Source organism: Plectropomus leopardus, chromosome 9 (assembly GCF_026936395.1).
Source record: "Plectropomus leopardus strain MGB_pleo_1.0 chromosome 9, ASM2693639v1, whole genome shotgun sequence".
NCBI classification, from domain to species: domain Eukaryota; kingdom Metazoa; phylum Chordata; class Actinopteri; order Perciformes; family Serranidae; genus Plectropomus; species Plectropomus leopardus.
Genome location: NC_142184.1, coordinates 19,907,709 through 20,115,788, shown reverse-complemented (window position 1 = coordinate 20,115,788; position 208,080 = coordinate 19,907,709). Strand labels below are relative to the sequence as shown.

Here is a 208,080-nt window from a genome sequence, read left to right as displayed (position 1 = left end):
TATGTATGTAAATGCAAGTATGTGTAAGGCAATAATGACCAGCAATAGGCCAATATAAGTCACGGGCTTCTGCGAATTGAACGAATGCAAATAGTGCAAAGGAAAACATACTGAATGGATAATTATTTAATTATTGATGTCATATGTTATTTTATATACATTAAGTTGGGGGTGGTGTATAGTATATATACATGTCTATATACAGGGGTGGAATGTAGGCTAACTAAGGACATTTACTCAAGCACTGCACATAAAATACAAATTTGCCGTACTTGTAGACCTATTAACTTTAGTATTCCCATTTTCTGCTACTTTATACTTCTACTCCACTACATGTCAATGAGAAATATGGTACTTTTTACACCACTGCATGTTATGCATCAGTAATAATAATCCAGTAATATATTGTGTATGATATTTAAATGGGCCTTTCTGCATAATGAGTACTTTTATTGGCTTGATTTCTTTCAAAAACATGGAAATAAGACAATAAGCAACCTAACAAGAAATGACAGAAAAATCAGCTCAAAATTGGTAAAAAAAGTTACAAGAAAATTACTTGAAAAATAATAAATATCAATAATTACAATATGTATATTTTTTATAACCCAATCTTAAATGTGTAATAATAATAATCCTAAACATTGTTTTCTTTATATTTTGTCCCCATTTCTCACAATTCTCTAATGATCCTCTTTCTTTTATTTCAAAAGACAATATTCAGGTCATTTTTGTGTCACCTTGTACATTTTTTTTCTGCAATTTATGGGACATTTCATGTGTTTATGCTGTGTTAATGCTACTTTCAAGTGCGAGATCTGCATATTTCATCCACTATTGTCTACAAACTATCCTGCATGCTAAACACAGCATCGAGGATCTATATTTGACAATCAATCAATATGGAATACAAAAACAGTTGAGACACATGCATAGACTTGTATAAAGACAGGATTCATGAGCCCATAATAAAACGCAAAATGGTGCTGAAGAATAAACATCAAACTAAAATAATAAAAATAACACAGACACATTACATATGGCTGGTATCATCTCAACGCCAAAACTGAAGATAATTCCAAATTATAAAAAGAGACACACCACTTGCACTGACACAAAATACTGAATTCAACATTAGCCAGCGGTACTGAAAGGGTCTGGTAGGTGAGACATGGTCAGACTTTCAGGGAGCCACATAGGATGGACAGGCACATACACATAGTGATATGGACAAGGTGAATACATTGTATCTACTGTACTGATCACCTGATTCACTAGAATAGATAATTTCCAACCCAACTTAAATACTGAAACAGAAACTAGACTATTGTTTTAAGAACTGCTTTGGTAAAATTTCAAACACTTATTCTGAAGGCAGTGTCATTTTAAAAGGCCACCCTGTGTATAGTCCTAATTTACATGCAGTTATAACACATTTCAAAATATATGAAAGATCCCCTACTGACATTTTTAAGACATACTTTGATGTGAATAATAAGTTGGATCTGATTTTTTTAATGAAAAAAAAAGGAAGAATAAAACATTCTTCAAGATTCATATTCATTTGTGTCTGGGCTATTGAATCTATTTACCTGTTTACACATTGTATTAACCTTGGACTGTAAAAATAATGGATGTAGCCAAAACCTTAAGTTCAGCATTTAGGCCATAGCCATGTCTTTTTCGTCTCTTTTTTGAGCCAGTGACCATAACGACAAGAAGCTGCAGCTGTAAAGAAGCGAGCAGTGGATCTGACCGAGAAGCTGAGGACATTAGACAGCCTGTTAGTCAAAGTGGCCCTGCTCTTAATTATGCGTAACTTTAAGCTTTAATAAAATTTTAACTGGTATATATACACACACACACACACACACATATATATATATTTATTTATTTATTTTATTCTTTTTCATCTCAACTCCTATAGGTGTCATTAGGGGACATTAGCAAGAGACCTAAAATGTGTCTTGTACCAAGCTGTAAACATATTTATTTCTGCTGCAAAGTCGGGCATTTTAACATGGTGATCTATGATTGACTGGCCTCATCAATGCAGGAGTTGAACTCATCCACCACCCCTCCTGCCCACCTTATACGGACCTTCCAACTGCTTAAATTATGTCATTGCGACCAGCATTTCAACCCAATGTCGTCCAGCAGCATATCATATGGCTGTGACAGGCTCTGTCCAGTCATGTTATCAACCGCTGCCGTTTCTCCAGACATAAGTCATCTGTCTTTGCACAGAACAATGCATGCACACATAATATCTCTGCTCATGAGAGCAATATTGTAGTTTGAGAGGAGAAATCTATGTTTTGTCTCAGAATCTGAGGAATTATTGTCAATGCTCTTCTGCCCTTGAGTTTCACCTGCTCACTGCCATCTTATTCCTAAATGACAGGTTAGCCTACTGTCTTTTCTAACTGCCCATTGTCTTTGTATTTGGGCAAGAATGGAAGGACCTGCTTCTTACTGCCAAAACGAAAAAACACTTGCATGTGAGCAGGTGAAACTTGAGCAGGGGAGCATTGACACAGGTTGTTCAGATTCTGCATGGACTTAAAACATGGTTTTCTCCTGTCAGGCTACAATACTGCTCTTGCGGCTTTTGGTGTTGGTATTCTACACTGAAATCCCTGACAAAGGGCCAGTATTTGATGACTTTAGAACAAGAATGAGCCTGATAGACACAGCTAGGAACAGAGATGCGTCTTGGCTGTCCATTTGTGTCACAAAAACACGTTATTATCAGGTGTAAACAGACTCTATGAGCATGAAATTATTGATAATAATAATCATAATAATACAATTTAATTGTAATGCATTTAACATTTGATCACATTTCTAAGTGCTGCAGGATAAAAGCATTAGCATAAAAAAGCAGATAAAAACAACCAAAATGAAGGCATATTTAAAGTCCTAAAAAAACAAGTTCAAACACATTACACAAGTTTCTGTATAATGTGTGTTTTTAGGATAAGTGGCCCTTAGTTTAAACCGGTAAAACTGGCTTGCCTACGAATGTCTTCTGTAGTCATGCGAATAAAGATAGCGTTTGTTTTTTTTTTCATGCTGCCTATGAAAAGTCCAGAGTGATAAGGCGAAAAAGGAGTGGCTCCGAGCCGCCGAACCCGTAACCCGCAGGGACGCATCCGGAGACAGGGACAGCTGTCACACGACAGTCTCAAGAATTTATAGACGTTGTGGTGGCGGCGCAGTAAATATTTATTCAAGACTCAACTAACAGTAAGAAATGTCTATTCTTTCTGTCTTTTTGTCTACTTTCAAGGAAATGCTGGGACTGTTACACATATTGCCTTAAAATGCCCTCTGATTTCATCGCTCTTTTTTTCTTTTGGGGGAAAAAAAGTAAACCTGGCTTATCATTTTTACTGCTTTAAAATGTGACACATAATTTTCAAAAAAGATTTCTGATTAACCCAGCTAGCAATTTTTGGATCTAAAAACATTTTGAGAATGCAACCAATGCAATATTTTAGTAATGTAAAGACAGATAGGGACTTGCACATTATACAATACATGTGAAAAATAGTTTTAATCCCACAAGATGTAACATTTTGAACTACAGTAAAGTGCCTCATCATACTTCAAGCTTCATAACCATCTTTGAATATATTTTGCATAATTAAAAAAAAAGTATACTCTGTATATAGCACTATCGAATGTTGGAACAGTTCTTCAGAAATAAAACAGTCTTTCTTCCTGCTTATACCTGTACAAATTGCTTTGTTTTTGCAGAAATGTTTTTAAATGCAGATTTATCTGGTGGCCGCAGTTATGTGAAATATTTATGGAAAATCATGAGATTTCTACATTTTGGCTGTTTTTTTTTTTCTTTTTTCTTTTTCACTGTCGTGGTTTTTTACCACAAAGCAGTAAACATTCCAAAGCGTGTGGTGAGATAGCCTAACTTTTTTTAATCTTTGCATGAGAACAGTGTGAGCTGTGAAGAAAATGTGAAATCTGCCACAGTAGTGCACAAAAAAACACATAACATAACAGGAACCAGAGTTGGGTCATGTCATTGTTTTTCAAGTCACAAGCAAGTCTCAAGTCCTTGCACTCAAGTCAAGTCACAAGTCCTAAACTTCTCTTTTTTGATTTTGTCAAGTTATGTCTAAATTCATCTCATTTAATACTGGAGTCATGTGACTTGAGTCCATACCTCCAGCAGAAACCTAGCAAAAAGACAAGATAAAACACTATAGTCACTTATGACTTCATAAGCAATGTGTGGTAATGTCTGCCCCCCCCCACACACACACACACAGAGCAGAGATACCGAGTGGACAGGCTGAAGCATGCGCATTTCAGCTGATGAAATACCCAGCAATGCAACACCTTCCTGCAGGGTTGTGAGCAGGTGTAAGCATGTTCATTTAGGTTTTTCATGTCAAGCACAAAGACTCAAGAAGATGTTGCAGTGCTTGGTGGTGCATGTGCACCCCTGTGTTTTAGTAGCTTTTTTGTTTGCCTGCACTGACACCTGTACATCTCTTCACTGAGAGACTACAGGAACAAATGGTAAAATGGCTGTAAATTCTTAAAGAGAAATATCCCACCACACAGTAGATAAATCGTGGTATTGCAGTGTGTATGAGGGGAAATTAGCTTTTTCAAAATAATTATGTTGGCCAGCCCAGTGAGGGTCAGTGGCTGTGGAGTAATAACATTTTAAATACAACTCTCTATTATCATGAACCTAGATTAATGACAATTTTGTCAGGTGATGTTATGATCATAAATACTGGATTTTATCACGGCAGCACAGGAATTTGGAAATGACTGCTGATTAACAGTATTTCTGATTAAAATCATTAATCATTAATTGCTGCATGTGCAGTTTTGTTGTTTGTCAACTGAGAAGATCAGCACATGTTGCTGGGGAAAGACATGTTCATGTAAACGAGCCAAGTTAGTCCTCAAGCTAATGCTTGCTGACTAGCGATGGATCAAAAATATGAAACACATTTTCTGACACTATATCTCAAACAAAAGCCAGAGACAGTGTCATATAAAGTATCTGTGAGCTGTAAATTTAACACTTCTTTGCAGATGACAGAAGATAACATTATCTCAGAATAAAATATTTGACAGCCAAGTAAAGACATCACCACAGTTGGAATTCACTAAGCTTGCACTTCGCTTCAGTGCCTTCATTTCCTCGTGCTCGCTGTACAGCTGCGCATCACCTTTCCTCAGTAACAACCTGATAATGTCAAAACTTGGGAATGGTTCATGTGCGTGACAGAAAAATAGTTCAGTTTAGTTGGTACACCACAAAAATGGCACTTCTGCAGATACCAGCACCCACATCCTGCACACCTCACTGAGTTTCCACAGGGCCTCTGTCTCACATATGCCACTGTTTTCTTACCCTGTGACACCTACATGCGTACCATTTTGACATTTCCTATAATCTTTATTCTAGATGCGTGCCACCATTAAAAGGTGTCTGATTTTGGTCAGTGGACTACTGCTGCTAGCCCTGTTTTGTACCTGGAACCGTGGGATCAGCTTAGGAGTTGACATACGGCCAAGACAGAGGGGTGACATGGAGAAACTCTTAAAAGAGAAAATTCGAGACACCATCAGTGGCTATGAAGACATTGCCTTCCATATAAAGGATAATGTGGCATGGTGTGTAGTTAGTCCACATGTCTATGTCTAAATTCTAATTTTTATTTTTATTTATTTTTGTTTTTATTTTAACTCATTCATTGTCATTTTTTCTGATACAGTCATTTGGCTCAAAATACATGTGCATGTCTGGCTGATGAGGAGAGCTTTCACCTGCCGTTATCCAGTCTGTTGTTCCCACGTGTGTGGGCCCACAACTTTGATCTTGCGTTTCTAGAGTCCCATCCTGACCCCGAGGGCGTGAAGCGTCACAGAGCTCAGGAGTACAGCAGCTTTCAGAGGAGGTAAAGTACAACTCATGATATATGTACAACTGTGAACACACCTTTGTGTATTTATGAAACTGTCTGCTTGACTATAAAATTTTTTTGCGTCAATGCAAAACTGATAACTACGTTGCAAGATAAGGATTGTCATGTGTACCCATAAGGTTTAGTCATGAATGTCGTAAATTTGGCAAGAACCTTTGAGTCACGCAGTAATGTATCAGCTGACAGCTACCTGACACACAGTTAACATCAATTAACATCAATAAACTGACACTGCAGTCCATATAAAAGCCTTACTCCCATTCTGGCTGTACACTGACATGAGATTTGCATGGTCTATATTTGTATATTAATTCAAACTGAGGGGTTATTTACAGAGCTCTTTGAATGCCAGCTTTCAAGTAGATGCCGTGCATGTGTGAAACTTGGTTGCTGTGAGCTTTTGACCAGATCTCCAGAATAAAGGTGACTGAGTAGAGAAATCAGACCACCCACGGGTATGCATATATTTTTACTGCATGTATAGTAGTGGTGTGGTTAGACCTAACATCACCAAGTGAAATTAACTCAGGGCTGACAGGAAATAGCATGGGCATAGTTGTGAAGACTGAGAGTAAGCATGATTAGCGGGCTGATGATAGCAATTGCTTTTTTGATTGCTACAGCTTATTGTCAGACCCTTGACTGTTATGAGCCTACAACTGCACTTGCACTTACCACAGCAAAATAGCATCAAGTCCTTGTCTGCTGCTTCCAGCGATTGCTATATCTGGGACTTTGGAGAAAACATCTGTGATGTAGCCTTAACAATCTGCTGGGTTTATGAACTTCATTATTTTGCGTTAACCTACTGCACATCTATGAAGATTCTCAATATAAGTGGAGCTAATAATTATTTTCTTTGATTACTCAAAGTAAATAAATAGGTGCTTACACTAGAGTGATGTGAAATGCAGGTGCTTTCCTCTCTAACATGTTCTGTATGTAAAGGTTGTACAGTCCTGCAGATGTGCTTATTGTCGCTGAGGCCAACAGTCCTCTCCAGTATCCTACCCAAGGCGTGGAGGTGCGACCCCTCAAAACAATCATCATTCCTGGTAATAGCATGTCTAACGTGACACTTGCTATCAAAGCTTAAACAATATGTCTTCACCTGCTTTTGACTCTTCCTGAATGCTTCACCAGCAACCTGTCCTGATATCCTGAGTAATAACTGCTTTTTCTCATAGGTTTGGGTCTTAAAGAAGAAATAAGAACAAACCATATGGTAATTTCTTCATTTTGTGGTTTTCTTGTAGTTTGCATACCCACTTTTTGTGTCCGATTTTTTTTTTAAAGTGTTTCTTTTCTCCAAAACCATGCAATTGGTTTAACAGGTTTATTTGACAGCGACACTGGGGACTTTTGATGTTGCTGCTACAGTGGACGGGGTCTCTATTAAAGGAGAGGGAGAGAAGCACATTATGCTGTCAAGTCCCAGTCTCTCAGCCCTGAACAGGCAGCTGCAGTTTGTCACTTATACAAACACTGTTTTCCATCCCAAGACAGCAGATACAGGTAAAGTTTTCATGGGGATACTATCTTGATACTAAATTCAGAATGTCATTTTTACCTATTAAACCCTTCAGAATTTCATCCTAAAGCTCAGTTGCAATACATAACAAATTGAATCAAAAAGCAATTGATTAAAGTGGAAAACTTTCTCAACTTAACCCCTCTAGCATTTCCAATTGGTAATGTTGTTGGCACTGCTGTCAAAGAGTCAACCAGATCTCTTTCCTCAAAGCCCAGCAACTTCCACAATTCCTTTTGTTGTTCCACCATTTGCCATTTCAGCCACTGAAATTTACACTGATACTCTTTAGTAACTAGGTATAACAACTGATAGCTACCAAGGAAAACAAAAGTGCTATCTGCCTTGTGTTTTGGTTGTGCAATGATCGTACTTCCTTTGTGCCATAAAATCGAGAACTCATTTTCTTTTAACATTTCAATTAATATTTACTTTAAAATGATAAATCAAAGCGACAAAAATTCTCTTTCCACTTTAAAAGACATCATGTTTGTGGGTTAAAGGGGACCCTTACTTGTTTTACTTGTTTTCTGTCATGTTTATAACATTATAATGTCAAAAGTTAATATTAAATGTGGACAAAGTTTCAAATAATGAGGTAAACATATGTAAAGGTAATCCCTCTGAGCAAAAAACTCAGGCGTCAGACTGTTTCTTAATACTGTTTCCTTTTTTTTTTCTACTTTGGCCACAAGCTGACGTCAGATCGTGACAGCTTTGTCATCTGCTCAGGCTGCAACCATCTACATAAGACAGCCTACACTGCTACATGTAGCTACATGCCAACATAAAGGAAGCATGTAAACTTAGTTGCTGATGTTAATTTCTTCTCAATTTTGGCAGATATTCTTGCAAAGACATGTCTGTCTTTGCAAGAATATTAGTGGTGATTTTTCACTATTTTTCATCGACATGAAGATGACCTGTAAACGCTGACCAATCAAAGCAGGCTGGGCTTTTTCAGGAGGGTGGCTTTAAAAAACCAGTGCCAGAACAAAGCATTTCAGACAGAGGGTGGATACAGGTGTACCTGCACAGGTAGCATGAGGAATTTTAAGTGTTTTTTGATCAATAAAGCATGTAAACACACTCTAGTAGAAACACAAACAAAGTATTATCCTGGAAATGAGCATAATAGATCCCCTTTAAGGAAGTATTAATCAATACAGGCCTATTTTATCTGTGAAATATTGATACATTTAAAAACAATCTCATTTTTACTATTAGTTGGTCAAAAAATACCAAAACATAAGTAGCTAATGAGGTGATAAGGACTGCAGTGGCACTTAACAGTGATGGAAAAATGCACTGGTTTATCTCTTGATAACAATTTTGTTTTGCAGTTCAGTTTGCAACTGGAGGTCACCAGTCATTTTTCAGCATTAAAGTTGGACATGGAACCATACCTAAACTTTACAACTCTGGCTATCAAAGAGGTTCGTGGGCAGTTATTTAATTATCAAGCAAAATGTCTGAATGCACCGGGATCTTTCTTTGTTAATGTTTTTTTGCTTGTTTTTACTCAGAATACAATATTAGTGCTCTTGTTACCATCGTCACCAAGACCTTTTTACGCTATGACAAACTCCAAGACCTCATTGACAGCATACGACAGTATTATCCCACCGTCACCATAGTGATTGCTGATGATAATGAACACCCTCAGCCAGTGACAGGGCCTCACATAGACCATTACATCATGCCATTTGGAAAGGTGAAGAACTGTTACACCATGCATTGTAATTATTAATCAGCACAGTTTATATGTGCTGATCCTCCTTTATCCACTGAATATAGGGCTGGTTTGCAGGAAGAAACCTGGCAGTGTCTCAAGTCACCACCAAGTATGTGCTCTGGGTGGATGATGATTTCATATTTACTGCAAACACCAAGTTGGAGAGGATGGTGGACATCTTAGAACAGACCACTCTGGATCTGGTGAGTTGCATGCCCAGAGACAGTGCAAAGTGTGTGGCAGATATTTGCTGCGTTGATAGTGACTGCATGTTATTTTATATTTAAACAAGCAAACAAGCTGTTTGGCAATTTCAGCTTATACAGAATGTCACTGTGAGGGTCCTGACTACGAGATTTGACCACATTACTCCAAAGTCCTTACACTGGCTGCCTGTCACTCAGAGAACTGACTTCAAAGTCTTGCTGCTTGTCTATAAATCACTTTGTGGCTCAGCGCTCAAATATGTCACTGACATGCTTGTGATTTCTGCCTACTGACTGTGCAAAGAGTTAGAACAATACATGGCAATGCAGTATTTTGTTATCATGCAGCAAAAACCTGAAATAACCCCCTAGATTATGTTAGATAAGCCCCAACTCTGACCACTCAAAGCTAAAAATGTTTCTTTTTTACACTGTCTACTCCATCTGGTAGCACACTTATTCGAAAATTTGATTTTAAACAATTTTAAATACTCTTTTTATTTCTACACATCTTATTTGCACTTTTACAGTATTTAATGTTTTATTGAACCACTTTTAAATAATTTAATAATAAATTTTACCCTTTATCTTACCTCTTTACTCTTTTATTGTAAATATTTTTTTAATTTGCTCTGTAAAGCACTTTGAATTGCCCTTTTCTAAGAAATGTGCTACACAAATAAAGCTGCCTTGCCTTCCTCTCTACTCCCTCCCACCTGACAGCTCAAATGAGGGTGAAGAGGGCTTCTTTATAAAGAATGCATAACTCTGCATAGACGCTCATGCAGTCATAGTGGCAGAGCTGGAGGAAGCAGGAAATTAGATATATAGAAATAATTGTGTATGACTGAAGTCTTCCTGATTGAACTTATGCTGAACGTTATTAGAGAGAACAGTTTTTTAACTGCCTGAGGTTTACAACCTTAACATTTCTGCAGAAACTTTATAACTTCCTCTGTGATGTTCTGCCGAGCCGCAGCCACTTTCAGCCTTTACTTGTTGTTTTCAGTCTCAGACATTTACAATCAGAAACACGTGCTCAAGAGTTATAGGGCAGGGAGATATGGAGAAAGTTAAATATCACGATACTTTTGTCTAAATACTCAGATATCCATATCCTGAAGATATTTTAGGGCTTGATAACTTTCACAAAATAATAAGACAATAAGGTTTTTGATAAATGATTAGCATTAATGTAGATAATGGGACTAAATAATAGAACAGCTAGAGCTGTATGCAGTCCCTAAATCTCCAGTTCACCTGCAAAGTTGAAATTGTGCAATTAAAATGGATCATTTCATCATATTTTTTTTGTTTTTTTTAAACATTTTTCCATGCCATCACCCACATTGCCCTCAGACTGTTTTGTAAAGATCAACGCCTTCCCACATAAGTGTTAATTGTATACTGTCATGCAAATGAACAGCTGGCTTTGGCTTCTTTCAGATGGCGGCAAAGTGGCCTAAGATACGTCAGTGAATCAATTAGTTTTGTCACACGTGTCACTAAACTGACAGATTGCAGGGTTTAGATTTGGGATTGGCTTGTTAGGTGTTTCTGTAATTTTTAATATGTTACTGCATTTTGGAGGTCTTACTATATAAACTGTACTTGTTATTACTTGAGTAGGTTATGCCACCAGAGTGGACTTGTTCAAACCTGGATATGTCAACACATGGTCTCATGGACAACTTTTGTATGTCGTTTCTTGAGCCCCCACTGCCTTTGGTGAAAGTGCTTTTAGAGTTTTTGCTCGGTCACCTTGGTGTCAGCTGCAGAGTCACCTTAAACTAGACTCCATTATCAGCCTGGGAGATTTTAAAAATAGGATTGAGGACCTTTTGAACACTGAATGCACATGTATTGTCTCTGAATGCTGTTGATTGTCTGTTTGTTTTAAGTGTGTTGCTTGTCAGCATTTTAATGCTGTTTTTGTTTTTAACTTTTGCTGTTGTGTTTTTAGTCTACTTGTTCTTTAATCTGAAATTCATAATTCTCCTGTCTTGGCCAGGACTCCATTGAAAAAGAGATTTTGAATCTCACTGATACGACTCCTAGTTAAATAACATCAAATAAAACCATGAAAGAGGGTGTTGAACTCTCATTTTCTTGACATCAGGCTGGTTTGCTGTCTTAATGGCTGCAGGTTGGCGGTGCGGTGAGAGAGGTGACAGGTTACACTGCAACATTCCGTCACACAATTTCAGTGGAAGAAGGAGACGATGGAAACTGTTTGCATATCCGAAATGGCTACCACCATGACATCAAGGGATTTCCCAACTGTGTGGTAGCTGATGCCGTCATCAACTTTTTCATGGGGAGGACAGACAAGGTGCAGCAGGTGGGCTTTAACCCCCGCCTGGCACGGCGCGGTCATCTGGGTGAGTCTAATTGTAACGTCTGCTGTCAAATATGGGAACATAACAGTTTATATTAGCGCTTTTCTCTGTGTAGTCTGTGATAACACTGTTAAATTGCTCCAGATTGAAAAGATGTAAAAAAAAATCTAAGAAAGGATTGTATAAAGGATTGTTCAAAACAAAACTTTCTTTTGGCAATGCAGAGTTTTTCATCGATGCTCTGGGCTCCCTCCACGTTGGCTCTTGCAGCGACATAATCGTAAACCACGCATCGAAGATCAAACTACCTTGGACTAAAACAGACTCACAAAAGGCCTATGAAAAATTCCGCTATTCATCATCAAGCGCTGATAATGACATTTATAATGAAGTCTTTTACTTCACCAACAGGTTCAAGTGCATAACAAGTCACTGAAACATGGCCACCATTGCTTGCCGCCTTGCTTGCTGCCTTGCTGCTTGCTGCCTTAAAGTACAGGTAAAGTACAAATAAAAATTTGTCATGGGTTTTCACACCACAGTAAAATATGACAACAATAATGCAGCCAAATTTAGATGATAAAAAATGGCCATGTATATTAAATTAAGTTTCAAAATCATGAAAATTAAAGCTACATTCTCTCTTCTGACACACTGGGGGCCACTGAAGGTGCTGAGCCAACGATTGAGCCACTGTGAAGCAACAGACTCTAGTTAGCAGCTAACCCAGTTATATAGTAACTTATACAAGCCTGAAGCTGAAAAACGAGAGCTGCTGCAAAGCAACAGAATCTTGTTAGCAGCTAACCCAGTAGTAAAGTATCACACACCCCCAAAAGCTGAAAGACAAGAGCTGCATCAAGGCAACCGACTCTAATGAGCAGTTAACCCAGTAGTATAGTTACATACAACCCCACAAGCTGAAAGATAAGAGCTGCATCAAAGCGACAGACTCTTATTAGCAGTGAACCCAGAAGTATAGTTACATACAACCCCACAAGGTGAAATATGAAAGCTGCTGCAAAGTTATAGATTCCCGTTAATCCAGTGGTATAACATACAACCCTACAAGCTGAAGAACGAGAGCTGCATCAAAGCAACAGACTCTCGTTAGCAGCTAATCCCTTAGTATAGTAACATAAAACATAAAACCCCACAAGGTAAAGGACGAGAGCTGAATCAAAGTGTCAGATTCTCGTTAGCAGCTAATCCAATAGTAAAGTAACATAAAACCCCACAAGCTAAAGGATGAGAGCTGCATCAAAGTGACAGACTCTTGTTAGCAGCTAACCCAGTAGTAAAGTATCACACACCCCCAAAAGCTGAAAGACAAGAGCTGCATCAAGGCAACAGACTCTAATGAGCAGTTAACCCAGTAGTATAGTTACATACAACCCCACAAGCTGAAAGATAAGAGCTGCATCAAAGCGACAGACTCTTATTAGCAGTGAACCCAGTAGCACAAAGCATATACGTCCCAAGCAGAAGAACGAGCCGCTGTAAGCAGCGACTGTGGTTGAGCAGCTAATGTTAGCTCAAAGCACACACAAATAGCAGTAAGCAGTAACTCCCGGTCTAGCTGAATCAGGCTGAAAGACCGTAAGCTAAATTAAAGGCTATTTTGCTTGTATTTATATGATTGTGGCATTATTCATTTGAGCCCTGCGATAGTCTGGCGACCTGTCCAGGGTGTTCCCCGCCTTCTGCCCGATGACACGAGGACAAGCGGTTACAGAAAATGCAACGTACATCTACTAACCAACCAACAGAAACGCAGCATGATGGCACAGCGCCACACTGCTAAATGCTAGTAGATGCTAATACTTATTTTGAGCTCTTCTTGCAAAATTTTCATGCCAAGTTGGTCTCTTTTCCATAGTTACAACCGTGTCCACATTCTCCTCCTTCTCCTCTTCTACTTATTATTTTAAAATACATAAAGGCCAACCCATCAAGGGCTTGATTTATTTGTCTACATTTTGCTCTTACCGCTATAGTGGGATAGACGAATGACGCCTGCCGCCAGTTGTTCTTGCGCGTTGACATTGATGGACGTATGTCGTAGCCTGCGATTAAGTAGGTGATGTCATGGTACAGTCTGCGTACATCAAACTTGATGTCGTACCCAAGTTTGTTAAGATCCATGTCACACAGTGTAGCTTGCACTTAACTTATAAGACTGCTTAAATCTCACAGTCTGCAGGTGGCTTAAGGCACGTGGCACAAGATAATTTGGCAGAGAGCTAGTGAAAGTGGACCAGTAGATACACAAAGGGAGCTAATAGGGAAATGAGGAGCAGGTGAGTGATTATTAGCAGGTGGAGTGAGTCTACTGGCGGGAGGCCAGGCAGTGGGAGTGACAGGCTCTGACATGACAGCAGAGTGAGGAAACAATGTATGAACAAACCAGCTGGATGAATAAAAAGTTTAATTCAAAACCATGACATTATGTTAAGAATGGCTCCACTGCATCATGTTTTCAGACCCACCCTAACCTAACAATGCAGTGCAGTATAGTATAGTATAGCTATATATACTGTAATATATAGCAGTACAGTCTTTCACATTTTCAACAATTTTCTTCTAACATGTACAAGGTGTTAAGAAAGAAAACCCCAGATTGTACTTAACATGGACTTAAAATGTGAAGAAAAATGGTGAATTGTTGTTTTAAGTTAAAGTGAGGACTGCAGAAATTTATATTTTTATATTTTACAGCGTTTACTACCTTATCACTTGCTGCTGAACAGATTGCGTGGACAGATTTTGTTCTTTTTAGTATAGATGCAAGTACCTTGTCATTCTTTCTCTAGCAGACTTAAACCTCCATACACAGCCTCACAAAATGCACTCAAAATAGCATGTTTGTTTAGTTTTTAAATACGCTGTGCTGATTCACATCAGTAAAGAAATCCAGCCTAGTGTAATGTTATCTGGGTCAATATTACCCAACCTTTCTTGTCTTAACACACACCCACAGCCCTGTTGGATGGGCTCAAGTACTGTAACCGGTATACCTGGTAGATGGATTTGATATTTTTCTTGTAGATGATAATTTGTACTTTACCACAGAGAAAACTGTAGGTTGAACATATCTGCATTCATGAATTCATACTAGACATCAATAGTGGTTCAGTAATTGTTTGTTTTATAGACTTGGTCTTTTATTCCTGCACATTAATGATTACATTTGCACAACAACTATTATTTAGAGCACCAGCAGCATCTCAACTTCTCTGCTCACTTAACAGCTAGTTACAACACTTGTTGCAAAACATTAGCAGTTTGAATTAGTGGGGAACTAAGTGTCCCTGTGCTGTCAGCCAATCAGAGCTATAACCATATTATACAAGACAAAAAGCGCACAAAAGAGGGCTGCTCGTTGTGTTTTTTTTTTCTAGTAAATGTGTCTTATTTAAAACATGAGGTCCAATAATAGAAAGACTCATCATAGTTGTATTTGTAGTCCTTGTTGCAACATTTTAATGACATATTTATTAATTTTGTTATTATATGTATATGCATAAGAAATTTGTAGGTTCTATGATATAAAATTAACAGATTTTTTTTTAACAATGTTATTTTATTTATGTTATATACCTAGAATGTGCAAATTATTCTTGCCGTTCTTAAACTGTAAAAAAATATTGCTGTATTGGTCTCTCTAAAGGAAGAAGCAGCCACATTTGAAAATGAACTCAGAGACAGACTAAACCTCAGAGCATTTAGTATTGATCCAGCTAGTCTAACTTTGAATAAGCCTCAATATTTGCAGCTTTGAAAGACGTGTTGCACTGGCAACAGCTCAGCATATATTTCACACCACTCTGGGCTCATTATTAATCACATTTAAATGCTGTTGTTCCAAAAAAACGTGGCCTGGTGATAAATCGTGCTTTTTTTTTTACTCAGGTAACATTTATGTTTGCAACATATTTTAATTGTATTGTGCAAGATACTGCGTATGTTCACTTGGCTCTAATGTGCAAAATGAGATAAGCATGTGTGAGCATGTCTTGCTGTGTCTTTATTGCACTGTTGTATGATTGCTTTGTTGGCCTTTTGATAAGCTTGTGTTTACCCCTTTAAAGTAAACAATTAAGGAAATAATAAAGCATATCATGCCATGAATTGTCTTTGTATTCTTTGAAGACAGACTTGAAATCATTTGTGCGAAATAGATGAATAGTTGAAAGCTCCACAGGCATTGTTTGCTTTGATGGTGCGCAACCTTTCTTACTTTTGAGCTGTTTTTTTTCCTTTTCTTTTTTTTTGTAGCTTAGCAGAAGAAAACCTTTTTTAAAAAAATCCGTTTTACCTTTGCCTATAGATCTTGATGATATTTTTCACACTTCAGTGAGAGGCAGAGGGCCCCAAGCTGAACTGAACCCCAGCCACTGCAGTGACGACTCATCCTTAAGGGATTTTTAATGCAGGACTTTTTCTTATAATTGAGTATTTATACATTATGGTTTTGGTACTTTTACTTAGGCAACAAGTCGAGTTACAGGCATTAAAATGTATGTCTGATGGCGTGCTGTGTACAGGCATTTGAATCCAAAAGAGATAAAGATTTATTTATTTTTTTTGTTGCTAGGGTGACAGCTGACTATGTCGCTTGAAAGTCATGTGATCCTCCTGCTGTCATTCCAATGTTTCACCACAAGATGGAAACAAAAGATCAGAGAAAAATGCCACACAAGTTGAACAATCCTTTGCTTTGTCATGGGGAATGAAACAGTATTAACATTATTATTCTTATCTTTATTAGTATCGGTAGTGATGAAAAATAGTAGCAGAGGTATTTCATCCTAATGATGAGAATTTTTGGTTGGATGAGCCTGTTTTTATGTTCATTTCAACATTTGCTATTTCTGTGCAAATTGCATTAATTACAAATAACATATATTACTTGATATTTTATTCTTTTGTAAATATTACTCCACTGTTTTCCAAGGTTTTTATTTTACTGTCATTTCATATGTGTATGTGTTCATATGTGCAAGAAAAGGGTACACATTACCTGTAAACACTTTTTAAAGGTAAATCAAAGCTTTGTCATTAAATCAGCAAGCCCCCTGGATGAGTTTGCAGGGTTACGTTTTGAAAATGTTCATGTGTGTGTGTGCATGTTAGTAGGTCTGTTGGTAGAATCTGGCTTAGTAAACATTTGGCCAGAGCCTTGTGTACCATGTTCTAATTGAAGTGGACTACTTCCTGCCAATTAGTGAAACACTCCTTGAGCTTTAAAGGGAAAACCCAAAGGGTACAGTGTCTAGAGGCCTCTTTGAAATATGCACTGGAAAAAATTAATAACTTGGCCATCCAACATCAAGCAAGGAAATAATTAGGTTTTTTTTCTTTATCGTCCTGGTTTTGAACTCACAGTACATATAGTTTTATCAGGTCAAGGTAACATGATTAAGATGAGCTGTGAGTAAGAAAACCTTTAACTGACAGCAGAGGGCAGTCTGGTCGTGAGGTGAGACATCACTTTCAATTAATGTGATGGCTTTTACAACCACTGTTTAAGCCCAACTTCAACCCTATAATACAAGGTTTTTCCTACTTGTTTTATAATATTCAAACTTTATTTCTGCAGTAGACACATTGAAACCAAAGATTTTATGAAATGTAATGACAAGTGTATATGAAAATATGCTTGCACGTTAATTAACCAGAATTCTGCAGGACTGATGACTTGTGATCTTTCCCAATTTTACTCCATGCTGTGGCAAAAAATCCCTCATCTTTGTTGTCATTTGACTTCTTGTATCCTACATTTATCATCATATCTCAGTGCAGACACACAGTACCTCAACCAAACACAAAGACCGCTCTTCTTCTCTCTTCAAAATCTTACAGAGTGGCGTGCTTCACATTCCACACACCGTGTTTCCCCCTAAAACATACTCAATAACCACAGTAACCCCAGTATTGATGGGGGAATCTTTAACTCAATTTTCTCAAATTTCATTTTGATTCAGCAAGAATTTTTGCTTTTGGAGATATATTTACTGTCAAAACAATAATGATGAAACAGTTGCTAACGAATACAAAAAAGTCATTCATACAATATTTTGTGCAGTCTCTCCGCAGTTAAAAGACAGAACATTTCAAAACAGTATGGGATGGCATTTACTGTACATAGTTGCATATTTAAGCATATATTTCAAAACATATAAATACAAAATATTTTTTAAAAACTATTCAGTGCACTTAATATTTATCTGTACTGCAAACAACAAACAGAATCTAAATAAATATCACTATGCTAATATTCCAGCACATAAAACAACAAAACAATTAACATTGATCATATACAATTTTAAAGTCATGTTATTTTTTACACTAAATATATGAGGATATCATCTGTTGTATCTGCCTTATTTAAAGCTTTCTGAATTTCTGACAGTTTACTATTATCACATTAAAGTGTGCCAGGACTCCAATATCTGTGAGAAAGCTGCTAACACTGTAATGTAATAAATAATGTAATTCATGATATTGTGCTACAACAGGCTACTGCTTCTTTGAAATACTGGTATATAAAGTGAAGACTGGGCCAAATGCTGCAGCACTGCTATACAGCTAGGAGACATGGTCTCTACTTATAAAACGAAATGTTAAAGTCCTTCTGCCCTCTGCCTTTGTTGTCCAAGACACTTGGTTGATGGGAGCATGACTCATCATTTTCTTTTTGGCTCATACCCAAACAGTCGTGGTGTTCTCTGGAGGTTTTTCCTACAGCAGACGATACAAGTTGCAACATTTGTTTAAGACAATTTCAGTCAATAGAAATCAAAATCTTTTGTATGTCTGTAAAATATGTTGCTTTCTAGCTTACCTTCTGCTGCTGAATATACATCACTGCATCATGAACAGTGACGAAAATATGTTGGGGGTTCATGTAGGTCATTAGACCACTTGATGTTAGGATCTTTAAGACACTCTCTGTTGGGGTAGAAATCGTTGGTCAATGTTTGCTGCATGCAGTTGTTAAAAATGGTATAAACTGATATTGCAATAAAGAGAACTGTTAGGAAAGAAATAATTCAGATACACTACCATTGCAGTTTGCCAAATACACATGAACTCCAACTTTCTGGCATTCAGTACACACCTGCAAAAAGCCAAAAGCAATCGATCACATCATCATACTGCACAGAGAAATGCAGACAGCCCTTGATGGTTAAGACTGAAACACTGGTAGACTAACCTGTATGAAGATTCTTGCTCCAGCAACATCAACAAATGTCACACTGCTGCAATCAATTAACACTGCCTGAACATCACTGTCAGATATTTCTACAGAGAAGAAAAAGAAACAAAATGAAAGCTTTAAAAGCTTGGAATTATAAGAGATTTTTTTTAGCTTTTTTTTTAAGCTTTTTTAAAAATATTTTATCTGAGCTACATTGAAATTGTCTGAATCATATGTCTACAAATATATGCATATTTGGTATCCCCCACCAAAAGAAGGTTTCATTTCAACATGGGGGGGCATGACATTTTGAATATCAAACACTAATTTTCCTGCATTCTGCTAAATTTTTATGCACCAACTTTCACCTTTTCTATATGCTTTTTTGGCGTTAATGTCTTAAATTTTGTCAAAATAAAGTCCTCTGCTACTGGCGTGTTTTTATTGAGGTAGGAGACAAATACATATTAAAAATCTGGAGGGAGACGTGTCCCCTGTGTCCCCTCCAAACTCTACACATGTTGCCCACAAAATGTTTTTCTTACCAGATTTAAAGAACTCATTCTCTGAAGAAAACGATGTGTTTGCAATGCCTCTTTCCTAAACAACAATGGAGGGAGAAAAAAAATCTAAGATGCTGACATTAAATTTTACTGTGTGATATGTTTTTGTTGTGTTTTTTTTTTTTTTCTCAACTCAGTCCATTCAGTAATTATGGTAGTACCACAGTGCTGACGCTGGCCTCTCTCTCCCTTTTCTCCAGGGCTTTCCTTGCTTTCTCCAGGCTGCGGATCCTCTCAGGCGTCAGGCCCAGCAGCCTGCTCATCTCCTCCCTGAAGAAACTACGGTTGCCATAGTAAATGGGTCCGTTATAAGTAAGGATCTTCACTCCAGGTACCTCATAGCACTAAAAGAAAACAGTCATCATCTTAGAGACATTGCAGCCCATCATATGCAGCCTATCATAAAATAAAGTTACGAAAAATCTATTACTGGTTAGAATAAAAAAATTGGATTTCATGAGCCTCAAATCTAAGTTAAAAATACAAGCTTTAAGCAGTAAGAGCATATTCTCACCTTGCTGTGGTTCTCCAGAGGTCTGTAAATTTCTGTGTTGCTGGCGCGACCAAGCACAGAACAACCAGCCCTGTTTAAACCACGAGTCATCAGATTCAATTAAACACATCATAACAATATGATCTACAGAGCTTGACAAAAATTAAGTGACATGAAGTGATCTGTTTTAGGTTGGAGCTCTAATACAGATATAAACCACTTAATGTCCTTGTCAATTATAATTTGGTTATTTCTTGAGCTTTATAACTCCTATAAGAAATACTTTTACATGCTGCAGATTAGTAATCTTCTCAGAGGTACATGGTGTTTCTTAGAATAAAGCATTTTACATGAGCACTAGATGGATTGTCCCTTAGCATTCATGTAGAGGGAATGAATAATTTACCTTTGTGTGCGGCAGATGACAGTCATCATTGAGAAAACCACTCCGATTGCTAGGCCAAGATCCACGTTGAGTACCACTACAGAGAGCCAGGTCACCACCCAAACCATCTACACAAAGATACAGCCACAATAATAAATTGTCATGTCAGGATAAAACAATTAACAATAGATGCATGTCAGAGAAAATCATGGTTAATTCCAGCCAAGCAATCATTGTGTGCAACCTATGCTCTACTAGCTCATGATCCCATGGGCTGATTAAGTCTCACTAGCTGGAAGATTTTTTATTTCAAATAACTTTGCAACTGTGATGTAGCAAATATTGTTTAAGTAACATGCGTCATTGATTAGTCAACAGGCTGCTAAGCTGTAGCTATACGTAGCACATATGTCACTTTACGTGCTACATAGTTAAAAAGCTCAAAGTTGACTTTTGGGTTTACACTGGTCACATACCCCAGTCCACTGGGTGAAGGTCCTGTGTTTGTTTGACCAGTCCACCACAACAACCACCTTCCAATGTGGACTTTCTCACTCTCTAAAGTAATATTACACCACACAACTTCCACTGTCTCTGCATGAAAATAAACAAGGCAATTTAATGGGATCATAACATCGTTTTGAACCTAATATCTGGTGTAGCAGGCTCCTTCTAGCCCATATCTATGAAGCTGATTTTCTAATTAAGTGAAAACATACAAACTAATCATGAAAATGAACTTCAGTTTTGAGTAGTTGCCTGCCATTTAAACTTCAAATTAGAATGGAGTAAAAATGTTGCAGAGAGCATACTATCTTTTACTGCAGATGAGGTGATTTAAGCATCCTTTTTCAGTGTTTTGTAAATGGCCACAGCCTGAGCAGGATAATATTATCCAATGTGAAGACACTGAAAAACCCAATTAGCTGTGCTTTATGGGTCAGTTGTTGACCGAATGGAGCATGGGGAGCTAATTAACCATCTTTCTTTCACTCTCTTGTGTTTTATTCTCATGTGTGAAGACCACATTGCAAAATACACTCGTGTGTCTTACATTGCTGTACTAATATATAGCCTTACAAAATCCATCTTGCTGATTCTCCACAGCTCTGGTAAGTCCTGGAACTGCAGGAACATCTGCCTGAGGCTGGTGACGTTGATGCATGCCAAAACTGCCTGTGGAGAGTGACAAAGGATGAGATGAGTATGAATTAACCGTCCCTGTCTCTCTCTTTCTCATTCTTGTACAGAAATACTTAGAAAAATGCACCTTTGGAAGAAAGTAGAACAGCGGTCCAATCAGCAGCAGGACAATCAGAACAACCAGACTGGTGAACAAGCCAGAGAGCTGCAGGAACACACACAACACACATCCCTTACTGGAAATCATAGTGAGTGTTCTTTAAGCTTTGCTCCTTATTTGGAGCATTTTTTGCATTGGCAATATGGAAGCTTAACATGCAAACATCCTTAAACAGCTGGATGTTTAAGGACTTTAAGGTTTTAATCAATTCAACTGTATTCCTGAAGGCCTTCTGGTTAACTTTGAATTGTAGAGTTTGTCTTTAAAAGCTTGTTTGCAAAGAGACTATTACCACGTGCAAAATTTAGAAGGAGAGCAGGAAGTGATATAACCACTGTGTGAACTGGAAATAGTGGAACATCATTACATCAAAGGGTTGGATAAACCTGCAGGCGGCAGATAACGTCAGAAACTTTAAACTCATGTTGGATATGATCCTCGTTACAAATTACCTCGTCCTCCAGACCTAACGCTACTAATTAGCGAGTTGATGAAAGCATACAAGAGTCTAGTGGATATGACTAAAAAGACTGATGTCTTGTTTTTGACCCGGTGAGCAAATGCATTTATTGTATAGAATAACAGTCTTTTATATCTCACCTCTGTATACGGATCCACCGCTGTCGGGCTAACACTACCAACTAATGTAAGCTGATTTTAGCTACTATTTCCTACTTAATAGGTCAATCATTCCTAGAGGTCTGGTAAAATGCTTCAAAATTTGAATTGTAGCTATAAACACAGACTAGTTGTGAAAGCATATTATAATTGCATCCAACTTGAGGCATGTGTAACACAACACTTTAACATTTACATCTGAGTTGATTCAACTTGTCTAGACTGAGGATGGAGCTTGTTTCTCATTGACTTTTTTTGTTGTTGTTGATGATTATCTTTGTACTTTTCCCCTTTATGTCATACTATCTTTGGGTCTTAAAGTGGCCCTTGTTTTATCTCAATTTAATTGACTGGACAAGCTTTAAATAGCGCAAATCGTAAGTATTTGTGCAGTGTTGGTAGTCTTTGCCCAGCTGCCCTCCATCTGGACAATGCACCACTGTATGATGTCATGTGAAAAAAAGCTATACAGAGTTTTCTTCTTTTGTTTTTTTTTCTAAGTGTGCCCATCCTTTTCACATTTAAATTGCAGGTTGTGACCTTAATACAAAAAGCCTACCAGTGGCTTGTGAGTGTGACGCTACCTGTGTGTGCCCGCCAGCACTCTCCAGTATATTAGTGGTGGCAAGAGTGGCTGAGCTGGGGAAGCAGGTGAAAAAAGAAGACGCCGTGTTGGAGATACCGTGAGCCAGGAGCTCCTGAAATCAGGCACAGGTTCAAAACAAAATGTTAACAGATTGAGGAGAATCTAACATGTCAAGAAGTGGTTGTGACTGTCTCACACATTACCTGGTTGGGATGTATGGAGTATCCATGTTTATCGGCATAGATCATCGCTAGTGAGACAGACACAGCGTAACCAACAAATGTTATGGCAACTGTGTCTCCAGCAATGTCAGGGAAAGTGTGTAAGGCAGGCATCTGTAGCCTTGGGAATCTGAGGAAAGGAGAATTAAGAGTCAAACTACTGGAAGCTACTGAACTCTGAGTGTTTGTAGGTTGTTGTTTTTTTTTTTTAAATCTAAAAGATTACCCAGCTGGGATATGGCCAACTATCTCAATGTCATAAGCAGAGTCCAGCGAGGAGGCGTAGGCCACACCTGTAGCAATTATCACCTGCAGAATGAAATATAACACCATGACTTGTAGCAGTAGTAGTAAATGTACTGTCCGCATTTATGACTCTAGCTGACTAACCGTGAGGATCTCCACAGGGATAGGTGTACGCAGGCGCTGCCGGCAACGCATGTTGATCTCCTTAACTGGCACCAGAACAGCCAAACACACCAAAGAGATGAGCAGCTCTGCCATGTTGGTGTGCGGCAGGTTCTCCATCACTGACGCTACAGTCTGAACATACGAGTCAGTGAGGCGTGAGCAAACTGCACCAGATGCCCAAATAATAGCATGTTGGATTAAACATCAAGACATCATAATGAAATGCTGTTTACTTTGAAGAGGGTGAAGGTCCCAGTGTGGCGAGGGAGCCGCAGCCCCAGCATGCTTTGCAGCTGTGACACGGTAACATGGAAGGCAGCAGCACTGGTGAAAGCTTTAACAATTGGCTCTGACAGATACGTGGAGAGGAAGCCCAGCTGAAGGCCAAACATACAGAGCTGCAGCACAAGAGATTAGCATTAAATTATGAGCTGTCAGGGAATCAAGTCTTCTAGTCTTAAAATTAATCTCAGTTGCATTATTACTTCATTTTGTGTTTAATCCATAGGCCTTCTCACCATGATAATTCCTGAGAGGAGCGCCACAGCTGAGGCAACTCCAATCCTCTGGGCCTCAAAGTCGGCTGCTTCAGGCGAACTTGAGTTCATCTCCAGAGGAGTGGGAACCAGCTGCTCCACCACAGAGCCAGTCATCAGACTCACCACAGCAAAGGTACCTGAGAACAGACCTATCATCTCAGTAACAGCAAAACATCATAACTGACATATTGAGTTCAGGATGCATGCATGATAATGTAAACATTTATAGCGTTGTCCATAAAGCAAGGACATCAACACAAGTGTTACCTGTGGACACGTGTCGACCTGTGCCGAAAAACATATAGAGGACCACAGGGAAAAAGGAGGTGTAAAGGCCAAATATTGGAGCCACAGATGTCAGTAAGGCAAAGGCCATGCCTGTGGAGGGAGGGACATTCAAAAAAGACAATTTCTCAGTAAACAAGTTTTTGTCTAACTTGTGTTCAGAATGGAAAATTTGTACTTATGTTGTTGAAAGCACAGAAAATTAAGACTGCACAATGTAAATTTTGACAGTTCAGCCTTATAGTTGACATTGAATACTGTCTCAAATTATTATTATCAATATTAGTTGTTAAAATCATAGTTATGTTAACTATATGTATTGTTGTCATTAATCATTTAAAATGATTATTTTTATTGTTATTGGGGTATCAAAACATATTGAAAATACTGGCTTGATTCACTCTAAAATTAAATAAATACATAAGCAGGAGAGACTGAAGATGGTTGTGTCGCTTTTTGTCTCAGCACCTAGAACTTGCAGAATTTTTATGTTACTCTTTGTGTTCGAGCTCTCAAATTAGGACACAATATCATTATTTGTCTGCTACAAATAGCAATGTTCCCACAGTCTCCATATTTATCACACAATTAAATAACTGATGTCAAATAAATGGAGTTCCATTGGCAAAAACACACAAAAAACGTATATATATACACACCGATGACCAATTTCTAATAAGAACTAACTGGCAAACCTGTTCCTGAGAGATGCTTAGTAGCTCTCGTGGAGTGAGTCCAGAATACAAGTCTGCAGCTTAACCAGTCAAGACATCTTCTTGCTGCACACTGCAGACTTTTCACCTGCCGTGATCGCCCTCACAGGGCAGCTGTGTGGATTCTCTTTCTCTCAGGCTTTGTAATCTCTTGCATACCTGATTAGTGTTATGTGGCACATACATAAAAAGGAGATAAATAGATAAAATGTGTTTAGCTGTCATCGGGATTCTTTGTAACACTCTTTTAAAAGGTGTTACAACCATCACCCTGTCAGCCATTATTTAGCTATGCCAGCGTGATGGTTTGAAATGAGGAGAGATTAAATGCTTCACATTTGACCTGAGACTGGACTCTCTTATTTTATACAAGTTACATGATTCCAAATTCAACCATGTCAGTATTAACTGAAATACAGACTTGGTCCAAAAATTTATACCGAAAAAAATCTGTGTTTTGGTTGTAAAATCTGCACACTTCTTCACGTAGTGACAACACTCCACACACAATGTTAGGAAGTGGCCATAAAATGAATATATTACATGACTCTAATGTCATCCCCTCTTGGTGAAAGTCTTGTTGTTACAACCATCCCTGGTCTCCCCTATCATCAGCATACTCAGAAAATAAGAGAGGAATCATGACTGATTTTTTTTGTGTCTGACAGCTAGTTACCATCTGTGCATTGATCCTGATGATATGTAAGTTCACTCACCTTGTGGAATGTGAAGAATACCAACTGTCAGTCCTGCTATAGTATCTCCCAAAATCCATTTCTTTAGTCTGTATCTTGGCAGCCATTTGAAAATAGGCACTCTCTCCTTCAACAGGTGAAGGCAGGCTCGCCTCGAACACCTGCACCTCCCGGCAAGTTTCTCCCGGAGACGCAAACTCCCACTCGAGTTATCATCGGAGCCGTAGGCCTGTTTGAAGCGGTCCTCTGTGTAAATATCCCTGTACACGGCCACAGAAGCGCTCATGTTGCCCCTGTAGAGATGAGCTATGATAGCTCACCATGCAAGCACTCTTGAAGAGTCAGTAAAGGTGTTGTCTGTTGCAATACATTTATAGCAGACTCTGCCCTGACCTCTAGAGCCATTTCATTTTCCTGTCTGACTCTTCCTAGCCAATGACATGGCTCAAAGCTCAACCTTTTTTGTTACAGTGTTGAACAACTTTTTTCACATCTTTGTCCTGCCTCAGACAGCATAAAGGTGTGCTGGTCTAGTTTTTTTTTTTCCTGCTAAAATCCTCAGGGTCCTACTGCTGGAGGGATTTTTTTCAACAGAAAGTATAAAGTCAGGAATGCAATCTGCCTTCCTTCACTCACAACCCCTCCCTCCAAACACACGCACACACCATCCTTTGCACTGCACAGTCCTGCTCTCCCTCATGTCCTCCAGAGGGCTACGCGGGAGGTATAAGCTCAAAGGAGGCACAATTAAGTCACACAATGTATACCACTGTGAAACGCCTAAAGAGATCAAAGTGCTATTGTTGGTGGAGCTGAGGTGTAACCTCAAACCCTGTCTATTAGCGAGGAGTTCATTTCCGAGAAGGATGGATGTCTGTAATGGGTGGGTGTTTAAACTGTGTAGCCACAAGGAAAAGGGGTCTGGTACCCATGAGAGCCCTGTGAAACTCAATCACACATGGCAGCCTGGTTCATGGATCAAACAACACCTTGACTCTGATCAGAGATTGTGTGTGATGAGTGAGATGTTGTTCTTTGTCAGACAGGATTGAATACAAGGGAGCTTTGGATAACTACAAGATGTGTCCACTGGCCCTATTGTTTGCAAAATGTATCTTGGAAATCATCATATGATCAAAAAAGTTTGGGCAAGAAGGAAATCCCGACCTTGAGAGATTCATCTCATTGCTCGATATGAAACAAAAGAAACGTATCTCTGGTGGAGGTCCCGTATTGGGTGTTGTGAATGAACCTCTCCCATTTCATGGGGCTACGTGAGGAAGTGCAGGCAATGCCACCGTTTTTCTATTGTTGCACAAGACAACACCCCAGGATTTTGGCTTCAATGGGCCCAGACACTGGACAGAAGGGTGGAAAGTTTAGAGTCATTCAAAATGTACTGTACAAAAAGTTCACATCTACAGCTTGTAGCTATTGAAATGTGTTTTAGTGACATGGTCAATTTGTCAGTGTCAACCCAACAAACACGCTCAATGTTTCCCACTCACCGCACAGAAGGTAGCATGCATCTACTGCTAGCTCACCAAGCACCACAATGCAAAATGACTGGTTTCACTAAAAGGGTTTGATCCATTCAGTCAAATAACATTAGTCGTCAAGAGCCACAAGATTAAATCATTTTATCCTCATTCAAGATAGCAGAGCAATAAACCCAAAGTGGCCAGATCAGTCTACGGAAGTATAGTGGGTTTGCTTCATGGACCCCTCAGCAGCGCCGATCATCCAAGTAATTTTGTATGCGGCAGTTGCTTCCTTCTGTCACAACATGATATGTGGATAATCTTTTCATTGGGGGCCCAAGGCCTGCTCTTTGTTTTTTACCATAAACTTAAGAGATTTTCAATGGTGTTTCTGACCACAAGTAGCTGCAACTTAGCCACATGACGAAAGTATGTCATGGCAGGTGACAGGTGTGTTAGGTATGTTTTGAGTAGGCACTTCACTGGTTCAGTTAAAATTTGTGCAACATTTGGATGAAACGCTCCAAAAGCGAAACGCACGCTAAAACCAGTGCTAAATAGACTTTTTGACTGTGTGTTTTATGGAACTGGGCAGGGAGTTTACCGTCAGTTTATCTTTGTTTTTTGTGACAAAAAAGCAGGTGATTTTGCCACTGGAAATGCTGCTGATGAAGGCAGTAAAAAAAAAAAGTATACAATAAGTTTGCATCAAGAGAGAGCTATAAGCGGGGTAAAAAGATGTGTAGAGCTGCAGAGTTGGATGATAATTGAGTTCATCACAGTGGGACCTCTGACTCATAGTTAATGTATAAATCTTCTTTGGCGGAGTTTTAATCTAATGGATATGAAATCATATTTATTTTCACATGGTGTGTCACCTTATCAGCCCAGAGGAAGCCATAATTAGCAGAGGGTGTTTTGGTAATCCCACATACAGCCACAATGCTGGAGACAGGTCAAATGATTTAACCCTGATAAATGTCTCCATTTCTTTCTAATGACTATTATTGATTCTAAATTTAAAAAAGGAAAACAACGGCTAATGTTGAAGGACATTTTGCCCTTGCTTTTGTTATTCCATTAAAGAGAAAACATTGCTAAATTTGAAGCTGGAGTCAAACAGGGCGTAGGTGAGAGGTCCAGTGATGCGTAACAAAGGTACAGCACAGGACACCCCACCGAAGTGTGATGTGTCCCTGTCTCTCTAATGTTTTAAACTAAATGAAATAAACAGGCTTGTTTGTAGAGAGTTGTTTTTGTTCCAGTGTCATATTCCTAGAATGTCTCTAGTTGAGAGGAGATGCAGTGATATAAGGGACTTCCTTTAAATGCCAGGAATGTGGGCCATTGTGTTGATCAGCTCCAGAGGATTTATGCACATACAGACGGCGTGGTGTGTCTGCGGACTGTTTAAACAAGATATTAATCAGTGGTAAAAGGAACAATGCACTGAATGGAAAAGGATATGGAGTGTTAACCCCAAACTAGACGAAACCCTTCTGCTCCATCATAACACAGACAGCTCTTTATAAATTTAAACAATAAAAATGTGAATACCTGAGAGGCACACCGAGCCACAAAGTGTGCAGTTGTGCCATTTCTAAAATCTAGTGTGCATTCAATTACCTTAAAAGCAACAACAGACAAGGTATCAATACCTTTTTGTGGGTACAAAGTGTGTCGAGTGATATGGCCATTTTTGTCTGACAAAAATATTTGAAATTTGAAGTCATCTTGTGTGAAATCACCTCAAGTTTTTAAATGTGTGAAATTAGATGAGTATTGAAGGGGCTCTAAGTGAAATTCAGAGAGTAGGCGTATTAGTAGTGACTGAGCCGGCAGCTAACGGTGCTACTTCAATAAACAGTGCTAAACAATAGTAACAGTGCTGACAGAGCTAACAGTAACCAGGGGGGAAAGGTTGCTAAAATTTTGCAACAATGTCATCCTGATATCAGTGGTAACTGACATATGACTGCAGTGCAAAGTGGCGGTGAAGCCCCATTAGTTTGAAAAATGTCTCACTGGACCAAAACCCAATTTCTCCAACAGCCAATTTCTCTGGGAATACACACTCCCCACAGTCAGTTTTGGTTTCTCAGCAGCATTTTTTGGTCTTGGGTGTTTTTCCTCAGCACCATCTTAACTACTGATTTTGCATGTTTTTACTGACCCTTAGCGGCAATTCTCAGCTTTGACCCTTCGCTGTGTTTCTTGGCTGTATTTAGATCACAGGTCCAGGGTGTTGTTACTGACCCTTTGCTGCATTTTTTCTGCATTTGAGCCACCATTCTTCTGTGTTTTTTCCAAACATTCCTTGATTTTCTCAGCGCCATCCTAACCACTGATCCCTGGTGTTTTTACCACCCCTTTTACCCCCCATTTCTCAGCTGCGCTGAGCCACTGATTTTGGGTGATTTCACCGACCCTACGCTGCATTTGAGCCACCATTTCTGGTGAATTTACCAACTCATCACTGCATTTTTTCTGCGTTTGACCCACCAATCTCAGGTGTTTTTACCAGTTATTCACTGCATTTCTCAGCGGTGTCTGATTCCCTGAATCCAAATGTTTTTAACTGACCAGTCCCTGCTTTTTCAGTGATGTTTGTGCCACAAAACACACTTTTTTAAACTAAAACATAACCTTCTCCTAACCATAACCATAACAGATTTTTGTGACTATACCTAACAACATGTTTATTGACAAATGAAATGTATACGTGGTTTACAAAAACATACAATGCAAACATATTCATCTAGCATCTAACCGCAGTAAGTGTATTTTTGGAGAAACAGGACTTCAGAGCAATGACCTTATGTTTTTAGCTTTTTGGGGGATAATGGGCTACAGAAATAAACTTTAGGTCCAATGGAACATTTTTTGGACTAATAGGGCATCGTAATTTTTTCACCGTCGGAGCAAATGGATAATCCCTGGAGAAGCCTGGATTAGCTTGAACACACAGAGTGACTTCATTCTTTGCTCAGGTCGCCATTACCCTGTTATATCTTTACAAAGTAGAATGGTATATTAATGGTTTGAACGCCTCACACAAAATCTTTAATAATTTTCTGTTACTCAGTCGAGTGTCTTGTTTCCATTTTCAGTGTTGTTGATGTTCCTGAAGTGCAGCATTTTCCTGGAAATCAAGCAATTATTCTTGACTCATAAAAAGCACTTATGGGGTGTTGTGAGGCTTGTAGTTATGTCTGGCAGCATACCTCATGATCCCACTCTGCTTGTTGCATTAGCATTAATCACATTATAAAAATATCTCATCCACCCTGTCTCCTTCATGCTGAGTGTGTGTCCTGATCTTACAGGGTCTTTCTATTATTCTCGTCCAGGGAGAGGCTCCAGTCATTTTGTGGCCTATAGTTCCTGCTATTGTTCTTTATCTGCTTTATGGGATGCTTGTCCCGACCCCCCATGGCATGTTACTTTGGAAATGACCTTTCCTATGCGGCTGAACGCTGGCAGCCGAACCTCTCCTTGTGTCCCTGTCTCCTTACCTCTCCCATCCCTTTCCGTTTGTTGCTCCTCTCCATCCATTAGTACTTCTCCTCGCCGTGCTGTCCAGGTATTTACATTGTTTGACTTCATGACTCATGTCTCTGTGACGAATTCTTCCTGTCAGCTCATGAATTTGTTGTAATTTGTCACTCACACCATTCAAAGTTTCTGCAGGGGTTAAGAGCCGAGCACAACCCGGGAATTTGTCTAACGGCCCTTTGATGTGCGTTGAAAAGTGTATATTTTATGGTAGCTTGTCGGGCTCTATTATTCAGGCAATACAATAAAAAACAAATATTGCATTGTTTAACCAATATCAAACACTGCTAAATCTTCTGCACTTGACTGTACCTTTAATTAGCCATGTCTTGATTTCCCAGGGCAACATAGTAAAATCTATTTACTTTGTGTCAAAGATCTGTAGAGATTTTCCCTCCCTTGTTCACATTTATAATTCTTCATCTATGGCTATATTGAAGGTTTACAGTATTCCTTCCCTTTTGAAAAGAAATGCTTCACTTTGCGTGAGTCCAGTGGGTTTCTGATTTGAGTTGATGATTTCCTGTTCACTCTTGATGAACATCTCCTGACCTCCACCACACCTAGTTTACACTGGTCATGTTCATTCATCAAACATCTGTGTCATCCATCTCCTGGGCGGGTAAGGCAGCACCCGCCTACATCCACACGTTCCCCAAGGAACTGTGTGTGTGTGCGCTCACAAAGCATCCTCCACAATTAAGTTTTATGTTCTCATTAAGGTAACAACAAAGATGATGACTAAAGGATATCATGTCTTTTAACAAAGGGTTAAGCACATAATCATTTAATTGAGCGGGTGTGGAGTGTAAACAGAAACTGCTCTTACAACCTCTGCTGCTAGCTTAAAAGTGGGACAACTCTGTCCCCCTATTCTGTGATTGCCTTACCTACCTTACCTTTTAAACAGAATAGCAAGGTGGCATAGCGGCACAAAATTCCTGCCTTGAAAAGGCATTGTAAAAGGGGCTCGAGAGACAGAGGAAGGGAAAGAAAAGGTGGAGGGTGGACTATTGCAAGCATTGTCATTCTGTAAGTTATTAATAACTTAACAATATTCACGACACCGCAGGGCCTAATGGTCAACCAGTCTCGCACATCACTTGTCACCTGACCTTACTTTGATACAATAAATAGCATGAATCATTTAATAAACAAGCAGTTGCTTAATTTAAAGATCTGGCGAGGTTTACATTAAATGCAGTTAGATTCATCAAAAAATATCTATTGTGTATTTTAAAGTAACACAAAAAGTTACTTTCCCAAGTAATTGGTTACTTTTATATACAGCAATTAGTAAAGTGAATAAATTATTTTGGAGAGAAGTAACTAAAAACTGTAACTAATAACTTATTTTCAGTAACTTGCACAACACTGGTTGCTGGTAAAAGGGCGTGCACTTTAAAGAGAATAATCTCTTCTGCTCTTCCATGTTAGAGACCAAACATACCAAAACAGACAATTAAAAGGTCAACATCTTGCCGATGCAGCCTGTCTATCATCTGAAGAGTACAAAAGGTGAAACCTGGACTCCCGTCTGACCTTCCTTTCCTGGCTGATAGTCACTGTCCTGTCTGTCCGCCGTCAGGATGTGGTGCCACACATGAAAAAAACAAAACACTCACTAGTGTTTAGTCTCATCTGTGGTATGTCAGTCTCACAGTTGCTGCTTTTGCTGAAAGATGAGACATACAATGTAATTTGTTATATAAAATCTGCCATCATTCAGAACAGCAGTTCTGATCCGTTTTTTTAAAACCACATCTAGAATAACAATTAGATTTACTAAAGCATGCAGGGGAGCTGTTGGGACCCACAGAGGGCCCTGGTTATGGGATGTGTCACTTCCTAGCCCATGCCAAAGCATTGTGCAGCTCAAGTACACAACGGCGACACAGCCTTGAACCACATTGTAAGAGCCACTGCTGCATTGTCTGCTTCACCTCGGCATTTCTGTCAGCGATAGATTCACTTTCAGTGGTGAAAAGTGGTGAAAGCGCTCAACACAGTGAAGAAACATTGCCCTGTGCTTTCATTTGAAGCTCTCGGACAACACCCTACTATTATAATTCTTCACAGCTAGAGTATGTATACTAGCAAGAAGAATTAGTCCCCGTTGTAATACACATAAAATAGTGGGCAAAAAAACAGACGACATCTGCATCTGAAAGTGATGTTGATACATGTATGTAAATATCTGCATATTCGGCACCTAACAGATGTAGGTTTTCTACATCAGCCACAGTCATGGGGTCGAAGGGAATGGGATTTTGCGCTGATCCATTTTACTCCTGTTGTGTGGCTCCTGTTTTTCATTTTTTATGGTTCACTTATAGCATATATTAATGTACTTTTTAGTCTTTGTAGTAATTTAATTGTACTATTTTTGTTTTATATTGCTTTTTCTATTGCATTTTTGATTTTGTATTTTTATGTAATGTTGTTTGTTACTTATGTTGCTGCCTGTCTTGGCCAGAACACTTCTGAAAAAAAGATTTTTAAACTCAAGAGGTTTTTCTGGTTAAATACAGGTAAGAGAGAGTGAGAAAGTGAGTGACTCCAGTATTTCACCTTGTGCGTGAGTCTCTGATGGAGTGGGTCCTTGAGAATCACCGGTGCAGCCAGGTTCACCTCAACAGAGTTCAGGACAGATTTTCAGTGCTCATTGCCCAAAAATGTTGACTCAACAACTTTTAGTAGTTTGAATTTGTATCCACCAACAAAGTGATCTTCGTGGTCTGTGCCTGCATATTAAAGGGTGTTTTGTGCTCAAATTAATGCTCGCCCAGCTAACCAGCTTACTACCCACAGCCTTAACACTAAGATCATGTTGCTACAAATGCCAAGGAGCATTTTCATGAGATGCAGAGCAACTGGACTGAATAGGATCGCTCTTTACTTCAAGGAAACTGAGACTGAACCTTACACAACCAAGTCAAGAATCAAACAGAGACTGAACAGAAAACCAGGACTTAATAGACTGATGGGAGAGGTAAGGAGACAGACTGGACTGATGAGAGGATGAAGTGAAGGTGGAGAAAAATGTGGGAGAAGCTCATGTAAAGGGAAGAAAGTGATTAGGCAGAGAAACAGGGGCTGGGCAGGGAGCTGATTGGCTGGAATTAACTGAGGGGCTAAAGAGACTGACGCAGCACAGGTGTGTACCTGAATAAATACGGGAGAGGAAGCACATGCACACAGGAAGGGAAGAGCACAATAAACAGAAACACCAAAACCAAGAAATAACAATCTTCATACTCAATTGACCGAGTGAAAATAAAAACACTAATACTGACAACTTATATAAGTCTTATACACACTCAGTCCAGTCTTCCCAAAAGTCTGAAGGCATGTGGACACAGCAGACTGTGACAAGCATGTCCTCCAAGGAAAGAGATGGGATGAAAGCACACTGATTGGTTTGCTGCACAAATGGTGCAAACAATACTGTGTCTTCATCAGACTCAAAGAGTACAAAGACAAAAACACACATATGGTGTGGTCCACTGGTACTGGGAGGTAAGAATTTCGCAAATTTAACCAGAAAGCTCTTAAAGTCAGGGGACCCAGGAGCCTCATCAACACCAACCTAAAAGTGTGAGATGGCTGCTCCGCGCATCAATAGTAATAAACGCTGTAGTCAGAGTATTTATCAGCACTTGGGTTTACTTTGTGACTTGTAAAATCAGTCATACACACAGTACTGTCCAACCTGCACAACAGAGCGCGTAATGTGTTCTCATCAGCTGGTATTACCAATAATAGCTAAAGATGGCTAACCTAGTATTTCTGCTTTTGGTATTTGCTATTTCGAATTCTTTCACTGCAATGCTGTAATATTCCAACTCTGGATTTTCCAGACGTCAGTCTGAGAGCTTTATAGAGTGGTTCACTGAACTGCCGCATCACCAGACACCCTTTGCAGCACGTACCAGGCTGAGAGCAGCAGGGTGGAGAGCAGGGAGACGTGGACCCGGAACTGCTCTGGCGGTCACTGCCAGACCACTTTCCTGCCATGTCTGTGCCAAAAGTGAAACAAGAAAGAGGAGATTTGTATTGTGCTCAAATTAAGAACTACTACAAAAAAACACTGGATAAGGGGATTTTGGATGCATTGTTGGGCTGAAGTTTTTTTTTCACCATCTGAGTCCTGCATCCCCTCTCATCTTAAGCCAGTGTCACATGCATAAAATTCAAACTATCAAGCCGAATAGCACAAATAAAGTGCTGCAGAGATCTTATTCCAACATATTAGGCCATGTGAGTGTCCCGTATGATACAATGGGAAAAAAAGGGCCCAGGTTTTACAATTATTAACTAACCTGACAGTGAACCATAATATCTGTGACAATGATTCTGGTCAGAAATGACACAGTGCCTTTGCAGCTTCTATATTATCATGCCGCTCCTGAAGACCTTGTTTATTCTTCGTTTTCTTCTCCTCTTACCTCTCCATCGCCTTTCCCTTGCTCCCATCCATATTCAGCATCAAAGAGCACCCGTGGCACCGACTGGGTGGCCACTAGCTTCTCATTTCCTCTCATGCTCTACAGCCATTCAGCGGTGGCGTGCTCCGTCAGGGCTGAGCGGACCCCGGGGAGTCCACCAGAAGCCTGCACTCGGCGCTCAACGCCGCTTCCTGCTCATTTAAGAGAGCCCTCAGAATGGAGCACCATTGTCCTGGCTGTTATCTGATGGCCCCACTCAACAGGCAGACAAAGCCAAGAGCCTGGGGGCTCGCCCCCACCCCCCTCACCCCGGCCCTCCTTTACTGGCTGTGTTGAGGCTCTCCTGATTTTTTTTCTTTATTGTTAATCATATCAATAGCTCAGGAAAGGAGCTCGACAAACACTGATAAATGCATAAATCGCTTCAGATTTTCCAAGCATTTTCAGGGAATTTACAGCCAAGAGCACACAGACATGATCAGAATAGCACTCAGTGAGGTGGAGGAGTCAGATCTATGCAAGCCAAAATACAAGGCCTGTAGACTGAACCACGTGTGACTGATGGAGCGGCAATAGTAGCATTCCAGTCGCTTAAAAAGTAGTTTGACTATTTTATAGTTAAAGTAAAAACCTGAAAAAATTAATAACGTTTTTTTCTGCTCAGATAATGCAGACACCTTGAGTTATATGTAGAAGTCAAGTTAAAATGTATTACATAAACAGGGTGAAATTGAAATTTTAGTACACGGGTCAGCATCCTTTACAATCAAAAGAGCCATTTTTAACTAAAAATCATTTTAAAAACCTGCCTCGGGCCGCAAAACATATTTGAGCCTAATATTTAACGTAAACCGGCTTATTAAGTTTAAAGTCTATCAACATTTTTTGTCTATGTGAATATTTATTATATTGTAATTAATTTTTATTAATATGTTTTACAACAATGTGGGTACTCTACAGTGGGCTATTCATGATTATTTGGTACCTTAACTTTCTAGAGTTGGCAGTTAAAGCAAACAAATCTTTTTACACACTATTAAATTCTCTTTTTTCCTCCGAGACTGTTGGATTTGTAGTGCAACTAGCCCAGCAAGGGAAACTCAAGAAACACCACCGCCATTAAGGTTTGATGAAATTTAGAAGAAAAGGCACCAGGCCATAGAAGTATGACACAAATTTTAGTCAAGTTTTAGTTAATTATTCAGTGGGTTTTCTAAAAGTGGAAAATGTAAGGATTTACTTAGACCTAGAACAGAAAAAAAATTAAAATGTGAAAAAAAATCATTTCCATGATTTCTTTTTTTGTGTGTAAAAGCCACTGGAAGCCACTAGAGAGGGGCTAAAGAGCCACATGTGGCTCCAGAGCCACAGCTTGTCTATCCCTGGTTTAGTGTGAAGATTATGTACAGTGTTGTGCAGATTTAGCTTAATTACTGGGAAAACAAAGGAGACGTTGTATATTTCCTTTGGAAAATTAAGGTAGAGGTCCCTCTGCAGGGGGTTGGCAGCATGTCAAGCTCACAGGCCAGACTGAAGGTCCCTAAACAAGCCACAAAAACTTAGTTTAACTTTGTATGCACTCAGAAATAAACTCTACATTTGGTTGAACACATTCCATGTTGTCAGGAACTGTATCCAGATACGTATAATTCACACAAGATCAATCTTAGTCCGCACAGTAACACCAGTTTTAGTAAAGTCCATGACACAAAGTCTACAGCTACTAGTGCTGATGTAGTTTTCTTTTATCCAAAGGCTGATTATGACTAAATCATTTCCAAACTTCTTGTCACATTTAATGTGACAGATGTTTTGTGTAAATAATAAATGAGAGGCACCACAGAGCACACTGCCAGGATGAACCAGTGGATGAGCGGAGCCTAAAGCAGACTGTCCTCCAATCTGCAAAATCTAACAAACTCTTGAGCTGACATTCAAAGCATATCTACGACTCAGAGTCTGATTCAGGTTGCATGCACACGGTTTTTAACATGGTTAGCAGCTAATGGCGCACTACAACAACTAAGAGCTCAGACAACAACACACGCAGAGGAAACGCCACTACATCTTTACACAGCAAGTGGATGTTTGCTGCTAATGCTCTGGATGTTCTGCTCCTTTAAACCCATTCAGTGACATCTATGTCACGATTGAAATCTGCTGTTTATTTTTTACAAACATTTTTTAATTACTAGTATACAAGAGGATGGTATTTCTGTACACAAGCCTCGTATGAGTCATCAGATTGTTGGGTCATGTAGCTCAGTGAGGTCGGGTCGTCATCTTCTGTAAACAAACTGCAAATGTAAATACAAGAAACGTTTGAGCTGCAGGTTTTACAATTTTCTACAACACCTGCATAACTAAAGTTCTTATTGCCACAAGCCTTGCAGTAAATACAGGAGCAATAATGTTTTTAAAAGTTTTATTTCTCAAAAGATTTCCTTGGAAATGCAAAGGAAATACTTCTGAGCAGTTTTATATCAGTCTGAATTACTGAAACTTCCAGCTATCAAGTTCATTTTATTTCTATAACCCAAAATTGAAAATCCAACAATCTGTGAAGCATGACACCTTCCATCCTTAAACCCTTAAAATATCAGAATAACACCTTTATCCTGAAAAACAACAACTTGAGTTTGTCTGAACTGTATTAAAGTTAGTCGCTTGTCTAGACTAAGATGGAACTTACACACGAATTTTGTCAACTAAATGGTTACTAGAGTTCAGTTCCATGTGACTACTTTTATGTATTATACACAACATGGTACAATCATTATTTTATAGCTTCATGATTTCCATCACAGTATCATGTCATAATTTTACTTAAACTAGTCTGTATCCTTCAAATAAACTTTGACCTGCGGTTTCAACAAGCTTTAAACAACATTATTATTGAGACTAAATATGTTTGACCAATACATGTCTTTACTTTGCAAAAATAATCAAGACCAAAAAAAGAGAAACAGGAGAAACGCTGATACACACACAGCATGTAGATACAGTATGAAAGCAGTGTCCTCTTGTGGAAAGATGCGGTAAAGCAGATGCACCACAGATTTTCCCTCTAAATCCAGAACCAGCTTTGTCTCATTTAGCTTTTTTTTCTTTTTTCTAGCTGTGCCATTTTCTGTTTGAGACTCTGCCACACACACACACACACAGAGGCGAGGGGTTTCCTATAGAGACACCATTGTGTGTGCTGTATCAAAGGGAGATTTGTTAAAGGAGCTTTGGTGTGCTGTGATATCGCCCACATCAGTCAGGACTGCCCGTGCAGATGCCTGCGAGTCGGGGGAAGGGGGGCTGGACTCACTACCTGCTCCAATTTCACAGACTCCTTACCTGACAGGAATAACTGTAACAGTGGAGGGGAAGGTATCACAACTAGCAGGAGGCACGTCTGACTGCAAGCAAATAATAGATCAATTCCCTCCTTCTGTAAAATCTGTATGAGTGTGCATATGTAAATATTTGCTCCACGTAGAGACGTGATTCTCTGTTGTCAGTCGGCCTTCAGTCTCTTTCAATGACTTGTACTGCCTTCCCAACAGCCCTCTCTAGTGGGATGGCAATGAACTGTATGCTTCCTCACCATGTGTGGTAAAACAGACAATATAGAGCTATATTTGGGTTGGAAAATAATGGCAAATCCCTCTAACTCTGCCCAGTTAATTCACATTTAAATCAAAGGTGCTCAGTTGAAAAATTCCATATCACTCTATTTTACAGCTGAGAGATGGCATTGTGAAAAAACTACATGTCACCATGGGTGGATTACTGAGCGAATTAACATGTATCAACAAGGAAGAGACTCAAAATGACCACAAAAATGGGTAAAACAACCACAAAGAGTGACAAAATCACTAAACGGCTACACAAAGCAACAAATACATTAAGTTACCTAAAAGAGACACAAAATGAAGCTGCAAAATTACCCAAAAACGACAAAATGACAACAAAAAAAGAGTAAAAAGGCACAAAATTACCTCAAAGAAATACAAAACGACTACTACGAGATGCATAATGACTACAAAGACATTCACCACAACAAAAAAGAGGTAAATCAAGTCTGTGTGTCTTGCTCCTACGTAGAACAGGTGGTGGACATTCACCCACAGCATGTGATGAAAAGCTGCTAAGTAAGGTTAGTTCACTGACATCAAGCGCAGGCTTTCATGAAAATTATGAATGGTATCAATGCTGTTTCACATGACAACCACAGAATTTAAAGAAAACTTACAAATACAAGTCAAAGGGCACTTACGGGCACTATTTCATCACAACAATTATTATTATTATTAGCAGTAGTAGCGGAAGTATTTAAATGCACATGTTTTAACCCTTTGAAACCAAATCAAATTGGTCTGATTTCTTTGAAAAAAAAACATAGGGAGAAGGCATTGAGCAACTTAACAAGATGTGGCCAAAAATGAGGAAAAAAGTTAAGAAAGCATTACCTAAAAATAAGCTAAATAAATAAACAAAAAAGAAAGAAAGAAAATGACTTAAAAGTGGTAAAATGAGGAAAAGGGTTTTTTTTTTTAATAGATTTTTATTTTTTCTGTAACAAAATTTAAAATCTAAAATTATTATAATGAGTATAATTTTCTGGACATTGTCATCATTTTGGATTATTTTCTAATAATCCTTCCCTCGTTTTTTAATAGTAATTTTTAGGTAATCTTCTTGTCAACTCACTAATTTCATGCCATTTGTGGAACATTTTTTGCCTTTTTTCCCCATGTTTTCAAATGAAATCAAAACAATTAGCTCAGGTTTTAAAGGTTCAAATAGCTTGTGAAAAACAGTGAGTAGTGCGACTGGCACGTTGGTTAAAGTGATCATCTCAAATTCTGATGCACCGAGTAATTATATTCTCTCGTGGCATTTTATTGCATTTCTTCTTTCTCTCCAAAATAAATGCTAATACTTTATTCTATTCATTCAGTCCTAATTAGTCATTTTTCAGAGTGGTAGGAGAACTTAACTACATAAAAATAAAGTATCAAAAATAACTGAGAGAGAGGGAATCTAAATTTTTTTTATTTTTAAAAACAGCTTTGGAGTATAGTCCAAGCAACACACAAGCATATGCTTGTTTTACCTGCGCAATGAAACAGCCCCAGACTCAGACATTGAAGTCACAGTGTACAAGTAAATACAGCAGATGAGCAAACGAAAGCTCATAAAACAACTGAAGAACACTAACTCAAACTGATTCATCCATCTAGATCTCCCCTACTTTTTCCTCTCTTCTTTTTTGAAGATCAAGCAATGGCAAAAAGTTGAATAATTCTGCCTCTTTGATCTGCACACACAAGTGAGAGTTCATTTCCATTTTTGATTTTTTTTTCCTCCTTTCTGTAAGAGTGCCAGCATCAAGATTTACCTTGGTGTGCAAATGTGCTGGAATAGGTTAAAAGGAAATCTCGCTGCTCTCTCAAAGCACAAGTGCAGATGTTATGAAGTTAATTAAAAATTTAGCAATTCGTTTCTCCCGTCCCAATTTAGGCTGCATCAAATAGAAGAAAACAGACGGAAAAATGACTTATGAGAGAAGTCCACGCAGTCTGTCTTTCTACATGTGTGGCAACGTCAACACGGAGGATCACTTCTGTAATGTAAAATTCAGGATGATACACCAGTGCTTTACACCTTTTGTAAGTCTTCACACAGGATGTATCAGAAGAATATTCAATCGTGTAAATGTGTATTTTACACAACAGAAAACAATAAATCAAGTGTTTAGTTATGGTACTGAATCCCCTTATTTCTATTTCTTCAAGTGTGGCCTGTGATGTTACCGAAACATCAGAGTCCAGTCAGATATCATCTGTTTTCCCAAGCACATTTCACACAGCCTGCCTCGTTTAGCAGACAACAGCGATAAACACGTTTTAGAGCCTCCCCCCATCCACCAATCTTCCCAACAAGTAACCCGGTTTTATCCATGTTTACTAAAATTGCATCACTATGTTGACATAGGCCCCGTATCTTCTCCCAACTCTTCGATCTCCTCCCAAATAATAGTGCCATCCACAGAAAGGATGTCAAGTCTCAAGGTGCTGCCCACCCCTCTCCACTCCCCCCGGTGTGGATGATGCTCCAGGAGGGTAGCGGAGATGTGCGGGGGGGTGTTTCTGCGCAGGTGTTGCAGCTGTATTCGTACATAATTCCTTTCTGTGCGAGCAGTGCTCAGTGTTAGCCTCTCTGTGCTGCTTCCCCCCAGTGGGACCCCTCCTCCACTGAGTGATATTACAAGCGGCAGCCGTGCGCCTCTGATCTACATGCGCCGGGCTCCCTCCTGGTCCTGGGTGAATAGCGCTTGACTTGTTCAATTTGTTTAGAAGCCGCGTTCGACGCTTTGAAGCCACACATTTTAGCATAAATCATAACCTGTCTCCTTGCTCACAACTGCTTTGAAATGCAACATCTGCTTTTGAATCCCCTGCTTTACAATTAGTTAAGCAACATCAATAGATTGACTCCCTATAATTTTTCTTGATAATGAACTGCTTTGTACACGTGCAGGGGCATTAGCGGCGGGCCCATTTGATTTTTCAAGGCCGAGGTCCTGAGACGGATCAATCTTCATCGTCCTCTCTGCGCAGGGGCGGCATGAACTTCCTCAGGTGCTCAGCATGTTCTGACTACAATCCGACACACGTGTTAAATTGGGTTACCCTCCATGCTAACCTACTTTGGAAGTGTCATGGTTGTGGGGCATGTTACTGGGCCATGTTGTTTACTCTTTCATCACACTCTTCAGGTTCCCTGTTTGTTGGTTTGTTTTGCAAAGCACAGCCTTCTGTTCAGCTGTGGGAAAAGTGCGGAATCAAAGTCCCGCAGAGCAGCCTGACGTTGACACTGATAAGCTTGGCCTGTCACTATCCATTTGTCTGAATGACATTGATGCTCAGGTTGGATCTCTGGAGGAAGCAGTGCACACAGAACCAGGTGTGTATGCTGCTGCTGCTGCTGCTGCTGCTGTGTGCCGGGGAAAGAAAAGTCTGTCCAAGTTTGCTTAATGAAGTTTGTGTAAAGTTAATGTATTGAATAAAAGGAAATACACACACGATATTGGCAGGAGTTGCTCAATATACTGTAACAAAGTTCAAACTCTCAAAAACTGATCCATCAGTTAGAAACCTCTCATCAGGTGCATTAAGAATTCTTTTTGCAGGTTGAAGGGGAAAATAACAATCCCAAAGATTTTATTTTCAAAGGCAAGCATTTGATCAGTAGTCATCAATTAAACTTACTGAGGTGCAAATTACACCACACGGATTAGATGAAAGAGCCTCTGTGTCATTTTCTCCCCTCCTCCTCAAAGCTTGGCTTGGTTGGCGGTACACACAAACAGCAGGCTGATCCCTGGCATGGTGGTGACAGGGTGACACTTCCCCTCACATTACGCAGGCTGAGCTGACTGAGGGGCTTAACAGATAGTGGCATCACAGGCGTACGTTTACAAATAAATCTACTGCTCTGGCTGTGCGGCACTCCTCTGCACATGTAGCCCTTGTATTTCGGCTCCTACTTTGCATTTCTGATTTTCAGCTGGAGCCTTGCCATAAGATCCGGTTACCATACCGACGTGAGTCCCTCGTCCCAGATGGCATGTCGGGGCTTCCTGGGTAATATTTATGAAATGGGATCCATGACTTTTTAGCTTTGGCTTCTTTTCCTAATGCTACTGGAGGCCTTCTGCACACAACAATGATATTCTACACAGTCATTTTCTCCTGGGGGGTTAAACGGGGTTAAACATAATCATGATAGTGAGAATCTGTTGATAACTTGCGTGATTTCAGTCCCATCTGAGTACAGTAGCTCAGATCAGACGCCAATACCACTGACAGGTGCTCACATCTCCCAGAGCCACTGAACAAAGCTATAAGATCAATTGGCAGAGGTCCCTGCATGCTGCACATTGAACTGATGGCTGTGAATGATACTGTCAAATGTTACGGCTAATTATTTACCTCTGTTCATATTTGTTTAAATGCGTTTGGAGACGCAGCATGATTGATAATCCCATTGTTTGTTTTTGCCTTTTGTCTCGGCGTTTGCTTTTTTATTATTCATTCTGTGTGGCATTGTGCAGACAGGCAATTGTAGGGAATTCATCGTTTTAGGGAATTTACACAGCAAACCCTATGAATAAACAATTCTTTTTTTCCGGGTAAATTAGTTATCATTAATTTTAAATGTTGTGTTGGGGATATGTATTAACATGAACGTATTGTGCTCAGAAAAGGTGTGACAGTGGATACTATAAGTGCTAACAGGAAATTAACAGAGGATGTCAGACATCTGACAGATGCACAATTGATGTCTTTTAGTAAACATCAATCAGAATCAACTTTATTGGCCAAGTGTGGTGACGAAGGTAAGGAGTTTCACACCACAATATAACAAATATTGACATACAACTAAGTGGAGACAACAAACAATCAGCTTCGCCTGGTAAAAGCTGTCGCAAAATGAAATACATATTTATATATATGCTTAAACAACAACTAGATAAAAATAGTATCTATAAGGAGATTACATTGTTACTAAAAAAAAAATGTATAACATTGGTTATATGCAGTGGTGTAGTGGAGGCTATCAGGTATACTTTGCCTGTTTTTAAATCTTGTTTAAAAACTCATTTGTTCTCTTTGGCTTTCTCAGACCGTGTATGAGAGATGAACGTTTTTGTAGTTTTACCTTGTGGCTTTATTGCCTTTTCATAAACAGTTTGTTTTATTACGTCCTGCTTTATGATATTTATGTTATATTTTTCAAATCTGTTTTTTTATGTACAACTCTGTTGTTTTAAATGTGCTTAATAAATACATTGGGATTGGATACCCACTTGTTTTTCTGGCTGTAGTACCCACCTACAGTGGCGATTTTGGTATTAAAATTATGGTGGGGCCACACAATGTTCACACAAGAAATATGATGATGTAATCAAAAGATACCATACTGCAGGCTATACTACATTTAACCATACTCACACAACAAACTGCGCGCGAGTGAGAAGGATTACAGCACCGTTAACAAAATCCCAGTTGAATAATGCCATTTAAAATCACACAAACAATGAAGATCTAAAGACATATCTTACCATATCAACAGCACCACCAGTGTTAAAAAACATCCCAATATCAAATACTCAAGTACAGTCAGGATAGGAGTCAGCCAAACACAAAGTGCTACAGTCAGACACGCATTTAATCAACACAGAAAGGTGAGCAGCTCGTGGGGTTACATCTCCCACGTGCACACACAGACGGTGCACGTGTCACCAGAAACTCAGTACCCTAATACACTAAAATTTCAACAACATGCAAACTACGTCGTCAATTCCACATAGAAAAAGGTCCATTAAGTCGCTCTCTGGCGGCCGTGTGTCAAACCAACAGCTCAACGCAGTAAAAATACATACTTTTAATAACAATACATTAGACTCACCGACTTCCTGCACCTGTTGTCCAGACGGTTTCCCCTCCAAAAACAAGACATGGAAAGCAGAACCGGGCTTTTTTTGCTGTGCTGGCTGTTAGCCAAGTTTTCCTTTTGAACCAGTCCTGGTTGAATCATTTTGTCTTATGTTTTCCTTCTTCAGATATGATAAAGTCATCCGGTCGATGTCGTCCCAAATGTTTGCTTTCCAATTGTTGCTAAAGGGGTAAAGAGCTAAATCGCAAAGTAGTTATACAGTCGACAGAATTCATCGCACTATAACGTAAATTATCTACATATCAGTCCCTGTTAGCTAACGTAGAGCTAGCAACACCTGCACGGTACCCGCCCTTGCGCCAGTCAATACTTCCGGGGTCCTGGCCGTCAGGCCCCACGTGCTAAACCGAAGTGCGCGCTGAGCACGTCCTCGCGCATCCGTTTGTCCAGTCCACAATACTGCAGGTGCAGGGCCAGCTTTACCGTGTCCCACCAAGCAGAAACAGGCGAGCAGCATCAGGCACAAAGACAAAATCACACACTATTACACTACAAAAAAAAATATAGAGAGAGGAAAGTGTATTCAGCATATAAGGAAAAATTGCAAGCATTTTATGAAGTAGACAAAGCTGAGTTTGCTATTAATTTAAGCTAAACAACATTATTGTTGCTGACACATAGACTGTATATAAAGATGGACAACATGACAGTTCCCCCAAAGCGTGGCTATTCAATGCCGATGGCCCCACAGTGTCTGGCTGCAGTATAGGTCATAAAGCCCAGACCTCCAGGTCAGTGAATGGGACATAGGCCAAACTAAAAATGTAAAAAAAAAAAAAAAAAATCCCAAAGACAGTTTCTGTCACTGAAGATATTTCACATCACCCTAATGTTTGTTCAAGTGTTTGTTTTCATGATAAATTTGGTTTTATTTAGTTATTGAATTATACATAAGGGGATTTGGTCCCTTCTTACCAACAGTTTGGCTGTTCCCAATCTTTATGCTAAGGTAGGCTAAGCGGCTGCTTCCTCCAGCTTCATACTGACTTGAAAAGTGGTATCAATCTTCTCGTCAAACTCTCAACAAGAAAACCAATTAGGGTATTTCCCAAAATGTCCCTTTATCTGGCTCTAAATGACTCCATTTATTTCTCTGTTAGCCTGCAGTGTGCTGTAAACCATGCTCGAGGCTTCACTAGCAGCAGTGTCACGTATTAGTTCTTGATTGACTACACGTTATTTCATGCAACTTCGCCACAAGTCTCTTTTTCAGATCAAACGCCATATTTTATAGACCGAAACCTTCAAAGCATGTCATATCCTGTCGAGATGATGAAATGATTATGAAGCGCTATGAAAGTGACATTTGGCAGATGGACTGTATTCATCTTTATCACTGCACAGTTCCTGTACTACTTTCCTTTGATAAAACATGAAACACATCCTCTGCTCAGATTTTCGGTCTGTGACAAGTGTTTTAACTTGAGCACTGATATATATGAGTGGGGTTATTGTGGGTCTTAAGTCTATTAAAGAAAAAGTAAAAGTGTCAGTTTTGCAGCTGCCCTTTTTGACACAAAGGCAACACTTTGTTGATGAAAATCTGTTGCATGACGAAACATATCGACTTAACTTGGGCTGCCATACTCAATATTTTCATAGATTACATTAGCAGTGTGAAGGACATCTCAGCTCAGTTTATATAACGTTGCCAGAAAGGTGAAGAAGGTAGTGATTTCTTCAATCCATTCCCTTTATATGTACTTCCCAAACCCCTTCCATCTTCCCTGGATCTCTCTCTCTCTCTCTCCCCTTTCGTCTTTCGTCTCTGGGAGTATGGGTGCATGTCAAGTGATTGTTGAATTGAAATATTGATGTGGAGTATCAAAGCGTGGCGTAGCACTCCTGTGTTTCCAGAACTAACCACGAAGCGCTTTGATCAGATACTCCTGTGATCTGACTTCTGAAGTTGTTAAGAGTGCTGGAAAACAAAATGCAAACAAACTTCAAGTGCTCTTGGTATTGATAAAAGTTTTCTTTGACAAGTGGAGATGCGTGCTGTCTGCCTGTGTCTGCCCAAGACTGGAGATTTTGGGGGTTTTCGTACATGCTAATGGACAAGAGATGAGGGAATTATTGTAGTTTTCCAATTCTCACACACCTAGTAATGTAAACTGTAGTGCAGGGGTGGGAATAATAACAGAGTCCCGCTGTGAAATCAAGGTATTCGAGTACCAATGCAAAAATATTACAATTCTGCTTTAATTTTTGCAAGATTCTTTTCGGATTTACCAGGGTTTGTTTGGGGTTTTTTTAATCTAATTTTTTAATGTTATTTTTTGGGGGGATAAAAACTTCAAATGAAAACCCTTTAAGCAAATAAAGCAAAAGTAATAAATGTATTAACTGATGTTTTGGAGACTGAATTTCTCCTCCAAGAAAAAATAAATAAATAAAATTACTGGATGATTTAATCAAGGTATCCCTATAGCATTCCTTCATTTACATTTTCCCTGTGTGATTGGTTACAGAAGAGGACGGTTGTTTTCCATCACTAACTTAGAGACAAATAATGTTTCAAAGAAACAATAATATGTAGAAAGATATTAGGAGCAGATGTCATTTATAGTTTCAAGGAGCAGTGTGTCAAATTTAGAGACTGAAACTGAAACTTCTCCCAGTTAGGATTCCTTCAGTGTTTGTTACTCAGGAGGTTTTTACCAGGAGCCAAATTATATGCAAAGGTCTTCCTCTCGAAAAGAAATAGAGCAAACGCTGTAAAAACACTGAATAAAGCAGTTTCACATTACAAATCTGTGTTTCTCCAGTGTCGCTTGGCTCATTGCAGACAGGCTACCCGCCTAGCACCTTCTACTGTGTGCTCAGATTTTTAAGATCCAGACGTTCAGGAGTTTTTTACTGGGAGACGAATTATTTGAATTATCCTGTCAGAATCTTATTTTTGTTTTTTAAAGCAGTTTCACATTAAGTCAAGTCAAGTCAAGTCAATTTTATTTATAGAGCCCATTAACACAAAACATGGTTTGCCTCAGAGGGTTTTACAGTGTACAACATCCCTCTGCCCTTGGACCCTCACATCACCCAAGGAAAAACTCCAGAATAAAAGAACCCCTGTAACAGGGGGGGAAAAAAAGGAAGAAACCTCAGGAAGAGCGGTAAAGGATGATGAGGGATCCTTCTTCCAGGACGGACAGACGTGCAATAGATGTTGCAAATAACAAATGAAATACAATCATGACAATCATGGTAAAAATCTATGTTTTTCCAACACTGTTCAGCTTGACGTGGCAGGGCTGCTTACATCAGTGACCAATGCAAAAACTCAAAGGCCCTATCAAGAGGCCGTGTTTGGACTGTCCATTCTGGGCTATTGTAGATTCATGGCGGAAGCCATTGATAATGATCCATGCCCAATGTAGATATAAAAGGCTCATTCGTAGGTAATGTAAACACAACAAAACTTATTTTCAGGTGATAATATACTAAAGAAAACATATATATTATATTACAATTCTGCCAATATATACAGCTAAATCCTGCACACTGAGTGTTTGTTAAAACTTCTGAATGGGCAAAGTGAAAAAAGGTGGGTGGAAATGGGCTTTTTAGTTTTCTGTCTCCATAATGTTCATTGATGGATGAGGATGTAACCTGCACAGATGACGCGGCTCAACTGAAGAAGAACATCAAATACTGAGGTGATCAATGTGATACAAGACATGTAAGATAAACCCTACAATATGCCTCATCAATCTTTCTACAATATCTCTCTCTGCACCTCCCTCTCAAACACTCACACACACATTTCTTACTCAATAGGAAGCAGGAAAGAGACTCCTGAATGAGGTATCAGACTGTTGCACTGTAAAGTCCAGCTGTTGGTGCTGCTCCCCATCCCAATGAAACCGAGTGTCATGGTAATTACGCCCCATCTTGTCCTGTCATAGATTTGAATGGTTAAAGAGTGAAGCAGAGCAGTTAGCGGCAGGCTTTTACATGCTGTCTGTCTCACCCATTAGGCCACATTTGTCACATGAGGGCCATTGAGTCGGCACGGTGCTGTAAAATTGGCTTTTTGACATGGCCACCAGTACAAAAGCCACTCTCCTCCGTGGCTGCCCTTTTCGAGTGCAGATGGTCAAGACAGCTGGGACAATTTAGTGATCTGAGGCTTTTAAACTGCCCCCCAGGCATGATAAAAACAGCTTGAGTAGCCACTTGCATATTCTACGTTCTGAGCTTAAGATTATGTCTGCAAACAAAAACAGCACCATTTGTTTTTTACAGCAGGCAAAAGGACTAAAAACTCATGCAGGATTTTAGATCATTAAACTATCACAAAAAGCCCTGTTGAGTTTCAGTGGGGTTTTTTTTTGTTTTGTTTGTTTGTTGGATATATTTTTCTGTTTAGAAATAGGCACGCAAGAGCTTCTGCATCGCCTTGTTGGGATGTGTCAGTTTTGAAGTTGAATTTGCTGGTCGCCACCCAGTCAGAGCAGCCTGCAACGTATGACGGAGCGGGCCTGATTACCAGCAATCTCACCAGCTGTTTAATGAACACAGGGACCTCTTTCTCTGGAAATGAGTTTTCCCTTGAAAACTGTGGAAGCCGTATCCAGGTCTATTTAAATGAGGTAACATGGGGAAGGTAAGCACCACCACATGAGCATTGTTTTCACAGTTCAAAGTGAGGAGAGAGTACTTTGCACTTCAAAGCCACTCATCTGGGAGGCAGTACAGTGGGGGTGGGGTGGCGTGGGGGAGAGGGGACAGGAAATAAGAATCAGGGTAATTAACAACTTCTGCTCTGTAATAAACCAGAGATACCTCTGCCTCCAAGATACACTCCTATTTTCATGTCCTCCGCTCTTTCCCTTCACTACTGTTTTCTTTCATCCTAAATGTTCACTTTAATTTGGAAATAGAGTATTTTCCTCAGTGCTGTTGGAGTTACATCACATTTGTTAAGATTTGCATAGGGGATTTTTATACAAAATCTATGCATTTTATTTATTTTAACTGCAGCATGGACCTGCAGATGTTTATCCTCTCTGAAAATATTTTGCTCAGTTTCTTTTCTTTCTTTGTGTGTGTGTGTGTGTGTGTGTGTGTGTGTGTGTGTGTGCGAAATACAGTGTTCACAGAACAATTGACAGCAAGTGCAAGGGCATATAAACGCACAAAAGAGATGAGATTATATAAAGTGACACAAAGACATTCAATAAAAGTGAAGGCAGTAAACTATTGAAAAACAGAATTAAACAAAACAAAACAATAAAGGGGATACGGCATATGTTCAATTTGGTGGGTATGCACGAAAGGAGGTGAAAAAAAGAGACGTCCAGCAAAAACTGTGTATAAAAGTTTCATTCTGAGACATCGGGAAACATTTGGACATTTATAATTCATTAAAATGCATTGCTTTTGCTAAATGAAACCCCCTTTAAATATGTTCAAGGAAAACTATTATTATCACTTTTTTAATTCCAACACACAGGTTTTCAGATTTGCTTGTGTTTTTCTGTCTGCTAAAATAAACACAATCTGTGTGTTTTATCAGCACACTGCAGCTGAAGTCACTGAGAGAAATCTTTTGTTTCGAGCTGAGGTGTCTCTGTCAAGGAGATAACATAAGATGTCTGCTCTGCCTTCACACCAATAACTTCAAAAAGGCCTGAACCAAATGGTACAGTTTAGTGACTGTCTTCGCTGCCTTTCATTTCTTTTCTTTCTTTTTTTTTTAAATCTAACAATTATAACCAAGTGGAATACAATAACTTTTTTTCTGTTCAAAATTAATTATAAGGTGTGCATTTTCAAGTTAATTTATTTCTAATTTTATCTGGCTCCTCCTCGGGGTATGTTTATTTAAGGATCACAGTCTGTGAAACAGGGAGCAGCAGATAAGTGAGGAACCAGGAATTTACATGAGAAACAGGTTCCCAGCCTGGATTTAAACTCTTAACATTGTAATGGTGAACAGAATGAGATTAAGCCTCAATCTGCATTTAATGGAGCAGATCTGAGGTGGCCTCTACTTGAACTCTGAAATGTGAGAATGTCACACAGGGCAGCCTATTTGACATGTCACCCACTGGTGAGAACTCGGAGGCTTTGACTGACTTTTATCAATTAGCTTTGTGAGGGAAAATACTGTTACTGTCTTCAGAGTGTGTGAGCCTCACGCCTGCCGGGCCGCAGAGCTGCAGCGTTAAGGCACAAAAGTTTGTGTCATCAACTAATAATAAAACAGTGAATTACATTAAGCCCACATATTTATTTATTCATCTGTGTACAAAAAAACAGGTTTTATGCTGATCATCTGCTAATGCACAGAAATATAATTACGGTATGCATTAACTTTAGCCCCATACTGTAAAATGCTCAATTTCATTACAACAAAAGTGCTTTTGAGTGTTACCAGAAAATTCACAAATTGCATTTTTGCCCTGACATCAATCTTTCTGACATAAAGTTTTAGTTATTGCATTAAATGATGCAAGATGTCTGATTAAAACAGCTGAAATTATACTTGTATGATTTCCTCAATCAATTATTCTACATATTGCTGTTTGTTTGTCTCAATATTTGTTGACTGGAAATGATAGTGTGCCCACCTTTTTTTTATTTAACACTGCATCACTTATTGTTGCCAAAAATAAAAAAAATCCATTTATTTACTATCTTTACTTGAATTCCCACAGTGGAGTTGAAGCAGTATGCAAATACTCCCAGAGTGGAAAAATATATTTGACTAAGCTGGCTATTTTATTGTTAGATCTTTTAACAGACTAAGCATTTTTTGCAATATGAGGTCCTAAATGTAGAAATTGAAAGTTGCTGAAACACTAAATGTTAAGACTTTTGTTTGTTTTAAATCTTTTTTTAAAGCCAGTTGTGTGGTTTTATTTGAAATGTAAAGAAGTGTAACATAACATGAGATGTCCAGAAAAGTTGAAATACTCTCAAATGTAGATATTACAGGAAACCGCTTATCTTTTTTTTTTTCAGAACAATTGGGGGAGGAGTCCGCTCTTAGGGTCAGCATTTGGTTGAAATTGAGTGAAATTATGAGTAGCCCACCCCTTCACCTAACAGCCCCCCTCCTCCCTCCCTCCCTCACATCTCCTCTCTATTGACTCGCTCTCCTGCATCATACTGGAGACCCCGTTGAGAGGATCTTTTCTCTCTATAAAGAGAAGATGCAACTGAGGCGCCTCTGAGATGATCGCAAGGATTTACCGCGCGCCACTGTCTCCAACTTCACACGGGCATCATCCGCTGCTTCAACACCAAAACTATCTGGACTGCTCGCGCTCTTTAAAATATTTACCTGTAGTGGACTGAAGGACATTTGAATGACGCGGGATTTCCCAGTCTACTCTGCCAAACTGCCTGAGTCATCCGAGACCTGAATGTGAGCATCTTTATTTCTCTGCGCTCCCGAGCTGTAGTTTAGACTTTGTGCGTCGTCGCCTCTCGGCGCAGTTTGTGTTGCAGGTGCGTGGAGAAGGAGCGCGAGGACAGATGGCTGCGCTGGCGATACAAAGGACTGACAACTTTTTGCACACCTTTTTACAGGTTTGTTGTATAATCATGTTTTTGACGCATTGCACGCGGATGTGTTTCCTGCTTTTTTGGTGGCGAAAGAAGCGATATTCATTCATTACGCAACTTGTGCGTAATGAATGAATATGTTTCACGTGTTCTCGTGTCTGTGTGAGGATAATCAAACTTGTTACTGTGGTAAAATTATTTTTACAAATAACAGAAAAGAAGACTAAAAAATGTTCAGAAGAAATGTATTTAAATATCAAAAATGTTTTGTTTTGTCTTTAACTTTTTAATTTTATATAGTTCCATTTTCTAAACAAATTATGACAGTGTCATTTAAAATAAAATATTTGTGAAAATAAAAACAAGCTTTAACACATTTTCTTCAAAGTGGTTTATGATGTGTGTTTGCTTATCGCCACACAGGACCGGACGCCCAGCTCCTCTCCAGAGGGAGCACCCAACGCCCTCTCCTTCCTGGCCACCACCTGTAGCCAGGCCTGGCAGGTGGGAGGCACAATGGGCTCCGATGGCTCCCAGTTCCCGTACGAGGGCACCGTCAGTTCCACATCAGGAATGTTCCAGCTCTGGAGCAACGACATGACACCCAGCACAGCCCTCAGCACACACCAGATGACCTTCACGGTGCCTAAGGTGCAGTTTCCCGGACACATGCAGCCCAGTCTGGGTCACCATCATCATCACCCCCATCATCACCACCACCATGAGTTGCCTCTCACCCCTCCGGCTGAACCTCCTTCGTCCTACTCCTTTGAACTTTCCCCTGTCAAAGTGTTGTCCTCGCAGCAGCAAACCACCGGCCCCTATTACCCTCAGCACAACAGTATGGGACAAAACTTCCCCAGCTTCCTCCAGAACTCCTCCGCCAGGCATCATCTGCCTGGAGGCCATGTGGATGAAGGGCAGCAATGGTGGAGCCTACCGCAAACCAATGCCACACCATCCAACCATCCCTTCTCCATAGGCAGACAGCTGGTTTTGGGCCACCAGCCGCAGATAGCCGCTCTTCTCCAAGGCACCTCCAAGGGCCTCCTGAGCTCCACACGCCGCTGCCGCCGCTGCAAGTGCCCCAACTGCCAAGCGAATGGTGGGGGGTTAGAGTTCGGAAAGAAGAGACTGCACATCTGCCACATCCCAGAGTGTGGCAAAGTGTACAAGAAGACCTCTCACCTCAAGGCACATCTGCGCTGGCACGCTGGGGAGAGGCCCTTCATCTGTAACTGGCTCTTCTGCGGTAAAAGCTTCACCCGTTCAGATGAGCTACAGCGACATCTCCGCACACACACAGGGGAGAAGCGCTTTGGATGCCAGCAGTGCGGCAAGAGGTTCATGAGGAGTGACCACCTCTCCAAACACGTCAAGACCCACCAGACCAGGAAGAGCCGGTCTGGGCCGCCTTCACAGAGCACGGACCCTCTGCTCACCAATATCAAGAGAGAGTGATCTCTGTGGTCCGACAATCAGAATTCAATATAAAAAGACTGTGTGACTGACACTTACTGCCATAGGTTTGCACTAGAAGGCGAGCATCAAGCTCCCCAAACATCTCCTGTTGTCAAAACCCTAGTTTTCGACTTCAAGTAGTACCATAAAAATATATTTAAAGACCATTTTTAACAAAAGTTATTGTGTGCTGTTTGAGGCAAGGCACCTTTAAGAATACTTGAAGCCTTTTTCAGTGTAATGAGTGACATTTTGGCTGAATTCAGTGTACTTTACGCCACACAAACTGATGTTATGCCTTTAAAAATTTAAGATTTGTTGAAAATGCAACTCATGTGAAAGTCTAAATTTTTTTTCTGCATTCATTTTGTAAATATTTTATCCGTGTGAAGGACGTGGCAGACATGAGCGAAGGCTTACCTTAATATGTTGTCCTTATTATCATGTTTAAAATAAATGTATGCCTTAGTACAGCTAAAGGTTGCTGTATAAAATTATAATTTCTTCTTTGGAAAACAGGTTCAGAATGGAGCTTCTGTTGCTGTTAATTAGATTTTTATTCCAAAACACATCCTAATTTGTCGGCTTCAAGGTAGTGATCTTTTTTGAAATGTAAGTCTTTGATCTACAGATTTATCACATCTGCTCTTAAGCAGTAATGTGAAGCTCCAGATTAGGAAACATTTTAAATGTTTAAATTCTTTGTAAATTATGTATAAATATCATGAACAATTTTATTGGGGTTATGGCCGCATGTAAATTTTAATAAACATTGTCCTTGCTGAAACAATTTCACTGTTTCTAATATTTTCTTACATCTCAGCGACAGATTGTGAAGTAAATATCTAATATGACTCATTAATGCTTTTAACCCTCTTAGCTCATCCGGTAAATGTGTGAATGCCCTCGGTGCTCCTTAAAGATCTAACGTTTTATTTAAATGATAATTCGATTGCAGTCAGAATAGAAAGGCTGCTCATTGTGCTGCTGGTGTGAAGGAAGAAGCTCCTAAAGAAGCCCTAACATGGTGGGCTGTTCAAAGATTTTCACACCTCAAAGTAAATACTCAATCCATTGACGGGCCTGTTTGTCTCGCCTGCTGCAATCAAGTTCACAGTCATGTGGCTTTTAATGAGTGTTTTCTTTCTCCCAATGGAGAAGATTGAGTCAACAGATGCAACAGAGGGCACTGGAGAGGAATTCCCTGTGAATGGGACCCCTGTTGCTGAGACCCCCTCGGTGGTGACAGGAACTCCCTTTGATTTTGCACCCTTGTGAAAGTTAATACCCCCTTTACCCCTCCTCCCTCCGTCCCAAGCCTCCATATATCACAGCCGTGTTACGATCGGCCTTGCTTTACAGCCCAGAATGGGGCTTTATTCAGAGGCCAGCCAACCAGATGTCTGCTCATCCAGGGGTTTCTTCTCTTTGTTTTTAATCCTGTTTGAACTTTCTGCAGAGGGGGATGCCACAGCAAGCAAAATGCTTCGTCTTTGTCTTTGCCGGAGGCTCCCATATGTGGAGTCTGAGTACCTCCATGGGGTCTGTAGGAAAAATAATGCATCAGTTAAACTATTACTTGAAATGAGCTTATTGAGAATACATAAAGATGACAGTATTAATCATTGGAAGAGATTGGAGACATTCAAACTATGAAGAAATCCACAGAAGAGCAAATCTACAAAAGAGCAGATCTAAGTCTTTGTAGACATTAAAAGTGTATTTTAATAAGAATTTTTATACTTAAATTATATTTTACATAGAGAAACGCAAACACTGCACTCCATTTCAAAAAGTCACTTTTTATTTGATATGATACAACAGTTTCTATACAGTCAGACATGGCATTAACCAACCCTCTCCTGATTTTATGTCCCTGCTTTGGTTCTCTGTAGTGGTATTAACTTTGTATTAAAGCAAAACTGCCTGATGGGTAATTCCCATGAAAACACGCCCGTTCACATTAACTGCAGATGGGTTCTGTGAGATGGTTGCACTCACCTTTCAGTTTGTTTAGTGTCATTTATTATTGTGCTTTGGGACAGCAGCTTCTGCTTCACTGTGAGCACTGAAATATGAGGCCTACTGATCTTTGGTGCAGCTGTATGATCTAACTGGAAGTGGAAGTCTTGTGGGGACCTCTACTGGCCACGGAGAAGAACTGACCCGATACTGACAGGATTAGCCTCCCTCATCTACTCCGCTCTTGGCGTTACAATCCAGATAGTAACACGGGTATCTACAATTGTTTTGGAAGAGTAGTGGCAGACTGAAGTATAAGCATGAAACATTTGAGTGGTGAGCTACTGCTTATTTTTGGCACTGTTGTCTGAGGAAGAGGGAGCATGCAGATTCATCAGCATCGCTCTGTTTATCCAGCAACCTTCATTTTGATCAACGGTAACGCTTGTCACACTTCTTGGGATACCTGGGTCATTCTTCATCTAACAAGTGGAAATGTGTGATTGCCTTTGTGGTATGCACTGTACAGTATTAAGTCCATGAGGGCAAAAGCTAATAGAGATTATAGATATGGTGCACAGCCTTGACATGACAACAGTGGACTAATAAAACAATTTTAGTTTAAACCAATACACTTTTAAGGACTCATGTCCCCAAAACCACAAGCACTCTGCTTCAGCCTGAAAAAAAAGATCTGTGTAAAGTAGCATCGTGTCAGTCAATCACCAAGGAGATGTTGCATGCAACACTTAGGGTCAGCACAGCAGTCCCTCTGAATGCACCTAGCGTATCTCACAACTCCTCTGGAGTTGCCCAAAGAGCAAAAAGTATTCCAAAGTGACGTCATACCCACTGAAAACCTCCAGGGGGCTCCCTCACACCTTTTTTTTGTCCAGATCAAAGAAGGGCTGGTCAAACAGAATAAGAGAGCACACTGGGGCTCTCACCACTGTGGCAAGAAAGAAAGTTCTTCGCTTTCAGTTGGAAATTCGAAGTCTTTGTGGCGTGTTCACATCAAGTGTTCTGCCTTTCCCGTTCTTGTCGACACAAACAGCAGTTGTCAGCAGGGGAATGACAAAATGTATTAATGTAGCTGTACTGGTCTTCACAATGGGGCATCAGAAAAAAAATATCAAGGAAACTCACCAGAAGGTACAAGAGGAGCCACTGCCACTCTCTGCACACTCTCATGCACTCAAACACATCCACACATTGCTGCATACACTCAGGCACACACGTAACTCCAGTGACCGCCCCAATTAGGAATGGATATTTCTTCAAACAAGTTCCCCTTGCCCTTTGAAAGAGAGAAGAGTACGATATACAAACTCTCAAAAAAGGTAAAAAGCAGAAATTGTCATAACACTGAGTGTTTTCACTCTGAGCTCGGTAACGTCCTACTGGGTGCTGTTCATGTACGCTCTAGGTGGCCGAGGCTAGTCACCTCCCACTGAATGGCTCCCTAAAAACAGGAGCAAGGTCATTCTATAGTCCAAAATTCCTCCATATGTCCAGGTTCCTTCATTATCCTCAAGAAACTACGAATGAACCAGGTTAATGGTTCAGCCTGGCATAAAGTAGACAAGTCCTCTTGTCTCCAGCTGTGGCGGTAGCTGTTGTCCTCCTGACCCAAGGGACAGGAAGTGTCAGAGTTCATAGGTCATCCTCAGCCAGCTGAGCCAGGTTGCTGGGGCGTCGTCCAGCTGAGGGGCCTGACAATGGAGCCTGGCTCCCTGCATCAGCAGCTGGACCTCTTCGGCAGCCCTCTCCTGCTCTCTGCTGGGGAGAGAGGGAACAGTCATCACACTGATATAGAGTACGTCCATCTACTGCACTCATTTATCAGTCGCATGTCTCTGTGAACCAGTCAAATTACAGTCACACTTTATATCCGTGTTTATCCAGACTCATATGCAGCCATGTTAACTGCAGTTAACAGTGCTTAAAATTTGGCAGCAAAGATGTCTTCCCCCTAACAGCACAGAAGATTTATACAGTCACCAGTTTCAAGGTGGACACCCAAGATTAGGGTCTCCAGTTCAGTATCTGACCAAATGGCTCTACTTTTGTTCCTGAGTTATGACACTGTGTAATGGCCAAAATCTTAAAAAGAATATATATATATACAGTATATATATATGTATATATATATATATATATGTAGTTATTTCACCTTTACCAAACAACAACAGTAAAAATAAAACATCAGTAATTTCTCATTTACAGCCGCAGGCTAAAAATGTGCTGGCCCAACACATGTATGGGAAACAATTATCTGACTTTGATAGGCATCTCTGACTTCCTCGTTTGGCTCAGCCTGCTTCCTGTTTATTATGTGTCGAGCCTCTCCAGCCTTAGTAAACAGAGAGAGAGATGGAGAACAACAACTGCTGGCCTGTCAACAACAGCCCAGTGATGACAGAGAGAGACGTCACTAATGGCAATGTAAAGCCCAACAACAGGATGCTCCTATTATCGACTGGCCAAATGGTTAAAACTTCAAAGTAAAGGCAGACAGGCCTGAAATGGAAAATTTTATATTTTGTGTAAATAACTGAGATAAGGGAATTTCCTTTCTTTGTATTTCACTAACTGAAACAAGCACATCTAACACTGTATTCCATTTCCTTCAGAAATACCCATATTTTTATTTATACCTTTTTCATCCAACAGGGGGAGAAATAACTCTTCATATAACTTAACAAATCCCTTCACTGTATGTGTGTCTAAATAAACGGTTACCATTTACCAAAGTCTTTCATCTTTTAATTACCCTTAATGAGCACATTGGAATTATCGTTAGTCGTTGTACAATGGTCCATTATTTCCCCGGTGGTTAGCTTCCCGTGGCTTGTTTTGTCATTAATTTTCTCAGTGCTGGTGTTGAATAATGACTTGCTATACAACTCAGCAGCACCATGTTCAGCTACATGCAGAATAATTACAGTTTAAATGTTAGAGCTGTATCTAAATGCACGCAGATACACTACCTGTGCGCTTTGTGTGGTGGGTGTGTACAGCCCATTTGACACAGCTTGACAGTTTGGCTGATCAGTGAAGCCCAGTTGGACATGTGACGGAGAAACAGTGTGGGAGTCAGCAGGGCATGGCTGGACCACAGTGGGCTGCAGATGCAAACAATAGGTCGGTCACTCACAAACACTGTAGTGCATGCACACATACCCATTTGCTGTTTTTATTACCCCATCTGTGCGACAGACCAGTCCCACAGCCAAAAAAGCTTTAGAGATATGCAAGGCTGACAGTGTGTTTCATAAATAGAAATATTGTGTTTGAGTGGGAAGGTACTGCAGAACAGTGTCTATGCACAGGATGTGAGGCAGAGAAAGAGACAACTAAAGGAACCTACGTCTCGCAGTGAGTATGTCTCGCTGGGTCCTTGGCCCTGGCCTTGGCTGGGCAGGTAGAGCGTGGGCAGGGAGGTGTTGTGAGAGTGAAGGGAGGGCAGCTTATGACGGTCAATGGAGGCAGAGGAGTGCGGCCGCAGGGCACTGGCGGCAGACAGTGGGGGCCTCATACTGCGGCCCAGGCTATTAGACTTGCTCTCTCGTCGCTGGTACTCAATAGGTGACTGTAAGGCTGAAAGACACAGAGGAACAGAGATGGCTCTTATAAAGCTATGCACTTTATTCTGGATGTTTTACAGAGCATTATATCGTGTGGATTCAGCATTTATTTTGTTATACTTGACTTCAACCCCCCTGTTTAGCATTTCTAAAGCCCTGTATGAGGATTTATAACTACAAGCGAAGAAAGGACATTTAGGTTTATATATGTACACTGTTTATCAACAAATATAATTCCACCTATGAAGACATTTTTATCATTACAACTGTGTTTCACTATGTATTGTCAATCATTAAATGCTCATACACCAGCCTCCACTTTAACACCTACAGGAGGATTTGTAATGAACTTATATCTACTTAAGACTACATTATAGCAGAGGTGTGAACTTGAGTCACACGTAGTCAAGTCACAATTTTTATGGCTTTAGACTCGACTTGAAGAAATCAAAGAGCCTTGCAACTTGGAATTTAACGACAATAATTTAAGAATTCACTTGAACTAGAGTATTTTGAAGATGCTTGATAAATTTAACCAGGCTAATTTAGGAACAGAAAGTCATTGACATTTTTCTAATATGAGATGAGATCAATTTAACAAGACAAGACAGAAACAATCCCTGCTATTGTGGTAAAGTTAAAACTGTTGTATGCTACAAATATGGAATATTAGTATTAGTATAATATTAGTACTACTTTTTAAAATGATTATATCGAGTCAAACTTGTTTTAACAAGTTTGTTTTAACAAAATATCTATTTAAAAAAATATTCATGATTTTTGTACTTTTGACTTGTTTAGGGCTTAAAAGTCAAAGTTTAGGGCTTGGGACTCAAGTGCAAATACTTGAGACTTACTTGCAAAACAATGACTTAGTCCAACTAAGTCCATTATAGTGTGTTGCAGACTTTTTATTAAGTGATTGCACTAGAAGTGTCTTGATATAAGTGAAATATTGATATGGTGTTGATAACACATATATGATAATATTGTGTAAATAATCCAGCACATCCTAAATTTGGGGTAGATCTACTGGAGCATCTACCCATCTTTCTTCTTCATCATAATCATCATGGTCCTCTTCCCCTGCCAGTATGTGAACCTCTTGTGCTATTGTGAGCATATCAGAGCTACTGTTTATGGAAGACTCAGTTTCCACTTCAGAAAGTGACAGCTAAAATGCAGTCACTGCAGTGTCTAGACCCTCCACAGACATAATAGACTCTGGTTATGATGTTTACAAATACATAAAATACAATCCAAATACACAATTCATAATATGCACTCAGTAAATAAACTTGTTAAAAAGATATCAAAAGATAGATCACAACACTAAACCTCCTCATTTGAAATATGCCTGTCCCTTAACATGTCCCTTCATGGTTTGCTACTAATGTGACGATATGATTCTCCAGATTCCAGCTGCTCAGTAAGAAGTGTGAGAACCAGTTCCCAATAGCATAATAAAAATATTAAAAATGCAGAAACAAATTACACAAGAGCCTTCACAGTGGAAAAGTGCCCCCTTAATAACATTAAACAAATGCTTCTTTAATGACAAACTAAATATGTTTATACATGAGGTTGGGGTTATATTGTGTCTCAGTGAAATACACCAAAAACAAAATCCATTAAAGCCTGCAGCGCTGGTGTTTTCACAGAAGAGTTTACTTGCCTCATGATCACCTAAGAACAGCCCAGATGCAGATGATGTTGAGAGGCTCTTTAATATTCCCAGCACTAAGGCTTAAGAGACCACAAAATCACCCTCACACAGGACAGTAAAGACAGCATTAAAGTCTCCAAAGGGCCTAGAGATCAGAGTTTGTGGCTAAAATGTTAATGCTAACATGAGGTGTGCATTTGATTAAGGATGAGCAAGAATGCCTCGAATTTCTTCATTTCTTCACCTCTCTTGAGCTCTCAGGAAAGGGCACTGTCACACCCTGATTGGCCCAGAGGGGATATGCACCAAGCTGCTCCCAGTTCTTAATTAGTAGTCAGTGCCTACACCCTGCGCAACAGGTGATCTGAATAACCCTCCAATCAACTCCAGGAAATTGTGACATTCAGCTAAAATTACTTTTAAAAAGGGAAAATGACAGCAAGTACCAAATATTGAGAGTCTGCTCAAATTATTTTCTATGCCTCCTTGTCCTCTTCCTAACACAGTCTAGGTGCCTTTTAACATCAAGTGAAACAGCTCTTTTTGTACAATTTTTGCATTTCTGGTCACAGACTCCATCTCCACCCCCCTATACTCACATTTCGAGCGTAAAATAATTACCAAAAACAGACAAAACACACAATAAGTTAAGTTTGCTTTTTTTTCCAAATGTATTTTTTTGTGAACTCTTCTGGCCATGATCTGATATTGTGCTGCCCTCGTGTGTATACTGTTTATGAATGAATAAAGAAGGGTTGATGTAAAATCTAACAATTTCATCTGTGTTGCAAAAAGAATTCAGTAAATGATGCCTGTCAGAAATTCTAATAAAAGAGGGCAAAGAGTATGGAAGCTAGTTTCGACTGTGAAAAACTTCTGTTCTAATTTTGGCACAAATGGACTACCACAGACCAAGACAACAAGGTCAAACAAAAAACTAATCTCAGCTAACCCTGATTCAACTGTGAGCTGACAACAAGGTCAATAAATGGAAAAACTGTCAAGCTGAAAGATGATGTAAGGATAGGGCAGGATGTGCCGTGGTCTTCAGTTTTAACTAACCATTGAGGAAGTTGCGCTGGCTTTCCAAGATCTGAACCACATCATTGACCCAGGCCCTGCAGGTCTCCGGGGAGGAGGCTTGCAACTGGAAGCGCACTATACTCCCATCAGGGTTGCGTGACGTCAGTACAAAGCGGGCGTCATCACCGTCCACACTGGGCTCCACCCCCAGGCAGCTCACCTGGAACACATCACATCTGATTAGCATCTGTGAGGAGACGGTCCTGCTGAGTAGCTTATTAAATAACACATGCAAGCCTCTAAAAAGTCTCTGCTCTGGGATTATGTAAACTGTGCTGATTTAGGGAAAAATCAGTGTGGTGTGAATCTGTTATGTAACTAATAATCTGGGAGTAAAATGTATTTTCTCTTTTTTAGGTATTTTATTTTGCTAAAACCTTCTGTGAAGCTGATCAGAGTTCATGAGCCACAGCAGGCGCCAACCTTGATGCTGTTCTTAAAGATGTATCCAGGGATGGAGAAGCCTTTCTTCCTGTCGATTGGCTCACTGAAGATGACCAGCTGCTCAAATAAGAAGATCCGTCTTTCCTTGGCTCGGGACAAGAAACCACTGTCCTGCTCCATCACAGTGAAGGTGTCTTGCTGGAGCAGTTTGCCCTGGGCTGTGATCTTGCCCTGGTACCACAGCGGAGAAAAACACAACAAACAGAGGAAGTGGTTACGGTTTAAATTTCTTGAGCTGAATAGTTGGCATAAGAAATGTTTTGAAGACTTTGAAGCATGGTTTAAATTCCTGAGATGTACCTCGAAGCCTTGTAGTCTGCCCACATTCATCATGTCATTGCAACGTTTTGGCACAAAGCACATCACTTCGACTGCTTTCTGTTTGAAATACAACAATGAGGATGTTATCAAGAATACTATTAAAAACGGCACGGCTCTTCACACATAAAACATTACTTTAAACCTTATTTTAATGAATCAGCACACCCACCTCCAACTCCTCTGTGTCCATCCCAGCTTTTGTGTAATACTTCAGGAAGTCCTGCTCAAATAAACACAGCATGATCACCAGAGCATTCCAGGTTTACTGCTCAGAGTAAGTTGAGGACATCTGGAGGAGTATTTATGGGTGCTGAACCCACCTTTCATTTGAATGCCGAAGGGCAAAGTTTTATATTTAGGCAAAGTTTTATACCAGGGATGTCATTTAATGATCATCTTCAAAGACTTTTAAAGAATGATTGTTTAAATCCTCTGGTAAGAAAGTCATTATGCATTATTGCCTCTTCCTCCTTGGAAAGTAGCCCGAACAGACGCTCAATATGTCCGGTGTGTTGTCACTGTTTCTGCACAGAGGGGTGTGTGTGTGTGTGTGTGTGTGTGTGTGTGTGTGTTTGTTTTTGTGTGCATGCTTGTATGTTTACAACACCGTGACTGACCCTGCTGTGTGTCAGACAGCTGCACAGTGTATGTGTGTGTGTGATCAACAGCACAGCAGTGCCCTGCTTTTCACCTTGAGCAGCAGCTGGTACTTCATGATCCTCTGGACAGGTTTGATGAGCAGGTCGTTTAGTTGCAGCCTGTGGCCCAGCTGCTGCCGCAGCTCCTGACAGCGGAGACGGACACAACAACACGCCACCAGTCAACAAGACAGCGACAGCACAAAACACGGCAGCTAATGGCCAATATAATCCCTCTAAGACTGTATATCACAGGGATTATGCAGTTTGTCTGTCAGTCTTGTGTTTGTTGCCAATGACAAGGAACTGATTACAATCTGAATAATAAATGGCAGCTGAAAAGACACTCACATGTATAATATATTGTTACACATCCATGCATACTAAATGGCCTGTTAACTACAGGCCTTAGTGAGCAGCTGATGGGTTTACGAGTGATTGTCCTGAATCAATAAGTAATTCAACAAAAATCTAAAAACAAACCTTTAGAATTTAATAATTATTTATATACTAAACCAATGTATAGGATTTAGGGGTATCTATTTGCACAAATGACATATAATATTCATTCAATATTCATTCATTAGTTTTTAATCACCTAAAAACCAGAACCTTTTTTTTTTTATTACCTTAGAATGAACCGTTTCCATCTACATATGGAGCAGGTCCTCTTCCAAAAACTACTGGTTGTGTAACAGTACTGGCTGTAGACAGAGCCTTGTACATTTTCGCCTTTTCTCTTCGGCTTCTGTCCGACACGTTTGGCACACTAAAGAAGTTCAAGTTCTGCAATATCACTGCTAGATGCCACTAAATCTTACACACTGGACTTTTAACTCTATTACGGTGGGTAAAAAAACCCAAGCATTTGCTTCAGCTTTTCATATGTGAGAATTTGCTATTTTTTTTTCTTTAAAAAATGTTATATTATGGGGGTTTGGATCATTGACCACACAAAACAGAGAATTTGAACATGTCCCCTTTGACTCTAGGAACTTTTGACAGACATTGTTCACTATTTTCTGACATTTATAGACTAAAAACACATTAAATATTGATGGGTTAATCATGAAAAGGAGGCACTTACCTCAAAGTAGGTCTCGATATACTCCGAGACGATATGTTCCGACTTGGGCTTGTTCTGACAGTATACGACATACATATGCAGGCGCCTCTCCTGCATTAAGGGCCAAACAAACATCTCATAACAAAATCATTCAGTTGAACCTTTGATATAAATAAGCCACAAAATGAACTGTGACAAAAATGTTACTGTATTGCAGATTAAACTGAAACTGAGCGAAAACAACAATGTGCAGAGCAGAGCAATTATGATTTGTCCCAGAGTCCTTTGAAGCCAACTCTGTCTGGTTAGCGCTTACTCTTCAGTGACTAATTGGCATGAGAGTGCAGATGTGGTAGCCCTAATGGAGCTACATGTAGATGAGCATCAGGTTATGTATAATTCACCCAAGTTACCCTCAGTGTAACCAGAGCCTTTTAGAGCCTGCCGATTTAAGGCTGTACCTAGCAACAAGCTGCACGGCTCTGTAACCTAGAGACCAGCGAACTGCTCCACCTGAATATGGACATCGTGTTAAGCTGCAGAGTACGGCTCAATGTGAAATGTGAGTGTGCTGTGCCTGGCTTGTATCTGTCTACTAGTATCCAGCATGCCGATGTGTCTGCATGTTTACATGTGTTTATATGTTGCATGTGTTTGTGAGTGAGCACACATGTTGTATATTGGTGACACAGCTCTTGTTAAAAGCAGATTCTGCTTTTCATTAGGGGCCGTGTTCTCAGTCTGCTTGTTTTCACAGTTTGACACCATGCTTAGATTTAGTTACAAGTTTCTTTATTCCCCCACAGGCTTTATAAGTTGATTATCCAGTGGGCTGAGCCTTATTGAATTGTTGAAAGAGCTACAGACAGAGGGAGTGAATATAGCAAAAAAGAGACATTTAACTTAATCATCGTCAGACAAGAAGCAAAGAGAAGTTGGTCAAATTACCCATCATGTCGGCCCAGCCTGCATGTGCCACCACTTAACCAATATACATAAATCTAATTTTGCTCCCCTTTAGCTCTGTGACCCCATGGCAAGGCTCTATTCTATTCTGAGAACAATACAGTGAATCTTTCTTTGCATGCATCGCATCGCTACATTCTTGAGCCAGGATATGTAGGAAGAATTAGGGCACTGTTTTGGGTGGAAAAAAGCACTCATATCAAAGAGACTGAGCTGAGAGTTTGTTATTTCTCGCCTTATTCATGTTGTCTTTTCTGGCTGTTTTTTTCCCCTGGTGTTTCCTGACCGGTCCAGCCCAGACTGGAAATGGGCCAGTGTGTCGTTGGTGTGTATGTGAGTGTTTGCCGTGTGCACTGTTGTAAAAACACAGCCAGGACTGAGACGTATCAGTAACAGGGAAGTGGAAGGAGAGACGCTGGCAGATGGTTGAGAGGAGAGAAGGAGAGAGGGTACGGTATAGCAAAAACAGGAGCTCTGAATGTTTTCATAGCTCTATTTACCCTCACGCCAAACAGCACAAGGAAGCAGACCCAGACACTTCCACTGATGTGTGTGTGTGTGTGTGTGTGTGTGTGTTTCTGTGCCTACATGGTAGTCATACTCACATGTTTAATGAAGAGCTGAGCCAACCTCTCTGGCTCTGCTAAACACTTCTCCAGCTCTCCCAGGAAGTAGCTAAAGAGAGAAAATACACACACGCACATATACACACACACACGCACATGTACACACAAACACAGTCATCCCCAAAACGGAAGGTCAGATTTGTCTCCTGACCTATTGTTCCTTTGTCCTCCATTCAGCCGCAAACACAATACTCTGCAAATCGCTGTTTGTCTCTCTCTCTTTCAATGTAGCTGAAGCAAGCATAACATTTTCCATATCAAATGTGTTCAAATATCAGAGACTTACTCTTTATGCCAGTCAAATATTTGGTGAATGTTTCCAAAAACAATCTTGTCTTTTCCCTTCATGTCCTCCGGTATACCTTTGGATTGCATTGTGGCCATGTAGCCCTGCAAAGGGAGAGACAGAGCTGCTAACTTTTGTTCACACCCACAAAAAACAACACCTGGCTCTGAATAACACTAGTAAATATAACTTGATTGTTATAACACACCGCAGCATCACATACCAGCTATTACTGAACTTTTATTAACTCTCAGATGGCAAGAATTCTTCTCTGAACCAAAATATCTCCAGCTATTTAAGGCACCCGGGAGATGGATTGCCATGCAACATAATACTCTTCAAGCTAATAATTCACAAAATCTACTTAAGACTGAAGATGGTGGGATGGCAGCAGACCTAAGTGTTGAGGAAAGTGGAGGAATTGTGATGATAAGGATTTAGGGCTCTTTCTGACAGACTGGGTGGATGACTAAGTTTCCTTTTCTCTGTCAGGGCAGATAGTGTGTTTTTAGCTGGCAGACTGTGAGGTTTACCTCCACGATGAGCCCCAGGTCCACCACATAGTGCTTCTCTGTCTCAATAAGCTCCTTCAGTACATACCTGTGAAGATACAAATAAGGCAGGATCAGTGTTAGAGTAAAGCTACCAAAGGTAGGTTGCATGCTGCAAAAATCTCACAAACACTTAATTTTACAGGTCCCAGTTTCCTAATAATTTTCCTAATAAGGATGTTATACCACAGTTTGTAGGACATTTCCTGGAAATATGATTGCCTCTGTTTACAGGGAAAACTGAAACAACGGGTACACTTTTAAATTAAATAAATTGAATTAATTAGTAATGGGCAGACTCAGCCCACAGCAATAAACAGAGCGATAAAAATTTCAAACATGAAGGTTCAAACTCATCCTGAAAATAATAATATAAAGGAATAATGTAATATCAAATAAAATAAAATAATCAATGTCTACTGACCATATAATTCTGTAAATACTGAATAATGTCTCAGTAATTTCTTAAAGTCCAGTAACTATGCAGGTAATGACTATATATGCAGTGTTGGGAGTAATGAACTACATGTAACTGAACTAGTAGTTTCCAGAAGCTTGGTGGTAGTTCAGCTACATTCATATTTGCAGTGATTTAAGTAGTAAAATTACTTTCTTAATATTTTTTGTGTCACCATCTACTGAAACCCCCCTTAACCCCCTTTAATCACAATTAGTCATAAGTATAGATTATTGCTATTTGTTAACAAAGACCAAGAGAAGTTATTGTAGCTGTTTTAGAAGTTCCCTGCCTAAATGAGTAATGCTGCTTGGTGCAAATCGCCCCACCTGGACTCTGGTTTCTGGAAAGCTTAATTGAGTGGCATTTTTTACTCACATGTGACTTTTGTTGTAATATATTTTGTTCTAATTTCGTATCACATGTACATTGTCGATTTGATCATTTTTTACAAAACAGTTTGAACTACTTTTAGTAGCTGTAGTTACCAAACTAGACTTTTACTTTGATAGCTTTGCTGTAGTTTAACTTCCTCCAGTGTGAATTGAAAGCTTGCAAAGATATTAAAGTAGCTTCCCCAACACTGCATGTATGTAGCCTAAAGTCTTAATGAACTGTGCAACATTAGCATGCTAACATGCTAAACTAGGATGATAAATATCTACATCTTAACATCAGCATGTTGAAAATGTCATTATGAGCATAAGATGGAGACTGTAGTACATATGGTGAAATCGTACACATTCCTACATGACGGCTACATTCCTCAGCTGCACTCAAATATTTTGTTGTCTGTGCCATAACACATATTTTTACAGAACGTGAGAGCACATTGTGGCCATGAGAATTATGATTGGTGAATTAAAATGATGTGTTTGGGTCTCTGACAAAACACATACATGCTTTTCTCTAAGGCACTCCTTCTCTCCTCCTCAGTGTCGGCCGCAGCTGACCATTGGCTGGAGGTGTCGTCCATTAACACAGAGCAGCTGTCATCTGGCAAAACACTGGTGGACTGAGTGTCCTGAGAGAGACAGACAGACAAACAGACAGACAGAGAAACTCTTTGTCAAAGGTCCAGTGGCAGTAATGGGGATCATGCCAGGAATAAAGAAAGCAAGGGGAGATAAAGAGCAGGAGAGAAATGATAATGATGCAGGTTGCCAAGGTGACCAGAAAGAGCAGAGAGACATGTGGAAGATTGGATGATACGAAGATCAGATTCAGATTGTCACCGTTAATGATCCGTGCTGTGCACATCAGCCACAGATAAATGGAGAGAAAGAGATTAAAAGATAAAGATTTGGAGGAGCAACAGGCTCCTATAGCTGTAGGAGATGACAAATAAAGCTGTGAAGGTTCTGGATGGAGTCTTGGCTTCAGAGGACGAGGAATACATTAACCACAAGCGTGCCAGCTATTGCATTTCTGATTTATGTGTTATTTAAGTGTTTTCTTGTTTTGCCACCTGAGGATTGAAACTCATATGTAAATACATCACACAGTGCCTCTGCTATTTCAGCAGCTCCTACAGCAACATCTATCTCAGAATTTCCTACTACTGCCTTGTTGTAACAGAAACGCACAGAGGACAAACTCAAGGTTACTCTGATCTAATCGACTGTGTTCAGGCGTTATATACATGACCTCCTTTTCATGCTTTTTCCTAGAATTGACATAATTTCCTGTGGGGTTCATGGTGCAAATATAGAGTCGTTGTGCACACCACAACAAAACCTGCAAAGACTAAAATCATCACTAACTCAATGGACACATGCACATGACCCTCATGTTTGTGTAACCTATTTCACTGGCACAATAAGGCACACTTATCCCCTTTATATGGTTAGAAAATGACTCACAGCTGCCTCTCTGTACGATTGTGTCTACTAACAAAGTTCATCCCTCTATTTTTAGCCACGCTGCTCCAACATTTCTTTTTAGACTATTCACTCTCCCCTGATTGTGTAAACTTATGGGAGCAGCCATCTGTCTTCACCTAAATCCCAAGTCAAGCAGAACCTCCCCACCTTAAACACATACACAAACCTGCACACACACCACAGACATCCCTCAGACTCCCCTGGCAGGCGGCTGCCCCATGGAGAAATAAATACATAGATTGAACAGATAGACATGTAAGCAAATGGAAAAAGTGATGGAACTTTCTCCTTTTCCCCTCTCGCCTAGTTCGATTTGTTCACCTGCCATCTCCATGATGAACTTGTTGGCGTCTACAAGTTGCAAGCTTTCTATTATGTCACAGTGACATGTGAGAGCAAGAAAAAGAATGAAAGAGACAAAGAGGGTAGAGAGGCAGCCAGAGACAGAGAGACTCCATAAAGACCCTTTCTCCCCCAGCTCGTCTTGCCCCGCTAGGAGTGCTCCAGCCCGGCTGACAGGTCTTCCTAGCTCCCTGATCACTTCCAGATGTGCTGTGGCAAAGCCCACAGGAAAAATTCCCCCTTTGTCTCCCTCTGTTGCAAGTTTTGTTTTTCTACTCAGAAGCCCACGGAAAAAAAGGACAACAGTTTTAGTAAAAGCTGAGGTCATGCTTTTGTGTAAGATCTTTAAAAAAAGGTATTTTCATATAAAGAAATGCCTCTCTTTATGGTATCACATGTGATGTTTTTAACACCAATTGTCAGGCATGACACCAAGGAATATTTGCTGATGCTTGAAACTGATGCGTTTTTTAAATGTAAGGTTGTGCCAACTAAAAGGGCCCATCATTACTTAAACATGCAAGCGCAAAAAAAAAAGGATGGCGCTGTGTCAAGGATGAACACAGTTACATCATCCACTTCAAATGTTATCTCTTGATTGAATGGGTGTTATCAGTGGTTTTCAGCCTCATAGATATGGGTTGGTAGGTTCAAAAAGAATTATTAGCCTTTTAAATAGCTTTTATCAGCTATCATTGGCAGCCTAGGCGGCAACTTTAATGGTCATCTTTATTATGAAGAGAGCAACAAAGTCCATATACAGAGGAGGCATGGGTCTAACTAACATAGGACTTTAGAAAAACTGAAAAAGGACCTTGAAAAAAAAACATGGGACTTTCACCCAGGAGACTTCTGTTTGTGTCTTGTGTGAAACCAAAAGTCAGTGTCGACTTTTTTTAACTGACATACTTCAGTTTGTCATGTTTGGTTATGTCATGTTAAATTGCATTAAGTAACAAACTTATATAAACCCAAACCATAATTTCTTGTCTAAACCTTCCCACATTGTTTTTGTGGCTAAACCAAAGGAAACTCAAAGTGAAACCTAACAGAACTATGACCGTTTTCATTACCTGATAACACTCTTCGAACCTGGGGCTGATAGCTACTAATTATATACAGTCACTAGAGTGATAACATTCAAAAGAGATGGTTAAATGATCCAAAGTGCTGACAAATGCAATTTGATAGCATCGCTGCCAGTGTCGCAAAGCAAGAGATTGGGCATTGAAGAAGTCTCACAGTAACAGCATTGTTTATTTCTATTAACCATTGCTTTTCCTGTTCCTGAGAGAAACAGTATTTGTTTAATTTTTTATCTCTGGGTTGAGATGACAGACTGTACAAATTGTTCTTCGGGAAAAGCTGTTTAATAAATATTGTAATCTGCAGTTCTGGCTTCCTTTTTGACACCACATTTTGTTTAACTGCTGACATACAATCACAAAAACTTTCCATTGCCCAAAGAAACATTTAATCAAAAACTATGTTCTGCTGTGGTTGTGAGATTAGAAACAGCAGCGTTAAGAAAAGGGGAAAAGACAACAATGCATATAACACTGGACACAAGGCCATTGAAGGTGGGGTACAGAGACAGAACCCACAGCTCGGATATGACTGACCTACATAATATAATGTCTCTACTTCTACCTCTGTCTCTCTGTTTCTCTCTCTCTCCAAAGATTGGCAGTAAAAACACCAAAGCACTGACCTCACCCTCTGATGTAACCGTATTAATGGCTTTTGATGTGTTGTTGAGACTGAAGTTAGGATTTCAGAGGAATACTTCAGAGAAAGTACTCTGGTGTCGATTCACCAACAGGAGACACTTCACAATGCCCAAATGCTTCGATATCATTATTGTTTTAATGTATATTGACAGAGCTGAGGCACCCCAGTCTCTGCCATGCTTCCACCTCGTAGCCTAAAAGGAACCCTTTGAATAGCCGACTTGAAATGCTCCTTTGCCAAAACCAACTGACTCAAAGTGTTTGATGGAGAAATGAAAGCGTATGTGAACACATAAGGTTCTTTGTCACCTCACAGAAGAGGAGAGTCATCTTTCATCACATCTGCTGTTCTGTGCTACATCCTATTTATCTCCAGGCACGTCCTTTTGTTACATGTCGAAAGTGAGTCATGCATCACACAGGTTGCCGTCAAGCTCTGCCCTCTGGTCCTCTGGTGCATCGATCTGCTCTGAGAGAGCCTTGTATTCATTCAGACTCCCATAAATGTGTGTTTGCTCTATGTCCATATGGATGAGGTTTCTATATCTTTGCATCATGGTCGTGTGTGTGTGGTTGCAGAGAGCGGCACTCCTCTGTGCATCTGTGTGTTTGTTTTGCTTGATAGTTGAACTCTGCCAGCAGCTGCGGAGTTAGTCATTTCCAGATCAGGCTGGAGGGTCATGAAGACAAACAGTACTGATGTCACCTCCCCGCCAGGCTCGGTCCTCACTGAGAATGTTACTGCTACTCCTCTCAGAGACTGTCTAAAGTAAACTATCAGCTAAAATTAATTATAAGTGGATGTCTTCCTCATAGTTTAAATCTAATCATTGATTCTATAAAACCAAGGGGTACACTCAGGTTTTCTGGCATCCCATCAAAAATGATTACTTGTATTCAGGCCAGAAACATCAGCTCTGCTTCATGTTATTTTGCATGACAATGACATTGACAAAAATAATATGAGGTGACAGATACAACAGGTTAAACGGTGTCAGACCTGGGTGTTTGGCAGTGATGTGCAGCCAATCAGCGAGTCAGTTATGTAGCTGGGGGACTGGAGTGTAGCCGGCGACAGGTCCTCAGGGCTTGCCAGGCCATCTTTCCACTCCTGGAACACACACACACACACACACACACACACACACACACACACACACACACACACACACACAAACGGACACAAACGGACACGCGTCCACTATGTCAGAATACCACAATATCAACATGATGCCGAATGTCTGTAGCATGCTCATGCGTCCGGCCACACACGCTGATGCACAACCACAAAAGAGAACGCAAATCACAGAACATGGCAGCATGAGATCCTGCAGGCTGAGCCAGCAGTGCTGCTGTTGTGTAACAGCATTGCCTCCTGCCATGATACTAAGTCCACTGTCCATCAACTCTACATTAAACCTGTCTCTACTGATATTCTTGAGCTACCCAGTGTAAACAAACCACCGTCAGGATGTTGGTTTTAGTCTGAATTTATATAAGACTGAAGCTTTGTTTACTTCAGAGCCAGTTTATTCAAAGGCCTTGTGATAATATGTGGGAATATTTCCAGTTAATGAGTTTACTTATGAGGTTGGGTCATCTGAAATGTGTAAAGGGGAATTTGAAGCACAAAGCCAGCATGCAAGGGCTTGTTTGATTAGTTCATGTTACCAAGACAAAAAAAAAAGATGCATCCTTGCAACAATCTTTTACCAGTTCTCTGTGGGTGACAGGCAGGATAGTGAAAGTCTCATCAAGCCTCGGGGGGCTGCCCAGATCTAGGCTATGGCTGTGGGACGGAAGAGGCGGAGGCTTTCCCTCGAGTTTGCGGACCTGACGCTCGCCTTTGGCTGTGGCCCCGACGCTGAGTTTGCGGACGGGGTTTGTGAGCCACTTCTTCAGTGTGCTAACAGAGCGTCGGGAGCCCGGGGAGCTGGGGGCCGAGCTTCCTGATGCCTGTGGGGGCAGAGATGCCACAGAGGTGGAGATGCTGCCCTCGCTGCCTGCTGCCGAGTATGAGTCTGGAGAGAGGAGACAGGGAGAGAGACAGAGCAGAGGGTTATTGGTGAAACAATGAGCGTCTGAAGAAGCAATAATGTGGAGGTGAGGATGTGATAAATAGGCGATCATGGGTCAAAGTAAAGTAGAGTAGAGTAGAGTAAATGCGGCCACTTAACGTTCAGAACTCCACAGTCAATTAATCTATGGACCAAGACCAGAGTGCAAAAGAGCATTTTGTTAAAGGCAATGAACTCCTGATTGACTATTGAAGAGTGGCTATGCCGGTCAGTGAGGTGATGTTAGTCTGGAGGCAGACGTGTCAACACCAGGAAAGAAGAAGTAAACGGAGACATAAAACAAAGGAGGGCTATATAAATAGCCTTCCTCATCAAGCACATCTGTGTAGCTGTGAGGAGCACCATAAAAGACACACTGTTCTGTTTATGTCAATCAGAGCATGGTTTTTATGTTTGAGCTGTGCATCAAATCACATGACCAGCACACACTCTGATACAAGGCAGACTGCAGAGGTCACAATGGTGGATGTGAAAATACTCCAGACTGGTTGAAGGCCAGCTGCTGTAGAGTGATGTCAGGAGGACATGGGAAGTGAGCTGGGGGGGGGGGGCTGGGACCGGACATCCACTTTAAGCCTTTGTAGAGGGGAAGATCCTTGCCTGGGACTGTTTGTTTTTTCTGTCTTGTCCCCCATTCCCATCCTGCTTCATCCACCCAATCTGACCACCCTTCCTCAGTCCTGAGATAGCTCTTCCTCTGAGCTGTGTGTCTGGAGTGTTTTATCTACGCACAGTTCAGCCATACCTCCCCATCCATCTCTTTGCCCTCGACCCGACCTCTGACCCTCGATCACCACTCTCCTACAGATGGAGAAACACTCTCTCCTGCTCAGACTCACTGTCAAGCCTTATTATTGTTCAAATGCAGCCACTATTTCACACCAATCTTCAGCTGAGTGTGGCATGGATGATAACTACACAACATTTTGTTTCCAGGAAAATACACTTTTCAAAAAGTTTGCATTAAGTTTTTGAATTTGTTGTTCAGAAGAAGACAACACTGACCTAATTTCAGTGTTCCTTATTTGAGCCACCGAGGAAGATCTTATCACAGCACTGAGCCAGACAGCAGGAGCCTAACTGACACTGCGTGGCCCATTTTGTGAGCATACTGTCTTCAAAGGCAAAGTCAGAATAAATTCCTTCAGTTTTAAATACTTAAAGCGATTAAGCTTTTCTGCACTGTGTTCATTCAGATGCTTTCTCTTAGACATGCAATAGTAGCTGCTGTACCGATCAATGAAAATGAGCTGTGTAAAAAATGTCCCCAACTGCAGTCAGAGTGTTTGAAAAATGGCTAACCTCAGAGCTAAACAACTCACGCTCATGACGTGACATCACTGCCAGTGCACACGCAGTTAGGTAAAACACATAGTTTATAAATCCCACTAACCAAAAAATGTGCCTGTTTGTGTATTTTCACCACAGAGACAACATTTCCTCTGTAATCTTTATCTTGTTTGTCTCGCCGTACATTTTACAAGCATCATGCATGTGTGTGTGATCTGAGAGTGGCCAAATTCTCCATCGTCTCCTCCCGCCGCCATCTACATGAAAGGCTGGAGATGTAAGGAGATCTGGCAGGATGAGGGGTTAAACAGAGGGAATAGACAAGGCGCAGAGAGGGGTACAAAGAAGGGAGATGGCTATACGCTGCGGGGGGATAGACAGAAACTTTGAACAAACACTGGACAGATTTATAGACAGTGAGGCGACATAAAAAAGAGCCGCAGTCTGAGCTCAAGCCTTAGCTCTTTGTGATGTATTCTTGCTGTAGAAGACAATAGGATATCAAAAAGCATCTGAGAGCTATTGTATTTATGGCTGGAGCTGTAAAAAGCCCGGGGAAAAGCATTCAGCGTATCTGATGGTCCCCAGCTAGAGCAAAGAGAGAGAGAAAATAACGCTGAGCACATGTGATAACCCCAACCCCAGCTTTTCCAACCTCTAACAAGGGCCAGGCCTGGAGGTTTGTGTTTCCCAGTGTTCCCTGCTCAAGTTCAGTCAGGCCAAGGTTTACAGGGTCACAGTGCAGAGACACAGCCACAGAAACACAGTTTCTAACCAGCTCCAGACATCTGCTGAGATAGCTTATCACAAAAAAGAAATGGGGGAAGAGAGGCTGACACCTTCTCTACGCCTGGAAGCAATTAAAAGTGAGTGGAGGCAGCAGTGCAGCCTCATGATTTGAGACTCTACGTCAGAATGACACAGTGGCTCTGTCAAATGTACAGATTTACAATGTGTAGAGTGTGCATAATTCACTGGTTTTATAATGAAGATCGTTACATTTGCATCTGTCACCATGGCAACTCCACAGCTCCCCTACTGATCGTTGTGCATTCGGGTTGGTTTCCCTGTTGACCCTGGAAAGCCTTATCTCTGTGTTGTTATGAAACCTTATACTTGCCACTACAGGGACATCATTAACAGCAAGGAAACTGTAAAACACAAAGGGAAATGATGAACTTCCCATCGGAGCAACATGCCTCAGCTCTCCCTACACATTGCAACATGAGGAGTTGATACCATTATACACCTACACAGAGGAAACTGGGAAAAAACATAATTCCTTCCCACTCTCCCTCTGTCTTGCTTTGTGCTGAAAGTGCCCAGTGACATTCATCTCCATAATGGCGCTTCTAAGAAAAGATTTCCCCCTCCGGCTGATTTCGTTAATGCAACTTGACCATTGTTTATGTGTTCACGATAATTAACAGTTGAAGGCACAGGGCAACAGGGCTGCATTATACTGGCCCGATCTGTTGTGATCAGTTAATGCTGGGCTTTCACCAGTCACCCACTCACTGTCTGAAAGGCTGAGCGGAGGCCGGGTGGGAGGCCTGCCCAAAAAGTTGTTATACCATCATGTAACTTTAGAGCCGAGTGGGTTTCTGCTGCAGAGTCGTTCCAGACTTTCTCTTGATGCTGTTCACTCATAACAGTGAAGCTTGACAGTACTCATTGCCTGAGAGGGCAACTTAACAGAGTTAGATTTAGGCAGCCTACGTTTAATTTATCCATTACCACTGTTTCATGCACTAAATCAAGCTTTTGACCCCATGTCTGGTCTTATCATTTTAGAGCTGCAACAAATGAGTATTTTATTATTTTTATTATCATTTAATCTGCTGATTGTCGTCATGATAAAGTGATTAACTGTTTGCTTTAAAACTTCAGAAAACTAAGCCGACAGTGAGCATCTGTCGCCAGAGCTGCTGCAGAGTTCCCAACGCCTTTTTTCCGCACCCATTCAGCATTTTAATTCAGCGTTGGAGGCGGTGGAGCCCATCTATGAATTAAAATCACTCTCAGTGCACGAGAAGAGAAACAGAAGTAAGGAGAGTAAACAAGTGGTTATGGGAGTGAGATAGAAATATACTTGTCATATAAGGTAAGACTGTTAAACCACTGAGCTCGTTAGCAGAAATGTTTCTTGATGGTTTGTATCATTGACGTCCAATGACGCACTGTAAATGTGCTGTGTTCTTTCAGCATTGTATTGTGTTGTCAATGTGCTCACTGGCTAACTAGCATCATGATGGTCTTCTGGTTTCCCTTTTTGAATGGTGAATTTGGACTTCTGCCATCCACTGGTATGGAGTTATTTCCTCTCATGCGGGCACAGAACATGTGTGCTGGTTGGCCGTTGGCTGTAGTCTGTGTGGTGCATTAATGTGCAACTTTTTGGCTGAGACACAGGTGACAAGTGGCGACGAAACAGTCGGCTTTACTCAACGAAATTTTTTTTTTTATGCCATTTAAGTGTGTCTGGGCCTTAACGGATCCATTGATACCAACTACATTGGCATAGCTTGTCGAGAAGGAGGTGAAATAGTGCTCCAAATTTCTGCTTAACTTTAGCAAGGGAATAACTAGCTGGGTGATTTCCAAAGGGGCCACTTCAACTTTCACCTCAAAATATCTGAATGAAAATGGGTTCTATGGGTACCTACAAGTCTCCCCTAAACTCCAGAAGGCTTGTTCCAAGTAAATATTTCATTAATCACAATCAATGTACTCTGTCAAATTCAAGCTGCTTAGGCCTATTTGTCTTTTTAAGGAAAAGGACAACCAGCCGATTTGAAGAACAATAAATCGCCTAAAATATATATATACACGGATACAATAAACATTAAAACAGGACTGCTGTGGAACTCAAAATGTTAACTGCAGCGGCATTAGTTAAGGCACATCAGATAATTAGTAATATTATCTGTAATAAAGCTAACCAAAGTACATCAGAATGCATGTCCTTCACTCTCATATTGACACTTTTCAGCAAGACTACTTCAACAATATGAAATAATTCCTGAAATTCAGTTGTGGATTAAAGTTTTGGTACCCCAAGATTTTAGTGGCCCCATCTCTCTTCCCACCTGAAGAGTTTCTGAGGTTGCCACTGCTTAAAATCACAAAATACTCTGTTTAGTGGAATGTAAGAAAAGGAAAAGCAAAACATTGTTACATTTGTGACAATGGGGGGACCTTTAAATGTCTGGCATGTTTGCATGTAAATTAACCTAAACAAATAAATGACAAAGATCGATTAATTGCCCAATGGTTGTGGCTCTATTTAATTTTATATTCATCCATATTTTTTATGTTATTTACAGTGAACCATGTCGGCTCAGCAAAGTTTTAATGTAATTGCAGCTGAATTGAATTATCCAGTGCTTATCTGCCACACAGCTTACCCAGTCATCAAAACATCAGATGCAATATTCTCATGAAGGTCACAAAGGTCTGATTTGGATATGATTGAATAAAAGACACAGTTCCTGACAATTTATGTTTGAAACAGAAAACCAAAGGGCAAAGCAAATAAGGGGCAAATCACAAAGTCAAAGCAGCCTCAAGTTTTTGATTGGATGATGTGGATGGATGGGCTCTAAGTGTTGGTCCCCCTGAAGAAGTTCGGTCCAACTTCCCTTTATTGATTAGTTTATAAGTGAGAGCTGCTGAGCCAACAAATCAGGCTAAAAGCGTTGGCTGTAATGGAGCAAACTTGTTCACAGCCGCTTCACTCTGGAGCTCTCTGTCAATCCAACTGCCTCTGGGGATCATATAGGCAATTTAGGCATCACTGGACTCCAACGATACACACATACAAACAGACATGCAGGTGCCCATACACTTGCACATACACAAAAAGGCAAAAAGGCACATCCACGTTTTCCCCAGGGTAGCTGTCCAGATGTGTGGCTGCAGACGGTTCACTTGTGATATGAGCTGTCATCTATCTGTCATAGTAACCCACATGGAGCACATCAGAGGCAGGTGACCTGCTGGTCAACGCAGTGCCAAACATGTCAAGCATCCAGCTGAGTCTAAGAGACTCTTAGAGCTGCCAATCAATGCTAGCACTTCGGTCAGCGGTCAACACACAGACACCAAACACCCCTCTGAGTCATCGCTAACAACACTCATCAGAACACCATGCTAATCTTCTTTATCTTCCATCTCTTGTTCATTGCCTTCGCTACCTCATGCACTTCAGCCATGGCTCTCCTTGTATATTACATTTCACCAACTCAGAGGAAATGGACACTCTTCCCATCAGCTAGCAGGACCTGGGCTGCACCCATGCACTCAGATGTGCAGACTGATAGACCTGTGAGACAATGAGGCACTTAGTACCTGAAGCATATGACCGGAAATGCTTTAAGCTGTCCTCTGATAAACTTTTGCAGAAATATAACACGAGGCAACATTTAAGAACTCATTTTCTTGTCAGCAGTGATTTTCAATGAAAAGCCAATTTTTTGGACCGTTTGAGACTCCTTTTTTCCTCATTACATTTCATCCTGTTGGCCCCTGGCTGTTTCATGTGTGTTTTGTTTATGCTGCTTCTGATTAATAAATCCTGGCACTTGGCTGTTCTCTCTTTCTCCTGTCCTCCCACTTCCCTTCCTCTTCATCTCAACTCTTTCTGTTTTACAACATCCCCCCACCCCCCCACCCTTTGTTTTTAACTCTACCACCTCTTTTGCACTCTTCCCCCTCGCTGCACTGCAGTGTTTTTACACTTTGGCTAGGTCCTGTCCTGGGATCAGGACACACAGCTCCCTCCTCTGATGCAATGCCCTGCTCTGCCCCAAAGCTGCTGAGACCAGCACAAGCTCTACAAGCAAAAACCAACTGGCAGAAAAGACAGTGACAGAGGAGCAAACTAAAACATACTTGGAAAATCTCTCTTTTCTTCTTCAGTGGTGATTTTAAACTGTGCGAGTGAACTTTCAACCTTTGAAATCCTCTGAAATTATCCCACTGATGTATCTTTGCAGTACGTGCATATTAATGAATGGCAGAAAGACGAAGAGGTTAAGAGATGGGATGATGGGGAGACCAAGGATTATTCATGATTTCTGCAAGCAGCAAATGAAGGTTAAGCACAAATGCCACATAGATTGAAGTTAAAATCTCAAATGAGAGTAGAAGATGAGACACTGAAGATAGGAAGTGAAGAAGGGCAATTAGAGCTCATGTTTGCTTTTACATATACTTGAGAGCTTATGCAATCTCATGCGTAGAAACATGCACATGTAGGCAAAAGGGCAACTGTTTTCATCATTGTTTGAGTGCGATATGTGAGCGTGTTTGCATCCAATAACTTTTGGAGACATTGCAGTCAGACAGACAAGTGAACAGAGATTTCCTGTCCTCCTACTGACCTAGTTTATACAGACACACATGCACACACACACACACTGCTGTGATTCCAGGAGCACAGAAGAAAGTATGCGATACACAAAGTCATACAAACAAGCAATGAGGGTCGATCTCCTGCATCAGCACTCTCAGACAGACTCGGTGGCATGTTTTTCATCAGCATAAAGCATCAAAGCGATAATGAAAGTCAGTCACAGAAAAACAGACCCAAATAGATGACGCTGACATTAATCCTATTGTCTGTGGGGAACAATGTAAAAGAGTGATTCAGACACTTCACCTGATGAGGGCTTATGAAACGGCCCTCAGCGATGGAAAGATCTAAACCACCTCTAGGGCCATTGACTGTCAAAATCAGGTCAACATGAGTACAGCGATGCATTTCAAGCGGTGAAGGTTGCGCATTTACGTCAGAGCTGCTGCTTCCATCTCAACAGAGGTTTCAATCAGTCCCACAGCACCTACTTTGCATCTGAATCTCACTTTGCTAAGAAGACAAAAAAGATGCATCCCTATGAATAGGCAATAGGCTCAGTTTCTTTCACCCCATATAGTCTTAGTCCTTAGCAACTGCCTGGGTTCGATTTTAACCTGCAGTTCTTCACTGCATTCTCTCTCCCCTGTTTCCTCTCACTCTACTGCAGCTATTCCATGATAAAGGCATAAAAAGGCCCAAAGAACAAAACAAATAAAAAAAAACATTTAAAAAATTACAATACCAAGACCCTTAAAGTGATACCAGTAGAGTAGTTTTTTGAGACATTTTTTTCTCTATCAATTGTCAACATGTGAATGGAAGCATTCAGCTGCATCAAATGCTACCAGACACCATAGACATGTTGTAAAGCCATACTTTCAAAGATTTCAGTGGCATCTCAGTGTGCACCATCAAATACACCGTGCTTGACTTAATCACTCTACCGACTGAATTGGTTGAAGCTGCGACAGTCACAGTCCAAGCACGTCACTTTAAACCAAAGAGTGCTTGTAGTTAACCTGGAAGCAAAACCACACAAATAGTCATTTTTACAAAAAAGTTCGAATGCAGATGTAATTTGAGCCAAGAAGTTTCAATAACACTTGGTAGTGGCTTATTTTGGTCGGTATCTTACTTGTATAAGCACCGATACCTAGCTCTAGTAGGCAATGGTGTTCTCACAGCAGACACGAGTTTTTCTTCAGCTTCTGCTGCAGCTGGCTGGCTGCGTGAGGCTGGAACCATGTTTGTGGTCATTGGGCTTAAAAAACTCCAGACATTCTTCAAGAACCATTCAGAGAGAGACGTGCCAAGTACCTGGCACCATCGGCCTGTATTTCTCTTCATGTGAGCTCTGGAGAACTGTATGTGTCAGAATCAGGGATTAAAGTTTCAGTGTGGTCCTTTAAACACTCACACTGATATTAACCATGGAGCACCATTAACAGGAGAATACAGAGACACTGATTATGACTCATTTATTACATTATTGAAACTTTTAAGAATGGTCAAAATCAAAGCAGCAGAGCCAGATATTCTGACCTTTATTCTCTAGTTTGGATCAAACTCTAAAAAACACTCAATCATACATTTCATATAAAGCAATGTGCCCTTCATTAAACATCCCTGCCTGATATGCATAACTCCACATGCCAAGTTTATCACACTTTTTTTTCTTAAAAACCCACGATTTTTTAAACTTTTAAAAGCTTCCTTAGTGTGAACGTAAATAATTCCCAAGAGATGGATCTCGTAGTGCAATATTTTAATGTTATTAATTCAGTAGTACGTAGATTTTAACAGCAATCAGTGATTAAATTTCAAATAAGTATTCAGTTTCTAAGATTCAAATCTTCATGGTAATTATTTGCTTCCATACCTTCAGAGCCACAGATGACATTATCCTCTGTAAGTGTCTGAATGATGTCTACCGTCATAACCTATAATTTTCTCATGCTTGGAGTAAATATTGATCACTATTGAGCCGTGAGAGGCAGAAAATCAGTCTTTGTCAGCATGGCAATAAATGACAGCTGCTGATCCTGAGGGATTGCACCTTGTGGTCAAACAATTTTGACTCACATCAGTGTTTTTGTGTCTATAACACAAAGTCTGAGAGTTGGGTTGGATATCTAACTCTCTAACTTTATTTGTCTGCACCAACAATGTTTTCATAGAACCAACTTTTGATGATTAGGAACAAAGAGCGGTCATAAAAAGGTTGGTATGAATCTTGATATGTTACTTTGCCAAAGCATACAGTGATGAGAAAATCACACACAGGTGTTCTTTCTTGGTAACTCCCACAGTACTTTTTATCTTTCAGAAGCAGCAGATGAGCATGAGGCCTTCATTAAGTAGCCTGTCAAAGAATATTTACTTTGCTCATTGTGATCAGACAAAGAATTTATAAAGACTAATGTCCTGTCGAGAGGGCTGTACAACAGATGACTGATACTGAACCATATTTTACTTAAAATCGGCCTTATTTTACATGAGGTTCAAGATCAACTCAATATTTCCTGTAGTTCACTGATTGGAGGACGTACAGATGCTTCTATTTCAATAAAGGTAGCTACTGTATATCAGAGTGTAGAAATACTCTGTTACAAACTGAAGTCTCCCCTTCAATATCTGCTACTATGAGGTTTTTAGTTGCTAGTGGAAGGAAGCTCCAGATTCTGGTTTACATTCAAAAACTGCCCACTTTACCATGTTTGCTATCAAAACTGTCACTATGCAAATACTAATTTACTCTCTGTACAGATGAGTCCACTCAGGTTTCAGGTTTATTTGCTGGAGTTATGTGAAAGTCTGATCCCCCGCAGATATGTTTTTACTGTATTAGACAGAAGCTGACATTTGAGTTCTGCATTTTGGTTTTCAGGAGCCAGATGTTACTGTATTTGGCCAAAAGGCTGGTGCTGTGAAGGAGAAAGAGGAGGATCTGACTCAAGACTGCAGATATGCCTCCCTGACAGAATGTCACCAATGGGTCCCCACTCGAAAATATGTGTAACTTTGGGCCTAAATAAAATGTAAACAGGTGAGTTATTAAAAACACAGTAACTAACTAACAAAACACCCCTCATACAGTTGTACCCCTCAAAACCAGTCTTTTGTAGCAGGCTATAAACATATTAATTATGCTGTAATTTTAAAATGGAGGTCTTTGGGCATTGACTCTGTTTTGGAGCCATCATGAAGTGGGTTTTGGCACTTCCGTGTTGGCTTAATTTTCCAGCCTTGGAGGCTGCCGCTTGATTTGAATCTCAGATTTTAGGAAAGTGCACAGACCTCACCCCCCTTAGGAGAGGAATGTGAAATTACTTCTCTAAATTCAAATTTTACACAGATGCAAATCAGTATAATCAAGGTCAGACACGTTAGAGGACATAAACATGATAAAATTACATTTTGAGTGAAGGGGGCATCACAATTCACTTAAAGTATCTGAAGTAAAAGTACTTACTGTGCAGAATGGCCCATTTCTAACAATCTGTATTATAAATTAGATTATAATAATTGTTGTATTAGTGTGTAAATCACTTTAATGTTGCAGCTTATGAAGGTGGAGCTTATGCATCAGAGGACTTACATGACCTTGCAGTGTCAACATTGCACTCAGAATTATTGTGGGTGGATGTGTGCACTCGTGTGTATGTATGTGATTGTGACAATCATAGTTATGATCAGCGCTACCCGTTGAGCCTCTTTAGCAGCAGGCAGCATCAGTGCACATACTCACACACACTGTACTGTTAGTCATCACTAGGATTATCTGAGCACACATACACAGACACACAAAAGAAAGGAAGTGCAAGAGTGGCTCACACTCCTGTTTAGGGGTAAACAAGGCTGCCATTAAGCCCGAGGTGGCTGAGAACACAGAGCAAATTAAAAGCGATTGTGATTCCATATGGCAGCTGTGGCAGTGCCAGTTAGGAAGCCTGCGAGGACAGCTGGAGACAGAGCTGTGGTGCCTGCTGGGCTGTGGGGACGTGGAGCCTCTCCTTCTAGCCCCAGTCTGCCCGACAACTCTCTGGTCCTCTCAGCACTGGGCTCTTGCTGTTTTTCATGCTGGCTATATATAAAGTCACTTCTACACTACTATATATAATCAAATGAGACAGATGTGAATTGTAGGTAGTATTTTTTCTGAACTGCCCAAACTAAATTCTGCAATTATTAATTACATACTATAATGTCTTTAGTATCCTACACATCCAGAAATACTCTCCAGGGCTGTTGCTTGAACTATAGGCTGTACTTGCACATTTTCCTATTGCACACTACCTGTGCCATTACTGCAGACACAAAAAGTACAGAAGCAGATCAAGAGATAGAAATGCAGCTTTCTCTCTTTCTTTATGTCATACTTGGTAAAACAGTAAAAGTAGGCATTAATCCTAGGCAACTAGGCATCAATATAAATCAAGAATATGTTACTGCACTGCCTTATTCTTGCCTCAAATGTTCTTTGAAACATATTTTAGTGCCTTGTTAAGCTGTAATAGAGTTTGTAAATAAGGAAATCTTTCATGTGAACAAAAAGTAGGCGAAAACCAGGCCTGAAAAACCTTAGATTGGTAAAACTTAGCAGTGCTTATCATATATGAACCAAGATTCTGTTCCTGCGTTGTCTGTTTCTCGCCTCAGATGTTTTGAAAAACACATTTTAGCATCCCGTTTTCACATTAATAAAAATTCACATTACATCACCCACTAGTAGGAGCATAAACATTACTTATTGGTGCAGTGCATTCTGATAGTTGTAGATTTTCTGCCTCGTGAGCAGAAGTGTCCTTTTTTCTGTTTTCTTTGGTCATATAGCTCCAATTTCAACAGTATTTGCATATTTTACAGCAGAGACATCCCAGTATTATTAGAAGGAAATCTCTCCAGCAGTGAAATACTTCTTTAAGGGGCTGCATTATAAAACCACAGAATAAAACAAAACGGCAAGTGTAGCTCTCAGGCTGATCTGGCACACTGTGCCAGACAAAAAGGCCTGCAGACAAAAAGATGTGCAAGTACAGTTATTCTCAGTCAGACTTGATGGGCTTTCCAGACACATATTCTCATTCCTTTCCATGGCTCTACACCTCTCCCCACTCAAATTGCCATAGCAACTAAACCCAGAAGGGAGACAGAGTGGGGGACAGGCGCACAAAAGATTAGCCATAATTCCAACCTACACATGTGGGCACACACACGTACACAGGTCTGTCTGCAGCAAACACAAACACACACACACACACACACTAATACACCACTAAATATTACCATGCCTTATGGTTATTTGTAAAACAATGCTGTGTGCACAAAGGATGCCTTTGAAAAGCTAATTCAAGAAAAGCATCTGCCCCGATCAGCTTTTGTCTATTATGGATCAAATCCTGCATTTGGAGCAAGAGCTCTCCATATGGCAACTAAGAGGGTGTCTTATGAATACGCAAAATCCATTCAAGTGTTACAGGAAGACCACCTGTTACAGGTCCACCTGAAAGTCCATGGAGTGAAGAGTGTTGACTGCTTTATGGACTATCAATTCTGGATAGGCTTATACAATCTCATGAGAGTGAAGCAAAGCAATACAAAAATGGAAGTGCTGCAGCTTCTAACAACTGTTTATATCCTCATTGCTCACTGAACTGCTTTGTTAGTAAACCACAAACTGAGTTAAAATGTTTTTCTCCTACTGTAGTTGTCAGCAGATGTTATTTGAGTGTTACCAAAGAAACACATTATTCTGATACAGCCAGGAGGTTATATCTTAAAATGACTGTAGCTATCTTTGTCTTAGTTTGAGTTACAACTGTTGCACAAAAATGAAAAAAAAGTATACAGGGGTAATAGTTTATAGTGAAGATGCTGAAAGGAAACACAAGGAGGGAAAGTGAGGGGTTCGACATGCAACACTTACATTCTGTGTCGCAGTAGTTATCTGTAGTTTTTTGTCTTCACCACTAAGCCACCAAGGCTGATTTTAAACCTCTAGTATTATTGGAAATAGACAGCTGCTGTGTGTGTGTGGTAACAATCAATTGTACCTGCTGACAACTGACAATCAATCTCGTCTGCTGACAAAGAGGAAGACAGATCAATTTTAACGTTGCTGAGCAGGTAAAACTAGGGGAGGAGTTTGAAATGTTTTTCCTTTATCCTTGACTATTTACTACCACTGAATTTCCCAGCAAAAAAATAAGATGCTGGTTTTCTGCTGGAGTGAACAGAGCCAGGAGGTCAGCTATGTTTTAGTCTTAAATTTACCCTGAATTCATTTCATGATTTTGTAATACTTAAGTTACTCAATGATTAGAGACATTTTGCAAGTGATGAACTTGTACAACTAGCAAACCAGCAAACATTGTGTGCATGGTGACGTTGTGTCCCTGGCTAAGAATTTTCCCAATTGGACGACAAAAAAATGCAGCATGGTTATAAGGTGGACAGCCAAATGAGAGCATTATTTCCATGTCCAATCCTCTCTTAAAAACCGGTAATTATTGATCATATTACTGCAATAAAAAGAGCAAATGCGTGTATATTTGTTTCGTTTTTAATACAATGAATTTTATTGACAATTTATTTGTTTGGTTTTAGAACGGTTGAAGTCAGATAAGACATCCACATGAATGCCATTTATATATATCTACATGTAAATTGTATTCCAATCTCATCCTTTGAGCCTGTGGTGTATTTCCTGGCGAGTATTTCCTCCGAAACAGGGGCTATAAAGTCCCTTAAAATAACGTTCTAAGTACTACGATCATTCCTAGTTCTTGTGGTGTAAAAACAACAAATAGGGGCGTCCTTTAAACTATGAAGTTTCTCTGGTCCAAAAATGTCTATAGCTTGCTGGGATTTGATTGATTAATTGATCATTTACCTCTAGAGTTGCAGTGTGAGCAAAGGTTTTGGGGCTGCCTTTGAAAAACATTAGTAGTCACATACATCCAAAGACTGTGCAAGGCAGGCGCAAGACAACCATACAAACTGGCTGGGCCATTACATCCCCAGTTTGAACTGTGCATTTGACCAAGAGCAAGGTACCTTTCTCCAGACAGGCTGTTGTTGTCGGGGTCAGTACATGCAGAACCAGCATCCTCAGCTCCTCTGAACTGTAGTCAAGGCTCAGGCTGTTTTTTCAACACAACTCCACATCACTTTTAATATTGTCAATTTCCATTGTTTGTTTTTCTTTGCACACTGTTTTGGAAAGTTTTTAAGAGAGGCCTTAATCAAGTGTTCTCTGGGGGAGAAGTGCAGAGGAGAGCAGCCAGAATCAGAGTACCTCTACTTGGGCAGCCTGAAGGGTCGCTGAGGCAAACGCTGTAGTCAACCTGTTGCTTAGACTTACAGTGAGCAACGATTAATAGATGTTCAGAGCAGAAAGTGAGCTAGTTTTTTATAGACTGTGCACTACCTTCTTTACAGCACAGTTAGAATTTGACAGAACATAAGAGGGAGTGTGTAAAACATCATAAGAGTTTTAGTAGAGTAAAAACAAATGTCACAGACACCCCTAAAGACTGCAGACATAAAAAGAGCCATATGGGCTGAAAGTGGGGGTAGAATCGCAGGGGGAAGTGGCTCCTCTCCCCCTCTGCGCTGTAGGAGAATTCTTTCTAAACAAGGTATGGAATGCACTCCTGTGTTTCATAATTTGTTCCCTCATTCTTCTCCTCTGCACGTTTACAAACAGAGGCCCAAGGAGGAGAAAAAAAGAGAGGAAAAGAGAGAGGGAGACAGAGGAGGAAAAGGGCATGGGAGCCCTGGAAATATGTCAAGGCCGTTTAGTAGAGCAAAAGGGAAAGGAGGATGAACTGTGAAAAAAGAGAGATGGCAAAATGAAAACGGGAGAAGACATAATTAATTACTGTCTGACTGGCTATATGCCGACCAGTCTGAGAGAGCGCTGTGAGAGGAGTGAAGCGGAGAGGAGGAGAATGAGAGAAATGAGAATGCCCCAGGAATGATCTTAATGCTCCACTTGGTGTTCACATTCCAAGCCAGCAAATCATGAAACATTCATCCCAAAATTAATTTCTTCATTCAGCTGGGAGACTGGGAGCACTGGTTTGCTTCTTCATCCTTTCTCTCACTCCATTTCTCCCCTCTCTTTCTCTCTGTCCTGTCTCTGTTTTATGTGCGTGTGAGAAACAATATGGAGGAGATCAGTTGCACAGCAGAGAGGAGTCAGGGGGCCGAGGGGGAGGGCAACAGGAGATGACGAGGTGGAGGGTGGGCAGGGGTGCAAAGTTTAAAAATATCTCAGACTGCTGAACACAAGGCTGGGCCACAGCAGTCCAACAGCATACCTTCAATTTCAGCTATTTTTGTTGCTTTTTCCATAATGTCTGAAAGTCTGCCTTATAAGCTGATGACAAAGACGGTTCTCCAGCTGAGACATAAAAAGACACGCAGCTTCTGTCACGGCAATTTTCCCTTGCGTTTGCCAACAGGGCTGCTTTCTGTCAAAAGCACATTCGACTTGTTATCAAAATTATTCATGGGTCTCAGGGGTCTCAGGGAAACCTGGGGATCAAATTCCTGTGTTTGAAAACAACCATATACTGCTAAAGAGCCTATGAGCAAGACACTGAACCCTACTACCTCTGGGGGCTGTTACACATCACGTTCTCTGACTGATCTGAGAAGGAGGGCGAGGGGACAAAAATAATTTTCCTATACAGTAAACAAGTATTTTATTTTAAATTGCCTGGAAACTGCAGCAAATGAGCCATGTGTTGAAGCTGAACATGGCCAAGTAGCTGTACAAGTATAGGGGTGGACAAAGTACTGCAAATTAATATCGAGCTGAAACAATTAGCTGACCAACAGAAATCATTGCATTGTATTTTGATGATCGATTAATCTATTGCAATTGTGGGAAATTGATGCTCTTTTTATCTTTTGTGATAGCACAATCAATAGCTTTAGGCATTGGACTGTTAGTCAATTAAAACATGGAATTTGTGAAATTTTGATGGATAGTTTACCCTTTTTTTCTGACAATTAGCAAAATAATGAATAATAAAAATACATGTAAGCTGTAGCCCTAATTTCAAGGGGAGCTACTTGAAATTCAGAGTTTTATCCACATGGTTAACAACATGGAGGTGGGTAAGCAAGCTGCTAGCAGCTAATGGTGCTAACTCCATAAACTATGCTAAAAAACAGGAACAGTGCTGACAGAGTTTACGGTGTTAACCAGGGCGGTGATGGAGGCTGGGTGCTACATTTCTGCCAAGCTGCTGTCCCAGTATCAGTGGTAACCGCTGTATGGCCGCAGTGCAAAGCAGCGGTAATGAGCTACACGCATGCATGCGCAGCAGGATCAGCTTACTGCATCAAACCAAAGAGAAGCTCGGATTAAAACACATACAGGAGCGTGACTTCATTTTCAGCTCAGAATACTATTACTCCACCATATCTTTACATAGCCAATAGTGGTTTGCTTCTATATTAAGGCTCTCAATTTTGCATACAGAACCTTTAACATAACTTCACAATGTAATATTTATTACAGGTCTAATCGTCAAATATATTCTCTTATATATTCAGTGTAACTCTAATTATTCAGTACAATGCCATTGATGTTGATACAATGAACTATACACATGTATGTCTGATTATGTCTGTCTATACATTGCACACACACACATACACACGCACGCGCGCGCGCACACACACACACACACACACACACACACACACACACACACACACACACACACACACACAGGGACAAAGCAGTTCCATTTTTGTTCTTTGAGTTATTTTTTTTTAAAGCTTTTCCATGTATTTCTCTGTTCTCTCTGTCTCTGCCATTCAACCATGTAAATATATGTGTATCTGTGTGTGTGTGTCATGGCTGGGGGGGATCCTTGTCCTAACTCACTGCATGCATGAGTCAACACCAGCCCCCAACACTCACAAATAAACACTCTCACAGATGCACAACAAACACATACACACATACAGATGCACAATGCAGCATGCAGCCTTTTCCTTCTTTACTGGAACATAAAAGAAGGGAAAAAGAGAGAAAGAGAGTGATATGAGAGACAGAAAGATTGTGGAGGAACAGATGGATATTTTGGGTCCAAATGTTATTTTAGTTGCTATGCCACAGTTACAGCTGCAGCCAAGTCATCTTTCACCTAAACTCTCAGACACAGGTAAAGCTGCTTTCTGTCTCAGCGGGAGAACAGAACGGGTCAGGGACATGTTGAGAAAAACACAAATGTATGAAAAAAGAGAGACTGAGAGAGGGTCTGAAAGACAGCTAGGATAAACCTGCTAATCTTTATAATCACCAAGTCAGAGTGTTCTTGTAAAGCGTAAACTTGTCTGTGCAGATTTTTATTACATGACTATTATACTCCAGTAAACCAGAAATATATTTGACATACAGTACATGTAAAGTACACTTTGTATATGAAAAATATATAGTGTTTCTAGCCTTATATTTTGACAGTGTATTATTGTTACACATTTCCAGTCTCTTTCAGGAAAACTGTTTATGTATTTCTTATTCAAACTCCTTCATGTCTTCAAAAGCATTTAATACTGCTGCAAATGTATGCCAAACCAATTTGAAATGCATCTCGGAAGTGCATTGTCTAATTCAATTATATATTTATTTTTCCTAAAAGCTGCTTAAAAGGCATTTTAAATAGATTTCCTTTGACACATTCAGGTTACATGCTTTTTTAGACCACATTTTAGACATTAAAGTATTGTTTTTATTCTTACATGGCTTAACATGCATTCTGGAGCGTCATATGGAAACATGTTCATTTCAATATGGGTTTACAATCTGTGATCTCACATCCATCCTTGTCTTACTTTTGTTTCCTTCATGGATGTCAGATTTACCTCAGGGTGCATCCCAAATACCTTTAGTGTGTGGGAGGCTGTAAAATAAATGGCGATGTAGAAATGATTGCATTGGCTGAGACTGCAGTAATATATATCATCTTAAACATCATTACCATTTATGTATAAGGAAAACAATGTCAGCATGTGCAAGCTTTATGTGAAATCCTCCCTTTGTTTGAAAGTTGCTCTTTGATCCTCAAAAAGAATAATGCACGCTTTGCTCCTCTTGATGTCCCACCTGGGTCATCAAGAACGGGTCTGTGACTCAGAGCTACTTTGTTGGGGGGTGGGGTGTGGGGGTTGTTTTTAGATACCCCCCCAAAATTAGAATACATCTTAAAATACACAATGTATCCTACATATTATTAGCAAAGTCAAATTGGCCTGGCACTTATCCATTACAATGACGTGAACTGAGGTGACTAGTTAACAGTCACATACTATGGAAACATACTGGCCAATTAGTTGAAGTATTATTCCAAGTGTACGTACATACATGTGAACCACAGTGGATCATTTTGTAACCCTGATGTGGGCATTTCCAGGATTTCAGGGCACTGGGGGCTTAGCTTGGAGCTTGGAGTTGGTTCGGGGGGATCCTTCCCTGTTTTTTGGGGTTTTTTATTTGACGAAGAGGCTCTATTTTTTATGATTTTTTTTTACGCAATTTGGCTCTGGCACCTTGTTTAACAGATTAAATTATTTACAAAACAGTTGAACTTTCCAGATTAGCATGAATGGTGATGAGAAAGATATAAGTGGTAGTAGAAATTAGCATTGATTATAGAACACTTGACAAATGCCATGAATAAAAGTTTACAGGCTAGAGTTGGAAAAAAATAGTCAAATGTATGTATTTGTGTTAACAGTAATGGAATGTAAGCTCAAATGAGAAAAGACGTGAAAATATTCAAAGAATTATCTGAAATACAACTAAATTTATACAGTATATGTAGTAGGAGATCTCAGCTTCATCTCTCCCCTTGGCCTTGCCCTGCTCTGGGATTTTCTAGATTTTAGGAGCAACACTTGCTTTACTCCACCTCACACTTAAAAAAACATTCCCCAAAACAATGCTCCTATCAGATCTAAATTGATGAGTCCACAGGTTAAATTTCCTTCCTATGGCCTATGGAGGCAATTGACTGAAGACAAACGATGGCACACCATCTATTTTTAAATGGTTTGTCAACAGTATTTGCTGGGAAGCGGCCCTCACTAATGGCCCTCTGGCAGACAATCTGCTAATGTGCCGTGCAGAGCAGCGCCAACATCAGAGCTAAAATGATATGTGCTTTTCTCTTTATCTCTCCACTTGTCCATCTCTCCGGGCTTCTCTATCAAGTTGAGTACTGCTGCGATCAATAACCCCCCCCCCCGCGCTCATGTTTATATATTTCCTCTTGACTCTGTTTTTCATGCCTTCTGGCGCTTGACTGTCCTGTAATAAACCTGCAACACACACAAACTCGGACACACTTTCACAAATTCTTAATCATGGGCTCTGTTCCTCCTGTTTCAGTACACATTGATTAAGAGATGAAAAAAATAGATAGTATAAGGCCACAGAAAGCCATTGATCCCCTGGTTTTTCTGATGCACTACCGAGCCCTTTTTTTGCATTAAAGCGAATTGGCTAGAAGCAGGACTGGTAGTCATTTAATATGAGTGACAGCAGCTGAAATTAGCCATTTATTCACTGATTGCTTCTTGTGAATGTGTTTATCTGAGTGTGAATGGAGGCACACACCGGATACACATATGGTGTGACATAATGGCATACTGCGCTGTGTGTCATCATCCAGCGTACAAGTAAGTGTTATTAGGCCTAAGTAGGGAATGAATCATGCAGTACGCTATCATTTCCCCTTGTGTCAGTGAAGTGGCTTTTTTAGAATCAATGAATGGTGTAGATGCATTGTACACAGTTTTTCCAATACAATAGTCAGCCTGTCACTGAGATGAAAATGACTAGAAAAGAGTAAAGTCTTTGTTGTTGATGCTAGAATCACATTAGAAATCTGGCAGCTCACACCAAGCCAGTATTTAGTATTCTAACCCTGATTATCTTGGTTTCGAGAATGCAGTCAGCTAATATTTTATAAAAGAAAACTCTCCTACAGCGACACATAAGCCTCTTTCACAAAATTTTCAGGCAGATTACTAGGACAACCTCTGAGACAACAGTGATTTTCACTGTTCACACATGCACTACAATCAGAAACATTTCAATTTTGTGCTTTCAGACATGCATAGGTGTGTATTTCAGGGGGGATGCAGGGGACACATCCCTATCAATAGTTTGAAAACGTGCATTCATTAAAAGGAATTTTTCCCTGCAATGCTACTGCTTCCCTTGACAACACCGCTGTAGCAGCATTTCTCCTAAAAATGTTACAAACATTAGTAAACGTTTGGTTTAGATGGGGAGTGGCACCTGGGTGTGTGCATGAGGCACGACATGACGTGTATTACATTGCAGTTTCGTAGATGTTTCCTAATTTGTTCAGAAACAATACAGTCTTTTGCCATTTATTTGTCTTTTTTAGACATTTTTGTTGCTGTCTTTGTGTAAATGACTCCTCTGCTTCATCCTCGGATGTTTGTTTTCTTACAGTTGTCATCAACACATCGACTTTGTCACTGTGACCTGTCCAGACAATTACAAGCTCAACTTACACATGGTCTCAATCGGAAATCACACAGGCCCAGTTTTTGCCTGGTTCCCTTCAATGCCTGAATCAACTGATTTGGGCACTTGAGTTCTCACAAATAGCTCCTGTGGGTAATTTCTCAATAGTTTCAGGTTTGCAGTACATGTGTAAAAGGGGGCATAGGTTATGAGGTGGGAAATTTGTGGTACAGATTTCCCTGAACATTAGTCCCTGCACCCATTCACTCATGCAGGAAATGTTCCTGAATATTTCAGGGACAGGCTGCATGTGTGAAAGAATCTATTCATTATTTGGCACAGTGACATGTTTGACTTGTAAGAACATTGTCTTGGGACTGCATGTCGTGCTGAGGACCTTGGCTAGTGAAGTCTGACCAGCATTGTTCAGTTCTTTTCCTGTAAACACCACTACAGAAACAATGGGGTCCTTGGTCTCTGCTTAGTACCGCACACAGAGAGACACAGTAAATTAGTTTGAAAATTTAGCAGATAAAAAGTCAGAAAATAGACAGTTGTAAAGAGACCTTATAATAAATAAGAGAAAGAAAAAGTCCCCCGCAGCTGACCCTTTTCCCCTTGACATTGTGTTAATTATAGAAACGACGTTACAGTATTGGAGAGGACCGCATAAGAACTAGAAATGGGAAACCCATGGTAGCAACATACAAATGTACTTTAAATGCTCCGTGAAGAGGTTTTCTGGAGCATACATCTTCACATGAATAGTCAAGTTACTCTAAGAAACTACTGTAGTTTTATTATGTGGTTTCTCCAGGGGGTACATTCCTTCTTCCCAGCTTGTAAAAAGAAACTGAAAAATATAAAACATCCTATCTGAATAATAATAATACATTGGATTTATATAGCGCCTTTCAAAAACTCAAGGTCGCCTATCTTGTCATGTTGGACCAAGAACAGCCTCTTGATGCATTGCAGTTGGACTATCGGAATAACACACTAACTGCATGTTTACTGAGATTTCTTTTAATAGCCTGAAATGTTTCATTTTTCCAATCCCCCACATGTTTACACATTGTGATCTAAGCGTGCATGTATTTGCTATGATAACAAGGTGGAGGTGCAGTGGGGAGCTACAGGCTATGGAGAAGGAGAATATCCATTACATAAGAGATTAAACTGAAGGAATCTGAGGTATGCATCCAACAACACCAGCCAATAATATGAAAGCCTACTTCATGAGCCCCCCCTTCATGTGTAAGAGCCTCAGCAGGGCGGTCGACTGTTTATCCCTTTGATGTAGGCTTGTAAAAAGGTAACAAAAACACAGCGTGGGACTGCACGTCAACTCATATAGTGGCATTAACCACTGCTGTTTTAACTTTGCAGCTGAGCCACAGTAACAAGAGGTGTGTGCGCAAGACAGAGAAAGTGAGTGTTACAGTTAGTCCAAAGTTTTGTATAAACTCTGATAGAAAGCGGCATCGGCCTTGTTGTTATTACATATCCTGCCACCCGCTGCTTTTACTCAACCACACTATTCTAATGGACCGCTGCTATTGCTGCTGCACTTCATTACAACAAACAGGAGAGTTGGAGGGAGACATACAGTGAGACAGAGACAGAGACAGACAGAAAGAGAGAGAGAGAGAGAGAGAGAGAGAGAGAGAGAGAGACAGAGACAGAGACAGAGAGAGAAGGGGGGGGGGATTATTGCTGTTTTGGTCAGCTCTCTGTTTAGAGTTGAGTGATGTTTCAGCTCGGTCCCCCTGTGTGTTTCATCCATCCACGTGCTGTACATACCTGAGTGACACACACTCATCATGATGAGGACAGTCACTCTCCAAATCCCTCACATACACACACACACACACACACACACACACACACACACACACATTTTTTGCCTTCTCTATTTTTAATAGATGAAATGTGTGATGCATGTCCTCTTCCTCACTGTGCAGTCATCTGTAGGAAGGACTTTTTTTTCCTCCGCCTGCACTGATGTGTATGTGACACACATCTGTTGCTTTAGCTGGAGGCGGCGAGAGCAGGCGAGAGGATTGAAGCTTACACTTAAACCATTAGCATACGCTCGCAGGAATGGAGGGAGAGATAAGGAGGAGAGGTGGGTGGACATGTAAGAAAATGTGGAGAAGAAGGGGGGGGGGTGTAGAGAGGTACTGTATGGAAGGAGAGGAGTTATTGCTACAGGTCAGCCTTGATCAACAAAAACACACATGGACGGGCTCTCAAACGCAAGTACAGTAACAAACCTCAAGGCAAAGAAACTTAAGACTGACAACATTTGTTTGTACGTGTGTGAAACTGACCTCTGACTCGGGCATAGCAGCAGCCACACTTGGCCAGGACTTTACGGAACAAGTGTTGGCAGCCACAGCCTCGGTGGTGGCGATGGTGATGGTGGCCCCCTTTCATGTTGTTGAACCATGAGCAGAGGTGGGCATGGCCCGGCACTCTCTCTGTCTCCCCACCACCCCCCTTCTATCTCTCTCTCTCTCTCTCTCTTTAAGTCTCCCTCTCTCACCCTCACACAAGTGGAGGTTTACTCCTTAAAGTGTAAATCCCCAAAAAGGTGTCAGTTGATCCTCCTCCTCGGTTGACTGCAGACAGACTTAAAGCCCACATCCAGACCGAGAAGCAGAAAAAGAGTCCCCAAAAGCAGCTGCCAAGAAGAAATCCAACCTCACAGGGGTTTTCAGATGGTGATAAGCAGCCGAGAAAACACTCCAGCAAGCATATCGTTATATTGAATGTGCTCCCCTTCCTTCTGTCTCTCTTTTCTCCTCTGTTTTCTATTTGGTGCTGAGCTCTCGCCTCTGTGAACTGCCTGGTCAAATGACAGACTAGGAGACTGCTTCAGAGAGAGAGAGAGATAGGGAGGGAGAGAGGAAAAGAGAAAGAGAGAGAGAGAGTAAGGGGAGGGGTGAAAAGGGTGGAGTCTGCAGCTCTAGTTGCTGGCTATTCCAGGATAAGGTTCCCACTCCCCTAGTTTTCTCTCTTCCTGTCTTCTGTTTCTCTCCTCTCAGCTGTTTTTTCTGTGCTCCCTCCTGTTTCCTTTGCTGCTGTCCCCAACTATCCAACTCTGAGACCAGACGAAATGCCCCCTCTCTGATGGAAATCTAGCTCTCCTGGAAATAGTAACGCTGGGGTCTGTAATGATACATAAAGCTATTTACAGTGGAGAGGCTATGTTGGGCTGAAGGTGTCATGTATTTCCTGGTAACGCCAGTCATCAGAGGCAGCATCTGTAAGTGTATCAAACTGACAGCTTAAGAGTGTGTGTTCACTCATATAACATAGAGGGCTTTCCTGGCCCCAGTATTGATTTTTGTGTCCATTTATGATCACGGGGCCAGCATAGCAAGTGTTTTTTCTTAGTGTTTCCATGGAGCAAGCAAGCGATCTCAAATTTCACTATACTGGCATGTCATTGGCATTCTTTGTGTGTTTGTGTGTGTGTGTGTGTGTGTGTGTGTGTGTGTGTGTGTGTGTGTGTGTGTGTGTGTGTGTGTGTGTAGCACTAGTGATTTAACCTGAATATTCATTAATACTGGGGCACACAAAGAAACCCACAGACTGAAGAAACCCCATATTTTCTGGGGAGATGAAACTTTTACTGACCCTCTGAATGAGTAATCATTTAGGAGTGGGCAAAACAGATAAAGTCTTCAATGTATGTAATTTCATTTCGCGATTTTATATCGCTAAAAGTCTGTTTTATAGAAACTACATTAAAGGTCCAGTGTGTAGGTTTCAGAGAAATACACTGGCAGAAACGGAATATAATATAATGAGTATGTTTTTAGTCTAGTATCATCTGAAATCAAGAATAATCTTGTTTTCATTACCTAAGAGTGAGCTGTTTACATCAACATGAGGAGCAGGTTCTCGTCTATTTTGCACTCCCAAACACTGGCTCTAGATAGGGCCATTCACATTTTTGTAACAGCCAACGTAGTGAGCAGCCTCTCCGTGATGAGCTGAAGAGCATTGGAGAAACATTTGATTTGTGACATGAACCTGCTTTATTGAGTGTTTCTACTGGATTTAATCACCTGCTCTGTTTGTTTTTAAGAGAAAGAAATCTCTGCAGGTAATTTACCTCCTGGTGAAAGCCCTGTGCATGAATCTGCAGTTACAAAATAAAGTTACAAAATAAAAACATTGCTGGGCTAGCAGCCTGTCTGCCACAAGACAAACATCATCAGAGAAACACTTGTAACATGAAACTGCTTCATTCAGTGTTTTCACCCATTTTAATCACCTGGTCCGTTTGTTTTGGAGAGGTATAGACATCTGTGGATAATTAAGCTCCTGCTTCAGAACCTCCCTGTATGTCTGGATCTGAAGTTATTGGTGAAGAGCTGAGCACAGATTAGCAGGTGCTGAGCCAGCAGCCCATCTGCCATTGAAGAAACACTGATTTTCAATGTGAGACTGCTTTATTAGGTATTTTTTACCAGCTTTAATCACCTGGTCTTTTTTGAAGGGGCAGAGACCTCTGTGGATAATTTGTCTACTGCTGAAAGCCTCCTGAATTATGAACAATGAAGGAATCCCAACCAGGACTTCGCACTTGGCACATGGGAGAAGTTTCAGCTGGTTGCACTCTGCAATCCTCACCGCTAGATGGCACTAAATCTCAAACATTTCTTTTATTAAAAAAAACAAACATGCATACTATAGTAAAAAAATACATGGTTATATATGTTTTGGGCTAATGAAGAACATGCACACCTGGAAAATAAAGGTAGGCTTTTTCATCAAATTGATGCAAAAATTCTGTAAACCCATTACTACAATAAGGCAGTCTTGCTCTTACACCAATAGTTAATAAGGTACAGTCAGTGGAATACCAGTACAGAAAAATCTGACAAATTTCTCAGGATATATATTATTGTTATTATTATTAGTATGATAATTAATATATGAAAAGTACTCTCATCATATACAGCAAATATGAATATATTTAAGAGCTTTGCACACCAGTGCCTTTACTAATGCCATTGTTGATTTTTTTCAACTCTTAATCGAAAAAACAATGTGTTTGTGAGGGTGTTTGATACAACACATGCATCTGTGTGCAAGACTGAATGAGTGCATACATGAACCTTAATGACATGAGCGTGCATATCTTATGGAGGGGTTGTATGTCTAAGAATTAAATTGCATCACTGAATCTGTGAAGACACACACACAATCAGCCTTCTTTATAAAGCTTTTTATCATGATGATCACGATTATGTTGAACCTGGAAGCTGCAGAGGTCTAAGCCCACCATATTTAGATGTGTGCTTTACATCACAGCATATTGAGGTCAATCAAAACCACATTATGACTCATCAGCCTTCTTTACAGATGAAATCAGAGTCTGTTGACAGTTCCAATGAAAGAACTCAAGACATCACTGACTGAGGCAGGAAAGTTAAAAGGATTGGTGATGATGCTATTGTGAAATGCTACGTGTTCTGAAATCAACCAATTATTTTGTGACCAACAAACATCATTTCTTCAGCCTGAAGCTGCTGCACTATGACTCAGTATGTGATCTCATCTCATTTTTGCAGCACTCATCACGCCATTCTCCTCTCACACAAACTACAGTCTGACCACATGGAAATCACCACCTGGTTACAGCAACAAAGACAGGCACCCACTCAGGTTCCTCTTCGGGGGCATCAACGGAAACAAGAGAAGGCTGAGTATCAGCTGGCACTGAACCAACAAACACACAAGCATGCACATCCCAGAGGTACACTGTCAAGCGCTTCAATGGTTGGCAGGGCTGTCTCTGCAGCATCCATCTCTCCACAGTGACAGGGTGGTGGCAGATTGCCGTCAAGATGTTTCTGTTGTCTACAGGAGACAGTCAGCTCAAACAGAGGCCTAGCTGCCTCACCCATTAGCCACACAAGTGGAGTACACACACATGCATTACAGTTTACTCTCACACCATCACTCATCTAAACACAGGCCGGACTAAAGAAACTACAACATATAAAAAAAGAAAGTTATTCACAAAAGAAACCCCACAGTGACAGATATGTTATCTATTCTCAGATTCAGACAGCACACTGGTTTGCCACATGCAACACTTTAACACAGATACATCTCTCCCTTCATCTCTCCCTTTCTTTGCTTTTAATGTATGCTTTAAGTGACTGTGATTGAAGGGGCAATTCATCAGAGGAATATTGAACAGCACTGCTGAATGTCTCCACTTGTCTGATGCCGACATGGTTGCAGCACTGTCGAGGCATAGGAGCACAATTTAAAGACGGGTTTAGAAACAATGGATTTGGCAGCAGAACAGAAGGTTTAAAAGATAAAACACAGACACCAAGACAAGAAGCCGAGGGCAAAGCATTACAAATTGAACGCATGCGCCTGCACCATCGTTCTACACAAACACCGAGTACACAGCAAAGAGATAATGAAGAATACACTGCTCTTGAGATGCATTCAAAATTCATGAAGTGAATACAAGGGAATCTTTTCATCTGCTCCTAAGTAAGAGGAGTGTGTTTCTACAAGGTACCCAGTAGGGGGCATTTGTACTTGTTGCATAAGGTTGACTGGTTGGTTCATTCACTTTGCATGAAGATTTTTGTTTTATTTTACCACGGTTGATCATTTTTTCTGCAATAACAGCATGACCAGTGTTTGGAATATAACAAATTTCATACATTAATACATAAAATTCATTCCTTCTGTGTATCAGCCCTGACGTTCAAAACCTTCAGTATCACTTCCTCGATATGAAATGAAACCTTTGAATAAGTGAGCATCGAAATTGGCCCAGGAAACATGTATGGAGCCCTGAATATTAACAGAAATATGGAAAAAATGTTCCTCCCCTGGTTGAAGAGGGGGGAGCGGGAGATGTGAGGTGAAGCATGCATTAACACCCATTCATCTCTCCGCTTTTATCTCCCTCACTCCTCCTCTCTCTCTCTCCATCTCCCACACGAGACAGACTAAAGATGATTCATCCGCACACGTATGCTTGTGCAGATGTGGGGAGAGAGAGAGAGAGAGAGACAGAGAGAGAGACCTGGACTGCCACAGTGGTAGAGGATGGATGAAATCCATACATGTACATTCACACAGGACTGGATTTAAAGGCTTGTCTAGAGATAAGCACGCTAGATGGATGTGTGTGTTTTTGTCTGAGCCAAGCTGGCCAAAAAGGGAGAATGTATCGTTGTTTCACTCTGTAGGAAACAGTCAGTCGCATTTAGGAGGCGTGGTCAGAGAGGAATCTGGAGTATGATTTATGAATGTAAATCAGCTTGTGTAGATGCATTTTCTAATGTTCTTTTATAGTGACATGCTTGGAATACAGATACTTCAACCCTGCTGAAGTGAACTCATTCATAATGTAAAGATTTGATGCAGTTGAACTGCAGAGGAAACAGGCAAATACACAGAATTCATACGATATAAGCATGCATACTCATAGCTACAGCAAGTCTCAGTTCAGCGGATATGCAGTTGCTTATTGCAGTGTGTTCCCTAACCCCCCACTGACATTAGCCTCTCCTCACCCCATCAGCCAGCTGAAATCCTGCCAAAATATGCTCACTTAGATTTTCCTTCCTCCCTCTCCCTCGCTTTTTCTCCCTTAGTTCCTCTCTTTTTTCTTCCACCCGTCATCTCTCAGCTGAGCGCCAATTAAGGCAAACTGGCATTCTGGACAAGCAAGTGTGAGGGGGAGGCTTTTGGTTTTTGGCTGAGGTCCCATCACAGAGCAGAAGTCACAGAGTAACTGTCCTGTTCTCTTCTCTTTTGTGCCGCTGGTCTGCAGAAAGCTGCTGTTTTTGTCTAATTAGACCAAACCACACTGCTGGCATACACCAGGGAGACGGACAGGTGGGTTGCTCTGTGTGTGTGCGCATGTGTGTGTGTTTGTGCATGTGTGTGTGTGTGTGTGTGTGTGTGTGTGTGTGTGTGTGTGTGTGTGTGCACTTTACCATAAGTACCACTCAGTACCTCCCACTGTTAAACCTCACCATGCAGCAGCTCTCAGGCAGCAGGAGCTCTACACTACACAGAAGGGAGGTACACCAGCCATGGAGACTTGTTTCTCAAAACATCCATGATATTCACGTACCACCCACAATTACAAGCATACACTCCAAGATACACTTTGTACATTCACACGAACACATACTCCCTATCCATCCAGCTCATCTTTTTTCAACAAAGCCACTGTGATAGTACTCAAACTGTAGCTTGTCAGAGTTTTCCTCCTCTACCTGACCCACAGCCTCCCTCTCTTTATCTCTCTGGAACGGGTTTGTGAACCTTGCTCTAGAAGCAGCACTGCAAGCGCTGAGACTCTGGGACTGCTGCTGACTGTGTTCAAGGCTTAAGCCTGAGGTAAAACACCACCCAAAGGAGAAAATTTTAATTAAGCAAAAGCAACCCCAAGGACCACACATGGAGAGACACCGCTGCTTTATCTTTGATTAATAATTACAGAGACCAGAGGTTCAAATGTCAAGGGAAAGAGATTTTTTGTTGGAAAAAGAGATATAAAGATAGTGTTTCTGCTACAATAAAACACAGTTTGAATCATGCTGCAAATCCTTATATATGAACTGATAAAATTGTAAACCAGTGTTCCTGATTTTTGATGTGAGTATATGTGGCACATTTTGGAGTATATTATGGTGTGCAGATATATGTGTGCATATGTGTGTGCCTCTAAGACTGTGTTTATGTGTCTCCATCTGCCTCTTTCCTTCCAGGTCAGTCTGTGGTCTAAATGCCAGCTGTGCTGTAGAGCAGTGACCTGTGAGGTGTCTGGCCTGACCAAGCCTTCCAGCTATCCCTCACTGACCCACTTCGCTGAAACGCAACATGAACTTTGACAATTTAACTCCACAAAAACACACTTTCAGCTCTTTTATCCTTATTATTCACGTAAAAAGACAGGGTTCACGTGTTTCAGCGTCTTTAGCACTCTCAGTCAGGACAGGCCACCTAAGGGTTTACATATGATAGACCTGTGATTTTCTTTTTTTTTTTTTTAGAGCAGCTATAATTGATATTTTTACAAAGATGTTTCAAATGTGAAAGGGATTGTTCATAGTGATACACCTAGAGAATTTCCACCTGAATCTGCAGCTCCCTTCAGCTTTACAGAGCTTTATAGTGAATTCAGGCTCATTGTTAAGCTGTCTGGCCTGCAACTTTACTTACTCTCTGTGCACTCATAGTGTCGTTTTCAGCCCCAACAAAAAGTTCTAAAAACCACCATTGTACTGCTCAGCACCAAACAGCAGACAGACAAAGTTAGCCTCTATGGTCAACACAGTGCAGCATTTTGGAGCTAAAGAGCAGGATATTTCCCCCAAGAGTTTGTAGATACCAAAAACTATGCTAAAAGAGTGAAATCGCACATAAAGCTGCAGTTGGCAAAAAACACTATTCCAAATGAATAATAGTGCAGGTCAGTAACTTCTGAATTTGTACATAAATAGTTTGCAGACAAGTTCTCCATTAAGTGAAAAAGGTAAAAGATATTTGTCGTTTTCATCCATGTTGGGTTCACAGCTCAATTCCCCCGTGAAGGGGGCAAAATGTCTGTTGTTGCACGCTCAACAGCAAGCTTAGGAACTTGTACAATGTTTCTAATTCAAGGCAAATTGAATCCATGTAGTAAGAAGTCCACATATACTTGAGGTTAAGTGCCATTATTTCACAATAAGTTCTGATCAGGTCAAAGGTGCAGATAACAGAATCATGACTGTTCTTTATCAATTGTTTACAACACTGGAAGCATTGCAAAACTGATATGGAGTAATGAACTACTTTGACATCACAGTGGAACACAGACAGTACTTGGTATAGCTTTTTAACATAGTATGACAACATGGTCATGTCTGACAAAAGCCTTTAGGCACATAAGAAACATTTGCTATTTATGCGCTAATTATATTTTCTGATTAAGAATGTAAAAAGTCATCTGAAGGAGTGCATCTACTCTGCCTTACAATAGAGGACACGTGAGATAATATAATCCCGTGAATAAACACACACACAATTCCATCATTAACTTGTGTTAGGTAATGCTGTCTAATTTCTGGCCCTTACAACACAAGATGATGCAGCTTCAGGTTGAGCTCTGCCCATTTAAGGTCACACACACAGTTCAGTCCTAGGGTCCTCTGGGATCAGCACTCCTCCTTGGATGGCACACTCTCCGAGTCTGTCCCGAAACCCGATATGGACAAGGACATGCATCTTCCACATAGTTTACCTCGTATCTACTCATGAATATGGTGAGTAATGTCATTTAATTTGCACCCCAGTGAGGTGCTGAGTAAAAAACAGGGTACATAGGCCTTCCAAACTTTCAATTTGAGATCTCTCTGTTCATCAGGAGACTGAAAAAATGTTTTTAAGAGATTTGTAGAGACTAAAGACATTTAAAGTTTCTCCAAATTCTTGTTATGATCTCAAATATTTAAAATCTATTCAATATTTCAAGATTATATTTGTGGAAATGTGTGTTTAATACTGGAAAAAACACTATACTTGTGTGCTGACTGTGAAGACTTTGTGTTACAGAGAGTATTATGCAAGGGTTCATCATTTGTTCCCATAAATCATCATCATTTCTGTATGTCTAACAGAATATTATGTTTCCTATAAATAACACAAATAATTGGCACAACTTTCTCTACTCTAATAATAACCATGTGTTGTGTGCAAATGCGTACATTGAAAGTTAAACAGAGATGTCTATAGTGTGTGTGTGTGTGTGTGTGTGTGTGTGTGTGTGTGTGTGTGTGTACATAAGCAGTGTGTACATGCAGTTATGGGTCAAATGCAGCACTTCTTGTTTTCTTTTTTACTGGTTCACTGCAGTTTCCTGTTGATGCGGCTTTATGCATTTTACCTTGAAAAGACAACATCATAAAAATCACAGAGTGTTTGGACACACATAGCCATCCATCACTCATCTGTGTTACGAAACAGGCACCATACACACATAATGTTTGGGAAGAGTGAGAGTATATGGCTGCTGGGAGTTTGTGGAGCCAAGAGACAGAAAAAAAGAAAATGAGATTTGAGAGAAATATGACCAGCAGGTCTGTGGACTTGGAGAGGAGGCCAGGTTTAAAATCCACTGCTGAAGACATTGCTTTGAGGAAAAATTAAAGGAGATGGGGATTGAAGAACAAAAGGGAGACGGGAGGAAAAACAAAGAGAAGATGATCAGAGGAAAAAAGAAAGCCAAACTCTAGTAAGGGTTACTACCAAGAGGAGGGAGGAAAAGTAAGCTGAAAATGAGTAAAGGGGGAAAAGGGATCTTAATTTGTGGAGGTTGGCACTGTCTTGTGCTTCCTGGGAAGCCACTACCAGGCATGTTGTGTCTAATATACAACAGATGGCCCTTTTGGCCCCGTGAACCATGTCTTTAAAGAAAGCAGGGGCCTCTCCTCTTTTCCCGATCTCTTCCACTAACACAGCAAGCGATGGAAACAACACTTTGACCTCTGCCAGTCAAGCCATAGCTAAATGGAATCACATGTCTCACACGTTTTACATGTTTGAAGACTGACCTTAACAGCTAGTATAATATTGATTACATAAAAAATAATTTAAAAACTATTTCTTGGCAAGTGCATTAAAGACATTCATAACAGACAAAAAAAATAATTTAGACCAGGGATATTCAATTACACATTCAATTGGGCTGGATTTTAAAACCAAGAAACCAAGATGGGCCGAACATTTTTAACAGCTTATTCAAACGTTTTTTAAAGCTTTTGGCAATGACAATTGTTAGCAAATCCAAATGACTGTAGTAAAACAATATCTATGTGTATCATTTTACTTATGAAATAAACTAGAATTACCACCTTACAATTGTATGCCTCAAGAAACACTTATGTTGCACTTACAGTTCCAGATCCATATTTTTGAGTTCATGGATGCTTCACACAAATCTTCCCCCCACAGCACAGAACATCTCTCCAATCAGCACAGTTTCAAGGTGGACACTAAAGATTAGTGTAGTTGTCAAGATGCCATCTACACATGCTGGTAAGTGATAAAAGGATAGTCTTGAGATTAAAGCATTTTGTTGAGATAACAAAATTAACTTATGATCTCAAGATAAAGGCATTGTTAAAAAATAATTGCAAGCAAGGCCTGTTTGGGCTTTAAGAAGTTATTCGGAAAATTATTTTCAAAAACTTCTCAAATTAAATCTGTTCGTTTGGACAATAAAAGCACGAATCATGATATTGCATTATATGAATTTCGCCATGGTTCAATTATATAAAGAGCCGGTAAATGAAAATACGTCTTGTCCAGGCCACTCTGTGCTGTAATGTTTGTATCTTGTTGTGGTTCATATGTTTTTCCGCCTTGTGTTTCATTGATTTTCCATCCAATTTCCCATCCGGAGGAAACTGGGCTATGCAAAAACAATTGAGCAAATGAGCTTGTCTGGGACCTGGAGCAAACAATCTCCCTTTCGGTCATTGACGTTCCACATGGCCCTGAATAATGCATTTCTTTACTTTTTCCTTGATTTTCTGAGCGCTGAGCTGTGCACTAAAATAATATTTGGCAGCATTAACCTCAACAGCACACCCCATCTGAGTATGAGCATTACAGATAAGCATCGCTGACAGCCTCCTCTGGCCTCAATCACACCCCTTCTGTACACCATGTACTCTTCTGTACAACAGTTAGTGATCCAGCCACATGGTACTCGCCACCAAAACCCCCTATATATACACACACACTCTCTTTAACCCAAACCCAGATCCAGCTACAAAGGTCCTTTTGTTCCATTCCACTCAAGGAAAATGGCAATGCACGCAAGCCTTTCACAGCAAAATCAGAATAAGTGCAACCAACAGTGTTAGGGTAGAAGGGGAAGGGAGTTCAGCTGAACATGTTTTCCTGTCGCATCTGGAAAGTGTTGCATGTGTATACACACAAGAGCTCTTTCTCTCTCAAACGTACTTATGTATGGTACATTAAAGCAAAGCAATTTACTGCTATCAGTGCTAATAGAGGATATAGAGGGTGGAGTTTAATGAAAGGAAACTGCAGACACTCAGGTGACTCCAATCTGATATTTTCCCTGAAGTTATTACAGCCTAATGACCACCATCAGATATGGCAGATGGGCCTGTTTTTATCCAGATTCACATATGGCCAACATGCAGGAGCAGGCTGAGGTGAAACTAAAGGCCTGGGCAGTAGCTCACGTGGCATATACACACCAACACCCCCTTTTACACCAATATTAGTGTGTTTAAACATGGGTAAACCCACAAAAATCAGCTATAGACTCCTTTGGCTAGTAAACCAGAGTTGTGTGCACTGCTTTGCAGCTGACAAGTATGTCTTTCTGTGTGGGTTCTTTTTTTTTTTTTTTTTGGTGTGCCACGTTCAACATCACGGGCAGGCACTAAAACAGGTTAGTAAACAGCAGAAAGCGGCATAGATATATATCTTACTTTAGTCCTTCTTTCAAACTTAGTGCCGACTAACTTGGATAAATGTTTGAGCACTGCTTGGATGGAGACAGACAGCATTTTGTGTCAGCACGTCATTGCCTTTTGCTGGAAAAGGAGCTAAAATAAGTGCGTTCACCCAGGTGTAGGCTTGGGCAGTAAGTAATACTTCATACCTTCCTGAAGTTTCACCAAGGTATAAGGTATATGACGGTATAAGTGTGCAGTGCTGATACGTGCTGTGCACTACATACAATGAGTTTAATAGAAAGAGGAGTCCCTGTATTTATGACAGTATTAAAAAACATAACTTCAGGATTTCTAAATACCATGGTATACCGTAATACTGTGATATCGTGAAGCAGGAGCTAAGTCGGAAGGCAAAGCATTTTACTTATCAGTCCATCTATGTTCCGACCCTCACCTATGGTCATGAGCTTTGGGTAGTGACCAAAAGGAGGAGCTCAGACATCCAGAGGCAGCCTGGAGTGGACCCACTGCTCCTTTGCATTGAAAGGGGCCAGCTGAAGTGGTTCAGGCATCCGATCAGGATGCCTCCTAGGTGCCTCCCATTAGTGGTGTTCTGGTAGGAGGTCCCTTGGCAAACCCAGAACACCCTGGAGGGATTACATATCTCATCTAGCCTGGGAACGGCTCGGGGTCTCCCAGGAGGAGTTAGAAAGCAATGCTGGGGAAAGAGACGTCTGGAGTGCTTTGCCCAAGCTACTGCCCCCGCGACCCAGCCCCGGATAAGCGGACAAACAATGGATGGATGGATGGCTGGATATACATACATACATATATATATATGTGTGTGTATATATATATATATATATATAGAGAGAGAGAGAGAGAGAGAGAGAGAGAGAGAGAGAGAGAGAGAGAGAGAGATGTAGATAAAACAGCAAGCCACAGTGACTGAGTGGCTGAGCAGGCTGTGTCAGACACTGCACAGAAATCTGAGACGTTTCACACAAAGAATCAAAGCTGAGTCTGGAAGTTTGCGTTTCGGTGAGTCTCTTAACTCTGACTGGTTTGGTCAGGGCCAATGTTTGGACTAGCATTGTTGGTGTGGGGTCACAAAATGGTCTGTCACGCTCAGTGCAACCGTTTCAGGTCTTACCTGTTCTTTCTCTCCGCTCTGGGTTTTCTGTTGTAGTGGCCTGCTGCTCCCACTCCAGCCCCTCTGGCTCCCACTGGCCCTGCACAGGCCCCTTCTCCTCCTCGCTCGATGGGAGGTCCACCTCACCCCCCTCTGAGATCTGCACACAGAAATGCCTTTGTCAGCGGTGGAGCCCTGCTCTCAAGGAGGAAATGATGGTAAGATTGTACAGAGTGCTTATGGTCACATAACCACAAAACATTATATCAGTGGCCGTGCTTTTCCACTTTTCACTGCATCTTTTCCATCCTTTTCTCCATTACGCACTGAGCAAGAATGCAATAGAAATCGCTGAGTTCCAACTTCTGCCACAGAGCTTGGATAAGAGCTGCCTCTCAGACAGCAGTTTTGGTCTATTTAAAACCCAGCAGCACCAGTGGTCAACAGAGGCAGTTATCAGCCTTCTGCAGGGATGGAGGAAGATTCTAATCACCATTGTGTTTTTTAGCACTCTGCCAGGAAGGAAATGATTGATCAAGATAATCATTTTTTTAATTTTTCAAAGCGAAAGCACATTTTCAAAGGGAAAGCCATTTGGGGTCTTTTGGGACATCTCTGCATCTCCAGTCATGTCAACGCTGCAGTTCAGTCGAGTTCATTGGATGCAATTTGTGTATGAATATACGTCAGACTCCATAATGCAGACCCTTTTCTGCTTTTGATGGCAGATAAAGGGAAGGAAGAGAGAAAATGATTGATCATTTGCAGGATTGCAGTGGAGCGTTAGACCTGCATGAGTTTGTTTATGGTCGGAAGGTTTAATCACCACTACTCTGCTTCCTGTTCCCTTGAAACATCCAAGATTCCTCCCGAGCACTGAACGGAGACTAGCAATCCTTCCGTCGCTCTCTCTCCTCTCTCTGGTTGTGCAGCTTGACCATTTTAGGTTGACTATTATACAGATGACAAAAAATAAACTAAACAATATAGGCAAAAAATAAGCTGGATGTCATGCTCACTTAAGCATTGAAAAATAACTCCATATGAGCTTTAGTTTTGAGGCATTATGCATTTTATATTATCAGCCAGTAAATACTCAGACAGATCTACAACTCACCCACTGCTGACTGGGCATGGCCACAGAAGTAAGCACATCAGCCATGGCTCCCAACATCTGGTCAGTGCGTCCCTGATTCTTTTGCAGAGCCTTCATTCTCCCAAACAACAAGCAAACACTCCTCAAATTATCCTCCTCTGCTGTTGTGACCCTGTCCCTCTCCGGGCCCCCTCTCTCTCTCGTCCCCTTGTTGTCTGCTCCTTCTGCTCTTGTCTCACGGCGCACTGTGCCACAGTTTGGAGCTGAGCCACTGCAGCCCGCCTTGTTTTAGCCTGACACACAGGAAACCTCATGCGTGTGAATAATTGATCCTGGAAGAAGGGGGCATGCTCCTGTCTGGACAGGAGCCTCAGACCTGGTCCCTCCTTGTCCCTCACTTAGCTCCCCCAATTCAGACACAGGTGAGCTTGCTGGAGGTGTCTTTAACTTTTGCTTCGTCCAGTGAAAATATCTGCCTTCTGCTGTCAATATAAGCTTCCCCTGGACACTTTTCCTGGGCCTTCATGAGCAGAGTCAGATGTCCTCTTCTTTTGTCATCCCTCTAAATAAGTCTAGACAGTGTGGAAGTATTTCTCAGTGAGGCTGGTCTTCCACTACCCGTCTGTCTGAATGCTGAAGCCGCGACTTCAAGGGTTGAGCACATCACCCTCCCTAAAGTCTTTCTTTCTTGTTCTTCATTGGCTATAGAGGATCACCACCCCCCTTCCCAAAACCTCTCCTCCTTCCATCACTCTCTTTTTTCATTTTCTCCTCCTTGTCTTCATTATCTGGTTTTCTTCCCAATCTAAAACTATCTCAATATTTTTTTTTATCTCTTTCTCCTAGTCTTTCTTTGAATTATCCCACACCACCCTATGCTCTCTCTTCATCTTTGCCCAAGTCTCAGGCAGTGACACATGGATTGTGTGAACTCTTGAGCAGTGGGGCAGCCCCAAATAAGGTATGAATACACAGCCCATGAAGCTCTACTATTTAAGAGACTGTCACCGAATGCACACACACACCTCTTACACAACACCTTTAACTTCTGAAGTACTGATTAGTCAAACTCGTAGTGTTTGTTTGTGGTAAACTATTTGCCAAAAAAGTGTATAGGCTTGCAACATTGTTTGCTGATAGATTGATCCTACAGGCCATGTGCTGAGCCTGGATCATGGAAACACATGCACCTTACATGATTAAATTTCATTTTACAGCCAATGGGAACATTATGGCAACAATACTGTTGAATCTCCTGCTATTAAGAATTAATCTGTGCTCATATAAACAGTATACATTGCAATCACTGTGATAACTGCTGTTAAAAGTCATAATGACCATTCTTTTCAATTGTCAATTTTCATGACCATAGGAGTTATTTTAAAGTTTCACTGCAAGTGTTCCTCCAAGAGAAACACTTAACTCTCACTTCCTGCACCACTAGTTTCACATTTTGACATATAATATCACTAGGCACAGTAATTGTGTGAATAAATTCACAGATATAAGACAAATGGAAATATGCAACTTGACATTTTATATTATTAATACACACTGTTGCTACACAGTCCTGAACAATTTAGTAGCAAGAAGATGATAGAGAGAAGGCAAGACAAGAAAAGGCTGCTGTTGAATAGCCTTTTGCTTAGGAAGGTTCCTAAATAAAACAACGTCCTGGAAATATCTCATACTCCTTTTCTGCCAACATGGACTGGTCTCTACTTTGGTTCCTACGCCTTATTTTGAACCATTCAGTTGTTTTTCTGAGTTGGTACCACAAAATAGTAGGTTTTTCTTAACCCGAAGTGCAAACTATGGCAACATTGGTAAACATATGTCATATTCTGCAGGTTGGAAAGAGAGGATGGAGAAGACAACAATGGAGAAGTAAAGTGAGAAATTGTCAGCAAAAAAGACAATAGTTGTCCATGCCTGTTTTTTGGATAAAAAAAAATATCTGTAATAAAAGAACAAAAACTCCATTTTACTACTACTGATGACTTTTGTTGTAAACTGTGCAAAGCAATCCTTAGTTACTATGGTTCTGAATAAAGGTGTAAATGTGGGCTGGTTTGCTTGATTACACCAAAGTTCCAAGAATCCGGTGAACATAATCGTTCAAGAACCAGAGCCAGCTAGTGGAAAATTATTATATATAAAAGTATGTAAATGTAATCATGAATAATTGTATGAAGCTGTATGATTCACACATGATCTTGGTTTAGATATAGTTGATGACCTTAGTCAAATCAAATCAAGTCAAGAGAGTACTTCACTCTCTCTGGGATGTCTGAATGTTAAGATACTGCAACAGCAAGACCTTGTAGAAGTTTAGACTGCAATGATAGACACAGCTGTATGAAATGTGCCTCAATACTTCCTTTTTTATCTATTTTAGCATATGGATACACAGGACCATCCTCTACGGAAGCAAAGGAGACAATGCCGTCCCACAGTTTGTTGCAACAGCAACATTTTAAGTAAGTAAGTGCTGTTGGGCTCTCTTAGGTCCGCAACTGTCTCTTACTTTTACATCGAGGTCAAGGACAAGTGTTTAGGAAAAGAAAAGACATAGGATGTTTTTTTGTTTTTTTTTTATTTATTACTCGATCGCAACCTGAGCATGAACAGCGATGTTAGCTACTTTTTGTGGCTGTGCTTAGCCAGGGTTGAGTTAAATGCTAACATGCTGACTTTAAAACAATTTTTTTTTTTAACCCACAGTCTTATTTTAGCACGTTATTATGCAAACATTTGGTAAGAAGCACTAGACACAAAGTACAATTGACAGTGTACTTAACAAATTACAATACAATTACAATTACAATTCTGATCTCATGATGATGTTAGATTAATCAGTCAGAGGCTCACCAAAGACATAAAAATTCTGGAGTGTATCACCAGAGGTCAGAAGTCTTAAACTTCTCCAATAGCTGTTGAGATATTTCAGTCTGCTGCTAAATGCAAACAGGTCTTATTTTTTTAAGCCTAAACTCAAAAACAAATCTGATCTTGATATGATGGGATATGATCTTTAACAGAGGTTATCTTCTATCTGCCAAAAAAACAGCATTTAATCATGTTCTTTACAGTTTAAAATATTGTTTTGAAGTCTCTTTCCCCAATACTGTGAGTTATGGGTGTGATTATTCTGAAATTCCTCAAGATTGAACTATAATTTATGAAAGCTATGAGGTTGTAACTTGTGATAAATTTAAAGTTTGGACAGACACTAAGCATAACTGCTTCTGCTCAAAGGATTTATGCTTGTTTAAAGCCTGAAGAAACATAAGAAGCCTTGCAGAACAGGTATGTTTGCAGCAAATCAGCAGTCTCTCAGACAGTAATTTCTTCTAATCACATGGAAACTATGATCCATGATTTTTTGCCTATAAATTCTTTAAATTCTTGTGCAACTGTATGTGGCACTTGAGTATTTCCAGCTTGCAGACAGTCCAAAATGTTGCTGTTTTTGGACAACCTATGTCTCAGAGTTTTAAACTTCCACTGAGCCTTAGTGCAGGCTGAGATCCTCATGCTGTCCTGTTTTGGTCATACACAGTCTAGGCCAAGGGTGACTAAACTTCCTCCACTACAAGACCTGAAGACCCGCCCCGCAAAAAGGTCGCCACCTCAGTGTCTTCACTTAAGTTGTGCTTATTTGTACCTTTTTTGCCATTTTATTGTATTATTTCTAATTATTTATTGGTCATATTTTTTTTGAGGGTATAACTCTCAAAAACAGATCAAAGGATGTGAAAGATGAAAGCTGGCCCACAGGTCATGTAAAGACATCTCTCCCTAATTCTTTCAATGAAAAGCTCTACACACTTCCCTTCCCTGCACACGCCCAGCTCCTCTGAACTCTCAGTGAAAAAGAGACACGAACATGCAGAGAGGAAATAACCTCCAAAAGGAGGAGGCAGAGTAGTCAGTCTTCAATCAGCACACCTGAAGCAAGGAAACAACACACCAGTTTGGTATGATGTAAAACATTTTGTTTTTAAAATTTGTCAAAAAAAGCAAAATATTGTAAAGCAAGCAAAGACACAAAAAACACTTAAGTATAATCTTAACACACCTGTTTAGCATAATGTGTCTGTTTTGTCTACCTTAATTTCTTTTTTGTGTCTGCTGCTGTCTCCAATACTGAGCTTCTTGACATTTGGCCAACAGACATATCATCTCAACAGAATTTTTATAAATGGCATCTGAAACACCCAGAAAACAATGTTTTATAATGTTTTAGCATAAAATAAGTTTTTTTAGGTCATGGTATTTCATGTCCTTAATGTGTCCTAATGTGTTATTTTGCCTTCTTTCATCTATAATTTTAAACAACACAAAATCCTGAACATTTACCATCTTATTTTTGCTAAAAGGTGCTAAAACATTTGGGTGTAAACATGGGCTGCAAAACTGTCATAATTAACATAATGAGCCACTGTCAACAAAGGAGGAAGGAAATATTATCTTTGGCAGAGTTATTCTAAATACATATTTGTGTGTGTGTTGAGGTTTTTCATCAAAAATATTAGGTAGAGGGGTCTTTATGTGACGCGTAAGCTGGCTTACATCTTTATCAGTGCTTAGTACAATTAGTCGGCAAGAATAGTGAATTCCTTACAGAAATCACAGGCAGAGGTGAAGATGTGAGAGCACAAGGAAACACTAAGCTCTGAGTTGGAAGAACCAATGATTGCTTTCAACAACCACTTTGTGGTCATACAAAGTTTCCACATCACTCACACCAGCCATTAGCACAAGGTCAAGACTGACTGTGAACACATCAGAATCACTTTCTCCAAACCAGAGTGGCTAAAAATGAAGCCCACAAGCCTGTTTTCAAATCAGGCCAGGGACTGTTGTTGCATCCCTCTAAGATCACTATCTAAAAAAAATAAAATAAAAATAAAATAAAATAAAATATACTGCATTGCATTTAATAGAAATACTTACAATCTTACATTTCATATGAATAAAACTACAAGAAATATTAAAACAACAAAATATCTGAATAGATTTTGTGTTTCTTTGGTGAGCTGGGACAATACAAATATTTTCAATAATGCTGAATATGGCAAATCACATTGCAATATCATCCCACTCTGTTTAGGGGCTCTACCCAGAGGAAAAGAAAATTCAAAATAAGATAGCGCTGTCCAGCCATGTCTCTTAGACATAAATACAGATTTTGAGCATTTTCTCATTCTTAAATTCAGCCATTGAGAAAATTGTTTCCTCTTGAGTCAGCTCAGTCCTAACTGAAGATCTTAAAATACTTTTTTTTCTCTATTACTGCTCTGATATTTATTTGTCTGAAATAATCCAAAAGAAAACTTAAGTATCTTATAAATTAGCCTCCACAATCTCAGATCAAATTATCAAATTCAAGTCTCAACTCTGTGTATTTTATCTGATCTCAGAGTTGCCTCTGAGAGGCCTGTGAGCACAGCAAAAGAACTTGTTGTTTATTATTTTGCTCCTTATTATGTGAGCAGCAATATTTTCCTTTGGGCAACCTCTATTTGTGTGCTTTGCATTCTTTTTATTTTGAAAAAAAAAACAATATGAATTTTATGTATATGCACTTATTAGAAATCACAAAGAGTGAAAGAATATATTGAGGGAGTCGTGGTGCTTATACACTTTATAGTTCATATTTCTGTACTTTGTTTCCTTGAACTAATCTAACCCTGACCAAGTCCAAACACTTTGGCTAAAAACAAATCATTTTCTTAGTGTACAGTATTTGTGACTTGTACCTTATTCACCCACCCTTGAGTCAAAGCACAAACACCACAAACTTCCTCTTTCCATCGCAATAATTTCTGCCAAATTCCTGAGAATCTCCTCCTTGCCTTACATGAACACGTTTAGCTGTGTTTCCTCCCTGCTTCCTCCCATTCACCTGATCCCTGCAGGCTTTTAAGATGCTTTAGAACAAGCAGCATAGGGGGTTTCTGTCTTTTAACCACATCAATGGAAATAATATAGCAGATGCTCTGAGCAAAGTGCTGGTAAGACCGGTCCGGGAGAGACTGCCAACAGTCTAATATTAGCTGAGCACATGGCTGTCTATCAGTCACTAAGCTGGCTAAACTTAGTTCATTGCTTCCTAAGCCTCTTTCCCAGTTCTTTTGCTCTATCACTGACCTCTGCTGGGTACTCTGGTGTCTGGGGAAAAGTTGGACTGCCTTTTGCAGAGATGAGTGAATGGCTCTGTGAGGAATTTGCAGAAAGAAGGAAAATAACTCTGACCCTAAAAGGAAAGTGTGAGTATCAGGAGGTGGGAACCAGAACGAAATGTTCTGGAACTCAAACATCAGATTGTTAGTCATTTGTAAAAACCTGTTGGATTTTCTTTTGAGATAAACACAAAAAGTGCTGCTGTTTGGCTGAGCTGTGCTGCCCTCGTCTGGTAAAGCTGTTGGATGATTTTTTGTATATCTAACACGATTAAGGAAAACACACTCACTACTACCCCACCCTTTTGCGCCAAACAGACTTCCCTTTCCTCTGCATGTCTTCCTATCAACTTCATTTCTGTTTTGGCCTTTCACAAACTATAAATCTGCGCCCCCGAGCATGCCCTTTCTTCCTCTTCCTGTGTTTCATATCAGCGGCGAGTCAAGACCCCCATCTCTTGTGTCTAAACATAGCACCTGAGTAGCAGATCAGGTTAGTGTGATGCTATGAGTCTGATCTAATGGTTCGCAGTCTACGAGGCAGCCTCTGATAAGGAATTGGCTGGGGCATTTGATGGGATTTAGTGAGAGGTGTTGGAGGTGTGTCCTCTTTAGCTGGCTGGTATCAACAACAGTTCTCTGTTGCTTAACTTGTCAGAGCAGACCAGCAACTATGATTCTCAGGATTAAAATGCTTTTGAATGAGTGTCTAATTTGTCAGAGGCTTTTATCAGTCAAGGTGGGCCTCCATGGTGAGGGAAATCTGATATCAAAGTTATTTGATATGTTAATAGTACTTGGGCGAAGCACTTGATAATATTGTGTTAATGGTGGGGTCCATTTAAAGTACAAAGTGGACATATGGAAGTTCAAAGCAGAAATGTGCCTTATAAAAATTTTGTAGATCTATTTGGAGGTTGTGTAAACATCAACTGTAACACACAGTGAGTATTAGGCTACTTAATATAATCGCTGTTTCAGCTGCCTGTATATTATTCTGAACCACATAAACAAGGCACATGTCCAAACACTGCATTACCCAGATTTATCAGAAGGGGGCAGTGTGTGCATCCCTCTAACAGAGAGCAGCTTTTGCATAAGGCAGGCTACTGTACATTCACATGCACACAGCCACAGATTGGCTTTTCTCCAATTCACTGTCAGGGTTCATCTATTTACATGCACCTTTCATACCACGTGATTGTGTCTGTGAAGCTATGAAAAAACCTGTTGACACGATATCTGTCCACATATGGGGTTCAGCCATCAAAATAAAAGGTTGTGGTAACTGCTGATGCAGGGTTTTAACAAATGTGAAACAAGTAAAAAAAAAAAATAATAAAAAGCTAATTCTAGCATATTAATCTGCTTATAATTGGAATATAAGATTACTCAGCATTACATGTGCAGTGCCTGACTAACAAGGATAAGAAGACAATTGAATTAACTGTAGATAAAAATGTGGGTACTGAAACAGAAAATATGCATGCCCTCCTTTGAAATCCCTCTGGGCATGTTTTAAACAAAATATTCGGTTTAAAAAAACATAAATCAGCTTTGTTTTCCTAAGGTAACAAAGTGTGAGATTTGGGAGGATTTAGTGGCATTTGGCAGTGAGGACTGCAGATGGCAACCATAGCATGTATAAATAATCAACGTAGCAACCGTGACGTCACCCATTAGTTTGTGTACCACCATTTCTATAAGACTCAAGTTCAGCATTTCAGCTGTCCCCATCTTGTTGATGAACTGTGTCTTTTCACACTTCCCAGTTGGCTTAATTTTGAAAAACATTGAATAAAGCAGTTTCATGTTACAAAACAGTGTTTCTCTAATGCCGTGCAGCATGTCGGAGATCAGCTGCTCACCCACCACCAGCTAATGTGCACTCAAGACTTTCTCTGATAGTTTAGGATCCAGATGTTCAGGAGGTTTTTACTGGGAGCCTATTATTCGCAGAGGTCTCCTCCTCTCCAAACAAACAAACCAGGTGATTAAAACCTTTAAAAACACTGAATAAAGCAGTTCTGAATGGTCCTATCTACAGCCAGTATTCGTCCCTTCTGGGCTACTGTAGAAACATGGCAGTGCAACATGGCGAACTCTGTGGAAGAGGCCCCGCTCCCTGTGTGAAAACACACATCTCATTCTAAGGTAACGAAAACACAACAATTCTTATATTCAGGTGATTATCCACTAAAAACATACTTATTGCAATATATTCAATTTCTGCCAATATAACCCCTCTAAATCCTACACACTGGACCTTTAAGTCCCTTATCATGTCATCATACAGATTTTGGAAATTAGTTGCTTCCAACTTTTATATCTGTGTGGTTGTAAAAAGAGTTGCATTTGTGTGCACGAAGTGTCTTGTTTTTGAACATTTACGTGCATGCATCACAGAATGTCCATGTCTTTCCATGCATGTCTCTGTGTGTCATCCCTTACATGGGAATAATTACTACCAAGCTCCCCTAGCTTGGAGTAACAGCAGAGTTAGTTTCTTGTCCCAGAAAATGCATTTCCATGGGAAACAGACCCAAGACACTGTCTTCCATCACACAGACATGCTAAAATTATTAAGGCAGGGGGTCCTAAGCAGAGCAGCAGATCTCTGAGCCATAGCCTCCATGATTCAGTCACAGCACTTATTTGGACAGGGAGGTTTGCTTTGACACAACAGATTGGCAGCAGAGAGCTGCGGACAGACCGATTCTGTGAGAACTGTGAGAGAGAGAAGAAAGAGAGAGCAGACTAACTCAACAGACTGTAAGGGGAGTAAGGTTGGCTGCTGTCTGTTTCTTTCCCTTAATCCTTAAATCTTCTGTAATCAGGATGAGAGGGAGAGAGCATGTTGCCTGACTTAGGACAGCAGAGTCTATGTTGAGACCAGGACGGATTGCCAGCTGATGAGGCAACATTACTGGCCAGTAGAGAGATGGAGGGAGGGGGAAAGAATTCAGCTGAACTCAATTTGGGAAACTTTAACTTAACCAGTTTCTACAAAGAGCCAACAGGAGGAAGGAAAGTCCAAGATATGGGGATGTTTTCACCACTGAGAGCAAGTTAAAAAAAAAGAGAAGAGGACTAACCAATGGTTGGATTGTTTTAGGGTGAGATTTTACCATTTGATCTATTTTTTATTTTGTTTTGGCACAAATTGTTGCATATGTTTACCTCTTAACTCCACAGCTCATATTTGGGATTCAGAGGAAGTAGCTTGTCTCAGATTGCAAGTGTTGCTCAGCAGGAAGTGTAGGTCACATTTAAAATAGCAGCTTTCTATGTTTGTACAGAGAGAGGAAGAGAGAGAGAGAGAGAGAGAGAAAAGTCTGTGTGATAGTTATCTTCATTCTTCTGTATGACACAGTGCTAAATTAGGACCATATGTTTGTGGGATTAAAGGTATTGAGCAGTCCTATCTGGCATTTAACAAGAGCTTATCCAAAAGATGCTATTACTCTGATAAATTGTCAGCAGGTGCAAAGCTGCTTCTGTGCAATCTGTGTGAATTTGTGCCTAGTGTGGGTATGGTGTAGTGATGTATGCGAGGCCAAGGCAGCTTGGTGAAAGAAACCCTCAAACACTCACTGGCACAGCAACTAAGCTCTTTCTCACTCATGTGCAGCTCAAAACATTAAGAATGACAAGTCTATCTTTTAAGCTTGAGCCTGGAGAAACAGTATCATCACTGGTTTCAAAATATACTTCAAACAAACATTTGTACTTGTATAGCTCATTGATTTATTGAGAAAACCTCTGCATACCTATGAATGCACTTGCAACACGGTTAAGACACCATGAGAGATGCTGTCACTAGCCTGGCCTCCCATTGCTTCCGGCACCATATGGCCTTTCTCAAACCAGTACACTCCTCCTACTATGCCTTCATTCACAGGACTTTCACAGACTGAGCATCCACAGATGAAGACTGTTTCTAGACCATTTACTGTACGTTAATTGTCAATATACAGTATATGATTTTTTTTTTTAACACATTTCCAATTTATCTTGTAAAATTATTACGCTCCGTCATACCTCTTCTTCTGTTCTATAATGGGCTGAGCTAGTTAACAAACATTAGCAAAAAGCATGTTGTACATTCAGCTTACCCATCTTGTAAAGTGGACTTGCGAATCAGGCACTCAAACAGGAGGGCAGAGGTGAGCTGAAAGCTCGTCATCCTCTTTAGGCATCGTGCCTACAAAGGGCCCTTACAGGTCAACGGATCTGTTCAACACGCTAACTTCAAAGGCTTCTTATGTTTCAATGTCAGTTTTTCAGTCATTCTTGAATTAGTGTAGTGGTTCTCAAGCTTCTTCTGTCATGCCCCCCTTCAGAAGCTGAATAAAGTTCATGCCCTCCACTACACAATTGATTTATGAATCAGAAACAATAACTGGGGAAGTATCTAATAAAAAAGAATCCATATTGAATTTTAGTGAAATAAAGGTCAGCATGTTAGCATCAGCAAACTGTTTGTTTATCTTTAGAAATTATAATCATTCATCAATCATCAATCAGAGTCCCATCAACTCTTGTTTCACACCCTTGCAGAGGCTATATAATAATGTTTAATGCAAGGTTTGCCTCTTTCTATGTCTGCCATGGCACACAAAGTTTGATGGTGTTAGGCCATGCCCTTCATTACAGCCCTCTTTAGCAACTCAGCTGGAGCTCAGAGGTACTGCATGGCTGTCCTAGTGATAAGGGGAAATATCCAGAAAATGTGTCCATTTTATATCCATGTTAACAGCAATTAATGTTTTCCTATTCAAGATGTGGGTGGTGTGCAGCGGGCCTGACACCCAGGTGTGATCCCAGGCAGAGGGGGGTCCAATGGCCACTGCAAATTATGACCCCCACCTGGGCGCAGGCCCATCCGAAGACTCGGAGATCCTCCTTGATGATTCTGACTCGGGGAGTGTGCTTTCTGATGACTCAGTGCTTCCTGACTATGAAAAGGATGAAGATCAAAAAGAGACAGCTAAAACGTTGTACGAGGCCTGCTTCAGGAATGACCCCACGTCCCTGCACAGGATCCTTGAGAGAGGAGTCACTAAAGACGAGGCCATGGAACTGGATATCAACGGCAGGGTGAGATGGATTTAGATTTCCCTTTTATCATGCAAGGAGAATGAGTTTGACACAATATTAGAAATTCTATAATGAACTAGTTTAATAGTTTCATGATGGTCAACTTGTTTTTACCTTCTTCACCCTCAGAATGGACTGATGCTGGCCGTCGCCAAGGGATTTGTAGACATTGTCATCATACTACACACATGTCCATTTATAGACATCAATCACCAAGACAATGATGGAAACACTGCTCTCATGATTGCTGCTCAGGCAGGTATGTCTGACATACACAGCACACAACTTCAACATCTAATCTCAAGTCACTTCTACCACATTAATATAAAGCGGGTTTTTTTCAATCCAGGTTTCATCACCATTTTAAACTATATTCTTAACTATTACTCTGGTGTGGACACCGAGGTCAGGGATCCTCGTGGCTTCACAGCCCTCATCAAGGCAGGCCTGCAGGGCCGAGAAGAGTGTGTGTCCGCCCTGCTAATGCATGGTAAGGTAATGTTACAAAGTCCTATCTACTAGAAATTAAGTCTTTATACAACTAATTTGAAACAGCAAATATCTGTTTGAGGAAAATACCGTCTTCACTTTTCCACCAAATTAGCTCTGATTACTGAACTGGCCTCATTCAGGGCTCTTTGAACTTTGGTGCCATCTAGCGAATTAGCTCGTGTTTCCACCAGTTTTGAGCCGAAATATTATAATCAAAGATGTGTAATTAATGGAGGGTCTTGCACAATGTACAATAAAAGTAGTAGTAGTAATATGGCTGATTGCACTGATTCACTGTGAGCTTTTGTTCTGTTAATACAGATGTCTATTTGTACCCAAAACAAGCATGGACCAACTGTTAATGACTCCACTCCATGCTCTTTTTTCTCCAAGATGACACGCCCACTGATGTTGTCTTGGTTCACACTTCAGATAAAGCAAAAAACGTCCGGATTCTAGCTAAAACTAACTTTTTGGGTTCTGAATCAATTTATTTTTGGTCAAATGCTCCCAAAGATTCAAAATTGGGCAGGGGAACTGCAACATCACCCACCACCGGGAGTGTTTATTGGTCCAGTGCAGCACAGTGCATTCTGGTAGTTGTAGGTTTTTTACCTCTTGAGCAAAAGCAAAAGTCACAGTCTTTTCCCGTGTTTTCTCTGGTCATTTAACACCACTTTCAAAAAGTATTGTAGCCTGTCTAACGCATACACAGCCCAGTTTTATGAAAAGACCATCTACTCGGCAATGAAATAAAAATGTTTTCTGTGAGCATATCCAGACAGCGATTACCTTGTCACCACCATGTACTTACGAAAACAATTCAGTAAAATACAAATATAACCTCTAGGAGAGTTGGATATACAGGGTAAGTCAGGACGTCTGACCTGATAACTAATCTGGGCTGCAGGGATTAGTCCTGTATAAAGTGTACAGGGACGCATTAAAGATAACACTATAAAAAAATTCCAACAAAGTTCTATTCAAAGTTTAGTTATGTCAGAGACAGATAACTTGGCAGGCAAATTTGAGCTCTCTGTGGCATATAAATATATGTCTGTTGATCTTGGATTAGTTATAGATCCCTGATTACTGATTGAGTGGATTGCCATATCTTTGAAATAGACACATCTGCCTCCAATAATGGGTTAAACTGCATTATTACAACCAGCTCTAGCAAATCCACAGGTCTCTGACCTGATTTTATTATATCGTTTTCACCTCTATATCCTGTTTCAAACTGTTGTGAAACGGCCTGATTTACTTCTGTATGTGTTATTCTATACTGAACATCTACTCAATGAATTGTGCTTCAAAAGCGACCACATGGTGGAGCAACTGACTTCCCCATGTCAATCAGCATCTAATCATTACGAACTTGCTTCCTTGTCTTCACTGCTATGTTCTTCCCTTTTGTGTGCAGGTGCAGATATGAATGCAATGGATCTGGTCCAAGGAAGAGGGCTAAAGGATTGGGTCCATAGGACAGGAGGCTTTGAGACTCTTAAGAGAATACGCCGCCTGCAGACTTATTCTGTCGCTGAGCAGTTCTGCGAAAGCTACATTCCTGAGTGGCCTGAGCTGAAGCAACTGGTAGCAAAGGCCACGGCCACCAAAACAGCCAGTCAGAAGCTGAGGCAGCGCTTAAAAGACACCATTTCTTTCAGCTTCCCTCAAGACCCCCAAGACAACGGGGTCATGGACCATATGGTGCGGATGACCACAAGCATCCACAGCCCCCTGATAGCCACTGGTTGCCGTCCACTCTGTCCCACTAGCCCCCCAGAGATTGGCAAGCGCCGGTTCGCCGTCCCTGAACTGCTTGAAAAGCACAGCAGCAAGGAGTTGGAGGAAAGCACAGTGTCCCACAGTAAAGGCCCCATCACCACCTCAGCTTCTCCTACTGCTGTGTCAGCCACCTCTGTATCTCTGACATCCTGCTGCCAGGACTCAGATCGCAGAGAAAGCATGCCATCAGGGGGCATGAGAAGCTTCATTCCCCGCAGCATAGCACACAGGAACAGCATCTTCCCCTCGGGCTGTATTCCCAAGATCGAAGTGACAAGATCTGGGGAGCCCACTCCAAAGAAAGAGAAAAAGAAGAAAAGGCAGAAGGGCTACCTGGAACCTCCCGTCTGGAAGTACAAGGAGGCCAAGGAGGAAAAAAAAAGGGAGAAGAAAGAAAAGGAAAAAGAACAAGAGAAAAAAACAAAGGGGTCCAAACGGAGCCAAAAATGAAGTATTATTTTCTTTTCCTCAGAAAGTTCACTGTGATAAAGTCGTGCATGAGGGATGAGCACAGGACAAACACAAGGCCTGTTTTAACAGAGGACCGAGGAATTGAAAAACAAGTTTGGAAGTGAGCACTTGACAATTAAAACAAAGCTATGGATTTAAACTTTGGCATGGGATGAACATGAGAAACTGGAGTGACTTCAATTTGCTTCACATGTTTTTCAGCATCTTTCCAAAGCTGAAAATGTTAACTAAATGTTGTTTGGTTTTGGAGATATTTGCTGACATGTCTTAGCATGGCTGTTTCTTTTCTCAACATCTACTACTGATGGCAGACACCTGCAATGACATATCTTTTCAAAAATATTTACGAGGATTTCATTAATATGTGTGTTGTGAATGATTTCCAAGCAGTGTGCCATCATGGTATTCAACTATAATAGAACCAAAGCAATAGCAATTACTGTTTATACAGTACATATGAGAAATGGCCTTCAGCAAATACATTTATATTGTAGTTGATCAAAAATACTATGTTCAGGGAAAAAAGACAAAACACCTGCAAACTATGTGCTTTGCTCCTCAACACCACCTGCACAAAGAGGCAATGGCTGCTGTTTATGACACCAAGCAATGAGGGAATGTGTCAGCCAACAACTACCGTGAGATTCATATACCGTTTCTTTTTCCTCTCTGCAAAGAGAGTAATGTTTTTGGAAAAGATTCAAAAACGTATAGTAAACCATTGCTATATAATAGCTTTATTTTGATTAAGATCCAAACTGCTCAGGCAGCTGATAAATTCTCAATATACTGTGTGTTTCTGACAATCGCTCAAACATGATTACCAGAGGTCATCTCTGTTCAACAGGCATTTTTAAATGACACCAGTCACTGTTTTAAGTTTTATCAAACACTCTTATTCTCAAAGGTTATCCAGTCCTCTCTGTATGCAACATTTAGCATATACCGGATGCCTTTTATTATGTCTTTTTGACAGGAGTTTAACACTCCAAACTGTCTGGCTGTAGCATATGAATGATGTTGGAAGATCCAGATCATGAGAAAAACTGCTAACTGGTATTAACGCCCTCAGTCTGCCAGTGCTTAATAAACAATGTCTGATGGGCATACCAGGATACCAGAATTGCTGCTTGCAATATTTCTCAGACATCAATAGAAACCCTCACATGTGCAGAGTTACCTGTGCACAGCAAAGAAACCATCTGTGCATAATGTTACTCAGGAAATCTTTTCTTAATATTATGTTGGGCATTACACATTAAGCATCTGTCAAACCAAGAAATCTCTTTTGGGGTCCAGTTTGCGCTGAGGCATTTTAAAATATTCTGTACAGAGACCAACTTGTTACTTGATAATATCATAACTAATGACTCATGAAACTATAACGGCAATACCTATTCTAATTACAACAAAATGTATTTAAATGTGTTATCTAAACAATAATATATTTAGATACGTGTTGTTATAGAGCCTCATTTCTGGGGTTATTTATTTTAAAGTGGAAGCAAGAGACAGAAAACTCAGGTCTTTTACGTCTTGATAAAGTGTGACATGGATGAAAATATGTTTGTATGGAAGCTTGGAATAAATTTACTGACCTTTTCAAGTGAGTTTGTTTGTCTTCACTTTACTTTGCCTCAGATTTGGTGACCTGAAAGTATCAGAACGCTGTGTTAGTGTGTTTGGTCTGGTTACAGGACAAAATACACATTTGGTGATGCACAAAAATAGTTTTTTTTCTGCTCTTACACAACTCTTTGTATTTACATGCTAGAAAAGTAACATTTCCTAAACAGGCATGCACGTGACGGATGAGCCTCTTGCCTGGTACCTTGATTACTCCACAATAAAGTTATTTTGAGCCTCTTAGAGAAGCCTATAATGCGCTCACCGGAGTGGCATGGGATGACTCTTGAACCACGGTCTGTAATCTTTTAATCCAACGTGCAGTGTCATTATATAACAATTAGCTTTATTGGTAACATTAAATTAGAAAGGCTACTTTGATGTGTTCAAAAATATTTCATGGAATTATCTCTGTGAAAACAGTTCAATTTCATGTGGCAAAAAGCTAGCACAGGGATATAAATATTTCAGTACTGTGGCTCAATTCCTCTTAACAGGGGAGAAGTTGGTGACTGGAGGTCAGCTCTAAAATAAGTACCTCTTGACTTAGAGACATTAGACCAGGGGTCAGCAAACTTGGGCATGCATGTCAGCATTGGCATGCTTAGCTTAACAAGTGGCACACTAGCAATAAGTATGCCAGAGTTGTTGTTTTTTTTTTTTTTTAATTTTTCTATGTTTAAGTGCAGGGTTTCCTACACATTCATTTACCTGTGGCAGCCCACCACAATAACAACATTTAGTCTACCGTGTGATTATTTATTGTACATGCACTCTGGGAACAGACGGAGCAGCAGAACAGCTGGCAAAGTCAAAGTGAAACTTAGCCATTGATTGTTCTGGGTCTTAAAGTTTGCTTTCAGTGTTGCTGAGGAAAAAACAATTCATGAAGAGTCAACTTGTGCTGCATTCACAGACCTGCAAAAATGACCGAATTTAGAGAGGGACACATTTTTTTTTTTTTTTTAAAGGGACCCTCACACATACACACACCCACAATAGCCCAGCAACTTTGCAACTTAAGCATTGCACTTGTGTGGATGTGAATGACACACCACATGCTGCTTAAAACCCACACCTGAAACAACAAAAGGTGAGGACACAGCCAGTGTTTTTTGGAGCATTTTGGGGAGCAAGGGATTGAGAATTTTGCTGACATGGCACACTGATTAACAAGGAAATTTAAAAATGGCACTTCATGTCAGAAAAGTTGCTGACCCCTGCATTTGACTTTAACCATGTCTATGGGGACACGGATGTGAAACACATATCCTCAAGCAGTTTTAACATGAACTGGACCTGATTGTACAGATTTTGACCTCTGAAAATTAGGTATCACACTGCGAAACACAATTATGACTTAAGTCAACATTACATTTTGACTTCATTTTTCAAATTTTCCACAGCAACATATTGACTATTCACTAGTATTTAAGTGGGAGCAAAACACCCTCTCTGTATCCAAAATAACCTTTGAAAAACTCACAGTATGAAAACATGTCTGTTGAAGCAATTTCACATTTCCTTTAATCTAGTAGATTACGCAACAAATTGAGGCTCTTTAGAACAACCTTAAGGGAATAAGACCGAGTGGCTCTTTGAATCACAGAGATTAGTAGAAAAGAAAAATAAGTGCTGATTAAAAAGAGGCAAACAATTTGCTCTTTTTACTACATGACAGCTGATGCGAGGGAGTCCAGCTGTTTCTTCAGCCATAAGCCAGCCAAAAACAGAGAGATTACAGAGCCTGAGAACAAGGAGGGGAATTTATATTACAGACATGAGGCCATCTCTCAGGCTCTGCTGAATGGAGTTTTCACACAGTCTGTCTGGCATCCAAAAGACAAATGCATTTGCCATTAAGAAACACTTTAACTGCCACAATGCAGTAACTGAGAGGACCACCATTGTGTTATCCTCTATTTTAACAACTGATTTGACAGAACATGTAAGCTTTACAATACTAATCAAATATATTCTTGTAGACACGGTATCATACATACTTCTTTTTTATCAGTTGAGGCTGCAACTTTGCAGGTCAAAGGTCACTAAAGTTAAACTCAATATGATGCGATGTAAATATGCTTTGCCAGCAAAAGCTAATGTTTTACTCACACTAAAAAAGAGAATGGTAGACAAATTCACAACTTGTGTCCACTACCCCAAGTGGAAAAAAAAAAGAAAAAAAACTGCATATTTGCATAATTATTGCTTCAGGATTTCACATTAAGATAAGTAGCATAGGCCTGCTTATACCTTAGAATTTCTAACAGACATTTTTTTGAGGGAAAACATATTTATGAGTCTTACTATTAACCGCTCAACATTTTTGACATTGTGCTGCATGGGTTTGGAACCTTTTATTGATAACCTTTTAGTATTTGTATTTTGTTTATATGTTTCAAATTATTATCCCATTATTTCCATTGGGTTAAATCAGGTGATTTTAAACACTTTTTGGTAGATTACCAAGAAAACCACCTAAAAATCTGTAGACCTGTTTGAGTGTTACTTTGAGAACTTGTTATGGATCTCCACTATATTTTGAAAGAAAATATGTTGCCAAGTAAAATATTCTAGAGACTTTGGACTCAAACATATCAAGAACCCAAACTGGCCTACAGAGAAACATCATGTCTGGGGCATTCTGTTGTGGCTGACATGGAGTCAATGCATTGCCCTCATTTTTTCCTAAATGACAAAAATATTGAGAATGTCTGTGATATTACAGGATGGCACACAGGAACATAAGTTGTGGTTTTATGGGACCTGGTAGCCCAAGAACATGCTGGTTTCACTTCAGAAAAATGAATGCATTAAGCTGATAGAAGTTGCTTTCAGAATAGTTATTGATCACTGTTGCTAAAATGCATGACAAAGTGGCATCTGGATTTAAAAACAGGATTATGGAATTAAAAAAAAAACATGCAAAGAGAGTGCATAGTGAGAAAGATAGTGAGTAGTTCCTGTTTTTACACAAAGATAAATGTTATTACATGGTGGGGTCTTTGAAGCACATTCCTGTCAGTGCAGTGCAGACAGCAGTCCACAAGGGAAAGAGGAGAGTGAGAGGTTTAGCAAGAAACAGGAAAACCGCTATGAGAACACATTCCAGGCAGAGCAGACCCTGTACGGGACAATAAAGGGTGGGACACTGCTGTGTACACTATTTAAAATTCTCTAATCTCGCCTTTAGATCGGGACTACAGACAACAACACAAAACTTTCTTGCTTAATGGGAGAGGACTTACAGAGAGGCTTCGCTTGTGGGGTTCACAAAGCGGAAGGAGTCTGGTCTGGTTCCAAACCGACGACGATGTTGTCGGTTTATCAGCGCAGATTTGGACGGAGATGAGATAGGCTGCTGAGCTGTTTGTCGTCCCGCCAGGACACAGCTGCCAGCTCCTTTTTTTATGCTTTCACTTTTCCACACGTTAGAGGTGTTACTTGTTGTTAACGAGTTGGCTGTTTTAAGTTTTAAACCAAATAGAAGGAAAAAACTGAGGACGAACTTTTCCCAGAAGCGGTGGTCGGTCGTTACCGAAGCAGGAAAGGATGTGAACATCTGCAACTGAGTCGCTGAGACGAAAACGATTTAGTACACTCTCAAAATTGAACCCGCTGTCTTTTAAACGTTTCTCCAGGCGTTACTTATTCTGACTTGAGATACGTTGGTCACGGAGGGTCACCTGAAGCTCGTTTTGATATGGGAGACGTGCGGCGTTTGCGGCTGTCAAGTTAAAAGGAGAAACAAGGTAAAGCTCTTTTTCTCTGTATGTAGCCCCTTTATGTTGTGTTTCCAAACGCCTTCAAATGTAACTTATAGCTAACACTTTATGTTAAATCATCCTAAACAGCACCATACATTACTCCACGTGTTTCCAGATGTGAACCAACAGGTGTCGAGAAGTGTCCTACCTGACTGATGCTGTTTTCTTATACAATACAAGAGCAGCCACAATAAATGAACTTTATTGAACTCTATTCTATATAGCTACCAGTGATGGAAGTACTTTAAAGTACATTTAGCTTATACTAGTACAGTACAATACTGAAGTATCTTTGGCCTGCATAACCCTTTGAAAAATGAACAAAATAATTTTATTCAAAAACAAGGAAGTGAAGGCAAAAAGTAACTGTACAAAACATGGACCAAGAAATAGCTAAAAAAAAAAAACAACAAAAAAAAACTCTAAGACTTTACAAGAACATTACCTGAAAATAAGCACAAATAAGAGGGAGAAAAAAAACAAAATCAAGAAAATTTCCTGGACAAAATGCTGAAAATCAAAAGCATGAAATATAAAATGTGTGTTTGGTTTTTTTTCTGTAACATTACTTTAAATGTTGAATTATAATTACAAATATAGTTTTCTGAAAATGTTTCCCTATTTTTATTTTATGTTTTTTAAATAACCCTCCCCTCTTTTTTTAAAAAACAATTTTTATGTACAATTTCTTGCGATTTGTCAGATGTTTCTTGCCATTTTGATCATTGTTTTTTTCCCCTCAAGTTTTCAAAAGAAATCAAACCAGTTTGCTCAGTTTTCAAAGGGTCAAATAACTTGTGAAAGGCATCTGATTGCAGCAACAAAAAGTGATGTTGATCCAGGGTTTAAAGAGTTAACTTGAGGATTTCCATTTGACTGAACATTGAACATTGAACATGTGGTCCACTAGGTTCACTATGTTTCAGAGGCACTCTGGTTACTAAAGTAGCTACCTTACTTTTTAATACACTGCACTTTTCATACAGCTACCTTTACATTTACAGCGAGACTAAGCTGATAAATTGGCTTATTGCAGATATCTTGTATCACAGTTGTTATGTAAAGAGAAATTGCTGTACAGAAATGCCAAATATAGCCTATTTTTAGCCTAGTTTGTCCACCAGAGAGAACAAGTTTATTTATCAACTGTACATGACATATGTCACATATCTTGGTCACAATTTAAAAATCTATGTATTTATGTGATGTGTTTATGCTAAAAGAAAAGACTATCGGCTGGTACAGTCGTAGAATTTTTTTAGTCTATCACATAATGCTATCAGGGGCGGCACAGTAGTTAGCAATGTCACCTTACAGGGTTTCAGGTCTGTCTTAGGCTCTTCTATGTAGAGTTTGCATGCTCTCCCCATGTATACACCAGGTTCTCCTGTTTTCTCACAGAGTCCAAAGACATGCAGGTTAGGTTAATTCCTCTAAATCAGCCGTAGTTGTGAATTTGAGCGTGAATGGTTATCTGTCCCTGTGTCAGCTCTGTGATAGTGGCGAGCTGTCCAGAGTGTACCCGGCCTGTTGCCCAATTTCAGCTGGAATAGGTGACCGGTGTAACAGCCCAAAATATACCCCCTGGCCATATTATACCCAAGGTTAAAGTGAGCTTGTCTGTTTTATACCCCGGGTATATCCTGGGCTAGTCCAGTTTATACCCCCAGGTATTTTTTAGGCTGGGTTATTTCATACCCCCGTAGCCCAGATTATACCCCTCACATTCATAGTCTTGATGAGGGATATATAGTCTAGCCAAGCCCAAAATATACCCGGGGTATAAATCAGCCTAGGCTATTCTATGCCCCGAGGTATACTTTAGGCTAGGCCAGACTAAACCTGGGTATAGCACATATCTCTATGGCTGATATCTCCAACAGCTTATCACAGTGCAGAACGCAGCGTGCATCCACTCATGGGCTCATGTTCATGACAGCACAAGATGTAAACATTAATGGCGTCCTCCTCAGCTGAGGGGTACCATTAGCTAGCTCAGTGGTGCTACATGAGCTAGCTCTGTGGTGCTACATGAGCTAGCTCTGTGGTGCTACATGAGCTAGCTCTGTGGTGCTACATGAGCTAGCAGTAGATGCACACTTCCTTCGGCGTGGTGATGAGGTTGACAGGTGTTGTTCAGTAGAAAGAAAATAGTTCCTAAATAAAACTGCTCACAACAAAGTCCGTGGATTATCTTGAGTAATCAGGTCATGATTCTTGGAAAAAGACATTGCAGTTAAGTTTTTCAAGTTTATGTATTTTATCTTATTTATTTATTTTGGTGCCTTGTGCAACAGAAGCTGAACACTTTCTAGTTCCATTATATTCGAGAGAAGACAGACAACTCTATGGCTGATATCTCCAACACTCAGCAGCTCACACCAGCACAATCTAGATTGATAACTAGCACTACAGCTAAGAAGGAAGATATGCAATTTTTATTTTGTGAACTGTCCCTTTAAATTCAATTTTAAATATGGGACTTGTAATGAAGTGCTTTCACAAAGACCAACTTGTGTGCACATCATGTGTTCATCCTTTTCTTCCCCAGACATGCATTCATCGTAGGTATGCATGTGAGAGCATGCAGACAGCAACTGAGCCATAAAGCCTGCCAAGCCTGGCTTTGTCTGTGAAATGAAGATACAATCAGTCTGTCGCTACAATTAGCAGACAGTCAAAAGAGGGTTTTTTTTTACCACTTTAAACACACAGAGAACACAAGCGTTTTAAATGTGTGGCTATGTCATTAAAAAGAACTGAATGTGATGTTTTCTTGCCATTTAAACTACATAATAGGAGCTTTTACAGTACCACTGCTTAAAGTTACTTTCCAGAGACAGAGTTATTGGGCTTTTTGGTGTGATGAGGCCCAGTGGAGGGGCTGTATGAGGCTGCTGCGCTATGCCATGCCCCCACCATCCACCGCTATAACCACACAGTCATCCAGATGGAATGAGAGATCTGCCTCTTTGAGTTAAGGCTCTTTAGATGAGAGGAAGAGATGACAATGGATCTTTTCCCCCTGGGTCACGAGGGTGTAGCGTTGGACAGAATGGAGACAAACAGGAGAGAGCTCAGAGAGGAAGTGTGCTGGAGTCTAAAGTCAGGCTGTCTATGATGGAGGGCGTGATTACTGCTCTCTCCTGTGTCAGGATGATAAAAATGATAGCTAGAGAAATAAGACACAGTCATGCTCCTCCTCTGGGAATAAGCTCATTTTCTGAGTGGAGTTGTGTTAAGTATTTGTCCATTGGACCCACAGGTTAACCGCCACCACTGACTTGTAGGCTGCATGACACAGGAAGTGCTTTTTTTCTGTTTGGTAAAATATGACTTGTGGTTTTAGCGAGTCAGAGCAGAGTGCAGCGGGTTCCCATGTGTTGAGCTGGAGCCTGAGAGCTAACCAGCAGAGGAGGAAAGTCTAAAGATTGTTTGTCAGATGTGTTTATTAGATTTCTCATGAAAAATCTTATAGCCGAGATGTGACACTTTAGTAAACATGGGAAACCCCCTTTAGAGCACGTTCTCATTTGGTAGACAGCCAGCTATGTGTATTTTTACAAAGCATGCATTTTATAGGGAAAAAGTGAAAAATTATTAGAATTTAAAAAAAAGGAAACCAAGAGTGTCAAATCAGTAAAGCTAGCCATGCTGAACACCTTCACTTTTTGGTCATGGTTTTTGGTCCTTGACGTTTGGCACGACTTAATGAAATGACTAAGGTAATGCAATGGCTTCCTGTAGTTTGTAACATCTAGCTAGATGCATCAAAATTAAAGGAGGATATCCGTAGTATTGTGCTGACATGTGCAAGTTCCAATGCCAGATTTTTGCAGTTCAAGTGTTAGTCACTGTGGGAGACGTGGGGCAGGAAAACTGTTTCTATAGTATTTGATAATAAAACATGCTGTGCTGTACACTTACAGCAAGCAATGCCTAATCTAGAATATACATCTTCTATAGAAAGACTGCTTCCAGTTTAATTTACACAGCCTGCCACATTAGCCAATGCAGGATTAGATGTACATAATATATTATATGATATTTTTAATGAAATTTGTGACAGTGATGAGTTTGTTTAATGCACATACTGAAGATCCACCTGGTTAGATCTGAATTTCTTGAGTCTTGCAAAAAAGGTTAACTTATTTGTCTGAAGAAAGGTAAAGCTGATAAATTGATAGGGCAGTATCCGAGTTCAACTTCATTTTTAAGTATTTGGGAACAAACTGTCTAACTGGTGGGATTTTATTCCCCAACTCAGTACTAGGGCTGCATAGTATATAGTGCTTTTATCGTCATCATAAGGTACAAGGTACAAGTTAGATTAATTTGTCATTTCTCTTAAACGTTTAAATGAAAATTAAACTTGACCCTAAATTCTGCTACATCTGTTTGGCGTCGAACGAGGAGTTGAGGAGTCTCATTGCCTGACGTCAACTTTTTTTTAAACAAATTTAATGTTTTTTTTTTTAATGTTTATTAAAATAATTGCCAAAGTGCCCAATTCAGAAAAAAAACAAAAGACTAACACCCAAAAGAAAAAGAAAAAAAAAAGACAAAAAGAAAATAACTTAAATGTTTGCTAAATTGTTTAGGTTTCTGTCAATGAGCTGACCACGTGTTACCCAGTGTTATTCTTTGGGCAGTGACACAGGCAAAAGACTCAAAGTGCCAGTTGTAGGTGGTAGCCATTAGAAACCATCTTGTATCCTTTTTGGAACTCAGCTAGTTTGATGTTTTTTTGTGGTATCAGGCTCTAACCTTTTGGCTCACTAACTTATGAAACTGAAATGGACTCAATAGGTTTAAACTACGGTGGGCACCATGGGACCTATGAGAAAAAAAGAAAATTGATGAGGACACAAAGACGAATCTGACTGAGATACTGCGGAAGTCACTCTGTGCCTTCTATGGCAACTGTCTCGTGTATGTGAATGCACACAGCACAGTTGGCATCCTATTACATTCACATTTGAGATTTAATTTAAGCCCCATCACACACATCAGAGGTAACAGGATAGACCTCAGGTAAAGAAGCTGCCAGCAGGCCCTGGTACACCCGGAGTCTGATTAAAGCAAATAATGTTTAACCACATTTTTCATCTATATTGCTCGTAACTCTCAATGCCTCTTGAACAACAGCATTTCCAAAAGACATGCATTTTAAGTGATAAGAATAATGCTGCTAAACAATGTCGAAGGAAGGCCTGAGGTTTTATGTGTGTGCTTGTGTAATTGTGTGCTTTTTTAGACAGAAAGTTAAAAGCAAGGTGAGATCTGTTGCAGTTGATATTAGTACAGTGTTTTAAACTACATTTTGTCACTTTTCTGAGCTCACCTGGGAGTCAAGTTACAGACCAGAGTGTGCTTCAGCAGTGAGAGAGGCCGAGTCGTGTATGAAGACCCTCCTGCTTCCGTGACCCTCAGTTCTGCAGCCCTAAACAATGAGCAGACCTGAGTCTCGCCGGCCAGCCGGGTGGGGCCACTCAATGGCAGGAAGCGTAGCCATCAATATTTACTCTGCGAGCAGGGTAGTCGAGGAGTCGACAGGCCTGGAGCCTGGGTAGCACAGCGCCACACACAGTCTCGGCACACATACACAAACACTCTGGAGTGCTGTTACAGCCTCCTTCCCCTAAGCCCCCTTTTCCCACCCAATCCAATTACAACACAGGCAGACAGGCTGGGCCCTCGGACTGTTGTTTTTGACCTCAGCTTCCTCTGCCAAAGAGTCCAGACACTATTAAGTTACAGTCTGTAAATTCCAATCACATAGCAGTAAAAATTGCCTTATTTTTCCATATTTTTTTTCCATATTAAATCTCTGGACTCTCATTATGACAGCTCCTATTTAGGAGACAACACTGATTCTATTGTCATTTGATTATATCAACTATTAATAATTATTTTGTTCCTGTTTCACAGCGATGGGAAGCTCTGCTCTGCTCACAGTGGTGCTAGTTGGGGCATTTCTGTGGATCTCTGCTATCAATGCAGGTGAGGTAATGGTTTGATGCAGAAAATATTCTGTATTTTAAAGAGCGCTAAATTAAAGCTACATTAAAGGAAACTTTCGATAGAGAATACAAAATTATCACCAGCAAGACCTCAGTGCAACCCGGAGAACCAAAACTTAGACTGTATGGATTTACATTTGTCACCAATCCTCCAGAATAAAACAATAGGTAGCTGTTTCCAGCAAACAAGCTCAGACAGGCAGAGTGCACTACCTACCTGGCAAGAAATGTAGTCACAGTAAATGCGTAGCTTTTGAGGACAGTAATGGCTCAGGTAATGGAAGACCAATGCAGCTAAAGGCTCAAAAATATTGGGCTTTTATTTGTCAGTAGTCAGACAGCTGTGAGTCTTTCAGCTTCCCAGGGGTTAAAAATTGTGTATTGCAGCTTTAACAATCTTAAACAAATAGTTTTCAAATTTGGGTTCTCGCTTTTCCACTTGTTTATGGGTCAAATGTCCTTTCTGTTTTTGCTGCAGGTCTTTGTGCCTTGCCATGCACACACACAATGTGAAAACATTTTTACTGTGATTTAACTTTAAGTTCATGCTTTGCAAACTCACCTGACCATTACTTTAGCAGTATCAAGTGGTGAAGATTGCAAATTGCAACAAGCTAAAACTTCTTCCACGTGACAGGTGTGAACTGTCATTTAGGATTCCTTCAGTCTGCATTGTTCAGGAGGTTTTTACAGAAAGCCAAATTATTCAGAGGTTCTATCCAAAACTAAAGGACATTGTGATTTACACTAGTAAAAACTCTGAAAAAAGCAGTTTCATGACAGAAGTCAGTATTTTTCAAATGCTGTTCGGCTCGCTGCAGATGGGCAGCTAGTCCAGCACCTGCTTATGTGTGCTCACCTTTTTCCTGATCCAGACGTTCAGTAGGTTTTCACTGGGAGCTGAATTATTCGCAGATGTATCTTCTTCTCCAAAAGAAATAGACTTCTTGATTTAAATCTGTAAAAACACAATAAAGAAGCTTTGTGTTAAAAACAACAGTGTTTGGCTCATTACAGAGGGGCTGATAACTAAAATGCAAATGTCCCTATCTTGAGCCAGTGTTTGGTTTGTCGTGGGCTTATGTAGAGACATGGCAGTGCAACATGGCAGACTCTGTAGATGAGGACTCACAACTATTCTTATATTCAGGTGATTATACACTAATGAAAACATACTTATTATACTATATTCCATTTCTGCCAATATATGCCGCTAAATCCTGCACACTGGACCTTCAAGTGAGTGGAACATAGAACATTTTTACCAGAATGCAGAGGCTTGCAATGACGCAAGACTTAAGGGTATAGAAAGTACCCTAATCACCATCACACCATTTCATTTTCCATTGCTCAGGAAGCCAAAGCCACTAGTATAGTTTTTAACTTTACTACTTATCCTTAAATAATTTTTGTGCTGAGTTTGACCTTTCTGTGGTTTCTTAATTTACTATTGACTAGAAGAATGTATCTTTCTGTCAACACTGTCTGTGTGTACTTCACTGTGCCTCAGATTCTGAAGACAAAGGGAAGCTCCTGTGTACATGCGAGAATAACAAAGGGACATGCGTGAACGGGACTTGCAAAGGAGACATCTGCTTCTACACTTGGGTGCACGGCAATGAGGAGAGAGGCTGTTTCTTTGCATCTTATTACAGGGAGCAGTGCTTCACCTCCTTCGAGCGCTTCTTTATCTACTGCTGCAAAGACAACCTATGCAACACCTTCACCACACGACCTCCATACATTGGTAAGTACCCCAAAGCTTTTGTTTAACAATATTTTAACATCACATCCATGAATTTGTCCACTGTAGAACTGGGTCTTCTCAGTCACAGTTCAGTGCACATCCTGCATTACTTTGTTCTGAAGGGATTCAAAACTTCCCTCTAGTTCCCCCCTGTGGTCAGTTAGAGCAAATTGATAATGTTGCTTTTTTGGACTGATGATGCACTAAGTGTGTTGCCAGCATGTTTATTGAAAAATATATAATTGTACTGAAATGTTCTCAACTGGTTCCACAATCTCAAAATTGTGTATGTTTTTGTATGCGTGTTTGTGTGTCTCAATGGTACGTGTATCCAAATGGAGACCCGACAACAACACCCCCAGAGCTCAACCGTCCCGAGCTGTGGATCACGTTGTCCTTGCTGCTGTTAATCACGACTGCCAGCGTGTGTGGCCTGGTACTGTTCCTGCGCTTCCGACGTGCCCATGGCATACTAAGAAACATTGAAGACCATGACGTCACCATGCTTAAGGTCCCTAATGGAGAGGAGCCCACATATGGCGTAAGAGACATTTAATGTTTGACATCAGATACAATGCAGAAGTTTTTGAGTTTTCACATGTGGATCATTTTTGTGTCTCAGGATATCTTTGATGAGTTTTGCACTTCAGGAAGTGGGACAGGGCTACCCTATTTGGTCCAGAGGACTATGGCCAGACAAATCTCACTTGTCCAGTGTGTTGGTGAGTCTCTTTCCTTGAAAAAGCTGCTGCTCTTTTTCATGTTTTGTATATTACTTCGCAGTTGTGTAACTGTGTCACCCCGTTTGTTTCCAGGTAAAGGCAGGTATGGGGAGGTGTGGAGAGGGACTTGGATGGGGGAGAGTGTGGCTGTGAAGATCTTTTCCTCGAGGGATGAGCAGTCCTGGTTCAGAGAGACGGAGATCTACAACACTGTACAGCTGCGACATGACAACATACTGGGTATGGCAGCAGATTAATTAAATATTTTTGTTACATGTTTTCTGCAGAAAGCAAAGCCCAGTGTCATTTAGGGCTGGGTGATATGGAGTAGCTCAGAAAATTACATCACTTTACTGTTATGTTTTTTTAAACTAGAAAAGACAACACATACAATATTATAATATCTAAAATCAAAGACGATATCTAGTTTCACATAAGTCGGGCTTGTTATCAGATTTTCACTACCACGATTATTGTGGCCAACATAATAATATATCGCAGTATGTATAAGGAAAAAAAATATAGCAATTGGTAACATTGTTTATTGTGTGTTTTGTCTGTTACTGCACAAGCTGTCCAAAAAGAGCAATTACAATCAATGGATAGTGAAAAGGCAACCAGATGGCCTTGGGAGACCAAGAGGATAAAAAGAAATGGAAATACTTTTAAAGGCACTGGATTATTAACATAAATGTATATTTTAAAATGGTATAAATTAATGTTTTATTTTTAAATATCATGGTTATAGTCAGTACCATTAAATAATGACAGTCCTAGTTTCATATTACAATATAATATCGATAAATTGCCCAGCCCTTGTGTCATTCTAAAAAGAATCAGCCCAGGTATTGAAATAGTCCTCTCCCACTCTGGCTTTAGGTTTCATAGCCTCTGACATGACATCCAAGAATTCCAGCACCCAGCTGTGGCTCGTCACCCACTTCCATGAGCTGGGTTCGCTGTACGACTTCCTGCAGTACAGCAGCTTGGAGCCTGAGAGCTGCCTGAGGATGTGCCTGTCTGTGGCCTGTGGCCTTGTCCACCTTCACACTGAGATCGTCAGCTCTCAGGAAAAGCCAGCTATCGCCCACCGAGACCTGAAAAGCCGTAACATTCTGGTAAAGCGAAACGGACAGTGCTGCATCGCTGACTTGGGTGAGCTGGGTTGTGTAGAGGCAGAGATAGCAAAATCACAATTAATCTGCCAGACTTCTTGTTGTATCTGTTTCCAGCTTCTGCTCATAGTTATGATTAATGTGTTGAGACTGAACAGCTGTTTTGTGCAGATTCACTGTAAATAAAAAGGTTGCGTCTGTTCTCTGTGCCTACTCTCTCATCAGGTTTGGCTGTGATACACTCTCAGTCCCACGACTACCTTGATGTTGGCAATAACCCCCGTGTGGGGACTAAACGCTACATGGCCCCTGAAGTGCTGGATGAGACGATTCGTACAGATGTCTTTGAGTCCTACAAGCAGACTGACATCTGGGCTCTTGGCCTGGTCTTCTGGGAAATTACCCGCAGGACCATCGTCAATGGTAAAAAGAAGCCCCCTGTTAGAATATTGTGCCTTTAGAGTCGTATTGTGAGAATTTTTACCTATTTAAATTTCAAGAAGAAAATGGTTCTCACTGTAAATTTGTAGTACAGAGCAATGTATCATTTACCCATATACTTAGGCACATCATAGTGAAAATGTGTTTTCTCTGTCATGTCTGTCTGGCTCTGTATACATAAGAGGCAGTCAGTCCCGTGTCTCTCAGCACTCCAGTGTTTTCCTAGTCTGTGTCTGTCTCTACTATCCTCTCTCATGATTAGCACTGCAGTAATTATAAACAGTCTTATCTGGTGTCAGCACTCACTTGTACATAGTCCAGATGCCCGTGCACACAATTTGTAGATCCAAGCACACATCAATGCTCAAACAACCATGCGCACACACTGGTACTAACGCGCTTAGTCCAGATGGATAGACATTCATAACTTTATGCGCGTGTGTGTTCTCTCTCAAACACACACATACACTGTGTAGGCCTTACAGATCTCCATCCCAGCGCAGGCGCCAGGGAATTGATATCTTTCTCTGCTCTCTTGTTTAGTCAAACATACTTTACAAAATCCCAATACAGACTATCTCAATTTCCAAGTGTGCTATTCCAGGCCTTGCATGTAGAGAAAGGTACATTCTGACTTATAATGAGGATTTTTACAATATTAACATGACAGTCAATAACTGTGTCCCACAACAAAGATTGTTGTTGTGATAGTTTGGTAGTGCAGTTGCTCTTCTGCTCAACTGGAGAAGAAAAAGCACACTGACCGATAAATTCAAAAAATAGTTGCACAGCTTTTTCAGCCACTAATTCGGTACAAATAAGACAAAAAGAAACCGTTTAACTCTTAAAGCACCCACAAAGGGTGAAATGCACCCCTAACTGTGCCGCTATCTGTGCTCCTCTGCTATTTGCATGTATTTAAATCAGTTAATATGCATAGAAATGACAGCAAATTGGCCCCTTTCTATGCAAATACAGTCAAATTCACAAAGATCAGGACACACACTCACACACATATGAAACAAATATCTAAACTTTACAAAAGTCTCTATATGTGTATATATATATATATATATATATATATATATATATATATATATATATATATATATATATATATATATATATATATATATATATATAGTTTGCAACATACTGTAGATCATCACAATCAGGTGCAAAAAACGGGCAAACTACAGCTATGTTTGAGCAGTGATATCATGGACAAGGCAGATAGCGGTTTCAAGTGATATGCAATTCCTGCTATTATCAGCGAGCACAGTACATTCTTTGTGAATGTGCCCTGAGTCTTTTTTTCTGTTTTGCATTGTTTTAGGCATCGTGGAAGAGTACCGCCCTCCCTTCTTTGACCTGGTGCCCTTAGATCCCAGCTTTGAGGAGATGAAGAAGGTGGTGTGTGTGGACCAGCAGAGGCCCAGTCTGCACAACAGGCTCCATTCCCACCCTGTATGCCATCTGATGACACACACATACATGCACACACACAGACAAGGGCAATCATTAAGGCCAATTATTTTTCTAGGGCTGCAAAAATCTCATTACAGGTTATCACAGCTTCTGTGCTTTACCACAAACATAGTCTCAAATTTAGACATTTATGCCTGATAAATGGGCATGCAAGCAAACATGTAAACATACAAACTTGATGAGGTACTCGCATAGATTTACATATGCGTAAATGTAGAGCACATTCTCTACAGGACATGTAATAATGATGCCACATGTTTCATTCTACTGAGATGCCCAGGTTGTATTTTACATCTCTCTCTTTGTGCTCAGATCCTAACAGCCATTGTAAAGATCATGAAGGAGTGTTGGTACCAGAGTCCACCGGCCCGCCTCACTGCCCTGCGGATAAGAAAGACGCTCTCCAAACTGGACCATGACAGCGACTTCAGCATCGAGAAACTCAAGCGGGACATCTAGACCTGCACACTGGCATAAAACGGGGACAAAAGATTGAAAACGCCAGAAGGGATTGTGCACCACATTCCAATAGCACGAGGTGCATATCATTAGCATATTTTGAGCTAATGACTCACACAGTCACTGCATTATATTAAAACCATATGACTTTCAGATGTAGTGTCTAGACTGGCTCCCAAGGTTTTTTGTTTTTTCCTAGCCTAGTTTTCATCTGGTGCGTCAAACTAAAGGGACCAAAAGAAAAACTATTAGGACCAAAACATTTAATCTAGGTATACTGCTTTGATACTAAGCTTATAAAAGGCATTTCCAAAGCAGGATAACTAACACTGAACAATGCAGGGTTTTATTCATAGCTGCCTAAATACCACCATCGTCATGCTAGAAGGGAAATTCTGACATTACTCATGATGTTATCGAGAAGAGGAGGAGCATTCTGGACTTATTCTGAAATACAGTAAAATTGCACAAATGGGTTTTCCCAAAAATGACCAAAGAAAACACAGAGGCCTTTTTCCCCATGAATACAGGACATATGTAAGTAATAACATGCTCATACCAAAGCACATTACCTGTTGTGTAAGCATATTTAACTTATATAAGATGAGCATTTATTATCTGCACAGAGACACATTGAGCTGTTTAGTTGTACATATTCTAAAGGGCTGAAGCTGTAGTATCACAATTGGATTTATTGTAAATATATTTTAAAGGGGATATTATTTTCTATTATATAACAATGAGACACATTTTATATACTTTTTTTTTTTTTTTACAACACAGCAGTTTCAAAGTATTTTTTTCTACATTCCTATAGGTCAATAATGTACCATCACCATTTTTTTGGTCAGTAAAGGAATCCACAAACCGACATGTAATGTTGAATAAAGGATTGTATTTTTCAATTGTTTGTGCTGTGGTTTTGCACCAGTGTTTGCAATTCTCCCTCTTACCAGTAGAGGTCATTAGACAACAGACAAACATGGATCCATGTTGCTCACAGTATTGCAGCTTAACATGAGAGATATACAGGGTAATCAGTTTTGCAATGGTGTTTTTTTATTTTCCTAAAATCTAGAAGTTTAGACCAATGATTCATCGCAACACTGATATATAATCAACAGATACCAATGTCATGGGAAGGTTGGGAAATGAATATTTTATAGGACTCAGGATTCATCAGCCGTAATAGCACACGTGTCACTCTGTGCATGAAATGTCATTAAGATAAGATAACATGTTCACATTTTGTCTCAGTCACACAGACACAACACACAACCTCCCACAGTGAGAAGCTAAACTGGAAAACATAAATAGATTCATGAAAGAAAAGCCTGACTGAATGGGGACTTGATGAATAAACATGTAAAGGTTATTTATATATATTTATTTTTCTGCATTATTCTTGGTAGGTACTGATGTGACATTCTCTATTCATTTAGAAAACTAACACAGCCTTCAGCTTTTTATGTTTTATTTCGTTATTCTTAAATAAATAATACCTAAAGAGAGGTCTATTTAATTTGAGGAGTTTGACTTCAAACTCATTTATAGATCCCCTTCAGAAAAGAAACTAATTTGACTTTTTTTTTTAAATAAATCTGTTCATTTCATGAATCAGTTTTTGAGCAATAATAATAGCGGATTTAGGGAGAGTTTGTTCCCTAAATACATTTGATGTTTCAAATAGATTATATCATGACCTCACTTAAGGCTAAAGGCTCATTTTATTCATCCATAACATCATGAAAATCATAAGTAACCAATGCTGGCTACAGAAGATATAAATGCTAGTAACTATAGACAAAAACAAAATGAAAAACATTCAGGAATACATTGAATATTATGGCATCTGCACCAAATTTACCTGCATTTTAATTTGATCCTGATCAGATTCTGTTTAAAAGGAAAAACAAATCTGACATATTTCTAATAGTGAAATGATTCTGCTCTCAAAATCAAAACCACTTGTAAACATCTTTGTTTACACTTCAGATGAGTCACAGATCTACACCCACAACCATTTTGTTTCAGCTTTAACCTTTGCGGCCATGGTGTACAATCAGCTGTCATACTTATCTCATCTTATAAACACTTACATAACAACAGTATTTTGCTTTACCAGTGATCTGGTGGGAAAATGTGGTCAAAGTGAAGCATAAATGCAACATGTTTACAAGATGGGAATACAAAGAAAAAGAATCAAAATTGCCAGGAACATTTTCTAGTGGTTGGTTAAAATAACTAGTATAAAAATAATTATATTAGTGTTGTAAGTATCAGCTCCTTTATGTAATATGTGCATGTCAGTATTTTCTTTTTGTATCTGTTGTGCTTCCTTTATCTCTCTCTCTGTGTGTGTGTGTGTGTGTGTGTGTGTGTGTGTGTGTGTGTGTGTGTGTGTGTGTGTGTGTGTGTGTGTGTGTGTGTGTGTGTGTGTGTTTTCTGTCTGCCTGGTTGTTGAACAAACTCCAGAGAGATAATACTCCCTCAAAGCCCCAGTCTGTCTGGTCAGTCAGATGTAGAGCTGGTTATTTTTAACACTGCAGGGGGGTTGTTCAAGTATCAGAGAGGCCAAACTCCCTGTCTGTGAGTGCAGAAGCCCATCTCACTTCTCCCTCTGTGTATTCTTTACCACAGCGGGATCATTCCAACTGGCTCGGTAGAGACAGAGGGATTTGTTCGGCAGACAACTTACACTGAAGAAATGTGGAGATAAATTGGAAAGGGCTGATAGCGGACAGATATAAAGCCACAGAGGACACTATGCAGACACAATTAGGCTTGAGGATAGATCAGTGAGAGGGCTAGCAAGAGGACAGGTGATAAAACCAGGCACAGATAAAGTCCCAAATGCACCAGGTTAAAGCCTGACTCACCTCCTCTCGAGCTACATTTTCAGGCAGCTGGGTGTGTTGGCATAGAAGGCCGGGTCCTTACACTGAGAGAAAACTCTGGACAGATCTGGAACGAAACAGTTTTTGTGATCTTTGGGGCCAGGATTGTTTTATGCACTCTCTCACAAACATGCAAGCAGCTGTAGCATTCTCAAAATGTGATACAGCAGCTGATATGTGATCAGATAAACTGTAACAGAGGAAATGTGGCAGGCAAGGGCGGACGTTTTGTTTCAACGTTGGGGGGGGTTGGGGGGTTGGGGGGCACATATGAAATGGGATTTGAGGGCCCGCCATCAGAAAAGTTTGGGCATCAAACAAATCCTGTATTCTGGTGAATTTACGTTATGCTCGGTTTAGTATTTTAAATGACACAAAGTTTCCTATATGTTCGTATGATCGGGATGTGTCCCCCCTGAAATCTTCACCTGTGGTGGCAGGCTCTTTTTTATGCACGCAAAATTGGTCTCACAGGTTTTGATCAAGGGACAGCTGATGGAAGTATAGATTAGACAGCTGCAGTGCCCAGAAATTATAACATCAATAAGGGATTTGTTTGACAATTGATCAGCCATTGAATACGGATGATCAGACACATGGGTTTGTTACAGACGAGCCTTATACTGGTGCTTCCAAGACACTTGCAGGAAGTCCCATAGTCACCTACTGTGCATATATCAGCTTATCCCTTGCTGCCTTCTAACCTACATCCATAATAAGAAGAAAGGTTCAGGCGTCAGTCACAGTCATTTTGTAATCCATTTCCATTTGCTTTGGAGGACGATGTCATGCCTGATTTCAGATGTCTACTTTGAATGGAGGGTCGGCCCAGTTTAAATTAAAGTCATGAGTTTAGGGATTGACCCTTTGTGGACACTTTAAAGGAACAACATGTTATCAGTCATCGGAGATGTTCACTATTTCTACTATTGAATTCAAATTATCTTCATCCAAGACCATTTATCATGCCGTGAAAAAAGATATTTCATTATTTCATAGTCTCAGTTGTGGTGCCAGCTGAAGTTGGCCAGTGAGACAGAGTTTGTTCGCTGAATACATTTTTTTTTTTCAAATTGATCATTCAACAAAAGTCCTGTCTTGAGTAATAACCTAAATCAGGCTTACATAAACCAAGCATAACCAAGTTAACCCTATTTGATGAAATATAACCACTTTGTATTGTTTCTGTTTGTGTCATTGAAACCAATAATCAGATTGGAAAAAAAATAATTTACCCAACAAACTTGTTTTGGCATAATCTTTAGGATGTAAATTGTTGTAATTATACAAACTAAACCAATATTGTAGCGAAGTAGTTCTAATTTAATTATTTCCTAATACAATTTTAACTGAAATCAGATTATTAAATCCTTGCAAAAATAATTTGAAGGAAAAAAAACAAAGACTTCACCATCTTTAACATTGCCTCTATGAGTGAAATGAGAGTGAAATGAGATTTCAGGATTTTACTTTTTCGTTAGGCCTAATCACAGTGTAAGGTAACAAGCTAGAACCAGTTTGTTCCTTCAGTATATTTTTGTTTTATATGTTTATGTCATAAATAAAACCTTTTTTTTAACGATATAAAGGTCCAGTGTGTGGGATTTAGGGGAATGTTTTGGCAGAAGTAGTATATAATATTCCTAACTGTGTTTCCATTGGTTTATAATCACCTCAAATAAGAATACTTGTGTTTTTGCTGCTTTAGAATAAGTTGTTAATATCTACATACAGAGTATAGAGTCTGACATGTTTTTCTAAAGTGGCCAAAAAACAGACAACCCATCAGTGGCTTTAGATAGGGCCATTTAGGTTTTCATGTTTTTGCTTCGGTCGCCGTAGTTCTCCTAAATACTTTATGCACAGGAGAAGTTTAAGTTCTGCAACCTAGACCTGTAAACTGCTAGATGCTACTAAATCCCGCACACTGGGCCTTTCAGTAAGAACTTCAGTTTATGTTTGTTTTTTTCCCCCCTGATTTTTAAAGGATGAATGCAAAAATTAAGCCATTAACCCATCTGAGGGGCTTCATTTCAAACAAATTGATAGATCCTTTGACATTGTCAGCAATAATCACAGTGGAGTTTGACCCAGTTTTTTCCTAAATATATTTTGTGTTAAATAGATCATTAACCAAATGCACTGTCATATCTGACCCCAATGAAGGCTAAAGGTTCAGTTTATTCATCCATAAAATCATGACAAACACAGTGCACCCATCATTATCCACCATGAGAGACTACAGAAGATAGAAATGCTAGTAAAGATATTTAAAAAAGCAATGGATTTAACAGTATCTGCACTATTTTTTTACCATATGTTTTGATGTGACACAGGGTGAAACTAGATTATTTGTGACACTTTTTGATAGATTTTCAGGAAAACTATCTAAACCTCTTAATATTACCTTAAGTATTATTTTTAACTCTTTAGTATTTGTAAGTGACAATATTACTAAATAAATACTAAAAATGCTTGTAATATTAGATGGTCGCACACAACAGCATAAGTCAGGATTTAATGGCAACTGGTAGCCAAAAAACATGTTGCTTTTGCTGCAGAAAAAATGTCCCATTACATTGAAATTTTTTGTCCCAAATTATCTGAAAGCAATTAGCTCGCATTTAAAACCATTTCTTGTAAAAAGTAAAGTGAATTGTGAAAATTGATTAAAAGTCAAATGATTAATATAAAGCGACATCCGAAAACCATTTTTGTTGATATGCCCTTGTTATATTTTATATCAACATGAAATAATCAACATGCCACATGGCTTTTCTTGGAAGTTCTGTGATCAGTGAATTCTTTTAATCTTTGGTGTGCTTGTAATAGCTATCTCAGAGCAATAAAAAAAAAAGATTGTTTTTTGTAAGGCACAATTGTAATAACAATGACATAGCATGTCTGATGACTGGCTGCTAATATTTAAAGAGCCCAAGATGTTTAACCTTATTTGTCATATTTTAACAATAATAATTATTATTATTATTTAAAAAATAGCACTGTGTACATAAGAACATAAGAGAGTGCAAGTTCAAACATACAATTTCATAAATAATTCCTTATATTGTGGATAAGAGAATTAAGCTCACATAGACAGACTAAAATTAAGAGTAAAAGAAATAACCATACCTAAAAGCAGATAAGACGCTAATGGGGGAGATTATTACATATAAAACAGGTCCAATGCCAATAAAAGAACAAACTCTTGAATTTAAAACAGGTAAAAGTGCAAAGTATATGGAAGTGCACAAAATAGTCAGCTGGATAATGAAAATGTAATGATAATTGCCAAATGTCTGAAAATACCCTACTTCACCCTAGACATTATCCACTCAAAAAAGATACAGATATTTTGATAGCGCTCCCTCTGTCTTTTGACAATGTTAGACTGGAAGATTATAATTCACCCAACATTTTTGTTTACACCACAGAACCGTGACCTCGGTGGCAGAAGAGGACATGCAGCAGGCAGCCCTCCCCTTTAAACATGCACACACACACACACACACACACCTCTCTTTAAACACGTCACTCGCCAGGCTGGCTGGCTGGCTGGCTAGTATTTGGCGGTGTGGTGTGTGCGGTCGGACTGTGGTTGTGTTTCAGGTCTGCTCGTGTTGATAACGACACACTTCGGACGCATTTCATCGCGGAGAGATGGGAATTTTGAAGAAATGGCTCTGAAAGAAATTGCCCTAACGCTGCTGGCCCTGTTTGGCTCTGTGGCTGTCGGTAATGGTAAGTTTCATGTGAGCACCTCTCCGGCTTTTGTCTCGATGTGTTTTCCTGGACTGGGCATCGCCTGTTGTCGCTCATCGTCATGGCGCTCTGTATCGGGGATTTGGCTAACCGTATCTAGCTAGCGTCGACCTCAAAACCACAGTCGCTGTTTGCTTGAGTCAAAAGTCACGCTTTATTCCATTTCTCTGATTGTGATTTGTATTGACTGACAAAACGCGAAGTGTTTAATGGTCGCTAGTGAACACGGAGCAAGTAGCTAAACCACAACAACAACATGGTGGGGCTGTTTGTTACGAGGCGCCTGCTAACGTTGACAGGCTAACTGATAATGAACTGTTAAAAGTTGAATATTTACGATATTTGTGATTCGTTTGTGTGCTATAAAACTGAATTAAAATCGTTTATTTTTATTGTTAATTACGTCGCATTTGGTACAGTGATTTCGGCGGATATAACCTACAGTCTGCTGTTGATGTTGAAGTTATCTGTCGCTGTTATGCTAGCATATTTACAAAACAATCTCCAGGCTTGTGACTGCTTATCACTGTGCTGCTGGGGGACAGCACTCTGCCATGATAGCAGACATTACACATGTGCAATATGGTCATTTAGATTTCCCTCACATGTTGTGTGCACTGGAAAGAGCAGAAAAGAGACGCTGAATGAAGGCCTAACCTACTTTGTGCATGAAATGTGTTTTCATGAGAGTAAACACTGGCAGCTCTTCCATTGGTGTCCATTTGTAAGGAGTGAAAAGGCTGCTTAGTGGCCTCCAGCTGAAAGTGAATGCTGTCATAGGGTGACAACAACCGTGCATTCAGCCATCCCAGACACAAGTCAGAGTTGAAGTCTGGGTTCATTGTGATGGAAATGTGGCAAGTGGGGTCTTTTGAGGCGCCAGTGATGGGGCTGCCTCAGTCTGAATCCTCCCAGTCTGCTGGGGCAGCTGATGCCCAGCTCCACACCACAGCCTCACATGGGCATATGTTGCTCTGCTTGCTTCTAAAGCACAACTACTCATCTTTGACTTTAGTCCAAAACCCAAACTTTAACAAGGTTTTATTGATTTTCTCACGAGGCACAAGTATGTTTTTGGTTATGCAAACCTCCACTTTTTTACCTACCATGCTGCAACTTGCCTCTCTACAGATAAACTAACCAATAAAAAGACAACTCTGCATGCCAGAATAAATATCCTGCTGTGTCACCTATTAAAGTGCATGTTGTGCTTTAAACAGTTGAGTCATCAGTTCAAGAATCATAAATATGCCTCCCACGCTCAGTTTAGATAAGGGTGCAGCACACCAAGGTGGATCATTTAGCAGGGTTCCTGTGGATCTTTATAAAGTCATAACAGGCATTGAATTAAGTAATCTCAAAATAACACCTTAATTGGTATTAAAATGTCTTAAATCAATCATTTTAAAAGTTTTGAAAATGTGCATGGAAATTAGAATTTTATAAGTCTTTTTTTCTGATGTTGCATTGTAAAATCTCAAAATAAAAACTCATTATGGGAATTACAGCAGTGAAATCCCACACTCAAAAACAAAACAAAAATTGCCAAGAAAGCTAACAATTGCCAGGTATTTCCCAGTTCTAACTTAAATTTATCTCTGGTGGAATTTAAAAAATCTTAAAAAGTATTACATCTAACTTGCCCAAGCTGTAGGAGCCCTGAGTTAGTTTAAGGCATGCTAGAAATGATCACACCTGAGTGGTCAGTTTGTTTGACTGGGTTACTCCAACATTAACAGTGATGTGTTAGGGGAGAGTGGGGGTGGGTGTGTGGCCTGAGCAGACAGGGGGTGATGATGGGTTTGTCCAGCTGGCGGGGTCTGTCGTGTAAGGGGCCCACAAGTCTGTCTGGAGCCATGGTTTCACGCCACATAATGGATTACACCATGCAAGGACAGAAACCAGACAAACCTGAAAGTAGCTACACAGGAGCAGATTCCATGCCTGTGGCAAGAAGTGTAGTATGTTTCTTGAAAAGACTCTTTCCGTACAGGTTTGATGAATTTGTCACGTGTTGTTGACTTCGTTAGAATTAGGAGTCACTAGTGTTATGGGCATTACATGCCTGTGTGACGCATTCTGCCTGGGTGCGTTGAACACAATAGCAATGTGATATGGGCACTGTCAACCACACTGCTGTGAGGTAGGGCGCGTCCCTCTCTTTCTCCTTTCCTCATACCCTTGCTATTCTCCAACCCAGTAATACTCAATTTACGGCCTGCAGGCCAAATCTTGCCCCTGAAAGGGTGCCGGGTGGCCCCTGACCATTTTCTAATTCACGTTAAAAAGAAAGTGATTTATCCCGGGAATTGTTTTTGTACTTTAATGTGCCTGCGTGCATAAAACAGCATCAACATAGAGCGTTTATCAAAAAAAGTGCCAGTGGAGGATCCCCTGCACCCGTGACAGAGGTCCTAAGCCACTAATGTACTAAATTCCTAGAAACATCCTAAAATCCTAAAAAAAAGACTTAAAATCCTAGAAATGTCCCAAAGTCCTAGAAGCATCCTAAAATCTTAGAAATGTCCCCAAATCAGAGAGATGTCCAACAAATCCAAGAAACATCCTAAAATCTTGCTAAAATTCTAGAAATGTCCTAAAACCCTCAAAACATGGATGGAGCTGCTGCGACTGGCCCCTGACCTGTCATTTTACAAAAGTGTCCCCCAAGCAAAGCAAGTTGAGTATCCCTAATCTAACCCTGTCATGTAAAAAGACTGGTGCTGTATCGGAATTTAATCTGTACTTTATTATCGGTGGTTCCACTTCTGCTTTCACTTACTCACTGCCACCATCGGGTGCTGAAGGAAGCTCTAGCACGGGCTGCGTTTTTTCTGAGGTTAAAGGAAGGCCTCTGGTTAGATGAGCTCTTTCTATCTGTTGAACTCTGCACTCACTTTCAGTAGTCCTTCCACATGCTATCAAGACTGTGCCAGAGTCCTGTCATTCCCTGATGTGCCTCTGTGTAAAATCAAAGACGGGGCGATTGGAAACAGAAAAGTCCCTACTTCTCAGTTAGCTCGGGGAACTGCCTGTGCAGAGCTGCTACAGGTGCTGTTTCATGTCAAATTTGATGTGAATGAGTTCAGGTGGAGGAAGTGTGAGCTAGTCAGATGTGAACATGTGTACACCTGCCCATAAGATCAGAGCCAAGGGAATGCACGAAGAAGGTTGAAACTTATTGGGTTCAAAGTTGTGTGTCTGTTATGAAAGGAGACTTTGGACAGGGGAGGAGGGGTGGTAATAAGGGCTTAATGTTTAAAAGGAGAAAGTTGTTTGGTGTTTTTCTTAAATGTGTAGCAGTTGTCGAGGCCTGTTCGAGATAGACAGATGTTTTGGCTGCCGGATCCCTGCAGCTAAGTTATGATTAAATGAAGTTTCACGTCTTCTGTGTAAAATGTCAGGATATTCCCTGATACGGACACCTCCACCTTTACAATATCTGTGTTTACTAACAGCTTCTATAATGTGGCACTCAGACAGTCAGGGTCAAGTCAGGTCTGGGGTGGTCTAGTTTTCCCTTCATAATGACCAGTGCAGTTAATGACTTCCATTGGCCTGGAGGCACAGGGCCCTAATTGCTACAGCAGACAGCATAGCCTCTGACTGACCCAGCTCTGCCATTACTGATGTTGGACCACAAGGGATTACTATCACCGCAGAGCCAGCAGTTTCACCTTCGGTTGCCCACTTCTCCATACTGTTAATTAACTCACAGCACTTTGTCTTTGTTAAAAGGATTTTTGTCGTCTGTCGGTGGTAAAATGACATCTGCTTTTTCTGCCATACCTTAAATGTTGCCCTACTTGGAGAGTTGTTATTGTCACAGGACACCCAGACAGACCCTGTAGCTATGTGAGTTCACGTCTATAGGGCTGAACCTGACACCCGTCCTCCATTGCAGGCCTCTTTGTAGAGGTGTTTGATTTGTGTTCTTGGCAGTTGTAAGAGTGTAGATTAGACTCGCTCTGCATCGTAATTTTCTGCTTGAAGGTGTGTAGTCTGTTGATTGGTGTGAGGGAAGGGCAGCTGGTAGGAAATCTTTTGCTTCGGGAATGTAGTGTGAGTGTGAATTATCCAACTAATGCTGAAAGTACAATTTAAATCTCTTTTGCCTATCCCTAGCCTCCATGGTGACATTGGCTTAAACAGAAGCTGAGTTTTTCTCACTTGGTTTCACCTTTGCAATAAACTTCAATGTTCAAAAAATGTTCCCTTTTCATTGTAATGTAAATGTTATTTTATCAGGAGCATTTGATTTCACTTTTAATGGGGCAGAACTCTGTGATGTTCCCTGTGTATTTCCTGCATCAACACAGCATTAAGTGCCTAACTTTCCGATGATGATAACCAGAGGAAGTTGTTTTGGTTACAAAACATTATTAAATAACATCTCCTTTTCCATACTTGCCAGTTGTTACATACAAATTAAACGTTTTTGAATTAAATAAATATTCCTGATTTAATCAGTTTTCTTTGGTGAAAGTTTGTTTGTTTTAATTCCATTTGGTTCTGTTGGTTGTTTACACCAGTAGTTTTCAACCAGACAGCCAGGGGTCCTTAATGGGCTTCCAGGGCTGCAGAAATATGGGGAACGCATAGTTTATTTTTTACTATTTACAGAAGTGAGACCAATGTGAGTAGCAGTCATAAGAGTGACTATTCTGATAATAGGTCTCACTTCCTCCACGAGCATGTCCTTAGCTGACAACTATAGAATTAGGGTCTTAATCACATCTACCAACCAAAATCTTTTAGGTTGGAGGTCCATGAAGCAAAATATTATTGCATGGATACCCTAATGTGTATCAAATAAGGGGCACTTCCCACAAAACAGGTAGGAAACCAGTGATTTGTACAATGAAAGTATGCATCACCAAAAAAAGAAAATCAAAATGTGATTCAAGTAAAAGAGGGTGTAGTACAATATGGAGTTATAATTATTATAATTATAATATGGAGTATTGTTTGAAATGCTATATTTTTTAAAAATTCATAGTTTCAGCACTGATACTTGATGTCTTATTTTTTAACACCTTATTTAGAAATGGAAACATTTTGCTATAAAAACACTCTTATTTAAAATAGACGCCAAAGTTCTCATTTACATGTGCCAAGCGTGAAGGAGAACTAGTGGCCAATGTAATGGGGCCTATCTAGAGCCAGTGTTTGATTTGTCTTTTCTGGGCTGCTCTAAAAACAACATGGTGGACTCTGTGGAAGAGGACCTGCTCCGCATGTTGATATAAACAGCTCTTTTAAAGGCAGCAAAAACACAACAATTCTTATTTTTAGGTGTTTACACACTAATGTAAACATGGTCATAAATATTAAATACCATTTCTGTCAATAGATGCTAGGGCTGCCCCCTGAGACTTGGAGATTTGAATCATCAGTCTGAGTTCCCTCAGTCAACTGAGATTGCTACAAGTCGAGCTCCGAGGGGTTTTTTTGTTGTTTGTTTTTGTGCTAGTCAGTGTGCTGTGCAGTGTACTTATGGGGGCGTTTTGGGGACTTCAGGATTCTCTCTTCTGCTCAGAAGTGGTGAATTTACAGCTTGCAGCAACTTAATTCAACATAGTCTCCTGCTTTTGTTTGACATCTAGTGTCTGCAAAAAATGCTGCACATTGCCGGTCCGTCGATAGCGCCATTAGATTAACTATAATACATGAATATCACTGTTCCACTGAACGTCCTGCTGAACCCCGTTCAAAACTCTTCTTCAAATATTCCTATTGAACAGCAGAATCTAATTTGACTGACATAATTCTGAGTTGGGTATAGCCCCCCAAAAAATGCCCCTAAATCCCACACACTGGACCTTTCAGTTAACAACATTTGATGTCAGCCTTTTCTACTTAATGTTCTTTTGCTCTGAACATAAACATTGTTGAGGTTTGATATCCAGCTTTATCTGTTGCCAAAATAAAACTTTTTCAGCAGTTGTAGAAAGACAGTAAAGGGAGAAACTGTTAAGTCTCTGGTCTGCTAAGACTCAAAGGTTTTTAAGCTCAGGTCACATGGCAGAAGCATTGTCTCAGAGTACTGCAACATACCGGGGCATTACAGAGGCAACATTGACTGTTTTGAGAATTTGAGCAGCAGCATGAAGTCCAAAATAAGCGTATTCTCACATTTGTGTGCTTTTGAACCGATCCAGGGCAGCAGACAGCCAGACGGACGGACAGGATGGGATGTAGCCTAGAGGGTGGTGGTTGGTAGAGATAGTAAGGCAGCCTCTGCCCCAGAGACTTCACTTTAGAATCAGATCAGTAATCTGACCCTGAGATGCAGACAAAGGTAATGACTTTCCTCCTTCCCCTAGCATTGATTAGGACACAGTTGCGGTGTGTATGTGCACCAGTGTGTGTGTGTTTGCACTCACACTGTCTGGTGGCGTCTGCTTGTCTTGATCAGCTCTCAGTCTGGTATCTGTATGGATCTAATTTCAGCCAGTGCATTTTGGTAATGGTGCTCTGCTCCCCGCACACACGCATGTACCCGACTGCCTCTGTCTGCGTCGCTTAGCTCCCAGACACCCGCTGTTTGTGTGTAACCCTGCGCTGTGCATGTGTATTTTCCACAGACTTTATCATCTTGCCATACTAGAGTTCAGTTCACCCTCTGTTTTGACTGGGTTGCTCCGCATGAGTAGGTCTGAACTACACAAACATACACTCAAAACACCATCATCGAGGTGAATGTGTGAAGGTGTTTGGAGTGGGCTCTGCTGTGGTTTTTAGTTGGGTCCAAGTTAAGGCAATGCTGGTTATGGCAACAATGTTTTATTAATCCCTTCCTCACTGTGTCTGCCATTTCCTGTCTCAACATGAACGGAATGATAGGAACTTCACTCACATGCAGCTCAAAGGAGTCGCTCGTCGCACTGAGTTCTCCTCTTTTTCTCCACTGTTCCCTTTTCCTGTTATTTACCCCCTCCCGTAAGTCAAAGTCTAGACTGGGTTTTAATGACGGTCACAGCTGGTCACTTGGGCAGACCCCAATCGCAGCTGGGGGGCCCCTGCTAGTCCCGCTTGTTACCCCCTCTGCCCCCTCCCCTCCGTATTGTCCCGACCAACAACATGGGACCAGCCCCCATCCTGTCTGGCCCAGAGCAGCCCCCAAACATTGGGGTTGTTACTGTTTTCCCTGGCCTGTCCCCTGTGCGCGCCACCCATCCCCCATCACTGCTCCACGCAGAAGTGCGCTCCCCCACTGCTCTTTGTTCGTGCAGGGCCAGTCCAATCCCTCCTCATGTCGTCTTAATCTCCACACAAAGGACCAGTGTAAAGACCACCAATTATGTGGATACAAGAGCAGAGTTCACTCAAAAACTGCATACACCCAGCCTCCACTCAGATCCATGTGTATTTAGTCTTGATATTATTCCTTCAAGTCCTAGCTTTGTAACACTCCTGCTCTGAATCCAGTGAGATATGCAAAGCACTGTGCAAACAACATGGAATTTTGGTTAATGCCAGTGGGCCACGAGTTCAGTGCCCTTCCTGCCTTGCATGACATTAATTTCAAATTTACCTTTTATTTTTGAGGTTGTGGCTTCACATTATGTCATCATTTGACAAATAATGTTAACAGCTGGGTGACGTGATAATATATTCCCTGGTATCACAGTGATTTGTCAGCCAGTGGAGGTTTCCCTTTAATATTTCTGGTTGTATTAGGTTGTAATGGGCAATGTTGCAAATCAGTGAGCAGGACTGTTCTGTCACAGTATTGAATTTTTGCCCCAATGTGATGAATGGCCTTAATTTGTTTGGTATTTGGGTAACTGGATCAGGCTATTTTTATCTATAAATGGTTTCTATCTCTATCAATATATAAAGAGACACTCTATCATCAATTTTCTCCAAGTTGGCCCCCCATACTGTCAAGGCTTGTTTGTGTGTTAGTAGGGTACATATGGTGTACTCACAAGGTAGCCTTTAACGAAAGGGAAGACTCGCCACAAACCAAAGTCTTGGTAGACCACAAACCATCCGTTGCAGACTCAAGAAGGAGATGTGTGTGTTTTTCAGCCATGTTTGGTTTCCTTCCTGAGCTTCTGTCTGTAAGTCTGCGCACCATCTGTCTTACCACACACTGAGTCTCCATGATGGATGCGCCTGTTTCGTTTTCAGATCATGGTGTTCTTATCAGATCACTGTTACTTTGTTGCAGAAAATTGGTGCAATGTGTTTTTCGTAAGAAGCACTTTTGTAACCTTCAGTTTGTTTCTCATAAGAAAAATGTAGCACAAAAATCTAGTTACAATGGTGTGGAGTGGAAATAAAACTGTATGAAAATTTTATTACATGATTATAGGGAACAAAATGATCAAGCTTATCAGTATTACTTCTATATTTTTAAAGTGTGTGTCTGTGTGTGTGTGTGTGTGTGTGTGTGTGTGTGTGTGTGTGTGTGTGTGTGTGTTAATATAATGGCTGCTCGGGGTGTGTTATTGCTTTTTAGATAGCATTTTGGTTTGTCGGAGGCCATAAAGGCCTGACGGGTACGATGTGTGACACAGCAGCTATGTATGAGGGATTATTGGGAGGTAATCATCCACAATCTCAGAGGAATTGAGGATTCAAAACTTCCAGATGATCAACTCAATTTTTGAAGAGTTATGAGATGCAATAACACCTCTTGTAACGCCTGCTGCATCATGCCCAAGGGAGCCAGTTCCTACAGACAAGTGACCTTTAAAAGCGAAAAAAGTGTTTTCATTGCAGTTTTGCAAAATAAGGCTTTTTCGAATCGCCTGAAATATCATCTAGTGGAAGCATAAAAACTTTTTTTGCAAGACATTTTGCGTTCTTTCAAAATTGACATATGTCCATCAGGGGTATTTTATATTCGCGTTTTCAATTTTTTCGCAATTAGAGCATTAACGGAAACCTGCTTACTGCAAGTGTGTTGTGAAGAACTGGTTCTTTTAAGTGAATGTTTTTTCTTGAAATTGTTGCTTTTACTTTGGGGATGAATTGAAAATGCCTCCTGTCTGGACTCACTAGCTGATTGATTTATTTCGCTGAGAACCAGTAAACATCAGGCCTACAAAAAAGGAGTCTAATGGAAGAAAGTATTCAGGTTGTCTGAATTTGATGATGGATATTGAGCGTCATCCAGCTTTCCAATCTACAGCTGTTACTGTCATCTGTTTTATTTGGCTAAACTATTTGCTCCATTAATGCTGCAGATTAGTGTGATGTGGCACACAGCTTGTTTTTCTCTCTTTATCAGGCCCAGCCTGCTTCACCTCCATGTAATCTGCAGGAAATTCCATCTGCATGCGAACTGTGGTGAATTTGGACACACTCCACCAAGAGTTCCTGCCACTTTTCCGCTCACCTCCTGGAGAACAACGCACACACAAACGCTAAACTGATGAGAAATATTACTGAAACACATGTTACACAATTCCAGTTACCACTCAGTGGACAAGCATAGACACATCAGCATACACGCTACATGCAAAAAATGCTCCCACACAGATTACAACCTCCCAGAGTTCAGTAAAGTGGAAACCACTCCTATGACACCAGGGTTTGTGGTTTTGGCCACTTCATGTTACATAGTGATGATACAATAACTGTATCACTCATTTGGGAGTTGTTTTTCTTTCTTTTTTTACTGTACTGTACAAGAGCCTAATCGTGTGACGACTCAGATGGTTCAAGAATGCGCTAAAATCTGCTGACACCTTTTGACAGAGACCAACGTCGGTACAAAGAGGGGAGATCAGTGAGCTCATCTGGTCAAAGAAACCATCAGGATAAGACAGAGGATTAGTGGAAGCTTGCCACTCTTAAAATCTTTTCTTTCCTCTGGGCCAGGCATTGTCAGTGGTCCAACCACTGCTGAGCCTCCTCTTTTTGAAGGAGAATGAGGATTGAAATTCCTCTCTGCTTTGTGTCTCCTCCTGTGTTGTTGGTGGTGTGACGATCTTGTCTTGGCCAAGTCCACAGCGATTAGTCTTGAGTGGTCTAGCCTTTGTTTTCCGACCGAGGACCAGCTCTTGGGCTGTCACGCCTCACTCGCGGACCTGTTGTCAGTCAGACAGTTCATCATTATTTACCACGGTTGAGCTTAGCTGCTTCCATGTGTTGTTCCCACGTGAAAACTGGTCCCAAAATCATCCAGCCTTGCCTGGTTCTGCTATGCACTCTGTTTGGTCGTAGCAAACCTTGGAAGAAGCCTTTTGTGCTGACCTTACTCTAAATGAGAAGCATGTGTGCTATGACTCAAAATCACATTTCACTCCAGATCTAATCAGTTTGCAGTTTCTTGCTCTTGTCGTTGCCCAGCCAACTCTGGTTTTGTTTTAGATGTGGCAGATTTGTGTGGACTTTCTGGCACTGACCTCATTTGTGTGTGTAGATGGACCACCATAGTTTTTATTATTATAACGGCTGGAGTTCTTTTGTGTCAGCTTTAATAGGTCCCCGTGCAGGAGTGTGCTGTGTTTAATAAAACTCCTGTCTCATTAGCTTAAACAGTGGCAGCTCTCCGTGTCAGAGAGACAGAGGAGAGGAATGGAGCAGAATGCTGCATTGGGGATTTGGCAGGAGCCCTCTCCCCTTGTTGGGTTTCACTTTGTCTGTCCCACTGGGCAGGTCTGTCTCCACCCTGCGTGTTTGGGTTCATCTGCAGTGGAGGATCTGATTTCAGGGCTACCAGGGCCGTCTGGCTGCTGCTGCTCAACTCCAAGCTCTGTGTCTGCATGTCACAAAATGCCTACAACTGAATGGGACATTAGACGCTTTACATCCTGTGGAAACTGTGGGGTTAGCTTGCCCCCTGCTGGATGTGATGAAGTGAAATGGATCTAATAAATTGATATTTATCAAACTCTCTCTGGTCTTTTCCCATAGCTCTACGCTGTAACTGCACAAGCTGTGAAAAGACGGGCTATGAGTGCGAGACAGATGGCGCCTGCATGGCCTCCACATACTACAACCATGGAAAGGAGCAGCATGTACGCATCTGTATCAACCGGGACAACCTGGTCCCCCCTGGACAACCCTTCTACTGTCTGAGCGCTGAAGGCCTGCTCAACACACATTGCTGCTATGTAGATTACTGCAATAGTATTGAAGTCCCCGGTGAGACTGCGTTATCAAACATCATAACACTTTCAGTTCAACAGTGTTTCAATTTAAAGTAACCACCTCTTTTTTGCTGTCATTTTGCCCTCCTAGTCCCAACAAAGGAGGGGAACTGGGAAGCCCCAGGGAGCTCCTGGGGGCCCGTGGAGCTGGTGGCGGTCATTGCAGGGCCAGTGTTCCTTCTCTGTGTGCTGCTGATGGTTGGCGTGTTCCTGTTCCAGTATCACCAGAGGGCCTATAGTCACAGGCAGAGGCTGGAGGTGGAAGACCCATCCTGTGACCATCTGTACTTGGCCAAGGACAAGACCCTGCAGGACCTCATCTATGACATGTCCACCTCCGGATCAGGCTCTGGTCAGTACAAGCTGCCCACCTGATGTACTGAAAATAAAGTGTTTTTGTTTTGGACGTGGGCATTATCCCGATCTAGAATCTAATGAGTACCTTTACTAAACCTCATGTACAAAACAAGTCCACTGTGAATGTGGGCTGATGTTTTGTTTGTCTATCTACCGCCCCCTGCAGGTTTGCCCCTGTTTGTGCAGCGGACAGTGGCCAGGACCATTGTGCTGCAGGAGATAATAGGAAAGGGTCGTTTCGGTGAGGTGTGGAGAGGGAAGTGGAGGGGAGGAGATGTGGCAGTGAAGATCTTCTCATCTAGAGAGGAGCGCTCCTGGTTCAGAGAGGCTGAGATCTACCAGACAATCATGCTGCGCCACGAAAACATCCTGGGATTCATTGCAGCAGACAATAAAGGTGAGGAAGTTTGTGGGATGTGTGGAGACTTGGACCATTCACGTGAGCATTTAGAATAAAAAAATATATATATATATTGTAGAGATGAATTTCAAGTCCAACCACAAGAAAGCAACTGTAAGAATTAGTCTTTTCAAAGCGAAATGAAGAGGAGGGACAGGTTGTTAAAAAGGATTTATATTTAAATCGTAGCTGTTTAGAAAATAGAGAAATGTAATTTAATAGCATGTACATACTCCCACATATAAATGTAATGTTTTTTTCTTTTTTTTCTGCTCTCTTTCAGACAATGGTACATGGACTCAGCTCTGGCTGGTATCAGACTATCATGAGCACGGCTCTCTTTTTGACTACCTGAACCGCTACTCTGTTACCATTGAGGGCATGATCAAACTGGCACTGTCAGCAGCCAGCGGACTGGCACATCTACACATGGAGATCCTCGGCACTCAGGGTGAGACAAACTTCATTTCTAAGGAATAGATCAACCACAAAATGATCAATTCCTCACCCTGTGTTATGTTGACTTCATAAAGGAAGTTTTTTTTTTTTGGATGCTCATGGTGAACAAAGAATCCAAAAACTGAGTTAATCTGGAGAAAATGAGGGCTGCATACAACAACAGCAAAATTATATCAAAACATTCGAGTACAACCTCTCACACAACTTGTGCATTATATTCAAACGCATGCACTTGTCCAGTGTTTTAAATTATGTGGTTTTAGTTAAAATGCTTGAGTTAAGAAGTACTGATCATACGACTGAATACATGAGACTTGGATTACATTGCGCAAGTTGTGTGAGAGTTTGAAAACATGTTTTTAAGTAGTTTTTCTGTTGTTCAACGCAGCCCCCATTTACCTCAATTCATCAAGATTTTTCTCCATTTTTGGACTCGGCATGTGAGAAAAACAATGTTATTCAAAATTACAATGTAACACAGAGTGAGTAATTGATAATACACATGGTGATTTTTTGGGTGAGTTCATCACAAAATAACTAAATAAACAGACAGCCAGGACATGAATGTGCACGCAGTTGTTATTCACATTCAGCAAGCATGTGCTCTTTCTGCTGAGCTCTCTTTAATGTAATGATGTGTTGTCTGTTCTCCTGCAGGTAAGCCTGGCATTGCTCACCGTGACCTCAAGTCTAAAAATATCCTGGTTAAGAAGAACGGCATGTGTGCAATAGCTGACCTCGGCCTAGCAGTCCGCCACGAGTCCATCACAGACACAATCGATATAGCACCGAATCAGCGCGTGGGCACTAAGAGGTAAATTTTTCTGTACAAATTCACTCAAAAACACTAAAATGGAGATATGTATTAGACGTCTTTCAGGGATAAGTAAGCTGCATTCTGTATTTGTCTCGTCTACATAAAAAGATCAAAAACAGCAGTGAATAAGGTATCCCTTTAACAAGCACACATCTTATTTCTCTGTGCCACAGACCTCCTTGGTGTCCAAAAACTATTAAAATGCATTAATGAGGCACAGTATTAAACTATCTGACATGTTTCTTCATTATCCTCATTGATGCTGTTACTCATTGCTGCTGTTTGTGTCCATTTTCAGGTATATGGCTCCAGAAGTTCTGGATGAAACCATCAACATGAAACACTTTGATTCCTTCAAGTGTGCCGACATTTACGCGCTGGGCCTCGTGTACTGGGAGATTGCGCGTCGCTGCAACGCAGGAGGTAAGACCACAAACATCAGCTGGAAACTAAATGACAAAGAGCATGAAACCAGAGACTGAAAAGGCTTCCTTACTGCAGGTATCCACGAGGAGTACCAGCTGCCCTACTATGACCTCGTACCCTCTGACCCCTCCATAGAAGAGATGAGGAAGGTGGTGTGTGACCAGAAACTGAGGCCAAATGTGCCCAACTGGTGGCAGAGCTATGAGGTATTTCACACCCTATGTACACCAACAGCTGCGTTTTTCTAAAAATACATTCAGTGGATGTATAGAGAGGCAGTTGGGCATTATCCGGCTGGACAGTACAAGACGTCCTGACATGAGGTCTTGAATACTGAATGCTAATATCTAAATCACTGTTGTGGGAGAGTAGATGAAGTTACGTTGAAGCCTACACCCCATTTTCTTATATCCTCTCATAATAATTAATACTATGTTTCACACAGGCCTAGTTTTCCCGATCTTGGTAAAAAGCTCACTGTGAGACCTGATGCTTTAAACCGATAGATCAGAAATTTTAAAGTGAGGTTGTATAAGGTACTTATTCATCATCAGTGTATCACATACAGTAGATGAGGATCAACATACCCCCACTTGGGAAAAGCAGGCAAGGTTACTGCCATGCAAGCTAAGCAATGTATTCCTGTGGACGAGACGGGAAACTGTATTTCAGCCACCTTAACAATCATCAGTTACAGTGAACACTATATTGAGAGTATTTTCACAGTTTACCGTGCTGCAGATGGCTCTCTCTGATGTGGAAGCTGTTGATGGCTTCAGTTTTCCATCTATGCTTTTGCCAAAGCCACCAGACCCACTAGATAAAAACAGTCATTTTACCTTGTGGAGCAACGGAGCTGCTGGTTAACCCATTGACCAGTTAGTGTGTTTGTGTTATTGTAAGACTTTGGTTAATCCAAACCCATTTAAACGCCAGTCACAATAATACAAAATACCAACTGATTGACAGGTGTTCTGCGAGGTAAAATTTTTTCTCAGTTGAAGTCTGGCTTTGACAAAATCATAGATAAGTTTAACTTTGAGTTCAGTTTCCCATCGGAAAGTGCTCTCTCCTATAAGGTAAAGCCATAAGCTGTAAATAAAGATGGACAATTGCCCCGTACGTAACCTCGCTATGCTGAAGTGAGGTTAAAATATCCCGGATACAAGCGTTGCCATCTTGCGAGGGTGATGTCATTGGGAGCCCTGCATCATGAGCAGCTCCATTGAATGCGAGCTCATGGATTGGCTGTCATGGCTGTCAATCATGTTGGAAAAGCCCCCTTTTGTATAATTTAATAACTCATTAAAACCAAACAAACTTATCATGAAAACAAACACTTGAACAAACATCAGGGTGATAAGAAATACCTTCAGAGACAGAAACAATCTTTGGGGAAAACTTATTTGGCATGTACTTTGACTTTTTATCCAGCCCATGACCATTCACTAACATGGAGGGGCGGGTCTTAGGACCTGTACTGCAGTGAGACACCAGGGGGCGATCAAGACTGAATAATCTCACTTTGGGGAAGCTGTCGTGTCGTCCATCTTTACATACAGTCTATGGGCAAAGCAGTGAAAATATTCTTAATATAGCAAACAGTTAAACTGACAAGTTTTGCTGCTACCCCTGTCCACAGCCATACATTACTGCTGTCACGACTCCCACCTGTTTCTCCAAACACGTTGACCGTGATCGACTGTATGTTATACACTGACTTTGTACCTCATACAAGTCCACTTAAAAAAATCTGGATTATCCTTTAAGACAGAAGATGATAGTTGTTTTGTTTCAAGAAATATTTAACAGATCAGGCTGAGTTATATAAACAGTTACACATTTATTAAATGATACACAAAATATTAAAAATACTTCCATTAAATTGAATAGTGCCATAGGTGGGGTAATAAAAAAATTTAAAAAGTATTTTATTGTTGTTGTTATTATCATTCAGCAATGATAGTAAATCTAATAGGGCTGCACCCGAATTATGTCAGTGTCAGTTGAATCACATTTGGCTGTTCATTACAAATATTTGACGATTCATTTTGTTTCCTTATTAAGTTTTGAACGTATTAACTTTTGAACGGGTTCAGCAGGACATTTGGTGTGACAGTAGTCACATCTCTGACTTTCAAGGGGCAGCCCTAAAATCTAACCAATGTTTCCTTTCCCGCAGTCATTACGTGTGATGGGGAAGATCATGAGGGAGTGCTGGTACGCCAATGGAGCAGCCAGACTGACGGCCCTGCGCATCAAGAAGACCCTGTCTCAGCTCAGCGTGGAGGAGGACGTCAAGATGTGAGCCGCCAGGCAGCAAAAAAGGCGCGCTGGAGACGCACAACCAGACCACACTCCCATAGGAAACAAACACTAAAGACAGACTGCAAATGAAAACCCTGCCAGTTTTAAAGCCACACTCCAAGTTGTGACGAGGCCTACCTCACCTTTTTAGCCAAAACTACTGAGAGTCACCCTCCCACTTTTGACTTTTCTCTCCCCCGCGCCCCCCTCGCCTCCTTGTTTCTCGTGTCTCCTCCCTGTTCCCTTCGGCCTCCCCTTCTCCATGGGCCACATCACTACAGCACTACCACTGTTAATATCATCACACTCAACCTGTTTTTGTTTTCATTTCCCATGGCAGGAATTACTATTGTACAGTGATGGGATTTTTTTTAAAAATCTTTTTTACCTCTCTGAAATATGTCCCATGATGGACTTCCGTTGTCCTGAAGAGTCGATAATGTTCTGGGTTCATGAACAATAACACTTCATATTCTGTTGGCCGTGCAGCATCACATCGTGCTGCTCCGAGTGTGAGGGGGGAAAGAGGCTAAAGCACTGTTTCTAGTCGTGTGTAAAAGGTGTCTGGACTACTAGCATGTTTCTCTGGCATCGGCTGTCGCTCATGAGACAAATCCAGTAATGGGGCGTTTTGTAATTAGACAGCCAGATTTGCTTTTTAATCTGTCACCTGAATACCCCTCCAATAGAAACGAGTTGCACTCAACTGTAGCTTCCTCATCATGTGTGACACCCCCCGGTATCACATAACGGATGTGGTCCAGTCCTGGTGTTAGTTTTGAAATGTGGCAGGGATAATGTTTGGGACGGTTTTATTTATTTGTCGATAGTTTTTATTTCATATTAATGAACACTGTGAGACGATTTGTGACAAGCCAGAGTCGAATACGACGTGAAAATTAGTTCGGTCTTCACCAACTTTCAGGCGTTAGATTGTTGCATTCATTTTAATAAGATACTGAGCGAGGATGTAGCCATAAGCCCTGCGTTGGTGACAGGCGATGACATCGTGCACACTGAGCAAATAAAAGGCGTATGAAATGGCAATGAAAAACAGTTTTTTTTAAATATATTTTTGTGTTTTGTTTAAAGACATCATGATAGGTGTTTTCTTTTGACATTATTAGACACTACTGATGATGGGTACATATGTTTTGTATATAAAACATGCATTTTTTTGTTCCTTTTTATGCCACAAGCATCAGTGTGACATGTGAACAGTGATTTTGCTTGAATGGTACTTTCAGAAGTTTTTTGTTTTGATCGGTCTGCATGGTTTCTAACTGTGCCAGGAAATAGACTGTGCTGGAATTTATTTGCTCCTCTCAAGGCAATTTGGTGGTACTACTGATCCCAGATATTTCTGCTGCATCCTGATTATTTTTTTTAAACGTATGACTGTTGCTTGTTGAGTTCTTTTCAGAGCTCGGTAATGCAGATCTGTTTGTCCTCCGGGGGTGACATCTCTCTCTCATTGACACTGGAATATTTAGGAGCGTCACATAACCTTGAATTCTGATACTGCCAATGGCTGTTCATTCAGAAATAAAGACAGCTGCTGACAGTTCACACACAGGGAACATATGGTTATATGTGAAAAGTAGTTGAGACGTTTTACCCTCAAAGACTGACATGCTGTAAAGTGAAACTGCATGTTTTCATTCTACTTTGTCGTCTGCAGACAAAACTATGAAAGTATTACACTGACATTTGTCACCGTTGGGCTCTGCACTGTTATGTCCACATGGACTTTAGTTAATGTTAGTTATGTCATCACTTGATCCAGAAACCATGTGTCATGTTAATATCCATTTTGCATGCTGTCTCAAACACTGGGTCCTCTGCACTGAGGTAGATGAACTTAAGTCTTTTCCCTACCTGTTGTTTTCATTCTTCCTTTTTGTTCGGGTCGTTGGCTGTGTACCCCAGAAATGTTGCTGCTACTGTTAACATGGGTGGAAGTTCAGCGGGCAGATCGGAGAAGGAGAGCTGGGAGGGAAAATAGGGAGACTGCTGTCAGTTGAACCAAAATTGTCAAAAACACTCCTGTCCATGTTTGGTTTGTTGCCATGGGTATATGACCATCAGACATCCTGTTCATAAGTAATACTTAAAAGATTTCAAAAATCATGTTGTGCAAATCTTTTCAGAAGTAGTTAAGTGTATATAGATGATATACAATAAATTCCTCTTTTTCTTATTTTTGACTTTCACTGTGGTGCTCATTCAAGGTGTCGTGCAGTATTTTTATTGTCAGCTGCTGATCATGTTATAGAAGATTAACATGTAGGACAGGATAAAAAATTTAAAACAAGAGACAAGATTGTCATGCTGAGAGCTCAAACCTCCACAATGGCAGGATGCTCCATCTCATAGTGTTAACGAAAGTGAAAAATTATTTTTCACCAGTCATAACGTTAACTGGTGCACCAGTCATATCTTGTTGGTTAGTCATATCCAGGGTTGGAAAATAACTTTTTTGTCGACCTGCTACTTTGGCTGGTGGACAAAATCTACAAGCCACTCAATAGGTAACCATGGTTGTTTTTGGCTGGTGAGTGAAGCGTATCTAGCAGCCACTGGTATATTTTACCAGCATTTGGCTGGTGACTGGTGCTTATATCCGACCCTTATCGTAACTCTTGGCTCTACATCAGTAACTCTTGGCTCTACATCACACTTTTAGACCAGGCGTAAGGCGTACGTCCAGTTGGTGACCTCGGCTCTGATGACCATGCTACCTGAAATATATCAGAAATCTTCCTCCAACATTACGTCCTCACCTCTGAGCGTCACTCTTCTGGTGGCCCGTAGGCAAAGCGTGGAGCCGCAGAATGAAATAGAAAAGATAGAAAGAAAAATAAAGAATAACATAAATTTGATGTTATTTTGTTTTTGTTTCCTTATTTATTGTATTTTTTTTTCCTTTCAAGCAGATAATGAGGAAACAAATGTCTATTTTCAATATTTGGTTTATACAGAAAAACAAATAAAATTCACACTTGTTATTTTGTTCTTTAGTTTGCCAGATGGAATTGAATAATTGAATGAACGGATGTTACACGGCCTCCACTGCACTGGTCTTTTCAAACCTAAGTTGCATAGTTAATGGCACCTGTGCATTAACTGAATATTGTTACATGGCCTAGGTCAATACACAACTGTGCTCTACTGCTGCATTGAATCCAGTTTGTACTATCACATGAAGAGGCAAAATCTCCATTTAGTTGCATTTGATATCCAGATTTCTTCTAAATATATTAAGCTATATTTGTATTAAATTTGATGCTTTTATCACAAAATAAGCTAGCTGTTCCGCCCCACTAAAGGGGATTACTTAAAGTTTCCTTGGTGTAAGCTAAGTCTACATGTTAACGCAGTCCAGCTAACATGTATCATGTACATTTATCTGTGTATACATTTATTTTTCCACCAGTGAAATAAGAGTCTGTTGACAGTCGCCTTACTGGCATACGACGCCGACGTCGGCTAAAGACACATGAACATACCTGGACATTTGCGGTAAAGTATCAAAGCTTCTTTCCTCCCCTTCGTCCTTTTCTAACGACCATTCGTCATTTAACTAAAATGATATTTGCGGTAATATGTTCCTCTTTGCGGTGTAAAAATGGATACGAAGAGCCTTAATGTGGGCTCACTAATGGCTAACGTAATTAACATTTCAAAACAGCTGTGAAGCGGAGTGATACGTGCACAGTTAAAAGTCCCGGCGCGGTCATGATCAGCACTTATTGAATGCCTTTTGTCCAATCAAATGGCTTGGTCGGAACTAACTGTTGAATAAAACTCATTTGGGTAAAAATGAAAATAAAAATCAATAAAACGAAGAAGGAAAAATAAAAACACCACAAAAATTCCCCAGTCGTTGTCTATGGAGCAGCGGCAGACTTAATACTTTATAACATTTTATGTTTGAAACTTACTTCTCTGATTTCTGGCTTTGAGAGAGCGCCATGCTCACACATATTAACCCTTTGCAACCTGAGCAAACTGGCTTGATTTCTTTCAAACATGGGAAGAAAGCATTGAGGAACTTAACATGAAGTGACCCAAAGATTAACAAAAAAAGACACAAGAAAATTGACAGAAAATTAGCAAGAAAAGTAAAGAAAATTGAACAAGGAAATGACCTGAAAAATAAAATGCTAAAAAAACCAAAACATATAATAATATAGATACATATTATACATTTATATTCTGTAATATTATTTTAAATGTATAATATTAATATGATTTTCTGGACATTTTCTGGACATTTTCTTCCTTTATGTGTTCTAATAATGTGTTTTCTTGTCACCTTTCACCAATTTCAATGTAAAATTATGACTTTATTCTCGTAACACAAGTTTATTCTCATAAAATTACTTTTTTTCTCATAAAACTACGAATGAATTCTCTTGATATGACATTTTTCTCATATCATGACTTTATTCACAAAGTCTCAAATTAAAAAAAATGATCTCAATGTGGCCCTAAAACTCTCGTACTTCAGGAGTCTTGACTGTTAAATCAGTCATCAGTTATTTAAACCTGGAGACTATAATTAATGTCAGCACTTTTGACAAAAATTTTAACTCATGGTTCACGTACTATTTTTACGAGAGCTCTGAGCTGCAACTCATGGATGTTTACGCTCTCCCGACTGTAAAGAACCACCTACTATCACATGACGGTGATAAATCAATTAAGCAGATGGACCTTGAGTCAAGATTTTTTTTAAATAGTATTTCAAGAACAAACCTTCAAATCAATGCTTAAAGTTTTAGTTCTGAAAAAAGTGATAAAATGAGCACATATTTAAAATGCATTTTATTTTCCTTTACAAGAAACAAAAGCAGACAAAGAAATAAGATGAGGGGGAAAGGGAGTGGGAAAGCTGTATATAAAGAGATGCAACCTCTGGCGTCCTGAAAAAAATATGTACAATTCAAAATAATATCCATACAAAACATGCCACATACAATAAAAATGATCATTATATTTATTCATATTCCCTAAAAGTATCTCTGCTGTACAGATGCAACATCTTTTTAAAAAGTAGGTGAGGTTAAAAAAAACCTTCAATTTGAGCAAACTTTATTAAATTATAAGATATGCAGAGAACTTAAATTAAGATTCAGAGAAGTTAAAAATTATTCAGGCTAAAATCCAGTGAGCGGCATAATGTCTCGTCATGATCTTCCCTTGAAATAGAAACATACCAAAAAATATATATATCACTGCTTCAGATACTTGATCAATATCTACCACTTTAGAGAAGTTCTCCGTTATACTATGAGAGTGCAATTCATTACCAGGTTAAGTATGGGATTAACTTTGAGTATTACATCATAACATACATTAGGCCAAGTAACCATTTCACAAGGTTTACCAACACATTCACTTCTATAGGGAAGATATAAAAAAGCAAAACACTAACAATATTCTAGGGAATTCAAGATTTTCCATTCAAGAGTATATTAATCCAATTGTGACCGATTAAGGGACAGATTTTGGTAATCAACAAGCAGTAGCATAAATAAAAAGAAAAATAAACACGAACAATATTACATAAATACAAATGCTATGCACCATTGTACTGCTTTACGCAAGAAAAGTGATTCTCATGTCTAATCAACGACCGTCCACATGAATCCAATCCATTTCGTAATCACACCGGCTTCTCGTCGCAGTTTGATTGGAGAAGACCAGACATTTTTCTCAAACCTATTTTTAACAAACTTGTCTCTGAGAGCTTATAGCAAAAAACACTAATAGAAAAAACAGGTAAATGCAAAACACTCTGGTTCATATACATAAAGATATTAGTTTGCCATTTTACATATATTTATATTTATATACAGCTTTATCTTTGTTAAAATGATATCCAGTGGTTGATTTTTTTTCTTCAATTTTATTTCTCTACACTTTTTGTCTTTATTGATTACAAAGGGGCTGGATAAAGAGTTGCTGTCCCCTAATGCATATACTATATATACAGTTTGTACAACTTTGCATTTTTAAATCATGTGAGGTCTTAGGTTAGGGGGAAGGAGGAAACAAAGTAGTATGGGAAGGTGGAGTTTTAGTAAAGCTCCCTTTAAAGACTTTTTTTTTTTCATTCATCTTACATAGAAATGAAAACAAATGCCCTTTTTTCCAATAAGTCTTTCCCTGCCATCAGTTCAGCCTCGAGAGGACAGTACCAGCACTAGAAAAGCACACTACAGGGGAAGTAGAAACACTGCAGGCTGGACTCAGGCAGAGGAAGACTTACTACAGTAAAGTTTCAACAACAGTCCACTAAATAATACAGAGAGGAAGAGGCATGATTCAAAGTTTAAGGTTGAGTTGTGAAAAGATTGAGTTGTGGGGGAATAAAAAGCATTTAATGGGACAGTAGTCATGCATCCACCAGCTGGTTTTCAACAAGTGGAACTTCAAATGTATGAAGCGACAAGCAAATGTGGTTAATTCTGGACTTGGCAGTCCTGTGATCCTAGAGCCATTCACTCACACCATCACTGTCTTTAACTTAAAAAGGTGGATGTTATTGTGCTTTCACACAGCTGATAACATGGTTCTTGAGACGCATAAATAAAAAGAAACAAAAAAAGAAAAAAGCTACATCAATATCCAGGAGGATTTGGTGACACCCGCTAAGCTTCTGATTGTGATTTTAATGCAATATCTTATCAAAACTGTCATATATTTCCTCTGTATAAACAATTCATGAATAATAATTATGTTGGCTCATTATTGTAAATCATCATCAGCATAGAGTAGATAGAGCAAACCTGCTGCTTAAGATTCCCTGCTTGTCCGAGAAGGCTAAGCCCATAAAAACATTCCCCCTTTCCCTCCCCCCCCGTTCCACAGTAGCAGTTAACAGTTTTTATACAAAGCAGTCGCTTCCCGCTAAATCAATGAGGTAGACTGGGTCCAACTAACCCACCTTGGGACTCCACACAGTCAGAACATCTGGTGCATCTGGAGCCACAGATCAATAGCATCTCAGATTTTATATTAACTTACATCTTTTTTTTTTTCTTTTCTCCATCGATCATATGTAGTTCTTACACAGAGCCACATCAAGATTGTCTAGCTAGCCAATATCCGTGTTGTCTTCATTGATGACTTGATGGGAAAGTGCCTTTTCTGGGAGGTGAGGGGGAGGTGTGGTCAGGTGGGACAGGAGATAGGTCCGACTTAAAACATAAAAATGCATCATTAGTTCATTCTTAGTATTTTAAAATGGCTTTTTGTCGAAGCTCCCGGTGAGCTCTGCACTACGAGTTTTGATATCAGAGGGTCAGAATCATTTGGTAGATGTTGAGGATTGTTTTCCAGCCACTGTGAGATTATTGAGAACAGTCGAGGGGGGGGGAAGGGTTTTGGCTGAGGAAAAGGTGATTCGCTAGTCCAAACATGACAGTTAGTCCCACCATCAAGCTCGCTGTTGATGGAGGCGGTCGGTTGCTTTTATTGTTTAATGCTCTTTAAACCTTTGGCTACAGGTGTCAACGCTTTAGTCTTTCAATGACGGAGGCCAGCCATCCTCCAGGTCTTTCAGAACAGCTTATGCACTGGCTATGTAGGATTCAAAGGCTTTGGCGCAGGAGTGTTCTGGCACCAGTCAGAGGGGAATTCTCCATTTTTTCTTTCTTCCTGTTAGTTAGTTCATCCACTTTCGGCAATTCCAGGCTCCACAATGACAAGGGATTTTGTGCTGATCATCCTCGAAATCAAACTGGTAGTCGTAAGTCAGCTGGAAGAAAAAAAGGAAACTGATGTTAATGGCTGATGAGATTAAAAAAAGGACCTATAAAACTGAACAAAAGGCAATAAAGTTAAGGGGACATGTAAAGTGGGATTTATACTTTTGTTTTGAAACTCCACTGTAGGCTACTTCCCAGAAATATAACTACATGTCACTGCGACACTTCCCTTATTTATTTTTGTCAAATTGAAAACCATCTCCTTCTGTGGAGACAAAGCTCTAATTTCTTATTTCACAAATAAGATACAATAAATTGTGAATACTTTAAAGCCTCCACACACAATGGCTGTTAAAGTCCAGTTTATTTATGTAAGGTAAAATGTCATAGTTCATGCTAGTAACACTAGTGTGTCTACTATAAGACAGCTGTTTTGTCGGTGAACGTTGTGAGTTTTAATGAAGCCCAATTTAACTTTGTAAAATGCTGCTGTTGTTCCTGGAGTCATATGAGAGGAATACTGTGCTAGCCACTAGGCTATTTTATGCAGCGTAAAATGCCATGTTTTTTTTTTCAAATTACATTAGCATGTCATTTATGAGGGGAAAACCTGTCAAGCAAAAGTCAGCTGTTCTGTCTGTAAACCTTGTGAGTTAAAACGGAGCTGAAATTTGGTACTTGTGTCTAATATCGTCTCTGTTAAGCAATGTTTCATGTTTTATGTGTGTGTTTATCTGTTTTGAGTCAATTAAACCTTCTAGTGCTTTGCAGGAAGTCAACACAGTGATACAGAAACCCTAGTGCCAACTATGGTTCTGAGGGTGTAACTGCAGAGTAACGCAGACACACCACCACATACGTGTAAATACTAAAAAGGCACAACTATAAATCAGCCTTCAGTGGTCGCTTTTCTAATGCACTGCACCTCTTCTCCCTTGGGGATCCTACGGCTGGAAATGATAATAATCTTGTCTTCTTTGTCAAATGTTACAACTTCTGCAACACAGTTCGGGGCACAGGAATGGTTGACGTAGCTGGAGAGGAGAAAAAAAGGTCCGTTTCAAAAATCAGAAACATACTTGACTGAAGGGGTTTACAATGAGGCAACCAATAACAAAACAACACCTACCGAGCTGGGCCTCCTGTCAGCGTGGCATCAATCACCTGCTCATTGTTGATGCGGAACATGTAGATCCCACGGTTCTAAGTTAGAAAGAAAAAAAAACACAACAGAGAAAAGGTTGATAAGCAATTTTCCATTCAAATGTAATTTTTTTTCAGATGTACATTTCTTGTTGGTTCATGAGCGCTGTCCAGGTGAAGAATACATTTGAGCGACCCACCCACAAGGGTTATTTTTTCTGTGCATTCCTTAAACTCTGAACCAAAGAAATGCCTTTTTTGTGTACTTGACATTTAAGTGCCAGTGATGAATTGGCATACCTGCAGCTCATAGATCTTCTCACGGCGATTGGCCACTTCGTTGCGTATGACAGTACCAATGTACTCAATGACCATGGTGTGCTTCTCCAGATCCTTCGCAGCATACAGACCCAGGCCTTGAATGCGGGATCGTGCCAGATACACGTTATTCTTCCACTCGGTCTTCAGCCGCCGATACTGGGATGACTTGGAGTGGACAAACTGCTTGCTGTATGGTGTGTTGAGCTCTCCAGTGAAGGTACTCTGGTAGGCCTTTGACACGCTGGTGCTGTTTAGAGTGTGAGGTCTTGAGACAAATAGGAGAGAAAATGTGAGATCCAGACATTTGAAAGATGCATTTAGAAATTCAATGCTCTTTGGTAGATATTTCCAAAACATCTGTACAACTAATAATTTTAAAAAAAACTGTGTTCAACAAGGGAAAATCACCCCTTTCTGCTCGATTTGAGCAAATTAGTAATCTGCTGTTTTTAAATCTTCTGTGAAGCCATATAAACCTTATAAATGCTGATATAATACATATTAATAAATAAAAATTACTTATGCTTTACTGATGTGTTAATGAGATAATGTGCAAAAGTATTCAAATGTTAATAAAGTCTCTCCAACAAGATGCCATACTTCAAATGATCTCACAGGTTTAAATCGGCTTGATAACATGCTTATCTGTGCTGAACATGTGTAAATGTAATATTCACTGCAAATTTCTTGTGGCTTATTGCTCAAAGAATGCTGCTTTACCTCTTGCACTGTGTGGGGACTTTGGGCTCAGAGCGAGCAGAGCCGGTGGGGTTGATCATGAGAGGGAGCTCCATCAGCGGGTGACGGCCATATCGGAACTGGTAGTTCTGGCAGTTCTCCACGCCAGGCAACTAAAAAACAAATACAAATCATGTTAATCTTTCATGTACAGGTGAGCTACTGTAGCCCACAGATCTCAACTGCTGGGCTTCATGTGGGGTCAAGCTTTCTGTACACAGTCATGCTTATTGTGATGTTTGCTTTCGTCCTAACAATGAATCATGTGACTTGTTTCCATCTTATGCGAAGATTTCATATATTGAACTGATCTGGCAGCTATACAAAAGTTTCCAAAAGATATGTTTTAATAAAAAAAAAAAGGTACTATTCAGTAATTTGAAAGTTTACTATTAAGAAGATAACCATCTCCTGGTATGTGTGAATATTGGCATAGAAAGGGTGTAAATTACAACAAGGAGACAAGGACAAAATTAAATGAAAAAGAAAGTGATACTTAATCTTGCTGCATTTTCTTACCGACTCAGTGATTCGCATGACAGCATGAACTGTGAGGCCGTACATCTCCTCTCCCTTGACATGTTCGGTGAACAGTTTCAACATAGACGAGTCTTCTCTGAGTTTCGCCACCTGCTGAACCACTCGTTCCCAGATCCCTAAAGACAAAGGTGGTGATTTAAATACAGTCAGTGGTCAAGAGAGTTATTTCAACTGTAAAAGTTCAACACTGAGACACACTATGTAGCATTAAGTGGGAGCAGTGTATAAGTTCCTACCCTGTGGAGTGGTGTCACGGTACTGCAGATCCTCCATGCCATGCTCCAGAACACGCACCTCAAACAGGGGGCGACCTTCATCCTCGTTGATGCGGCAGCGGTAGCGACAGCGCTTGTTAGGCACACGTGTGCTCCAGTAGATGCGTGTGGCCTCATAGCCAACAGGGAAGATGGCAGTGGGTGAGTGGAAGTTGGCCATTTGGGACGGCAGCAACTGGCCAACGGCATGAAAGATGAGACCGCCGACACGGAACAGGTGGATACGATCACCTCGCTGTAAGATGCTAGCAATCTGCTTCACCTCATCACGCTCAATGTAGACACGCCGTAAAACAGCAAACATGCTGAGTTCGTCTTCGCTGGGGCCCTTCAGCTTGTGCTGGGTGCACAACATGGTCTTGTCCTTGAAGAACATGCAGCGTGCCCTGATGGCACAGGCAAAGTGGTAGACATTTGGGCAGCGTATTCTGTTACAACTGTTGGTGGCGCCTGTTTTCTGGCAGTATGCGCAAAGAGTCCGCAATCCGCGACGCAGAGCTACCTCCACATTGATAAGGGCACCGCCTTGCGTCTCATACACCTCTGTGGACCACAGGGCACAGTTGAGGTGCACCCACAAGTCCACATCAATGTTAAGCAACCGGGCAGGCCCATCTGTGGCACCGTCACCTTCCTCGTGGCAGAAGCAGCATTTACGTTTATCCCGAGGCAGCTTCTCAGGTCGGAGAGTGATGCGCAGGCGGTCCATTAGCTCAGACACCTCACGGCTGCTCTCTTTCTTAGATCCACCCTTGCGTATTGTGATGACAATCTGTAGACGTTTCCAGCGAATTCCCTTCCATTTTTTCACTTTGGGATGTACCACCTCCTCATCGGGGGAGAGAGGCCTGCGCTGCTTCACTGCCTTAGGGGAAGACTCCACATTGCTGGGAGAATCTTTAGGAGGTTGAGCTTCATCAGTAGCCAAGTCCTCCTCCTTGACAACAGGACTCGGATCATCTTCAGTAGGAGCGGTGGGAGCAGTGGGAGCAGTGGGAGCAGAAGCGTCTGGAGCTGCAGGGGTTGTTTCTGGATCAGTGACCGACTCTGGAGCAGAAACTTCAGGCTCTGTGACATCAGCTGGTTGAGCTGCATCAGTAAGAGCATCATCATCATCATGTTCAGGCTCAGTCTTGATCTGGACACTGGTGGGACTGGAGGGAGGCGGAGATGGAGAAGCTGATTTTTTAGAAGGCTCAGCTTCGTTAGTTGGAGCTGGGACAGATGGAGTAGGATGTGGAGGAGATGGTGATGGTGGTGGAGATTCCTCCACTGGTATAGCGGGAAGGTGCCGCACATCCAAATCATTTACTTTGGTTGTGTAACAGTGCTGGGCCGGTTTGTCTTCTTTTTCTGGGAATTCCTGAAATACAAAAATGCAAGTATGAGATCAGCAGCTTTTATGAAACTACACAACACTCAACATCTGATAAAAAAAGCTTAACAATTCACATTTCCCAAGACTTAAATGACTGACCTGTTTAATAAGTGCCAGAATGTCCACTTGTTTCTTCAGAGTACAGCCCGGTAGAGACACATCAAACTGCCTTAGCCACTCATCCTGACTGGGTGACACACTGTCCTTTGCGCACAGAGCCCCTGAAAACGTGACCACCTTAATATTAGTTTTTCATAATGGATTGAAATACTCAAAAGTCTTGCATTCATGTTTGAGAACAATGTAAATATCGTATGTAGCACCTGCACAGTCACTCCAATAGTGACTTTGTTTTTGAACGGCAACTCTCCACAACTTTCATGCTCAAGATGAGTGCAAAAAATTACATCATAAGAGGCTAAAAGACCAAGACTATGACATTTTGTTCCCCTTAACTGACATCAGACATCAAAAGCAAATTGTTCAGGTCCAGAAATATTTATCACTCAAAACTCCTCAGATCAGTGCTGAGCTTGGTAAATTAGCTTTTAGGTTTATTTGCACCCAATAAATGGAAGAAGTTACTAGAGGCACTGGAATTAGACAGGTTTGTGTCAGTAGGTCACTTTAAGTGTTTGCTAGATAATATGGTTATTGTACAGTGCTCCTGCTTTGGTTAATTCACAGGCCTGATTGTTTTTATTGCTTTTATTTTCAGCATTTTATTGTTGTTTGTTTTTCTCTGTTGTTGATGTTGTTATGTATCCTTCACTCGTGGCAGAATTGTTTGCTATTTAACCTTTTTCATCATTTTTACTGTTTTTACTGGTATTTAGAACTTTTAACAGACATTGCAGCTGGTTATTTGTTTTTATGGAATTCATCATATTACCATGATTGCCATCATATGTTATATATCCTTTCAGCAAACTAATGTAAATTTAGAGCATTGCTGTAAAACAGCTTAATGCTCAAGTCAATTTTTGCTGAATTAACAATGGTTTGATAATGATGATGATGAAATGGTTCAGGATATTTGCTGTGTAACAGAGTGACATGAAAACTATCATAAGCCACACTCACACACTTCATAATTAATTCAACTTACCACAATATCAGTACCCTACAGCCATTAACAATATGATATAATGGCATAGCATGCTTTAATAAATGTCATGGACTTTTTGAGACAGTATAGCAACATTACTAAGCGCCATTACCCTATGTCTTGACAATGTGCTAAAATGTTATTACGCATGAATTTGCAACCTCAAGAATTACAGGCTCTGAGAGGCTCACAACTTTTTTACCAGTGGCTAAACAATCTTATACTGTTTGGATAAAGCCTTTAATTCTTTTGGTTTAACCAGAATCAGCCTCAAAACTGCCTTTGCCAAAGCCACCAGACTCCATTTAAATAAACTGTTCTTTTAGTGTGTATATAGCCAGCATATTTACACATGTAACTGGGTGAATTAAGGGTTTATTTCAACCAAACCAGAGCTGGTGATCACCAAAACAGCAGAAAGACAAACCAAGACAGTTTCTGTGACTTTCATTTTGTTTCTGCCATCTTTGAATGAAGTGGTTTTTTTACAATGATACTGATAACTGTTTAAATGGTGCCTGGTGGGTGTGAAAACAGCGATTTTGGGGTCTATCTCTGCAGGGATTCATTGAAAATTGTTGTGAGTGCGACCATGCCTTGAGCGTTAACATTGCAGTCTGGCTGCTGCTATGGCTAAATGCCGGAACAATCTCAAAAATGTTGTTCCCATTCGTCACTTAGACTCAAAAACATAGGGAAACAGAATCTAGGTTCAAACAAAAATCCCCTTTAACTCTGAATTTTTAGGTTTATCCGACATGCAGAAAACCACACAGCAACTTTTCAGCATGGTAGCGAATGCTTTGTTTTTCCCCTCAGCGAAAAGGGATGTGATGTTTCTTGGGCAGTCCCATAAATACCAACTGCATCTATGACACAAAAGGACAATTCAAAGGAACAATAATCTGTAAATACATGCCTGACTGGTCAGGTCCTTTCCCAGGCCCCTCCAATCCAGGCATATCAGGGTTTTGGGGAGGGAAAGTCACCTCATAAGAACCTGGCATCTTAATACTAAGCAGCTGGGCCATGGCCATCATGACATGGTTCAGTTTCTGGAGAAAAAAATGTCAGTTTAAGTTTGTTATCTATGCAAGAAAATTTTAAGTTGAACAGGGTGCAGTGATATTATGGTTTCGTACCTTGGCTGCAGCAGAGGACAATGTGAAGGTAACAGACACTTCATTGTTTTTGGCCTTGTCCCAGTGGTTGGATGTGGACACTACCTTGCCGTCGGCTGCTTCAAATGGTTTGTTTTCTGGGAATGCTACAGAAGAAAATGTGTTCATTATTTTGGCACTTTGCAATTTTGCCAGTAATATAAATGAATTAAATGGTGCAACTGAACTACACATTCACATTCATGATCGATTTCACCAATACATCTATACATAAATATAATGTGAGAAATGTTGCTCTTTTGGGAATCATGTTCAGGATGTTGTATAATACCTGGGATGGCAGTGCGAGGTATGAGGGGGATGATGGGGGATATTGCTCTCTCCGTCTCCTCCTCTTTAGGCTCCCGTAGGTGAGGGAAACGTGGCGTTTCATCTCCTACATTGCTCTCAGGGGATGATGCCGGGATGATGCTTTCTGGGGCATCCTCGTCATCACTCTCCATCCTGTTAGAAAGAAATCTTCATTTATAGCCACTCAGCAACAAGAACTGTATTCTGGTTGACGAAGAACTATAGATATTGTGCTTTTGTACCTGATGTCCTCATTCTGGTTGTGTGGTGGGGTTGGTAGAGCTGCCAGAATGTCCACACTCTTCACCTCCTCTTTAACAGAATCTGAAGGGAAAATTAGAGTATTTAGAGCCCAACTACTTAACAACTGCAGATAAGATATTCAAGAAAAAAATAATTGAATGCCAAATCCCTCATTGTTTACCCATTGGCTCCTCTGTTGGCTTTGTGTCTTTGCGACCCTCAGACATGTCTTCCACAGGAGTAACGCCATTCAGCAGCTTGTGCTGTACTGAAGGTGGAGGAGTAGGTGGCAGGGAGGATGGGGGTGTTGGTGGGTTGCTGAGGTTACTCTGTAAAGGCACATAACATTGTCCCAATACATCTCTTTTTTTTGACAAACAAACAGTGCTGCAGTGCAAGGTGTGCGTGTTTGAGAGAGAGTAACAGAAAGAAGGGAAGAGAAGGAGAAGATGGACTATTCCATGCATTTTTTTCCTGTATGTTATCAACAACTTTTGCAGAATGCTGCTTTTTCCTTTTTTGACTTAAATATTCTGCTGATGTGTATACTTGTGATTGTCCCTATTAAGCGATGTTTAATGTGTGTTTTGAGCGTGTTCTGAATCTACAAGACTTTACAGCACTTTACAGAAACTCCACTGCTGACTAGCGTTTTTGAGGTGTAACTGCAGAGCAACACAGACACACAAACGCACAAGTATAAATGCTCAGAACAGCATAGGCCACTTGCATAGGCTACAGCACAGAGTGAACGTGTGAACGTAGCTTTAGTTATACCTTTGTGAGTAACTGAGAATAGTAGTCTGGGATGTTGTCCAGCACTGCATTTCCAAAGGATCCTTTGAGCTGGGCTTTGCCATTGGCTGGGCTGCTTCCAAAAGGTGCAAACAGATCCAGACTGGCGGTGATTGAAGGCTCCATCAGGGGCAGCAGAGAGAGACCCTGCAGGGTAAATGTCAGTTAGTCTACATGAAGAAGAATCTTTAAAACATCAATGGCACAAATTATTTAAAGAACAAAAAAACAAAGTCTGCATACTATATAATGGTCCCATGAATATTTAACACAATTACCATCAAGGTGATATTTTGAGCTACATGCTCTTCATTAGACAAGCTATCAATGCAGAAACACTCCTCAAATACTATTACACCAGGTCACCTGATAGATCACCTGGAATCCAGTGGGATCCCATTTATAAATACATAAAGAAAAAAAAACGTATATAGATGACAACTTAACAAAATGTGGATTAGACGTGTGATGACAAGATGAAGAAATATAAAATCTCAAAAATGTGTATATACGCATGTACAGATAATTATAAATAACTACATACAATATATACCCATTGCCCCAGTGTACAGTACAAGAAAAATTACATGAATAGCACTAGTTTTAGATAACAACCTAGTGTACAGTATATAGATTGAATTAGAACTTCATTTTCCCATCCTTTTACCTGTTTGAGTTGTTTTATGAGGGCTTCAGCACTTTTTCCAACTTCCTCCTTCTTATTCTTCTTCCGTGCATTTGGCCCTCGGTCTCCAGCTGCCTTGTTCGTGCGCTTTGGCTTTTGTGCAGGAGCCCTTTTTGTTATAGACTGTAAATCCTGAAAGAGTCAAGACAAGGAATGAGAGTCTCTTTTCTCACAACAACATGATGAAGGCGAAAGGGATAAATGCACTACAGAAAAACATACCTCCATATTCCGTGGGGTCCCTTGAAGTTTTTGCTCCAGCATTGCTAGTTTGCTGTTGATGTGACCATTGATCTCATTGTGGATGCCCTCAGACGGCCTCTGAGCACCAAGCTGAAGGTTCTTGGTTCTCAGGAGTTTCTGTAGTAGCTGCTGTCCTGTCTCAGATCGAGGACCTTGAGTCCCAGGGTCTCCGGCCATGTTTCCAGCATTAATAAAGCTGGTGTTGTTCCCAGACGTAACTGCTTCGCCTGTTGCTTCTCGCTTTATAGCCCCAGGATGAGCCTCTGGCGCACCATCGCACTGAACCTCCCTTGGCTCCTGTTTGATGTTCTGTAGGGTCATTTTGCATAGCTCCCCTCCTCTAGAGCCATGTTGTGTTTGAGGACCGTGGCTCTCTGTGACCTGCTGCTGCGGCTGCTGCTGAACATTCATTCCTTTCTGTGGACCGTTGGGGATAACTGAGGCTGTGTGAGATGTTTCATTGCCTGATGTCTGACCTTCTACTTTCAATCCTGGACAATCAAGTGGACTCTTGGCTCCAGGTGACCTGAGTGGAGATGCCTTGACGTGACTGTACGGACTCCCCCTTCCAGCCCTACTGTCAGCTATAGGTGAGGAGACGTGGGATGAATGGGGTGAGGCCGGGTGGGCAGGGCTCATGCCGAAGGGACCTCTTGGGGAATATGCATGGGATGGAGAACCCTGCATGCGACCTGCTGCAGCTGCCATTAGTGCTTGTTGATTCTGGTTGGGAGTGGGTGGACGCATACCCATAGCTTGATTAAATGCGTGTCGTTGTGAATCCCCAGGAGAGTTAGCTACTGGCTGACGTGGAGATGTTGGCCTCACCATACGGCCTTGGTCCACAGGCGAAGGTGGCACTGGTACCTGGCCTCTCATAATATGTTGCTGCATCATCTCCCCTACTTGTGACTGTTGTTGCCCAGGGACCATCATCCCCTGCTGCATCTGGGGAACCACACCAGGCTGCTGGCCTAACATACCAGACTGCTGCGGAGTGCCCACTGCTCCTGACTTCCCCATGGCTCCATATGGGATCTGCTGCCCAACCTGCGGCATCTGTCCTGGTGGCATGTGAGGCCTCAACTGACCTTGCTGGCCTTGACCCATTGACATCCGCAGCATCTGTCCCTGCTGGAGCTGCCTCTGGGCAATCATGGCCTGGATGTGCTGTATCTGCTGGTTTGGGGGAAGATTGCGGAGCTGAGGGTTTTGAGCAATAATAGCCTGGATGTTGATGGGTGTGCGGATCTGTCCAGGTGGAACCACAGGTCTCTGTCCCATCATCCCTTGCTGCTGGGCTCTCATCATGCCCATCATAGCCTGTTGTTTTTGCTGCTGGGCCATGAGGGCTTGTTGCTGCTGACTATGGCCCATCACAACAGGCTGTGGCTGACCAGGATGGTTCTGGCCCATCTGCTGCTGCATGTTGGGATCTTGTGATTGCTGCATGGCATTTTGAACTGGTTGCTGTTGTTGCTGCTGAGCTAATAAATCGATTGGTTTCCCGTCCTCTTTAGCAGTATTCAAAATGGGCTTGTCAACACTGAGGGAACCTTGCCTCTGGAGAGTGAGCTGATGTTGCCGAAGCACACCAGTTTGCTGGTTTCCAACCAAACCTGCTTGTTGCTCAGGGACAGACTGAGGATTTGCTTGTTGCTGCTGGGCCATATAAACCTGGTTTTGATGCTGCTGCTGCTGCTGCTGCTGTAATTGTTGTCGCCCAATGTCAGTTTGATGATCATTTGCAGAGCCTAGTTGGGACATCTGATTGGGAGTGGAAGGTCCGCTTTGCTGTGGTGGCGTTCTTGAAGCAGGGCTGAGGATCCCACCCTCTTTGGGGCCTGAGTTTTGGTTGTCTTGAGCTTGCTGTGGCTGGGGTGTGATACTTCCTGCTGAAGGAGAGGATCCCATCTGTGGGGTAGAGGGTTGTGAGAGCACTCCTTGCTCTTGGCTGGATTGACTGATCAACTGTGTTTGTTGTCTTTGCTGTGCAATCTGCTGCTGCTGCTGGAGGTGGGCCAAATTCTTTGCAACATTTTGCTGCTGCTGCTGCTGTTGTTGTTGTTGCTGCTGCTGCTGCTGCTGCTGAGATGCAAGCATACGTTGGGCAAGGATGTTCTGTTGTTGTGGAGTCAGTTGGGTCTGCGGACCCCTGAGGCCAGGATGACCTGGAGATCCAACCATTCCCTGCTGACCCATCATCAGCTGAGGCCTCTGTTGTTGCGATGGTGGAACTTGCGGGTTCCCCATCATCCCTGGTTGAACTGCCATCATTGCTTGAGCATGGTTCATAGGCTGGCCTCCTGCAAGGTTCTGCTGCAGTGGAGCCACAGACTGGCCTCCAACCATTCCTTGTGGAACCTGCACCATACTCTGCTGGTTGGTTGGCATTCCCTGTTGAGCATTTGCTTGCTGTTGGGCCATGAGTGGGTTCCCCATCATACCTGCTTGTGGCTGAGCTATTAAGCCAGGCTGTTGATTTGGGTGTGGCATTGGTTGCTGACCCATCATCACCTGCTGCTGTTGCTGGAGCTTTGCCATCTGCATCCTGTGTTGAAGCTGTCTCTCTTGCAGAAGCCTGGGGTCTGCACCTTGCATTCCAGGCCCCTGTGGGAAGAATCCTGCTGGAGCCCCAGGAGGACCTGGGGCCCTGGCACCACTGGCACCGAGAGCTGCAGGAAACTGGGGCTGGGCTCCACCAATAAAGGGCTGGCCTTGGGGCATCCTGACCGGCATTCCACCTTGGGGCAACACACCTGGGTGCTGGCCTATTACTGGTGCTCCCTGTTGGCCTATCATCATCTGGCCAGGCATCTTGGGGAACATGTGAGGGGGCCCTCCTTGTGCAGGATGACCAGGGGTAAGAATTCCTGAGCTCTGTTGATGCTGCTGCTGCTTGCTCCTGTACTCTGCAATGAGATTGGTGTGTTCCTTCTGCTGCTTTCGTACCTAGAGCAGAATGATTATGAAAAAACACTTTATTTTCATATCAAGATGCCAAATTTCTCATAAAACGTTTATGCAGCTGTCTTAATTAGATTCTTCAAAGATCTACACACCTGGTCAAGCTGTTTCTGAATTTTGCTCTGCTCTTCTGTAACCAACTTTAGTTTCTCAGCATCTGCCTCTGCAAACTCCCTGCCAGCTTTCTTGGCAGTGCGTTGCTTAGCACACAGGGCCTTGCGTGATTTGCGGTGAACTCCAATCTGTTCCTCCAAAAACTTCAACTGCATTTGGAGTAACTGCTGGGTGTGAAGAAGCCATTCTTCATATTGGTGCTGCTCTGCATCATCTGTAACAGAAGAGCATAACATAAGACAACCATAAAATGGGGACAGCAATATAACATTTCCTAATGACTAAAGACATTTATATTTAAAAAAAAAAAAAAGGCAAGTATTGGTCAAACATACTGATGATTCCTTGCACAAACTGGGGAGGGTTAGGTCTCGACTGGGCAGGATCACTTGTTTCTCCCTCCTAAAAATAAAAACAAAGCATTTAATAAGTCAGCTGCAATATTTGAGTAAATCGGTCACCTCTGACAAGAAAGACAGCATACCTTTGGAGGTCCAGACGGAAGTTGACCTGGATCTGTGCCTGGGGCAGAGGCCAGCCTTTGTGCAAGCAGAGAAACTTGTTGCCTGAAAAATATTAAAAAAAAAACAAAAAGCAAGATGTATTATTATACCTGCAGTGTTCTGAACAAAGGTCTGTAATGGCATGTAGTTACCAAACCACTGAGCACAAAAGTTCAAATTAATATGACGTTGCCACCACCTGATGGATGTCTTGTGATGATAATAGATAACATTACACAGTTAAACTACTACACTGCTGCATACTAGCTCACTCCCTTTTCGAGGAGTGCAAAACAGTCTTAAGAAAATATGCCTAACATGCACCTCTAAAAATATTTCTAAACATCTGCCTCAGTAAACAATTGTGATACTAACTCTGCAGATCCTGTAGAATAGGTGTTAGTCAATGCTTACTGAAGAGACAGTTATCAACCAAGATATATCACTTCCCTGTTAATTTTATGTAAGTGTGTCGTGTTTCTCAGCAAATGAAAATGCAAATCAGTATTTTTTTCCATTTGTTAGTTTTGTGCTAATGTTTTGACAAGGGTGTAACGAGACCACATTATTTAAAGAAGACCAGTACCTGACTCTAAATAAGGCAGAGGTATTATCTCAGCAGTGCCCTACTGAACCTTTATCCTTTTATAAATGAACATGTTTTTCTGGCTGTATTTGTTCAACACAGGTGGCTAAACAACTTGAGTGTACTAAGCCTTGAACAGTTACTCTGAATTGTGATGTTTTTATAATCAAATTGCAACTGCATTATTCCTGAGTGTCAAGACCCAAACCAAGACCGGGTTTTTCTATGCATATCAGGGTTCCCACACATTTTGACAAAAGTTCAAAACTTTTGAACTTTCGAATAAATGTTCATGGGAGCATTTAATACTGTGCAGACTTTTTATGTTCTTTGATATCTGTTTTTGCTTCGTCCAGCACTTAGTCTTTATAACTTTTGGATGTGCATGCTGCTTTGAAGCTTTCTCTGAGAAAAAAATCTGCAAATTTTTTTTCAAAATCAAAATGTCACTGTCAATCACACTTTCTATCAAAAGTGTGATTGTGAAATTTCTTGCCTTTACCAGTTTTTCATGGGAAGTCGGCTATATTAAAATGAATTTTAAACAACTCACCAAACTGACTCCAAACTTAAACCAAAGAATGTCCAAATAATGTATACAAGTTTTACACAAAAAAGTACCTGTTAATGCCAGGAGGAACAACCATTGGATCCTGTGCCAACACTCTCTTGATACCCTTAAGTGCCACCATCTTTGCCTTGGCAATGGGATCCATGATGTCATCAGTAGCAAATTTGTCTAAATCTGTGATAAAAGAATGAGACAAAGTCTGTTGATATAATATGACATCAGTACACAATGATGACAGTGACAAGACACAGCGCTTACCTTTATCTGGGAAGAAGTTGTTAGCCAGAGGTGGCTTAACCACTTGCTGCGGCTGCTGTTGATGAATGACACCTGCGTGCATCCCTGGCTGCCCCATCCTCACCATGGCCGACTGCTGGGCCACATTCATGTGAGGTGGAGGTGCCATTCCGGTGCCCATAAGCCTTTGCTGCTGCTGCTGTTGTTGTTGCAGCATGTGCGGAGGCCGAGGTACCATTCCTGGCTGAGCCATCATTCCTTGTGGTGGTGGACGATGGTGGTGTGGCAGCATTATCTGTCCAGGTGCCTGTGGGTTCTGCTGTTGATTTGAGAGGCCAGGAAAATGAGGCGCCATGCCTCCCTGGTGGAGTGAACTGAGCTGCTGCTGCTGCTGTTTCTGTAGTTCCTTCTTCTCATGCTCCAGCAGATCCTGTATTAGAAGGGGCAGCTCACCATCTAAAGAGCTCTCTACCTTTGCCAAATCTACAGCAGGAGAGTGCTGTTCCCCTACGTCAGGCAGCCCCAATGGATCATCACCAATATCTGCATGTGGAGCAGCTGGAGGAAAAGGCAATGCATCAGCTGGGCCTGGCAGGGGGTATGGAAGTCCCCCTAATCGAACAGAACTGAGGGAAGCTGACTGGTTTTCTGTTTGTTCAGGCTTGGCTGGTTGTTCAGTCCCACCGAGAAGCATTGACACAGCCTCTCTTATTTCATCTTTCACCACAGTCTGTCCTGAATGCAGCTGAGGGGTCATACCTCTGTCTTCTGCTTTGACCTTGGAGATATCAGCAGTTTCTACAGAGGGTGGCAGTTGGGCATCAGACCCCTTTGCAGTGGCAGGGGCTGTTGTGAGAGAGTCCTTCCCTGGCTCCACTTTGGTTTTTTCTTCCTCCACTTTAACAGCTCCAGAGGAAGTTGACGGTGCTTCACTTTCTGCTTCCACCAACCGCAGCTGGTCTGAGAAAACATCTTTAGGGTCTCCCTGGTCCAGTTCAGGGTCAGTGTAAGCCAGCAGGTCAAACTCATCGCTGTTGAGCAAGTCGTCTAGATGTGGATCATTGGTTTCAAGGTTGTCTAGGTTGCCTAAGTCATCATCTCCTTTGTCGGGGTCTAAGTCTAGCGCCAAATCGTCCTCATCCTCCACACCTCCATCCCCTGGAGCATCCCCAAGTCCCTCAAGGTCAGGCTCTGGCAACTCTTCGCTGTTTTCTGCTGTGGCAGGCTGGGTCTGAGTGACAAGGCTTGGTTGCCGCAGCTGATGCTGCTCAGTGCTAGGAATGTTTTGAGTGGAAGAAGCTGCCTGGGGCTGAAGGTGGGGCTGTTGTGTTACTGGGCCTGCAGACTGCTGAGGCAGTAAAACTGACAGTCCGCCCTGCTGTAACCCCAGCTGTGAGTTGCTGCCCCCCTCTGTCTGAATGCCACCAGCTTGAGCTATGGGATGTTGCTGAACATAAGATGCTGCCATCTCTTGCTGTGGGACAAAGAGACGTGGTCTGGGCTGGGGTCCACGGGGCATAAACTGAGGTCGTAGGGGTAGCCTCTGTGAGTTGTGTCTTAATTCAATGAACTGTGGTGGAGGTCCTTGACCCATTGGCTGCATGTTCTCTCCTCCATGTCCTGGAATCATGGCGTGAGGGTTTCCCATGCCTTCCATACCCTGGATGTTGACAGCAGGGTTGAGATTGTGCCTTATGCCCATAGCCTCCATGACGGGCTGAGGGAACCTCCGTGGACCTGGAGCCTGGCCCTGCCACTGAGGAGGGAATGGCGGACGGGCAAACATGCCCTGAGGTCTGGTGGGCCCTGGTGGCCTGAACAACAAATACAAACAAGAGGAGAAAACATATTTCAATTGAAATTGAAACAGAATCTATATTACAGATTTTTGAAGATGATTCAGATTCAGACAACTTTATGAATCCCACCAGAGGGCAATTTGATTGAACAACTTGCTGTGTTCACTTACAGGAACATGTAGACACAAATAGATAGGTAATAAATAAAAAATAAAAAGGTGCAAATGAGTTCAGAGGAATAAACAAATCTATAAGTACAATAAGTTTGGTTATGAATAAAATCAATAAAAGATTTCAAATGGTGGCTAGTATTACAAGCAGGTAAAATGTAACAATGTTCAACAGCAACAGAGAAAATTCACCTCTACTCGTCCAGATGAGGCTAAAAAACGTCACTTTCTGAAGGTTTTGTGATGTGAGAGGTGGAACTAATTTAGGAATGTTTTTGTTTTGATATGTATACACCTAAAATGTGCTATAATCGTAACCAAAATAACCAGATGCTGTGTTAGATATTATCATGAATGAAGAGCATGGGAAAATCTCTAATTTTGTTAAACAGAACCAAATCTTATTATTTCACACCAATTGTGAAATCTACTTCAATGACATGGTTACCTTAGTGCACTAGGATCCATCATGGCAGGGGCTCCTGTAGGTGGTGGACGAATGAGTTTGTCTCCCATGCCTCCAGCAGCCATGGGCATCTTCCCTGCTGCAGAAGCCTGAGGTCCACCAGTAGCAGCAGGAACACGATCCTTAAGGAAGTAACGATGGCAGAAATAGGCAAATGTAACATTCCATTTATTTGTAATTAAATGTAGCATTTACACAGCACTTTTCTCCAAAGCTCTTTAAAAATTGCCTCTCATTCATTCACACATTCCTAAGGCCCCATTTAAACAATCTACAGCACATGGTGTACACTGCATGGCACAAGTGCATTTATGGCGTGTTCAATTCCACTTTTGCTAGGTAGACGGCACATAATTAAATTTATCAGTTATCTATATTCATTCTACATTTTATCCATTAACTCTTCAGCAGAGCAGGTATGTGCTTGGCTTGTACACAGGCCATACAAAGGCTACTTCCTAACTGCTACATCACACTGTTGTAAAGATGTTACATTTGCATGGAAAATTGCTGAAGGTGTATACCTGCGGATAGGGTGGTGGTGCTCTGTGGGCCTTGTCTTGTTGAAAGGCTGCCATTTCTCCTCCAGACCAGCCAGGAGATGCACCGCCAGCAGCAGCAGCAGCCGCCTCCTTCTCTTGTCTGATGGAATTTCTCTGCATTTGTTGTCTGATTAAGAATTCCCTCAGTTTCAGTCGCTAAAAAACATAAGAAGCATTGATTAGCAAAACATCTAGCAGGTACATAGCCTGATTATTCACTGGCTAATACTGTGATACCTGTCGGTGCTTTTCCAGCTCAGAAGGGCTGAGGCCTACTAATGCAGGGTCCTGCACCGCTGCAATGTCAGACATTTCTTGAGCGCCTGGCAAAGCTGGCTGATGAGGGGCATCTGGCTGGCGGGCAGTTGGTGTTTCTTGAGATCCAGAGGGAGGTGGCACCCTGGAGCTGAAGCCATCTGCCCCCATCGTTTGCTGAGTTTGTGGCTGTGGCTGCTGAGGCTGACCCTGTAACATCTGACTCTGCTGTTGTGTTATTTGGAAGCCTCCCGTGCTGGGGCTGCGGCTGAAAGTAGGAGGTGCTGACGGTTTACCAGAGAGAGGATCCCCTATGGAACTGTTGTTGGGATGGGGTGGAGGTGGCTGGTTGGGATGAGGTGAGCTTTTATAACTTGCAGTTCCCTCTGAGGCAACAGAGGAGGGACGAGGGGGTTTGTGGATAGTAGCAAAAGGGTCTCTAGATTGTGGTCTTGAGGGTGGCTGAGAACAAGGGTCTGGGGATTGGAAACGAGGGGTAGCAGGAGACTGGACAGAGAAAGCATCATTGGAGAGGCCACCGGGAGTGTGGGGAGACTGAGAGCTGCCCTGGGACTGTGGGCTGGAGGGCACTCTAGAGCATAGTTCCTGTTGACCTACAGGGTGTCTCTGGGGTCCAAGAGAGCAGTTGTCTCCTGACTGCGGCCTGGGAGTCAGTGGTGGCTGAGGATGGGGGTCAGAGAAAGGGTGGGAGGGAGACTGCCTGTAGCCTTCAGAGGGGTGGCTAGGCGAAGCTCCAGGATGAATTGACCCACCCTCCCCTTGGTGCATTCGTGGCGTCATAGGGGCCTTGAATAGACCATCCCCAGACTCCAGCATCCCAGCAGGAGAGCCAGTGGACAGATCAGGTCTTCCAACTGCAGAGGAGCGTGGTGAAGGTGCACTCATATCAGCCCTGTACTGCCCTGTGCTTGCGGGTGAAGAAGCCACTGCAGAGGGTGATGGAGATGAACCGTACTCTTGCCGCCCCATCCCTTGCTGTGCTCTGAAAGGGTCTCCATAGTGCGTATTGTGAGAGGGTGAAAAAATGGGCGACTCCCCTAGCCCTGTGCCTCTGGAATGAGGACTTTCTGGAGGTCCTAGAGACTCCAGGGAGCCTTGCTGTGATTGTGGTAGATGACTCTGTTGCTGCTGCAGCTGTGATCTGAAGTAGGGGTCAACCTGCTGAGCCCGTCTGGGGGTTCCAGGAGTTCCTGGTTGCATGTCAAAGGGGCCAAGACTGGCTGGCCGTCCCTGAGGAAGACCCTGTGGGCCGGAAGCGGAATAACCTGAGGAAGAGGCCTGTAAGGGGCTGGCCCCAGCATGGGAGAAGGGTGTGGTTGGGTGAGAGTGAGAATGGGGTGACTGAGGAGGAAGCTTGGCCAAGGGATCTGTCCGGATTTCAGCTGACCCTGGGGTCTTAACAGGTCCATCTGAGAAAAAGACAGAGGATGATCCTGAATCTGGAGGGAAGGGAAATGGGCTTTCTGCAGAGCTGGGTTGGGAAGAGATTGACATGGATCCTGAAGGTGGCGGGATCTGGAGGTGTAAACTTGGCCGTTCTGTCTTCACACGCACTCCCTCGGTCTTGATTGGCCTGCACACCTGAATCTCTGCCTGCTGAGAGAAGAAGAGCGCACAGGAAACGTGAGCAATCAGCACCATGATAACCCTTTATTCACCTTGACAATGCAAAAGGATGCTGCTGGTTTAATCACCTTCTGCGCCTTGTTGATCCTCTGAGCTGCTCGGTTATCTTTGGCCTTTTGCTACACAAAGAAATTAGATAAGAAAAATATTAAAGTATTTAAATTGCAATTTTACTTCTGCATAACATTTGTTTTCTGCAAAATTGCAGAAACATTATAAATAATACATGATACATTATACACGTGCAGGCTTAATCTGGATCATCTTAATGCCAGATTTGTTAATGTTTTTTACTTAAGGCTTTCTGCATAGAAGTGAGGGTACCATAAGCCACAAGGGACAATTTGATCAAACACAGAATAAAAAAAACATGGCGCAACTAACTACAAAAGTGTAGGACATGCAGAAAAATCATATAGCTATTACAAATCCTTGAAAAAATAAAGAAAAAATACATACCAGATATGGAACCTTGTCAGCAGCTGACACCTTCCTCCAGATCTTCATGATCTGCTTACAGCGACTAGCCCAGTCTGTGACAGGAGAAATATTTTACAGCTGCTCAATATCTGACAGAGATAAAAACCTTTATAAAAATGTTTCTTCTGTTGGGTCTCATAATTAATCTTACTTATTGGCATTGCATTTCTTCCACACTCACCTGGGTAGTCCTGTTTGAGTGTGGGAAAGTTGGTATTGGCATAAAGCACAGGGGAAATTGTTGAGAGTTCTCCTAGCTCCTCATCTTTCTCCCAGCGCTGGAGACTACGCTGGTTGTAGGACAGTCCATCGCCCTCCGCCTCAGTGGGGGTCGGTGGAGAAGACGGGGTTGCTGGGGTAGAGGGAGTGGCCCAGGGGCTTTCCTCACCCCCATCTGGACTGAACAGTCCTCCTCGGTCCCTATACATCATATAAGATGTTACTGTCCTACATAAAATAATAGACGGCTTTGTATGTATCAACAACACTGGAAAAAAATGACATTGCATGCATGCTTTTACAATGTGATCTACGACTTCAGTTGCAGAGCTACATACGACATATGGTTGTAAAAAACAAAAATGCACAAGGCATTTCAGTATTGGTCCTACCGCATATCAAAGAACGGTGACTGGGAGAGGCCAGGAAAGGCATCCATCATTCCAGCTGAGGGCAGGGACCCTGCAAGAGATTTCCCATGTTTTATTCCCAAGCCAAACTTCAGTAAAACCCAACTTGCATACTCAGCCGTTACAAAGTCCTCAACCATATTTTCAAAAGAGTTTCAATCATATCTTCTGCAGACATGCCCTTGTACACACCTGAGAGGAGAGCTCTCTGTGGCAGAGCACTACGATTGAGTTCTCCCTTACTGCCCTCCAAGATGGGCTTCATGCCCCCCAAAGAGGAGCCATCTGACACTCCCAGAACCTTCCTGAAGAACTGCTCAGAGTCTTGACTCTCCACCCCTTGCGGAAGACCTGTCACATAGGAGGAACAGCATGTAAGGTATGACTACTACATCAGGAATTAAATCTTTCCCCTAGTTAATGTTTCATACTGTATGCACCAAAATCTTTCTCTCAGGGTACTACCTTCACTTTTCTCTGCATCAGATTCATGAGGATCATTTGACGCCTGGTCCTTCAACGATGAGGACGGTGCAGAAACTCCTAAAAATGTACACGTTTAAACCAACTGGCAATCTGCAATCTCAAGATCATAACAATAAACCAGAAGCAAAGTGTCCACGCAGACACTTACCTGCACCTTCTCCCTGAGCCTGGGGGGCTTCACCCCCCTCTTGCTTGAGAGGAAAATTATCTCTCACCACACGATCCTCAGCTAGTGAGAGAAGCACAAAGGTCACAAAGGGACTAACCTTTTTCACTTCCAGTGTCACTAATAATCTGAACAATTTTCATGTGTCATAGGTCAAGTTAGTGCTCTTACTCTCTGGAGCAGCAGGTTTGACCCCTGGTGGTGCTGGTAATGAAGGTCGGACAAGGCATGTGCCTGGCCTCTGCCCCGGGGGTATCATCACAGCTTTCTTACTCAAGTCTATTAGTGTCTTCCCAAAGAAAGCCTCCTGCAGTGAATTACAAACATTACAAATATTATCTTTATGTCCCTGGAGACCATAAGTTCCAAAACTGTTAAAATCATGGGGCCTAGAGAGACATGAAACCTGGAGATAAGCTGGAAACATGTCCTCAAGTTTGCTCTTCTTCCGTCCCCGACGTTTCTTGGCCTGTTCCTCGCCCTCCGCTGGCTTAGGATCCATTATGTTATCTGTGTCAGGGTGAGGTCCTACACAAATATAATCATACAATTCAATTTCCCAAATTTGAAGTATTCTCGACAGACAAATGCAGTCGCACTTCTCCTAGTAATGAAAGGATGATGAGGAGATTCCGACCAAAAAAAAAAAAAACAGCCATGCATTAAAAATTGCGAGGGGGTTCATCTTTTTGCTGTTGGACTGGTTGACCCTGCTTTTTTTGCCTAATCCCTCCACATTAGCCCCTCCGCTGTGTTAACAGAGTGGCCTTTTTTTCACCCCAGAATGATGTTGGTTGGAAGGACGTTTCACGTTCAATAACTGAAAATTTTCTTAAGCAAGCAAAGAACCCTATCCCCTTTAATCGCTACTACTTTCTGAATTCTGAACCTATTTTATTCTAACATTTGATACTGGTTGAAATGAAATTCCACAGTCTACTTTTGTCACTGACCTTCTTCAATGGTTCTCTCTATTGGCTGTCCATCTAATGTAGTCTCTCCAGCCAGCTGGGCAAAAAATTCTTTCTTCATCCGTGTGTGACACTTCCTTTGTCGCACCATGAAGCCTCCAATTCCTAATACAAATTATAGATAAATATTTTTGAATATCAAGTGGATGCTCAGTCATCTATGTGAATGTGAAAAGTTGTTTTGTGAAACTCAGGGTAGCTTACCTGGTCTGTAAGGTTTCCGCTTCCTTTTTTTGCTATCATCTGTCTCCTCAGCTCCGCCTTTGAGACCCTCACAGTCAGCCATGCCTTCAGTGCCTCCCTCTGCACCACCTTCTCTGTCAGGGCTCCCTGGGTTCTCCATCTTGGATTCGCAATCCATGGGCTCCCCGCAGCCTAGATATACAATACAACATTGCATTTGCATGAAGCCTTATATTCATATGGTGAAAATACACCTGAAAATTGTGTATAAACCACTGGATGAGCAGAAAGTGTGCAAACCTTTTCCATCTTCCCCTTCTTCAACCTCCCTGAGATCCATTCCATCAGGACCTCCCTCACAACACAGAGTGCCGAGACGGGAGCGACGTTGCCGTCTCTTGTGCAACGGAGACATGGATATGCTGCGAAGCAGGGACATACCTGACTCCGTCAGCCACACACCCTCCAACCGGTAGAACTGGGGTTCTGTCAAGTGACATTTGCAAATATGAGTGACTTACAGTCAAACAAACAAAAGATGACCATGTATAATGTGCTTGTGATAATAAACACGAATAACCAAAATCCACTAACCTGGCTCTTTGATCTTTATTGAAGCCATAATAGCTGACTCTACTACTGTGAAGAAAGGTAAAAGAGTGGGTGGGGAAAGCAAAAGAAAACCATGTCATTAGTAAATACAAGAACGTCCTGTGTATTATTTTGAAACTATAGTTGTGTCTCCAGTTTTTAAATAGTGCCGTTCCAACATTCGACTCACCCACGGGTTTTGGAACATATGGGGTGCAGGATGTGCATGCAAAGCCCTCATCAGAAGCTTGTTCCACCTCATCCTCTGTATACAGACTCTCACAGACAGCATGGACCCATCTGCACAGGCACACAGAAATACATTGATACACACACACACTCCTCATAACAAATCGCACCGCAAATCAAAGATGTTATGGAATAATTCATGATGTGAAAAATACATAAATAATCCATTCCCTGCTTGTCTTCATTAGCTGCAGTCTCATGAATACCTCAGTTTCTTAGTGTGCGTGTGTAGTTCTAATGAGCAGCACCTACCGATCACAGTACTGACACTGCAGCAGCAGCTCCTCCTCCATGAAGTTCTCTCTGCATACTGGACAAGTAACGAGGCTGGCACAGGGGCCACAGTGGGTGTAGTTATTCTGCCACTCACAGTGGAAACCCGGCGTGTGGGAACCACACTGCACACAGCACACACACCTGCACAGAATGAGTGAAGCACTCTGTAACAAATATCCAGCTAATATACAAGATTTAAAAAAATACAGATGCTAATGTGAGTGGTGCAAAATACACTCTGTTGCTACAGAGGCAAGAGGCAGAGGGATGGGCCTCTGCATTGCTAATGCAGGGCTGAGGCATGAGTGTTTTACATAATATGCAAATTTACATGTATTCATTTCCATTTGACCCCTTTCAAAGCTACAAGGCTAAATGATTCATTGTGCTCTTAAAGTTTACATTTTTCTTTACCATTTGCACTTCCAACCACCCTTGGGAACATTGTGCAGGGGTGGGTCCAAGCAGTAGGTGTGATAGCTGACATCACAGTCATCACACAGCAGCAGACGGGAGGGGTCTGAAGCCTTTCCACACACTTCACACACAATACATTCCAAACAGCGCCAGCCCTTATGGAGCATCGTCTTGGTGATCTACAGAAGACATCAGGTTAAATCTATCTGGATTGACAAAATATAGTGATGGAAGAAAAATAATCGAAAGACAGTGTTGTGCTTACTTTGCTGTTCACACAGTAAGGATGGTAACACTGGGCACACTGAGCACAAGCCAACAACTGACCCTCTGCACCCTTTCCAAAACTGCCACACACAACACACATATCCTAAAACAGAGGAGAGAAAGTGAGAGAGAGAGAGAAATAAATAAATAAAAGAAAGGAAACCAGAGTTGCATTTGAAAGTGGCAACTGTACTTGTGCCACAGGGTAATTGCAACAATCTCACACTACAACAAGAGCTGTACCTGGAGCAGGACAAACTTATCAGTGTTTGAGAAAAGAACCACTGTGTTCTGCATGGTGTCATCTTCTTCATCTTCTTCCTCTTTACTTAGTCCAGTGTCTGCGGTCATGCTTAGCTGTGAACAACAAGATAAACCATTACAAACATATTGCCAAAATAAAAAATTATAATGACCACACTATAAAACTGAAAGAATACAAAAGAACACCAGCTCACCAAGAAAGCATCAATGCAGGAGGCCATGGCTTTCAGGCGTGACCTCCCACCACGCCCTCTCCCTCCACCACCCCCTCGAGGTCTACGCTTCCCAGGAAAACTATTGCTTCGCCCCTACAAGCGGAGGAACAATCATTTCAATGTCAAGTCCTGTTATGACATTTTAAAAACAAGAGCAAAATATCAGCTGTTCAAGCAAAAAATCCAGTCCAACTTGTACAAGGTGACCTCACCTGTTTGACCCGTGAGCGGCCAGGGGATCCTCTGCGTTTCACCTTCTCTCTGTCACTTCTGAGGGGTTCGAAGGGCAGCGAGTCATCAGTCTCAGTGAGCAGGTTATCCGTGTGTGAGCGGCCGGCGGGCACAAGGCCGAGCTCCATGGAGAGCTGAGGATCGGGTTCTCCTGGAGAGCCCAGAAAGCCACTGCTGCTCTCGTCTCCGTGGCTCATGTTGGACATCTCGTCCAGCAGCAAATCCGGCTTACACTCTCGCTCCTGCAGTTCACGCTTTATGTCCTCTTTCATTTGCTCATCAAACTCTTCATCCTCCTCCTCCTCAGAGTGAGGTAGTAACCTCCCCTCCATCTCCATAGAAGAGAGGGCCTCTTGTGTATCCACTGATAAAGACAGAGGAGAAGGAGACTGAGGGTCCTGGCATGGACTTCTTTCCTGCCGACTATCCATATGTTCCGTTTTGTCCACAGAGGCAGGAGAAGCTGATAACTTTGGTGGATCCTTACTAAATGGTTCTGTAATAGGCGTGCCATCAGAGCCATTGTTTAATAACTCGGATGACACCTCTTGCTTCTCCACCTCCATATGTTCAGCGTCCTGCTGTGACACCAGCGTTGCTTCTACTTTAGGGTTGTCAGACTGAGTCTCTGCTGTCAGGTCCTGGGAAAGGGTTGCTCGGGTCACCTGGCTGACTGCCTCTTCTACTCTCTCTTCATCAGCACGTAGACAAGAGGCCCTCTGTTCTTTTGTTGCACATTCTAGATTTGAGATTAAGGAATGCGTGGTTAACATTTATAAATCTATAATTAGTTACGGCAAACCATTATATCAAAAACAAAGTACTGCTTTGTGATCATTTTTTAAATATGTCAACAGTGTGTTGTGAGTTTACCTGTGGACTCAAGTGGAGCAGCGGGCGCCTCAGAAGTCAATTCTTCTGTTGCTACGCTTGGCTCGTCCTCCATGGTTTTCTCCCCAATGTCTGTTGTCTCAAATACTGCAGACTCCTCCCCTAAGATCAAAAGTAGTTAACTTTCAGAGGCACATCTCTGACATAAATTACATTACATTTATTTAGCTGACACTTTATCCAAAGTCACTTGAATAAGTGACTTCAACCATGTGCATACAACCCAAAAATCACAAAAATAATGCAAGAGCATCATCAAATATGCTTAAGTGCTACATTTAGAAATAATAACAGATAGAAAAAGAGCTTGGTTTTTATGGGTCACATTGTAGTCAACATAAACACGTTGCATTATTTTGCTAGTCCAACAAATCTCATGAATGGCATGTCTTGTGAGCTTTATCTTATCTCTGGAAACTTACCCAATTCCATGGGTGTCTCTTTTTCAGTCGTGGCTTCAGCCTGACCCATCTCTGGTGTGCCTTTCTGTGACACCTCTGATAAGTCTGTGTGCTCTTCTGTTACCATGTCTGCATCTGTTTGGATTGTCATCTCCACCAAATCCACGTTTCCTTCAGTCTCCTCAGACGCCTCTCTGGTTGTTATCTCTGCTGTAACGTATGGTTGAGTGACAGGCTGCTGCTGATCCTCCTTACAAAGCCGGCAAATGCACTTGGCTTCTGGAAGCTCCCCCGGTAAAGCACACTCGCTATGCACCCACCTAAAACAATAAAGAGATCATCAAGAAACATTTTATGACAATAATGAAGACAAGTCCACATATGATATCTACCTCCAATGAACACTATTATGCTTCTGCATCAAACTAACCTGTGGCACATGCTGCAGCACTGCAGAGTGACAGATGGGTTGGCAGCTTTGCTGCAAACGCCACACATAGAGCTGCGGTGACGCTGGCAGCCCTCACACACGGCGTAGTTGTCAAACCACTGGGCTGAACCTGGCAGGCTTAGACCACGAACACCACACTCTGTACATACACGACACCTCTGACAAAAGAGTGGGGTAAAATGTAAACCAAATGACCAAAGACTCAAGTTTCTGGGGTAAGGGCATCTATTTGTACTGAGGTGAAAGACAAATGTGACTTACTCTGCATTTCCATGGGTCAGATGGAAGAGAATCCATGGCTGGCTGGAGACAGAAGGTGTGGTAGCCCTTATCACAGGCATCGCATACCAACATTTTGGAGTCTTCTCCTGGTTGTCTACGAATATGAAGAATAAAGACATTAATCTTACAAACTAGAAATAAAGCTAAAGTTAAATAGGACACATCTTTAAAAAAACAGTGTAGATATAACGCAAAGCTTTCTGGCACTACATCTGATTTGCTAGTATAGCACGCAGTTTGACTCACCTGCAAGTCTGGCACACTTTACACTCCGGACATTGCCATCCTGCCCGCTGGATGGGCGTGGCACCAATCTCCAAACAGGCCGCATGATAATGTAGGCCGCAACCCGTACAGAACAGCAAGTCTGTGAGTTCCCCTGCTGAGTCACACACTGCACACCAAGCCTCCTCACCTGCTGTAAAAAAACATGACTGGGTATTTAAAAAAAATAGGATAACCACAACATCAGTAGCCAATAGCCACTTTTTAAAGGTGCATGGTGTTTTGTTAAACAAAGTAAGTATTTTTAAAAACTGAAAACATTTTAACTTTTTAGGAAAAAAAGATTACAAGTGATTGCTTTTTTTCCTACTTTTAAGCTATACAGGCAGCCGACATTTTATAACAAAGTGCATAAAAACATGCAGTCCACAGTCGATCAACCATAATCAGTTCGAACCACAGAAGTTGCTTTACAGCAATTCTGGAAAAATTTAAAGCTTTTGACTTGTTTGATGATATTTGCAGCTGGTCATCACTTTGTAATGTGTGCTGAGCGCAAGCTCGACTGTGAGCAAGCCCTGAGTAATGACAAAGATGTCTTGTTCTCTTACCCAACTCCTCTGCCTTGTCTATGTGCTCCGGACAGAGGAGGACCAACTGCTTCATAGACTGGAAGGATCCACTGGCCGCCGAGCAGGGGAAGTGGTAGAACCGTGAGCAGCCCTCAGCATGGCATCGAATGGTTGCACCCAGCCTTTTGCAGTATTCGCAAAGCTAAAATAAACAAATGGTAACTAAGATTTCTTGAAGCCTGTTTATCCCTGTGTTCTGACCCAATACCATAATCCAACTTTTGGAACAGTGCACTCACCCGCTGTGTCCCTGAGATAACGGCCTTATCCACGTTCTCCAGCTCCTCATTTTCCATTCGCTTCACTCCTTCCGACCACACCGCACACCAGTGATGAACCAAACAGCCCCCTGTTCATTAGAAAGCACATCAGTAATTCTAACCAAACTTCAATTCTACATCTGTTAGCTATATTTTTAGGGACCTATTATATAATTAATTTCTAAAAGTAAATATTTATTGTACATTATTGGAATGAGGGTTTCAGCAACCAAAACTCTGTCAAGAGTGACTAAACATTTTCATCGGTCGCGCCAGTGCATCTGGCATTTATAACATTGATGGACATAATGCGGAATCAAAGTTCACTAGCGCGAGTTCTACCAGGAAACTTTAGCCATAACCCTACACACTGTTAGCAACATATGCCGATGTAAGCAAGACAAGCAGACTGGCTTTTGAGTCAGTCACACTCTGGTGAGCCCAGATAAAATGCCAGAGCTGAAAGACCTGTCCGTGGGTTCCTGGTCAGCTAGTACAACAATTGAGAGAGAGTTGCATGTAAGACAAAGATGGTGTATTGGCATTGCTTTATCATTGTAAAGGACGCAAATGGAAACACATCCAACATGTTAACACTGAGCCCAACTTTTTATCCCCACTTTTTTCTAGCAGCCATTAGACACAAAAGCAGAAAGGGGTAAAATAAGATGACTATAGTAATTTGTATTTTAATTAGCATAAAGCCAAGATGGAATTAACTTTAACACTCCTGGTGGCACAAATTCTATTTTGAAGTATTCTATTTATTTAGTATTCCAATTTAATATCGTATGAGATGCTTTTCAGTTTAATAGCCTGTTGTGACCTGTTGCCTACTGAGAAAGTGATGGTATACAGTGTATTGCAGAAGCGTTTGGAATGTTCCTTTTAAATTCTTATAATGGAAATAGTTTACCTACGTTGCCTGTAGGCTCCAAGTCCACAGCAAAAGGATTTTGTCTTGTCTTTGACATGTGCTGTACTGTTTGTTCAAAATAAACAGACGGATCCTTATGTAATTTTGTTATTTTGTTCCCGCTGTACGGAACTTGCACACAACCCTGACAACCCTAAACTGGGTTATGAACTGAACCATGACGTCTTTGTATCATTACACTATTAGTTAGGAGTTTACTAATGTGTATGGGAACTAACAATAAAAAAGGTAAAGCTTAATATTTATTATTGTGGCACCAAAAGACACTGTAAAAAAATTGGGGGGCACCTAAATGAGGAAGTTTGGCACACCAGTGCAACCAATGTAATAAAAAAAAATTAGTCTGGAGCCCTGGGAATGATAATAGTTTAAGGGTTTGAGTTCAACCTGAGTCGTCAAAGAGCGATCCCAGACAGGGGGAGTCAGAAAATCCAATGGAAGACAGATCATCATTCCCGGGCTGTGGCAGTGGGGAAGCTGATGGCTTGAGGTCCGGCCGCTCCAAAGATGGCCCAAAGTGTCTCAGTTCCCGCTGTCCATGCAGGCTCCGCTCCACACAGTTACAAAGCGCACAGGCTCGAACGCTCCCTCTGTACAGTCACAAACAAAATCGTTCGGAACAGGAATATAGAAGCAATTGCTGGTGTTAGATATTGGATATAAACCACAACAGTCTGGAGAATATAATTCATGTTCGGAAAGAAGCACTTACAGAGGTGTGCTGGACGAGGCTGCAGTAGTACCAGACACGTCCTCAGCAGCAGGAAGGGCTTTGGGCTCCTCCTCAGAGGAGACAAGCTGCTTTGAAGGGGCATTGTCATCAGCTAGAGAATAATATAAAAGGGGAAAAAGAAAGAATAAAAACCTCACTTCCAACAAGGTGAATAAATTACTTTATGTAACCTGTATTAATTTACCTGCTCACCTCTAATAAATCATGTTTTCAAATTTCTTTTGTGGGATTTTTTTTTTTAAATAATCTTTTTTCTCCACCATGTGCATTTCTCTTTCAGAGGAAAGCCACATTTTATATTATTCATCTTCATGCAGAATACATGTAATTACACATTTATTATGCATGACGCTGGGACATGAGGAAAACTTAAAAAAGAACACATTACCTGTTGGTTCAGAGTCATTCTCTTCGCAGTTTGATTTCTGCTCGTCCATCCCCCGTACTGATTTTGACCTCCTTGACAGAGATCTGCAATTTAAAAATATACATAGAATCAATTTATTCATCTTGAATTAGAGGTTGATAAGAGTCTCAACAATATACCGCTTTCAAGGTATAACATGGTATGAAAGTTGTTATCATACATGTACATTTTCTTCATGACACTATTGAAAGAAGTGCATTGGACGGAGAGTCTCCTCTTTATTTGTTACCTTCAAAAGGGAGACTATTCCCTTAAGGATCATTGTAACTAACTTTTTAACTTGTTAATTCATAGACATGATAGTTTTTATTGCTTTTATTTTCAACATTTTACTGTTTTTCTGCTTTATGTTGTTGATGTTATGTATCTTTCACTAATGGCTGATCTCTTTGCTATTTAACATTTTTATCTGTTTAACTGTTTTTTATTGCCATTTAGAACCTTTGACATTGCTGCTGGTTATCTGTTTTTATGGAATTTATCATATTACTGTGATTGCTATCATACGTTATATATCCTTTTAGCCCAATAATGTGAATTCAGGTCGTTGCAGTCATTTTCCCTAAAATAAACAATGGTTTTGATGATAACAATACTGTAATACTGTGATACCGTGAAACCACAATATATTCTGGAACGGTTATCATACCATGAAAACATCATACCATTGCAACCCTAGAAATAGAATAGTTTTACAAAATGATTGAAAGTATGCAAACAACCTTTATCTGATAACCGGCTATGCAATAACATACAGATGTTATCACTGTCTAATGAATGGAGAGACTAAACCTGATAATGTAAATGAAAAAAAAATTAAAAAAAAATACTAAATGCATGAGATTTAGGTTCTCTGCAAGAAAATTAAATAAGTGTTAGATTGTGTATAGGTCCCCACTTAGCAAAAGAAAAAATACAATTTTCATTAGCAAACATATGTTTATCATCATTAAAAAAAAGTAATTACCAAAAAGCACCTTTCTTTGCCACAAAATACCACAAACTGTCCTCCGCATCCATCTAAAATCACTTTTCACATAAAGACTTACAACAAGCGATGCAAACAATCAAACATGGCTGTTATGTCTTCACTTTAAATGATTTCCTTGTGTTAATCTCACTAACGTTAGCACCAATGCAACGGAGCTTCCTCGCAAACTCATGAAAATAGCGCGAGGTTTACAGAAGACAGATCAATCGGAAACTGTTTCAACAATTCAAATGACCATTTACCAAAGAATGCATAATCCAAGTCGGTGAATCTGCTGCGTGGAAAAGCACGAAATGATAAAACTAAAATGGTGTTTTCCCAAATAAAACAACCATAAATCGGGATACACAAAGAAAACACAACTTCCGTGTGTGGAACTTCCTGTTGCAGCGGAGTGTCTTTCGTGCAGAACATTTGTCTTTCGCTTCATAGTTCCGCTGTGAGATTTACGCCATTTAACACAAATAATGTAAAATAAAAACTCAAGACTGGACTGGCTCAACATTTCATCATCCTCAGAGCCAATTAAAGCAATTCGTGTCATGTTTTTAACGTTTAAATGCTGCTCATGAACGACCCTTTATAAAGGAGCCGATCGGCTTCGTTTAGTGTGGTATAATGTACTTATGGTGCATCACAGCTTCACCAATATCTGTTCATATCATCGTGAATATCCAAATATCGGGAAACAATGGACGGAATCTTCAGTGGTACAATGCTGTGTTTCCTGATCTTATGGGCTCAAAAGACAATAAATGTGACAGTGACTTTGAAATATAGATCCAGCTCAATCACGCAGTGTTTTGTTAGTTACAAAACACAAAAAACTGTACCATCATATTCAGAAAATCATCCTATAAGATTACATGATCACACGCGCGTTTCGAAACATTTCCTTTTCATTCTTACTGAGGCAATAGGAAGCAGATCCCAGTCCGAGGACGGGTGCGCTTTTGCAGTGTTTATAACCCATAGGAACAGAACTAATCACAAATTCAGATCAAAATGCAATTAACTGTAATACCAAAGCAATTACAAAAAATATTCATCTTTGTCACTGTTATTTACGAGTGTTTTAAATGCCTGGCCAGTTTGACGTTAAAACCCAAACTCCCAAAATAAAACGCAACACACCTGCACTATTAACCTAACATACACAATAAATGGCGCTACATTAACACTCTGTTTAGCAAATGGCACCCAAAGCTATTAACGATAAAACACAACTGAGCTTGTGCACAAAATTAATTTCTCTACGAAGCGTTAAATCTTCGGTGGCAGCAACACCGGGCACTCTCTTTTCGACAACAAACTAACGTCAAATCCAAGTCACACAAAACCGAACTGTTGTTATATCAGAGTTAATGAGGATAGAAAATAGGCTTTGTTTCTAAAGTGAAGTTGGCAATGTCCAGAGCAAAAGTGATGACATGATGGCTAACGTTAAGTTAACGTCTTAACATCCTGCTAGCTTAGTTAACATTAAAAGTGTTAACGCCACAAATTAACTTTCGCTGTGAATGTGTTTGTTCTTGTTTTGTTATGTTAAGCCAACAGCAGCAGCTATTTGTTGCAGTGCCACGGTGAAAGCTATAGAGGTTTTATAGTTGAATAAATGCAAAGCTAAGCACTATTCCTCAATGTAAACACCGACTTCAAAGGGTTGGTTCTGTCCAGCAAGTAGCCGGGTCCGTGTTGCTGACGACAAGCTGATACGGAAAAGCTAACAACTACCAATGGTGACGTAGCAACAAAGTGTCCCGAACAGGCAAAACTACGAGAAATATACTCAATCACACGCACAGCAACATGTACTGCTAAAATATAAACCGACTACTCAGTTGACGGTACCTCGGACAAAGCAAACGTTTAACATATTTCAACCTAAAGTTAGCACCCAGGTAACACAGCGAGTTCTCCAGCAAGTAGACGGTCCCATCTGGTCGAAGCTAACGGCTAAATGTTACCGATAGCAGAGCTAACATTACCCGGTCTAAGGTCAGGGTTGATGTGTCTTTAGGTATGTCTGATGCAAGCAGTTAAAAAAGGCCATAATAAAAACAGCTCACCTCAAAAAAACAATATCGTCTCCTCATACATCAGCAAAATCCAAACAGCCACACAGCTTCCCAAAATGCTGATGGTCGCTTCATTTTATGTACCGGACTAACGCTACGGCTAGCCGGCTGGAGGGAGAGTGGGGGAAGTGCACCTCGGCGGAAGGCAGGCTGTGCGGTGCTGCTAGCTACGTAGCTTCTTAACTAGATGGATAATGCTATGGTTAGCTAGCTAACCAGCAACTTGAGCTTTGTGTCGAGTGGTCGGGGAACTATTAAGCACCGAGACAAGTCTTCAACCCGTCCCGACAAAGGCTCCACAGCTTCATGCTGTGAATAACTACCCAGCTATCTGGCTCCTTGCTTGTGTATTTAGCTGGAATGCTAACAGCAGCTAGCTTCTGCTCTGTTCTGGAATCTAGCTCGCGAGGTCGTTAAAGCTACTGCAAGTTTGCACAAAATAATGCATCCGAAAATTACAGCCCCAAACTTTGTTGACACGACTGTAAATATATTTTTTCTTTTAGTTTTAGTCCACTGCAAACATTCATCTACCTAAATTTGCAGCTCAACTTTGCATGGGTACCCTTGTGTGGGTCACTAGCATCGCTTCACTTCGCTGAACTGCGTTGCGTCTGCACACGGCTGTTCCGCCAAGTGGCTAGCAGCCGCTAGCCGTGCTAGCTAATAATAACTACGTCAAAATTAATTCATGCAAAAGGGTCAAGCACAAATTGTGTCTTATTACTAGATATACGCAAAACATGCTGCAGCTTTAGTGTAGCAATGAATAACTCTGTGTGGGGGTCATAATGTGGCACTCAGCACACGGTTTTAATGTGGAGAGCGCGGACCACTGAAATATGGTGGATATTAGATATTAGGTCATTAGATTTTCGGATCCAGGGAAGCCATTTTTCATTAGATTGTTTCGATTGTAGAGCCAAAGCTACTTTGACATGCCTGCGAATGAATGCATTTCTTCTGATGATTAATCAACCGCGATTTAATCGGTTTCGAAGAGGCTCATATTTCTTAGTGCAATTTAATTTTGTAATTAACATAACAAATGTGTTACTGTACACTTCATCGTGGTCGCTAATTACTTATTCCTCCTCTGTTTCTGTAGTGCTATGCATTGCGCATTTGGCTGGAGTGACTGAGGGCGACAGGGAGGAGTGACTGATTTTAAAGTGTCATGATCTGAAATAAACCTTGACCAAGTTTTAGCAGGTTCACTGATAATGACCCACATAAACCAGAACACCTGCTGTGCCCAAGCGATTTGTGGCTATTGTTTGATCTTATTACGAAGAGATATGTATTTACCATTCATCTTGGTTGTGTTTGAGTCCTGAGTGATTTTAATAATTTATTCAACCTTTATATATATATATATATGTGTGTGTGTGTGTGTGTGTGTGTGTGTGTGTGTGTGTGTATGTATATGTATATATGTATATATATATATATATATAGAGAGAGAGAGAGAGAGAGAGAGAGATATTAAAAATCTTTTTCAAGAGTGTCCTGACCAAGGCAGCATAGAAAAAAATCAAAACATGCAACTCCAAAACAAGCAATATAAAACACAAAAATGAAGTTACTGCAGGACTAAAAAGTACATCAATATAGGCCCATGCTATAAGTGAAGCATAAAAACAAGAAAAAATGAAAGAGCAGCTAAGATACTTCCTTACTTTGGCATATGGAAGATGACAAAGATGACAAGTCCTGCAGCAGTGCTTTGAAACAGCCTAGAGGAACCAATAAGTGCAGCTTTAAGTCCCTCTTGCAGAAGAATCCACATACAGGGAGCTGCATACATAGAGCTTGTTGTGACAAACTCAGTATGAATCCTAGGTATGAACAAAAACAAGTTCTGTGAACAGAGAGGATAGCCATTTTCAGTTTTTCTTTAATGTACACATATAAACATGCTGGAAGAAGACCAGAAATAAGAGAATGACAATGAAAAAGTCAACAAAGTTTTAAAGACAGCCACCCAACCTGAGCATATAGGATACAGTGATGAGTAAGGGACTTGTAATTTGTAATGAATGTCAATGCACCATGATAAGAGCATGCATACACTGGGAGGGTGCATTTATATATAATACATCTCCATAGTCAAACATAGTCAAAAAAGTAGCTGAGAGCAGTGTTAAATTAATGGATAATCAAAATAAAATTATTGAATACATCTTAATTGATACTATATTATGTTAGAAATGTTGAAAAAAATACTCAACTCCTTACAGGGGTTCTCACCTGATGCTGAATCAGTTGGCAATTCAGTGTCAGACCTTTGCATTTTAAATTATCGATTAATATTTGTTCATGTAATAGACTACATGTTCAGTTCTGGTCTTCAACTAAGAACAGCACTAATAATAATGTTTACTGTTGGTGAACATAATGCAGATTCTGTGGGGGTGGGAATGACAGGTGGGCCTTCTTTATCATAAGGTTTCCTTATCACTGTGAGAAAATCACAGTGGCATGGCACAAAAGTTGTTCCCAGTTCTTAAATTATGATTTTTAGTAACTGATTAATGGCCTGTTAACACTTTAAAATATGATCAAATATGTTGGATTTCCGGAAGAGGAGTTTAAAATAATACAAACAACCAGAGGCAGCACACACAGTAAAGCTTGGATGTCACTGGATTGATCCTGTGAACGCACACAAAATTACGTTGGGGAACAGTCCATCCCATTGTGAGAAGTCACGGGTTTGATCCACATCAACTACTGTATATCTACTGTTATGCACTAGAACAAAACTGTAGCTTACTAGATTTGTAGCTTACAAATCTGTTATATGTCTCAAATGTAAAGTTAATGGTAGTGATCACACAGGAATGCCTGACTATTCACTGTGTGCTCTGTAAGCAGTGAACAAGCATCTGCTGTAGATGGGTGGTCTGCAGCTGCCCCTGCACAGTGAAACAGCTCTGGTAATGCATATGAGGCATCAAGAGGCCTCAGGGCTGAGAAGAGCACAATGTTACAAGAATTCCTATCGACAGGATGAATGCAATTGTGTAATAAAGAATTGTCTTATAAATGTGACCTGCAATTAAAAGACAACTGATACACACCCAAAGGATCTAGTGTAAAACTTTAATTTTTCACATTATGCATGATGATGGTAAAGAGACCTTTTTTTTTAAACTAATGAAGGCTAAACAAGGAAACAGACAATGAGAAACATGGCAAGAAATGTCCCTTAAATTGCGCAAATAATTGTTTTAAAAAAGTTACAAATGACCTGAATTTTAAAAAAATCAGAAAAAATTCTCCCTATATATATATATATATATTCTCTCTCCCTCTCTCTCTCTCTCTCTCTCTCTCTCTCTCTCTTTATATATATATATATATATATAAATGTTTGGCACTTTGTTGGGTCATTTTCATGTCTTTTTTTAGTTATATTTAGTTAATTTTCTTGTTATTACAAATTTTTATTATTTCTTGCTGAGTTTTGGGCAGTGTCTTGTTAAGTAGCTCATCTCTTTCTCCCCGTGTTTTTGAGAGAAATCAAATCAATTTGCTCAGGTTTCAAAGGGTTAATTGCTAAAAAAAAAATCAAAGTGAATTGCCACTCAAGGTCTAGGTTTCAATCACATATGCAGATATAAACTCTATTGTCAATGATACAAAACATTTTGTCCCAATTTGTTCAGGTGTGATATACGATGTTCTTCGGTACACAGTTCTTTTCAAATGTATTAAAAACCCATAACAAACTCCCACTGATGCCTCTTTCTCCGTTATGTCTAAATATTGTCATAAAAGTTTTGTCATAATTATTTAAACCTGATGACACTGGTCTGTATTTTATAAACAGATGAATATTCTGATCAGGAAATGTGTGCTTCTCAGTGCCTGGATATGGGGTGTGCAGGTTTTAATTTTGAAAATAGGTTATTACTGGTCCCCTTGACAGGATTAGTTAACTCCCCATTCAGCTTTAGCAAGATTGGATTAGATTTTGGGGGGCTGAGACCAGTTGGAAGACAATGACTGATTGGCCAATAGATGTAAATAGAGGGTGGTATTAGGACACTGGGCTTTTCCTATTGGCCAGTCAACAGAGCCGGTGCTTTCCCATCTGCCTCCTGTATCTCAAGGATAATCCCCTTGAATACCTCCACAGATGTTTACAACAGAACATAAACCTGAGGGAGAGAATACAGTTCAGGTCCTCAGGGTTTTATTTGTTACAGTTATATACCTTAAAGATAATTGGGGGAAAAAAACAACGTAGGCTACTTTTATAGGATGCAGATTGTGATTATATTTTCTTAACATCCTGTATTCATCGTTTTGATAACATTGTGTCGAGCAAATCAATTCAACACTTGCGAGCTCTTTGGGCCCCTGGGCCTGTGCCTGGTGGGCCCATGCATGTGTACCAGGGCATTTGAGGAATTAAAATAAGTAAAATTCAAAGGTTTACTATCAGTTCCTCCACTAGGGGGTGTATAACCTTGTGCTACTTTCCTGACTATGGCCTTACACAGTATT

The 208,080-nt window shown here is 40.8% G+C and overlaps 8 protein-coding genes and 1 long non-coding RNA gene across 18 annotated transcripts; 5 read left to right on the top strand and 4 right to left on the bottom strand.

Annotated features, from left to right (window-relative positions):
- Positions 1 to 3,094: 3,094 nt before the first annotated feature.
- Positions 3,095 to 15,917, top strand: b4galnt1a (beta-1,4-N-acetyl-galactosaminyltransferase 1a). Its single transcript, XM_042491033.2, has 11 exons — positions 3,095 to 3,249; positions 5,456 to 5,664; positions 5,766 to 5,948; positions 6,924 to 7,030; positions 7,163 to 7,200; positions 7,310 to 7,490; positions 8,850 to 8,942; positions 9,033 to 9,220; positions 9,304 to 9,444; positions 11,594 to 11,828; positions 12,011 to 15,917. Exons 2-11 carry the CDS (start codon positions 5,456 to 5,458, stop codon positions 12,220 to 12,222), a joined length of 1,587 nt encoding a protein of 528 aa, XP_042346967.2. The 5' UTR covers positions 3,095 to 3,249; the 3' UTR covers positions 12,223 to 15,917.
- A 1,983-nt stretch (positions 15,918 to 17,900) lies between these two features.
- Positions 17,901 to 45,097, bottom strand: slc26a10 (solute carrier family 26 member 10). Of its 3 annotated transcripts, none has more exons than XM_088082176.1 (18): positions 44,755 to 45,097; positions 24,377 to 24,487; positions 24,089 to 24,246; positions 23,804 to 23,968; positions 23,550 to 23,702; positions 23,386 to 23,468; positions 23,142 to 23,289; positions 22,937 to 23,050; positions 21,702 to 21,779; positions 21,512 to 21,607; positions 20,453 to 20,559; positions 20,068 to 20,137; positions 19,715 to 19,897; positions 19,536 to 19,590; positions 19,006 to 19,094; positions 18,855 to 18,909; positions 18,634 to 18,740; positions 17,901 to 18,530 (listed from the first exon to the last, which is right to left on the bottom strand). In XM_088082176.1, exons 2-18 carry the CDS (start codon positions 24,483 to 24,485, stop codon positions 18,492 to 18,494), a joined length of 1,809 nt encoding a protein of 602 aa, XP_087938302.1. In that variant the 5' UTR covers positions 24,486 to 24,487; positions 44,755 to 45,097; the 3' UTR covers positions 17,901 to 18,491. The 3 variants fall into 3 exon arrangements, with proteins under 3 accessions (XP_087938302.1, XP_042348034.2, XP_087938303.1); XM_042492100.2 differs by lacking the exon at positions 44,755 to 45,097 and adding an exon at positions 25,824 to 26,563; XM_088082177.1 differs by lacking the exon at positions 44,755 to 45,097 and adding an exon at positions 25,090 to 25,764.
- A 6,841-nt stretch (positions 45,098 to 51,938) lies between these two features.
- Positions 51,939 to 54,552, top strand: sp5l (Sp5 transcription factor-like). The gene is made up of 2 exons (XM_042492582.2): positions 51,939 to 52,344; positions 52,744 to 54,552. Exons 1-2 carry the CDS (start codon positions 52,291 to 52,293, stop codon positions 53,779 to 53,781), a joined length of 1,092 nt encoding a protein of 363 aa, XP_042348516.1. The 5' UTR covers positions 51,939 to 52,290; the 3' UTR covers positions 53,782 to 54,552.
- A 1,011-nt stretch (positions 54,553 to 55,563) lies between these two features.
- Positions 55,564 to 109,972, bottom strand: arhgef25a (Rho guanine nucleotide exchange factor 25a). 3 transcript variants are annotated; one of them, XM_042491802.2, is made up of 17 exons: positions 109,372 to 109,972; positions 108,276 to 108,414; positions 73,103 to 73,410; positions 72,390 to 72,500; positions 68,334 to 68,458; positions 66,960 to 67,026; positions 66,427 to 66,530; positions 66,120 to 66,189; positions 64,570 to 64,659; positions 63,536 to 63,628; positions 63,014 to 63,064; positions 62,824 to 62,901; positions 62,503 to 62,694; positions 62,059 to 62,239; positions 59,114 to 59,343; positions 58,734 to 58,868; positions 55,564 to 57,519 (listed from the first exon to the last, which is right to left on the bottom strand). In XM_042491802.2, the coding sequence occupies exons 1-17, from the start codon at positions 109,465 to 109,467 to the stop codon at positions 57,397 to 57,399; spliced, it is 2,193 nt and encodes a 730-aa protein (XP_042347736.2). In that variant the 5' UTR covers positions 109,468 to 109,972; the 3' UTR covers positions 55,564 to 57,396. The 3 variants fall into 3 exon arrangements, with proteins under 3 accessions (XP_042347736.2, XP_042347735.2, XP_042347737.2); XM_042491801.2 differs by having other exon boundaries at positions 55,564 to 57,522; positions 109,372 to 109,971; XM_042491803.2 differs by lacking the exons at positions 108,276 to 108,414; positions 109,372 to 109,972 and adding an exon at positions 95,972 to 96,608 and having other exon boundaries at positions 55,564 to 57,522.
- Positions 109,973 to 118,442: 8,470 nt separating this feature from the next.
- Positions 118,443 to 124,999, top strand: ankrd33aa (ankyrin repeat domain 33Aa). Its single transcript, XM_042491804.2, has 5 exons — positions 118,443 to 118,654; positions 120,321 to 120,638; positions 120,768 to 120,897; positions 120,988 to 121,128; positions 122,554 to 124,999. Exons 2-5 carry the CDS (start codon positions 120,381 to 120,383, stop codon positions 123,366 to 123,368), a joined length of 1,344 nt encoding a protein of 447 aa, XP_042347738.1. The 5' UTR covers positions 118,443 to 118,654; positions 120,321 to 120,380; the 3' UTR covers positions 123,369 to 124,999.
- Positions 125,000 to 128,141: 3,142 nt separating this feature from the next.
- acvrl1 (activin A receptor like type 1) lies at positions 128,142 to 141,685 on the top strand. Of its 2 annotated transcripts, none has more exons than XM_088082175.1 (10): positions 128,142 to 128,161; positions 134,717 to 134,788; positions 136,319 to 136,555; positions 136,897 to 137,096; positions 137,178 to 137,277; positions 137,371 to 137,517; positions 138,157 to 138,432; positions 138,618 to 138,815; positions 140,170 to 140,300; positions 140,634 to 141,685. In XM_088082175.1, exons 2-10 carry the CDS (start codon positions 134,719 to 134,721, stop codon positions 140,778 to 140,780), a joined length of 1,506 nt encoding a protein of 501 aa, XP_087938301.1. In that variant the 5' UTR covers positions 128,142 to 128,161; positions 134,717 to 134,718; the 3' UTR covers positions 140,781 to 141,685. The 2 variants fall into 2 exon arrangements, with proteins under 2 accessions (XP_087938301.1, XP_087938300.1); XM_088082174.1 differs by lacking the exon at positions 128,142 to 128,161 and adding an exon at positions 128,169 to 128,770.
- On the bottom strand, positions 138,236 to 167,496 carry LOC148188732 (uncharacterized). Its single transcript, XR_015777511.1, has 5 exons — positions 166,826 to 167,496; positions 166,100 to 166,116; positions 165,195 to 165,305; positions 143,660 to 143,744; positions 138,236 to 138,374 (listed from the first exon to the last, which is right to left on the bottom strand). It is a non-coding gene; the product is annotated as an uncharacterized LOC148188732 (long non-coding RNA).
- acvr1ba (activin A receptor type 1Ba) lies at positions 147,181 to 165,516 on the top strand. The gene is made up of 9 exons (XM_042491583.2): positions 147,181 to 147,418; positions 158,315 to 158,545; positions 158,642 to 158,902; positions 159,074 to 159,304; positions 159,591 to 159,758; positions 160,424 to 160,580; positions 160,882 to 161,006; positions 161,085 to 161,215; positions 163,192 to 165,516. The coding sequence occupies exons 1-9, from the start codon at positions 147,355 to 147,357 to the stop codon at positions 163,315 to 163,317; spliced, it is 1,494 nt and encodes a 497-aa protein (XP_042347517.2). The 5' UTR covers positions 147,181 to 147,354; the 3' UTR covers positions 163,318 to 165,516.
- A 632-nt stretch (positions 167,497 to 168,128) lies between the features above and the next one.
- On the bottom strand, positions 168,129 to 204,177 carry kmt2d (lysine (K)-specific methyltransferase 2D). Of its 5 annotated transcripts, none has more exons than XM_042491327.2 (55): positions 203,557 to 204,177; positions 200,458 to 200,540; positions 200,049 to 200,160; positions 199,724 to 199,926; positions 198,379 to 198,488; positions 198,119 to 198,281; positions 197,529 to 197,700; positions 197,262 to 197,376; positions 196,980 to 197,158; positions 196,571 to 196,869; positions 196,131 to 196,250; positions 195,239 to 195,996; positions 195,006 to 195,119; positions 194,791 to 194,904; positions 194,546 to 194,650; positions 194,278 to 194,459; positions 193,840 to 194,004; positions 193,529 to 193,638; positions 193,342 to 193,386; positions 193,048 to 193,233; positions 192,769 to 192,939; positions 192,547 to 192,669; positions 192,000 to 192,121; positions 191,765 to 191,900; positions 191,576 to 191,656; positions 191,407 to 191,484; positions 191,134 to 191,292; positions 190,924 to 190,993; positions 190,494 to 190,732; positions 190,292 to 190,365; positions 189,901 to 189,951; positions 188,168 to 189,802; positions 187,913 to 188,086; positions 187,371 to 187,510; positions 184,975 to 186,767; positions 184,767 to 184,890; positions 183,541 to 183,622; positions 183,392 to 183,458; positions 183,038 to 183,270; positions 179,955 to 182,927; positions 179,715 to 179,864; positions 179,030 to 179,194; positions 178,434 to 178,581; positions 178,252 to 178,333; positions 177,990 to 178,162; positions 177,680 to 177,804; positions 177,457 to 177,592; positions 175,529 to 175,650; positions 174,013 to 175,414; positions 173,756 to 173,892; positions 173,219 to 173,349; positions 172,478 to 172,763; positions 172,164 to 172,237; positions 171,960 to 172,068; positions 168,129 to 171,084 (listed from the first exon to the last, which is right to left on the bottom strand). In XM_042491327.2, the coding sequence occupies exons 2-55, from the start codon at positions 200,504 to 200,506 to the stop codon at positions 170,992 to 170,994; spliced, it is 15,159 nt and encodes a 5,052-aa protein (XP_042347261.2). In that variant the 5' UTR covers positions 200,507 to 200,540; positions 203,557 to 204,177; the 3' UTR covers positions 168,129 to 170,991. The 5 variants fall into 5 exon arrangements, with proteins under 5 accessions (XP_042347261.2, XP_042347266.2, XP_042347264.2 ...); XM_042491332.2 differs by having other exon boundaries at positions 188,168 to 189,799; XM_042491330.2 differs by having other exon boundaries at positions 193,342 to 193,383.
- Between the last annotated feature and the right edge of the window lie 3,903 nt (positions 204,178 to 208,080).

What these genes read in the sequence shown, in the direction of transcription:
- kmt2d (XM_042491327.2), bottom strand. Translation starts at nt 200,506, where the DNA reads ATGGACGAGCAGAAATCAAACTGCGAAGAGAATGACTCTGAACCAACA. An exon ending in TGATGCAGAGAAAAGTGAAG is followed by an intron (nt 191,293 to 191,406) that starts GTAGTACCCTGA and finishes CCTATGTGACAG; the next exon opens with GTCTTCCGCAAGGGGTGGAG. An exon ending in GTTCCTCCTGGCATTAACAG is followed by an intron (nt 183,623 to 184,766) that starts GTACTTTTTTGT and finishes AATATTTTTCAG; the next exon opens with GCAACAAGTTTCTCTGCTTG.
- ankrd33aa (XM_042491804.2), top strand. Translation starts at nt 120,381, where the DNA reads ATGGCCACTGCAAATTATGACCCCCACCTGGGCGCAGGCCCATCCGAA. An exon ending in AACTGGATATCAACGGCAGG is followed by an intron (nt 120,639 to 120,767) that starts GTGAGATGGATT and finishes CTTCACCCTCAG; the next exon opens with AATGGACTGATGCTGGCCGT. An exon ending in GTCCGCCCTGCTAATGCATG is followed by an intron (nt 121,129 to 122,553) that starts GTAAGGTAATGT and finishes TTTTGTGTGCAG; the next exon opens with GTGCAGATATGAATGCAATG.
- arhgef25a (XM_042491801.2), bottom strand. Translation starts at nt 109,467, where the DNA reads ATGAAGGCTCTGCAAAAGAATCAGGGACGCACTGACCAGATGTTGGGA. An exon ending in CTCAGCTCTTCATTAAACAT is followed by an intron (nt 64,660 to 66,119) that starts GTGAGTATGACT and finishes CCCTTAATGCAG; the next exon opens with GAGAGGCGCCTGCATATGTA. An exon ending in AGACATACTCACTGCGAGAC is followed by an intron (nt 58,869 to 59,113) that starts GTAGGTTCCTTT and finishes TTGCATCTGCAG; the next exon opens with CCCACTGTGGTCCAGCCATG.
- slc26a10 (XM_042492100.2), bottom strand. Translation starts at nt 26,088, where the DNA reads ATGAGCGCTTCTGTGGCCGTGTACAGGGATATTTACACAGAGGACCGC. An exon ending in TCCTCTCAGGAATTATCATG is followed by an intron (nt 23,969 to 24,088) that starts GTGAGAAGGCCT and finishes CTTGTGCTGCAG; the next exon opens with CTCTGTATGTTTGGCCTTCA. An exon ending in TGTATATTCAGCAGCAGAAG is followed by an intron (nt 18,531 to 18,633) that starts GTAAGCTAGAAA and finishes CGTCTGCTGTAG; the next exon opens with GAAAAACCTCCAGAGAACAC.
- b4galnt1a (XM_042491033.2), top strand. Translation starts at nt 5,456, where the DNA reads ATGCGTGCCACCATTAAAAGGTGTCTGATTTTGGTCAGTGGACTACTG. An exon ending in CAACTCTGGCTATCAAAGAG is followed by an intron (nt 8,943 to 9,032) that starts GTTCGTGGGCAG and finishes GTTTTTACTCAG; the next exon opens with AATACAATATTAGTGCTCTT. An exon ending in GGCACGGCGCGGTCATCTGG is followed by an intron (nt 11,829 to 12,010) that starts GTGAGTCTAATT and finishes TTGGCAATGCAG; the next exon opens with AGTTTTTCATCGATGCTCTG.
- acvrl1 (XM_088082175.1), top strand. Translation starts at nt 134,719, where the DNA reads ATGGGAAGCTCTGCTCTGCTCACAGTGGTGCTAGTTGGGGCATTTCTG. An exon ending in CACACGACCTCCATACATTG is followed by an intron (nt 136,556 to 136,896) that starts GTAAGTACCCCA and finishes ATCCAAATGGAG; the next exon opens with ACCCGACAACAACACCCCCA. An exon ending in ACAGGCTCCATTCCCACCCT is followed by an intron (nt 140,301 to 140,633) that starts GTATGCCATCTG and finishes CTTTGTGCTCAG; the next exon opens with ATCCTAACAGCCATTGTAAA.
- acvr1ba (XM_042491583.2), top strand. Translation starts at nt 147,355, where the DNA reads ATGGCTCTGAAAGAAATTGCCCTAACGCTGCTGGCCCTGTTTGGCTCT. An exon ending in CTCTGTGGCTGTCGGTAATG is followed by an intron (nt 147,419 to 158,314) that starts GTAAGTTTCATG and finishes CTTTTCCCATAG; the next exon opens with CTCTACGCTGTAACTGCACA. An exon ending in ACTGGTGGCAGAGCTATGAG is followed by an intron (nt 161,216 to 163,191) that starts GTATTTCACACC and finishes CCTTTCCCGCAG; the next exon opens with TCATTACGTGTGATGGGGAA.
- sp5l (XM_042492582.2), top strand. Translation starts at nt 52,291, where the DNA reads ATGGCTGCGCTGGCGATACAAAGGACTGACAACTTTTTGCACACCTTT. An exon ending in TTTTGCACACCTTTTTACAG is followed by an intron (nt 52,345 to 52,743) that starts GTTTGTTGTATA and finishes ATCGCCACACAG; the next exon opens with GACCGGACGCCCAGCTCCTC.